This window comes from Girardinichthys multiradiatus, chromosome Y, assembly GCF_021462225.1.
Source record: "Girardinichthys multiradiatus isolate DD_20200921_A chromosome Y, DD_fGirMul_XY1, whole genome shotgun sequence".
Classification (NCBI taxonomy): domain Eukaryota; kingdom Metazoa; phylum Chordata; class Actinopteri; order Cyprinodontiformes; family Goodeidae; genus Girardinichthys; species Girardinichthys multiradiatus.
In genome coordinates, this window is record NC_061818.1 from 9,034,123 (window position 1) to 9,269,969 (window position 235,847).

The following is a 235,847-nucleotide window of genomic DNA, read 5'->3' on the forward strand; positions in this document are numbered from 1 at the left end:
AGAGGGAGGGTGAGCAGTAAACACAGGAGAAGAAACATGCAGGGGAAGCTAAAACAAATTAAATATTTGATGCGTAAAAATGTAAATTTCAACACGTTTATTGGCTGCAGTGTGACTTCTAACAGCTGTAAAGTAGACCAGAAGTCAACCAAAACACTGATTCAGCAAGCAAGATGGGAGGTGGATGTTAAACCAGAGTATCATTATCAGGCTGAGGGACAGACGGCAGAGGCACATGGTGTAGTGGTAGAGCATGCGTACCATATACAAAGGTCATAAGTCCTCAATGCAGCTGTCTGAGGCTCGATTCCCGCTCATGGGACCTTTCTGGATGTCTTTTCCCCTTCCCTCTCTCAGCATACCCTGTCTCTATACTGTAAAATAAAGGCCACTAGTGCCACAAAATAAAAACAGAAATATATACCGAACAAAAAAGTGTGAAACAACTGAAAATATGTCTTCTATTCTAGGTTCTTCAAAGTAGCCACCTTTTGCTTTGATTACTGCTCCGCACACTCTCGGCATTCTGTTGAGCTTCAAGAGGTAGTCACCTGAAATGGTTTTCACTTCACAGGTGTGCCCTGTCAGGTTTAATAAGTGGGATTTCAAGCCTTATAAATGGGGTTGGGACCATCAGTTGTGTTGTGCAGGAGGTGGATACAGTACACAGCTGATAGTCCTACTGAATAGACTGTTAGAATTTGTATTATGGCAAGAAAAAAGCAGCTATGTAAAGAAAAACGAGTGGCCATCATTACTTTAAGAAATGAAGGTCAATCAGTCCAAACAATTGGGAAAACTTTGAAAGTGCCCCCAAGTGTAGTCACAAAAACTATCAAGCGCTACAAAGAAACTGGCTCACATGAGGACCGCCCCAGGAAAGGAAGACCAAGTGTCACCTCTGCTGCGGACGATAAGGTCAGCCGAGTCACCAGCCTCAGAAATCGCAGGTTAACAGCAGCTCAGATTAGAGAACAGGTCAATGCCACACAGAGTTCTAGCAGCAGACACATTTCCAGAACAACTGTTAAGAGGAGACTGTGTGAATCAGGCCTTCATGGTAAAATAGCTGCTAGGAAACAACTGCTGAGGACAGGCAGCAAGCAGAAAAGACTTGTTTGGGCTAAAGAACACAAGGAATGGACATTAGACCAGTGGAAATCTGTGCTTTGGTCTGATGAGTCCAAGTTTGAGATCTTTGGTTCCAACCACCGTGTCTTTGTGCGGCGCAGAAGAGGTGAACGGATGGACTCTACATGCTTGGTTCCCACCTTGAAGCATGGAGGAGGAGGTGTGAGGGTGTGGGGGTGCTTTGCTGGTGACACTGTTGGGGATTTATTCAAAATTGAAGGCATACTGAACCAGCATGGCTACCACAGCATCTTGCAGCGGCATGCTATTCCATCCAGTTTGCATTTAGTTGGACCATCGTTTATTTTTCAACAGGACAATGACCCCAAACACACCTCCAGGCTGTGTAAGGGCTATTTGACCAAGAAGAAGAGTGATGGGGTGCTGCGCCACATGACCTGGCCTCCACAGTCACCGGACCTGAACCCAATTGAGATGGTTTGGGGTGAGCTGGACCGCAGAGTGAAGGCAAAAGGGCCAACAGGTGCTAAGCATCTCTGGGAACTCCTTCAAGACTGTTGGAAAACCATTTCAGGTGACTACCTCTTGAAGCTCATCAACAGAATACCAAGAGTGTGTGGAGCAGTAATCAAAGCAAAAGGTGGCTACTTTGAAGAACCTAGAATATAAGACATATTTTCAGTTGTTTCACACTTTTTTGTTCAGTATATAATTCCACATGTGTTAATTCATAGTTTTGATGCCTTCAGTGTGAAGCTACAATATTCATAGTCATGAAAATAAAGAAAACTCTTTGAATGAGAAAGTGTGTCCAAACATTTGGTCTGTACTGTAAGTACATCAGATATGATGTTATTTAGTCTTGTCCTGATTAATGATTAAATCTCAACAGTTCAGCTAATTTAAATATAACTAAATAAATAAAAAAACATTAAAACTGCTTCTGTCTCACTGCTTTTTGTTATTCCATCTGTCTTCTCTTTCATATTTTTTGTGCTGGGTTATAAATGTGGAATATTCTTTTTCTTCCAGGTCTGGATAAATGAAAATTGAGTGTGGAAAACTGTTTAATTTTTCAGACTTTATGCTCATCTTTGGTTTTCTAAATGACTAAAATCTAATAATGCTTAACAACGACAGATGCTTTTACATTGATTTATATTTTAATCAGTCCTTATATTTTTGGTTTTCAACATCACTCCTTGATTTTGATATTTTACACTTCAGTGTTCAAAAACGTTTTGGACTTATAATATCTGCCGGAAATTACACCTTTAAATAATCTTGTGACACATCAGATGGTTGTTGTAAGATTAAACAGCTGTTGCAACAGGAGGTTGCCAGACCAAAACCATCAGCTTTACAATGACACTCCAGAACACATCTACTACACATCTATTATACTCATTACCAAAACCCCTCCTCCCCTGCAGCCACACATACACAAGCCACACACCGTTGGAATGTGGTAACCTTCTGAACTCTAGCATCTTATCCAGACGCATCTGTTTCACCCCGCTTCCCCTTCAAACGGACTTATGTTCCTACAAAAAAAAAAATTAAATGCTTTTGTCCTGTTTTTGAGGTGACAATCCGTCTGATCTGACAATGGCTTCCACCTTCCTTCCTGCTCAATTCCTGTTGGTCATCTTCAGTGCTTTAACAGGCAAATGGGGAAATGTTCATCACAGAGGAGTCGAGATGTCTACCCAGATAACTTCCAAGTTAACCTCTAGGTCACCAATTACACATGCACGGATGTCCCACACGTCATACACAGGTCACACACAGATTGCATTTAAACTTAACTCTAAGAACTCTAAGAATATATAAGGATAAACAAACATAGGCAATCATAAAATTATTCTACAAGATACCTTCAAATTAAAATAGAAAGGAATTGAAATGTCAAAAAACACATTAAGACACATTTATTTATTTACAAATATGAAGGTACAGAAATAAGATACAGTTCTGAAAGGTTGCTTTAAATAAAAGGCATATACTGTAGGATATTCCAAATCACATTTTAAGACTGCAAGAGTTGCAGAATTTGAAATAGAGCTGGTCTAACTTAGTCCCAATGCCAAAATAATTGCAAAATGGCCCTGTACCACACTGCAAAAATTTGAACAGGTTTCAAATTTTTGTTGTTTCATAATTAGTGGAACCTCCTGATAAGACTTCTACTGCAGTTCAAGGTCAATATTTTGTGTTTAAATTTGTACGATCATATAAAGAAAGCGGAATTCTGTAAGTTAATTTGGGTGTGGATAAGTATGAAATTGTGAAATAAAAAATATATAGCAGTGCTGGCTATAGTGGAACTGATAATAAATATACAGGCCCCAGGATTATTACTACATCCAGTATTATACAGTAGAATAAAAACAAAAAGCTAGGAATTAATCTCAATATATGTGTGCCATTTTAATAGTTTTATCATTTTTCTTAATTTAAATCTAATAAATAAACAAGGAAAAATATTTTATTTAATGTAACACATACATATGCCTTCTATTTGTTTTGTAGTCACTTATTTGTGCAGATGATGATGATTTGTTTATTCAGGATGATCATAGTTGCAGCACAAAAGATGACAGGGAGAGGGCGATAAAGTCCCACGAAAAAGCTTCGTTATATTTGAAACATCTGAAGTTAACAACTTTCTCTGTCTGTTAAGAAATGCAACATACACAGTATATGAGAAAAGGCCTTTTCTTCTTACTAACATCAAAATGTATATTGAAAAATACCCATTTAATAAATGTTATTGTGATTCTGGTCAGTGTACCTCTTCAGGCAGTTTTTTAGTGGCTGTCTGACCCGGCCTCTGACCGACTGATTCTGCCAGCCCTTTCTCTGCACCAGTAATCCTCATAACTACAGTAAGGATAGTTTTATTGAAAATTACAACCAGGCAATAAAAACATAAACACATTACACTGACATTGAATAATCACAATAACAATAAAAAATGACAAATATAAACATGCTCTAAATCTAAAAATTATAAAATCATATTTTATCCCAGCTAAGATTTGATGTAAAATATGAAGAAATAAACCATGAAGAATTAATAGCGGGTGAATAAATAATAACTACCCTCAACCTTCTTACAGCTCATCCTGGATATTTTAACAATGGCACGTCACAAGTAAAGTTAAACCCCCCATTCTCTGGAAAAAAAAAAAACATGTCTGTGGGTTCATTAATAGTCAATAATCTTTTATACATGTTTTTTCTTCCACTTTACTGTTGGATAAGCTTTCTCAAAACGGACTATTTAAATCTAGCTATCAGATCACATCTTTGTATTTTAGAGAATGAGAAAAAAGTATCTGGGGGAGATAGTCAGAAAAACAATCTCATGTGTTCTTTATTCAATTATTACAGATATTTTGATATCATCACTTGGGAGGAGGTAAAAGTTTTATTCTTCTCTGTTTTCTCATAATAACAATAATGTCCCGCATGCCATTCGCTGGCTTCAAGAAAACTGAATGTGGAGGAGTTGGTACTTGATGAATAGGTCCGATTGAAGGAGGCTGAGATCTTCTTCAGAGTGAATGATCCACCTAAAATTTTAGTTGAGATGGAACAAGTGATGGTAATGAGCTGATCCCACGTAATCGCACCTGCAGGATCTATAGTGATGTTTGGTTTTGAAGAATCACTAAGAAAATTAAACCAAAGTTTTGTTTTTTGTGACATTAAACCAACTTGAGGGTCTATTCAATTAAACTATAAAATCTATTTTAATATTAAAATACCTGTTAGATTCAGCTGGACAGGATTACTAAATTGTGTCATAAACCTAAATTTTGAACTGGCACTGGTATGATCCTTCATCCTCAAACTTGACCTGAGGAATACGGAAAGTAGCAGAGCTACTGATTGAGTTTACAGTCAGATTTAATGTGCCTGGTGTGTTCTTGAAGACAAATGTTCCTCCAGCTTGTCCATCAGGGACTGAACATGTAATAGTGACATTCTGACCGAAGGTAATATTGCCTTGAGAACATCCACTGATGATGGGTTTTATCAGACCTGTCAAAAACAAAATAGTAAACAATGTCACATCCATTAGGTTTTACATCAACATAGTAAATACATTTAACAAAACATTATGAAACCCCAGTTCTCTCAGATTTGGTACCACTCCTTTAGCAAAGCAGACAGTAACATGTTTTGTCCATGAAGCCTATTTTGATTGCTCTATTACCCAATAGGAGCTGACCCATTACTCTAGCCAAAGTTTTATCTGGGTGCCCACTTCCAGTTAGGACCACTACCCACAAGCCTCCAGAACAGCACAAAATTTTCTTATATTGTCCATGTTGGATTGTTTTCACATTCTGGATTTATATGAATGCACACAGTTGTAACTAGATATTTACTAACACTGTATAAAAAGAAAACCTTTTTTTCACTTTGTCATAAACTAAGACAGAACTTTTTTTTCTGTTTTAGGTCGGTGGGGATTAACAAAATGTTTTCTTTTTGCTAAATGCCAGAATAATGAGATTTTTTCTTCTTTGGTATAGTGCAGAGGTTTACATACATTTCCTCAATATTTGGTAGATTTGACTTGTGTATCTTACTTTCATGTGCCTTTAAAGCAATACAAGGCAGACAGTTAGTAGCCAAATCATATCTGTTGATGTCTTTTCAGATTATATTTCCAAAACAGAGAAAATCTCTTCCTCTGGACTCACTTGGGGAAAGTAGTCAGAAGTTGAAGAGATGTCAAGAAATATCAAGGTATGTGTGTGTTTTGTGATTTTTTATTTTCATGACAAAGTTTTAGTATTTTTGGGTAGTTGAGAATGAAATAATTTGGATAATTTTTTGAGACCATCAGTAGCTCTACATCAGACCAACATAGAGACGTTTATTTTTCAATATGTTCGATGACTAAGCATGCCTTTTCAAGTGTGGATGCAGGCTGTCCGTGGTATAACGTATCACATTGTAATTGCTGTGATATACAGCCTTTTTAGTCTATAAAATGGCAAGACTTTTAATTGCAAACATCAACATCATAAATGGCACATAATTGTCCTTGAAAACAAATGTGTATCCTTTGCATTATCAGTTATTTCTCCTGTCATGCTTTGTATTTCTTTGAGTTGTATCAATAAAAATGTGATGGCAGGATAATTCTATAAATTTAAATTGTGTTTATTTATATGGCACAAATCCTCCAGGATGTACCAAGAAGCAAAATTACATAACAAATTGGTCAAATCATATACACAAGTAAATATCTTTGATGTATGCTATTTTTTATTTTTTATTTTTTGGTAAGTTAGAAAGGAACGCAAGGAACTTTACCTAAATATGTTTATTTTTCAAAGTTATTTGTCAAAGCAAGCTTACTGTTCTGCATGAAACAGGAATGTTTCAGTTAGATAATTGCTAATACCTTGCTGTTTTTTAGAGCTCTTGTGAAGAAACAGGGCATGAATGTGTCAAGGTGGGAGTGCAACTCACTTCCACACCCCCTACAACCTGACTCCAGCTCTTGCGGTGTGTTTGCCATAAAGGTATTAAAAATGTACTCCTATATTCACTTGAGATACATGTTGGGCTATATGTGTTTTGTGTTTGTACTTCAGTTTGAAGAGAAAATACTTGATGACAACATCCTGTTTTTCCTGCTGGACATAAGGATGTGGAAATGCTACGTTGGCAGATTGCAGTCACTGTGCTGGAAGCATCAGGTGGGTAACAAAAGTAGCTCTCATAAAAGATAACAACTACATCATTTAAAGGTCCGTTTAGCTCCGTAAAGTAAAACTATCTGTGTTTCTAGGGTATGTACTAAAGTTTGCAAACTGGACAATTAGTTTATAACCACTTTCATCCTTGCAGATGACTTGACAGATATCTGCTGCATCTGTGGACAGAAAGACGATCCCAAAGAGAAGAACAGCATCATTTGGGTATAATCATAATTCTCAATACAGTGTTCTAGAAAATGTTGACACTTTAAGATAAATATTTTATACATGAAATCATAAAGTACAAAAAAGTTAATAGGTAATACTATTGCTGCTAGAATGATGTTAAAATAAAAATTAAACACTTTAAATAAAATTCAGAGGTGCAAGGAAAGTGCTTTGTGTAGCTCCTGGACCAGACTGTGCAGGCTAAGGAGTTCCCAAGTGCTTATTTGGCATTTGAAGCAGACATGTGTGACTGTACCTCCCATGAAGACATCCATTGGGATATGGCCTCATGTCACACAAAGAAAGAAGGAAGCCCCAAAATCCAAACATTTACTTTTGTGTTAGTGTGTATATGAAAGACAGCTACATATATTTTAAGTAGAAGTAGAAGGCTAATTATTCAAAAATGTTTTTGAATTTGTTGAGTCCCAATTATTTGTTGGATTTGGCACAAAATAATGTTTGCCTGTGATGAATTATTATGGATGGAGAGGGTCTGTAAGTGTATTGTAATAAGCACTGACACACACTATGATGTTGTCAGTGTACATAAGTTCCAGATATGGCTTGAAGAAAACAGTAAACAGACAAGTTAGTTGCTGTGACTGGGACTTTCTCCCAAAGGGCCACAAAGGAGCTCCTGTATAAAATACAGATCATTCAAGGTGAGCCTTGCATCAGTCAACTGTAGTAAGTAAACTGATGATTAACTGACTTTCCCTATTAACACTGTTAATCTTGCATATAGATCCCAAGATCAAATATTTTCCACTCTTAGGCAATAAGTCTTAATAGTAGATGAAACATTAAAATATATGCTATGTGTGTACCTACATGACAGGTGAAATATTACAATAAATTTAAATCTTTTTGTTCTGCAGATATCCTGTGATGTGTGCTTGAGGTGGTTTCACCATGTTTGCTGTGGATGTCCAAACACATCAGCAGCTTTTATTTGTAAGGCCTGTTGAGGGAAGATGACTTGTTGAAGTTTTTCACAACTCTGCAATTTGTTCAGTGTTTATTTACAGGTGGAATTACACCAATTGTTATTATACTATTATTTATTTTAGATTTTAAAAATAAGCACATTGTATTTATGTTGAATACTTATCTTAATTGAATGACCTATGTTTAAACAACATGTTCTTGAAAGTTTGACAGTATCTTTTAATTTTTAAGCCTAAAAACGATTTTCCCTGTGGTGTTTTGTAATGAGGTATCTGTAAATTTGTCTAGTTTTAATTTTTGTCCAGCCAATATGTCTGTCTATAGTCTTCTTATGTTGAAGCTGTAAATAAATATTATCTTGACCAATTCAAAGTATGTATACAAATTTTACTGTTGTGGTAAAAGGTGTGATCATTCATTTCTAATAGGCAAGGGAGAGAAAACATAATGTTAAGTTAGGGGAAATTAATGGGCAAAAACAGCCATGTTTTTATAAACTAATATTCAAGTCCAAGTGATGATTCTACTACAGGTCCTTCTCAAAATATTAGCATATTGTGATAAAGTTCATTATTTTCCATAATGTCATGATGAAAATTTAACATTCTTATATTTTAGATTCATTGCACACTAACTGAAATATTTCAGGTCTTTTATTGTCTTAATACGGATTATTTTGGCATACAGCTCATGAAAACCCAAAATTCCTATCTCACAAAATTAGCATATCATTAAAAGGGTCTCTAAACGAGCTATGAACCTAATCATCTGAATCAACGAGTTAACTCTAAACACCTGCAAAAGATTCCTGAGGCCTTTAAAACTCCCAGCCTGGTTCATCACTCAAAACCCCAATCATGGGTAAGACTGCTGACCTGACTGCTGTCCAGAAGGCCACTATTGACACCCTCAAGCAAGAGGGTAAGACACAGAAAGACATTTCTGAACGAATAGGCTGTTCCCAGAGTGCTGTATCAAGGCACCTCAGTGGGAAGTCTGTGGGAAGGAAAAAGTGTGGCAGAAAACGCTGCACAACGAGAAGAGGTGACCAGACCCTGAGGAAGATTGTGGAGAAGGGCCGATTCCAGACCTTGGGGGACCTGAGGAAGCAGTGGACTGAGTCTGGAGTAGAAACATCCAGAGCCACCGTGCACAGGCGTGTGCAGGAAATGGGCTACAGGTGCCACATTCCCCAGACCTGGGCTACAGAGAAGCAGCACTGGACTGTTGCTCAGTGGTCCAAAGTACTTTTTTTGAATGAAAGTAAATTCTGCATGTCATTCGGAAATCAAGGTGCCAGAGTCTGGAGGAAGACTGGGGAGAAGGAAAAGCCAAAATGCCAGAAGTCCAGTGTCAAGTACCCACAGTCAGTGATGGTCTGGGGTGCCGTGTCAGCTGCTGGTGTTGGTCCACTGTGTTTTATCAAGGGCAGGGTCAATGCAGCTAGCTATCAGGAGATTTTGGAGCACTTCATGCTTCCATCTGCTGAAAAGCTTTATGGAGATGAAGATTTCATTTTTCAGCACGACCTGGCACCTGCTCACAGTGCCAAAACCACTGGTAAATGGTTTACTGACCATGGTATCACTGTGCTCAATTGGCCTGCCAACTCTCCTGACCTGAACCCCATAGAGAATCTGTGGAATATTGTGAAGAGAACGTTGAGAGACTCAAGACCCAACACTCTGGATGAGCTAAAGGCCGCTATCGAAGCATCCTGGGCCTCCATAAGACCTCAGCAGTGCCACAGGCTGATTGCCTCCATGCCACGCCGCATTGAAGCAGTCATTTCTGCAAAAGGATTCCCGACCAAGTATTGAGTGCATAACTGTACATGATTATTTGAAGGTTGACGTTTTTTGTATTAAAAACACTTTTCTTTTATTGGTCGGATGAAATATGCTAATTTTGTGAGATAGTAATTTTGGGTTTTCATGAGCTGTATGCCAAAATCATCCATATTAAGACAATAAAAGACCTGAAATATTTCAGTTAGTGTTCAATGAATCTAAAATATATGAATGTTAAATTTTCATCATGACATTATGGAAAATAATGAACTTTATCACAATATGCTAATATTTTGAGAAGGACCTGTAGTTCACAATGAAGCAGTCTTCAGTGTGGGATGTTGCCTAGGACGTCCACTCCTGTCTCTTTGTAGCAACCTGCTAATGACTCTCTGTGACATTTTTAGATCAGTGGCCACTTCTGTCTGAGAAGATCCTGTTTTAAGCCTCACTGGTGAGGTACTGTTGATCAATTGTTAGGTGTCGTCTTAGTCTCATGTCAAAATGTGACCAGCATGATGAGGACTGTTTAAATACCAATTCTGATTGAACCAGGAAATTTATAGATCGATTCATTAATCAAACACCTGCTGTGAATTTTGTTGTTAAGCTCCTTGTTAGAAAACGGCAAGTTGTGCAAAAAGTACTGAAACACTTAACAGTTGGACATTCAAAAGTTTATAGGTCACATTAAGTTCACCTGTAAAGGTTATAGAGCAGTTTAGGTTCATCCTGAAACTCCACCTGATAGGCGGATTTCCCTTTTTGTGAGTAATGTATATTAAAATTTGTGGGTGTAATGTGAAAAATGCAAAAAAAAAAAAAATTATCTTGCATTAATACATCTGCAAAGTACTTGTTATAGGTTCATATCGACTAAGGATGTAAAGGGATTTTTTTGGGAAAAATGTATGACGTTTAAAAGCATAACAACCTGCTGGATGACTCTTAAAGTACTGAACTCAAACACGAGCAGACAAAGCTGTTTGTTGTTTCTAACACAATAACATTAGTGTAGAAAACTGACGTGCAAATGTTCTAACTGGCCTAAACCAAGAAAACGAGCCTAATTTGACGTAGTACAGGTTGACCGTTTTAACCATATGAACATACACCTGCTGGTGTTATGCTACCAATTATTTTTATTATGAAAGTTAAACTCCTTGTAATTACCTGAATGTTAACTTAAAAAGTATTTCAAGTACAACCCCAAAAAGGCCAGTAATTAACCAGGTATAGTCTAACAACCCTTTTAATGATAAACAAAATTCACATTAAAAAAATCATTTGTTTTACTTTGCAAAGGAGAACAATATGCAACATTAAAATATGAACTTTATTGCAAACAATAAAAAAAAAAATCCAACATTTAGTTCAAATCTTGCTACTTTGTTTTTAAAGAAACAGTACCATGTTGTTGCTCCACCATCTTAATCAGTAACACCCAGCTGTAGGTTTGTATATGTCCTCTATATGAAGCTAAATATTTTATGTGCATTTGTTTTGTTTTAATTAAACTGAGATCTGTTTGTGTAAAAAAATTATTTCTATTCTAAATATTCTAAATTTCTATTCTTAACTAATCAGGCAGGATCGCTGTAGCAACTTTACTATAGGGTCCATATCGGCCAAATATGTCTTTGCCCACTACAGCCGCACACAACCTGTGGCCACGCTTGTACTTATTGATCAGAGCACACATGGGCAGAGACTTGGCCTCCAGTTTATCGTAAGTATCCCACTTGAGGAAGACGCCACTCCCTTTAAAGGTCTCCATCGTCAGGAGGATGCTGCAGCAGGGAGAGAGGAAATGTGATGACAAACTCCTTGCCTTCACAATAATTTCACTAAATATTTGTCCAGTGTTTTTTCTTACGTGTAACTTTCCATAGGCGGCGCACAGGGGTTTTTGTCCTCCACGTTCCAGAGAACGGATATTCGAGTTGGGTTCCTAATGAAGGCAAGATTTACGTCTACTCTTTGAGGCAAACTATACGATGCTGCTTCCATCTTCAGGACGGAAGGGAAGGGGATGTTGGGAAGAGGCGGATAAAAGAACATATCCTATTTGGAGCAAAAACAAAGAGAAGATGTTTTGAAACTTGCAAAACAAAAATATGCCCATTTTCCATCTGTGGTGCATGTGTAATACCTCAACATCCTTCATTGGTTCTATGCCTTCTATTTCTTTGAGCGGAGGACTGCTGCTCTGGCTGGGAGGGGAATCATCTTTTTTTATCCTTTTAGCCACTGGCTCCTCAAAATGCTCTAGCTTCTTGTCATTGTAGTCTTCTTCTTGGAAATCTGTTACCTCTCTTTTTATTGTGCTGGCAAGTTTCTGAATTTGACAACCCAAAAGAAAATAAAGGCAACAGATAAAAAAATAAAAACCATGAAATGAAATCTTATGAAAAGATGTTTGATTGAGAGCTCAGTTGGATGAACATACTGTATACAGTTTCAGTAAGAAGCGTACAATTCCTGCAGCACTGTAGATGTATTTAAAATATTCAATGATTTTTGTAAAAACAAAATACCAAATCCCAATGTGCACCTAGCACAGGTTTAAATGTATTTTCTGTTATCCACACGGTCCAAATAATGCATACACACTCAAATGTAAAAACACTCCTACTCATTTAAATGGCTCTTAGCAAGTTGCATCTCATACCCACACTTTGTATAGCCACCAATAAGCTTCTGGCAAAATTCTGCCTGGATATGTGGACCCTCAATGTCAGTCTGCTTTACCTTTTCCAGTTTTGCTATGTGTTTTAGGGTTTCCTTTTTGGGATCCTAAATGCTACCCTTCAATGAAAGCAAAATATTCAGGGTGTTCTTGAACTAGACAAGAAAGAAGCCCTGCACTACAACTGGTGCCTTCAAGCTATTCTGAAAACAGAAACTGCCCACATGGACAAGTAAAATGTAATGTTTTATAGTGAAACGATGCAGAGATAAAGCTATTAGGCCCCAGTGACAGGTTTTTTTTTAAAGGAGTCAAGGTGATGTTTTGAACCCTAAGAACACTTCAACTGCCAAACATGGGGATGGCAGTATCACCCTGTGGGTTTCTCTTACTGCCATGTCCACAGGCAGTAGATAAAATAACGAGGGAAAAGGACAACCCTGAATTTAAATAATCAGCCCAGCGACTGGAACTTCTTCCAACGGGACAATGATCCCTGACATGAATTAAAACTGGTTTTGGAAGGGATAAAGGAAGCCAACATTAAGCGTCTGGAAAGTCCTGACCTTAACCCAATTGAAAATTTGCAAACAATGTCTAAAAGCCGGGTCCATGCCAGGCAACAAATCAATTCAAATGAGCTGTGTCATTTGTGATAAGAGTAGGATAAGAGTAGAGGAATTTATACAAATAGCATTAGTTGTTTATGCATATAATAGCCTGTATGTATAATTTTCACTGAGTGTGTTAGGGAAAATCCACCATAAGTTTAAACTTATGCACCCAATTCTTGCTTTGAAAAATCATTGAACAAAGAACAAACAAGGTGACATAAGCACAACAATAATCAGTGATAACATTTCATATATAACAAGTAAACAATATACATAAATCCATGGTACAAGTACACAGACGTCTCAAAATAGTTTTAAATTACTGATGTAATCAAGTGGTGTCCTTACTCTGATGGACCCCGATCCTACCATGCACTCTGAAGAGTCGAAGGGAACGAGACATGGTGGTGGCTTCTTCTCACATAAATCTGCCACAGCAGCCGTCGAACGTTGGGGCAGATAACAGATAAACAAGGAGAAAGATCAGGAAGGGAGCAACAAGAGAGCTTTTATTCACATGCAGATCGGTTCGACTAACTGAATTTAATCTATACTACCGCTTATATGAGTGAAGATAAGAAGATTTATTCTATGCCTGTAATTGTTGGGGAATATTGTGAGATGTCAAAACAGCTCAATTTGTGGTGACTAGGATTGTGCGAGGGTCACACAATCTATACTAGCAGGAGTAAACATGGTTTTATCTGGGAAAGTCAGACATCTGCAAAGCAACTTACCTTCATTACTTGAGCACCGATCCTTTAGTTCCCTGTTTATTTCCTATAAGGCAAAAACAATCCACTTAGAGCACAATGGCTATTCTCTTTTTATTTTTATAAAACAGTTGTTGGAGCTTCTACTTAGTTAGCCACACAATAGTCACAAACTTCTTAATGTACAAACGTTTTCTAATCATTATGCATTATGGTTACTTTTAATGGAACAAGTACTAATTCTCTAATTTTGAAAGTTTGAACCTGAAATATGATGCTGATAAAATAAAACCTTCACTGTTTATTGAAGGCAGCAAATTTATGCCTAAATGTTTAAAAAAAATAAATACTCAAAACATTTAAATAACATTCTCGCCCATAGACTGCTGGAGATAGGCACCAGCTCTCCCGCGACCCACTATGGAACAAGCGGTAGAAAATGACTGACTGACTGACATTTAAATAAACAAAAATATGTTTTTACCTTAGAGTCAGGAGAACCCCAAGGAGTAAGAACAGGAGGAGGCTCCTGCGGTTCTAAATCTGCCATAGCAGTGGTCAACACTTCACACAAAAAGGAAACAATATAAAACACACACAAGGCCATAAAACAAAATGAATATGTTCAGTTTTCTCACTAGTTGAAATGCATTGGGCCATTAGAACATAATAAATTAATTCAATTATTTTTGCATAAAAAGATACTAGAGCAAAATACTGTAAATCATTTTTAACCTTAAAGGCTGAAATATTTACTGCTTTGAAATTAACTTACCTTCATTATCAGCACACAACAGCTTCAGTGCATTTCTTGTCATTTCCTGAACAAACCGATGAAAAGCCGCTGCATTAGGAGTCAACTCATTGCAGGACAGAATTATGCCTGAAAGTTTGCTGCCCATAATCTCACTAATTTTAATATCAGACAATCATAACCTGAGTAAAGACAAAAACTGTTTTTAAATAAAATGTCATTAAAAGGAAACAAAGCTACCTTTAATCTTTACCCAGAATATCCTGTTTGATATTAGAATTTGTTCAATGTGACAAAAAAGCAAAAAGGGGGGAAAATACGTTTTCATAGCACTGTTTTCATCTAACTTAAACTAAAATGTGTTTGGTAATGAAAGATTGTTTTGTATTTGCATTAATATACCTGCTCAATTAACAGCTTTAAGGTCTACAGCAGGGATGGGCATTATTGTATTGTCATCATAAAACAAAATAAAAAGCATCAAGATACATTTCAGGTACACCATCACCCTTCCCAAAATGCAAGACTTGTCAAGCAAATTGGAGCTGCTTGATTAAAAAAAACAACCTGATCCCTCATGAAAACTATATGTTAAAAATCAAACTTATTTAAAGAATAAACATAAATTGATTTAGTAATCAAGGATGAAAGGAGGCACACTTACCATCATTTGGAGAAGCTCCCCACCTTTTGCTTCACAGCTGGGTTTTTTTTTCTCTACTATGGTTAAACCAAAACAAACAAATTAAAAACAAACAATCTAAATTCAGATACTTGTGTAATTTCGCTTGATGAGCTCTTACTCTGTGGCATTGCTTCCACGGTGTCATGCTGTGGGGTTTCCCTAAAAAGTTCACAACAAAGCTCATTACCTCGACACTTATTCAAGTCGCACACAAATTCAGGCTCTTCATAACACTGATTAGGAACTGAGCGAGTCCCACATACCTGAGGATGTCAGTGTTACCAGTGGAAGATGGAGAACTCTACAAGAATTTAGGAATAGATTCAACTTTGGGACATATTGCTAAGATTAAAATGCTTTTATACAGAATCACAAATAAAAATAAACTGGGTAGTATTTTATACAAACCTGTTTCTGAGTATTTGCTATGTGGGAGAAAACTACCTCGGCTCTCCTCGCTATTGCACTGATTCGATTCTGAGGAAGAAAGAAGAAACAGATAACATTGGTCATTTAAAGCTCCATTTATGGGAGATTACCCCTTCAGTTTTTGTCCCCTTGAATCTTTCCACATTTGATCACATTACAGGCACAAACATTAATGTATTTTAGTCAGATTTTAGGTCACAGACTAAAACAAAAGATGACATGAAGAAAAGGATTGTCAACATTTTTCATGAATACAAATCTAAAAAGCGTGGCGTGATACATCTTGACAAACTTCGCAGGGAAGGACTTGGACTCGCAAACATGAGACCATTAAATGCAGCAATGAATAAGCTATTTAAAGATGTTTACGTATTGAAGATCTTCTCAGTCTCAAATCTATCAATTAATCTAAGGGGTATTTTTTTTTGTCAGGGAAGCATCTTATTGCACATTTAAAGTGAAGAAATTAGATGTACAGTCATGAAAAAATTGGAATATGCCTTTAAAAACAATTTAGCTCTAATAGGAAATGGTCACATCGTTCGTTCGTTCGTCGTCTTCCGCTTATCCAGGACCGGGTCGCGGGGGCAGCAGACTCAGCAGAGACGCCCAGACGTCCCTCTCTCCAGACACCTCCTCCAGGGGGAGCCCGAGGCGTTCCCAGGCCAGCCGAGAGACATAGTCCCTCCAGCGTGTCCTGGGCCGTCCCCTGGGCCTCCTCCCGGTGGGACGTGCCTGGAACACCTCCCGAGGAAGGCGTCCAGGAGGCATCCGGTATAGATGCCCGAGCCACCTCAACTGGCTCCTCTCGATGTGGAGGAGCAGCGGCTCTACTCCGAGCCCCTCCCGGATGGCCGAGCTCCTCACCCTATCTCTAAGGGAGTGCCCGGCCACCCTACGGAGGAAGCTCATTTCAGCCGCTTGTATCCGTGATCTCGTTCTTTCGGTCATGACCCAAAGTTCATGGCCATAGGTGAGGGTAGGAACGTAGACCGACCAGTAAATTGAGAGCTTTGCTTTTCGGCTCAGCTCTCTCTTCACCACAATGGACCGGCACAGCGCCCCCATTACTGTGGCAGCTGCACCGATCCGTCTGTCGATCTCCCGCTCCATTCTTCCCTCACTCGTGAACAAGACCCCGAGATACTTAAACTCCTCCACTTGAGGCAGGAACTCCCCTTCAACCTGAAGAGGACAAGCCACCCTTTTCCGGTCTAGTACCATGGCCTCGGACTTGGAGGAGCTGATCCTCATCCCAGCCGCTTCACACTCGGCTGCGAACCGCCACAGCGCATGCTGTAGGTCTTGGCTAGAGGGGGCCAGCAGGACCACGTCATCCGCAAAAAGAAGAGACGAAATCCACTGGTCCCCAAACCAGACCCCCTCCGGCCCTTGGCTGCGTCTAGAAATCCTGTCCATAAAAGTTAGGAACAGGACCGGCGACAAAGGGCAGCCCTGCCGGAGTCCAACATGCACTGGGAACAGGTCCGACTTAGTGCCGGCAATGCGGACCAAACTCCTGCTCCGCTCGTACAGGGACCGGATGGCCCCTAATAAAGGGCCCCCGATTCCATACTCCTGGAGCACCCCCCACAGGGCATCACGAGGGACACAGTCGAATGCCTTCTCCAGGTCCACAAAACACATGTGAACCGGTTGGGCAAACTCCCATGAACCCTCGAGCACCCTGTAGAGGGTATAGAGCTGGTCCAGTGTTCCACGGCTGGGACGAAAACCACACTGTTCCTCCTGAAGCCGAGGTTCGACTATCGGTCGGACTCTCCTCTCCAATACCCTGGCGTAGGCCTTACCAGGGAGGCTGAGGAGTGTGATCCCCCTGTAGTTGGAACACAACCTCCGGTCCCCCTTCTTATAAAGGGGGACCGCCACCCCAGTCTGCCAGTCCAGAGGCACTGTCCCCGACTGCCACGCAATGTTGAAGAGGCGTGTCAACCATGACAGCCCTACAACATCCAGAGACTTGAGGTACTCAGGGCGGATCTCATCCACCCCCGAAGCCTTGCCACCGCGGAGCTTTTTAACCTTTTTAAAGCTTTTTAAAGTCGGTGACTTCAGCCTGGGTGATGAAAGAGTCCAACCCCGAGTCCCCATCCTCTGTTTCCATCACGGAATGCGTGATGGCAGGATTGAGGAGATCCTCGAAGTACTCCTTCCACCGCCCGATAATGTCCTCAGTCGAGGTCAGCAGTCTCCCGCCCCCACTATAAACAGTGTTGGCAGAGCACTGCTTCCCCCTCCTGAGGCGTTGGACGGTTTGCCAGAATCGCTTCGAGGCCAACCGGTAGTCCTTCTCCATGGCCTCACCGAACTCTTCCCAGGCCCGAGTTTTTGCCTCTGCCACAGCCCGGGCCGCAGCACGCTTGGCCTCACGGTACCCGTCAGCCGCCTCAGGAGTCCCACAAGCCAACCACAGCCGATAGGACTCCTTCTTCAGCTTAACAGCATCCCTTACTGCCGGTGTCCACCACCGGGTTCTGGGATTGCCGCCACGACAGGCACCGCAGACCTTACGGCCGCAGCTATGGGCAGCAGCATCGACAATAGATGCAGAGAACATGGTCCACTCTGACTCTATGTCTCCAACATCCCCCGGGATCTGGTCGAAGCTCTCCCGGAGGTGGGAGTTGAATACATCCCTGGCCGAGGGCTCCGCCAGGCGTTCCCAGCAGACCCTCACTATGCGCTTGGGCCTGCCGAGTCTGTCCGGCTTTCTCCTCCTCCAGCGGATCCAACTCACCACCAGGTGATGATCAGTGGACAGCTCAGCCCCTCTCTTCACCCGAGTGTCCAAAACATGCGGCTGAAGGTCTGATGATACGACAACAAAGTCGATCATCGACCTCCTGCCTAGGGTGTCCTGGTGCCAAGTGCACTGATGGACACCCTTATGTTTGAACATGGTGTTCGTTATGGACAATCCGTGACTAGCACAGAAGTCCAATAACAAAACACCACTCGGATTCAGATCGGGGAGGCCATTCCTCCCGATCACGCCTCTCCAGGTGTCACTGTCGTTCCCCACGTGGGCGTTGAAGTCCCCCAGCAGAATAATGGAGTCCCCGGGAGGGGCACTATCCAGCACCCCCGACAGGGACGCCCAGAAGGCAGGGTACTCTGCACTACCACTCGGCCCGTAGGCTGAAATGATAGTCAGAGACCTCTCCCCAACCCGAAGGCGCAGGGATACAAATGGTCACATATTAATGTCAAATCTTACATAAATCCATCTCTGGAAACTGCAATTAAGCTTCAAAAACATTAAGCTAATTTAAATTATTAAGCAAAATATGTCAACAAAGATTTATTTTGACTCAGCCCAGGACTTTCCTTTTTTTTTATTCTCATCTCAGTCCTTGGTGGATTTGCTGGTATGTTTTGGGTCGTTGTCGTGTTGGAGGGTCCAGTTCTGCCTGAGCTTAATTTATTTTCCCACAATTTTCCTCGAGCAAACTCTGATACACAGAAATATTTAAGGTGGATTCTGTGATGGGGGGCTGGACAGGTCCTGCTGCAGCAAAGCATCACCAGACCATAACCCTTCTACCTCCATGCTTCACAATGAGGTTCTTTTCCTGGAATGCTGTACTTTGTTTACGCCACAGATGCCCTCGGTTCTGGCATCCAAGACAATCGTTATTAGACCCATCTGTCAAAAGAACATTATTCCAGAAGTTCCAAAGTATAAAAAAAAATGATCCTAAAGCTTTTTGGTGCTGTTTCTGTGTGATTTCTCAATTTGCTAAAAAATCGGAGCAATACAGACCACACAGATGTCACCCCGCTGTGACGTCATAAGGCGGCTGATCAACAGAACCACAGGACATTTAGGAAAGACTGGCACAGCAACATTACACAAAAGTTGAAAAAAGTTTAGTTAGTTCTGAATTTTTACCTCTCTTTAATCTAAAGTCAGGATGAAGGCCTTCTGCACTGGCTTTGTCAGAGGTCAATAAAATGTCTGCAATAGGTCAGATTCCCGCATGTCCATAAAACTATAAATACAGGCACTGAAATAAGCCGTTGTAACCTGATAAAATGTGGAAAAGCTCAACTTGTGTCAACACTTCATCAGGGGACTTTACAACTGATTTAACATTCAAAAAATAAAATCAGAAAGACATGAACCAAACAAGATAACATGCAGTGGAACAAGATAATCAAGCTAAGAGTTAGATGTTTAATAACATTATCAAATATTAAATGCTTAAAAGTTGACTGAGGAATTGTAACTCAGATACGAAAAAACACAAATAAATCACAGGAAAAATAAACGAAGGCTAAAAAACATAATGACCAGAAACAAAGAAAACACTAATAATTTCACTCACCTCTAGTTTCTGAATGGAAGTTTCTAAGCGGATTTCATCGTTTGTGTCTTGAATGTGTTGTATAACACTCTGAAGCTCCCTTTCTCTGTTTGCCACTGCTTTCTGGACCTCCTGCTCAATCAGAGTTTGCACCTGTAGAAACACAGAAAGCCAGCGAGAATGAGAAACCATGGTATTTACATATAAACATTTTAAAATATCTTGCACATACAAAGTTTATTATTTAAATCTTTAAATTAGTAATAACCACAAAATCTCAAGTTTTTTCTCACTTCTGATTGAGAGGTCTTTAGCTTCATATCACTGGCTCGAGTTGGACCAGACCCAGGAGGTAATGTCTTCAGTCTTCTCCAGAAAACAGACAGAAAGTCAAAAAACAATTAGATATTAGCTTAGTATTGGCCTATATATATATCATCAAAAGGAGCTAACAAAAATCTTAATTTTTTTTAGAAACACACAAATTGGAAAAAAAAAGAAAATGATGCATTACAGTGGAACATACGCCACACTATCACACTGCCAGAGAAAGCCAAACCCCAAAAAGCAACATGTACAACATAAGATCTGACAAATAACGGAGAATATAAAATTATTCAGCAGGTAGATCAAAATTGAAAGAAAATGTATCCAAACCCAGTGTCATGATTGAATGCAACAAAAATAATCCTATTTGTCTTTCTTCAGTGTCACCTACTTGCAAGTGGCATTCCTCAAGGATCCATGTCTAGCCCCATCCTGGTTTCACTTCAAATGTTGCATTTAAGGGCTATTTTTAATATTTCTTAATCAATATATTGCCATGCCACTAAAATTTTAAACTTAATATATAGTTGGGCTTTAATTAAGCTGTGTAAATGACACAAAACTATTAGTGAGTTTAATGTTTTTAATTTGGATAAAATCTAAACTACATTCCCAACATACATTTTAGCTTCACATAAAAAATATTTGGTGCAGAAAAACGTTGCCATCTCTTTGACAGTTGTTTTAAACTTGACAAACTTTGCCTACGATCATCTATTTTTCCTTACCACAAATGCTAAAAAAATATAAAAATGGAACAAGAATGTTTATTTAAATTATGCAAATTACATTTTATGAAATGTCTTTAATTACACACCCCTTTTCCCTTATCTTCTATTTTTAGTTAGTTTGGCAGCTAACAACATAGAGACGCAATGTGAAATCAGCTGATGACCGGTTAGGTTGAGGTGGCAACAACACTCTTCAGAGTGGAAGTTATTACAACACAATTTATTACAATTACAGTGTGGGGTTTCTGCCAGCCACAAACATGGTGTGTTTTAAAATATGGTGAATGCTGACCATTATAGCTCTTAAAAAGAAATCCGAATTGGCAGGTCAAAGCCAAACATAACCACCAATCAGAAATTGGTATTTTTTTTATCCAAGCCTGAGAGTTGCAAAAAAAGGGGCAGCAGAACTGATACAAATCTAAGTACTAAGTTTTCTTAGTAATACTAAAACACAAATCAAATAGTAATTGTAGAGTATTAAAATTGCATTCTGAATGTGTGTCAATGATCCAAAAACAGTTTTTAGTTTTAAAGGAAAATTGAGAAATTGTATTTTCCATCAACATAGCTACTGTTAAGAAAAAAATTATCTAGAAAATTGTTCACAGACCCAATCCAATCTCTTTTATTGGACCTAATTATAATTCCATCATAACAGTAAAATCAGACATAATATTAAACATTGCTTGATTATAGATTGCAGGAAGTAGTAACGAAACACAAAACTCCTAGTTTAGACAGACTTTTAAGACACAAAGCATCAGTAATCCCCTATTTATTTGCAATGTACTACTGATTATTTTCAGAACCACATACACTATAGTGCCAAAAGTATTGGGTCGCACCGCAAAATCAATACATTCCAGTGTTAAAAGCTCTTCTGTGGCTGCAGCTGTATAAAGTTTGCTGTGGAGAGACATGACTGGCCTGTACAGAGTCCTGACCTCAACCTTCTTGAACACCTTTGATATGAATTAGAACGGAGGCTGCAATTCTGGTTTTCTCATCTAACTATGAACACACTCCTAAACCTTGTGGAAGAAGTTTACAGAATAGTTAAAGTAGCTATTGCTGGGAGCGGTGAGTCCATCAACAAATTGGACATTATAGATTAAGAATAGGATGTCACCAAAGCTCATTTTCATGTAAAAGTAGACAGACGAATACTTTTGGCAATATAGTCTACCTTCTAGAGACACCAACCGACACCCTAGTGAAGCTCAACAGTCACCAACATCTCCCTTCTGGAAAGAGGTATACAACAAAAGGGGGCCATTACTTTGGTAAGTGGAGAAAAAGGATTAATACTATTGTCTTATTTCTACATTGTGTGTCTGCTGTACATTTCCAGGATAAGTAGAGCAATATGGGAAAAAATGATTGACAGTACTTTCATAACACTCTTTTTGGCCCAGGGAGGAAGATGCGCACACAATAAATAGGGTAGCATTTAAACACAAAGTAAACCAAGAATCCAAATGAGACAAACACAGTGAAAGTGCAAGCCAGAAAGAAAAACAGATTTTTTTCCATGCACGAACATATGGAACAGTGCACAGTGCTCTGAAGATGCAGCTAATGAAGCTTTTTACACAGACAACTTACTCATCCAGAAGATTCAAGGCCATCTCTGCATCAGACCTGAATCCATATGACACTTTGAGGGAACGCCAATTTTTAAAGGCCAAGCCAATGTTTATCCGACAATCGCGCCTGGAGCTTTTCGACAGTGTCCTATTTAAATGTTTCCCTCTCTTGTGTTCGGTGGACAGATCAGCAAGTCCACTGGAGCCAGTGGAAGCTGGGCTTTGATCTGGTATGGCTGACATGCTGGGTTTAAATCTCTGGCATGCTGTAGAGACAGAAGCTTATAAGATCATGCACAAAGAGTGCAGGTGCATCTCAGAAAATTAGAATAGCGTCGATTTTTGTGTTCATTTAATTCAAAAAGTGAAATTCATTTAGATTCATAACAGAGTGATATATTTCAAGTGCTTGTTTTTGTTGTTCTTAATTTTGATGATCGGAGCTTAGTCCGGGCAATAAAACAATTTCAAAGTTTCATAGAGGAGTAGAAAATGACAACAATGATAAAGGCAGGCTTTAAAATTCAATAAAACAGGCCTATAAGGCAGTACATGGGGCCACCATATTTTAAAAGATTTTTACAAGATTGAGAACAAATTTCAACCTTTGAACTTCATTAATTTTGTACTTATACTATGTTTTTTATGCTTGTATAATTATTTTACACTTGAGTGTTTTTTTTTCTGTGTCCCACAATGCTTCAGGGAATTGCTTGTTTAGTTTACGGCAAATTTTTAATATAAATACTATTAGTAATTAATAACAATTTATTTTAAATTTAAATAAATCCAGTTGGTATTAAAACAGATGCCATCTTAGAGACTGGACTGTTTAATTAAAACTGCCCTGTGAAATATTTCAACCTTTCAATTCAGTAACATATATAGTGATTTGTTTTTGTTTAGTTTTTTTGCCCATATCGACCAGCTCTATTATAGCTTACTGCTGATAAAACGTAAAATTTCCCTTTCTCAGAAAATCACACCATTTCATAAAACCAATGAAAAAAACTTTTCTAATAAGAAAAATGGTTATCTTTACACAATCATGGGTAAGACTGCCAACTTGACCACTGTCCCGACAGTCAGTCATCGACACTCTACACAAGGAGTGTAAGCCGCAAAACGCTATTGTTAAACAAGGTGTTTGTTCCCAGATTGCTGTATCTATCACATTAATGGAAGGTTGAGTGAAAGGAAAAAAAGAGTTGTAGAAAAAGGTGCATCGAAGAATTCTGATCAGAATCAAAAGGCATGAACTGCAGCTGGAGTCAGTGCCTCAAGGGTCACCACAAACAGTTCTACCCAGTACATGGGCTACAGCAGTCATGTTCCTTGTGTTAATCCATTCCTGAACCAGAGACAACATCACATGTCGCACCGGAGTTACAAACAAACATTTACACAGTGGTTGAAAGTCCACTTTTCAGATGAAAGTAAATTTAGGTTTTTATTTTGAACTCAAGGTTCTAGTGTCTGGAGGAAGAGTGGAGAAGCACAGAATCCAAGCTGCTTCAGTACAAATGTGAAGTTTCCATAGTCAGTGATGCTTTGGGGAGCCATGTGCTTTCATCTGCTTTTATAGGTCCAATGTGTTTGAGTCTTAAGTCAATGTAGGCAACTACTGGGCAATATTATGCTTCCCTCATTATCCAATAATAATTCCAACCGATGAATTATTATGTTAGAACTAGTTCCAACCGAACTATGCACCTGTCTACATGGCCAAAAGTACAAATACCTGGTTTATTCACCGACACTATGCTCGATTAGCCAGAAAGGAGTAATGTCAAGAAGAAGATGAGAGACGCCAGAGCCAACAATGCAGAAAAGCTAAAGGCCACTATTAGAGTAACATCTCAGCGGTGCCACAGGCTGATGGGCTCCTGTACTGTACATAAACACACTTTTTAATAGATTGACATTATTGTACTTCAATGCTTTTTTTACTGGTCCAGCTTGTTGTCCTTTGTCTGTGTTTTGGGAAGGGTAGGAGTTTGCCATGTGGTATTTGTTTGGGCATCTGACAGTGAAAATGATGCAGCCCAGGACTGTGGGAAGTTCAACTGAAACATGAAAGCAAATGTCAGCTGTATGGTAATTTTTTTCATGATATTGAAAGGATAGGAAGTATAAATATATATAATATCAGTAAATGTCGGTTATCAGCCCAAAATTTCATAACGGTGCACGACTAGTTGAAATATATCTTTCTGTATGTAATCAATCTATATACATGTCCCTGTATGAACCTAATTACTGTAGTAAACATATTTTTAGATATATTACTAAAATGTTCCTTTCTTTCATCGGTTTTTCAAAACACAACCAGCAACATGGATGTTTATATGAAACCGCATAGCATGCGCTCCAGGAACCTCCCAGTACGATACAGCCTTAAAAAAACAACCAAGTGTTCATGAGGTCAGTCATTTTGTTTCCTCTTTACAGCACACGTTATCGAAAAAAAAAAAAACGTTTTGATAGCATGAATAAAAAGAAAATCTTCACTTAGGGTCTGAGTTCTCCTTTTACTTCTATGTAAATCTTGTAACCCTTGATATGGATAAAATACTGATGCTTCTAGAAGGTACACGTTACAGTATAAGGCTACTGATTACTGAAACAGGCCGCCTGCTAACGAGCATACATTTCGGCTTTGGTTCTTTTTTTATTTTCCTATACTGAGGGAAATATGGTTTGAGAAAAGTAAGACAGTTTTAATGTAAAATTAAGTCACTGCAAAACGAAAAAAGAAAGTTATTAGTCCAACAGTTAAATTATATATACTCACAAATCTTCGGGTTCTCCCTAGGCTTTATTTCGCTTTTTCTTCGTGTTCTATTGATGCTTAACGGCAGCTAGCAAACTAACCGCAACATGTATTGACGCCGCCTACTGGACTGGAGTATGGCCCGACAAGTACCAGAAAGCCAAAAGCGCATGTTTTTTTTATAATTGTACAGTACAAGGGGCTTTACAATCCAAACACCCATTTTAGCCCCCCGCTTAGCCAATTTAAACTCGTTTAGAGCCGCAAAAGTTACATGACTTTTTTTTAAAGTTATAATTTTTCTGTTACAGGAAATTTATTATCATTTATTATTGAAGAACCAACGTTTTATTTGTATTAAACATTTGTAAAAACGTAAAACTTTTACAAAAGCATGACAGATACATTTTCTTCAATATAACGTTATTTGTGGAAAATCATGTTTAAAAAAGTGCATCATTTCCAGCCTATTGACAACAAAAATACATGTGATAAAATATTAATGGTGTCATTCTGTTGCAGAAATCCAATGTCAGTCAGTCAGTCATTTTCTACCACTTATTCCATAGTGGGTCGCAGGGAAGCTGGTGCCTATCTCCAGCAGTCTATGGGCGAGAGGCAGGGTACACCCTGGACCTGGGTTCGATTACAGTCCGAGTACCGTGCTTACAGTGCTACCAACTGCGCCACCGTGCAGACCATGTAATCATTCCATTTAAAAAACAGAAAACCTGCTAAAACCTGCATTTGATATTATATCTAAATTTAAAAACATTAGTCATAATTTTTTGCCAAAGTTACTAAGAGCTGTTGTGGGAGGTCCAAAGAATCATTTGCAGGTCCAGAGCTGCAGGTGGCAGAACCCTAGTACAGTATCTGACAAGTTATTGCCTTGTATATTGCCTCGTATAATTAAATAACATTTGATAAGTATAATACTTATTTAAGATGTATTCACATAAAACATGCTGACAGATTCTGTTATTATTATTATTATTATTACTACTCATTTTTATAATACTTAACAAAACAACAATAACTGTTCATATGAATAATGCATCTTTAACAATTAAAATAAAATCAATAAATTTATTGCTAATATTAATATTACTGCTATTGTCATTTTTTCATTTAAAAAAACCCTGAAAAACATATTCCTAAAAACATAGTTAAACTGTTCCACTACTTATTTTGAGTGTAATATGAGAACAACAGTCTGAACAGAGATTCTCAAACGTTCCTCTCCACAGCTCCTACAGCTCTGAGGGGTTTCCCTTGGTTTTTCCTTATGTGTTTATGAGACATGTCTCTCAGAGGACATCCTTACTGTATGTTAAACTGTCTCAACAGGCTAATGTTGATGCAAAGGTGCAGCCTATTATGATTTGTGGGTGTTTTGGGGTTTTGTTGGTCTTATTTCACAGTTGAAGTTTTGAATCTTGTTTCTCTTTATTTTCTGGTCATGTTTTGTCAAGTTTGGTTTTTGGATCTGGTTATGCTTTAGTTTCATGTTTTTCTGGTTATGTTTCTTTTAGTTTGCATCCTTGGATTTTCGTTCTGCTCAAGCCATGTTTTGTCCTGTCAATTAACTTTATCTGGTTCACCTGCTCCAAGCCAATCTGTCTCCTTGCTCCACCTGGTTCACACTCCATATATACACACCTGTTCAGTTATTCATTGCGGAAACATTTCTCAGATCATGCTCATGTCTTGTTGTTCGGATCATGCCATGCCTGTCTTGCCTGCCCGTTTATTGTTTTGTTCATGCCTGGTCTTGTGAGAGAGGTTTTGTTAATTAACGTTTCTTCACTTACCGTCATGCTGCCTGCTCGTCTGCATTCTGGGGTCCTCCATTGCTCAAGTCACAACACAGCCACTTTACTCTGAGCCCCCGGCAAAACGAAGTCTCATTATTTTCATTCTTTTTATGTTGTTTCTCACTGGGTTTGATGATCAAGGCAAGGCACTTTCTTTGGTGCAATTTCTACTCAAGGTAATACAAACATATTTACTAAAAGGAGAAAACAGTAAGAGAAATGGTATTAAAATTCCGATTATAGCAAGTCCTCATGTCTCTGATGATGTAAGCAGTCAACGCTGTTTAAACCTTTCAAGTATCTCCGATATGTATTCAAGCCCAAATACACTCACCCAGAAAGAGCCAGTGCACTGATTTAAGTACTAGCAGTATATGATCCATTTCCCTGCTGTTGGTTTGGATAAGCTGCAGCTGCTTGACTGATATGTTTACAGAAACCTATAAAGGCACAGAATCTAAGCTACTGATATAAAGTACTGGAAAAATATGGACCAGATTTCTTTGTCCTGTTTTAAAAAAGCATCATTAATACTAACTGTTTTTAATAACTGGTTGATTCAGCATACGCCTTTAAGTGGTTGTTGTTCCTGTATGTTTGAATCCATAAGTGCCCCAGGGAATCTGGCTTCGGCTGCATTGTTTAGTGTCATTGAGTCTAGTTGAGTGCTGATCTCAAGCCTTGCATTTTTAGGATCAAAACCAATTACTTGACTTTTTCACATTAGGCTGGGGGAAATTCTGACCCATCCACTCGATGTTATGGACACACTCATTGCTGTGACTATAAGATGTGAAACAGAGTTACAGACTAATGTGTCATCAGCATAGGTATGGTAATATATGCTGTAGAACTACATAGTCTGAGCTTTCAAACACTGAAAGCCCAAAAACAGAACCTTGAGGAGGCCCACATGTGAGTTTTGTTCATTCAGATTCTAACTGCCAAATGATCAGCTGGAGTCTTGCTTCCTTTTTGCCACTTTCTGTTTGGCATGTAGTTGTAATGTAATCCAGGTGTTCAAACCAAGACAGACAAGAAATTGGAGGGCAAGGGAAAATGCATTATCATTTTAATACTCACATTAACATTTATTAAAATTTATATTGAAAAGATGAAGGGCAAATTTCTGTATCTTGTATTAAATGTTGCAGTTCCCTAACAGTCCACTTAGTGTCAGAAGCCAGCAACAATCTTAAGTTTTATGAAATGTGACAGATAAAAACAGTATGATGTCCGACAAATGACTGAAGCTGGCAGAGATGTTGCAGCTGAGGTCAATGACAATAGCGTGAAAAAAGCTGGATTAAAAACAAAAAACAGTACTAAACATTTACAGGTGATAAAACAAAACAAATAATATATACAGTGAAAAAAACATGTGTTGAATATAAGCTCTTAAAAAATTAAATAGAACAATGCAAAATATTCAACCAATGTAGAGTTAATACTTCAAAAAAGCCTTTGTAGGTGAAAAATGCTGATTTCTTTATTGTGATTCCAGTACAGTAAGTGATACCATAAGATGACTTGTGAAAAAGGTAGGTCACTTCTAATTAGGCTTTATTATCTTAAATGAGGAGATAAAAGGCAAATGTTGACCACAGTGCTAAAATTTGCTGTAATTTTGACATATATGTAGAAATAAAACAGGAATTCACAATCATCCCCTATAATCTGGTATTCTATTCATTTTAAAGTATCAGCTAGAGATAGCAGAGCATAATCATTTGCATGTCTATTCCCTAAGTCCTCTTTATTTTAGACTTTAAACTCCATTCAATATTTGTATAGCAAATTAGCACAATTAATCATCGAAGGCCAAGTTAACATTTATTTTCAAGGATTTTCTGATTGATCTCTATAAATTTTTCAAACATGACAGGCAAGACCGAGACTGAAAAATGCATTCGTTATTAAGCATGTATGAATTATATTGTTCCAGTACGGAACAGACAACAGCTTGACCAGAAGGGAAAATACGGCAAACGTTTATTACTTCAAACATCTTTAGTCACCTGATTAAAAATACAAGATAAACAGTGGTTTATAACAATAAATAGCTTTACAGAGAAGCTATGACAAAAGTCAGTAACAAAGAATATATTCATTTATATTTCAAGTTTGTCTGTTTTGTTCAATTTTAATCCTAAATAACACGTTATATCATCGGTTTCTCTTTCACCATTGATACACCAATTAGCATTAAATGAATGCAAACCAAGCGTCATAATCATACACGTGACACTTTTAATATAATTTCCCTACACTTCTCTTATGCTTTTATTAATGTATCTTATTTATTTCTACTGCTAAAATCTAAAGTGAGCTAAACACACACTTCAAAAATGTACAAACAAATGCTGTAGAGTTTTACTGACCTTATTGGACTCTTTCTAGGTGCTGTAACAGTCACAGAATCTTTTACACTTTTCTTTTTATAAAAATTTATGAAACTGGCAGGCAACAGAAAGGACGAAGGACACAATGTGTTAGCAAAGGGCTTATGAATACACACATTGCTGACAGGGTATTCAACCAGTTCTGAACTTGTGACTAGATATTCTGCAATGGTTTTCCTTGATGTCAATACTAAAACCTGAGGGCTAGAAATAAAAGATGTAAATGCCCCGTTGTTGTTAGCCATTTATGTCCAAAAATCCTAACTATGTTGTGACTTGCCTGTCTCTTCTATTTACGTTTCCTGAGCACCAAGTACATAAGGCCGCTGATGAGAGTCATGGGAAAGCTAACCCATGCCACAGTATAAGAGGAACCATAGGAGCCTTGTCTGAGACTGAGCACATGGAAGTTCTTGTTCTCAGCTGTGTAGATGGACACAGAGATCATCACACATAGAGCTGGAAGGAAGAGATAAAGGCGAAAGATCCAAGTTAGCCAGACACATTTAGTGAATATTCAGGATGCATTTACTGTTGCTCAAATTTACTGAAAGAAAATCAAATATATATATTTTTTAAAAAGACAAAGATATTCAGTCTTTTAAATCCTAAAGTGTTAGGATAACCCTAACCCTAAGTAACTAATAACAAACTGCATCAGTGTTTTTTTGTTTTTTTTACTTAGCAGTAAATTATATCTTTTTTTCTTGAATTTGTCTCTTTATTTGACCACTTTGCCACATCTTCTTGTGCATTTCTACATTATTTTACTCATGATATAAGGTAGGAATCCTGGCATAAAGTGCCTTGCAAAAGTACTCACACTCCTTGAACTTTTCCACTTTTTGTCAGACGACAACCACCTGTATTTATAGTGACAAATAATGCGTAATTTCTACACACTAGACAATTCTATCCTTATCTACTCCTTAAGGCAATTCATTGTGCTGGATTTTAATTAGGGATATTAGATTAAAGGTGCTAAATACAAATGTATAGTACACTTTTTAGCTTTTTATTAGTAAAACATTATGAAAACAACATCACGTTTCTCTTCCCTTTCACAATTATGCACTACTTTGTGCTGGTGTATCACATGAGATCATAATTAAAAGAATTGTGAAATGTGAGAAAAAGGGTAAAAGTTCAAAGAATATGAAACGTTTTTCAAGCCACTATGCAAATTGGAACACGTATGTTTCTATACAGTTTCTACGTTTGCAGAGAGGACGCTATTATACCATGGAAGAACTTGACTTATATGTGGATAAGAAAGGAGATGTCGGCTTTGTGAATAAGAGAGGAGGAGTAAATCACTGGAAATTGTACACATCAGCAGTCCTGCATACAACAGACCTATGATGAAGCATCACAAATCCAACTTTGAAATTAGCCAAAGGAATAACATCATTTGCAAACATAAAATGCTATAAATTGGATATTGGAGGGCTTTTTATATTATTTGTCAGCTCACTTCTTTCAGAGTCAATTGTGTTGGGTATATATTTTTAATGTTACTTTGTCACTAAGTGAGTTGGTAACATTGTAAGTACATTTAAGGGTTCAAATTATGCTTGCTATTTATTTAGTTTTTAACTAGGGGTATAGCAATACAGCCACAAGGTGAGACAATGCATGATAGGGTCACAAGAACAAGGTCAAGAGGAGATTTTAGTTGTATTTTGGGGAAAACTAAGAATCTTTATGTTTTGTGTTTTTTTACACATCACAAACTTTATTTTGAAGAGCCTAATTACTGTAGAATATTCCAATACAGATTTGACTAGGTCCCATTCAGACTTGATATTAACATGCATCCTGGTTGAATAAAATACAGTCTGAATGATCAGATCACTGTTTACTGCTGTACAACATGCTTCCACATCCAGAGGTGGGTAGTAACTACTTACATTTACTCAGTTACCTCTACTAGAGTAGATTTTGATCAAATGTTCACCAAATATGGTGGGGAAATTGTAACGATGGAATAGAAAAAATGACAGGAAAATGTGGGTTAATTTTAATAAATATCGTTGCTATTAACCCTATATAGCACCTTATATCCACTGATCAATAAAATTCTGACATGTGAGAGATCGCATTTTTTCATTTTATTATCACGAGATCTTGTCATAAGAGATCATGAACATGATCTTGTTTTTATGGTAACAATACCCAATATCAGATGACAACATCACATTCGTGAAGTGATTGCATGTGTGTTTTACCTACAAGCAAGCAACTGGATAATAGCTGCGAAAATGAATCTCTCCCCCTGTTTGATGCTGAACAGCTGAAGCATGAAGACAAAGAAGCTGACACAGCACAAAATGGTCGCCAGGATGATAGTAGCCTGAACTGCCTGTAAATAAGCTGAGGAAAAAAAATGAAAATGAGTTTTAAATGCAAACACAGTGCAAACATGTAAGGAACACAGAGTTATTTTTTCATCTTACCAGCTTCAACAGAGTGGCTGTTCTCCACGGGGTAGCAGGTGGCATTACAGGAGTACCACAAGTCAGCATAGATTACATCACGTCCAGGTGGTGACACCACCCACCACGCCTTTACCAGGGAGGGATAAGTTGACACAATTAAGAGCATATCTTGAAACACTGTGTGTGGAGGCGTACATACAATTAATGTGTGCTTACATTGTGAATTGTAGCAACAAAGAGCAGTATGGCTGCAGCAAGGTGAAAGAGGATGATGAAGGCTAAGATGATTAACATGGCTCCCTTGTAGTCTGACCCACTAGTTCAAAGTGTATCTCTCTTTTTGGTTTACAGCAGGCAGATGGCCTACAGGTTGCTCCAGGAGCTGGTCGGTTTTTACACTGGCTGTAAACTGTAAAATGTATGTTGATGCTTTGGGTAGGGCTGCTTCTGAATATTGGTGCTTTAGGTCAGACAGGCTGGGCTGCAGGGTGGCGGTTAAGACTGGATCAAAGTCTGTCACATGAGAAAAGAAAAATAAATTAGAGTAATGTATTTGTTACACAGTACAGGTCCTTCTCAAAATATTAGCATATTGTGATAAAGTTCATTATTTTCCATAATGTCATGATGAAAATTTAACATTCATATATTTTAGATTCATTGCACACTAACTGAAATATTTCAGGTCTTTTATTGTCTTAATACGGATGATTTCGGCATACAGCTCATGAAAACCCAAAATTTCTATCTCACAAAATTGGCATATTTCATCCGACCAATAAAAGAAAAGTGTTTTTAATACAAAAAACGTCAACCTTCAAATAACCATGTACAGTTATGCACTCAAAACGCAACAGTCCAGTGCTGCTTCTCTGTAGCCCAGGTCAGGCGCTTCTGCTGCTGTTTCTGGTTCAAAAGTGGCTTGACCTGGGGAATGCGGCACCTGTAGCCCATTTCCTGCACACGCCTGTACACGGTGGCTCTGGATGTTTCTACTCCAGACTCAGTCCACTGCTTCCGCAGGTCCCCCAAGGTCTGGAATCGGCCCTTCTCCACAATCTTCCTCAGGGTCTGGTCACCTCTTCCCGTTGTGCAGCGTTTTCTGCCACACTTTTTCCTTCCCACAGACTTCCCACTGAGGTGCCTTGATACAGCACTCTGGGAACAGCCTATTCGTTCAGAAATTTCTTTCTGTGTCTTACCCTCTTGCTTGAGGGTGTCAATAGTGGCCTTCTGGACAGCAGTCAGGTCGGCAGTCTTACCCATGATTGGGGTTTTGAGTGATGAACCAGGCTGGGAGTTTTAAAGGCCTCAGGAATCTTTTGCAGGTGTTTAGAGTTAACTCGTTGATTCAGATGATTAGGTTCATAGCTCGTTTAGAGACCCTTTTAATGATTTGCTAATTTTGTGAGATAGGAATTTTGGGTTTTCATGAGCTGTATGCCAAAATCATCCGTATTAAGACAATAAAAGACCTGAAATATTTCAGTTAGTGTGCCATGAATCTAAAATATATGAATGTTAAATTTTCATCATGACATTATGGAAAATAATTAACTTTATCACAATATGCTAATTTTTTGAGAAGGACCTGTATATCATCTGTAAACACAAGATTAATATCTTTGTTGTAAGATCAAGAACTGTGAAATACAGATTCTCACAGCAAGCTGCACTCTTACAACATCTAACAAGTCATGAGAAACTCTTGAAAGGAATTACATTTTTCTTAGAGATGGAAGATAAGTATAAATTCAACCATTATTTATTTTCTAAATGTGTAAGTCTAAACTAAATGAGAGGTGAAGAAAGCACCATTAATGTGTATACTGGGTATAGCTTTCAACACATCTGGAGCCAATACCCAACATACAGCATTACCAAAACCTCTGAGAAAAATGCAGTGGTAATAAAACAGAAACATAATTGTCTTAAAGTCTCCCTTCAAATTACAGAGAAATGTTTGTGTTGTGTCTGCCTCCGAGGCTGTCTGAGATGCTATGCTTGTTAGTGTATACATCTGCAATGAGTGGGAGTGTTTCTTTCAAGGCCTTAATTCAGACAATGCCTTGTTGACTGAAGCAGAAACTTCAAACATAGAATTCTGTCCGAACAACTGTGAGACCCTCTGAATAACATGTTATCAGCCATTTAGATCTTAATTCTCTGCATTTTTTAGTTATAAATGTGCAAGAAAATACAGTAGTAATGAAGCCAAAAAATTATTTTAGCATTCATAAAATATTATAGTACTTTACAAAATAATTAATACAACTTCTAACTTTTTCACATTTGTCACATTAACAACATTGTCTTTATGTGAAAGACCAACACAAAATATAGAATAATTATGAATTATAAAGAAAACTACACACAGATTTCCTTTTTTTTTTAACAAACAAAAATCGTAAAACTGCATTTGTAGTCAGCCCCGTCAGTGAATATTTTTGTAGAACCTCATTTTACTCATTTTATTGCACCTATAGCTGCAAGGTTAATAGAATATGTCTCTACCAGCTTTGCACATCTACTGACTGAAATATTTGCTTCTTTATGAAATTGCTTACACTCAGTAGAGTTAGATGGACAGTATTCGTGAACAAACATTTTCAAGTCTTTGCACAGATTCTCAATTGGATTCAGATCTGAATTTTGACTGGGCCATTCTAGATAGTGAATATGCTCTAAACCATTCCATAGTAGCTCTGTCTCTAGCTATAGGGCTGTTGTCCAGCTGGAATTTGAACCTCATCCCCAGTCTCAATCTTTTGCAGTTTTTCACAAAATGTCTGCCAGGATTGCCCTCTAATTTGCTTTATCCATCTTTCCTACAACTCTGATCAGCTTTTTTGTATCTGCTAAAGAAAAGCACGCCCACACCATGCTGCTACTATCACCCTGTTTCACCACATCAAAGATGTCCTCAGGGTAATGACCAGACATATACCCTCCACACATATTATTTTTACATACAGGCCAAAAAGTTGTTCCAACTTTGCTGTGTCCCCTTAACTGCTTGTGGTCAACTTTATATAGGAGTGCTTATGACATTCTCAAATAAAGGGCAGATTTGAAAAATACGTATCTAATAGTTGTCCAGATTCTCCCACCTGAGCTACACAGCTCTTCCTGGGTTGACATTCGGCTATTGACAGCTTATCTGATAAATATCAACAGCACATATCTTGGTAAGATTGCATTTGCATCTCTTTCTATTTTTGAATGATGGCTTGAACACTCCCCTCCTTGAACCGCCACCTTAACGTGGTGGAGGGGTTTGAGTGCTCGAATGATCCTAGAGGCTATGTTGTCTGGGGCTTGAATGCCCCTGGTAGGGTCTCCCATGGCAAACAGGCTCTAGGTGATGGGTCAGACAAAGAATGGTTCAAGAACCCCTCATGACGACTACAAAATCGAGGCACGTGACGTCGCCCGGTACGGCGGAACCGGGGTCCCACCCTGGAGCCAGGCCTGGGGTCAGGACTTGTCGGAGAGCGCCTGGCGGCTGGGTTGCTCCTCACGGGACCCAGCCAGGCCAAGCCCGAACAAGAGACGTGAGGCCATCCCCCAGTGGGCCCAACACCTGCAGGGGGAACCGTGAGGGACCAGTGCAAAGAGGATTGGGTGGCGGACGAAGGTGGAGACCTCCCCGGATGCTTAGGCTGGCTCTAGGGACGTGGAATGTCACCTCGCTGGGGGGGGAGGAGCCTGAGCTTGTGCGGGAGGTCGAGAGATATTGACTAAAAATAGTCGGGCTCGCCTCCATGCACAGCGTGGGCTCTGGAACCCATTTCCTCGAGAGGGGCTGGACTCTATTCGGGAGTGGCCCACAGGGATGGGTTTGCTTGTTGCCCCCAGCTCAGCCGTCTCGTGTTGGGGTTTACCCCAGTGGATGAGAGGGTCGCATCCCTGCACCTTCGGGTTGGGGACAGATCTCTGTCGTTTCGGCCAATGGGCCGAGCAATAGTGCGGAATACCCGGCCTTCTTGGCGTCCCTGTCGGGGGTGCTGGATAGTGCCCCTCCCGGGGACTCCATTATTCTGCTGGGGGACTTCAACGCCCACGTGGGAAACGACAGTGACACCTGAAGAGGCGTGATTGGGAGGAATGGCATCCCCGATCTGAATCCGAGGGGTGTTTTGTTGTTGGACTTCTGTGCTAGTCACGGATTGTCCATAATGAACAGCATGTTCAAACATAAGGGTGTCCATCAGTGCACTTGGTACCATGACACCCTAGGCAGGAGGTCAATGATCGACTTTGTTGTCGTATCATCAGACCTTCGGCCGCATGTTTTGGACACTCGGGTGAAGAGAGGGGCTGAGCTGTCCACTTATCACCACCTGGTGGTGAGCTGGATCCGCTGGAGGAGGAGAAAGCCGGACAGACTTGACCGGCCCAAGCGCATAGTGAGGGTCTGCTGGGAATGTCTAGCAGAGCCCTTGGCCAGGTATATATTCAACTCCCATCCCCAGGAGAGCTTTGATCAGACATAGAGTCTGAGTGGACCATGTTCTCCGCATCTATTGTTGATGCTGCTGCCCGTAGGTGCGGTCGTAAGGTCTGCGGTGCCTGTCGCAACGGCAATCCCCGAACCTGGTGGTGGACACCGGCAGTAAGGGACGCTGTCAAGCTGAAGAAGGAGTCCTATCGGCTATGGTTGGCTTGTGGGACTCCTGAGGCGGCTGACGGGTACCATGAGGCCAAGCGTGCCGCGGCCTGGGCGGTGGCAGAGGCAAAAACACGGGCCTGGAAGGAGTTCGCTGAGGCCATGGAGAAGGACTACTGGTTGGCCTCGAAGTGATTCTGGCAAACCGTCCGCCGCCTCAGGAGGGGGAAGCAGTGCTTCGCCAACACTGTTTACAGTGGGGGTGGTAGGCTGCTTACCTCAACTGGGGACATTATCGGGCGGTGGAAGGAGTACTTCTTCCAATCTCCTCAATCCTGCCATCACGCATTCCCTGGTGGAAACAGAGGCTGGGGACTCGGGGATGGACTCTTTCATCACCCAGGCTGAAGTCACCGAGGTGGTTAAAAAGCTCCGCGGTGGCAGGGCTTCGGGATGGATGAGATGCGCCCTGAGTATCTCAAGTCTCTGGATGTTGTGGGGCTGTCATGGAAATGGGATGGGATGAAACGCCTCTTCAACATTGCGTGGAGGTCGGGGACAGTGCCTCTGGACTGGCACACTGGGGTGGTGGTCCAAGAAGGGGGACCGGAGGGTGTGTTCCAACTACAGGGGGATCACACTCCTCAGCCTCCCTGGTAAGGCCTACGCCAGAGTATTGGAGAGGAGAGTCTGGTGGCCGATAGTCGCACCTCGGCTTCAGGAGGAGCAGTGTGGTTTTTGTCCCGGCCGTGGAACACTGGACCAGCTCTATACCCTCTACAGAGTACTCGAGGGGTCATGAGGGTTTGCCAACTGGTCTACATGTGTTTTGTGGACCTGGAGAAGGCATTCGACTGTGTCCCTCGTGATGCCCAGTGGGGTGCTCCAGGGGTATGGAGTCGGGGGCCCTTTATTAGAGGCCATCCGGTCTCTGTACAAACGGAGCAGGAGGTTGGTTTGCATTGCCGGCACTAAGTCGGACCTGTTCCCGGTGCATGTTTGACTCTTGCAGGGCTGCCCTTGGTCACTGGTCCTGTTCATAACTTTTATGGTCAGGATTTCTAGGCGCAGCCAAGGGCCGGAGGCGGTCTGGTTTGGGGACCAGAGGATTTCGTCTCTTCTTTTTGCAGATGACGTGGTCCTGCTGGCTCCCTCTAGCCAAGACCTACAGCATGCGCTGGGGTGGTTCACAGCCGAGTGTGAAGCGGCTGGGAAGAGGATCAGCTCCTCCGAGTCCGAGGCCATGGTTCTTGACTGGAAAAGGGTGGCTTGTCGTCTTCAGGTTGGAGGGGAGTTCCTGCCTCAAGTGGAGGAGTTTAAGTATCTCGGGGTCTTGTTCACGAGTGAGGGAAGAATGGAGCGGGAGATCGACAGACGGATCGGTGCGGCTGCCGCAGTAATGGGGGCACTGTGCCGGTCCGTTGTGGTGAAGAGAGAGCTGAGCTGAAAAGCTAAGCTCTCGATTTACCGGTCTGTCTACGTTCCTACCCTCACCTATGGCCATGAACTTTGGGTCATGACCGAAAGAACGAGATCCCTGATACAAGTGACTGAAATGAGCTTCCTCCATAGGGTGGCCGGGCACACCCTTAGAGATAGGGTGGAGGAGCTCGGCAATCCGGGAGGGGCTCGGAGTAGAGCCGCTGCTTCTCCACATCGACAGGAGCCAGTTGAGGTGGCTCGGGCATCTATACCGGATGCCTCCTGGACGCCTTCCTCGGGAGGTGTTCCAGGCACGTCCCATCGGGAGGAGGCCCAGGTGACGGCCCAGGACACGCTGGAGGGACTATGTCTCTCGGCTGGCCTGGGAACACCTTGGCTTCCTCTGGAGGAGCTGGAGGAGGTGTCTGGGGTGAGGGACGTCTGGGTGTCTCCGCTGAGTCTGCTGCCCCTGCGACCCAGTCCCGGATAAGCGGAAGACGACAAGTACGAGTACAAGTACGACGAGTATGAGTACGAGTATGACGAGTACGGCTTGAACACTGCTCTGTAAGAAGTTTGAAGAAGCTGGTTTTTATTTGGAGTAAAAGATTGAAAGGGCTAGATACAAATACAAATTTCCTAAATAACGGTGCCAGAGACAGGCGGCCCCCTAAAAATACATATATTTTACACACTTTATAATTTTTACATAATTCTATGTATTTTTAAATTTAACTTTAACTTATTTATCCAAAATGACATTTGATTATTTATATTCATCATATATTATTTAATGGGATATTTCATGGTACATTTATTTATTTTGAACCCAGGACCTTCTTGCTGCAAGGCAACAGTGCTACCAACTGCGCCACCGTGCAGCCTGGCCGGGAATCCTGTGTTCGATTCCCGGCCGGGGGTCTTTCTGCATTGAGTTTGCATGTTCTCCCCGTGCATGCGTGGGTTCTCACCGGGTACTCCGGCTTCCTCCCACAGTCCAAAAACATGCCTGTTAGGTTAATTGGTAACTCTAAATTGCCCTTAGGTGTATGAATGAGTGTGTGCATGGTTGTTTGTGTGTTGCCCTGTGATGGACTGGCGACCTGTCCAGGGTGTACCCCGCCTCTCGCCCATAGACTGCTGGACTGCTGGAGGCACCAGCTCCCCTGCGACCCACTATGGAATAAGCAGTAGAAAATGACTGACTGACTTTATTTATTTCATCGGACATTCACATGTATTTATGTCATGAAAAAGTAATTTATTTAATTTGTCCCTTTAGTCCTCCATACCCTTGGTCCGCAACCCGGGGGGGTGGGGGGGGACCACTGGTCTATTACATTAAAAATGCAACAAAATATATCAAGGTTTGTGATTGTTGTGTAACAAACCATAAAAAAGGTCATGGGGAATTATTATTACTTTTTTTACATACATACATTTACAATGACATGAGAGAGCTGTCATTTATGCTGTAAATTTTATGCCAGACATTGAAACGACCCTAGGAAAGAAGGAACTGAAATGGGCTGAGCTATGCAAAAAACTGTTGACGTTCATATCTGATAGGAATAACGTCCAGTGTTTCCTGTCCAGTGTTCACCCTATAGTATCGGTTTGGCTCGATTGAAAACTTTGTCAAAGTAATGCCAGAAATAAATGAAATGAAATGGAGTGAAGTGTCAATACTTACAACAGAAAACCAAAAAATACCAAGTTGTACCATCGCATGTAATAAAAATGACTAAATAAAGTATTTTTTTTCCAAAAACCTTGCCAAAGGGCACCCTGATTACTATCATTATCAATATAGGAAGTTCTTGTATGTGTTTTAATATCTAACTGTGAGGCTTTAACCTTCCCTTTATGCTCTGTAAGTATTGCTCACTGACTTTGGTAAATGTAGAACACTCCAAAATCTGTATAAACTACTTTTACAGTTCTCCTTTAAGCTTATAGGTTGATTAAAACATTACATGACCATAGAATAAGGACCACATGAGTACCAAGACTACACCTACTGTCTGCTTTCTGAGTATTGTACTGCATATCAAACTCTGTTACTCATATAGAAATAACACTTTGAAGCTGTGGAGGCAGAGACCCAAACTCATTTAAAAGGCACATGTGTGCTCACTCAGACACACACTCAAAAACAGAGAGCCAGACAGTAGTGGAATTAGTCTTGTCTGCCAAAGTAGAGTTACAATAAAAACAACCTCTCGCCACCAACAGGAAGCCAGCCATGGTTTTCGTGTGCAAACAGAGCATGTGGCTGTGGGATGTGGTGCAGAATAGGACCTCCCTGTTTGAGGTGGGGGAAGGGGAAACAGCATTTATCCTGAAAATGGCAGTGGGGACACATTCAAACTAAGTCATCTGAATGTGTAGGTATGGTGTAGGCAGTAATGGATTTTTTCATATGTGTACATGAGGGCATAATTCACAAATAAAAGGGGACACAGGGTGGGTAAAATATAGGTCTGCAGAGGTCCATATAATCATTCATTTAGTCCTGTTTCTAATAGTCCTGTGTCCAGTGGCTGTTCTTCCATGAATGCTGCATGCCCCTTTTCTACTGTCCCCTAACCAATCAAAAAGCTGAAAATCATTTAAATTCTTGGGTGGGATAAAATGCAGTGCAGTCCTTCACAAAGCACCTAAAATACTCTTCCTGTTCTCAGGAGCAGCAAGTAGGAGGTGCCAACTCCCACTGACAGCACATGTATAAAACCAATTGATAAAATTCAGAGATAAGTTATATCAGTTGATTCGCCTGTTTTATCCTAATTTCTTTAAAAACCTGTTAGGGTCACACAATCTTCCAACCATTCATTTTCCAAACTCGCATGTCCTTACAAGGTCACAGGAGAGCAGGTATCTACTTCCAGTGCTCTATGGGCGAGACAACCATTATGCAAGCTCATCACAGGTCAACACTGAGGCACATAGGACAAACATCCGTGCACACACACTCATACCTAAGGGCAATCTCGAAGAGATAAATTAACCTAACAGTTATGTTTTTGCACTGTGGAAGGAAGCCAGAGTCCCCGCAGAAAACTCATGTATGTTCGTTCGTTCGTTCGTCGTCTTCCGCTTATCCAGGACCGGGTCGCGGGGGCAGCAGACTCAGCAGAGACGCCCAGACGTCCCTCTCTCCAGACACCTCCTCCAGTTCCTCCAGGGGGAGCCCAAGGCGTTCCCAGGCCAGCCGAGAGACATAGTCCCTCCAGCGTGTCCTGGGCCGTCCCCTGGGCCTCCTCCCGGTGGGACGTGCCTGGAACACCTCCCGAGGAAGGCGTCCAGGAGGCATCCGGTATAGATGCCCGAGCCACCTCAACTGGCTCCTCTCGATGTGGAGGAGCAGCGGCTCTACTCCGAGCCCCTCCCGGATGGCCAAGCTCCTCATCCTATCTCTAAGGGAGTGCCCGGCCACCCTACGGAGGAAGCTCATTTCAGCCGCTTGTATCCGTGATCTCGTTCTTTCGGTCATGACCCAAAGTTCATGGCCATAGGTGAGGGTAGGAACGTAGACCGACCAGTAAATTGAGAGCTTTGCTTTTCGGCTCAGCTCTCTCTTCACCACAATGGACCGGCACAGCGCAACTCATGTATGCTCAAGGAGATTATGCGAACTCCATGGAGAAAGACTACAGTCCCGAATTTGAACCTAGGACCTTCTTACTGCAAGGCAACAGTGCTACCAGCTCCACCCCTGTGCAGCCTCACACAAATCAGACAAGCTAAAGGGCAAACTGAAGGGCTACATCCACCTCTGGAACCCAGGTCTAATCTAACCAGCTGGAGAATTCTTTGGTGAAATAAATAAACTTTTACACACAAAACACACACACACACCCGACACACAAACACACACGCACACAAAGTTGCATCTGTAACTGCTATGTCAGTCCCACTGAACAGAGGGGGGAAAGGGTTGAGGCAGAAAGAGAAGAAAGTGATTTCCATTGGAGTGTAAGGAGAAGAACATTGCAAACATAAACACACAAACACATATTTTTGGTTTACCAAGAAAGTTAAAAAAAAGAAGAAAAAAAAGCAGTTGGAATGATTCAACAGTCCAAACTACACAAAGAGCAGACATAAAAGCATGTCAATGACTTGGCGTGGTTATGTAAATTTTAAGCTTTTAATTCCCTCATCTTGTGTGTCAGTTCCTTTTGAACACCATGTCTTATTTGTAGGAGACAAAAAAGACCAATAAACTATTGTCTCACCTCTCACTTTCATTTTCAATGTGATGCTGAGCAACATTGGTTTCAAAGAGAAAATATGATATTGTCATGAACTCAACATTAAAATAATCTGTAGTGTCCAGTGTTGAGCCTAAAAGGTCACTCCATGGGGTCTCCAACTCCAATCCTCAAGATGCACTGGCCCTCAACTTTAGATTGACCCCTGGTCCAACACACCTGAATCAAATGGCTAAATTACCTCCTCAACATGTCATCAAGTTTTGCATAGACCTAGTCATGAACCATTCATTTGATTCATGTTTGCTGGTAAGTTCCTTTTTTTTACTTATTTTTTATTGAACGTTTATTTAAACAGTTACAGTGGAGAGGTATCAACATATATACATCCATATTCATTTGTTCTGTATCAATGTTCATTTTGGCTTGTTGTGAAGGTGGTATCATTCTTGTTTTTATAATCACTCCATTTTTCCCATTTTTCAACAAACTGGTCTTCTTGCAGTCTCAGTTTATAGTGAGTCTTTCCATCATATAAATCTCCTCCACAATGCCCAGCCACCGCTCCACAGTTGGTGGTTCGTCTTTGTACCATAGTCTTGTGATGGCTTTCTTAGTTGCAGAAAATGAGTTTTATACCAGGTATTCATCTTCTTTTTGAATTATGTCGTGTGTAAGACACCCCAAATAGAGTACCTTACATGATCTGGGTATTTCATATCCGAGTATTTTTTTCAAAATAACACATATGTTATCCCAGTATCCAATTAACCTTCGACAGGACCAAAATATGTGGGTATGGCCCACATCCATCTGACTGCAGAGTCTTCAGCATGGCTGAGAGCTTGTTACTGTCCTCTTTCTAATTTTTGGGATTATAAAAAATCTGATTATATTTTTCCAATTGAATTCTCTCCAAACTTTGGAGCAAGTGGCTGTACACTGCGTTTTACAGATTTTAAACCATTCTTCCTCACTTATATGTTCCTGCAGTTCCTTTTCCCATGTTTCTTTAATATATGCAGTAGATGTTTCCCTGCCTCCAATCAACCCCCGATACAGTACCGAAATACCGTAGCTCTACATTTCTTCCCCTTGTAAGCCTTCAGAAATATTCCAATTATTGTACTTATTTTAGTTTTTACCTCTTTCTCATAGTAGTCTCTTATCTGTAAATATCGATATTGATCATGATCACCCAGTCCAAATTTTGTCTTCAAGTTCTCGAAACTCAGCAGCCTATCTTGTTCTAGCATTTTGCATGTCACTGTAATCCCCCTATCTGCTCAATGCTTGAACCCTTTATCATAAACCCCCGGTCTAAACCTCGGGTCCCTAGCAAACCAGCTCAGGCTCTTCATTTCTTTCTCTAATCTATAACTGTCAATTTCTGTATTCCATATTTCAATTGTATTCCTGGTTATTAAATCAGCTTGCTGATAAGTTCTGGAGGATTGGTGTTGAATACCCCTTTTTTTTAAATGTTTCACTGGTTCAACACACCAATTTAAATTAATGCTTAACAATGAGAACTCCGCATAACATGATGACATACTAAAATATGCAGCCTTGCTGAGACAAAACCTCAAAAACAAAACAAAAAACTAAATAATTTGCTATTTTAGTATGATGCACAGCAGCAATAACAGAAAAACATTCTGACAAACAAATGTGCACATATACATAGCTAGTTACCACATGCAAGATTTTTAGTATTATTTTATTATTATTTTTTTAAATGGGAATATTTTTGTGGAAAAGTGTTTCCTTCGGTGACTAGAAGCAAAGCACACAATTACTTATCATCTATCATATATTTCCTATTTGAGTTTATCACAGAAATAATTGAAATAATAATGTCAGTAAAACAGTGGCACAGTGTGCCCATGAGAGATGGGCCTTCACTACCCAAACAAACCACATGTCATTTTAACTAATGTAACAAATTCAGTTTGTTAGGTTTACTGCAATGGTTGCACTGCATCTGTGAAAAACTCACAGAGCAGCCAACCAGATGATGTCTATGCAGACACCCCACAGCACAATTACATGCAAAAGTCAGAGATTTGGTCCTGTCACAGAAAAAAAATGGAAACAGAATAAAAAATATAATAGCTTGAAAAGCTGATTTTTGTAGAATAATGTTTTTCCCTGTAAGAGTAATGTTTATGGAGCTAATAAAAGTGGATTTATATCTTGTTGAAAGAGCTATTTATTTACAAGACCCGCTCTACTTGCAGACAAAGACAAGAAAATTCTGAAGTAGGAAAAAATGCGCAATCATAAAGATGACTTTTATAATGTAAGCCACTTTAACTTCAGCACATTTTCTTGACTCAGTGTGTTCTGCATGAGGAGGTGTCCACTGTATTTGATGCTTGGAAATTTTGACTTCAGGCTTTGTGGAACCAAATACAAGGAACCACAGGGACAGATAAACTCCAACCACCTTTCCTGAACGCACTAACACATATAATAAGCAAGCACACATGCAGCCATTCCTCATCTTCACTCAGCCTTATAATAGGAGGCGGGGGTACTCTGTGTTTGAGTGCAAGTTTGTGTGTGTGTGTTTGTGTGAGCATGTCGACTGATTCCCTTGCCTGATGGAAAATGCTGACTTTTAATGTCCTTTTTTTACTCCTTTCATAAAACACAAAGCCACAGACTTAACTGGGCTGCTGAGTCTCACTCCCCCGTCTCTCTCAGTGTCCAGCTCTTTTTTTTTCTGTCTGCTTCTCCGTTTATCTCACTCTTGCTATGGAAAAGGGTGACCAAGGTATAAAGACATCAAGAATATCTTTCAGTGTCTGAACAACTTTACTACTGTAAAATACTTCCATTTCACTATAAAAGGAGGCTTAATGTCCAAATATTTATTTTGCATATTGTCTTGAATACATTCAAGTCCTCATTTTGAATTGTAAGTCTTATTTTTATTTTCAGTGGTTTATAGAAGGAAATTCAGTTAATGTATTATAAATGTATTACATTTAGTCTGAGCATCACATTGGCACTTCTGTTCAAAATGAAACTATTTGTTTGGGAGTAGTCACAGAATTAATAATTAACCTATCAATGATCTCACTAATACATCATAATTAAGAAAGAAACAAAGAAATGAAGCATAAGCAAACAAACATGAAACTACTTGAGGGAAATTTTGAAATGAACGAACTCTGAACATTCAGAGTACTGTCAACTGATTGAAAGTTTTAACTATATCAAAAGTAATATCAAAATCTCATACTCCTCATTTGGTCTAAAATCAGACTGAGAAGTCACCTCTCTTTGGCAATCAGGTTTGGACCTCACTAGCTGCTGTTCCCACACTATGATCTCTGACACTGTTAATGGGAAACATCTCGGCACTACAGCTATATTTATCACAATATATCACAAATGTATTATTACTGCAGTATCACTGGACGCAAAATCAGAATCTGAAAGTACTGTTTGTACTGCAATAAATATTTACTAATCATTTATTTACAGTGTATTCGTGCTCTCCATGAAACTGACATGCTGAAGAAAATGTTTTAGGGAGGCTTTAAGGTGTTCTGGTAAAGTCAAACTGCAAACAAGAAGTTTCCTTTCTAAAACCGCAGCTGGAGCCAGATACAAATTTTTCACAACAACCATAGTTTTTGAGATGGCGGTTGACTTTTTACTATGTTAATGTAATACCAGCAATGGTGTTTTGTAATAACAAAACACCATTATGTGTTCTACATATGTTCAGCCATTGTACCATGGGAACCCAGAAAGACCACCAATTCACTGGCTCAAGAACTGGTCACTCGTGTGCTTTTCTGGTCTTTGCAGTATGGGTTTGCTGGTAAAAGTAGTGTTATATATGTTTTAAAGTCCAAAAATAGCATGGTTAAAACTTTTGTCCCCAAGATAAGTACTCTATTGTTACTGCGTGTAGCAACATGTTAACCTTCAGAGCTCTGAAGGCTTTACTATACACAAAACTAGAGTTACAGTCAGCAACTACTGCAACATTCAAGTAATTTTTAATCTGCAGTGGTACCTTTACATCGGCAGCCATGCTGTAGTTTATTGTTAGGGAAACGCAAAAGACACATCCCATCCCATCTCCAAACCTCATAAACAAATACAGATTTGTTTAGGAAGCACACACAAAAGCGCACAGGAAAGCATGTACACACACACTGCAGAATGTGAGCAAGAGTTATAGATACAACTAATGTAATACCTGTAATCCATAATACGTTTGCCTGTAATAAGCACAAGCACAAGCTGGATGACAGATGGTAAAATACTTTTCTCTAGGGGAGTTTTAAGGTATTTTTAGGGTATTGCAACAGGATAGGCCCCATTTCTTGACCAAATGTTCTGTAACATACTTGACTGTCCTATAAAAAAAATTACACATACATTAAGTGAAGAAATATAATTCCTTTCAATTTTAGTAATTTTGAGGCTATAACTTTACATGGCTCCAACACATTTTTCATGTTAACCTCAGGTTCCACTGTTCTCAATACGTTTTTGCATATTTTAAGTGTGAATACAAAAGTTTATTGTACATTTATGGACAAACAATGAGACAGGGAATAGAAAGATTAAATATCAAAATATTTTTCGAAATTCAATTTTCTTTTTTCATACTTATCCAGGTCTGTGAAATATTTATTTCCACATGTATCCATACTTCATTAGTACTCTTAATGTAGGAATAAAGCTCAGGCTTCTCCGTATTTAGGTTTTCTGTTAAAGGTGGGCAGAATTTAAAAACACATAATGCTGGAGAGTGTTGTTCTCTCTTGTAGAGCCCTACTGAATTATTTTCAGGGAGTTGCTATTGTTTTGCACTTAAAAAATACTGAAAACTATGTCAGCAAAATAGTAAAAAAATGCCATTAATGCACCTAAATGAACAATCTTTGAAGGTGTTTTACCTCTTTTTTTTTTTTAGGAAGACTTAATGTGAAATACGGTGATGGAAACAACATATGTTTATTGTTTATACAGTAAACAAGACATGTACCATTTAGGCTTCAACTTCTTGTACACTGCAAACGGTACTGGGTGAGGTAAAAAATTGTTACAGTATACTTAGTTTACTGCAAGCAGTTGACCAAGTGTGAATAAAGTATTTCTAAGAGCCAAGCCAGAGTGGATTAATTATTATTTAAAATTTATCTCCGTTTTTATTCATAGTAACAAACATGTAAGAACATTTTATAAATCTATTTCTTATCAAAAGGTTATGGGAATTTAATCAGAGCTTCATTCTTTTGTACTGATTTCTGCCACAATGAGGCAAGTTGTGTGTTTAGATGCTAACATTTAACATACAGTGATTGAATGGAGGAACATGAAGTTATTTAACCTGACATCCCTGCTACTGCTTAAAAATCTACAGTGTCAATCAGCTAAAACAATTATTCAACTCAAATTCAATTTTTTTTTTTTACCTCCTACAACAGCGGCCAATAATATCGTAAGTCTTGTATCTGCACTGTAAATGAAACACAGCATTTTTGCAGCTTTAAACAGAGTAGTGTGTAGCCATTAATGTCTAGATGACTGAAAAGGTGCTTAAAAAACCATGCACACACACTTAAAGGCACACAACTGTTCTTCTCCTCTGCTTAGACCTCCCTCTGACATAGGAATTCCTTCATGTTGATTGCCAACAGGGCTGTTATGTGCCTGTGTCTTTTTTCATGCATTCCTTATGAGACAGCCCTGAGTAATGACTTCCAAATGGCATAGTGAGACAGAAAGAAGATCTCTACTTTAATCTCCATCTATTTATTATCTACCTGTTGTCTGAATTTCTTCTTCTTCTCCATAATACTCTACACTTGTTCAGTGGCAATATATATGTCAGCACAGCTTACAACGTTTGCATATCTTGCTGTTTAATGTCTTCTCCCACCACCATAAACAAAAGCAAAAAGATGCCAATGGATGTCTTGGACAAGATAGTAGATTTGTACATTACCAAAAAGACCTTCAAGACCAATAGTAAGAACCTTGTAATATCTGTTTGAGTGATTATTCAGAGATGGAAGATATATACAATGATTCGTCTTATGGGGTGTGGATGACAAAGGGACAGATGAGACATTTTCCCATAACTACACAAGTGAAGCTTCGAATGATCTCATGCTGGCTGGGACCACATCAAACACCAATCACAGTACAATGTAATGGACTCAAATCTTGAAGACCTCTGTTTTAGAAGGCACATGCAGTGGTCCATCTGAATTGTCCAAATATCAAAAATAATTCCCAGAAGGCTAAGGAGAAAGTATTTAAGAAACAGTATGACCCACAGAATGCCATCCACACAGTCAAGCTTGGAAATGGAAATATTATGGTCTGTCGCTGTTTCTTTTCTTGCCCCATTGGGGGGCAATGTGTCATAAAGTTCTGGACAACCTTGTATCTCAATAGAAACGCTGAATAAAATTTGCGCATTGGTCCACCAGCATGACAGAGACACAAAATATGGCACTAAGGAAACAAATGAGTGGCTTAAGAAAAGGCACCTAAATGTCATGGAGTGGCCTAGCCAGTTTCTAGACCTCAGTTCTGCAGAACAATCTTCGAGAAAGCTGAAGGTTTTAGTTGACAGTAGGCTGCCATGAAACCTACATGATTTAGTGTTTCTGTAAAGAAAAGTGGATTCAGACTCCCTAAGATGTGACCAAGTACAGAAAATATCTTACCACTGCACTTTCCAACAAAGATTTTTCCACCAGGTCCATTGGGATTGAATACTGACATATTTCAGTGAGACGCAAATAAATTTTAACCTATATGCGAAGTGTTTTTTTTTTTTTTTTCTGGATTCTGATTCTTGTGTTGATCTTCATTGACTGCTTGAGCTATGCATTCAACCATGGTAACTAAGAGGTTTGGGGTGTTTCTTGCAGATTTAAATCACCACCCTTATATTATGCACCTGTTTAGTGCCAGTGATGAACTGAACATCTGGACTTAAATGGTCCAAATTCAAAAATATATATATTTTTTTTCTACACAATCTCTGCCTTTCAGTACATTATGTCCAGTTCTCCATTACTGCATGCTAACAACAGCTGTGTACCAAAGTTTCCATAATACTTGCCTGGATTTGTGACCAAACCTTTAAGTTAAAAATGTCTAGACATACAACAGTTAGTGATTTTAAATGAATAAAGGTTTTACTCATACTATTTGTAAAATTTAAAAACCTTTTAATGAAATACCAGAGAAAGTGCTAGAGAGACCAGTTTAGTCCACACCTGTTGCTGTACACTCCGGGCCGACTGGTTAAAAGAAGAGTTCCTACACTTCTCACTCTTCTTACAAAAACAACATTCAGTGGCTGGAAATATTTCTGGTCACAAAAACACAGACAGTCACGATATACCGTCACACAGTACGCCCCACTATCATGTACACAAATGGTTGAATCGCAACAAAATTTATATATAAGCTATAATCAGCTTAGATGCATGTTGTTCTGTGAAGAGCAGAACAGTAGAAAGGTATAAAATTCTGCTACTATATTTAGTTGCTCATTCAAATTTTTCTGTTACAAAATCCTGATAACAATAAATAAACGATAATAATAACATTATTTTAACAGCAGCAAACAATATACTATTTTATATTAGCAGAAATAGGAAGAAAAAAATATCTAACCACCTTTCTGTCAAATAAAAGTGATTAGATTTATTCACAATTGTTCGATCAGTGCAAGTAGCAGTGACAAAGAAACATCATGCTATTTTTACTCAATGCAATCATTCCATGAGCGTTTCATACCAGCTTATACCGACATCATGTGACATTAAAGCAACATGTGGCTTTACATAGATTACCTTTTCTGATTCAGGTTAAAGAAATGTTCCCCAGTGTCTCAGAGGTAAAAATTCCTTTCTTTGTAGTTGGGTTCACAAGAGGGCGCCCTGAGTAGAGGCAGACTGCAGAAGTATTCTACCGCGACATAAAAATGAAAGACCGCACTGTTATGTATTGGGACTCATTACAACAACTATTTCATTATAAAATGGCACTTTTACATAGCTTATTAATACTCATATAAGCTCATGTTTTTATATAAATATCACAAATTCACTATAATCTCCATTTAATTTGAACAGTGGAATGCCCTAGTCATTTCACTGGTGATCATTTCACAGTTGGCCATGATTAGGACATTGAACTATTGGAGTGAAATCAGCATTTTAGTTGTTTCTAGTTATACAGAAGAGCATGCTTATTTGAGCCCCAATACGTGAATCAAATAATATTTTATCCTGCACATGTATCATGTTTTTAAAGAGTTATTGTATATTTCAATGTTTTTGTTGTAGTTTATCTTTGCTGATTAGGTTAATGATGACTTTAGCACTTTGGTTAACTTTTGTTTTAAATGTCCCATAAACATAAATCATGACTTTTTGAAGGAACTAATTTGAACAGAAAAAAAAGTCTCCCTTTATTTTGAATTATTGGGAGAAAAATTTCCTGCATCAACTGAAGTAAAGAAAGCATGACTATTTCACTTCCTTCCCAACGCACCAAACATTCATACACAACCCAGAAACTTTGGGTTACGTTTCTCTAAAAGTCACACACACACACACACACACAGACAGACAACGCCCCTTCCATCCCCAGCGTTATGAGCTCAGTAAAAATATCCGCAGGCAAAACACAACAGAAAGAGACTTTTCAAGAGATTAAAAGTAACAATACATTTTACCAATACTAGTTTTAGTGCACAGTCTTCTCCTAAAGAGTTTCAATAACTCTGCATTTTATTTGAATGTTGAGAATTTTCACACAAAATTATGTTCAACATTTAAATTAACCAAATATAACCAATTTCAGTTTTAGTACTTACCGAGTTTGGACCGTGGAGGAAGCAAATAGGTGTGAAGTTTCCAGGAAAGAAACAAATTGAAAGATTAGAGAAAGAAAAACGCATCCAAACGTTACACACAGCAGGAATCTTTACTCGAAGCCCCCCTCCTCAAAAACATCCCAAAAAAAGTCCAATGGGCTCTCGCTCTCTGACCCCGGCTGTCGCGAGTGCATGTGGGAGGGTTCGAGACCTGAAGCAGGGTGTGGTATGCGGTTGGAGCTGGGCTCTCGAGTTGTGCGTGTGTACATAAAGGGCTATATGAGAACAAAAACCCAATGATGGTTTGACTTAACAGCAGTAGGACAGAAATTGAGTGGCTCTAGGAAATTTGAGTGTGTGCGTGAATGTATTTAGGATTTTGTGGGAAAAGCGTTTCCTCTCACGTGGAAAGAGAAAAGAAGGGAAAAAGAGAAATGTTCAGTTAGAGGCAGACAAGAGGAAATGAAAGAGATGAAAAGGGGATGAACAATCAGGAGCAGGATATAAGGGTTCAGAAAATGGAATATGATAGTAATCCTACATAGACTGCCTTGAAAAATCCATTCCTCTTGAGGTTTTTCACATTTTCAACGTTACAACCACAAATTGTAATGTATTATAGAGGTATTTGTATCTTGTAGAATGTGAAGTAAATAAAAAATTAAACATGATTTTCATAAATGTATACGTATAAAAAAGTGTGCCCAGCTCCTCTGAGTCTATGTTGTAGAACAACCTTCTGCTGCAGTTACAGCTTCAGGTATTTTCATACGGGGGCCAAAAATCAAGAGCACATATTTTGCTCTCAAATTGAAAATATGTGCTCTTGATTTTTGGCAGTAAATTTCCCCCATATTTTTCAGGGCTTAAAGGTTGGAGGTGATAAGATCCATGGAAATCATATGAAGTCAATTAACTAAATCTTCTGCACCCGTGTGCAGAGCAATGCTACGAGGAGCTAAGAGAAAATGACAAATTACTGTAGAATAAAAACACAGGGATCTAGAAAAACTAAATAAATACAGGAAACATGGCAAATATAAAAATGCAAGGATAATGAAAAGAGAGACATAAATCACATAAACTCGAAAAACCAAAATGAGACAGCCAAAAACCACGGTGACAAAACGGAATCAAAGAAAGAACAAAGCTTAAAAGCCATAAGAACAGAACATCTCTGACTGTATGTTTAGAGCTGGAAGTCACAGAGTGCTTAAGTAGAAGACAACTAGACCTACTCTCTTGTTTCTTGTCCAGTTGTCTTCTACTTAAACTCTAAGATTGCCATGCCCTGGATGGCTGAGAATCTACACAAGTTTAGAGGTGAAAGGTTAACATCCACCCTATATTTTGCAGTTTCCAACAGATTTTTCCCAGTATTACCCAGAATTTAGCTTCACCCATCTTCCACTTAACTTTGGCCATCTTCCATGTTCCTCCTAAAGAATAGCATGCCCATAGCATTATGTTGCCATCACCATCTGTCACAGTAAGGATGCTGTGTTCAGGATGATGCGCAGTGTTGGATTTCTGCCACACACGCCATTTTGCATGTAGGCCAAAAAGTTCCACTTTGGTCTCATCTGACAGAAGAACCTTCTTCCATGTTTTTGTAACCTACCTTGATTTATTTTTAGTGAAAGGAAAGGTAGACTGTATTGACTATTTTGTTGACTTCCAAAGACCATTGGTTGCACTTGATTGCATTTAGGGTTGTCACAGTAAACAAACTGAATACAAACGCACGCCACACTTTTCACATTGTTATTTTGAAAGAATTTTAAAAACTTGATATTCTGTTCTTTCCACTTCATAACAATACACCACTGTTTTGTTCTCTCACATCGGATCCTAATACAATCCACTGAACCTTTTGGTTGTAGCATTGTATAAAATTTTATAGTTCAGTGCCTTATCAGTTCCTGATTCCGTGTTAGAAGCAGTTCACTTCACTGTGACTTCTTTGTTTGCATTTTTCTGTTATTCTTGTTCACCTGGGAAGAACTCCTTTCTATTGATGTGATGTTTGAACTGCCCTCAATGTTTGGTTTGAATAGAGGCCGCCCCTTCCCTTTGGGCGTGCTGCCATGGGCATTTTAATGAAAGTTCTAATGAGGCACATCACTTATTAGAGTCCAAAGGACTGGCTTTCTTTCAAAGTGCAATCATGATACAGCAAAGCAACCAACATGGAAAAAGAGATTTTGTCTCTTTAAAGACTTTCATATCTATGCTTTGACATCAATTTCTGACTGTTTGTGCTGACACACATCGCCGGCCTCAGCACAGACATGTCTTCTGGCGGTTTCTTCAGTCACTCTTGTTTGCAGCAGAAAGGGTCGGTTTAGTAAACACAGAGCCACAATCAGAATCGGATTAACATAGTTTTGCACAGAGGATAAAACAGAAGAAAAGCTGGCAAATCTCTGTCCAGTCTTTCTGTTCTCTTTGCCAAACTTTCTGGTGATGTTAAATCACTCAGAAGATATCAAAGCCAGAATTTAAACAATGTTACACTAATCTCTAAAGGTATATCAGTTACACACATGTAATAACATTCAAACTGTCAACGACAGCCATATTTGGGCATGTAGATATTGAACATTAATTGTGAAAAAATGAAAATTAATATAACCAAAACATCAAAACATAAGAAAATGCATTTTAAAAACAAAATTTCTGGTCAGAAATTAATCAGTCTCCCCATTTCTTTTCAAATGGATAAAATGACAACTAGGGGTATTAGTATTAGGTGCACATGGTTAGAACCTTGTGACATTTAGTTTGGTGTGGTCCTGACTGTAGTAAAGAGTCAACTCAATGGTAAGGTCAACATATCTGTTTGAGGCCTTCAGATGGAAGGTTGTTGTAGCTTATGGGTCTGGTGAGAGATTTAAGGAGGTTTCCAAAGCATTTGAAATCAGCAATTTTACTTTATGAAAGAAAGTATTCCAAAAAAAAGTATTCACAACAACCAGCAACATGCCAAGATCCAGCTGTCAAAGGAAGTCTGCCTTAATAGCAGACCACATGATCAAAGAAATCTCCAAGCACCCTAAAAAGTCATCACAGATCCAACAGCAGGTTCTTGCTATTCTTGATAAGTTTAACTTTCATGGGAGGTGTTCAAAGCATTGCACTGTAAGACCCTGTGCACATGGCAATAATCCATTGAAAACGGGATTTTTTTTTTCCTTTCTTTCCATTTTTGTCAACACATCTACATGATGACGTTTTAATTTTGATCTCCGTGCACACCACACTAGTAGAAAGAGGAAAATGGTGTAATTCCCCTGCCGCACCCCTAGTATGTTCTTTGAAACTTAACATTCATATGTGTACTAACACTCCCTGCTTAAAAAACAGGGTAAAAATGAATACTTTGTTGGAGAAGCATTTTTAGATTCAAAAGAGTTAGCAGCACAAACAGTACTCTGCATTGTCATCATTGATATCTTCTTCTTCTGCGTGTTTTAAAGTCGTCGGCATCCATTATGCTGTTTGCATTGATTTCTACTGACTGCAGTCATTCTGCGTATGTTTCCCAGCTTTCCCATATGGGAGGATTCCCTTTTTTCTGTTTTTACGAAAATTGAAAATTTTCAAAATGTGTTGTTCAGAAAGAAACGATGCCTTTGTTGTGTACACAAATGATAGAAATGAAAGTAAACTTTTTAATTTTTTACCAAAAAATGTTGTTGTGTAAACAGGGCCTAATGGCTCCCACATACTCAGGTGTACTTGAGTCCGCGGATGTCTGCACGTACTCGAGGCGGACTCAATGTGGACGTCTGCCAGACACATCCACGCAAAGCTCAGTTTTTATGGCCAAATACGCAGACACCATGTCACATTTTAAACTGCTGGCAGGACGAAGTCTTCCCATCGAACTGTTTTATGTGTGAGACAGAGCTGATATACCAAGCTGCTCTGAGCAGGCAGTCGCAAGGAAGCCCAGCGTCACAGCCTTTCTCTGCACCACACTGACACCCCTCAAACATCACACAGCTAAATATGAGAAGTGGGTCAGGTTTTCATGACACCAATGTCAGACTGGTAGATGGCCACAAGATGCATCTCATTGAAGTTATTTCAGCCAAAAAAGGTGCATGATATTAGGAACATCGTGTACGAGTTTCTTCCCCTAGTTAGAAAATATATATTTACAGTATATACGTATATATTAATATTTAATGGGTAAAACAATATTCCTTCTTTCCCAAGGTGGAAATTAAAAGAAGATTAAACATCATTAAGTGAACATTAACAGTTTGTTCACACTGGGTCATGTGTAGCCGTATCCAAGCATTGAAGCACAGGTGAGAGTCTGGGTTGTCTGCCTAGCTAGAATTGCTAGATATTGCTAGGCATCTTTCTTCTTCTCTCCGGGGTAATGTAGGAATAACCAAGGAAACTCCTTCTCTTTTTCCTTCTTATTTTGTCTGTCCTTCCTAATAAGTGAACTAAACAGGCTCAATTGTCAGCAAGGCTACATTTATTTTGGCATTACTTTAGCTATGCTGAACATGGAAGAGAGAGTTGCCTGTTGTTCACATGACTATGATGGAGTAGTGCTGGCAACATATCACAGCCTTCCACTGGCAACTAGTTGATAACACAACCAATATTTACCTAAAACCTGAACAGCTAATATGAAAATCATGTTTGTCTTCTGACCCACACCATCAAATTACCAATTACCTGTTTAACATGAGCCAACACAGTCATTATGTTGGGAATGGAATTATGTTCTGTTGGTCATAAGGAGATGGTTAGTTAGAATGGACATTAGGCAAAGAGGAGGGCATTGTCACAGCTCAGTGTCCCACTCATAATTCCATGCATTTTTCCTAACCAGAATCACAGTGACCACGAGTGAAAATGACTTGGCATGATGTAAACAATTTGAAATTGAAGGCTGAGTGAGAAATGAAGTGAGCACCACACAGTTGGCTGGCCAAAAATTGTTAAAGGGCATTGTGCAAGAGCTGCTAGAACTTATTAAGAGTAGTGTGAAGTGTGAAGTCTTCAGACCAAAAGAGTTTCCGAAGAAGTGACTTATTAATTAACAATAAAACTAAACCAAATTTGTTGGCATTTCAAAAATAGAAGATCCTTCTGCATAAATGCTTGAGCCTTGTACATGAGAATAAAGCTAGAAAGATAACAAGTTTATGTCCTGTCACACATTTTCCTATCTTTCTCAGGCCCTCGTTCTGCAAGACAGCCATCCTCCATCCCAAAAACAGAGAATTCATCCAATCGCTAGGAATAGCCCAAAGACCTACAGTATATGACATACTGAACTCTGTGCAAGCAAGGGCAGCCTTTGCATGCAACATGTTGGGACACACTGGGTCATGTGTAGCCGTATCCAAACATTGAAGCACAGGTGAGAGTCTGGGTTGTCTGCTTAGCTAGAATTGCTAGATATTGCTAGGCATCTTTCTTCTTCTTTCCGGGGTAATGTAGGAACGACCAAGGAAACTCCTTCTCTTTTTCCTTCTTATTTTGTCTGTCCTTCCCAGTAAGTGAACTAAACAGGCTCAATTGTCAGCAAGGCTACATTTATTTTGGCATTACTTTAGCTATGCTGAACATGGAAGAGAGAGTTGCCTGTTGTTCACATGACTATGATGGAGTAGTGCTGGCAACATATCACAGCCTTCCACTGGCAACTAGTTGATAACACAACCAATATTTACCTAAACCCTGAACAGCTAATATGAAAATCATGTTTGTCTTCTGACCCACACCATCAAATTACCAATTACCTGTTTAACATGAGCAAACACAGTCGTTGTGTTGGGAATGGAATTATGTTCTGTTGGTCATAAGGAGATGGTTAGTTAGAATGGACATTAGGCATTACTTTAGCTATGCTGAACATGGAAGGGAGAGTTGCCTGTTGTTAGCAGCCTAAACAAGCAGTGCACAGGACAAAGCCTATATTCACACCGTGAGAAGGTTGCTACCTCAGTTCAGATCAAACAATTAAGTTGCATGCAAGGTACTTGCTAGTCAAGTTAACAAAAAGTGCAAAAGGGTTATTTAAATGACATTATTCCTTGATTTTATACTGACTGGTGAGGGCTGGGCCTCCTTGAGCTGGAGCAGAAACACACAGGGGTTGGACAATGAAACTGAAACACCTGGTTTTAGACCACAATATTAGTATGGTGTAGGGCCTCCTTTTGCAGCCAATACAGCGTCAATTCATCTTGGGAATGACATATACAAGTCCTGCACAGTGGTCAGATGGATTTTAAGCCATTCTTCTTGTAGGATAGTGGCCAGGTCACTATGTGATACTGGTGGAGGAAAACGTTTCCTGACTCGCTCCTCTAAAACATCCCAAAGTGGCTCAATAATATTTAAATCTGGTGACTGTGCAGGCCATGGGAGATGTTCAACTTCACTTGCATGTTCATCAAACCAATCTTTCACCAGTCTTGCTGTGTGTATTGATGCATTGTCATCCTGATACACGGTACCGCCTTCAGGATACAATGTTTGAACCATTGGATGCACATGGTCCTCGAGAATGGTTCAGTAGTCCTTGGCAGTGACGCGCCCATCTAGCACAAGTATTGGGCCAAGGGAATGTCATGATATGGCAGCCCAAACCGTCACTGATCCACCCCCATGCTTCACTCTGGGCATGCAACAGTCTGAGTGGTACGCTTTTTTGGGGCTTCTCCACACCGTAACTCTGTAACACTGTAACACTGTGGGAAAAACAGTAAAGGTGGACTCATCAGAGAATAATACATGTTTCACATTGTCCACAGCACAAGATTTGCACTCCTTGCACCATTGAAACTGACGTTTGGCATTGGCATGAGTGACCAAAGGTTTGTCTATAGCAGCCCGGCCGTGTATATTGACCCTGTGGAGCTCCTGACGGACAGTTCTGGTGGAAACAGGAGAGTTGAGGTGCACATTTAATTCTGCCGTGATTTGGGTTTTATGTTTTTTGGATACAATCTGGGTTAGCACCCGAACATCCCTTTCAGACAGCTTCCTTTTGCGTCCACAGTTAATCCTGTTGGATGTGGTTCGTCCTTCTTGGTGGTATGCTGACATTACCCTGGATCCCGTGGCTCTTGATACATCACAAAGACTTGCTGTTTTGGTCACAGATGCGCCAGCAAGATGTGCACCAACAATTTGTCCTCTTTTGAACTCTGGTATGTCACCCATAATGTTGTGTGCATTTCAATATTTTGAGCAAAACTGTGCTCTTACCCTGCTAATTGAACCTCTGCTCTTACTGGTGCAATGTGCAATCAATGAAGACTGGCTACCAGGCTGGTCCAATTTAGCCATGAAACCTCCCACACTAAAATGACAGGTGTTTCAGTTTCATTGTCCAACCCCTGTACATACTCTTCAGCCCTGACTCGTCCCCCCCAGGCGGTTTTTCAGCAATTCCCACCTTGGGATGTGTTACCAAAACAACTAACATGTCATTGTTAGTGACATGTTTGGATCATCAGACAACAACGATGCAAGCAATAAGTTGAACAGAGGGTTTTGCCAGTGGCTCACATGTCCTAATTGTCCCATTAGTTACTTGAATCTCCCTATAAGTGTGATTGTTCTGATTACAATTTATAAGGCTATTGCTTTCAACCAAGTTCACAACTGAAAAAAGACTTTTGGATTAGAGGTGAAACCTCTTCAAGAAACTTTAGAAGTCCAGTTGACTGAAGCACTTAGAATTTTCACATCCTGGATGTCTGAGAATCTACACGAGGGCCTTGAAAAAGGCCACAGAATCATATATCCATCACATAACATCCAGCTTCCTATTTTGCTGTGGATGTTGGTTTAACAAAAAATGCATGTGTCACAGGTCTAAACATGGGGAAATAAATGGGATTTTGAGAAACATTAAGTCCTGTCATATCTTTCATGTGTGTGTGAGTATTGCTTCCAATGCCCCTGTTATTTATTAGTTTTTTTTAAGATTTTTTTTTTTGCCGCACTAGTGGCCTTTATTTTTATCATATTTTGGAAAGTAGGTAGACAGGAAATTGGGTGGAGAGAGGGGGAAGATATGCAGCACAGGTCTCCAGGTTCAAGACTTCAACCAGGGACAGCTGCATCGAGGAATGAAGTCTCTGTCTATGGGTCGTGACCTCTACCACTATGCCACGCATAGTGACCAGCCCCCTTTTCTTTTAGTGCAGGTGTATTAAGATGAAACACTTAAAATTTCACAGTCGCATCACTGTCTTGTTTTATATTTTTCCTCATATTTTAGGCTCTAATATCCATATAGAGATGACGATTGATGCTCTGAGTGACCCCAGCTGGTCAAATAATTATTCACTAAAATAAACAGAAAGTAGATCCGACCGTCATTTAGGAGTCTCTTCAAGCTTTCATAATGCGGAATTTCATGAACAAAGGCAGAGCTTATGCATAGTGTAGCATGTGACTAAGTAAGCAGTGTGTCATATGTATGGCATTTCAGAGTTTTGTAAAATTTTTTACATCTCCAAAATAAATCTGTGGCCGGCAAGCTTAGCTGGAGATCAAACTGTGTAAGGCACAGTGTCGGACGCTGAGGCTGGAAGATCATTTGCCAAGGCAGCGTACAGTATCTTCCTATACCAATAACACTCATGACACATACTCACACAATTTATTCTGCTGTGCTCTTTTATGGGACAAATTCCATACAGCAACACTGGTAAAAACAGCTGCAATGTTGTTGAGGCTGCAGTAGAGATTGAATGGCATCTATATGTTAAGCTGATTATGTGACATTGCAACACACCTAACGGTGGATTCTGTTACGGCATCTTATTGTATCTTCCAATCTTGAGTTTAAAGCTTCCTCCTGTTAAGACAGTTTCTTTATTCCATATGTTTAAACTACAAAGTTGATGTTTTTCCAATAAATTTTGTCTCTTTTTAACTTTTTTGTGTCTGTGCTGTGTACGCGTCCTGCCCACTTGTTGTTAATTTCAACATCATACCGATGCAATAAATAGTTCAAACATAAACATACATACCTCCAAAGCCAGTGCTTGTTTAGCCAGCAAAGTAATCCCATCTGCCTCAGCCCTTTAGACCATTGACCCCAACAATCTCACGCACTGTCATACATACATATGCATGTAGGAGTGGTAGGAACTAGTTTAACTGGAGATAAAGGCACTGGAGACTACACAGGTTTCATTTATAAATCATTGTGAACTCATAACAGTTACCTGCTATTGTTGGAGACCTGGTGGAAACAATGAGGCAGTCGTATATGCAGCGAAACGGCAGGAAAAGGGGCTTTTTAGTAAAGTGCTGTGTCTCCCGTGAGGCCAAAGTAGATAGTTGTTTTCTCATGTTTTTTTACATTTAATCAAAAGTCACCTTTGCAATCTCCTAGTTAACGATTTTTATACAACTGCTTCAAAGTATGGACACCAAGCATACAGGACAACCTGCCTAGAAAAACAGAATGTTAAATTTGAACTGGACTGGGATATTTTGTGCTTTGATAATTATAATTAGTGGGTGACCAAGACGCAAAGGCAAATAGTATCAGATAATAATGGTGACAGACTACAATGTACAGTCCAAAATCTAACATTATGTTGGGTTTTATTTTGTATTTGATTTTAAAAATTCTCATCTTTCTACTCCGTCAGCTTCCAGGAATAATTAACTGAAATCAAAATTCTGGACTTTAACCAGCAGCTACAACAGCCTAGCTTTTCTTCTCTTGGACTTCTGGTGATTTCTAAAACTCTCATGGAGACGTGGAAAAAATATGGCATTACCTCATTTTGTTTTGAAGATAAGAGCACTTGTCTTGGTTTATTCTTTGTTGGGTTAAAGTTAGAACACCAGATTAATGTTTTACTCATTAAGCAAAAGATTTGAACAAAAATGTGTCACTTATGTGCTGGTATTATAAAAATAATGATAATTTTTTTTGCAAAAAGGTGTTTTATATATAATACCAGGATAATGGTATTATATATAATGGTAAAGTTTTCATCTCTGCTGCATTAGCTGGTCACGGTTAGCAACAGGGGTCACGGGGCGGGGATAGCGGAAAAGTGGCCAATCATTGACAGGTAAATGTCTTTTTTTTTTCTAAACAGCCCAATGTTTCACACAAGCGTGCAGGAGTAATCCACGCGCGAGCAGATTGATACACCGAGAGCACAGAAAGGAGCATCTCTGGCGCGTCTGTGTTGACTTTTGTGCCTGCAGCAAAGAGTAGTGCTTGTGGTCATTGGATTGTGGGCGCGTGGGACTTCCAATGCGCGCATGGAACGTAATCCACGCCCTCCTGGAATTAAAATGAGCTGCTCGAGATCTTCTTTATTGCTCCTATTAGGTTTTGGCATGAATTTGACGCCATAGGAAAAGCTAATAGAAAACAGACCTAAGGAAACCTATATAAATAAAAACCCTAACAGTAAACAAACACAGAAACATTAACCGAGAAACTAAACTAGAAAACCCAAAGAAGCAAAGATAACTGTTCTAATAATAATGATAATCATAATAACCAGAGGAGAAAACTATCCTAAATAATAAATAAATGAGAAAGCAACCACCAAGGGAGCTATGGGCGAGGGGAGAAAGAACTGCTAAAACTAGGGGGCAGGAGAGAGAACAAAACTATCAGGATGACAGAAGGAATAAACAAACATAACTACTAAACCCAAAGGAATACCTGACTGAAAAAGTAAACAAACACAAAACCCAAAATGGCAGATCCTGACACCTTTAGCTGAATGACTTCACTGAGATGCTTCTTGTTGCCATTTACCTGTCTCCAACATCTGTCAAAAGTAGGTTTCTCCAGATTCTCACTTTCTGCTCTAAAATTTTTAAGGGGCTTTTTGTATGTACATTCAGTCTCACATTTTCCCCCCCTGCTGAGACATGTTGAATTCATTATGGATTCTACAATCAGGAGCTGACATGGTCCATCTGCAGCAAGGAATCCCCAAACCATGACACTTCCACCTCCATGCTTTGGTGTTGGTATGAGGTTCTTTTGTTAGACCAATATGTCCAAAGAACATTTTTCTAGAAGTCCGGGTCTTTGTCTACATATTTCTGGCAAACTTCATTCTGCCTTTGGGCTTTTGTTAGCAAGTAAAAGCTCCCTCCTTGAACACTTTCCATGAAAAACGTGTGATGCCTCTTGCTGACAGGCATGCACATTTATATCAGCAGTAGCAAGAGTGTGCTGTAGGTCCCATGATGACATTTTATGGATTTTAGAGACTTATTTCTCTTGTGGTCTCCTCTTGGGATGAACTTGCTTGCACGACCAGACCTGGTCATGTTGGCAGTTGTTTGAAATGTCTTCCCCTTGCAGACTGATTTGAAATTAAAACCTTTTTAAATGCCTCACTAGACTCATTAGCTGCTACAACCTTCGTTCTAAAGGCCTCAAACAGCACATTTGAACTCAGCATGGTGTTTACTCACACTTCAAAATGGCTAAGGTTCATCAAGGGCAAACGTCCTTTAAAATAATGGTGTAAAATAATCACATGCATGATGTAATACACCTATGTGTTATTTTGTACATTTTAGGCAGGAATAGTTATTTATTCCTTGCTATAAACTGTATTTTCCATTTTACCTTTTACAGAAAAAAATATTTGTTTTTTTTTATTATTATATGATTATTTTTATATAATAGAAATTTATATCAAATGAAAAACACAGGCTTTCTTAGGGTGTCTTAAGATTTTGACATGGCTGTATATGAAACATAAATGTATAATTATAAATGACAAACCTGGATACATGTTGTTTTCATTCGTTCCCTTTTCTCTCAGAGACTGACTCTTTTAGGTCTGTTGCAAGTTTGAAAAAGGCAGATCATTAAATCTGACATGTTTGGTACATTTTAGTGACAAAATTTCATTTCTACACTCTGTGAGTGATCTTGTTCCATCAGACATGCATGAGAAAATGCAGCATTTCAAACCAATATTGATTGTTCATACGGTAAGTGCTATGATTCAACTATGTTCATCATGTGTGAGCAGTAAGCCTAAAGTCTCCTCGCCATCACTGCACGTCTGCCACATGGATGCATGACAGGCCCACTCACTAAAACACACACAGAAAAAACAATCGTTTACTCTCTTGAAACGTTTTCAAAAGCTTCTCCACTTAAATTGCAACAGTTTTAAACATTAAAACTTAAGCCAAGCTTAGTTTGGTGTAAAGTTTAGCACTAAAACACTGCCATGGTTAGGTCAATGGATTCTGCTGCATTCTAGAGTTTAGTTTGGAATATGATATTATTACATTCAGGATTCACTTCTGCCTGTAACAAAAGTCTAACAAACACTGTGTGGACACACTTTCAGAGACATAAAGATTTGTAGTTTTTATCCTAGAATAAATATAAGATGACAAAGACAGGAAAAAAGTAAATAATTCATGCACCAAACACCCTTTCCCATCTGCCTTCAAATCCACGCCCCACCCTTGCAGACAAGATATGTGTGTAACTACCGCTGGCCACTCTGGTCAAAACAAAAGATCACATACACACATCAGCACATGCTTTCCATTGTATTTGCATTCCCAGATTTTCATTCATTTGCGTGAGCACCTGGCCAAATTCGAAACAGAAGGTCAGACACTGAAGGAACCAAGAGACTAATAAACCAAAATGAAAATGATGGGATAAAAGAAGATGACAGGGAAATTAAAAAGATTTCAACAAGACCTCTAAGCTACATAAATCCTTAATGCTATAAGAAGCCAACATAATGGACCCTAACTTTAAAACATGTTTGAGAAGCAGATCACCCGAAGCACACCTTTTACGCACAGTTTAATCACTAAAATATTGCTAAACCACATACAGCACCTTCTGGAGTTATTGGTACTCCAGGTGAAGAACTGTACAAAAGTCTTAGCATTTTCAATGAAGCATTGTTGATCTCCAAAATGTCACTCTTTGCTACACTTCCTCCAGTCCTCAGACTCCAACTCTGACAAAAAACAACAAAGGAAAGCATTGTGAAGCCACCATTCACCACCACCTGTCAGCCTCAGACTCTCTGGGTATTCTAACCTCCCCTTGGACCTCCACCACCTCCTCAAACAGTGCAAGTTCACCTCTGACAATATTTCAACATATTTCCTCATTTCAAGCCTCAGACGTTGACCACTTACCTGTCCTCAGTGCCAACCCAGCATCCCGCTGTAAACCCTGAAGGACCATCTACTTCTACATTTGTTTCAATAAACTTTTAACCTTTCCATTTGTATCTGTAATTGTTGCCAGAATGACATTGTTATTTTTAACACACATGACAGAGTTACATTTATTAGAATTGTTAGGGGTGCTACTAACAGTGACACCTGTGGTTTTAATTACCTAATTATTTTCTAATAATAAGTCAGATATTATGATTATGTTTTTGCAATAAAAAAGGCTATTTTAAGGCTTTCAGGAGAGTGGTGGATGCTGTAATTTATGATACAATATTTCACAATGCTTTATCTCATTTTTGGTAATTCAAAACAGCATGAACGAAGACCAGCATCTGTCAGTGCTTATTCCTGTTTTCAAAGTTAGAAACTACTGCCTATGTACGTTTACATCCTGAAGCAGGCCGCTTGCCCAGCTTATCTCCCTTCCTTTACACAAACACTATGGCACACAAGACACATTTCACTGGCTTTCCTTCCTTAGAACAAAGATATTTTTATTATCATCAGCAGTCACCACAAGTGCTGAATGCAGGCACTGCACAAACATGCAGACAGAAAGATAAAAAAAATTATTTTGGGGTTATTCTGTTCAGGCAGTGAGTCAGGACAGCTGACGGGGTGCATGGGCACCACCCTGCTCTCTGTCAGTCAACAAAGAATCTCCCTGATGACCCAAAGTTGTGTTTGAGGGTGTTTGCTTGTATTACTCATGTTATATTTAGTTGCAATCACACAGAACTCTGTTAGGAAATTATGAAATTTGTTTCACCAGCTTCTAGGATTTAGTATAATCACAGGTTGATATGACAATTTACAAGTTGTCATATCAGCCTTTGGAGGTTGAATTGTTAAAATAATTGAGCAAATTTTGTTAGAATAGTTATTTTTAAATGATTATCAGTGGTTCCAGCTGTAGCTTGGAGAGAACAAGGCGGAGGAATGGAAACATAATAGATAAAAGTTGATGCCTCTATGTACACATATGTGTGCGGTCAAAAATGTGTTTTGCTAACACATTTGTACTCTAAACCTGCCTTGTATTGACACATGGTCTTCGGGATCAGCTTTGTAACATTCTGCAAACTGCGCTACAAGTGATCTTGCATATTTGTGACATTCAAGCAGTAGCAGTGTCCCCAAATGAACTGTTGCAATGACATGGTATACTTTAGTCATCAAATGTTAAAACACTGCAAATCAAAAAGTTAGTTACTGGAGGTACCATTTAGATTGAAAACCTTTCCAAACATTAGTATGTGATGTGCTTAGAGTGAAAACGTTTTTCCTTATCTGGTTTCCTGATTGTTTTTATCTGAGCAATGGTAACTATTGCCATTACAGATATCAAAATCTGTCACTGTATCTCAGTGTAAATATTTTACATCACCGTAATCTAAGACATCCCATAACATAATCAGTTTGATAAGTTATTATAATATTTTTTTAAATCAGATCTAAAGGACATGAAGTCTGCATTATAATTTTTTTAAATAAATGTTTTTAAAAAAAAAAAAAAAAAAACTGAAACATGAATACCACAGGGAACCATTTTAGGTTCCATGCTTTTATTGCATGTGACCTAAACCATCTTTCAAATGTGTGCCCTAATATTAGTCTTCAGAAGGTCAGTATGTTGGTGACACCATTGCCCATGTTTCTAGTAAAACCTGTAATTGCTGAAAATATAAACTCAGGTTTAGAGAAACCGTGTTATTGAATTATTTGCAAGTCGCTGCAGTGAAGAAATTCTACAAAAAAGAGTGGGCCAAGATGTATCCACAGTGATGTAAATGACACATCCCCATTTATCACTAACACTTGATAACAGTTGATGTTGCCAACGGTGGCACACCAAATGTTTAGGTTTAGGGGGGGTTATTACATATTATATAGAGGCAGGTTGCTTTGGGTAGATTTTTTCCTTTAATAAGTATGCATTTTGTCCCTATCAAATATATATGAACAAAGCCAGTTAGTAGCCTCAGGATTCCTATTACTTAGTTCACTCAAGTGGTTGGACACAAAATGAGCACAGAAAATAAAACTGTCAAGACCTGTTTTTGTTTGCACCATTAAAATATCTCTATACACTCTGATGGATGGGAGAGACATCAACATTTATTAATGCACGCACCTGTACACAATGTGCTCCTTGTGATGGTGTGGTAGCTATTTGCATAGCACAATATTTAATTCCTATGAGTGGGTCGTACTTTGCATTTTCATTGCTTGCAAACATAACTCATCATTCCATTTACTGTGTCACAAAGTGACATTTTTGGACTCTGTTTGTGGCTTTGTGTTTGTTTACCTTTTGCTAAGATGTTTCTATTTCGGTTTTTGTATCATGTTTTCTTTTCTCCCTCTTCTGCCTCCTAGTGTTTTCTTCTTAAGTTCTTTTATGGTTGTTTTCTTATTACTTGGTATGGTTTATTATTATTATTATTATTATTATTATTATAGTTCTTGGTCTTCCCTGGATTCTCTAGTTTTATTTCTCTTTAGTATCTTTGTGTTTAATTGTGATTTATTATTTATTCCTTTGCACTCTTCTTGTTTACTAGTTTATTTTCTGTTTCCTTTCCAGTCTATTCAGTCACTGTGGTTAGGTTTGATTACTTTTGTATTCAGGTTTTCTTTATGGGTTCTTTGTTTGTTCTTAGGTTGGTATTGTTGTTCCAATGTTCCCTCTAGTTGCTCCGTTTACTTTAGGTCATGATTATTCTAGTTTTCTTATTCCCCATTTGATAATTTATCTTTGTCTATAGGTTTGCTTGGTCTGTGTTTCTATTTATTGTTTATTAGTTACTTTGCCCATGCTCAGTCTTTGTATTTGTTTTCACCTGTTCCTTCTGTTTCCCTGCCTCCTTGTCACACCTGTTCCCTGTTTTCTCTGATTACCTGCCCTTTGTTATCCCTCAGTATATTAGTTGGTTTTGTGTCATTGTTTGTTGCTGGTTCCTTGTGTTCGTCACACCTCGTTCTCGTCCATGATTATGCTTTGTTTTTTGCCACACCTTGCCTTGGGAAACCTGCAGTGATTTTGCTACGTTTTTGACCTTGTAAATAAATCTTTGAATTTCAAATAAATAACCCTAAACCTAACCCTGCCGAGCTCTTGTCTGCACTTTGGTCCAATCCAAAACCACATCGTGACATACTGAAGATGTGCGAAAAGCCTGACAACAAAAAACAACAAACAACTGCCATTTTTCTTACAAATTGTCAGGGGCTCATGGCTAAAATTAAAGTGTGTATCAAACACAGTGCCTTGAATTTTTTTCCCTGCAATGGACTGACGACCTGTCCAGGGTGTACCCCGCCTCTCACCCGTAGACTGTTGGAGATAGGCACCAGGTTCCCCAAAACCCACTATGGAAGAAACGGTATAGAAAATGACTGAGTGAATTTTTTTCCATTTTATGGGAGAAAAACGATATGCGGTATTTAATTTTTTTTTTTTACAAATACAAATCTGAAGAGTGTAGCAGTACTCAAGTAGCAATACAGCTCAAGTGGAAGAAAGTGTTGGCTGCTCAGCTTTTGGGATCATTTATCTAGCCTACATGGAAGAGTGGTGAGAAGAATTTGAAAGAAAGTAATGAGAAGCCACATGTGCAGTGTGCAACAGGAAAAGTAGGTAACACAGCAAATGTGTTAGAAGGTGGTCTTGTCAGAAGAGACCAAAATTCAACTTTCTGGCCTACCCACAAAACGCTATGGGCCTTATTTACAAAGATCCCAATTAAGTGGTGCTAAATTGCACGTGCAAAACAAAAAAACTGAGAATTTTACGTGTGCTACTGGCTGCCCTCATGGACACTGGAATTAGAATGCTGCAACTCCAAAATGGCATTGCTGGATAGATGATATCTCTACTATTCTCACGTGGTAACTAAGTACATTTGCATTTCCTTCTCCCTGTATTTTGCACGTCCTGATGATCAGCATTTGTTCAGCATATTTATGAATGCTCTTCAAATGGATTACACCTGCTATTTTGCTCATTTGATAGATGCAATCCTTGTTGCACCTGGTTAGTAGATTAGCTTTGCACTTGCTATCAAGTTTGCACATGTTTTAATATATGCAAATCTTTAGTAAATCAGCCTATATGTGTTGCAAAACTCATACTGAACATCTGTCACACACTTGAACAATTCCAGTGGTTAAACATGGTAGTGGCTGCATCATGCTATGAAGTTGCTTTTCCTCAGCACTGACGAGGAAGCTGGTCAGAGTTGATGGAAACATGGACAGAGCTGAATACAGGACTATACTGGAGGAATACCAGTACTGGAAGAAAACCAGTATGAGGTTTTAAAAGGCTTAAGACTGAGGTGTAGGTTTATCTTTCATCAGAACAACAGCCCTGAACATTCAGCGAGATATAATGAAAGTCCAATCAAAGTCCACACCCAAATCCAATTGACAATCTGAGGCGCAACAAGTGCTTTTCACATATGCTCTCAGTCCAATGTAACCTAGCTTTAACTAATTTGCAAGGAAGACTGGGCAAAGATTTCAGGAAGACACACCCCAAAAGGCTTGTAGCTATAACTCCAACTACAGTTGGTTCTACAAAGTACTGACTCAGGTGTCAGGATATGAGTAAAGCCATACTTTTCAGATGTATCCTTGAAAATAATTTTAAAAACCATGCAACATTATACTTTCTACTATTGTAAGGCACAGTATAGTTGTATTTATAGATTTGGAACAGATGACCTACAATGACTGCAGCTGATAATTTCTTGAGAAACAAGAGCATGGGAGGTGTAAAGCTAGTAAGGAGTATAGAGGGACTAAACATCCTGAGAATGAATCATAACCAAAAAGAAAGAACTTTGATTTCTGAAAACTGAATCTCTCAACCTCGTTAAGCTATAATATGTAGTGGATTATAAGTTTTGTACCTTACTCTACATTTTCAACAATTTAAAGTAGTTACACTGAATAGACATTTTATTTGACATCAAGAGCTCAGTTTTATCACAGGGCTTTTTAAACTACTGTCCAAGACACACCCTTCTGCTTCTACACAGGGATACTTCCTTTTTTCTCTTTATTTAGAAGAAAGTCTTTAAAACACACATTCATATACCCAAAGAGCTCCCTCTGCTGACATGCGTATTCTTACAGAAAGTGGATGGTGTTGAAGCTCGTTTTGTCTGTGGCATTGTTCGATGTGGAATAGCTGAACGTTTTTGCTGAATAACTCGGAGCCCAGACTCTAACCCGTGCTGGTCATTGAGTATGTGTGTGTGTGTGTGTTGGTGCTCAGACAGTGCTTGCATGCAGCTCTCGCTGAATAGGCAGAATGTGAACGACTTCATGAATCAACTGAACTTGTTTTTCTAATCACCGCATAATGCAGGGCCTTTACTTAATACTGTCCAGCTGCAGTCATATTCAATAAATTAGAATATGAATTTCGATGAGGCTCACTTGCTAGATTAAAAGTATCTTTTGACATTAGCAACATTTAAGCAGGAAGTAAACATTCTTTCTCATTAAACCTACATTTCTGTTTTTAAAATGTTTTTTTATTGATCTGATGTAATATTCTAATCTTAAATGTTCATCTTGTATGAGCTGTAAGAAAATCCCCATAATTAGCAGAAATAAAAGCTGGAAAACATCAGTTGGTGTGTAATTAATCTATATAATGTGTTTCACTTAGTGAACTGAGTTACTGAAAACAATTTACTTTACAGTGATATTCAAATGTATTAAAAATGACTGTACAATACAATACAATACAGTGCAAATGTTTTACACCACCACACAATATTTATGTAATCTAAGAAACTGGTATTGCTGACTTCAATGACTGCATTTGGACTTTAGCTCATTTTTATACAGATTTTCAGTCTGGGCACTTGTACCTGACCAGGATGTCATATTCTGCATTGTGTGCTTAAAAAGGAAGGATGTTTTATGTCTGTACATTGCTCTGGCACCCGGCCCTGGCCCGGGAGCCTTCAGTGCATCAGTGGGCTTAAGGGCCTCCTAAACTGGCGGGTAGGTACCGTCTCATTGCAGGTGCTCTCTCCTCCAAGGAGTGCATTCTGCTGACAGGGCGGAGGGTCCGTGGGAAGGGGTGGGGCGAAGTCAACCTGGGTGTCTAATGTCTTATGTGTTCTGGGAGTTGTTTGAATGTTGGAGTGGGTGTGAGATTTCTTCTTCTGGGGTGGAGGTGGATGGTTGGCCTAGGGTGGGGATAGGCATCGTTTGGATCTGGGTGGTTCCAGTTTGGATTCTGGGTCCTTCTCTTGGTTCTGGTTCCTGACGTCAGTGCCAATTCTGTCTGGGGGGCGGGCCGGGGTTGATCTCGGGGTGGACTAGTCTCGGCTTCTTGATGGGTCTGGTTTTGACTCTGTGGGCTCTCTGCCTTTTGTGAGCTTTGGTGTGGGTTTTCTCATAGGGCAACTACTGGCTAGGGTATGGGTGTTCAGCAAGTTCTTGGGTCTGGATGCTGTGGGTCTTCTTTTCACGGGGGTACACTTTTGTGGGGGGGTATTTTTGGAAGGTTGGTGAGGGTGCATTTGCACTGTGTGGGCTTTGTGCATTGCTTTTGCTTTGAGTGCGCTGTAAGGCGTGCGTGGCGGCTCTGGCCGGCAAGTGCGTGGGTTTGGAGATGGGCGTTGCATCAGGCTTCTCGGTCTTATACTGGGGTGAGCTTTGCTTGTCTGCTGGGTGGCTCCTGGTGGGTGGTGTGTGTGCTCGGGGCTGGTGGTCTTCACCGTGTCCCTACCGACATATGGAAAGACATGTGGTGTTGGCTCAGGGGGAACTGTGGTATGACTTATCTTGGCTCTATTGTTTTTGCTTGGCAGGCCTGGATGTTGGAGGTTCTGCGTCTTAGGGGATGGGTGGGGGTGCAGCCTCTTTGCTGTGCATGCCGTAGCCTTTCTGTGGCAGCCTTTGGCTTGCTGGGCCACCATCTTTCCTTTGAGCACAGTGGTGGGCAGGGTGTTCTGTCGCGGGGTCTGCCTGACTGCCCGGGTCATGGTTTTCGGTTGGTTCTCAGTGCCCGGACTCCACTTTGATGGAGGGCCTGCTTGGTGCAGCGGGGTGTGCTGTGAGGGAGTGTGGGTGATCGGCATGCTGGGGCACCTCCGGGGTTTGGTTGTAGGGCTGCGGGGTGCATTGTCCTTGGCATGCTGTAGTGGCCTCCCTTGGATGCTTCCTTCTTTGGCTCTAGCCCCTGGCCAGGCGATGGGCTGCGGTTGGCGGTCGAGTGGGTGGGGAGGTGGAGCATGTCTTCTGCCTGCACTGGGGCAGCTGGCAGGTAGTGCTTGGCCTGGAGCTGGTTAATGTTTTTCTCTGGGCTGTCATTGCAATGGCAGTGATGTGATGTTTTGTGTAGTTGCGGGGTGCGTGGTGGGGACGCTGGCCCAGGTGCTTGCTGCTGGCCAGGGACCTCTTGCCGGGTTTGTTCCATCTTGGTGTCAGGTTGGGGGTTCCATTGTGGGCACAGTGCATGGTGGTGTCTGCCCTGTTGCGCCTGTGGACGGTGGCTGGGGTGGTATTGCATGTGGCCGTTGCCTTGCCATTGCGGTGCACTGAGTGGTGAGGGCCAGGATGTGGCGGGGGTGCTTGGAGCGGGGCTGTGTGTGGACCTTACGCTGTGCGGATGTGTCTTCATCAGCTTTTCGGGGATGGAGCTCACCTGTGGGGTTGTGCCCTTGTGTGGAGGGAATTCATGCCATTTGGGTTCATTTTGGGGTTCATGGGGGTTGGGACTGTTTCATCCTGTGATGGCTCTGGTTGGTGGGCACGTTTGGTCCAGGTAGACCCCTCTTTTGTACATGGTCCCCTCTCCGGATGGGGATGGGGGTTGTTGGGAACTGGGGTCGGGGCAGGGGGTCGAGTCCAGGCCAGGGTCGCTCGGGTTCAGGTGGTGTCTCCTGCCCGGACGGCAGGGGGCCACCTCCTGGGTCCGGGGCCCAATTGCCCCTATGGGGTATTGGCACCTGGACCTGGGAGTATACAGTATGTATGGGGAGTGTGTGTGAGTGTACGGCATCCATTGTTGTTTGTCTTTACGTTGGGTGCATAGTTGTGAGTGTTTTTATGTGTACGCATAAGGGTGGGAATGTGTGGCTGTGACTGTATGTGCCTGTTTTTTGTGTCAGGTAGATCTTGGGCTGCTCCCTCTCCTGGATCAGTTTAGGCCCCCCATCAAATGTGAGGCCTATTTGCTCCCTGCCACACTACCTGTCGGTGGCTGGTGTCTCTGCCCGCTTGTGTACTTGTGGTTCACGGTGTCCGGGACTGGGTGCTTCGGTGTGTGGTGGCTCACTCCCGGTGGCTGCTTGCCGGGGCCCGGGCCCTTGGGCTCTGTCGGGCCTGTGCTTGGGGAGTTATATGTCCCGGGGTCTCGAGCTTCTGGATCCATGGCTGGATCTGCTCTGGCGTAGATGACTGCAGGCGGGGCCTGTGGGCTCGTCGCTGCAGCTTCCCAGGGCCTCATGCATTGTGGCTGCTAGGAGGTTCCCCTGGGACTCTCGCTGCTCTTCTCTGGGGGGGTAGTGGTAGTCCTGGCGATGGTTCTCCTGGGGTTCCTGTGGTCTGGGAGGCCTTTGGATCTCTATGGCCCGGATCTCCTCTTGTCTGTCTTGGTCCGGGGGAGTAGGTCTGTGGCCCCTCACACTCGCTATGGCATGTTTTTATGGAGAAACCTTGTATACACAAACACGCTCACACTCAGACCCACAGGTGTTTAGATTCAGTTATTAACAGATACACAAATGTTCTGTAGTTACCACTAAATGCATCTTGCATTCAGTTTTTGGTAAAAAAGCTGTTTCATATATGTTTCTGCAGGTGTAGCAAGCAGGGTGTTATCTTGTATTCTCTTCATCCTTCTTTCTCCCCTCCATTCTTTTCTCCTTCTCTCCCGTTTTCCTTTTTGCCCCACTCTCTTTTATGATTCTTATTTCTTCCTTTTTGTTTCGGTCTCTGTAACAATTGAATTAATCCCAAGCAGTTTCTAATAAAGTTTATTTAATAAATATCAAGCAGAGCATCAAATGGTTAGCTGTAATGCTCCACTTGTGAAAGTAAATATGTTGGGCTTCTTCTTGGCACTCAGAACACAATTCTGAGCGCTACTCTGCTGGACAGGACACGGTTGAAAAAAAAAAGGGAGAATGTGCAAGTCTTCAGGCCAAAAGAAGAAATGTTGGGACTAAAAAGAACCATCTACAAAAGATTGACAGCATGTTGACTGTTGCTGCAAGGAACTATTTCATCATCTGAATAGCTTCCATAAAATCCCAAACTCGTCTAGTTTCTCAATACGGAGTCAAGGGCTACAATAAAACCCCAAACTGATTAGGTTATATGACGAAATGGTGGGTGATACAACACCACATGGGTGAAGCTTGTCATTGGTTTGTATGAATACATCTGGGTGGGTGGGTCAGCACAAAGAAAACAATTAATTACACGGCTTGCGCAGAGCAAATAGAAGGGTGGGGGAGGGTAAAACATATGCAAACTCACAAACGTACATGCATACAAGGGGATAGAGATGTGCATGTGTCCTCATGAAATCTCCCAGCTTTATTTTATGACAAACTTAAGATTTTCACAGAGGAGTGTACTGAAGAACACACAATAGAACGCAACAAATAAGTGCCTGATCTATAAGTTTTTATATGTTGAAATTAAGACTTTGGTTACCGAAAGATATATCACCAAAAAGCTTTTCAGTGTTTTTCCTTTTTTTGAATTAAGGCCATGTTGTCAAACGAACTGCCTTGTCCCTGTTTAGAGACTAAAATAAAAAATGTATTTATAATCTTTCTGCAATTTTTTTAATCACTGGATCTCGACAAGCTCAGTCTGCTTATGCTGACTATTATTGATTAGTTTTAATTATTATGATTGTGGGGAAGGAAGAACATGTCACAAACAGAAGCTTTTTTGTAAAACCAAAATGATTGCATGATTTTTTTTTATCCTCACCCAACTAATCCTCTATGGACGTCTAATCTCAATAAGAAATGTGCAGAGATACAACAATCCTTGTCTTTACTCTGTGTCTCTTGTTTCGTACAGAACAGCTAACAGACTGAACAATACCACCTCTTAGTGGACAGTCAGTCAGTCAGTCATTTTCTACCTCCTCTTAGTGGACACTAAAGGTTAATTAAGGTTTATAGTATTCAACAGGTTTTGAAAAAATTTAACATATTTAAGATGCTAATGAAGGTTTTGAGTTACAAGACGCCAACAAAAATAAAATAAACCGTGCATTTACTTTTAACAGGAAAAAAAAGTTTTATAATTTTTATTATTTTGAGAATTTTATTCCTTTAGAATTGTCTTTGTATCACTATTCCCTCTTGAACTTAAGTTATAAACTAGTCTTTTATACATTAAACACAATATTAGAAGCAGAAGTAAAAAAAAAAAAACTCAACAAGTGTGTTTTACTTAATTAGCGTGTTAAACAATAATGCAAAACTATCTGACACTCTTGATTTTGCCCAGGTGTACAAAGGTAGCCAAAAACGTAGCGTTTAATTTGGAACAAAAATAATAGAGGAATAGATAGCATCGACATTTGCATTTTTGTTTTTCAATACGAATAAATCGGGAAAGAAAATAAGTTCAATTCCCAAGCCATGATACGCGGAACCGTTTAAGGGGAAGAAAATACCAGCAGGACACTGACGCAAAGATGGCAGACGTGCCAGAAAACGCACCAGAGCGTGAGGATTAATTAATTGTTTTTCATGTATTTTATTCGTTAAAAAAGTGTGCCCGGTTCTGTAATTGGTGCGGTTTAAAACAGTGTTTTGTCGTGGGTGGTTTCTCGGGATATTTAGAAGAGTTTCAGCGTCTCACTCCCTCGGTATTTTCTCTGAATGTAAAACGTCACAGCTGTAAATAGTACGTCAGGAGAGTGACTCTGTCCCGTATCCTCGGGGAGAAGTCTGAATGAGAAGCCGCAGAAACATTGAGATGAATTAGGGGTGTTAATATCCGAAAGCATTAAAGCGATATAATAAAAAAAAATGTAAACCCCTAGCGCTTGTTACAAGATACGTCCATCTCGGAAGAATATACGTTAGAAACACACTTGACTCCCCCAGATTCTCCACCATACAACTATAACAAAAAATTAAATGGCATAAATTTACTAAAAGGCATACATTAAATTCATTATAATTTACAAAATGCCGGATAACTTAGGTACAAATCTCTTCCACAGGAGAACGGAAACAAAAGGAAAGAGACGCTGGTTATATACAGGGGACAGAATCGCCATCTGATATTTTTTTTAAATGTTCCAGTTTTTCAAGTAACTCTCAATGTCATACCCTCTGGCAATGATCCCAGGGCACCTAGTAGAGAAACAGGCCCACAGCAACATGGGTCCCGCACCGTACTAGGCAGTGGGCATGGTGCTTCTTCACATATGTCAAACCCACAGGGATTGTTTCCAGCTGATAAGCTCAGTCATAGTCTCATCTAACCAAAATGTGGATATAGTTGAGGTCCACAAATTCAAAGGCATCCAATTCATTCTAAAGTCCGGTAAAAACCCACAATTCAGCACAAAATTTTGTTTCAAAACAAAACTCATCATAGCTTTCATGCTTTAAACATCGCATGGTTCATCACTGATGTGGTTCTTGCTTAGAAACTTAAACCTGCTCTGTGTTCAGCAAACCCTACGTGTTTATGTTTGTGATGCTAGAACAAAATGGGCCTTTTTTCTTGCATCATTCTCAAGTAGATCGTCTAATGGTTGTTCAGGAAAAATAATAAAACAGATCCTCATCTAGCCTAGTGGCATATTGTTAAAAGAGATGGACCTCGACGTCATGGAGACCATTGTTTATAACTCGGGGGAACAAAGGTAGGGAATTGAAGTTCCTATACATCCTGAACAACCTAAAAAAGTAAAGCTTATACATTAAAAATGCCAGTGTTAAGGAATTAGAAAGTAAAGATGGCTTTTATTCACAGACTTAAGGTAAACAAAGAGAACATGTTTAGATTCTGAACCAACTCTTTATCCCTTCAGACTGCCCAGGTACCTCAAGTGACCAAGCAGGAAAGTCTGCACCGTGTCAGGGCTGCCCCAACCAGCAGCTGTGTGCCTCTGGAGCTACCAAGGCCCCTGACCCAGGTAAAACCTTACCCATACAATATCTATTCATGTACTGAACAGTAGTACTCAAATTATAACCTTTCATTCCCTTCAGCTATTGCAGAAATAGGGGAAAAACTGTCAGTGGTCAAACACAAGATCCTGGTGTTGTCGGGAAAAGGAGGAGTTGGGAAGAGCACCTTCAGTGCTCACCTGGCCCACGCCCTGGCAAGTGACAGCTCCAAGGAGGTAATGATGTATTACCAGCATGATGTGGTATAGACACTGCAGGGCAAATTTCATAGTTGTACAACATACATGTACAACTTTGAACTGATTTTATTCTGATCCTCTTTGCTAAGTAGATATGTGGACAACAGAATAATTATGCTGTTGTAGCATGACTGCAGAATATTTATGTTGCAAAGGGCTGTTTTAGAAAACAATTTTGGTTGGCTGTTACATTCCAAGTGTCAGGAAATTCTGCTTTGCATGGGAATAATACATTAATCCTTTTGACTGGAGTTTCACTGCAGTGGATGCCCCGTCCAGGTGAGAAAGCTTAAGAGGCTAAAGGTCACAGACCTTTTGGAAGCTTAACGATAAAATCAAATTTCCTCATCTGAACGAGAAAGAGAGGAGTGAGAAAAATATGGAATTTATTGTAACAGATATTGTCATTGCAATATATTAAATCAAAAATAATAGTAATTATAATAAAAGAAAATAGAAAAACAATAATTTTGTTATTGCATGATTTTATCATATTCTGCAACCCTAATTTTGACCACTAGAGGTCAATTTTGACACTGCTTCATTGCACTCTGGAAGAATAAACTACGTTTAGAAAAAAATCTAATTATGAATGTCTTAATAGTTGTAAATATTTAAAAGAAAGAAAATAATTTGGGAAGAGTTCGGTGAGGCCATGGAGAAGGACTACCGGTTGGCCTCAAAGCGATTCTGGCAAACCGTCCGGCGCCTCAGGAGGGGGAAGCAGTGCTTTGCCAACACTGTTTATAGTGGGGGCGGGAGACTGCTGACCTCGACTGAGGACATTATCGGGCGGTGGAAGGAGTACTTCGAGGATCTCCTCAATCCTGCCATCACGCATTCCCTGGTGGAAACAGAGGCTGGGGACTCGGGGTTGGACTCTTTCATCACCCAGGCTGAAGTCACCGAGGTGGTTAAAAAACTCCGCGGTGGCAGGGCTTCGGGGTTGATGAGATCCGCCCTGAGTACCTCAAGTCTCTGGATGTTGTAGGGCTGTCATGGTTGACACGCCTCTTCAACATTGCGTGGCGGTCGGGGACAGTGCCTCTGGACTGGCAGACTGGGGTGGTGGTCCCCCTTTATAAGAAGGGGGACCGGAGGGTGTGTTCCAACTACAGGGGGATCACACTCCTCAGCCTCCCTGGTAAGGCCTACGCCAGGGTATTGAAGAGGAGAGTCCGACCGATAGTCGAACCTCGGCTTCAGGAGGAACAGTGTGGTTTTCGTCCCAGCCGTGGAACACTGGACCAGCTCTATACCCTCTACAGGGTGCTCGAGGGTTCATGGGAGTTTGCCCAACCGGTTCACATGTGTTTTGTGGACCTGGAGAAGGCATTCGACTGTGTCCCTCGTGATGCCCTGTGGGGGGTGCTCCAGGAGAATGGAATCGGGGACCCTTTATTAGGGGCCATCCGGTCCTTGTACGAGCGGAGCAGGAGTTTGGTCCGCATTGCCGGCACTAAGTCGGACCTGTTTCCAGTGCATGTTGGACTCCGGCAGGGCTGCCCTTTGTCGCCGGTCCTGTTCATAACTTTTATGGACAGGATTTCTAGACGCAGCCAAGGGCCGGAGGGGGTCTGGTTTGGGGACCAGTGGATTTCGTCTCTTCTTTTTGCGGATGACGTGGTCCTGCTGGCCCCCTCTAGCCAAGACCTACAGCATGCGCTGTGGCGGTTCGCAGCCGAGTGTGAAGCGGCTGGGATGAGGATCAGCTCCTCCAAGTCCGAGGCCATGGTACTCAACCGGAAAAGGGTGGCTTGTCCTCTTCAGGTTGGAGGGGAGTTCCTGCCTCAAGTGGAGGAGTTTAAGTATCTCGGGGTCTTGTTCACGAGTGAGGGAAGAATGGAGCGGGAGATCGACAGACGGATTGATGCGGCTGCCACAGTAATGGGGGCGCTGTGCCGGTCCATTGTGGTGAAGAGAGAGCTGAGCCGAAAAGCAAAGCTCTCAATTTACTGGTCGGTCTACGTTCCTACCCTCACCTATGGCCATGAACTTTGGGTCATGACCGAAAGAACGAGATCACGGATACAAGCGGCTGAAATGAGCTTCCTCCGTAGGGTGGCCGGGCACTCCTTTAGAGATAGGGTGAGGAGCTCGGCCATCCGGGAGGAGCTCGGAGTAAAGCCGCTGCTCCTCCACATTGAGAGGAGCCAGTTGAGGTGGCTCGGGCATCTATACCGGATGCCTCCTGGACGCCTTCCTCGGGAGGTGTTCCAGGCACGTCCCACCGGGAGGAGGCCCAGGGGACGGCCCAGGACACGCTGGAGGGACTATGTCTCTCGGCTGGCCTGGGAACGCCTTGGGCTCCCCCTGGAGGAGGTGTCTGGAGAGAGGGACGTCTGGGCGTCTCTGCTGAGTCTGCTGCCCCCGCGACCCGGTCCTGGATAAGCGGAAGACGACGAACGAACGAACGAAAATAATTTGATGTTTAGTTTAAGTAAGTGTTTTAGTGAATACAGACTGTTGTAAAACCACAAATTAGGAGAAATTACAATGAAAATCCAAGATAAACAACATTCACAAGAACTCTTGCATTTATCACTTTTGTTATATTAAATGCAGAAGAAATCCATTTGAATCATATTCATCCATTTAATTTACAAGCATTTGTGCATTTTAGGCTTACAGTGTGTTATAATGTAACCTCTGTTTGTCCTTAAGGTGTTTGAAGTTCTCATTGTTGTTTAGTTTTAATTAGATCTCGGGTCAAACCTTCTGCGAACAGCTTAATATGAGCCGGATATTGTTAGATATATTTCCTATCATGTTTTAATACGAAGAACTTGATTTAAGATGGAAATGCTAAACAGATTAAAGGGTTAGCTTAGCATTTGTTAGATTGTGTTGTCCACATATATTATGCATGTATTAAGTTTTTCCCTGAACACTTCCTCAGAAACTGCTCCTGTGCAAAAGCCCATCACTGCAAGCCAGGTCTGATCAAACAAACATGTAACTAAGAGAAGAAATTAAATGTAATTCTTTGTGGTTGAAATAGCTGAGGAACCTCCAGAACACAGTACATTTTTTGTTCTACTTACAGAAAAAAAAAGCAGACACCATACCAAGCTACACCCAAATAGGAGAATCGAAACAGAAAGTTTTGGAAATGTGGAAATGACTGCTGACATAGTGACTACGTCTACTTAGTAATTACGGTTTTACCTATGCCGACAGGTTCCACAAACACCCTTTATCTTTCCTTAGGTGTTGGCTTACCAGAAATCCTCAACTGTTTTATTATAAACACTTTCGTGGGAGTAAAAACAAACAGTAACCTAAAGTATGTGTTCCACAAATATGTGTTGGGTAACACCCAACATCCAGTCTCATTTTCTGCTTCGCTGCTCTTTTAAAAAAAAAAATTTGAGGATATTCTTTCCCTGTTTTTTTTTTTTTTTTTTCATAGAAGGTCCTTTCGCTTCTCTACTCGTTTTCTCAAACATGCCAAACAACAGATGAAGTCCAGAATTATGTAATTCGGACCACCACTACCATACATTCCCAAACTAAAGCTCTTAAGATGGGCAGCTGTTATGTTTAATGACACCAAAGGTGGGAATGTGGATGACACATGACTTAAAACTAAAGTGTGTTCGCTTTTAATTTATTTCAGTAGATACAAGTTGTTTGATTTAAATATGAAAATGTGTTTCCCTGCTGCAGCATGGATTAACACGCCTTATGAGGAAACCAATAAAGTATCTGTTTAACCATTATTTATGTACAAACTCTGAGTGGTCAGTTTACACATCAGCATTCAGTATTTCAGAACAGAGGTGGGTTGTTTGGAGATGCACCATTCAAGGTTTTTCTGACTGATGCAGATTTCTGGATGTCTTTGATGTGTGACCTGCTGATTTTAATTTTATTTTTATTAAATTTTTAAGCGTTTATAATTTATTTCCTATGGACTATAAACAAACAAAAAAACAAAAACATTCTGTTACAGGTTCTTAGGTAAAGGTTGTATTTTTTAATCCTACAAATAATGAAGGAATTACAAGAATATTTATTCTTATGATTTAAGCATCACAACATATGTCCCAAGTGTTTATCTGATTTTTACTATACACAAAAAAGTACATCAGAGTACATGCTGTTAGTTTATGACTTTATAGACTGAAAATTGTGGGATTCCCTAGTAAATTTAAGAATTAAGAAAAAACAAAATCATTTTTATTATTTGATCAAGTTAAAACTGACTGATTCTGATCTTTAAATTTGATGCTGGTGGCTACGGGTAGTCAATTGAGCCCATCAAATAGAGGGGTGACGTGCTCTTTTAGGCTGATTAAAAAACAGAGGCGCTGCCACATTCTGGACCATCTGCAGAGGTTTAACAGTACAGCCTGAGAGACCAGTTAGGAGAGCGTTGCAGTAGTCAAGGCAAGAGATGACCACAGACTGCACCAGGAGCTGGGTCATGTGTTGGTTTAGGTAGAGCCAGATTCTTTGTGTGTTTAACAATGCAAAGCGATATGATTGAGCAATGGAGCCAACATGATCTTTAAAGGTCAGCTGTTCATTGATCATGGCATCCAAGATTTAAGCTACCTTTGATGGAGCAAGAGATAGGGATTCAGTATGGTTGGTGTGGCTTGGAAGACGAGCAGTACTGAGGCTCCTGTGGCAAGGTACTGCACAGCAGAAGTAAATGGACTGAATTTATATAGCACTTTTCTAGTCATACTGATTACTCGAAGCGCTTTATACCAGAGCAACATTCACCCAGTCATATGCAGATCAGCAGGCAACTTGGGGCTTAGTTTCCCATTTACATGTGACAGGAGAAAGCTGGAATTGAACCCGCAACTTTCCAATTGCAAGATGACTACCAACTGAGCCACAGTTACCAAGATCTGCAGGATCCACTTATGTAAAGCATTTTTTTTTTTCAAGCAGGAAAAAATGGAAATTATGCAGGACACCGACCCAGAGGATTGGTCATCCCTGTTGTAAAGTTTTCTAACTTCAAACAGTAATTTTAATCGTTTTCCTTCACAGACAGACACTATTACACTGCACACACTACACTTTTTCTTCTGTTTTACTGTTTTTAGGTTGCACTGCTGGATGTGGATATCTGTGGTCCATCCATTCCCAGGATCATGGGTCTAGAGGGAGAACAAGTACGTTATGCCACGTTCCGTGCAATTAGGACAAATCTCAGATAAAATGCAAAAAAAAAAAAGTGTTTTACTTTCATTTTTGTTTTTTTATATTAATGAGTGGGTGTATGAACTGGTTTTTTTTATGGGTCTAGGTTCATCAGAGTGGTTCTGGTTGGTCTCCTGTGGTGAGTCATGCCAAAACAGGGTTCACTTTATTTGTTTTTGTTTGTAAGGGAATTCATGTAATATATATATAAATTATTTTCCTTCGCTATGCACGTTTGTTGCAGTATGTGGAAGACAACCTGGCGGTAATGTCCATCGGCTTTCTTCTCAGCAGTCCCGATGATGCGGTGATCTGGAGAGGACCCAAAAAAAATGGTGGGCTGAGTCACAGTAGATTTGTGCGTGCAGTGTTGATTTTATGCTTTCCAAGTCCAACCCTGCTGTTTTTTTGCTGTCCTCCTTCAGGAATGATCAAGCAGTTTTTACGGGATGTTGACTGGGGAGAACTGGATTACCTCATCATAGATACTCCACCTGGCACCTCTGATGAGCACTTGTCAATAGTGCAGTACCTCAGCTCCACCAATGTGGATGGAGCGGTCATCATAACCACACCACAGGTACGCAAAGACAAACTCAAGCCCCAGCCAGTTTATTGAAATTCATACAGTGCTTTTAAAAAGTACATAGTCTCTGGCATTTTCCTATCTCTGCTTCACAGCCTTTAATCCATTGTATTGCACGTTGTAAAAGTTTCGTTTTAACCAGGTTTACTGGTTAACATTCATCACATCAGATTTCCTAAATATACTCACAGTTCAGTATAAACTAACATTTCTCCCAAGCAGCAGTGAAAATGTAAACAATAAAGTCCAGTTGGAGCCTTTTAAGAGAGAATTAACCCTCTGAAAATGCATAGTTGAATTGAAATCTGCAAAGTTTTGTAGTTAAAATATATACAAGAGCACTTATTTTATTCTCTCTGAGATGGGTGAACTACTTAAATATTCCCAGCTATAATAAAATACTAAAACAATAAACATCTTTTAGACCTTGAACTGAGTTGTTGAGGGCGTGGGTGTTCACCCAAATATACTTTTACTACACAAAAATGTAAACTCTGTTGTTTTAATCTTGTCAACCTGAGCTAATACATGGGAATTGTCACACTGTAATATTATTTTTAAATGTTGCAATGTTGCAAATCTGGATAATGAGAAATGAATTGAAAGTTTGCATGCGAAGATTTGTTCTACTATCATGCTAAAAAATGTTTTTTGTGTGCACTTTCTTTTAGCAACATTATTAAAAATGATTCTTTTTCTAAGATATTTTAAGTGTGGGTTAAATTATACCCGGCAAACTAGGAACTTTGTCTTGTTTTACCTGATTAGAAATCATTAGTTTTAAAAACATTAATGCAAGTGTACCCCAAGGCTCAGTTCTTGGACCCATTCCAAACCTATGTTTTCATGAACAATCTTCTCTTTTCTAATGGTGTGGCGTTTTCATGTCTTCTGTTTTACGCAACCAAAACTCCAGCTAGGGATGGGAAGTGCAACAAAGCTTAGGCTATAAAAGCTGTAGCGAAGGAACACTTCCATTTTCAAATAAATACATTTAGAAAGAAAAGGCAAACCAGATAAATACTTTATAAATAAAAAAAGTATGTATCATTTTAAAAGTAACATCTAGGACAAGTGAGTACACCTCTCACATTTTTGTAAATATTTTATATCTTTAACACTGATGATATGACATTTTGATACAATGTAAAGTAGTCAGTGTCCAGCTTGTATAACAATGTTAATTCTGTCCCCTAAAAATAACTCAACACACAGCCATTGATGTCTAAACAGCTGGAAACAAAGTTGTGCCCAAAGGGTCAATATTTTTGTTGCCGCCATTATTTTTCAGCACTGCCTTAACTCTCTTTGGCATGGAGTTCACTAGAGCATCACAGGTTGCCTCTGGGGTCGTTATTATGTTGGATTAAACCTTTTTAGGCCATTCTGACAGGAGAGCATTACAGCGGTTCAACATGGATATGAAGTATGCAAGCTTCTTATCAAAATGGATTAGGGGGTTTGTCATTGTATACAAAATGTTGTGTATTTAAGTTCAGACATAAATAATCCAAAATACTAAAGTACATTTCAAACGGTTAGCAAAATAATAATTGGCTGCTCTAAAGGGAAATAACCTTTTTAATCATTATGGGGGATCTATGTTCAGTCCACCTTATTTTTTCGTTTTTTGGGGGATTTTTATCCCTTGACCGAAATGAGTTTTGTAAGGATTATGAATATTGATTAATTAATATTTATCAAGAATTATAATTTAAAATCATAATTTGACAGAAAAAAAAAAAATTTCTTAACCAAAAATCATTACTTACGAATAGAAATCAGAGATGTCCTCTGGTGTTGTGATTATGGGCTCAAAGCTCTTTAATAATTACAAATTATTAACCAAAACCACCAACTGTCACCGTTTATTCAACCGAAGATGGAGGATCTTCAACCTTGTTTTGACAGATAAATCACTCTTGTACTCTTAATTATATATATGAAGATTTATTGAAGCCAAATAATTCGGATATACCATTATTCTGGTCCAAAACCTTCACCTAACTAACAAGCACCATTCTACACAAAGGGAATAAAAATGACTACCTAACAACAATAATAATAAAAGAAAAATATATATGCATTTAGTGTCTATGAAGATCAAACCAGCAGTTTTATGGACAGAATGTGTAATTTGGGTTAAATGGAAAGAGAAGTCCTCCTGGTGTGTTGATGTCTAGATTCCAGCGATCAGCTGATAAAACTGTGAGCTGGGTGCTCTTAGCCACAACCAGCTGATCGCACAAAATCTCGGACAAAGGGTCATAAAACTCTGAGGCGGGAACTCAGTGGAAAATCTCCAGCAATAAAACTGGAACAAAGGAGTGGTCAGGCGAGGCCCAGACCGCAGTTGCTTTGAATGAAAAACGTCCAACTTTTAACTCCTGGCTGATTTGAGATCAGCCGGACAAAACATGAACATGCACGATTCAGCAGCGCTTGCACAGCAAATCAAAACACAGCTCAGCATAAAACACTTCAATCAGTATTGCATGCAACAAGTTGATACCTGAGATTAACTACAGGTGATCCTACGTCACCTTAACTATGCCTCATCCTGCCCAGACTTCTAAATGTACCAATCCGGTTTTATATAAAAAGAACAAAATTACTGTGAAGTTGATTTATTCTCTCCACCGGTTGAGGATGGGTTAGGTCTGACGAAAAATGAGGGGAGGGGGATCACGCGTCCGTGATCAAATTAAGAAAAAAAAACGAACGGTAACTTCTCATCCGTCCAGGACGGCAAAAGATGAAGAACCGCTTAGTCGACTGCGTTATACAAGGAGGAAAACTCATCTCCTTGGACATAGAACCTCTTTGGGTTTCCACCTGCGCCGGGTGTCTGCGTGGTCTTTGATTGGTGAATAAATCTGCTGATCTTCTCGTATCAGACAGATTTCCAGCTTTCAAGCTCTTCTGGGAGTGGCCTTGTGGTGCAAAAGTTCGCCTGCGAGCTTTTGTCTCTCCAGATATGCGCCTCCGTTGTGCTGTCCTGTGAGATGCGGGAAATGGCAACGAAACTCTGCATCTCAGCCAGTTTATGCTCCCAGTGACGTCAGAGCTGCGATATCTGTTGAGCTGCGCATGTCAAAATGTGCGACCAAAATGGATGACCCCAACAGTTTCAACCTGCAGAAGTTGTTTGTTTGGGTTATGGTTAATATATAACTAATGGTTAATTTGATCTATAACCACAACAGTAACAAATCAGCAAAAGAGAGTCGCTACAATTCTGTTTTTATAGCTCAGGAGTCATAGGGATTGTTGTCTCTTCAGACTGAACTTATCAAGAGATTCCAAAGGCAATCACTAAAGAAAGCAAACTGAAAAAGAGGGCCCAGAGGGCAACGTTTCCTCAAAGGTGAAACCAATTTAGGCCATCAAGCTGTTAATTTGAGATAAAATCGAAGAATTTGGAAGTAGTCTTCCATCGTGATGTTTCACGAACGTTTTGCAATGCACCAGTACCCCTGGCATTGAAACAGACCTTCAGCATGATTCTGCTACCACTACGTTTAACAGTTGGTACAGTGTTCTTAGGTCCAAAAGCCTCTTCCTGACTTTGGCCAAAATGCTCAGTCTTCATCTGCTCTTATGATAAAATCTTTCTCCAGAAGGCATTTGTCTTGTCTATGTCAGCAGCTGCTATGCTTCAGTCAAGCTTAAAGCTAAAGCAGGGGTTTATTTTTTGACTGGCAGCCTCTCTTCCCCATGTTGATGTTAAATTATGTTCACTCTGGATAGTGACAGTGGTGTCCCAGCATCCTCCACTTTATGGTGGGCTTGAGCCTTGTTGGTTCCTGTCTTGTATCTGCATATCACATGTTTGTATGTGATGGTTCAACAATGATCCTGAAGCACAAAACTCCAATCTGGTTTTGGATTTAAAAAAAAAAAAATCGCCTAAGTGGAACCTGTCTGACCACATAAAGTGGGCTAAAACATCCCGAAAGGCAACACATCCCGCCCCGATCTAAAGGGCAGGAACAGTTGAAATATAAAGTCTATGACATCTGTCAGCCTGGAAAGGGTTAAAAGCCATTTCTGAGGCTTTGGGATTCCAGCAAGACACATTGAGAGCCATTAAAATAGGTTTATACTTGACACATTAAACAGAGCACAAGGTGCGCTCGCCAACAGTGACGTAACCGCATCATTCCTGTGCTTGTTCAGGCTCATGTGCCTTTCAGCTGAGTTATGCGCACTTCAGGCCATTCAGGACATTCCAGCTACACACAGACAGCCTTTTAAAATGTTTATTTTAACAGACAGACCAGCAGGAACTATCAGTAACCTCTGCAAAAGGGGAGAACCTTTCAGAATCAGTGTAGGGAACTTGATCCTGTTTGTTTGCTCCTTTACGTTCCAGAAAGGGCCGAGGAGAGCGCCAGTGATGATGATTATGACATCACAGCAACGTTTCTTGGTGAGAACCACTGCTGGGCAAATATAACATATAGGCTACTCATGAGACAAATTTGGATTGTTTTGAAAGGTGTGGGTAAACCCACAAAATAATTCAGAAAAACATTGTTCAGACAGCAAAACACGGTGGTGGTTGTGTCAGGGTCTGGAGTTCCTTTATTCTTTTTGGCCCCGGACAACTTGTTCTTGTTGAGGCAACCATGAATTCTGCTTTATAGTAGAAAATCCTGAAGCAGATGTCCAGCTTTCCCTTTGTGACTTTAAGCTCAACCAGACGTGGGTTAGGCAACTGGGCAGCGATCCAAAGCACACCAGTCAATACACCTGGAAGTCTAAGGAAAAACATGTTTAAAAATGTTTGCGTGGTTTAGTCAAAGTCCTGACTTAATTGTGACATTGTGGCGTGACCTTAAACAATCTGTTCATGCTCAGTCCACCCAGTTATTAGATTTAGGCAACAATTCCTTCTTCACATACCGGGGCAGGTCAATTTGGTAAATGTCTTGTCTTCAAAATGAAATCGTTTGAAAACTGCATTTTGTATTTAGTCGGGTTATCATTGTCTGGGCTGATGCATATAAGTGGAAAAACCTTAGAGATCTGTAAGGAATCAAATACTTTTCCACTGCATTGTATGTTTCCTGTCTTCAACATGTTTGTAGACATAAATGCACTAAACCTATAAATGAATAGTTTTAAATGCACGATGTTAAAGCCTCTGACATGTGGAATAAACATGTCACAGAGGTGGAGTTTATGCTGTAAATAAAGCTATCTTACTACTAGAGGTTAACTGTAAAGCCAAAACAATCTTCTTATGGGACAATCTAAAGTGTTTACACAGTTGATTTAGTTTATGAGTGTTGTAAATATGAATTTGAGAATATTATTTAATATTAACATTTTAATATTAATATTTTATAATAATGTTAGAACTCTGATGTTTTGAGTCCTATTGTGACCAGTGATAGCTGGTTTTAAGCTAATCACTTGGTACATCAATAATGTGCAGTTGTGGTTTTATTCATTCACGTTTATGTACAGTGCAAGCTGTTCATGATAATGCCCACCCAGGGACGCCACTATGTTGTAAATATGAATTTGAGAATATTATTTAATATTAACATTTTAATATTAATATTTTATAATAATATTCCGGTCTGTTAAGGATTGTCCTGTGAATACCAGCCCCATTAAGGCGATGGTATTAGGACAGAATAGAAAGGTGTGAGACGAGCTCAGGCATTATTGAACAGCATAAACTCTGCACACATATGGAATGAATTCACACAATTTCTTAAAGTACAAGAATTTATTAACAAAAATAAGTCAACTCAAAGTCAAACATATTTCAATCAACAAACTCTTTGCTATGCTAAAACAATCCAACTAAACTACCAAGCAGAATTAAAGAATAATGAACACTAATGGACTATGTACAATATAAACAAGTTGATTAAAGATGATTAGAAATCATGACCAAAAAGAGTGATGCAACATTACCATGCAATGTTTATGTTTGAGAACCACGGATTATCTTGAAGAATCTGGAAGTGAAGTTAAGTTAGTTTTGGAACTAACTTAGAAAATAATCAGCAACCTTTAGACAACCCTTCACAATGCAAGATCAGATTAAATATTATTTTAATAAAATAATGTTTTAAATAATGATCTGCTGAATAAAACCAACCTCCTGGATGACTAATTCTCAACGGTGTCTCATTAGCTGCCTGTATTTATTAAAATAATATTTGAAGAAATATTATTGAGTATTTTGGAAAAGAGCCAAATCTTTCTGGAGAAATGGGGCTTAATGGTGTTTACTTAGTTATCAACTTTAGTAAATGATGTTCGGGGACTATTATTCACTAGCTTGAAAACTAACAACCTTTCTGTTGACTAGCCTTAATGCTAGCACACGTGTTCTTACCGGCTGGCCGTTGGGCTAACAAAGAAGCTAGCTAAAGTGCTAAGCTAGAGATAGCTTAGCGCCAGAATCAACACATACCTTTAAAATACCAGGGTTAAAATGCATAAGCGCTGACGGCGCGTTATGAGCAATGTTCTGGTTAAAACCACCCTTTTAATAAAGTTTATCTTAGCTTTAAAACATACAAAGAACACGAACCGGCCTGGGTGCTACAAGTAGCATGCTAGCACCAAGATAGCCGAGTTCCACAAAACAAACTTCATAACATGAAAACGTTTAGATCATTTCATCCTAAACCAATCTGTTAATCTGCCCAAACCCCAACCTCTGAAGTTGTTGAGGGAATGTCGTCCCAAGGCGAAGTTTGAAGAAGATATCCGTCGTGAACAAAGAGTTAGCTTCCCGCTAACTTCCTCAGTTTCTCCCGATCAGAAGGTGACCAGCTGTTCGCTACCGTAAACACGGTTGCGGCCGTCGTCTTTCCTCCAGACTCGGCTTGTCGAAACAGCTTCTCTCGGAACACCGTTTGCTTCTGTGGGGCCTCGAAGAGAAAATGTAAGCAACTCTTACACCTTAATTTCTCCGTTCATGAATGAAAATACCGGATACACAGACAGTATTTCATTCTACTTAACTTTTGCAAATGATCGGTCCTTGGGTCCAGTTGAATTTATGTCCTTTTGCCAGCAAAAGACATTCAGCGCGCTGTGTTCCCTCCTGACCCGATGGTCATCGGTTTGGAAGAGGAAGACTTGTGGAAAGGTGGGGCTTTTATTTGGGTATTGGCGCCACAGGAAGTCCGCAGTTACCCCATTTCCTGGCTGTGCTGGAAGAAGGTTAATGCACTTTATTTTGAAAGGTTCCAGGAAAGTATGTACCGGAGTTTTAGTGTTGAACACCCATGGCTGTGTGGTCCCAACATCCCCCCTTTTAGTTCCGAAGAATGGGACGAAATCCAGTCTTTGGGGCTAACAATCCGTCCTCAGCCATGTGAAAAGAGTCACTGGGTTCCTGTAGCAAGGCAGAGTTCAACAGTCCATTTTGGTTCAGAGGTTAGTGTTTGGACAGGAGTGAGGCAGGCTTGGGCAGAGACTAATACTAATAAAATGTTTTAAAGAAAAAACAAAAACAAAAATAAAAGTCACGTAATAATTTTCACACCATAATAATACTGCTTTTAAACCTTCCTTTCTGAAGTTCAAACCATAAGAAAGAAAAAGATTAAAACAGAATATAGGGTGTTGGAAATTATTTACCATCTTCATACCTTGTCTGACAGATTTACAGGGTTGATTCTGGCCTGCAACGGCTTGCCAGGTCTTTTAGGAACGCCGTTACCTCAGTTATAACACGCCTGCAGATCATCTCAAACTTCTCCTCTGTGATGACATCTTTGGAGTGGCTCCACTGTTTACCACCAACCTTACAGTTTGATGTTGCACTGTGAAAAGGTGTTTGTCTTTTAACTGGTGGCTTGTCTTTTGGCTGATGCCAGTTACCACCCCCCTGGTTCTGTTGCATCACTTGGGGACTTACTTTGCGCCTCCTCTTAGGCCTGTTCCCAGTTTGAATGTTTAACACTCTAACTTTGCCTTTTCCTGCTCTGTCTGAACTGACACGTGTTTCCCACACAAGCTGAGCATATCTACGAGTCTCCTGCATGGAGAGATTCTCTGTTATACAATGCATAGTCACATCATACTGCACGCTAACGTGGAGATTGTGAAGAAACAACGACTTAAACGTGTGGTCTTCTTCAAGACCTGGAGCATAACATCCCTGAAAATAAGCTGTCTTCAAACGGTGGAAATATTCTCTGGGAGGTTCGAACTGTTTTTGCAAAACTGTCAAAGCATTAATAGTGGCAGCAGCTTCATCTCTGTAAACATAATACTCTTCTCTAAGAGCCTGGCAAAGAGCTGGATAGCTGTCACTAATTTCTGGAGGAAGAGTTTTTATGAACGCATGAACACTCTTAGCTGTTGTTTTCCAAATAAGCCTCAGCTTCTCACGATCAGAAGGAAAACGCAAGTCAAGAAGACAATGTTCAACCTCACACAGGTAAGCATCAATATTTGACTCCTGGCTACCTGGATCAAAAACTTCTATGTCCTTAGCAAGGGATTCAAGCTGTTTGAAACGGACACCATGCTCCCAAGGTGGACCACGTCCATCTGAGAAGTCATGCTGGTTAAGTTCATGAAATGGTGGAAGATCATGACAAAACCTCTGGGGAAGGAAACAAGTTTTCTCATGATTTAAATGAGAGCTTTGTAATGAATGGACTCGTGCAAGTGGTGCTGGGTCAGGTTGGATTGAGTCACCCGAGAACCATGTGCTTCTCTCCTGGTCCCTAGGGGTCGACACAGAGTCAGAAAGGAGAGGGGTGCCGATCAGGCTGGAAGAGTGCTCCTCCCACTGAATCGGGCCACTTGTGCACGCTGAGTCCGGCACTTGGTCATCTTGGTGGTTGTTCACTGCACTGGGGTTTGGCAGGAAACCACTGGGGACCATCTGACTTCCAACATTTCGGTTAAGGTCTGTGGAAGTAAGTTGGACACTTTGGCTGAATTTAGGAGGGGGAGGCTCTGACCTAGGTGCAGGATGCCTGCTGTCTGAGTCTCCCCCCTGCTGTGGCTGCTGCAGCTGCTGTGAGTGAAAATGCAAATTGGGTACCTGAGAGGTGGGGGTCTGTCCCCCCTTTAGGGATGAAGCTTTCTTGAGCTCATCTGCCTTCAGGTCCACTAACTTTGCTTCAGCTTTCTTGGTCCTCTCCTCAGCTTTTGAGAGCTCAAGCTTTGCAGCATTCTCTCTTTGAAGGGCCATCTGATGGTCAGCCTGTAACTGAGAATATCTTTTAGCTTCCAGTTGTGATTTCTGCTGATACAACAAGGTAAGCTGACAAAGAACATCTGAAATCAGAGCATCTCCAGTCGGATACTTAATGAAGTTTACCAACTCCTGAATCCTTTGATCACATGTGGCAAGGTCAAACTGATTTAAAACATCCCGCTCATCTGGAGACAAACGGATGAGATCAGCAACCACCACCTTCTGCATCTCCACGTCTGCTGAATTCATAATGGAGTTTAATTCCATTATTCTGGCAGACACTACAAAACAACAACAAAGTTATGAGAATGTTGCTAAAAGCAACAACATCTAACAAATGTATGTCCAGCTATATATGTATATCTGACTATACATATATTGGAAACATTTGATTGTAAAATGGATGCACCAGTTGATCATTCAACCTGTGACTTATGATAACACTATGCTCCAAGTGTTATAATGCTACTCCTTTCTCTAAGGATATTTGTGATTTTAGAGTTAATTTTTCACCTTTCTTTGGGAGAACTAGTGATTAGACACTACTCTTAACCTTTAAAGGAATTTTGTTTAAAATGCAAAGGGAAAAGAAAATTGCTACACCTCCTAAGTGTAATAATTGCAATTTGACTTTTGATTCACCCCCCTTTATGGCAGGGTGATTAGTTTAAATTTGGGATTTAATCTGTCAAAAGTCATGTTCTTTCAAACCATAAAACAAACTATAAAGTTCCTGAATGGATACACGCATCAAAATTAGGTCAGATATTGAAATTAACTGCAAAGTAAATTCAGTTTCCAATTGTGGTCTTACACAAACACAGCCTCTGGATCCAGATGTGCAGCAACTGTCTGGACAGTGAGGTTAACTGAAGTTAAACCAAGTCTCAAGTTATTGCTTACACAGAAGAAACCAGACTGAGTCAGAACATCTAAAATTTTGCCTATGTAGCAGAGTTGATTGTTACTAGCACGGAGACATTGGAGTTATTAATTTTGACAAAAGTCTAAATTTGTGAACTCCTGGAGTGTCACGAGTTATAATGTTTTCTTAAATATAATCAGTGACATCTGATGTTAGAACTCTGATGTTTTGAGTCCTATTGTGACCAGTGATAGCTGGTTTTAAGCTAATCACTTGGTACATCAATAATGTGCAGTTGTGGTTTTATTCATTCACGTTTATGTACAGTGCAAGCTGTTCATGATAATGCCCACCCAGGGACGCCACTATGTTGTAAATATGAATTTGAGAATATTATTTAATATTAACATTTTAATATTAATATTTTATAATAATATTCCGGTCTGTTAAGGATTGTCCTGTGAATACCAGCCCCATTAAGGCGATGGTATTAGGACAGAATAGAAAGGTGTGAGACGAGCTCAGGCATTATTGAACAGCATAAACTCTGCACACATATGGAATGAATTCACACAATTTCTTAAAGTACAAGAATTTATTAACAAAAATAAGTCAACTCAAAGTCAAACATATTTCAATCAACAAACTCTTTACTATGCTAAAACAATCCAACTAAACTACCAAGCAGAATTAAAGAATAATGACAACTAATGGACTATGTACAATATAAACAAGTTGATTAAAGATGATTAGAAATCATGACCAAAAAGAGTGATGCAACATTACCATGCAATGTTTATGTTTGAGAACCACGGATTATCTTGAAGAATCTGGAAGTGAAGTTAAGTTAGTTTTGGAACTAACTTAGAAAATAATCAGCAACCTTTAGACAACCCTTCACAATGCAAGATCAGATTAAATATTATTTTAATAAAATAATGTTTTAAATAATGATCTGCTGAATAAAACCAACCTCCTGGATGACTAATTCTCAACGGTGTCTCATTAGCTGCCTGTATTTATTAAAATAATATTTGAAGAAATATTATTGAGTATTTTGGAAAAGAGCCAAATCTTTCTGGAGAAATGGGGCTTAATGGTGTTTACTTAGTTATCAACTTTAGTAAATGATGTTCGGGGACTATTATTCACTAGCTTGAAAACTAACAACCTTTCTGTTGACTAGCCTTAATGCTAGCACACGTGTTCTTACCGGCTGGCCGTTGGGCTAACAAAGAAGCTAGCTAAAGTGCTAAGCTAGAGATAGCTTAGCGCCAGAATCAACACATACCTTTAAAATACCAGGGTTAAAATGCATAAGCGCTGACGGCGCGTTATGAGCAATGTTCTGGTTAAAACCACCCTTTTAATAAAGTTTATCTTAGCTTTAAAACATACAAAGAACACGAACCGGCCTGGGTGCTACAAGTAGCATGCTAGCACCAAGATAGCCGAGTTCCACAAAACAAACTTCATAACATGAAAACGTTTAGATCATTTCATCCTAAACCAATCTGTTAATCTGCCCAAACCCCAACCTCTGAAGTTGTTGAGGGAATGTCGTCCCAAGGCGAAGTTTGAAGAAGATATCCGTCGTGAACAAAGAGTTAGCTTCCCGCTAACTTCCTCAGTTTCTCCCGATCAGAAGGTGACCAGCTGTTCGCTACCGTAAACACGGTTGCGGCCGTCGTCTTTCCTCCAGACTCGGCTTGTCGAAACAGCTTCTCTCGGAACACCGTTTGCTTCTGTGGGGCCTCGAAGAGAAAATGTAAGCAACTCTTACACCTTAATTTCTCCGTTCATGAATGAAAATACCGGATACACAGACAGTATTTCATTCTACTTAACTTTTGCAAATGATCGGTCCTTGGGTCCAGTTGAATTTATGTCCTTTTGCCAGCAAAAGACATTCAGCGCGCTGTGTTCCCTCCTGACCCGATGGTCATCGGTTTGGAAGAGGAAGACTTGTGGAAAGGTGGGGCTTTTATTTGGGTATTGGCGCCACAGGAAGTCCGCAGTTACCCCATTTCCTGGCTGTGCTGGAAGAAGGTTAATGCACTTTATTTTGAAAGGTTCCAGGAAAGTATGTACCGGAGTTTTAGTGTTGAACACCCATGGCTGTGTGGTCCCAACATGAGTCAACATAAAAAAGTTAAAAAGAGGTAAAAGTTTGCAGCACCATCCTTACATTAAAGAACTGTCCTGAAGGAACTCAGACAGCATTTGTTTTAAAAAATCACACAATAGTAAGTGGCTGTGAATTAGTCAACTCACTTCCTGTTGCAGCAAGTTAGATCTGTGGATAAAATGTCAAAGCAGGGCAAGACCTAAAAGGGAAACTGGTTGGGGAACACACTAACATGTTATACATTTATACAGAATATAAATTAAAGGTGGTTACAAGATCCCTGCTGCTGTTTTCCTTCTGTTGTAGATAAGATGTGAGGACAGTAAATGTTGTAAGATCTTTTTATTCCAGCCAGTGTGAGCCACAAATGAAGACAAATGCACGTCAAATGTTCCTAATGTTCGTGTGAGATTAAAGAGCTGTTTCTCTCGGGTTTCTGGCTGTAAACAAACAGATTGTACAAGTTAGGCAACATTTCCTGATGCCTAACTTGCTTTCAGCTGTGAGATCAGACCAAAAGCCAAACACTTCCTCATTCCTCAGGTTATCGCCTAACCAGTACCAGACAAATACCAGACTGGAAATACCCGAAAAAGAAAAGGGGAAAAGGGTTGTTTCATTGAAGTAAAAACGTAGCCAGTCGCTTTCTTTATTAACCATTTTGACAATTTCACAAACAAAAGCTGCAGTTTATTAGCGCTTCGTCCGATGTCATTACCTGAGCTCCCACCCTCAACTTTCTTTCCCTTTGTGTCTAAAGGCTTCTGTTTATCTCTCTTCCTGTCCATTCGTAGGAGGTGTCGTTGCAGGATGTGCGAAAGGAAATCAGATTCTGTCAGAAGGTTAAGCTGCCCATCATCGGAGTGGTGGAGAACATGAGCGGCTTTGTGTGTCCCAAATGCAAGGTGGCTGGCAAATGCAAAACATTGTTACGCAATTGAAGCAGATCCAGGTTTTCCTTGTGAATTTTAAAGGGTTAATTCTATGTTTTAAAATTCCTATAAATAAAACTGGACGCAGGAGGAAGATTAGACTTCAGGAAGTAGCTGAGGTAAACAAGCACAGGAAAATGAAACTGTATTTGTAACTAGACCCTCCATAGAGTATAGGCTACTGTGTTCTCTTCTTCCAAATCCCATCGATCAGCCTCAGCTTAGTTTGATTAGAAGGACCCAATGTAAAGTGTTCACAACCAAATGTGCCTCAGTATGCCAACATAGCTGCCATGTAATGTGTGTGCTTTTAGGTTATCTTTATTGTGTTCTGTTTGTAGATTTCTGTTATTTTCTGTATTTATTTGGGCAACCTGAAATTTAGCCTTAGCTACGATTCTGAGATTTTCTGCCATTCAGAAGTCATTCCTTATTAAACTACAGGTTTGGTAATAAACCATCAGCAGACAGACCCTACTGCCCTGCTGACTGTGCTGTTGGGGTAGGACTCGACTCATTTAAGTCTGAGGTCATGGGTCTCAACTGATAGAAGGTTGACTTTATGGATGGATGGAAGGATGGATTGATTTTTGGATGGACAGAGAGATAAATGAAGGGAGGGAGGGAGTAAAAGATTTTGATGGCACTTGCAGTCGCCAGTAGGATTGTGTGGTAAATTAAATATTGCAGTCAGTTTTTGCAACAATTATGAATTCCTGAACACCAAATGTTTAATGTAGAACAGCAGCTTTATGGTTACAGACCAGTTTTTCTGTCAATGCGTTCAACGTTCGTGTTTATTGGGCTCTCCTATAGAACACATCACAGATATTTCCTCCCACCAGCGGCGGAGCCGAGAAAATGTGTGCAGACCTAAGTCTGCCTCTGTTAGGCAAGGTGCCCCTTGACCCAAGGATAGGACGAAGCTGCGATGAGGGCAACTCTTTCCTCAAAGATTTCCCTGACTCTCCAGCAGCTGTGGTCTACCACAGGATTGTGCAATGTGAGTTCATTTTCAATGCCCATGTACCCTTTCTTTTATAATTGTGTGGCTTTTATTAAGCTTTAAAAGTAAGGGATGTTTGATGCTTAGTCACACTCGCTTTTCTAGCGAAGTCTTGTTTCTGATGACTTGTTTGTTAAGCTGGTCTTATTCCTGATTAAATGTAATTTTCAGTGAAAGAAGAAGTATTCACTTTGCAAATGGGAAGCAGCCAACCAAAGAGGAAGAAAAAGAATTGTATTCAGAATTGATAAGTTCAGCAGAAAATCTAATCTATGGAATTAAAAGTGGCTTGTGTAACTCTACTGCTTCACAGTAAATACAGACACAGATTTATTTGAAACATTTTTTCTTTCATCTGCCAGGTATCCAGGATTACTGCTCCAACAGAGCGACTGATGTGCAGAATGCAACCTGACCCCCCCTCATGCTGGACCCCCAAACCAGATGGAGATCACAAGAGCGTGGTTGAAACCTGGAGAACAAACACACATAAGAAAGCTCCTGACACCAACATTAGACCACTGATTGTTTCAGAGCTATTCTCAACAACAAGCTTTTTTTACTGTCAGAAACTTTGATGGGTGTTTATTAAATTTATCCGACCTCACTGTGCTCTACTTCCTCTACCCAACCCAGATATGTCACGCTGAAGCGCTGAATGTAACACATCTGACCAACAAAGATGAATAAATACTAACTGAATGCATTTCCATTTTTTATTAAAGAACTAAAGCAATTAAAGAACATAAATCTTACAAGAATATGTGCCTCATGAACCTACTGAAAATGTGAATCTTTATTAAAAGGTCACATATTGTTACTTAGATTTTTTTTATATTTTTGATTTTAACTTTGATTTAAATTATTTTTTGATATAAAAAACTTGCTAGGGGCTGTTTTTACCTTAGTTTATACTTTTGCCACGAAGAAAATAGCATCTTTCAAACCTGTTTAGTTTTTTGTTGATCTTTTTATAGTAGTATTATCATTAAAAAAAGTTAAAAACAATTAGATTTCTTTCTTTCTGATGTATATCAAGGTTCACTCAATGTGTCACTCAGAAACAGCCTCTAACTGTTTGGCATTAGAGGAAAGATGACGAATTGTCTTATTCGCTCTTCTCATCACTGTATACCATAAACAGGTCAATCTAAGCAAACACCAGCTGAATAGGTGAGATAATGTATGCTTAGATTAATCCTGTAAATCAGGTTGTAGGTCAGGTGGAAGTCAAATCAGCAGGTCCCAGAGAAAAACAAGTTGCAGATGTGTGTTTGAAAACAAAAATACAAAATCTAGGTTAGTACTCTGACTGATTAAGTAAAGCATAGACATTAAATATCAGCATATTGCTGGATTTCACTTTTTCTAAGCATTCCTCACCTTAGCTGGACAAGTTGACAAGTTAACTTTTTATCAGTGGTAGTAGCTGGCTCATTATATTTAACACAAAGCTTCATAGTTACAAGTAATAGATAGCTTCCTATTTCTCGTTACAGAAACTCATTTTTCTTATATTTGCAGCAAATACACTGGCTTTAAAGGTATACTTTTTGTCTTATTTAGATATTTGACATATAAAAAGAAGAGTGATCTCAATTTTGAAATGTAATTTAACTGGTTTATTAAATAGAAGTTCAGTCGTTTTATTTCTCAGTTTTTCTATTTAATAGCTAAAGTTTATAATCTCTTGTGCAAGTACTTGAATGTTTTTCACAGCTAAAAGTCAGTCTGTTGGTGTGATTGCTTGATGCTTGTATTTGTCAGTGTAAGTTGGAGACCATGTCCTCATTTGTACTTGCTCACAGATGTTGTTTCTGCGCGATCACTGAAAAACACGTGAAACTTCCACTGCAACCCACAACAAAACAAATCGAGCCTTGGCCACAGTAAATTAACGTGTCAATTTGTCTCCGTAGGGTCACAATTGTTATCTGACATGCTTGACGCTTAAACTTGTGGAATAATATTTTAATGCAATGTCCATAATTTTAAATCTGGTCAAAACTATTCTTTTAATCCACATTCTGTTCCAGTTATGTGTTATGTTGTGTTATGTTATGGGTTCTGCTATGGTTCTGACTAGGCACGGGCCAGCTACTGGTATCAGGATGTGTACCAACAATTGAAAAAGTTTGGGCTACTATTTTCTGTCAATCCAATCCTGGGGTTGAATTTTTATTTCTTAACAAAGTGGCCAGAGAAAGGGGTTAAGTGATCAGTTTTTACCAGCTGTACTGAGCATTTAGTAGTGCAACGTGCACCCTCCCCCACCTGTTGCTATGCATTGCCAGTCAACTGGCTAAAGGATGGCTCTTCCAACACCTTTCCATTTCTGTCATTTGGACAGTCATGACTTGGAATGTGGAAATTAATGGACTACCACCCATCACTTATTCAAACTACTGACTGCAGGCTTGTTATCTAAACAGGTGCTTTACTAATTAAGCAAGTAAATTCCTTTCCTATAAAGTGCAAAAATGTGTATTTTTGTGTGCAAGGAAAAGTTTACTCGAAACTATGAGTAAATTTGGTTGCTGTTTATCCAAAGGTTTTGCAATAGTCAGTCAGTCAGTCATTTTCTACCGCTTATTCCATAGTGGGTTGCAGGGGAGCTGGTGCCTATCTCCAGCAGTCTATGGGCGAGAGGCAGGGTACACCCTGGACAGATCGCCAGTCCATCGCAGGGCAACAGGTTTTGCAATAGGCTATATCATAATAAATATATTTTTTCATTATGATCAGTATGCTTTAACATTCTACAAGCCGTTGGAATAATTGGTTTCTATTTTAAACAAGAATCCTTCATGAGGACTAATATATCAAGGCACGTGACGTCGCCCAGTACGGCGGAGCCGGGGTCCCACCCTGGAGCCAGGCCTGGGGTCGGGACTCGCCAGAGAGCGCCTGGTGGCGGGTTGCTCCTTGCTCAAACATAAGGGTATCCATCAGTGCACTTGGCACCAGGACATCATAGGCAGGAGGTCAATGATCGACTTTGTTGTCGTATCATCAGACCTTCGGCCGCATGTTTTGGACACGGGTGAAGAGAGGGGCTGAGCTGTCCACTGATCACCACCTGGTGGTGAGTTGGGACCGCTGGAGGAAGAGAAAGCCGGACAGACTTGGCAGGCCCAAGCGCATAGTGAGGGTCCGCCGGGAATGCCTGGCGGAGCCCTCAGCCAGGGATATATTCAACTTCCACCTCTGGGAGAGCATTGACCAGATTCCGGGGGATGTTGGAGACATAGAGTCCGAGAGGACCATGTTCTCCGCATCTATTGTCAATGCTGCTGCCCGTAGCTGCGGCCGTAAGGTCTGCAGTGCCTGTCGCGGCAGCAATCCCAAAACCCGGTATTGGACACCGGCAGTAGGGGATGCTGTCAAGCTGAAGAAGGAGTCCTATCGGCTGTGGTTGGCTTGTGGGACTCCTGAGGTGGCTGACGGGTACCGTGAGGCCAAGCGTGCTGCGGCCCGGGCTGTGGTAGAGGCAAAAACTCAGGCCTGGGAGGAGTTCGGTGAAGCCATGGAGAAGGACTACCGGTTGGCCTTGAAGCGATTCTGGCAAACCGTCCGGCGCCTCAGGAGGGGGAAGCAGTGCTTCGCCAACACTGTTTATAGTGGGGGTGGGAGGCTGCTGACCTTGACTGAGGACATTATCGGGCAGTTGAAGGAGTACTTCGAGGATCTCCTCAATCCTGCCATCACGCATTTCCTGGTGGAAACAGAGACTGGGGACTCGGGGTTGGACTCTTTCATCACCCAGGCTGAAGTCACCGAGGTGGTTAAAAAGCTCTGCGGTGGCAAGGCTTCGGGGGTGGATGAGATCCGCCCTGAGTACCTCAAATCTGTGGATGTTGTGGGGCTGTCATGGTTGACACGCCTCTTCAAAATTGTGTGGAGGTTGGGGACAGTGCCTCTGGATTGGCATACTGGGGTGGTGGTCCCCCTTCATAAGAAGGGGGACCGGAGGGTGTGTTCCAACTACAGGGGGATCACACTCCTCAGCCTCCCTGGTAAGGCCTACGCCAGGGTATTGGAGAGGAGAGTCCGGCCGGTAGTCGAACCTCGGCTTCAGGAGGAGCTGTGTGGTTTTTGTCCCGGCCGTGGAACACTGGACCAGCTCTATACCCTCTACAGGGTACTCGAGGGTTCATGGGAGTTTGCCCAACCGGTTCACATGTGTTTTGTGGACCTGGAGAAAGCATTCGACTGTGTCCCTCGTGATGCCCTGTGGGGGGTGCTCCAGGAGTATGGAATCGGGGGCCCTTTGTTAGGGGCCATCCGGTCCCTGTACAAGCGGAGCAGGAGTTTGGTCCACATTGCCGGCACTAAGTCGGACCTGTTCCCGGTGCATGTTGGACTCCAGCAGGGCTGCCCTTTGTCACCGGTCCTGTTCATAACTTTTATGGACAGGATTTCTAGACGCAGCCAAGGGCCGGAGGGGGTCTGGTTTGGGGACCAGTTGATTTTGTCTCTTCTTTTTGCAGATGACGTGGTCCTGCTGGCCCCATCTAGCCAAGACCTACAGCATGCACTGTGGCGGTTCGCAGCCGAGTGTGAAGCGGCTGCGATGAAGATCAGCTCCTTCAAGTCCGAGGCCACGGTTCTCGATCGGAAAAGGGTGGATAGTCCTCTTCAGGTTGGAGGGGAGTTCCTGCCTCAAGTGGAGGAGTTCAAGTATCTCGGGGTCTTGTTCACGAGTGAGGGAAGAATGGAGCAGGAGATTGACAGACGGATTGATGCGGGTGCCGCAGTAATGGGGACACTGTGCCAGTCCGTTATGGTGAAGAGAGAGCTGAGCCGAAAAGTGAAGCTCTCGATTTACTGGTCGGTCTACATTCCTACCCTCACCTATGGCCATGAAAGAACCGAAAGAACGTGATCCCAGATACAAGCGGCTGAAATGAGCTTCCTCCGTAGGGTGGCCGGGCACTCCTTTAGAGATAGGGTGAGGAGCTCGGCCATTTGGGATGGGCTCGGAGTAGAGCCGCTGTTCCTCCACATTGAGAGGAGCCAGTTGAGGTGGCTCGGGCATCTATACCGGATGCCTCCTGGACGCTTTCCTCGGAAGGTATTCCAGGCACGTCCCGGGAGGAGGCCCAGGGGATGGCCCAGGACACGCTGGAGGGACTATGTCTATCGGCTGGTCTGGGAACGCCTTGGGCTTCCCCCGGAAGAGCTGGAGGAGGTGTCTGGGGAGAGGGACGTCTGGGCGTCTCTGCTTGAGTCTGCTGCCCCCGCGACCCGGTCCCGGATAAGCGGAAGACGATGAGTACAAGTATTTTAAACAAAAGCTATTACATCATGTATGCATCATGCGTTACAAAAGTTTTTCTGTGAGTCGTATAATGTTGGTATGAAACAATAGCTGTGGTGAATGAAAGCAGCTGAAAGTCTTATTTAGCTAGAGACACTCCGGTAGACAGCTATTTAGAATATTCCTGTTTGAAAAGTTTATTTTTATTGGCAAAATCTGTTTTCTGTTTATAATAGGCTACATATAAAGAATATATTACTTAATTTAATCTCTATTTCAATTATTAAAAGACCTCCTATGGCTATGACCAAACTTATCTGCTTTGAAAACGTTTAGAAAGGTAGAGAACAATATAGTAAAAGCACATTGCTTAATTGCATTTTCACTACAACTGATATTCAGAATCTACTTTATGAAGAGGTTTGAAAGAAAACAAAGAGCAAGAGGTTAGAAATGCAAAAATCTAGGGCGGTGATATGCCATTTATTGACCCAGAGGGGTCATTAATGAGAATCAGATGTAAATCGTATTTTGTTGTTGTTGGTTTGGGTCATATGTACTGTTTTTTTGTTTTGTTTTTTGTTTATTAGTACAAACTTTCATCCCCAACACAACTGCAAGTTGGTAAAGTGTGGCTAGTTTCTTTTGCAACAGGCACATCACAAAATAAATTTTTAGGCATAAGTCATGATCGTGTGTAATATTTATCCAAACCAGTTACAGTCCCTCAAAGAGGTAATGCAGTTGATTAGTTTGCATGCTCCTGCTGCACCTGTTTGCAAAACCTAATTTAACCAGATAATGCAAGTGTGCTTGAAAAACTATAAATGTTAATAAATGGAAATACGTGTAGGTATAAAAAGCCACAATTTATGTAGCAGGGTATGTCTGGAGAATTAAAATTTAAGGGAAGTGTTGCCTCTGACTACATCCTCTTGCACTGTGAGAAAGTCCCTGACTGGAAGAGGTCATTTTAAATGAGGTGGTTGTGTTTTCATGTTGAAACAGTTCGAGTAATTCAGCAGATGGGCTTAGGTTGATTATAACTGATTTTAAGATTTCAGTGTTTATTATCATTCAACATTATTTCTTTGAAAATGCTAATAATAAAAAAAAACTATGTTAAAAATCATTAGAATTATTAAAAAAATTTTGCGGGTATAAAGCATTTTCTGGATTAATTTAAAAGTAAAAAGTGAAAGTGTAAATGAGATATACTGCATTTTTCCAGACTTGGGCAAGCATTAAAGATTTCACTTCCAACTACTAATAATAAGTCTGTTGTTGCCTCCTCCAGTCTGGTGAATGCATTTCCACTGTTTTTGAAACAGACCTCCCACTCCAGCCACAAAAACACCACCCAACTAAAAGAGAACGCCTCCTAGACAAAAGCAGTGTCCCTTTATAATAATACATATAAAAAATCTACCATCCCAATCAGATGGAATCTCAGTAGCTGAAGCTGGATGACTTCGGAGCAGGTGTCATCATTATGACGCCGTTTGCCGAGGTTCTGGACCAGGTGAGATTGGTTCTCACCTGGGCATTTCCAGGTGAGGTCCAGGCTCTGTTGAAGGGTCTGGTGAAGGAAGGGATCATCTCAGAGATTTACAGGAAGAGTTTGAATTTGCACTGGCTGAATGATGGGATCGTAACTACGTTAACCAGTAAACCAGGATGTAGCAAGCTGGATGTGGACTTTAATTCTCAGGGATCAGTGGCCCAGTGGTACCTCGACCAAGACCCGATGACCCAAATGAGTACAAGCGTATCAAAATTGCTTGCTAGTGACCACAATGTGGAACAAACTGAATTAGCCTCATCAATAGAGGAACCTAACAGCACAAGGATTAACCTGCAGAACCTCTCCCACGAATATGAACTTCTTCAGAGAAACCAGGAGGAAATTAAGGAATTATTGGAAGAATTTGTAATGGATGTGTCCTACTCGAATGAAGAGCTCTTTTCCTCACCATCAGGGTTTGACTGCACCTTCAGATCCAGTGATGAAAAAGGACAACTGCTGAGCAGTGCAAGTAGTGAGTCTGCAAGTGATAATGAAAGAGTTAGTACGGGGAATTTGGAAAATGAGGAGGAGTGGTTAGAGCAGGTGGAAGAAGCAGCAAGGAGAATAGCCGTCCCTCTGTGGCAGCACTGGGACAGAGGACGAGGGATGTTGCAGACCTTGCTTCTCTGTCTGCCAAGCACTTTAGTAAATGATGGGATGGTGTCAGAAGTTGAAGCCCAGTGCGCTACTTTTGACACGGAAGAGAAAATGGAGCTTGCAGCCGCTTGTAGGACGCCTGACGCCTGTGTTGGTGACTTTGAGTGCGCAGAGCCAAGCCTCACATGTGATACCGCTGCAGGCAGGTCAGAACGAGGAGAGCTTCACTTCTCTACAAACAACAGAATTGCTGTGTTGAACATGGAAGATTTCAGAATCCACAGAGCAGCACGAAGTGCCTCACCTGTTGAAGCCTGCAAAGCAACAGATGCGAGCTACATCACTGAAATGCTGGAGAGCAAGTTCGAAATTTTCTGGCCACCCGACAAGATGGCAGATGTAGAAGATGACCTATTCTGTTTGACAGCAAACACATTATGCAAACAATGTGGAACAAACTCAGGACTCTCAGAAAGCACTTTTAGGCACCTCCTCTACTCAGGTGCACCTGAAGACAGGAGAACTGTTCTGCAAGAAAACTCTCATTATAGTCTGACGGAAAGAAAAACTGATTATCTGCAAGATGTTTTCAGGAATACAGCAGTGTCTTGTATAGACCGATTCAGAGAGCTCCATGAGAAAACGGATTCACACGGTGGTAAGTGTGTTTATCATCATTTAATGTCTTTAGACCCTAATTAGAACCTAGAAGTGTTATTGGTCAGTTGGGGATTTCAGCCTTTTGCATGCTGGAAAAAAGTGGTGTCGATTTCAACATTCCAGGTCCAGTCTGGCTAATTCCTGTAATACTGTCTGTTCTGTTTTCTTTTTTATTTATGTAAAAAACCAGGAGCTCGCTGTAAAAGCAAATATTTTATTCTAGCAAAGGAAATGTTGGAGAGATTTGTTTCTTTTTTTTGGATGTCTGGGTGCTTTCCATTTTTCCCCTCCTTTTTCTGTAACTGAAAGTGTGCCTGTCTGTGAGGGCTTTGTTTTGGTGAAAAGCCTTGCAGTGATGGTAGAGATTCTTTCGGTTTCACTTTGTCTTAGTAATAGGTTGGGTATGAATCATTAGGGTATTTTTCCCGCCTTGGATTTGCGATTTATAATAAGCTTACTGAATAAACTGACTGTAGACTACAAAGTTTGTCACAATTAATATTTTTTTCAAAAAAAGGGCTTCTGAGAACAGCTAAAAGATGAAAACCAAGACATTTAAGGGCACAAGATGTCAACTTTTAGATTGTGCAGACAGCATGATGGGTTTTGTTACAACTATCAAGACTGTTCATCAAACAAAGCTTTGGCAGAGGAAGTGTTTAGCTTCACAGAGATATGTAGCTCGGCAACATGGGAACAACCAGTTTTCCCATGAGTTGCCTGTTTAAGTTTGTTATATATTCTCAATTGCAAGATTATTAAGATGTGGAGTCCTGGCAAGACAAACACCTACAATGTACCACACTGTTGTAAAAATACAGAATTAAACAAATAGAGGCAAAAAGGACTGACATTAACAGTCGGACAGGATAAGGGCCTGGCATTGGTTTGGGTTATGTAAGACTGATAGAGGCTTGGTGCTGTTTATCATCGGTGAGCAGGTAGGGCAGGTACTTTCCGCATTATAAACAATACCACCCATTAGTGCATATTTTTAGATAGAATCGACAGTGAGAACTGTAGTATCAATGAGAAATTTGACACTTGGAGTTCAAACATTAGTAGCACTAGTATAGACAGTTGACACAATTTTGATTAATTATTAAAAGCAATAGATTTTACCAAGTTTTAAGCCCTATGTTGGCCTGTTATTCAACATCTTAAAATGTTTTTGATTTTATCATGTAAATTTTAAGCATTTAAACATCTTGTATACATCTGGATTTTCCATTATTGGTCTCTAATGTCTTTTACTTGCATATTTAATTTGTATGTTCCTCGCTTCTTACAACAACTGTATTTATTCAGTTAGTAGTTTTGAGAAATGTGCTGGTGGCATTCATCTTTCCTCATTTTAGAGTTAGGATTTTGCTTGTTTTCATTGTTTCAGATCATCAAACAAATTTAAAAATCAGGCAAAGATATGCTGAGTAAATACAAAAAACAGGTTTTCAAATGATTACTTTATTAATGTTTGCTAACTGTCCAGATCAATCGTCTCCTATGTAAAAAGAAAAACGTAATTGCCCCCCTAACTTACCACCCCTGACAGCAACAATGCCATCGAGCTTTTGTGGTAAGTGGCAATGAGTCTTTTACACTGTTGTGGAGGAATTTGTACCCATTCGTCTTTGCAGCATTGTTTTAATTCAGTCAACAATTTTGAATAACTATTTGTTATAGCCCTTCAGGAGTAAAGTTTCTGGTTTGTTTTGGATCACTGTCCTACTGCATACCCAAGGTGTGCTTGGCCATAAGGTCAGAAAGTGTAACTTTTTTTCTTGCAGGATTTTCTGATAGAAAGCAAGATGGGTATGTGGCTTCATGAATAATGGCAAGTTTTCCAGGTTCTGAAAATGCAGAGCAACCCCTGACCATCACACTACTACCAACATACTTAACTGTCAGTATTATGTTCTTTTTTCGGAAAGGCTGTGTCTTTCATTGTGTTTTGCGGGAGTCCCAAAGTCATGTAAGGCTTTGTAACCCTTTCCAGGCTGATAGATGTCGATAACTTGAATTTCACTGGATTTGGAGAATTATGTGTTGAGAACTTTAAATGGTAAATGACCTGCACTTGTATAATGTTTTATCAAGTTTGATATAGCGCTTTAAGGTAAAATCAGTTATCCACCTATTCATACACATTCATGCACACATTCACACACTGACAGTGGTAGGTTACAATTGTAGCCACAGCTACCCTGGGGCAGACTGACAGAAGGTGGGGCTGCCATAGAATTGGCACCACCAGGGTCTCTGACCACCATCAGTAGGCAAGGTGGGTGAAATACACTTCCCCAAGGACACAAGGACTGAAATGGATGGAGTGGGGGTCCAAAACGAGGCAACCCACTGGTTACAGGGTGAACCCCTACCACCTGAGCCTACTTCATGTTGTCAGGTAGTATTTATTTAAGCGTTATATGATTTCACAGGTCACAGACAAAGCACGAATCATCTCAGACTTGTTTCTTGAACATGACAATGAGTTCACTGGACTCTAATGGCCTCCACAGTCACCAGATCTCAATCCAATAGAGCACTTTTGGGATGTGGTGGAACAGGAGATTTGCATCATGGATGTGCAGCATGATTTATTTAATTTAATCATAATTTGAAAACTATGTTTTTTTCTCAAGTTATCTTTTCCTGATATTAGAATTTGTGCGATTATTAAAAACATTTGGAGTGACAACAAAAACTGAAGAAATGTTTAAGGGGGCAAACATTTTTTCACAGCACTGTGTACAGTTAATCGACAGAGGGAGGTGTGGCAACTTTTTTTGTTTTCCTTCATTTGTTCACTAGACTGTTGATTTGTTGATGTATTGAGCCTCTTTTAAATAGAATAACATATTACAGTCGCAACATCATTTTGAAGGCTTATGCTATTTTCAGAATCTTTTTATTTAGAGGGTAGCTATTTTTCTGGAGAACCTCCCCCAGTGGGCTGACATAAAACGGAAAAAACAGGGGATTTCACCTGCCTGTAGACGTTATGGTTTGGGTCCACAGTGGTTTGGGTCCACAGTGGTGCAAACCAAGCCCCCACTAAAGTGAAAGCAAAAGCCATACAAGGAGCAGGAGCAGTTGCGCCCACAGCACAGTGCTGCAAGTCATCCAAGGATAACCTCTTAGAAATATTTGATGCGGCTGAAATTTGTTATACAATAGAAGAGCATACAGCAGAGAGCTCAGAAGACCTGAGCGGCGCTGAGACACCTGACAGGTAATTTCTATCCTTCATAACAGGGCAAAGTAGGTGCGTATTTCCGATCTGCGCAGGCACGCTTTTGGGGATTGAGGGGGGATGATTTCCCTGCATGAGCTTTTATTCAGTAAACAACACTTTATTAAATTGAATTTGTTTAATCTTAAAGAGGAAAATGTTTTTGTGTGAACTGCGGCCTTGGTGATCAACAATAACCAAACTAGTTAAAGAAAATAAATTCAAACCTTTTTTGTACTTTGATCAAACCTATATCACTTGAGTGAAATGCGTTTTGCTGATAATCGTAGTTTATTGTTTTGCCTGCTTAACTTTAAATTCAATGTCACCAAATGGCGGGTGAACTCCATTGCGCATGAAGTGTGCAATTAAGCCCTCACTTGCACATGGCAAAAAATGTTGATTGAAGAAAGCATAAAAGATCAGTTGGTTAATAGATACCGAGGGGAATTAATCACAACCGAGTCAAGACGAAACTGTACATGATGTGGTTGCAAACGTGCGCCCGCATAATGAGTTTTGCGCGCAACAAAGGTTTTGGACTTTCCCTGTGAGCACGTTCTGCAGCATCATCTACAGGGGTTGGACAATGAAACTGAAACATCTGGTTTTAGACCACAATAATTTATTAGTATGGTGTAGGGCCTCCTTTTGTGGCCAATACAGCGTCAATTCGTCATGGGAATGACATACAGGTCCTTCTCAAAAAATTTGCATATTGTGATAAAGTTCATTATTTTCCATAATGTCATGATGAAAATTTAACATTCATATATTTTAGATTCATTGCACACTAACTGAAATATTTCAGGTCTTTTATTGTCTTAATACGGATGATTTTGGCATACAGCTCATGAAAACCCAAAATTCCTATCTCACAAAATTAGCATATCATTAAAAGGGTCTCTAAACGAGCTATGAACCTAATCATCTGAATCGACGAGTTAACTCTAAACATCTGCAAAAGATTCCTGAGGCCTTTAAAACTCCCAGCCTGGTTCATCACTCAAAACCCCAATCATGGGTAAGACTGCCGACCTGACTGCTGTCCAGAAGGCCACTATTGACACCCTCAAGCAAGAGGGTAAGACACAGAAAGACATTTCTGAACGAATAGGCTGTTCCCAGAGTGCTGTATCAAGGCACCTCAGTGGGAAGTCTGTGGGAAGGAAAAAGTGTGGCAGAAAACGCTGCACAACGAGAAGAGGTGACCGGACCCTGAGGAAGATTGTGGAGAAGGGCCGATTCCAGACCTTGGGGGACCTGCGGAAGCAGTGGACTGAGTCTGGAGTAGAAACATCCAGAGCCACCGTGCACAGGCGTGTGCAGGAAATGGGCTACAGGTGCCGCATTCCCCAGACCTGGGCTACAGAGAAGCAGCACTGGACTGTTGCTCAGTGGTCCAAAGTACTTTTTTCGGATGAAAGCAAATTCTGCATGTCATTCGGAAATCAAGGTGCCAGAGTCTGGAGGAAGACTGGGGAGAAGGAAATGCCAAAATGCCAGAAGTCCAGTGTCAAGTACCCACAGTCAGTGATGGTCTGGGGTGCCGTGTCAGCTGCTGGTGTTGGTCCACTGTGTTTTATCAAGGGCAGGGTCAATGCAGCTAGCTATCAGGAGATTTTGGAGCACTTCATGCTTCCATCTGCTGAAAAGCTTTACGGAGATGAAGATTTCATTTTTCAGCACGACCTGGTACCTGCTCACAGTGCCAAAACCACTGGTAAATGGTTTACTGACCATGGTATCACTGTGCTCAATTGGCCTGCCAACTCTCCTGACCTGAACCCCATAGAGAATCTGTGGGATATTGTGAAGAGAACGTTGAGAGACTCAAGACCCAACACTCTGGATGAGCTAAAGGCCGCTATCAAAGCATCCTGGGCCTCCATAAGACCTCAGCAGTGCCACAGGCTGATTGCCTCCATGCCACGCCGCATTGAAGCAGTCATTTCTGCCAAAGGATTCCCGACCAAGTATTGAGTGCATAACTGTACATGATTATTTGAAGGTTGACGTTTTTTGTATTAAAAACACTTTTCTTTTATTGGTCGGATGAAATATGCTAATTTTGTGAGATAGGAATTTTGGGTTTTCATGAGCTGTATGCCAAAATCATCCGTATTAAGACAATAAAAGACCTGAAATATTTCAGTTAGTGTGCAATGAATCTAAAATATATGAATGTTAAATTTTCATCATTACATTATAGAAAATAATGAACTTTATCACAATATGCTAATTTTTTGAGAAGGACCTGTATATAAGTCCTGCACAATACGTGATACTGGTGGAGGAAAACGTTTCCTGACTCGCTCCTCCAAAACACCCCAAAGTGGCTCAATAATATTTAGATCTGGTGACTGTGCAGGCCATGGGAGATGTTCAACTTCACTTTCATGTTCATCAAACCAATCTTTCACCAGTCTTGCTGTGTGTATTGGTGCATTGTCATCCTGATACACGGCACCGCCTTCAGGATACAATGTTTGAACCATTGGATGCACATGGTCCTCAAGAATGGTTCGGTAGTCCTTGGCAGTGACGCGCCCATCTAGCATAAGTATTGGGCCAAGGGAATGCCATGAAAAACGAATTCATGCGCTCATCTTTAGTAGAATTGATTACTGCAACAGTGTCTTCACAGGTCTGCCTAAAAAGTTGATCAGACAGCTGCAGTTGATCCAGAACGCTGTAATGTAAAGGAAAACTTACCTCATGGCTCCCGAGTGTCTCTCTGCAAACTAGTCCGACCCAAACCCACTCCATGACAGCTTTCTGTTCTATGCACAATAAAGACCATGATGACTGCTGTCCATGAAGGATGCAATAAAGTTCTGTGATGGTGGGGAAGGAGAAGGCCACAGCAAAAAGTTCAATAGTTGCCAGAGATATTTTTCAAAATTCTAAGACATATATCATTATTCATAATACAGTATAATAATAATAATGTATCACAATGGTAAAGCTGCTTTAATCTGTTTTAAGTTTTAATGCCGAAACGACAGTCAGAGACCTCTCCCCAACCTGAAGGTGCAGGGATGCGACCCTCTTATCCAAACCCCAACACGAGACGGCTGAGCTGGGGGGCAACAAGCAAACCCACCCCAGCCCGCCACCTCTCCCCGTGGGCCACTCCAGAGTAGGAGAGAGTCCAGCCCCTCTCGAGGAGATGGGTTCCAGAGCCCACGCTGTGTGTGGAGGCGAGCCCGACTATTTCTAGTCAATATCTCTCGACCTCCCGCACAAGCTCAGGCTCCTTCGCCCACAGCGGGGTGACATTCAACATCCCTAGAGCCTGCCTAACCATCCACCGATCAGGCTGCCGAGGTCTCCACCTTCGTCCGCCGCCCAATCCTCTTTGCACCTCTATAATATGCCAGTTAATATGTCTGTCTCCAAAAAGTTTTTACAACTTAAAAATTACAAAGTTAATACTTAACTGAATTGCAGATAAAAGGTCTAGACCTGTTTGTAAATTGTATTTGGAAGACAATTATGTTACATTCCAAGACAACAGTAAGCACAGCAGCTCTACTGATAATAAGAAGGATCATAGTTTGATTTATTGTTTCAGAGCAGTTTAGCATGTTTATATAAGGCAACTTACAAATGTAACAACTCTGCAGGGCTCGAGTAATATGATATGCAAAAAGCTGTATAATTTATTTGGTAAGTAATTATAATAATCCGTTCACATGTCCATTTAATGCTACCTTTGCTTTAAGTTAATGCAGAATCATAATTTTCCATCTCAGCTGTGGTTTCTTTGCTTACAAGACTCTCCTCTAATCACGCAATCTGTCATTATATATGGGGCTTCATTATTTTGTCTCATCGCCTTCATATTAGGATTTATTTCATTGAATCTTTTTATTTGGTGCAGGTCAGGCAATGACTAGTGGTGACAGACATTTTGTGGCTTAGCTGTCCTGGCATATTTTATTGTCTTTTATCTTAAGTCTCAAAGATAATTTTCCTCTGTGTGACCTTGATTACTGAAAGTATGGGCGTGTTTTGGCTTCGTATCGGCTGAACCGAAAACTCCAAAGGCAAAACTCAGGGTGAGCCTGAGGGAAATGGGAATGAAAATATCCCCTGGGTGCTGAATTGTTTTTTATTAGGGCAGTTTAAGATATATTCACACCAACACTTGTAAGGCACAGTTGTTCATGCAAAATCAAGCTTTCTGGTCGCCAGGTGAGTTTTCATATAATTCTTTATGCCGATACACCACAGAGCCCAGATTAGAAAGTAATTACTTGTTTGTCTGCCTGTCTTTGCATTTTTCGCTGATATGTAGAATTTGCCTGCCAAATATAATCCAGCTCAACCTTACCAACCAACAAGATTAGACATGCACACAAAAACAACTGTTGGTTTTAAAAATACTGTAGCACAATTTCAGGATTTCTCTTTTAGTACATGCTTCTGTGATTTGGTACTTCATTGAGCACTTCATCACTACCTCATCATCATCTGATGCAGTGATGTGCCTCCTAAAGCAGTTGTTCTTTTTTGCCATATTATCACATTTAAAATGTTTCAAATCATCAAATTGATTTTATTATCATGCAAAGATGATATGAGTAAATTCAAATGCTGATTTCAGCTATTTTAACTTACCACTGTTCCATATTTTTGTCATTTATGGATGATGGCTATCACTGCGGGTTTATTGAGTTCCAAATCCATAAAAATGGGTTTGTAACTGTTTCCAGATGGAGAGATGTCAGTGACTTTGTGTCCTGTCTGTTCTTGAATTTATATAGATCGGGCAATGGTGTGTTGTTGTTGTGATTTTATTAGCTCAGTATTTCCCAAAGCTGGGGTGGTGGGTAAACAAATCAGCAGCTGTGGGGTCTTGAGATTCTCCTCAGAAATTACACAAAATAATAATGGCAAAGCAGATTTGTGGTGTTAATAAAAATGGAATAAAACACACAAGAAATAATAAAAGCTACAAACTAGTTAATATAATGACTGATTACACTATTCATGTGATTATTACACCCCTGTTTAACTGACTTAGTATAAATGCTTGTATATTTAACCAATAGTTGGGTTCTCAACTCTTTCTGCTGTTATTTTGCAGGTGAGAAGCATCAAAGTTTGAAAACTACTGCTTTATCCCATTTCATGTTGTCAAATGGGTTCTATTGAATTCATTTTTGATTCTTAAGGTCTGACAGAAATCAGGCCTTGGTGTTGCAATGGAAACTGAGCCCAGCTCAGTTTTTCAAAAGTGTGGTTAATTGAAGGTAATTCATAATTTGAAAAAAGCGGAAGATTTTACATAGGGCAAGTCTGGTTGCAATAGCTTAATAATGAAATTGTCATATTATTGTTTTGATAACCCACTTTGTCTGGTATTCAGATCTGATGATCTACATTTAAGTGTGACAAGAGGGCAAATACCTTTTCAGAGCACTTTATATCTTGACATTTTTAAAACATGTTCTTTCGAAATATGTAACTTCAGATAGGTAAAGTCATGTCAATATTGTTAAAAAAGTGCCAGATGTGCCAGAATATTTCATTTTGCACATATTAAGCTGAATTAACACTACAATTAACGGACTGAATGATCTCAGTTTCATCTAAAGTTTGAGCAAATGCATGAATTAACTTATTGCACTGTTTTGTAAAGATGTCTGAGTTGATCTTAGATTAAGTGTTACTATAGGTTGAAAATTGGCACTATGGCTGTTCTCAAGAATGAAAAGGAGAACCGTTCGACTGGGTGCTGGTGGTTAGCGGGACTGGTTTCCTGTGGTTGTTTCATTCACCTGCAAAAAGTATCTTGGTTACAGAACCCGTCTGAAGTGAAGGGAACAAATCAAAACTAATAAATCATTCAGAGAATGGTCTGACGTAACTCCTTGTAGAAATAGTGAAAGTTAATGGGAAAAAAGGAGTTGCGTCAAACCTTCCAGCTTACCACACTGTCCAAGCAGCTTTAACATTGTTTTTACTTGGTACAGTTACTCATCAACTTCTCAATTCTTCTTTCCTCTTGTGTGTGTGTTTTGGTTGTCAGATGCCAAGATGCAGGAATTTGACCAGGACTCCTTGAGCCTGTCGGACCTCCTGCCTGGTTTGTATTATAACATTTTTCACCAAGTTTCTCAAAGGTTTTCTGGTTCCTAAAGAAGCACTAACTGTCTCTTCACACTACAGTCATACTCAATGAATTACAATACGTGTTCTGATAAGCCTCGTTGGTCAGATTAATTTTTGCATTTCTGCAAAAGGATTTTTGTTAAAGGTTTGATTAAATATTCTAACCTCGAATGCTGTGTTTTCATTCGCTTTAAGCAAAAAAGCATCATTAGCAGAAATAAAGTCTTGAAAACATCAGTCTTTGTGTAATGAATCTATTTAATGTAGTTTATTTTATGCAGTAAGCTGGTGAAAAAAATACTTTTCAATAATATTCCAGTTTATTGAATTTAACTGTATAAATTTCCCACTCAAAACTGCAAACCCAGGTGTTACGAAATGTGGTAAATGTGGTTTTGTGAAGGATCTTTCCTGCAAACATTGAAACAGAAATTATGACCTACAGATACAGTCAAATGTGTTGCCACCACTGGTAAAGAAGTGTGGAAAGCCTTGAAATAAATTATTTAGTTCAGTGGTTTAATCTCACACTCAAAGAAATAAAAACTTAAATAATCTGTTTAAATATCTTTATTAAGCTGAGGGAAATATTTATCTAGACTAAAATCTCTGCTGGTAAACCTGGGACCCCTGCTGTGGTTGCTTTGTTCAACCAACTTGAGCCAATAGGATAGTTTTTAGTCTTCTATAACATTTCACAAGGTTGGAGCATATAGATTGACTGCTCCTCTTTACACAAACTTTTTTGGGAACTCAAATTCCTCTTGTGGTGGATACAGTTGATTTTTCTTTTTTTTTTTTTTTGGACGACTGTCCTCTCCAATGTCAGATGTTGTGCAGCTGGGAGGATGTTTTCTAATACTTTTGGGCATTTGTTATGATGCATTGCCATGGCAACGGGGTTGTTTCTTACAACCGGGAGCAGCTGATTAATATCTCAAAAGCTCAAATAATATTTCAACTACAACCCCAAATCCCTGATGAGTTGAAAAGGAGACGCCGTGGATGCAGAGAAGGAGCTAAGAGAAGAGAGAGAACGAGGAAGTTCAAACCATCTCTTCCGTCGATTATGATGGGCAATGTGAGATCGTTGGGAAACAAGTTGGATGAACTCCAAGCCCTACAAAGGACCCAGCCAGAGTACCGGGCATGCAGTATTATGTGTTTTACTGAGACATGGCTGCAAGATCATATCCCCGACTCCAGCGTCTTTCTGCCAGGCTTTCTGACCATACAAGCAGACTGAGATTTAAAGAGGAGCGGCAAATGTAAAGGAGGTGGACTGGCAGTATTTGTGAACATCCAGGACATGTTACTGTGAAGTGTCATCTCTGCAGTCCAGTTATTGAACTGTTGGCAGTAAGTTTTTGTCCATATTATTTACCCAGAGAGTTCACCAGTGTTATTTTGGCAACAGTATACGTTCCACCTTCCGCTGTTGCCGACACTGCATGTGATGCCATCAGCTCAGTTGTTGCTAAGCTACAGACACAACACCCCAATGCTTTTGTGGCATTTTCTGGTGTTTTTAACCACGCTTCACTCTCTGCTACACTTCCAACGTTTCAACAGTTTGTCAGCTGCTCTACCAGAGAAAACAAAACATTGGATTTATTTTATGCAAATGTCAAGGACTCATACATCTCTAAAGCAAGACCTCCTCTGGCAAACCAGATTACACTGTTGTTTTTCTCTGCTCGAAATATAAGCCCCTTGTTCAAAGACAACCTATAATAAAAAGAACTGTGAGAAGATGGTCACAGGAAGCTGAAGATGCCCTGTGAGGTTACTTTGAGGCTACAGACTGGGACGCACTGTGCCAGCCACATGGAGAGGACATTAATGCCATGACTGAGTGTGTAACCGACTATATAAACTTCTGTGTGGGTAACATCATCCCCAACAGAACCGTGAGATGCTTCCCCAATAACAAACCCTGGATCACCAGTGACCTGAAGAACCTACTTAACAAGAAAAAAAGAGCCTTCAGAGAGGGAGACAGAGAATTATTGAGGATTATACAGAAGCAACTTAAAGTCAAGATAAGAGACAGCAAGGAGGTGTACAAGAAGAAGCTGGAGAGCAAGCTCCAGCAAAACAATATCAGAGATGTGTGGTCAGGGATGAAGAAGATCACAGGGTTCAAGCAGAAGGATGATCAGACCGATGAAGGTCTGGACAGACCCAATGAACTGAACACATTCTTCAATAAGTTCAGTTCAGATACAAGCTCAGCATCCTCCTGTTCTCACAGAAAAACAGACATCCCACCTTCCTTTGACCCACAGCTTTCCTGTCGCACCTCAAATGTTTTGTTTTCGACCTCACCCATGTACCCTTCTGCTTCTAAATGTTTGCCTTCAACCAAATCAGAAGATGCTGATGCTTCCTTTACCTCCACCTTCCACCTGTGTGTCTCAAGAAGTCAAGTGAAGATGCAACTGGAGAGACTAAATCGGAATAAGACTGCAGGTCCAGATCATGTCAGCCCTAGAGTCCTGAAGGGCTATGCGGAGCAGCTCTGTGGGATTCTGCAACACCTCTTCTTAGCCTGGCCCAGAACAAGGTTCCGGTGTTGTGGAAGACCTCCTGTCTTGTTTCGGTACCAAAGAAAACTCAACCCATCAGTCCTCAATGACTATAGACCTGTTTCCCTGACATCCCACATCATGAAGGTCATAGAGAGACTCCTGTTGGCCCACCTGAGTAAGCAAACAGTAAACCATCAGGACCCCCTTCAGTTTGCTTATCGCTGTGGAGATGGAGTTGAAGATGCCATCATACACCTGCTTCAAGAAACCCACTGTCATCTGGACAAAGCCAGCAGCACTGTGAGGATCATGTTCTTTGATTTCTCCAGTGCATTTAATACAATTCAACCTGATTTGCTTTGTCAGAAACTCCAGAAGACTCAGGTGGAGGCCTCAACAATCTCCTGGATCAAAGACTACCTGACAAACAGACCACAGCTTGTGAGACTGAAGGGTTGTGAGTCTAACCAGATAGTCAGCAGCACAGGAGCACCACAGAGGACGGTACTCTCACCATTCCTTTTCACTCTGTACACCTCAGACTTCCAGTACAAGACAGACTCCTGTCATCTGCAGAAATACTCAGATGATTCTGCAGTCATGGGGTGGATCAGAGATGGACAAGAAGCTGAGTACAGGAAGGTGGTGGACCGCTTTGTGGCATGGTGTGGAAACAATCATCTCATGTTGAACGTGACTAAAACAAAGGAGATGATTGTAGATTTTAAGAGAAACAGGAATAAGTCAAAAACTATTTCTATCATGGGACAAGAGGTGGAGGTGGTGGAGGAGTATAAATACATCGGTGTTCACTTGGACAACAGACTAGAGTGGAGATGCAACTGTGAAGCCATCTACAAGAATGGACAGAGCAGACTGTACTTCTTGAGGAAGCTTAGGTCCTTAGGTGTTTGCAGCAAGATGCTGCATATTTTCAATAAGTCTGTTGTGGAAAGTGTGATCTCTTCTGCCATCATCTGCTGGGGAAGCAGCATCAGAGCCAGGGACTTGAAAAAGCTAATCAAGCTGATAAAGAAGGCTGGCTCTGTTCTGGGGACTCCTCTGGAACCTCTGGAGATCATTGTGGAAAGACGGATTCTTCATAAAATGAAGAACATTATGGATAACTCTGAGCATCCTCTTCATGAGACTGTCCTACAACAACAGAGTGTCTTCAGTCAGAGGCTTCTTCAGATCTGCTGTAAGACGGAGCGCTACAGGAGATCCTTCCTGCCTACAGCCATCAGCATCTACAATGGCTCTTTGAAGAAACCTTCATAATATGAGCTACAACAACATTTAATTTCCCTTTGGGATTAATAAAGTATTTTGAATTTAATTAAATTTGAAAAGGGTTTTCATGGCAGCACTTATGAAAGAACCACCCGACACATGGGTGGTGTGAAATGGTTGCTATTTCAAATCATTAATTTGAAGATGCAACTCTTTGGTGGAGTTTTCAATGGCAATTATTTTACCTCCCTTCAAATCCTGTTCACTGTGAGGGGTGGCAACAAATGTTTGCCCTCATCCAACCTGGCAGCCACTGGGGAAAAGAAAACAATGGACTACAAATTAGAAGTTCTTGGAAACTGATCATATTTAAAAGGTAAAGTTTAAATTAAAAAGCTGCTTCAGTTTATCTTAAAGGGAGTTCTAGCTACCAACATTTCATACAAATAGCTTCAAGAATCAAATAAATCTCAAATTAACAATAAAGCAAATAAAACCTTAACCAAACTGAGGGCATGAATTGCACAAAATGGGGGCTGTAGGAGGTTAAAGCTAGCTTGTTTGGTCTGTATTTGGACAACGCAGCTTAGAAACAAATCCCACCAATTCAAAGGATTCTTTCCACTGTTGTCAACAGCTTAATTTTATTTGTAGCCTAATAAAACATTAAGTATGTAGGCTAACAAAAATCAGATTAGATTGTGTGACCCAAAACATTTAGCAGGAACTGTAGGAACATAGTTACAATTCTAAAACTTTCATGAATTTAAACACTGAATATTAATAATATCTGTGTTCCAGATGAAGACATATCAAACTTTTTGGATGATGATTACCTAGGTAAGTGCAAAAAATTAAAGCTTTGTGGCATATATTCACAATTTTACCCAATAAAAAAGAATAACAATATTGTCTAATTATCTATTTGCAGTTTCTCACCTGGATCCGACCTTGCTCCTCAACTTTGAGGAGCAAGGAACAGTTGGGCTTGACTTCGTGGATGAAATCATCAACAGTGAGCATCACTTTTTGTTATTCTTTTGTTTCATATAGTTAAAAAAAATGATTTTAAAAGCCCCAATAATATGGACAGAACTAAGCCTTTTACACTTACCCAATTGTGTGATTGAGTTTCACATACAGAAATTTGTCAGTATGACCATATATATTTATTTTTACTTATTTATCAACATTGCCATGTGATCTTTTACTTTACATAAAGGAACACGTTTTTATTTTTTGGCCGGTTTATTATCTTTTACTTGTGTTTCTGGCCACTATTTACCACCTTGTGCCAATTCCTGTTTTGAATTTTTCTAATTCTCAGGAAATAACACACTTAATTAGCCATGCTCTTCAGATCCCTATTGAAAAGGCTTGACAAAAACAGCTGTCTCTGTCTCCTGCATCTGCTATCCGCCTCACTGACTTTTACACTTCCTCTTCTGTGCTCCGCAGGTGATCCTCCGGTGGCACTGGAGGCTAACCACAAAGAGCAGAAAGAGCAGAGCCAGCCAACAGACAAAATAAAACCTAAAAGAAAAAGACAGAGAGGTTAACGAAGCTTAAGTTTGGCTGTACTAGTTGCCCATCTGTAGTATTTGCTTGCTCACACATTGAATCTGTTTCTTCCAGATGCCCTCTCTAAACAGTGCACCGATGGAAACTTGAGAGTGAAAAGGCAAAAAGCAATAGGTGACAAATTCAGTTGACTTCTAATGATTTTCTGTCTGACTGTTGAGAAGATTTCACTCATAAACATTCAATAAGGGTAAATAAAAAGGGTCCACATCTACATGATGACACCAAACTTGTCATAATGTTTTATTTCTAAATTACTTATCTTTATAGGCAGTTATAACATTCCAAAGTTCAGATCAATTTATCACGGCAAACTAACTAGGCAACAACCATATTTTCTTTGGTCAGTATTTCTTTGTCCTTCTGTTAGCCATCGATTACAAAATGTTGTGTGATGTTATTTAACAAACAGAACTGAATATTAACAGGCACCAGAGACCAGAAAACCATCATAGAGCCAAAGGGACATTGAAGGAAAAACAAAACAAACAAAAAAACTTGTCCTGTGTGCTCCTTGCGTGCAAGACATATTATTTCATGTTTTTTTTTTTCCTCAGTGTTCCTTTACGGCTCTGTGCGAAGCCCAATCATTTTGTATTAAATTATTATGGGCCTACTTTGGGTCAAGTGAGTCATATTCCTCAATTCAAATGACTTCACAGAAAGAAAGCTGAAATCTCTCACAGACTGTGTATGGGGGAGCGAGTTGCAGACAGAGTCATCAGAGCGCGCACATTGGGGAAGGGAGGCGGGATGTGTGAATGAGTTGGCGTAGCTAAATACAGCTGTTTATAGCTGTATCTCGATTTTCTTTTGTAGGTTTTATAATTGATATTTCATGGTTTAACTGTAGCTTTTAGGATTTTTATGTTTTCAAATGTTTTTACTGTTGTTTTTAAATGTTTGAAATGCTTATATAAATCTGCAATGGACTGGCGACCTGTCCAGGGTGAACCCTGCCTCTCGCCCATAGACTACTGGAGCACCAACTTCCCCGCGACCCACTATGGAATAAGCGGTAGAAAATGACTGACTGACTGCTTATATAAATGCAGTTTATTATTAATATTATTGTTATTATCCCCAACTTCATGGCTTCGAACTTTTTTACATTGGCTCTGCTCTCTCAAACTGTCCATGATGACAGCCAGTAGCACACACAAAATTTTCATTTAAATAGGGCATTCTGCACCATTTTTGCACCCGTTATCCACTGTGCATGTAATCTTTGTAGATCACATGCTACACACCCACCTGTGCAATTTTTTTTTTTTTGCATAAGCAATTTAGTGCTCCTTATTTGAAATGTTTGAAGTACAGGTCCTACGCTTTCCAAATGTCCATATGTGGACAGAGAATTTAAACCAATACTGCAACAAGACTGTCTTTTTCATTATTTCTGAATGATAAAAGCTGTATAAATCAGCCTCATCTGCTGAAACTCTAAAGGTCCACTCTAAAGGTTTATTCACACTTGTTAAAAACTGCAATTTGTTTTCTCTTGCATGGTTATGTTACTGTGTTCTTGCTTACCTGGTTTGGGATTTCTTGCAGCTTGTACTTGACACATCCATTGTCTGGGTAGAACTTTTTTTCTTGTGTAGAGTCCATTAATTACCATATACAAATACTGCAGTAGAAAGGGATTGCCAGAAGCAATCCTGGTTCGCTTTTGTCTGCTTCAATTCATAGTTGGTGTTCTTTAAACTACCTTTGATGAATGTACTACCAGTGATATTGAGAACACAGTTTGAGCTACACCAACAATATAAAAAAAAATAGATTTCATTTGTGGGTCTCGGGCTAAGAACCATTTATTTTTTTTGCAGATTCACCAAAAACCAAAGAGGAAACTGTTGAGCCAACTGTCACCCACGGTTAGTTTCTTGTATTACAAACTTATACAATTTTGAAGGGAACCACATGAATAAAAGCAAACATGTATCAGCTACTATGCATTACAGCCAAATACTAAAAACACAGTTTATACCACGGCTTTATAGAATATACATGTGAAACGTTTAAAACGTTGTGCATTTTACAGGTCACATCAGGACAATGCCATTTTACATAGCAGGTGCATGTTGTCTGGGATACAAAAGGATAAAGATATTCTTGTTGGTCATGTTTGACTTGGTCCTGTAGACAAAGAAACAGGAAGCTTAATTCTATGATGTTAGATATGATAAATCAAAAGAAGAACTCTCACAAAGCTCAACTTCCTCTGTTATTTTGGTTGTTGTACTTTACCAGTTTTAGGGGGTTGTTGACATTTGCTTCCTTAACCCTTAAGCTTAAAATGACGACTTTATTTGATCACATTGCTGCTGTAGTACAGTTCCTTTGCACTTTAAAGTCTTTATTTTTCAACTTTGAGTTTAAATCCCTTGTTCCTTCTGGTAAACCTGCAGCATGTGAAAATTTTCTCCCCTGTGACTTGGATTTGTTCACAGTGAACAAAACCTGTTGGCAGAAAACAATAAGGATGTTGCTTTGCAGGTGCAGATGCTGAAACAATGCCAGTTCCAACAGAGCCAATGAGAGGCCCCTCCACCACTCCGCCAGGAATCGTCCACGTGTTTCCTTCCCAATCATCCAATCCCATTCCCATTCAGTTGATCACAATTCCAGACTCCCCTGCTTATAAGGTGGTCCAGCTGTCCTCCTCTCCTTCTCCACTTATTAGACTTCCTCTCCCCAACACATCTGCTATGCCTACGTACATCTTTAGTGAGTAAATCTACTATTTCTTATTGTCCTTCAGTGGGAAAATTCAGGGGAGTTAGCAGTGAATTCTGCTCAGATACTTCTGTGATCCTCAACCACAGAACTATACTAGTCAGCCAGAACATTGTGACAACATTCATAGGTCCCTCATTTGTAGCCAAAGCTGTTCTGACCATATCAAGGTGTCCTTGAGTGTCTGGTGCTGGAATTTTAGCAACAGATCCTTTGAGCCTCTAAATCAGTGTTTCTGAAAGCTGGATTTAGGGGCCCAACAGAGTATTGTGTAAAATAAAAGGCTTGTTTGTAAAAAAAAAATTTGTTGAACTTATCTAGCTTTGTAGTTTGCCCATTTTTTTATTTATTTTTGGATCATTAGCAATGATTGTATTACTGAAGCAAGCAATCAAGGAGTCAGAAGCTAAATAGTTGGATTAAGACTCATGGAGTGATTCATAGTAACAGAGGCATACCCACACCCAATTCAACCAGGCAGCAGGATTTCTAAGTGAAACTTGCTGTAAGTAGAGCGGCATAATTCAGCATACCTGTCAGGGGTTATAAATTCATGAATTTTTTTTTCTACTTTGTCATGTGACAACCAAAAATAAGTTTCCAATGTTTTGAGATATTATCTAATAGATTAAAACAAAGCAGGAAGAAGGAAAAGAATAAATGGAAAACTGTGGCATGCACTAACATTTAGCTCCCTTTTCTGCATCACTCCTAAATAAAATCCAGTGTGACCAATTACTTTCAGACGTTGCATACTTAGTAAACAGTGTCTGCCTGTGTGTAATTTATTTTCAATATAAATACAGTTGATCTGTGAAGGCCTCAGAGGTTTGCAAGGTAACATTAGAGAACAAACAGCATAATGAAGATCAAGGAACACAGTAGACAAGTCAGGGTTAAAGAGATGTTTAAAGCAGCAACAATTCACAGAATATAGTTCGGTCTAAAAACAGTTCAGTCTAAAAACAGAAAAAGTAAGGCACAGCCACAAACCTGTCTAAGTTGACTGTAGAACACTGATCAGAGAAGCAGCCATTGGCCCCATGCAAACTATGGAGGACCTGTAGAGATCCACAGCTCACGTGGGAGAATGTTGACAAGACAAAGGGATATAGTGCACTCAACAAATCTGAAAATGTTTAATATTGAACTTTGTGGGCTACATACAAAATACTATGTGTGGTGGAAAGCTATCAATCAGCCTAAACATACCACCCACGTGGTGATGGCAGCATCATTCTGTCGCAATGCTTCTTTCCAGCATGTAAAGGGAAGCTGGTCAGAGTTGATGGTAGGATTGATGGAGCCTACAATCAAGACGTTGGCCAGACAATTAATTTCCAGCTGGACAATGATCCTAAATGCACTGCCAGAGCTGCAAGAGAATGGTTTATTTCAAAGCAAATTCATGTGATATAATCGCCTAATCAAAGTTCTGACCTAAATCTAATTGGGAATGTGGCATAATTTAAAAATTGATGTTCACAAACATGGCTAAGTTCTGGCTAAGATTGAACTATTTTGCAAATTTTTCTTTCTTTGAACTCGCGAAGCTGGCACAGACATTACCCAAAAGACTTGGAGCTGTAGTTGTATTGACTTAGGGAGGCTGAAAACAAATGCCCACCAGACTTTTCAGATTTTTATTTGGAGAAATCAAAAATGAGGCCATTCAATTTTTTTTCCCATCTGCTTCACAGTTATACACTATGTGTTAAGCTATCAAAGAAATCCCCCAAAAAGTACATAAAGGTTTGTGGATGTTACTAAGCAGAATGTTAAGCCCAGTAAAGCTACGTCTGATTGGTATCTGGCAATATATTTGTCTCTAAAAAACAGTTAAACCAAAACGTATATGCTTAAATTTTCATTCATTTTGTACTAATTATGTTATTCTCACATCAACTAAACTAAACTGGAAATGTTAGACAGATTTGCACCGGGTGTTTTTGAATTACCCTAAATCCTTATTTTTCTAGAGCAAGTTGCCCGCTTTTGACCACAGGTTACGCACACATATAAGAACATGTACACATTCATCATAAGCTTATGACAGCTGTCTTTAAAGGACAAATCAATTAGTTTATATTGTGCAGAAACAAAATGGTCTTATTGTTTAGTGCATAAAACAATCCAATGCTGTTTCATTGTTCAGTCACACAGTGACTTATTTGTTTGAATTGTTGGTTTGACTATATGCAAAGAGGGCAGAGTGACTGGTTAGAAATGCATGTAACGCATACAGGGGCAATATTTCTCTTACTGCCGCTTTAAATTGTTGATACTTGAGAGATGTCAAAAAAATATATCCAAACATTTTCATTGAGTGACTGCATTGTTGGTTTTTGACATCATTAAACAACCTTTTGATTAGAAATGGCTTTCTGCAATACTGACTTGTCACCAAGCTACCCCAAAGGGTCACTTAAAGTTAAATGGTGGGATTCTTCCTTTAAAAGCCCTTCACTGTTTCTATAAATACATAAACATTCCTCACTTTATTAAAGCGATTTAACTTTATTATGTTGTATCAATGCAGTATTAGAATGTATCACATTCTAATATGTCATTCTGGACTTCTAAACATTAAATCATTCACAATATAGCTTTTTGTATCAATCTTGTATGTTGTTAATGTTCTTTTGTGTTTAACTGTCTGAAATGTACTAAATATTGTTAGGCAGATATGTGGTGAACCAGCATTGTCTTCTCTAATGCTGTTTCCTTCTTAGTTCCTGCTCCCTCTCCGACCTGCAAACGTCAAGTTCCACCGCTCTCTCCAGGTGAGCTTTGCTTTATTTAATCTGGGGGTGTTAATACACACATGTGCATACATGCAGGTCTTCATCTCTCTGTTTGTCTGAGGTTTTTTTTATCTTGTGTTTGTAGTGGATGGCGCAGTGGCGCCCGTTCTGATGAGTTCATTTCAGCCAATTTCCATGTCAGACACAGCCAGCAAAGCCATGTCTTCCCCTGCTGCAGCATCTTCATCCCCCACGAACAGTAAGCCTCCGTGTCTTTCTCAGTCCCTGGTCTAGAGGGTACCTTCAGTTTTAGTGTCATGTAACTAACATAACTTATCCTGTTTCAGAGATATCCCCATGTAAGGAGGCGCCTAAGTCTCCTCCAGAAGTCGAAATCCCCCGTAAGTCTCTGCATGCTTTTGCCACTTCCTCTCACTACTTTCCACAATTTCATATAACTCAGTGAATAAACTGGCAACTTGTTTTGGTTCTTCAGAGGGCGTGAAGGACTACATCCAGCAGTCCAAAACACACATGAGTCAAGCTTGCCAGCATATGGAGGGAGGCCTGAGGCTGTCCGCCCATTACGTGGACGTGAATGTGAGCCAGAGAGAGATGGCTCGCTCTGGGAAAAACACAAACAGATGTCTGGACAAGGAGCTCATCATAACTGGAGATATAGACCGTCAAAAGAGATCAGTGGGACAGAGTCAGGTAAGAGTGTTTCTTTTATAGACCGGCTCACAGTAAGACAGTTAATTCGTCATAGACAACATTCTCTTCAGCTGTTTAATTTAGAGAGACAAAATGTAAAAATCACAAATGTGACACTAGATAATTTCAGTTAGGAGCTGGTCGTTATGGCTTTGTAGAATAAAGTAAATAAGTAACATTATTTTCACTTTTAGCTGTTTTTCCCTTAAATTTAGATAGTGTAGTAGTACCCACTGTTAAGTATTTCCAGAAAAAATACCTACCCAAATCTGAAAATCCTACGTGAGCCTGCAGTCAAAAAAGAGGACTTGGAAACCTGAATGTGCTGTTGCAGGAGGCTGATTCACAAGAAATATGATTTAAGAGATGCAACAGTATTAAAATAATTATCAGACACATTTCAATAAATAATTTTATCAAAAGGGTAGTGAAATGCTATAAATGTTCTGTGTGAATTGTTTTTAAGACTTGGAGCAAGTGCAAACAAATTAAAAAAGAAAACCTAGAGGTAGATTAAGAAAGAGCTCACCCTCAAGGTACCGTCATTAACACCTTAATTGGAAGAAAACGGAGGATAATTGAGTGATGCATGATGGACCTGCATTAAAATCATGATTCAAGAACAACTTCTGATGCAAGTCTAATATCAGTGAAACATGGAGGCTTGAATGAAAATGTAAAAAATCACCGTTAATTGAACTCTTGGGTGTACAGAAATACATTTGTTTTTGGGACACTTTTTTTTTTTAATGGAAAGTAGATTTAAAGATAGGTAGCATATTTGTAGCAGGAAAGCAATAAAACAACTTGTTGGTGGTAAAACTGGGCAGTGAGCCATACGACCATGGTGTCAAAAACAACCACTGAAGCTGAATATACTGGTTTGTTCATATGAGTAAGTGAATGTATGTTTGTCTTCTTCAGATCTTTGACAGCCTGGATGGTAAACGCTGCAGTTTGCTGCTTGGCAATGCCGGCATGGGGAAAACAACTCTGATCAAGAAGCTGTGTCTCGACTGGTCCAAAGACTGCATACCTCAGTTTGACTTTGTCTTTTTATTGGATGGCAAACAGCTCACTTTAACAGAACCTGTCCACAGCCTCCAGACACTGCTGCTCAGCCGGTCCTCCTTCGCTCCCCCCTGCATGGACCCTGAAGGAGTGTACGCTCAGATCCTCGCAGCTCCTAAACGTGTTCTTGTTGTTTTTGATGGGTTTGACGAGCTGCGGAACTATGAAATGCTGCTTCAGACTCAGGAGAAGGACTTGGTAGCCTCACTGCAAAAAGACAGCAAGGCTCAGGCATTTACAGTAAAGCAGCTGTTCTCAGGGATTCTTCAGAGGGTTCTGCTTCCAGGCTGCATGCTCCTCCTCGCCATCCGCCCAAGAGGCACCGCCAGCCAGTTGCTCCGCCGCACAGATAGCTTTCTGGAAGTCTGCGGATTTACTTCAGCAAATGTGGAGACGTATGTGTCCCAATACTTCTCTGATCCTGAACTTAGAGCATCTGCTTTGGACTATCTAAAAATCTGCAACTACCTGCATCTCCTTTGCTGGAACCCCGGACTCTGTCACTTAGTTTGCAACGTTTTACAACAGTGCAAAAGTTCAGATGCCTTACCAAGAACTTTAACCACCCTCTGTCATAAAGTGCTCTGTTTGAAAATGGAAAAAGACAGAGGAAGCCCAGAGTCACTTGTTGAGCCCAAGAGCCAAAAAACTGTTGAACCGATAGAAGAAACAGAAATCTCAAACAATTCTCAGGGAAGGAGAGGACACAAAAATAATCGAACAAGGGCCAGAGCAGTACCACGCATTTCTTCTCGCAGCCAAAGAGCAAGGAGGATGAAAGGACAGGAGAAACTGGAAGAGGAGAATGCTTGCGAGGACACAAACAGGACAGAGAGCAGAGAGTTGCTGTCCCAGCTTTGCTCTTTAGCCTGGGAAGGGGTCAAATCTAACTCATCTGTTGTTCCCAGAGAACGAACTATTTCCACCAAACTGAGAGCGTTCAGCTTGAAGGCAGGCCTGCTACTGTCTCAGTCACTCATGAAAAGGACACCTGCCAAATTAGAGGACAGTGAAGGAGGAGGACGAGAAGTTAACAATGGGACGGTAGGAGTAGAGGAGAAAGAGAGCAAACAAAAAGGAGGAAATGCAGAAACCTTTGATGAGTGTGAAGACAACATTCTGTTGTGGGCCAACCCTTTCCTTCAAAGTTATATGGCTGCTGTCCATTTGTCGTTGTCAAGGTAAATGAAAACTGTATTCTTCAGTTGATAATAAAGATTAAAATATGTTACTGAAAGGCATCTGCCTGTTCAGCTCGCATTATAATGGATCAGCCACCTGTCCTTTCCATCTCCTGGTCTTTTTTGGTCTTTTACTTTCAGTACTGCATTTCCCTCACCCACTCCGGTTCTTGTCTCTCTCCAGGACTGTGACAGACCGCTCCTTTCTCCAGACCTTGCCTTTCCAGACGGGTGCAAAAGGCCGGCGGAAATCTCAGAGGGAGGAGCTGGAGCTCACACAGCGGTTCGCATTGGGCCTCTTGTTCCACAACAGGACGGAGCTACAGATGCTTCATACATACTCAGACACTGTCTTTAGGGACATGGTTGCCAGCAAGCAGGCTTTGGTGATGAAACACCTAGAAGGTCTGTCCTTCGGGGACCTGAGTTCAGCTCAGATCTTGGAGATGTGCAACTATGTCTATGAAGCAAGTTTCACACACAAAGAGAATGGACGGAACACCGGTGGCAAAATGCTGGCCCTTCTGGCGGTACATATTCCTGAATTTTTATCATTCCGGGGTGTTCCTCTCAGCCCTCCGGATGTGTTCACAGTACAGAACGCTCTCAGTAGGGGTGGAGCTGAGGGCAGAAGTTTCTGTTTGGATCTTGAAGACTCTGGGATACACATCTGTGGACTTAAAGCTTTGGTGGGCCTCAGCAACATCAATACCTACAGGTAAAACTAACTACTTCTAAAAATTGTCCAAAATTAATAATGCAATAATCTGTTTATTTGCATGGTTTCCAAACTGATAACTGCAGTTATCTGTAAGCTGAATAAGCAAGAATTATCTGTGAGCTAATGCTTTTAGGCCCAAACGGCCAAAAAGGTGAGCCGTTTAAACATGTGATTTTTGAGTTATACTGATCTAGTTATTTTAATAATAATACACAGTCATCAGGCTTACATCACAAAGAGATTTTTTTAATTTCTATTTTGAAGGGGGTTTAGAAAATCCTAGTTTGTCATTAAACCTTTTCATGGTAATTGCAAGTTGTGCATAAAATCTCAGTTTTCAGAATATCCAGGTTAATGTCGACAGAGCCTTTGTTTCATCCAAAACCTCAGTTCAAAGAGCCACAGGTACAATTTGAAGCAAACGACAACAAACCAGCAGAACCAGCTGGTAGCTACATAAGTTGTGTTTGATTTACCTCTATAGGTGGAACTTGGAATAACATTAAATCCAACGTAATCACATTCCAGATTCCAAGTCCACAAACCAGTTGGAATTTGTTATTTGAAATGTGACCATTTAACTATTATTAGCCATACAAGCTAATAATGTACTGTAGCAACATTGTTATTAGGAGGTTGTAAAATACTGTTTAGAATGTTTGAGTAGGTACTAACTGCTACTTTATTACAGAGATCACTTGTTGCATACAAGCCAGCCACTTTGGATTTAGAGGTCAGGGTCAATGGAAAAATCATTTTTATGTTGGTGTGTAGCAGGTCTTGGAAACCTCCAATGTTCCCTCTTGGAATTTGGACCACAGTGGACTGCTTTATTAATTCCCTGTTAAATTTTCTCTGTTAAATAACCCGACAAGCCAATGACGTCCAAGTCAGTTGGTACCATTGTGTAAAAATATCGTGGGAAAATGTGTATTCAATGAGATGGAGCACCTTCACGCCTCATGTTTCCTGTCTACGACTAAGATTCAGCAAACCTCAAGCAGCTTGTTAACAGAAGTCTGCTTCTGTATCTGTCAGTTTCTAAATACAACTTCTGTGCTCTTGCACTTTCAGCTAAATCTTACGCTAAAATGAGGGCAAAGTGAAATGAAAGGTTTGTAATATTTCTCTAGCTTGCATACGGTGATCTGTCACAACTCAAGGATGCACTGCAAAGAAAAAAAAATATGCAAAAGCACAGAAAGCTGCAGCATATTGTAGTGGGATAAAAAAACTAGCTCAAAATTAAATTTAATCTTCTCAAATGCAATTTTTACCGCTTAAACAGAAAGTTCTTGTTCCTGAAGATAATAATACAGTTAAAGTGTCCCCTTGAGACTCAGGTGTGCAGAATAAGGCTTTGGACAATCTCTGTGTGTTTTCAATGAAAACATTGCAACAAAAGATAATTAAAAGCAAATCCACTAATTTAGAAATTAATCTTTTAGCAGCTAAAAAAGATCTAAAATACATATCTTGAACATCACATTTCGAGATATTGGACTCCAGAAGACCTCAGTAAGTTCAGTGATGGGAACCACACTGAGGATGTGCTCTTCAACTAATTACTTTACAGCTATCAACTTTTAACCACAAATGGAAACCCACATTTTTCAGCTCACTGACAGTATGTATGATATAAGAGATGTGTATTGTATATGACACTTTTGGAAGCAACACGGTAACCTTTCTACATGTCGATAAACCACGACGGTTTTGCCCCATAGCCGCAAAACCACATGTCCTCTAAAAACCTCTCACATTATGGGGTAAAGAGTTTTGTTTCATGTGCCAAGACCTAAATAGACAGAGCGTCTTTGAGTCCTGCATCTGAGAGATTTGAAGGCTTGGGTGTGTTTAAGACATTGATACCTGTTTCTGTGTAATGTCCACATAGATATCGGAGTCTGAGGTTTAAGATATGATCAGTGAACCATAGAGAAATGCTGAATGTTTTTCTATTAGATAAAATCTTGCAAGAACTGTCACAAGGTCATATTATTAAAAAAAAATGATAACTTGAAATAAGTAATTTAGTTTTTTCATGCTGTTGAGGGAAAACAAACATATGTACATATTTAAAATGGAGCATGTGTTCACGGTGTGTTCCTAAGGGCCTGCATAGCAGATGTCCTCACCCTGTGGAAGGAACTGGAGAAGCTGGGCGACGAAGGTCTCCTACAAGGAGCAGTGTCTAAGTTCAAGATCCATCCTCTGAAAGCTACACAGGTTTGTCACATAGAGCACCTGGAAAGTCTTGTCAGCATACACACCCACAAGAGGCTCTCATCCAGGTAGGGTGTAAAACACACGCACAGAAATCAATGTATATTTGAAATATTCAATGTTTGTTTGCTAAACATGCGTTTTACACTGAACTGCAGCTCCAGCCAATCAGGTTCCATCCTGGCAGACGGAGTGCCAGCTGTCAAAGAGCTATATAAGCTGGAATTTGAGTGAGTAATACTCCAATGTAATGTGGAACATGATTTGATAACATAATAAATGCAATAAAAATAATCATAATAAGGCCATTCTGATAGCGCTTACTCTCCCTAAAGGCTTGGCCAAGAAAACGGTCCCTTGGCTCTTCCCAAGCTGTGGGACCTTTTGCCTGGTCTACATAACCTTCAGCACTTGGAGTAAGCACACACGTCTTTGTATTTCAAGTTATCTCCTCATACAAAACACTCTTCTAATTATCTCTTCCTCAAACCTCTTACAGTGTGGAAAACAGTAAGATTGGAGACAAAGGAGCAGAGAAACTGGCAAATGCATTAGTCTTTCTTCGCTCTCTGGAGATACTAAAGTGAGTTCATGTTTATACCTTCTTTATTTTTTTTCACTGTCTTCCATTTAATGTTTTAAACTGAACAAGTTGATTGTTTTCAGTTTGTCCGAGAACTGCGTAGGAGACCAAGGAGTGAAGAAACTAGCCCTCGCCTTGAAGGACCTGCCCAAACTGCACTGTTTAAGGTCTGAAATGCGCATCACACATACGCATGAACACCTCCACAAACGTCTGTAAATGGTATGTTGTTTTAGAACCACTTAATTTCACTTCCATCTCTGTGGTCTCCAGTCTGTACAGTAATGTGATTTCCGACGAAGGGGCAGAGAGTTTAGCAGCTGTCCTCCCACACATGGCTTCTCTCACAGACCTCGAGTAAGTCTGCTGTCCTTCCTGACTTGTTAGAAATGTTATTAGATATGACAACTTATGTTAGTTTCTTTGCACTTCAGCACTAAATATAAAATAAAAATATAAGAAGCTCTCTATGCAGGTCATATTTTAGATTATTTGTTTTAGGAGTAGATAAGTAACCTAATCTACTTGGATTTAAAGCTAACTCTGATTCTAATCCTTTTGATTGTAAAAAAAGATGCTTGGTTTTCCAAATTTTAAGCAAAAATAAAAATCTGAAAGCATGTCTTCCCCCATTACAACCCATAAATAAATCCAATGCAGCCAACTGCATCCAGAGGTCAATTTGTGTCTTATCACATCTTTGTATAAATACTGTGCAGTGTAGAGTAAAAAATCTTCCTGTAGCCTCATGAAAACCAAGGATCACAGCAAACATCTTAGAGATCTGCTTTAAACGTCTCTGAGAAGTAACTGAGGGGAGGAGAACATTAGCCATGCAGCATTCAAAAGGCCCATGCTAACTCTGGAGGAGCTGCAAATCTCCAAATCTGGCCTTCATGGAAGAGTGTGACCAAAAAAGCCATTGTTACAAGTAATCTATAAGACTTCCAGTTTGAAGTTTGCCACAAGCCATGCAAGGTACATTGCAAACATGTGGAGGAAAGTGCTCTGGTCAAATGAGACAAAAATAATGAACGTTTGGCCTATATGCAAAACACCACCATCCCCACTGTTGAACATGGTGGTGCAACATCAAGCTGTGGAAGTGCAGGTGCAGGGAAGCTGGTAAGATTTAGGAAGAAGATGGATGCAGTGCCACTATCAAGTGGGTTACAAGGCTGGGAATGGTCCCCTCTCACCTAAGTACTTAGAAACACAAATTCACACAGACCATTAGGAGGATCCAGGTTTTCTGATCATTTTCTCCATGGCAACATATGGCATATGTAAGACTATTGGTGACTTTTATGTGACTATACCTCACAAAACTTTCTGGATGGATGGTGCCAAATACAGTGTAATCCTGGAAAAGAGGCAGTTAAACACTGCAGACTGGGTTGGAGGTTCATCTTCCAGCAGGAAAGTGATCCTAAATATATAATCAAATCATACTCATGCGTTAGAGTGCACAGTCAATGATCTTAATCCAACTTAGAGCAAAAGAAGTCCCCCTGATTGAGGTTTAGCTGTTTTGCACAGATAAATTGGCAATGGTGTCATATAGATTAGAACTGAAAAGCTCAAAATACATGTAGCTGAAATAGCTGCAAATATGCCTCTACAAAGTATTGACTTGGGGAGGCTGAATACAAAAGCATGCCACCCTTTTAGATTTTTGTTTTTAAAAAAAGAGCTGAAAACCATGTACTATTTTCCTTCCGCAATTATGCACTATTTTGTAATTGTTAATACCCCCAAAAAACGCTAAAGAAATTAAAAGAAATTTAAAACATAAACAAGTTTAACATGAATACTAAAATTTATGAATAATAAATTGGAGGCATCAAATTTAAATGTATGTGCAAAGGTTAAATGTTCCTTGATTATTAAATCTTTATATTTCCCTGTTTGTCTTCACTTGATAGCGTTAAATATAACAAGATGACAGATGTTGGAGCACAAAGCTTGGGAGCGAGTTTGAGAAACTGCAAAAAAGTTAAAACTTTAAGGTGAGTCATAATACTTGAAAAAAAGTTGTTTTTTTTCCAGATCTGTCTATATTTCATGTCCTAAACTCTGTTTGTCTGATCCTATCCCAGGATGTGGAACCAATGCATTCCATATGGAGTTTTTGAGAGACTTCAGCAGCAGGACAGCCGCATCCTCTGGCATTAACATAACGCATAAAAAAAAAGTTCTACCTTGCACTGAATTCATCTTTTTTATGCAAACATATGAACACTATGCTTTATGTGTTCTAAATCTTATACTTCATGACATAAACAGAAAAAAGAGCACGTGAAAAATTGCACTACAATAATCAGCTGCTGCTTAACTCATCAGGTAAAGATTCTAACTGTTCTTTGAAAGAGGAATGAACACACCCACACCACTCAGGATCACCTGTGTAGAACGCTCTATACAAACTTCAAAGGGAACTTTGTTGTCAGTAAAGAAAGCTGATTTTTACTTTATATTTTTATATACTGTTTTGGTGCATTTTTATGTTTTCCTGTTTTTTTTTTTTGGTTGTGAACTACAGAATATTGCCTGGTTACTTTTATATGTGTTTGTCTTGTGGTGTCACGTGTTTATTTTAATGGGGGGTTTTTTCAACTAAATGCATGGGTTTATTAAAACCCCCACTTTTCACTTCTCCTCCTGCATGTTTCTATTCTCCGTTTTCACACAGGCTGACCTTTAAGACAACATTGCTGTTTGCACCTTTCTTCAAGAGAGCACAATGCCTTTAGCATTAATGATTGTACGCATCGGTTTGGATCAAATGTTACAAATGTGGAGGTGAATCTCAATATTGGCATACCTGAAAGTTGTTGATGACCTCTCCTAGTATGACTTTCCACCTACAGAACATTTTTAATAAATGAATTTCTGACTTTGAGAACTGGATCAAATTTTGCTTGACCTTTTACACACCTAAGCACATGACTTTATTATTTCTTACCTGTCCTGCTATTGTATACTGTTATTTACACCATGTACTCTAAAAAATTTAGGTATTCATTAGTAGAGCCACAATTTCCTTCCATTTCTTTCTGCATGCATATACTGCTGCTGCTCTCTGGTGCGCCCTTGTGGCATAAATGTGACACGACACCAACCGGGCACCACAAGCACATACAGTTCTGATTAAGAGTTTATGTACACTTATCAGGGACTTAAATTTCATATTTTTTAGGGCTTTTAGGAATGCATATGCACTGTTATTTTTACAGTGTGGAATGATCAAATTGGATTGACAGGGTCAAAAATATGCATATATACATAGATTTCAACCAATATTTGTTCAGATGTCCTTCAGCAAGCTGCACCTTGAACACCTGCTTCTTGTAGCTTTAAAAAGCCTCTGGTGTAATTCTGACATGCTGTTTGACCTTTCTTATTAGCAAAGTTGATAGAGTTCATTTAAAGTGGCTGGTTTCCTTGCACAGACCCAGCTTTGAAGCACAGTCCACAAACTGTGAATAGGGTTGAGTTTTGGATCATTCCTTCATTGTTAGGTTGGAACACCAAATTGTGTCCAAGTTTCAACCATCTGAATTAAACTATCATCCTTGGGTAAAAAGATACTGGTTTGGACCTTCAGGAAGAACCACCAAAGTTCAAGCCTATTCTGAGCTGGAAACTAGTGGAGCACCGTGTCACTGCACACGGTGATATCAACATGGATTAGGAGAATGCCAACAAATAAAGAAATAAACAAGTTTAAACTACAGGTCCTTCTCAAAATATTAGCATATTGTGATAAAGCTCATTATTTTCCATAATGTCATGATGAAAATTTAACATTCATATATTTTAGATTCATTGCACACTAACTGAAATATTTCAGGTCTTTTATTGTCTTAATACGGATGATTTTGGCATACAGCTCATGAAAACCCAAAATTCCTATCTCACAAAATTAGCATATCATTAAAAGGGTCTCTAAACGAGCTATGAACCTAATCATCTGAATCAACGAGTTAACTCTAAACACCTGCAAAAGATTCCTGAGGCCTTTAAAACTCCCAGCCTGGTTCATCACTCAAAACCCCAATCATGGGTAAGACTGCCGACCTGACTGCTGTCCAGAAGGCCACTATTGACACCCTCAAGCAAGAGGGTAAGACACAGAAAGAAATTTCTGAACGAATAGGCTGTTCCCAGAGTGCTGTATCAAGGCACCTCAGTGGGAAGTCTGTGGGAAGGAAAAAGTGTGGCAGAAAACGCTGCACAACGAGAAGAGGTGACCGGACCCTGAGGAAGATTGTGGAGAAGGGCCGATTCCAGACCTTGGGGGACCTGCGGAAGCAGTGGACTGAGTCTGGAGTAGAAACATCCAGAGCCACCGTGCACCGGCGTGTGCAGGAAATGGGCTACAGGTGCCGCATTCGCCAGACTTGGGCTACAGAGAAGCAGCACTGGACTGTTGCTCAGTGGTCCAAAGTACTTTTTTCGGATGAAAGCAAATTCTGCATGTCATTCGGAAATCAAGGTGTCAGAGTCTGGAGGAAGACTGGGGAGAAAGAAATGCCAAAATGCCAGAAGTCCAGTGTCAAGTACCCACAGTCAGTGATGGTCTGGGGTGCCGTGTCAGCTGCTGGTGTTGGTCCACTGTGTTTTATCAACGGCAGGGTCAATGCAGCTAGCTATCAGGAGATTTTGGAGCACTTCATGCTTCCATCTGCTGAAAAGCTTTATGGAGATGAAGATTTCATTTTTCAGCACGACCTGGCACCTGCTCACAGTGCCAAAACCACTGGTAAATGGGTTACTGACCATGGTATCACTGTGCTCAATTGGCCTGCCAACTCTCCTGACCTGAACCCCTTTAGAGAATCTGTGGGATATTGTGAAGAGAACGTTGAGAGACTCAAGACCCAACACTCTGGATGAGCTAAAGGCCGCTATCGAAGCATCCTGGGCCTCCATAAGACCTCAGCAGTGCCACAGGCTGATTGCCTCCATGCCACGCCGCATTGAAGCAGTCATTTCTGCAAAAGGATTCCCGACCAAGTATTGAGTGCATAACTGTACATGATTATTTGAAGGTTGACGTTTTTTGTATTAAAAACACTTTTCTTTTATTGGTTGGATGAAATATGCTAATTTTGTGAGATAGGAATTTTGGGTTTTCATGAGCTGTATGCCAAAATCATCCGTATTAAGACAATAAAAGACCTGAAATATTTCAGTTAGTGTGCAATGAATCTAAAATATATGAATGTTAAATTTTCATCATGACATTATGGAAAATAATGAACTTTATCACAATATGCTAATATTTTGAGAAGGACCTGTAGACTGAAATCAGCAGCAATGCACATGAAAGGTCCAAATGTGTTCTGGGGAAAATTTAATGACCAGAGTATTTGGATGCGTCGTTGATGAGTCTTTGAAAAGAACACTTTGCCAGTCCTCATGCATGGAGCTGGCAGCATCATGCTGAGGGTCTGTGAAGCTGCTACTGGTGCACAAAGTGGATGGAGTAAAAAAAACAGAGGAGTACTTCCAAATTCTTAACTTTACCGCAAATCAGCAGTTAGATGGTTGAGACTTGGACACAACTGGGTGCTCCAACGGGACAATGATCCCAAACGCATGAAAACTGGCTGAGATTCAGCTTCTGGAACTCAATGTCAACCCCATGGGAAATTTTTGGACTATGCTAAAAATCTGGGTCCGCTACAGGAAACCAACCAATATCAATGAGCTTCACCATTTCTAAAAAGAGTGGTTAAATTAACAGCAAGAACTATTCTAGAGCCCTGTTTATGGCAACAAAATTTAAAACTTTTATGTAATATACTCAAGGACAATTATCCATATATCAGTGAGACTTTATTAATGCATTTGAGCCTATATATTTAACTTTTACCTTAAGCAGATTGGAGAACAATCCCTAGTGAATTCGTATTTGTGCGACCAGTTCTTGAATTTTAAAAAAATCATTGCAGTTGCATCTGGAATAAGCATTCTATCAAGAAAAAACAATAGTTTGAATAAATCTTTAATAGCTCTAAATTAACCCTAATGAGTGGGTGTAAACATCAGACCATATCTGTAGGAGTGAATAAATAAAAGTATTGAAGTACACATTCATTAGGGCACGATTTCTTCCAACACATAATTGGAAAATAAAACCTCCAATCTGCTGTCGAGGATGAAAATGCTTTCTAACCACCAGGTGTGAAACAATGACAGAAGCGCTGAGTAAAGGCAGTGAGAATCAGTATGGATATTTCTGCTGTTCTTATTTGAATAAAAACAGAATGCAATGATTTACAAATTTTTATTTCAGAGTTGAGCGTGGGTGAAAACCACATGGCAAAGGTATCATAAGGAGGTTAATCAGATTAAATTCTTGTTTTTATGGGGTCCCATAAGGGTCAATTACAGTTTACAGGTCTTAGAAACAGAGCATTTCTTCAGACACTCCACTACCACCGTTTATTTGCAGGGTTTTTGGATCTCTGATGTAGTCATGAGATTATTAACAGCGATGCTGCAAATGGTGGATTTTAAATCTCTTCCAATTTTAGTGACGTTAGCAGTGATTCAAACAGATCCTGTATTTTAATTTTTAGTTATTCAGTCTAAACAGATTACCGGTACATGTAATACAACTGTCAAAAACGGTTATACTAAATCTTTTTTCGAGTGGGATCACTGTTTAGGGCTGGTTTTGTAAAATTTTAACCTTTGCTTCAATCTGGTCAGATTTTGTACAAACATAATTTGCAATAATTACTGAAAAGTAACTTCCTGAGCTCTAGTTTTGAGTAATCAACCCTATGGTTCAGATGCTTTTTTCTTAAATACTCATGGTTTATGCTCACTGGTTTATGCTCAAATCAAACACTCATATTTACATATTGCTTGTTGGCTGCGTGAATCCAAACGGGTCACAGAACCTAGTTCTAATTATCAACACTGGTGTGAATCTAACAAAGCTTTAGAGCAAAACAGTTTTGGATTAGGCTCTAATTACTTACATCTACAGCTCAATTTAAAAGTGGTCGGGCTATCCACGGTTGGGTCACCGAAGGTTTTGGTTGCCATGTCAGCAGACCAGGCAGTGTTATTCAAAATAAAATCAGGGCAGTCTGAACTGGGTGCTGGATGTAAGGCTGAAGGTTAGCTGGCAGAAAAGCGATCTGGATTAAAGCTTCGGAGTGGAACATGCATGTAAACACGTGCATATGTTTGTCTCCATGCGTCAGCTGTCGGGTTGGAAGCATCATGGTCATTCGGTATACTGTGGTAAAATCAACATTATCAGGAGGAAAAAAATACTGGTTTTAATTGTGAAGTGAATATTTAGTTAAAAGCTGGGCCCAGTCCCCCCTAATATGCAGCATGTACCGGTACACTCCAACATTCAAATAGGATCAATAACCGTTCAATTCTTCACAAAATTAGGTGAATGATCTCATTAAATTGTAACTGACCACTGCTTTGCTCTAGTTTATTATTGCTATTGAGAATGTACACTTTATGAAAGGGATTTTAGATTTGTGATGTTTGCACAGAAGAGTAACAGGGAACTTTTCAGCTAAATCAACTGAAGACACAAAAATCAAGCAATGCTTCTCAGAGTCCTCCTAAAACGCAGTGTTGAACACAATAAAAATCTTCAAGGGATTTTCATTCATATTAAAAATTATTTTGCCAAATCTACTGCAACTGAACACAAAAAAAGACCCCTTCTGCATTGCAGTAAAACAGCGTAACAAGCAGAACTTTAAAACATTTTTGCTTCACAGCATATCTTCAGTAATAGCATTACGTGTTGTCAGCGCACCCAGTCGCCAACTGTACTCCTGAGAGAGTGCATGTCCCTGATGGTGCTGGAATACAGCGTAAGGAACCTCAAAAGACCCGTTCTGACTGAGTGAACCAGCTGGGGGAGTTGGGAGTGTGTGCCAGGCTGCTGGATCTTCATCCAAGTCAGGAGAACCATTTTCCATCGCTTGGGTAGTGAGAGTAGCTTTCTAGGAGCTTTACTGGGCGCACACAGAGATTTCCCTTTTTGTGTCCAAAGCAAGAGCCAATGGTGCTGGACCTCAACACAAAGTTGCTGAAGAGGCAGCCATCAGTCCACTCTTCACCAGGCTACCTTCCTCTGAGTCGAGACAACCTGAGAAAAAGGTCAGCTTTTAAAAAGTTCTCTTAAGAAAAAACGAATATTCTGAATTGTGAGTATTTTAGCTTCAGAAACTTACTTTTGCAATAAAACGTCTCTTTGAGAGGCAGCTTGCAATAGCATCCACTGTGAGGTATGATTCCCCATGGCTTTGATGCCTCAGTCCCACCTTGTCATTCCAAGTATCCCTCAAACACATCCATCTCCGGGTCGGTGTCATAAGGTACGGAGGCCGGATCGGACAGCACCCCGAGGTCCACCAGCGCCTGGTCCATGTCCTCGGGCAGGAACACTATCCCCACATTCAGGACAATATACTCCATCAGAAAGGCATAGTAGAGGATGAGGACGTTCACAAAAAACAGGCCCAAATAAAACATATATGGGAGCTCATCCAAAACCAGTTCCACCGAATCTAGCTGGGCATAAACCGGGTGTGTCATAGAAAAGAAAAACAGCCGCGGTCTGGTGTGAGCACGGCTGATTCGGGGTCGGTGGTGGTTATCGCTGAGATTATGTCGGAGTTAATGGGACAGTCGCCTCCATTTCGGCTTGCAGCAGTAATCGAGGAAGCTGTGCAGTTCCCAGCAGTTTATCTGTATGGTCCTGAATAAAACAGGAGAACATCAGGCAAAGTGAACGACGATACGGTCATTGCTAATAATAACCCCGGAACAGAGTTCAAATGTCGTTTTAGCTTGCTTGAAGCATTCTCCACATTGGTTTCTTGAGGGGCTTTCCGAATTCACACCATGCCAGCTGGTAACGGCTAAAAGCAGTAACATCCAAGGTTAGCCAAAACAAAGACGAACATTTGTACTTGTTGTGGTCTTGGAGTACTCATAAACTACAAGGAAGAGAACGGGTATTCACATACGCCTTATTCTCACGATAGTTTCAGCTAAATGTCCCACAACGTTTTTGCCAACTACATCAAAACATAGCCGACACAACGCAACGTCTGAACCCTTGACAGGTGATAGGCTCACCAATTAGCAGTATTTGCTGTGATTGGCTGTTAGATATGTCAATCTGTGTAGGGGGCGTAGAGAAGGACAAGTCGTCGCGCGAATTAAGCATCGTACTTGAGACACCCTTACAAACCATACGTGAACGCGTCCGTCTTATTGTGAGTGGCAACGTTGCCTTGGAAACCAACGCAGGTTTAGCTGGAAACTGTTTTCTCAGTTAAAGAAATAGTGGAGTTTACGTTTAACAGTTTAAGTGTTGTTTTTGTAGTTTTTGGTCATAATTATTCACATCAATTAATATATATGCCCTACTATTTAAGTTAGTAAACACTACTATAACTACTGCTTTTCTTCTTATTATTATTATTATTATTATTATTATCTTTATTATTATTAAAATTAAATAAAATGGTAGTTTGGCATATTTTCTGATGTATAATAAGACACCCTATATCATTCTAGTTATTTTTGATTTTCGCTTATTGTTGATGTTTAATTAATGAACAGTATTATTAATTCTCAATATGTATTATTGTGTACACAAACGACAAATAAAATTTAAACTAATATTTTAGTGTTTCTTTTTTTCGGAGCTTCAAACACACTTGCATTGGTTTTCAAGGCGACCTGCCATGCATAATATGGCGAAGGCCCTGAATTGTCAGTAAGAACACCAACTCCCAGAATACCCCATATCGTAATCCCATTACGCCGTCTCCGCCTATCTCCCTCTGTTTGCTGAGAAGGTATCGGTACAAGGGAAAGTGGGTGCTATGGACAAATCCACCCCCTAACATTTGCAAAATAGCGCATCTAACAGAACAGCAGCTCTGTTAAAAACCGCAACCATGTTCGGCCGGTCACGGAGCTGGGTTGGAGGACAGGGGAAGACGAAAAACATTCACTCGTTGGACCATTTGAAGTGAGTAGATATCCTAACGTAAGCTAACGTTAGCTCATAGGCACAGCTTTAAAATAACGTCAATATTCGCTCATTCATAACTTATTTTAACAATAAGGGCACCATCAACAGTACTCTATCATGTTGGATAACAATAAAGCTAGCTGTGGTTGCTTTATCGTCTATGTAATAAATGTGTAAAATAAAATGCTAGCTAGCATGTAACCGTTAACCCTATCGGATTCCTGTGGTTTTAGTCAATAAAACAAATTAATTCCCTTTTAAAACTAGCAAAATATACACCTACAAAACCTAAAGGGCCGAACTTTAAATTGAGTCCATGGGACAGGCTGAGTTAACATGGAAGTAGCCTACAGCATGGGGTTACCAGTGTATGTTTTGAGCAAGTTTGCTAAACTTCAGACCGTATTACTTTAACAGGTGCCTTAATTATGAGCAAGATTAGGTGTTGATTGAACCTGGATTAAACAAGGATGCAACCAGGTGTTTAATATGAGTGCTGTTAGGCTCCCGTTGGAGGCCCAGAACTTTAAGTTTTAGACAAATTCCTCTCAGTCCACTACTAGCACTAAAGGCTGTCACTGTTAGAAGGATTTATTAGTTATTTTCATAAATATATATATATATATATATATATTGCTCTATGTCTGTACTGACTGCTATTCTGGTCATTTATGGGTCATGATAACTTTGAGAAAAAACGGTATTTACCCAAAAATAAGTAAAATATTCAAATATCTTTTATTTAAAACTAAAAAGTATAAAATTGTCCAACGGTTGTAAAAAATAATATATTGTCTGTTTAACATATATATAAATACATATGATAATTAAAGTTAGGCTGATGTTTTCTAGCACCTTTTTATTAGATTTTCTTTATTATAAGACATAAACTTAAGCAGAAATATAGAATTCCAGCTGAGTTTAGTATTAATGTTCAAGTTGGTTTTTAGCTTACTAATAAAAGTTACATTGTAACTATGGTTCTGTGAATTCCTGGATGACTGCCACTCGCACTGGTCACTCAGAACTTCTCCTCAGCGAGAAGATCCGAGGAGACCGAACGTAGTCTCCAGGTGCTATTTATGGACGCAGCAGCCAGGTAGGCTACACGTCATGTACGTGACATAGTGTACATAAAATCTCGACCTGTATGCAGCGCAAGGAGACGTATCCACGTTGTTTACTGCCATTGGCAGTCAGGAAGGAATAAAACAAAACTGCAGTTTAATAATTTAGCTGTTTAATAACGGTGATAGGTGGCGATCCCTAGGTTTCCACAACATCACTGTTTGTGTTTGTGGCGACCAGTACCAGCCAAATTTGTCTGTCTTGTGAGGAAAAATCCAGCTGGCTGGTAGTGCACAGCAACAGGTGGGGGAGGGTGAGCGTTGTTTTACTAAAGTTCTATACTTAAAACCCGGGTTACTCTGGAGTGTTTCTGCTCGAATCTCATTGAAAGAACGTAAAAACATGGGTATGGTCTGATGGCAACTTTAACCTTTTAAAACCTCACTTTATCAGAGGTTGACCCCAGTAACTGGCTTGTGCTTATTCACAAATTTGGGGCTGCTTTAACATTTGTATTCCTTCCTTCATGTTTCTGTCAGATACATGTACCATATTCTCACCAAAAACACCACTGTGACAGATCACAACCGAAACCTGCTAGTTGAGACCATCCGCTCCATCACAGAGATCCTCATCTGGGGGGATCAGAATGACAGCTCTGTGTTTGAGTAAGTCCCAGTCCATGCCTATATCGGCTCTTTGTCAGCAGTAAATCTCTGAAGGTAACCCTTATGGATGTCATAGTGTGTTAACTGTGTGGTTATGTATGTTTTTTCTGTCGGAAAAAGTTTAAATCTCTTCAGTTCTAATCATTTTTACATAAAAAAAGGTAGCCAAATGACGCCGGCTTGAAAAAAAAGTAAACAAAAATTGCAGTCTTTGTTTTTAAACCCAACTAGTGAATTATGTCAGTTATTTCCTGGATGCTAATGATGCCATACTGAAAGCCTGTCCTGTTAAGAAGAAAGAGCCAATTAGGTTGCTTCAAGAGTATATGCAATTATATAAGTTTTTCTTCAAATTGACAAAGAGATTAATTTTTCCAGATTTTTACTCTTGCATGTTTCTTAGTGTTAGTTAAGGAGATGCCAGAACCTTTTGACTGTTAAATCTTGTAATCAAGACGGAGTTGTTTTGTTTGTCTGCACTCACTGATCAGCTTTTTCCTGGAGAAGAACATGTTTGTCTTCTTCTTGAACATCCTGCGGCAAAAGTCTGGGCGCTACGTCTGCGTCCAACTCCTTCAGACCCTCAACATTTTGTTTGAAAACATCAGCCATGAGACTTCCCTATGTAAGTATGCTAACATACTGAAGAAAGTAGATAGGACAGTCTCGATGGGAACGGAACCCTTTTTGGATCTGCTTGTTGGTCTGAGAAATAAATAACATTGTTTGTTGGAAGCAGACAATTGGGTCTTATTTGCCAGTCATTACCAAACAACAGAATTTCAGCTGAAGCCTGTTAATCTTAGTGGGTAGCTATGGTGTTTTTAGACTTTTAAAGGGAAACAATTGATTATTAAAGTGTCAGCTATTAGGGTATTTATTATAGATTTCTATTTAAGTTCTCTTCTCTGTACAGACTATCTGTTGTCGAACAACCACGTCAACTCAATCATCGTCCACAAGTTCGACTTCTCAGACGAAGAGATCATGGCTTACTATATTTCCTTCCTCAAGACCCTGTCTCTCAAGCTGAACAACCACACTGTGCACTTCTTCTACAATGAGGTGAGGCCACAGATGGGTGGGTACATGAGAAAACAAAGATGGACAGAAAAGTGAAATGTTCATGAAGTGACAACCATTTCTGCCATGCTCTAGAGTCAAGAAGGAAGGGAGTTTAACTACCATAGTAATGATAGCAGAAAGTTACAGAGCTTGTTCTTTTGTTGTTCTAATATTTTTGTAGTGGTAGCTGATTTGATGAAAATACTTTTTATTGTTTATTTTAGGCCAGAAAACTATTTTTTCTTTGATTTTTCAAAATTAACAGGAACCCTACAAAAAGTGTCTTCTTTCCTTTGATACAAATTTTTATTTAGAACTTAGTTCCAATGAGTTTACTTTCTAAATTGGTTGTAATTCACCTGTTTGTACAGTAATAAATGTTATTCCTAAAAGCTTTAACCATCCAGTTTTACTGTCAGTGATGATGTTTTTCCACAGTACCTTTCCATTTTTCTGTGTACGCGGGGGAAAGTTATTAGTGTACTGTCAATGGTAGCTGTGCTCCTGAAACCAAAACCATTTTGATTATTGAAACAATATTTGAGTGAAAGCTTTGTGTCTTTATAGTTTATTTTTTTATTTTCCAGTTTACTTTGTGCCATTCATAACCACAGTAAACATAATGTCTTATGAAACTGTGACCAAAGCCAAGCAGATTACCTGTGTTTAATTCTGCATGAAGTTAGAAATGTCAGATTCTTATCCTACAACTCGCAGAATATTGGTCTACTGTTCTATAATTATTATCGCTGTTCCTGCATGGTAAAGCAAACTACAGGTCAGTCATGTTCTAAGGATTTCTTTCCTCCAGGTGGCGCCATTGGATATCTGTTTTCTGATTGGGTCAGATAAACAAGTTTGATCTTCTCAACTAGATTACAAGCTACAAGGTTTGGTTTCAGGAATAGATTGCTTTATTTGCTGAAACCTCTGAGTGACTGCTAAAATTTACAGTTTGTACTGCAGTTACTTGGAGGCCTCAGTAAGTAAGGAACAGGAGGGTGGAGGGCCATGCACGGGCACAGAGAGATGGCTTTAAGATCTGAAACTGTTTAAAGAATATAAAATCATTATTAAGTAAGTAAGATTATGTGTGTCCTTAATGTTGTTCATGGAATAGTTTTTCTGTGCATCTAATGCCTTCAAGAATTTACCAGTCAATTCTACACGAGTGAAAATCCTCAACTTATCCAGTTGTTTTCCTTTTTATAAAGTATTGTCTGAATTGTCTGAAATATAATCAAATTAATCAATAATTTTTTATTAATTAATATTTTTCTTAGTTATGTCATTCACAATGCTGAAACTTTATTCCTAAAATCTGATCAAATATACAGGTCAGCATTTCTGTCCAGCTCCCTTTTTAATCTCTCTGTTGTCATTTATGGCTGGAGCATGGCTCTGTGAAGCCTTGCTCACCAGCGCCTCCTCTCTGTCTCCCACACACAGCACACTAATGACTTTGCCCTGTACACCGAAGCCATTAAGTTTTTCAACCACCCAGAAAGCATGGTTCGCATCGCGGTTCGCACCATCACACTCAACGTATACAAAGGTAAGTGCCAGGCGCATGCATGCCCACAAATGCAGAGGATTCTGGGACAGCATGAGTAGCAGGTAATATTAACGTGTGTGCACTCTGCTGATTTTTATTTGGCTTAATAGAATGTATGTATTTCTGTTTTTTATTCTAGTAAATGTTTGTCACGCAGGTTATATGCAAAGTCATCGAGCCCTTGACAGTAATAGCCCCCACCACAACATTTAATACAAATCCAGTTCATAATTATTCAGTGTATGACACATACTGTCATTTAACAACCAGTATGCAGCTCTAGTGTCGGGGTTAAGACCACTTCATTCATATTGCTTCATCTCGCTGATGATTGTGATGCATCTATTTCTGTGAAAAATCATTGTAACATTTAATTAGACCTGCTCTTGTTTACAGAGTTCATCTTACAGCTTTATGAGTTAGAATTTACGTCAGATTGTAGTTGCCTGGGTAGTTAGTCTTATTTTGGCTAAAACCTATTGACTGCTGTCAGGTGCATGAATACTTTTTGTTATGTGGGTTCATGCTGTTATAGTTCATGTGGTGGTTTCATGTAAATTGTATACAATTCCACAATCTAAAAATGTTGACTAACATTATCCCACTATACGCTTTCTGTTATGACAAGTGTTGGCTATGTAAAGCAGAAATGAAGAATTCAAAAAGACAAAACTGGGATTTTACATGATTTATTTAATATCAAAAGCAAAACAAACTGGTTTTGCTTTTACTAATTTACATTCTTTTATGAAGTCATAATTTTGGAATCATGTGGCAATCACAAAAAGTAGTTAGCTTCACAGTTTAGTCCAGAGGAATAACACAGTCTCTTTCTCAATTACTGTCATGTGTAACTTTGCTAGATGTAACACAATGTTCCCTACAATGTTTTCTTGCATCATCCATGAACTCTTGACTCCGAAACCTTCAACAGTTAGTCTGGGCAACTGACCTTATCTCAGATGATCTGAAATCTTATTTAGTTTAACTTTGTAGTCTGTTGAATTTATTGCTCGTCTAATTTTATGCTTAGCTATAATATATAAGGAATCTCTCAAAGGGAAGTACAACTCCGCTGTATTATTTTGCTTGTTTGTCATAGCACAATGCCAAGAGTTGCTTTCAAGTCACAATGAAGCTGTGTAAAATGGATAAAATAAGAATGAAGAATATTATCTTTTTGGTGTTAAATTGTATCTGATTGATGCGTGCTACCGATTCCTTGTCCATGCACTGCAACAAATGACCACCTGGAAAACAGGTTAGTCACACTACGACTAATTTATGCATTGTCACAATTGATCTCATTACAGCAGCAAGAAATGCAATTTATTGGGATTTTATGTGATAGACCAACACATAACTATAACATCAAAGGGAATGGTGCATGGTTTTTAAAATGTCATCAGATAAAAAGTTGAAAATGTGGCATGCGTCTGTGTTCACCAGTTTTACTCTGATTTCCCTAAAGTTCAGTGCCAGCAGTTACCATCTGAAGCTGCAGAGATCCACAGCTCAGTTGGGAGCATCTGTTCACAGGAAAACTATTGTTGTACAGTCCATATAGCTGCCTTTTATGAAGCAGTGACAAAAAGAAAGCCATAAGATGTCCTGTTGGTAGTTTGCCACAAGCAATGAAGGGGACACTAGGACCCTATGGAGGAAGCTGCTGTGTTGCAGAAAACAAACTACACTACTCAAAAAAATAAAGGGAACACTCAAATAACACATCCTAGATCTGAATGAATAAAATATTCTCATTGAATACTTTGTTCTGTACAAAGTTGAATGTGCTGACAACAAAATGTCACAAAAAATATATCAATGGGAATCAAATTTATTAACCAATGGAGGCCTGCATTTGGAGTGACACACAAAATTAAGTGGAAAAACACACTACAGGCTGATCCAACTTTGATGTAATGTCCTTAAAACAAGTCAAAATGAGGCTCAGTATTGTGTGTGACCTCCTACAACTCCTGGACATGCTCCTGATGACACGGCGGATGGTCTCCTGAAGGATCTCCTCCCAGACCTGGACTAAAGCATCCGCCAACTCCTGGACAGTCTGTGGTGCAACGTGAAGTTGGTGGATGGAGCGAGACATGATGTCCCAGATGTGCTCAATTGGATTCAGGTCTGGGGAACGGGCGGGCCAGTCCATAGCTTCAATGTCTTCCTCTTGCAGTAACTGCTGACACACAACATTTCTTTTGAGGGCCGCACGGCCACCCCACTGCCAAACCGGTCATGCTGAAGGATGTTTCAGGCAGCAGATCGCTCTCCACGGTGTCTCCAGACTCTGTCACGTCTGTCACATGTGCTCAGTGTGAACCTGCTTTCATCTGTGAAGAGCACAGGGTGCCAGTGGTGAATTTGCCAATCCTGGTGTTCTCTGGCAAATGCCAAGCATCCTGCACGGTGTTGGGCTGTGAGTACAACCCCTATTTGTGGACGTCAGGCCCTCATACCATCCTCATGGAGTCGATTTCTAACCATTTGTGCAGACACATGCACATTTGTGGCCTGCTGGGGGTCATTTTGCAGGGTTCTGGCAGTGGTCCTCCTGTTCCTCCTTGCACAAAGGCGGAGGTAGTGGTCCTGCTGCTGGGTTGTTGCCCTCCTACAGCCTCCTCCACGTCTCCTGGTGTACTGGCCTGTCTCCTGGTAGCGCCTCCAGGCTCTGGACACTACGCTGACAGACACAGCAAACCTTCTTGCCACAGCTCGCATTGATGTGCCATCCTGGATGAGCTGCACTACCTGAGCCGCTTGTGTGGGTTGTAGAGTCCGTCTCATGCTACCACGAGTGTGAAAGCACCACCAACATTCAAAAGAGACCAAAACATCAGCCAGAAAGCATCGGTACTGAGAAGTGGTCTGTGGTCCCCACCTGCAGAACCACTCCTTTATTGAGCGTCTTGCTAATCGCCAAAGATTTCCCCCTGTTGTCTATTTAATTTACACAACAACATGTGAAATTAATTATCAATCAGTGTTGCTTCCTAAGTGGACAGTTTGATTTCACAGAAGTTTGATTTACTTGGAGTTATATTGTGTTGTTTAAGTGTTCCCTTTATTTTTTTGAGCTGTGTATTTTTATCGGTCTAAGCATACTGTCTGCAAAATGGTTGTGGCGGCCTGGGAATACTTTTTTTCTGCAGGGTGTGGGAGGCGTGTCTGAGCTGATGGGAAGACTGATGAAGGAAAATTGAGGACCAATCTGACTGAAACCTGTTAAGAGGCTACAAAAGACTTGATTGGGAAACACCATCCTGCAGGTCAACAATTGGAAACATGCAGCCAGACATACAATAATGTGGTTTAAATCAAATCATATTTGTGTTTTAGAATGGCCTCGTCAGAGTCCAGACCAATATTTCCTTTCGCTTCAAAATTAAGTACAACTTTGTTATGGTCTATGACATAAACTCCCAATGAAATACATTGAAATGTGTTTTGCAACACACCAAACAGATTACTGATCAGATTGAGTTTTCATTGGTCAAATACCATCTATTTAAAAAAATGCAAAAAAAGTTTTAGCACCGCTATTAAATATTAAAACTTATTTTCCAAGTGTGGTATTGTTTGCAGTTTGTTAAGATGACTGTGGGATCCTTCCCTGCCTCCACCCGTCCACAGCCGCCCCTTTACTCACATTAACCCTGTGTCTGTCTCCCTCTTCCCTCTCCAATCACTCTTCCTCTCCTTGTCTCTCCTCCTCCTCCTTCTTCTACGCGTCCCATCTGCCTAACTACAGTTTCATGTAAGTTGGTTCCATTCATTCAGTCTATTTTACAGCTGGGTATCAGCATCTGGCTGAGCTGATTTGGCACAGTTCATACTGATCTGCTACAAACACAGCGCAGTTCTAAATTAAAGATTAAACTTGTTCTAAGTAGAAATCTGTATAAGAAATAGCCTTTTTCCTGGTCAAATATGAAGTAATTTTTAGGTTAAATCAGCTCTTAATTGCTGTTACCAAGTCCTGCTTCTTAATGGTGTATTTGTTTCTAATATATGGGTAGGTGTGCTTAGAAATCATTTATCATCAATCAGTCACCGGCATACATGCAGAAAACCCTGCATGCCACTTTAATTGTTGTTCTTGGCCTAATTTCTTCCAAAAGCTAATTCTTTTTTTTTTTTTTTTTTTTTTTTGGAAGAGGTTCTCTTATTTTAATGGTGGTGGCACATGAAAAAATATTTTTCCCATTATGAAGAGAGATGGTGCAGAAAGCTTTATAAAACATTAATGTTTAATTTTCCTAAGTTAATCCCGTCAGTCACTGGGAAAAATATTTTTTTCTCTTAGGATGCACAATGTTATCTGCATGCAAATGGTGTTATCCAGTAAACTCTTAAAAATTAAGACAAAAGATCAAATTTACTGATAGGTTTGGCTTGTTTATGGCTAATTGCAGGCTGGTAGGCTGCTTAACAGACATACCACTCTATCTTAATATCTTAGAGTAGTGAGTGACACTCCTGTTATTTCCAAAATATTATTTTTCCAAACAGCAAATTTAAATTTTTTTACTTTTTTGTCTGTCTTGTTAGTGAGGGTAACATTGTAAAAGCTTTCAGCCAGCTGGCCAGCAGTGTGCAGCAGTAGGTGGGAGATGGCCAGGGCTTTGTTACCTTATTGTCCAGAGAGCCAGATAAAGCTCAGATCCTTCTGGTACTTTCTCTGGCATCTCATTAAAGGACTTTAAACCATAGGAACAGGATGATGTAAAGTTTTTCTGTAACTTGTTAAACTGTTTGTTTAATTTTATACCGATTACATTTCCACATCACTGAATTTTGTTGTGCAAATAGCAGTGACAGTGGGAGTACCATTTCACTGTTATAGGAAAACTAAAAAGTGTACACCAACAAAGCAGTAGTGAATATGGCTGTCTCATATAAAAACAATTTATTTTCTTACCTTTGTTTCTGGTAGTCTCTGGGGACTTTTTAGTAAATTTTCTAATTGGGAATATATATTTTTTTGCATTTATGATCATGTTCAGCTTTCAAATTCCACACACAGTACAGACCAATAACTGTGTTAATGCGTATTAATATCTATGGGCATCCTTAGTAACATCTCCCCCCTTTTGCTCCCACACTCTCCAGTGGACAACCAGCACATGCTTCACTACATTCGAGATAAGACAGCGGTCCCGTATTTCAGTAACTTGGTCTGGTTTATCGGTAGCCATGTCATCGAACTGGACAAGTGTGTGCAGACAGATGAAGAGTAAGTGTTTCCTTCTCTTTGTAGCCTCTAGGGGGCATGGTTGTCTCAGATTTGGAAGTTTTATCCTGGTCCCTGTTAAACAGTATTTACTTTGGTATCAGTGTATGTGGTATTATGATTTTTGCAATTTTTTATAATTGGTATTTCTGCAAACAGATCAAGAGATAACTGTTTAAGACATACCAAGGTCCTTGATCAGCTTGACAGATTACTCAGTGTTTCTTTCTGCTGTGTTGCAGGCATAAGAACAGAGGAAAGTTGAGTGACCTGGTAGCTGAGCACCTTGACCATCTTCACTACCTGAATGATATCCTCATCATCAACTGTGAATTCCTGAATGACGTGCTGACAGACCACCTCCTTAATCGTCTCTTCTTGCCCCTCTACGTCTACTCTTTGGTCAGTCCTGAGACGGTATGTTCACCGTCACAAACACTTCAACACTAACCAGTTTACACAGCGTCCGTCTGCTCTCTGCGCCTCCACGGCACGAACTCTGCAGTACTTACGTTCCCTTCATAAATTTGACCCAAATCCTGTTTTTGCCTGAGCCGGATCGAAGTCAATCTACACAAATCACACTGCACCAACACAAAAATGAACGAGCACAACTTCTGTATTTTTAAAATAATTCACTAAGGACAGACTAGATTTTCTTAAAGGCCACGTATTTTTTATTTAAAAAAATATGCACTTAAGCAGTTGTATTCATTAGAGCAATTTCTGAGCTATACACATTAACTTAGGTAATCAAAACCTATCAATTTTACACATTAACTGGACCAAAATAAGTAAATATTAGAGCGTCTGTACTCTGTGTACTTGTGATATCTGGATGTAAAAAAACACTTATCTCCACAGGTTCGGATTGGGAGGCTTTATTTAGGCTGTTTCGTTTATTTTACTATATTCACTGATTTTACACAACATGGTTATAAATGCTGTCATACTAGGTAAAAAAATTTTCCCTCTTACTTTTGTGATTATAGTTATAGAATAAAATCAACTCACTCAGATTTTCAGTTTCTTAAACATGATTCTTCAAAATGAAACATTTTCCTTAATGTAACTTAAGAATGTTTGAAAGTGTCAAATCAAAAGTAATTGCTTCCTGTTGGTGTGTTCATGAATATCTGACATTAGTAATCCACTTTTTCTACATACTACTATAGTTTGACATTTAAATAACTGGTGTAGCCATGTTTAAAGATTGTGTATAATCTTGACATTTTCATTTGGTTTATTTTTTACTTGGCATATTGAGAAGACTTTAGATAAAGAGTTTTATTTAGGCATACAAATGTTCCCAAAACCACTGACATCAGGTTTGAAATACATTTTCCTTATCATATATGATCTTATTAAAACGGATTATATTCTTTTTGTTTTCTCAGTCTGAAGAGCGGAAGATTAATCCCCAGGTGTCCCTCTACCTGCTGTCTCAAGTAAGTAACCAACGTGGTAGACATCAGAAGGCTTGTTAAGTCTCAGCTCTGGACTTGAGTCGCAGTTAAATAGCAAAAACAAATATCTGATACCCAATTTGGACTCTATTGAGGTTTGGGACTAGTCTCTTATAACAGATCTCTTTCTCATGTAGTCAGGAGTAAAAGGTGCAGGGGACAGGGATATGCACGTTCTCCTGTGAAAATATGTACTTTATTGATTAGCCAGGGACCTTCTCGAACCACAGGATATAAATTGTTCCATAACATCTGCTTGTAGCTTCATAATGATGACATCAAAGATGTCTCTCAAACTGACCTCTGTAATAAATCACTGTGGGATGTTTGAAGACAAAATAAACCACATGCTAAATCCTAGATCATCTCTGGTCCATAACAGCTGAATCAAATGGCTTAATTAGATCATCAGCTAGCAGTCAAGTAAAAAAAAAGTCCAGCATATGATCTAATTATCTAATTCAGGTGTGTTGAGGTCGAAACGCATCTAATGCTGAAGGACTCTGGCTATGGGGGAGTTTAGTTTGAGACCCCAGCCCTAAGCCTCCCTATTGTGATTTATGGTGGCAGCATTATGCTGTGGGGATGCTTTGCTTCAACATCTTTCTATTTTATAAAACAGACAATTTAGTTTTTTTAAATCTCAAAATAAAAGCACTTCCTGTTTATTTATGAATTCAACATTCTGGTTAATACCAGAAAAACATAATCTGTTAATCTGTACTTATCAGTAGTGTGAGTGTGTTGATTTTACTTGGAAGCTTGACAGGAGAAAAACATTGTGAATGTCTGTTTTTGTGTTTTTATTTTTCCAGGTGTTTCTAATCATCCACTATCAGCCTCTAGTCAACACCCTTGCAGATGTTATCCTCAATGGGGACCTCTCTGTGTTCAGTTGCCAGCCAGATGTACACAGCACACACAAAAACACGGTATTATATATGTACACCCACACACAACACATGCACTTAGAGAAGTCCCGATTTTGTACCAGATTCTATGTCATGTAAGCACAACATAAATGCAAACTGGACTCCCAAAGTTTGAAATAACTAAAACCAGAATCTGACTCACCACTATACCAAGTAGTGCACAAAGTGACACAAATGTATACTAACAAATGAAGCAAACACATTTTGCTCAAACAAGAAACGGTCACCTACGCACACAACCACACACAGTTCCAGAAGTGTATGTAGGTGGTTATAAGATCGCAGGGTCATTGGTTTTCTTTGTCTGGTTCTTCACCAACATCAGCACAACAAAATGCATTTTTTCTTCTTGTCCCTCTGTCTTGTTTGGGATTTGTTTGAAAGCATTCTTCTTTCTGTCACTTCTGCCTTCCTGTTCATGTAATTTCTCTCTCCTCTTTTTACCCTCTCTTCAGTGTCCCCCTGTCTTCCCCATCTTATTCCCCTTCCCTTTCATTTTCTGATGTGTCCTCCCCCCCTTTTTTTTTCTTCTCAATTTTAGTTTCTCTTCCCCCTTTGCCCCGCCCTCCCCTCCTAATTTTGACCATCTGTTTGTACTGGCGGGTGGGTGTGCAGCACTAGTGAGCGTTTCTGAGAAGCCTTGTGGTTCTTCTCTGTGCCCTGTGTGTATTTCTGTGTGCTCAGTCTGTGGCTGTTGTAAGAAGCTGCCTACCCTTTCAGTGAATGTGACTTGAGGCATAATGCCTTCACAGTTCTGGTAGACCACAACAGGAGAGAACCCTCCTCAAATGAGGACCTGCTGCTTGAGTGAAGGATGAGAGGATTTGCATTTCTGAACTGTGTCTAAAACTATAGTTTTAGACATAGAAAAAAAAAAACTGTTTTTGTCACATTGACTCATCAAAGTCTCATTTTTGACAGCCAATCATTATTTATGTGTTTGTTCTTTGAACCTTTCACACAGAAAAAAAGTAAATTAGAGCAGCAATGATTGAAACAGTACATCTACTTAGATTTAACTTGCTATCGGGTCTTTTTACTTGTTATCTTTATTGTTTGATCACATGTGCTGTTTCAAAGCAGTTTAGCAAGGAAAAGCAGATCATTTATAAACCTAAACGAAAGTTTAAAAAGCAGTACGGGAAGTTCTGAAATTTCTTTTTTTTTCTTTTTATTCCGCATCAACATGAGATGTAGATGTTAATTATTTCCCCCTCGTTAGGTATATGATATTTAATTTCTGGTAGATGAAAAGGAGGCAGATCAGGAACGGGTTGCGTTTCTTTGCAGGTGGTAAAATGGCACTTCCTGTTTGTCTATGATGTGGCAGGAAATTAGTTCACATGGCGGAACACACTGACAGGGCTGGCTCACCTAACCCAGATCTCTTTCCTGGAAGAAGTGTGTTTTTCCTCTCTGTTGCTTTTGTAGATCGCTTTTCTTGCAAGTGCACCAGTTAGATACATAATGTCAGTATTTGCAGACGTTTAGCAACATGTATTTTTCACAAAGCAGGAGCTGCTGCTTACCTGCACAATGTGCCCTCTTTTAAGCATGTGTCTGTTTTGGTTCGGGTGTTTCTTTGTGTCTGCACGGGGCATGCTCCCTGACCTCCATTAATTTCTCAGCAGCGGCTGAGACTGTGAGTGGTTTACCAGAACAATGTCGGCTAACAGGTGCAACACACACACACAGATACTAGTTTGTGGTTTACGTCTGATGGCAAGCTCAGTGTATGTTAGGCTGCAGACTCAGTACAATCCTGCTCAACGTGTTTAGAGGAGATGTCACTTTAGGCTAGGTTTTCTTTCAGGGTATGTTATATATATGCAGTTGAAGAGATTTGATTTTTTGTTTTCTAAATAATGATGAAAACAGTCCTATCAATGGGCATTTTTGAATGCTTCTTGTCAAGCTGTAATTAAAAAGTTGTAAGAAATGATTAGACTAGATTTGCTTTCACAAGAACCTTCAAAGAAAAATGCAAAAATGGATTAGGAAGAAAGACAAAACCAAGGGTGCACCAATTGATAGGCCGGCCGATCAATCAATTGCCCCCGATTTCCATAATTTTGGGAGATCGGTGAACGGCTGATTCTTACATGTGAAATTGATCTTCTCCACCAATCTTATCTACTTGTCAAACCTTTTGTGCAAGTTTTGTTTCTTTTCAAATGTGAAAAATTGAAGACTAAATGAAGTGCAATGCTCTAAACTTTGCATTTATATTTGAGAGCATGGCCTCATGTGCAGTTCAAACAAGTTTGTATTGTTTCATGGGTATTCGTCAATGTTTTTCAATAAAATTTAATTGAACATTAAAGGTGTGTTGTGAACCTATAACACCTGACAGTAACGATTATAAAAAGAAATTGGTATCAGCTTTAAATCAAAATCGGCAGGTCAGGCTTTTTATTGATCGTGATCTGCCATAAAACTGCAATCGGTGCACCCCTAGTAAAACAGGGATAACAAAATTGTTTTTAAAAGATTACAGAACCATTGTTTTAACCTGTGTTCTGTATTGGATGGGGAAGGATGCTGTGAAACTATCAGAGGTGGATGGTGGTTTATAGAACCTTTGTTTGAGACTCTTCAAAGCAGATTGTGTCCATGTGTTCCTACATGCACGTATTTATGTTTCATGGTTTGTGTTTGCTCTAGAGGTTGAATGAAAGCAGGCTGCCTAGTTTCAGTGTTCCTTTAAAGAACCTTTGAAGAAACTAAACCACTCGGAAAGGATTTGACTTGAGGATTTAGTGGGTATTTTGTTAGCAGCACCGCTGAACTAAATGGGAATAGCTTTAATAATAATATTATTGGATATTTTCAACTTGAGAGCCACTAATTAGAGTTTTGTGGCTAGTTTTTAATCTCCTGATTTGAAAAGCATTTAGACAATTCTAATTTCTCTTTAAAAACTATAATTCAAATTATCTAGCCTTCCTGCTGTGAGTGGTCATTAAGTCTCTACATGTTAAGACCAGATGTGATGTTATACTGGGTGTGATGATAATTTAATTGAATTCTCTCTTTAGCATCTCCTGTGTAGATTCTCACATGTATGCTTAAATGTATATATATATATATATATATATATATATATATATATGTATACTCGTACTCGTCTTCCGCTTATCCAGGACCGGGTCGCGGGGGCAGCAGACTCAGCAGAGACGCCCAGACGTCCCTCTCTCCAGACACCTCCTCCAGCTCCTCAAGGGGGAGCCCAAGGCGTTCCCAGGCCAGCCGAGAGACATAGTTCCTCCAGCGTGTCCTGGGCCGTCCCCTGGGCCTCCTCCCGGTGGGACGTGCCTGGAACACCTCCCGAGGAAGGCGTCCAGGAGGCATCCGGTATAGATGCCCGAGCCACCTCAACTGGCTCCTCTCGATGTGGAGGAGCAGCGGCTCTACTCCGAGATGAGGGGGATGGCCGAGCTCCTCACCCTATCTCTAAGGGAGTGCCCGGCCACCCTACGGAGGAAGCTCATTTCAGCCGCTTGTATCCGGGATCTCGTTCTTTCGGTCATGACCCAAAGTTCATGGCCATAAGTGAGGGTAGGAACGTAGACCGACCAGTAAATTGAGAGCTTTGCTTTTCGGCTCAGCTCTCTCTTCACCACAATGGACCGGCACAGCGCCCCCATTACTGTGGCAGCCGCATCAATCCGTCTGTCGATCTCCCGCTCCATTCTTCCCTCACTCGTGAACAAGACCCCGAGATACTTAAACTCCTCCACTTGAGGCAGGAACTCCCCTCCAACCTGAAGAGGACAAGCCACCCTTTTCCGGTCGAGAACCATGGCCTCGGACTTGGAGGAGCTGATCCTCATCCCAGCCGCTTCACACTCGGCTGCGAACCGCCACAACGCATGCTGTAGGTCTTGGATAGAGGGGGCCAGCAGGACCACGTCATCTGCAAAAAGAAGAGACGAAATCCACTGGTCCCTGAACCCGACCCCCTCCGGCCCTTGGCTGCGTCTAGAAATCCTGTCCATAAAAGTTATGAACAGGACCGGTGACAAAGGGCAGCCCTGCCGGAGTCCAACAGGCACTGGGAACAGGTCCGACTTAGTGCCGGCAATGCGGACCAAACTCCTGCTCCGCTCGTACAGGGACTGGATGGCCCCTAGTAAAGGGCCCCCGATTCCATACTCCTGGAGCACCCCCCACAGGGCATCACGAGGGACACAGTCGAATGCCTTCTCCAGGTCCACAAAACACATGTGAACCGGTTGGGCAAACTCCCATGAACCCTCGAGCACCCTGTAGAGGGTATAGAGCTGGTCCAGTGTTCCACGGCCGGGACAAAAACCACACAGCTCCTCCTGAAGCCGAGGTTCGACTACCGGCCGGACTCTCCTCTCCAATACCCTGGTGTAGGCCTTACCAGGGAGGCTGAGGAGTGTGATCCCCCTGTAGTTGGAACACACCCTCCGGTCCCCCTTCTTATGAAGGGGGACCACCACCCCAGTCTGCCAGTCCAGAGGCACTGTCCCCGACCGCCACGCGATGTTGAAGAGACGTGTCAACCATGACAGCCCTACAACATCCAGAGACTTGAGGTACTCAGGGCAGTTCTCATCAACCCCGAAGCCCTGCCACCGCGGAGTTTTTTAACCACCTCGGCGACTTCAGCCTGGGTGATGAAAGAGTCCAACCCCGAGTCCCCATCCTCTGTTTCCATCACGGAATGCGTGATGGCAGGATTGAGGAGATCCTCGAAGTACTCCTTCCACCGCCCGATAATGTCCTCAGTCGAGGTCAGCAGTCTCCCGCCCCCACTATAAACAGTGCTGGCAAAGCACTGCTTCCCCCTCCTGAGGCGACGGACGGTTTGCCAGAATCGCTTTGAGGCCAACCGGTAGTCCTTCTCCATGGCCTCACCGAACTCCTCCCAGGCCCGGGTTTTTGCCTCTGCCACAGCCCGGGCCGCAGCACGCTTGGCCTCACGGTACCCGTCAGCCGCCTCAGGAGTCCCACAAGCCAACCACAGCTGATAGGACTCCTTCTTCAGCTTAACAGCATCCCTTACTCCCGGTGTCCACCACCGGGTTCTGGGATTGCCGCTGCGACAGGCACCGCAGACCTTACGGCCGCAGCTATGGGCAGCAGCATCGACAATAGATGCGGAGAACATGGTCCACTCGGACTCTATGTCTCCAACATCCCCCGGGATCTGGTCGAAGCTCTCCCGGAGGTGGGAGTTGAATACATATATGTACATATATATATATATATATATATATATATATATATATATATACATATATATATATATATATATATATATGTATATATATATGTATATATATATATGTATATATATATACATATATATATATACATATATATATATATATGTATATATATATGTATATATATATACAGGTCCTTCTCAAAATATTAGCATATTGTGATAAAGTTCATTATTTTCTATAATGTAATGATGAAAATTTAACATTCATATATTTTAGATTCATTGCACACTAACTGAAATATTTCAAGTCTTTTATTGTCTTAATATGGATGATTTTGGCATACAGCTCATGAAAACCCAAAATTCCTATCTCACAAAATTAGCATATTTCATCCGATCAATAAAAGAAAAGTGTTTTTAATACAAAAAACGTCAACCTTCAAATAATCATGTACAGTTATGCACTCAATACTTGGTCGGGAATCCTTTTGCAGAAATGACTGCTTCAATGCGGCGTGGCATGGAGGCAATCAGCCTGTGGCACTGCTGAGGTCTTATGGAGGCCCAGGATGCTTCGATAGCGGCCTTTAGCTCATCCAGAGTGTTGGGTCTTGAGTCTCTCAACGTTCTCTTCACAATATCCCACAGATTCTCTATGGGGTTCAGGTCAGGAGAGTTGGCAGGCCAATTGAGCACAGTGATACCATGGTCAGTAAACCATTTACCAGTGGTTTTGGCACTGTGAGCAGGTGCCAGGTCATGCTGAAAAATGAAATCTTCATCTCCATAAAGCTTTTCAGCAGATGGAAGCTTGAAGTGCTCCAAAATCTCCTGATAGCTAGCTGCATTGACCCTGCCCTTGATAAAACACAGTGGACCAACACCAGCAGCTGACACGGTACCCCAGACCATCACTGACTGTGGGTACTTGACACTGGACTTCTGGCATTTTGGCATTTCCTTCTCCCCAGTCTTCCTCCAGACTCTGGCACCTTGATTTCCGAATGACATGCAGAATTTGCTTTCATCCGAAAAAAGTACTTTGGACCACTGAGCAACAGTCCAGTGCTGCTTCTCTGTAGCCCAGGACTGGGGAATGCGGCACCTGTAGCCCATTTCCTGCACACGCCTGTGCACAGTGGCTCTGGATGTTTCTACTCCAGACTCAGTCCACTGCTTCCGCAGGTCCCCCAAGGTCTGGAATCGGCCCTTCTCCACAATCTTCCTCAGGGTCCGGTCACCTCTTCTCATTGTGCAGCGTTTTCTGTCACACTTTTTCCTTCCCACAGACTTCCCACTGAGGTGCCTTGATACAGCACTCTGGGAACAGCCTATTCGTTCAGAAATTTCTTTCTGTGTCTTACCCTCTTGCTTGAGGGTGTCAATAGTGGCCTTCTGGACAGCATTCAGGTCGGCAGTCTTACCCATGATTGGGGTTTTGAGTGATGAACCAGGCTGGGAGTTTTAAAGGCCTCAGGAATCTTTTGCAGGTGTTTAGAGTTAACTCGTTGATTCAGATGATTAGGTTCATAGCTCGTTTAGAGACCCTTTTAATGATATGCTAATTTTGTGAGATAGGAATTTTGGGTTTTCATGAGCTGTATGCCAAAATCATCTGTATTAAGACAATAAAAGACCTGAAATATTTCAGTTAGTGTGCAATGAATCTAAAATATATGAATGTTAAATTTTCATCATTACATTATGGAAAATAATGAACTTTATCACAATATGCTAATTTTTTGAGAAGGACCTGTATATATGTATATATATATATATATATATATATATATATATGTATATATATATGTGTGTGTATATTGTATATATGTATATTCTTTAATGCAAAAAACAAAACCCAGAGACCAAAGTGTGCTGGAGTCAAATTCCTAGCTTGTATGTATGAACTTGGCAATAAAGCTGATTCTGATTAATTTAGCAGCAAATATTAAGTTTTAGTAGTAAAAAGCTTTTGTGCTTCTTCTGACATCCTTACTGACAATACCCATGTTTTCTTTCCTTGCAAACCACTTCCACACCATATAGAGTTGTTGTTAGTGCAACCTATAAGCTATAAGTTATACATACAGATACACAGACCACTGTCTGTGTATCTGTATGTCCTACTATCATAAAGGTTTTTTTTTTTTTTGATTGTTTGTTTTTGCTTGTTTGATTAAAAAGGGCCATTTTGAGTACGAGTTTTCCACACTTTGTATTTTCAGTCAAGTTTGCTGTAAGGTAAAAACATCAAAAGTAACCAAATCTTTGAGAACTTGCAGCCTTCAGAATTATAAAATTATGTATTACTGTTGCTATAATTTTGCAATCATCTTTTAAGTGGAAATAAGTATAACATGAACACTAATAGCATGAAATTACATCTGTAGGTTCTGGAAATACTAAATTGATCAACTAAAAGTGCATGAACATCTGAAAAATTCTGCAAAGCTTTATTTTCAGCTGATGTTGGGTTTTCAGCAGTTGATGTTTGCACTTCTTTCAGTTTAGTCTGAATGCGTTAACTTCTTGAACTTGCTCTCACGGCTAGCGGCGCTCACTTTATCTGGGGTGTTGTGTTTCAGTGTCGGCTTGCCTCTGTGCATCATGGTCAAACGTTTGATTGACCTCAATTTAACCAGAATCCTGTCTCAGTCCAGCAAATCAGAATGCTTGACACAAAAAAAGGATTGTCAGAATTGCTGACATCTGAGCGGCTTCTTGGAAGTCTGTGCAAGCAACATTTAGTATGAAGCGATATTAATCTGGTTAATGGTTAATGAAATTAACCGGTGCACTGAATAAAGGGGTAACAATGAGATGACCCAAAAAATAGGAATGTTTTTGCAGCTGGAGGCCACAGACATTTTCCCTCATTTTTTAAATGCTTTTCAGTAGTTTTGCATTTGTCCAGGGTCAGTGTAATTACTGGTAGCATGAGGTGATACCTGGATCCTACAGAGGTAGCACAGGCAGGGAAGGAGATTTCAGGAGACAGGCAGTCACTCTAGGAGAGCTGGACAGGACCATCTGAGGTCCCTAACACCTTCAGCTGGAACGTTATCTACTCCTTTTTGCAAGGAGAAATAGGACGAGTATGGCCAGAGCCCTCTAGTTGGCCCTGTGCCTAGTTGCTTTACCGTGGAGCTCGACTGGTACTTGACAGAGAACACAAAAATTGGCAGGTTCGGCACTTTTTTTTTTTTTTTTCTTTTCACAGATGAGAGCAGGTTTACTCTGAGCTCATGTGACAGACGTGAACGGGTCTGGAGAAGCTGCAGTGAATTTTACGCTGCCTGCAACATTATTTAGCATGATCGTCATTGTACTGGAATTCTAATTTCCCCTCGGGGATCAATAAAGTATCTTAGAAATGAATTGAATTGATTAGGTATCAGGATGTAATTCTTAGATCCATTATTAAACCCTTCATTGGTACAGTGCTTCCTGGGTTCCTCCTCCTGCACAATAATGCAAGGCCTCATGTTGCATGGCCTCCACACTCCCCTGACCTAAATCCAATAGCACATCTCTGGGACGTTGTGTTTAGGTCCATTGATGCCACCAGATGGCACCTCAGATTGTCCTGGATCTCAGTGATGCCCTGGTCAGGATCTGAGCGGACATACCTCAGGACATTGTCCGTCATCTCATTAGCAGCATGCCCCAACAAAGTCAGGCATTCATACAAACATGTGGAGGCCCGACAAACATTTTGAGTTGCTGTAATGACACTTCAGCCAATTGGACCATCGTGCCACATCAGTCATTAAGATTATTTTAATATGTAGCTGTCTATGAGCAGTTTATCGTTAGATTTTAAAGCTGTATAAGAGCGTTCACAGGTTTTGAGTCTTTACTGTAAATCAGAGTCAACATCACTGCTCAGCTTCTTATCAATTAACAGCTGTTTCCTGTCAGGTTTGAAGCTTTAAGCCCTGCAACCGCATGTCTAAAGAATCTCCTCCTTTTAGTTGCGCCTTTTCTGTACAGCAGCAATAAACATGCCAAAAATCCAATGCATCGGTGCCTCTGGGTAGTTATGTGTCTGTGGGTCATTTTCTCTCATCCTGTGCCTGAGTGCATCTTGCTCGCACATTTACCCATATATAGATTGATAATGCTGCTCTCTAGAAGAGCGAGAGTTAAACTCTTCTTAGTAAAAAAAAGGGTTTGGTGGGTTTCATTCAGAGAATAATCTTGATCAGCATCTGCATTCTGTGTCCAGCACAAACTGTCTTTCTCTTCCTTGGAAAGTACATAAAAAGAAACTGGATTCATACTTTTCTAACGAATCATTTCCAAGAAAAACAATTATTTCTTCATTCTTGCTTCTAGGAAAATATGGGCTGGTTATCGGCATGAAGCTTTTTTAAAGTTGGAGTCCCAAAATCACAGAAATGTCTTTTTTATTGACATTCTGGAGGAAGTGTCTGAGTAACCGATATATTCTCTTGCAGACAAAATAACTAAGTAAATATTATTTGAGCAACAGCCAGAATATGTTTTGCTATCCATTAAAGCAGGATTATGCTATACATTATTGTTTTAAATGTTTGTGTAAATGTGCCTACTTCCAGGTGTTTTTTGGGTTCCCTGTTTTCTTATCTTTTTCCATTTGTCCCTCTACTGCTTTTTTCACCAGCATACAAGTGCAGGTGGTCTGCGTCGCTTCGCCAAACCCCCAGAGTCTTTGGAGCGGTCCCTAGAAATGTCTCGCCATCGAGGCCGCAAGAGAACTCAGAAAAGACCAAATTACAAAAATCTGGGGGAGGATGATGACGAAAGAACAGGAGGAGGCGGTGGCAGCGGTGGAGGAGAACTAGAGGAGGGCTGGGATGACGACTGCAGCAGAGGAGGAGAGAGGGAGAAGGGAAAAGGTACAGAGGGATTAGGAGGAGGAGGAAGTGGGAGCTCTAAGGGAGGCAGAGCGAGTGGGGAGATGGCAGAAGGTGAGTTTGTGTCTCATTGGACACAGCAGTACAGGAATGTGTTTGTGTGTATTTTCTCCCATCAATCAGACTTGTTGTTTCCCGCGAACCCTCCAAACAGAAAAGGGGCGAGCTAAAAGAACAATATGGCTTCATTTTTGTCATCCTTATTAATTGTTCATATTCTCTGATTGATTTTCTTCTGGGTGATAAACAATAAAAAAGACATTTCAATGTCTTTAGTAAAAGTGTGGTTTAACCTCTTTATCAGAAACAGTTTTGAAAAAACTAATTTCACAATTTGAGGATTAGGGTGACTGCTTCAGACTTTCCACTGTTTGGATTACTTTTTATTTATCCATATATAGCCCCATTAAACACAATGTCCATTAAAGCAAAACTGTCCATTCCTGCGATGATGCACCATCCATCATGTGCTCCTCACCTCTCTGTCTCCCACTGCTTCTCTTATTGTTTGTGTGTTCTTGTGCAGCTTTTGCCTTGTGACCATTTCAATCATCTGAAATGATTCTTTTTAGTTTTGATCAAATGGTCCCTTTTCACTGGAGATTTTGCAGGAATTTATCACTTAAGACCCAAAGGAAAATTCGTTTTTGACTGTGAAATTTTGTAAAAGAAATGTGGTGGGCAGATTAGCAAGAAGTAGTATCAAAATAGTACTTAATGACTAGGAAAAAACAACGCCCACACTACTTAGCACGCTGGTAAACCATGCAGTAAAATTAGACATTTAAATAGCGTGTGATTTATCTAAGCTGTTCATCCTATTTTAATACCAAAGTAAGTTTTACCCATCCTGTGCTACATTTCTCTGCTGGTTAAACACATTTCATTGGTCTGTATTAAAACAGTACTATGTGTTCAATTCACAGAGGAGTTGCATCAAGCCGAATTCATATTTATCTTTTGTTCAAGTATAGCACCTTGCAGTATTCTCACCCAGTAAATGTAATGTTTTTTACAACTGCACACCACACGTTGTGCTGGTCTGTCATCAAAAATCCCAATACAACAAAGTAGTGTTTAATGGTGAAATGGAAGCAAAATGTTTTTTAAAACAAAATAAGAAAAGCTTGATAATGGTGAGCATTTATATTAACCTTCCCCTAAGTTAATACTCTAAAGATCCACCTTTTGCTGCTATTCCTACCAACTGTCCCTGCTGAGAAAAAGCACCCACACAGCATGATGTGTTCCACTGTGGGGGTTGTGTTCAAGGTGATGTGCAGTGTCAGTTTTCAGTTACATGTAGCATTTTATAAATAGTATAACAATTTTTTTAAAAGTTCAGTTTTGGCCTCATCTGCAGAGGCGTGGCCACAGGGGTGGCTTGGGATGGCACCGGTTACCCCTGGAATCTGATTGGCCACCCCAACCAGAGCTGTCAGTTTATTTACCGTTTGCAGTGTTGCAAAATTAGCATTTTTGCCACTAGATTTAGCGCCTCAAACTTGTACTCAACTTTAATTCAAAAATGCGCCTAGCACCAAATCTAGCATGTTTTTTTGTAAACTAACAGCAACTTTCTGAAGAAGAAAGTCACCACATGCAGCTGTCTTATCCCTTTTGTGGATGATGGATCTGCGAGATGTTCAAAGTTTGCATTTTGTTTGCTAACCTACTGTGTCATAAACGTCTCGCAATGGTCTCCCTGACATGTTGACTGTGTTATTTTGTCTTCATGGTGGAGTTTGTTCAGAAACGTTCATAAAGAAAATGCTAAGGCCTTCCCAACTGGATTTATCATTAGATGAAAAAGTACACACAGAAACCATTTACTTATTAGTGGGCTTCTCGAGGCAATTAGTTTCACTGGGTTTATTTTAGTGCTATCAACATGAAAGGGACTTAAACACAAATTCAGATTTGTTTGTTAAATAAAAACTTGTCACTTTCCTTATACTTGACAGCTATGCACTAGTTTGTTTTGGTCCTTCACAAAATTCCCTGAAGTCATCAATTGTAACAGGAAAAAATATGAATATTTGAATACTTTTACAGCAAATCTTTATTTCTGTGACCTATGCTAAGGGTGTGGGATCTGAATGTTTGTGGAGTGCACTGAACAAACAGCATGTGTGTGTGTGTGTGTGTGTGTGTGTGTGTGTAGAGATTGAGATGGTGGTGATGGAGAAGTGCAAAGCTTCAGAACTGACTGAGCAGAACATCACTGATGAGGAGAAGACTGCTGCTGCAACTCGAACACACACACAAAGGTGCAGGTACAGTAACTCACAGTCACAGCAAATGATGAGAGTAGATTGTCTGCGAGCTGACATCTTGATGTCGTCTGTCTCTGCAGACCATTCCTGGACATGGTGTACAGCGCCCTTGACTGCACAAATGATGACTATCACGCCCTGTTTGTGCTCTGTCTGCTTTATGCCATCTCACACAGCAAAGGTTTGCTCATTTTCAGCCATCCGTGTTAACTTCACACAGTCAAGCCATTTCCAGATCAACTCTAACCCACCTGTTGTCATATGATGATACAACACCCCGCTCCCATTTAATTCAGCTCTATGGTTTTACATATCGGGGCATAATGCAACAGATTCCACAGCGTCATTGTTTATCTGACAAAGCTGAGTGGAAAAAAACTAAGGAGTCTGTTCCTGCTTCCATTTAATTTGAGAGGAAACATCACTGATCATCAGCATGTGTGCTCTCCTCTGCGAAAACAGTTTTGTTTGGCATTTTGTGTGGCCATGGAGTAAGCAGGTGTGTGTTAACACATCCTCGATGAAGCAGTTGTTGCTGCTGCTCATCAGTCCACAATGTCTTAAAGGCTATGTAACAAGTGAGAAACCTGTAAGACAGGTGACAGTATTCCTTGGAGTGGAGGTTCTAGCAAACTCAGTGCAGTGTGGAAGCAAAAACAAAAGCTCCATCTTAGACTCTACTCCATCTCCTAATCACTCGGGCATTACATGACAAGGCAATTGGCAAAAAACCGAAAATGTATAGTTTGTTTTGAAGAATTGCCAGATTATTTCATATCCTGAAACATGCAAAACGCTACACTTAAAAGATGATGTACTGTGTTTTTCCTATGAATGCAAATGTTTATATGGATTTGGAGCTTATAGGCATTCCATGTAATAGATCTTTTAAGTGATATAGGCAGTGCCAGTTGCAAGCTTGGAATGCTGTGTTGTTTTGTTTAGTCCACAGCATTTGTACTTTCATAGGTGTTGACCGCTTGCTTTGTCAGTTCCCTGCCCTGTTGGTTTTCAGTAACTCAACAATGAGAAATGGAAAATGACCTGTGATTGTTTAGCACTTTATCAAGCCCGAGGACCCCAAAGCGCTTTACACTACAATCAGTCATGTGCCCATTCATACACTGAGTCACACACTGACAGTTGTAAGCTACACTGTAGCCACAGCTGCCCTGGGGCAGACTGACATACGTCTTAATGAGTCATAGTTTATTACCTTTTGAAGCTTTTATCAACTCATTTCCTGTTTCTGGCTACATGAATCATCCCCTAATGATTATAGTCTGATTTAGAGCTTAACGCAACATTTTAGTTATGCAATAAACTCCCTACATTTCTCTGTAATTCTAGGTTCCTAGGAAATTATCATTTGCTGGATCTTTAAATATTTATTTTGAACTGTAATATTCTTACCTTTTAAGGTTGTGAAGCTATCATTATCTCATTCGCAATAAATAAATCTGAATCCTAAAACTATACTGAAATGAGACACCAGATTGTTTTTATTATTGTTCAAATCTTCTTTACAGTTTTACAGTTTCATTTTGCACAAAGAACATTTAAAATAGCATCCTAATGATGACAGACCTTTTCAACATCCATTAAGAATCTCAAGGACAATTAATGAAAATCTATATTAGGTAAATCAGCGTATCCTGCATTATGGCGCAAGCCTGGACTGATTGCAAGCTGCTTTGCTGTGCTTCTGTTTTAAACCTTTCTAATTTTGTTATAGGTGTAAACCGTGATCTTCTGGAGCGTCTGCAGTTGCCGGTTCCCGACCAGGAGAGAGGTTCTTACAGCGTGGTGCTTGTGGAAAGACTGATCCGAATTATGAACCAGGCAGCTCTGCCAGGTGATACATATGCATATGGTTTTAAATGTTGATTACCAGGCCAGACAAACAGGGGAAGGAGTCACCAAAAATCTGAATATTTTTCAAGAAGGTTACAAAACCCGTATTCGCAATTTGTCACCTAGAAACCACCAGTACATCACATGAACGAGCGCATCCAATCCGTTCACTCTGGGTTAGAGATGATTTAACTAGTCATGTATGTTGTCCTTTAATTGGGCAGTTTGTGTGATGCACACCATTCTCACATTTGCTTCCTAGATGGTAAGGTGCGCCTTGCTACTCTTGAGCTGAGTTGCCTTCTGCTGAAGCAGTCTGTTTTGTCTGGAAGCCACTGTTTAATCAAAGACGTCCATCTAGCCTGCCTCGAGGTAAAGCTCATTCTGTTCATGCACATTATGGACTGATGTATTCATGAAGCAAATGTCATATTTCTTTATCTCTCCTGACACAGAATTGGGTTTAACAAAAGCAGAGCTTTCCGTGTCCATGCATTCCTCATGTTACTTCGCTAGAATCAAATCAATATGGTTTCTGGTGAAGTACTTACTTACTTCTGACTCATACTGAAGATGTCCTAAGAATGTAAACAGACTTCCCTTTGGCCATTTTAGCTAACAGTTCAATTTTCACAATGTTTCCCTCTATCTACAGTCTGTGGTTTCTACCCCCTTCCTGCTCTGTTTGTCAAGTCGAAGCCAAATTCCAAGAATTATTACACAACAAATTTATTAATTCAAAATTATTTCAAGTGAAATTGAGTCCTGTGTTGGTTATTTTAGAAAGCATTATTGATTAGGTCTCTTAGCATGCTCTGTTTCTGGTAGTGCGATGAGTGTGATGCCTCTTACAGCCACTGTGATAAATTGTGATAAACTTATCTGAGATCACTCATAATCGCATCAGGTTTTTCCTATCTGATTGTCAAACAGACGTTTTCAGCTCCTCCGCCCATCTTTCTGGATTTCTTCCAGGAAGCCAAATCTCTGCAACCAACTCTCAGGTGTTTAATATAAGACAGAGGTCTTTACCATCAAAGAACAGATGATGATTTATAACGAATTAATAAATCATTACAAATAGACAGAATTAGATTCCCCTGTTTGCTTTTTTTAAACAGTCTACTAAATTAGAAATGGAGTCTACTAAAGTTAAGGAAGTACAATGTAGTCTGTCACTGTCAGTGTGTGAATGTGTGTATGAATGGGTGGATGATTGAGTGGAGTGTTAAGCGCTTTGGGTTCCTTTGACTTGATAAAGTGCTAGACAAGTAAAGGTCATTTACCATTGCTGGCACTCGTAAGCTAGTGTTTCTCAGGAACTACATCGGAAATACACACCAGCCTTTCCCATCAAAGCTTCAATTGCCTTTTCTCTGAATGGTGAATCTCTCCTTCCGTAGCACATGCTGCATTCACTTCAACTAGCAGGGAAACCCTAAAACACCAGGGAATGAAAGCGTTTTATTGCTTTCTGACAGAGCATTGATACCACTGTTGGCAGTCAAAATCCTCTCAAATTAGTCACATCAAAACAAAGAAATAAGGATATGTTTTGTGTCTACTTTTTTAGTGTTTAGAAAAGTATTATTAGTGTTTATAAGGATGTTTTGTCTGTTTTTACCGTGCTTGTGAAAGTTGATTGATGTGGCATATTACCATGTTTGTGTTTGCAGGGGGCCAGAGAAGAAAGTCTTCATTTACTGCGGAGATTCTACAGGGTAATTGCACAAATGAACCCTCCCAACTACATGTTCTTACAAATCTCTACCGCACACTTTTGGACCATGGGAATATATACACATGTAACATGATGTTCCAGTATTATTTTTCTCTCTAATCTCCTACCCCCATGTGTGTTTGCAGCGTATTCAACTAGACTCATTCTTCAAAAGAGTTTGAAAGCAAAACCACTTAGGCTGGTATCATCTTACATGTTTTGGATTCCAAAAAAAAAAAAAAAAGATTTCTATTCCTCTATTTCTGATTTGTGTTGCACAATAAGATTTGAGCACTCAGGAAAACCCGAGCTTGTACCTGTATGGCCACTGGAACTAGGAACCTAGAGTAATTCAGCTAATAGTAATTTTGACCAATTGATTTTTGAAGAAAAAAGAGCAACCAAATTTATTGTATTGCAACCAGTTTCATCCAAAAACAGCCTAAAACTCTCAGTTTACATCTGATTGGCTGGTTGAGATTGAAAGTAACCCCCACCCCCTGACCGAAGAGTTTGTTGTTTTTGTAGCTTTACCTGCAGAATAAGTTATTATGCGAAGTATTGACGTTTTGTGTGCTCTTTGCATTGATGTGTAAAAGGTTTTCTGTCCCATCATTGCTTTCAATTTTGCTTTGATTCATACTGGATTTCGCTTTTGGAATCAGTCACAGGAGTTGCGTTTGTCTCCTTTCTTTTTTGAATGTATGCTTTTCTTTTAAAGTGATGTAGACGTTCTCTTTGAGCCTTTACACCAAAGATAGTCTCTTTAATAATGGGCTTTCCTGGTAATTTAATACTGGTAAAAACAATCTGTTTTGAGCCTCCCCAAGTTTTAATCATTAGATGTTTGCACCAAATATGTTAACGGTTAATATGGCCAAACAACTTTATATGGTTTGTTTGGAGTTCTTTGCGAACAATGACTTTGACTGTTGCGCACATACTCAACGTTGCTCATGTTTTTGCAACATTCCAATAACAGATGCATCAGGTTTGATTTTTCCATCTACAAGAAATTGACTATGATATAGATAGATAGATAGATAGATAGATAGATAGATAGATAGATAGATAGATAGATAGATAGATAGATAGATAGATAGATAGATAGATAGATAGATAGATAGATAGATAGATAGATAGATAGATAGATAGATAGATAGATAGATAGATAGATAGATAGATAGATAGATAGATAGATAGATAGATAGATAGATAGATAGATAGATAGATAGATAGATAGATACAGGTCCTTCTCAAAATATTAGCATATTGTGATAAAGTTCATTATTTTCCATAATGTCATGATGAAAATTTAACATTCATATATTTTAGATTCATTGCACACTAACTTATATATTTCAGGTCTTTTATTGTCTTAATACGGATGATTTTGGCATACAGCTCATGAAAACCCAAAATTCCTATCTCACAAAATTAGCATATCATTAAAAGGGTCTCTAAACGAGCTATGAACCTAATCATCTGAATCAACGAGTTAACTCTAAACACCTGCAAAAGATTCCTGAGGCCTTTAAATCTCCCAGCCTGGTTCATCACTCAAAATCCCAATCATGGGTAAGACTGCCGACCTGACTGCTGTCCAGAAGGCCACTATTGACACCCTCAAGCAAGAGGGTAAGACACAGAAAGAAATTTCTGAACGAATAGGCTGTTCCCAGAGTGCTGTATCAAGGCACCTCAGTGGGAAGTCTGTGGGAAGGAAAAAGTGTGGCAGAAAACGCTGCACAACAAGAAGAGGTGACCGGACCCTGAGGAAGATTGTGGAGAAGGGCCGATTCCAGACCTTGGGGGACCTGCGGAAGCAGTGGACTGAGTCTGGAGTAGAAACATCCAGAGCCATTGTGTGCAGGAGTGTGCAGGAAATGGGCTACAGGTGCCGCATTCCCCAGGTCAAGCCACTTTTGAACCAGAAACAGCGGCAGAAGCGCCTGACCTGGGCTACAGAGAAGCAGCACTGGACTGTTGCTCAGTGGTCCAAAGTACTTTTTTCAGATGAAAGCAAATTCTGCATGTCATTCGGAAATCAAGGTGCCAGAGTCTGGAGGAAGACTGGGGAGAAGGAAATGCCAAAATGCCAGAAGTCCAGTGTCAAGTACCCACAGTCAGTGATAGTCTGGGCTGCCGTGTCAGCTGCTGGTGTTGGTCCACTGTGTTTTATCAAGGGCAGGGTCAATGCAGCTAGCTATCAGGAGATTTTGGAGCACTTCATGCTTCCATCTGCTGAAAAGCTTTATGGAGATGAAGATTTCATTTTTCAGCACGACCTGGCACCTGCTCACAGTGCCAAAACCACTGGTAAATGGTTTACTGACCATGGTATCACTGTGCTCAATTGGCCTGCCAACTCTCCTGACCTGAACCCCATAGAGAATCTGTGGGATATTGTGAAGAGAACGTTGAGAGACTCAAGACCCAACACTCTGGATGAGCTAAAGGCCGCTATCGAAGCATCCTGGGCCTCCATAAGACCTCAGCAGTGCCACAGGCTGATTGCCTCCATGCCACGCCGCATTGAATCAGTCATTTCTGCCAAAGGATTCCCGACCAAGTATTGAGTGCATAACTGTACATGATTATTTGAAGGTTGACGTTTTTTGTATTAAAAACACTTTTCTTTTATTGGTCGGATGATATATGCTAATTTTGTGAGATAGGAATTTTGGGTTTTCATGAGCTGTATGCCAAAATCATCCGTATTAAGACAATAAAAGACCTGAAATATTTCAGTTAGTGTACAATGAATCCAAAATATATGAATGTTAAATTTGCATCATGACATTATGGAAAATAATTAACTTTATCACAATATGCTAATATTTTGAGAAGGACCTGTAGATAGATAGATAGATAGATAGATAGATAGATAGATAGATAGATAGATAGATAGATAGATAGATAGATAGATAGATAGATAGATAGATAGATAGATAGATAGATAGATAGATAGATAGATAGATAGATAGAAACCCTTAGAAATCATGGAGGGGTCTGAAATTTTCATCTTAGGTGCATGTCCACTGTAAGAGACATAATCAAAAATAAATCCGGCAATCACAATGCATGATTTTTTTAATAATTTATTTGTGTGTTATTGCTGCAAATAAGTATTTGAACCCCTGTGAAAATCAATGTTAATATTTGGTACAGTAGCCGTTGTTTGCAATTACAGAGGTAAATTATCCTGTAGTTTTTCACCAGGTTTGCACAAACTGCAGCAGGGATTTTGGCCTATTCCTCCACACAGATCTTCTCCAGATCAACCAGGTTTCTGGGCTGTCGCTGAGAAACTGAGTTTGAGCTCCCTCCAAAGATTTTCTATAGGGTTTAAGTCTGGAAACTGGCTAGGCCACTCCAGAACCTTGATATGCTTCTTATGGAGCCACTCCTTGGTTATCCTGGGTGTGTGCTTCGGGTCATTGTCATGTTGGAAAACCCAGCCACGACCCATCTTCAACGCTCTAACTGAGGGAAGGAGGTTGTTCCCCAAAATCTCGCAATACATGGCCCCGGTCATCCTCTCCTTAATGCAGTGCAGTTGACTTTAAACTATGACATCTATGACGCAGGAGGCAAATCATTTGAACTGTCCTGACCCATTATTCGTCTCAATAATGAGGGAATATTCCTTTTATAACTGGTCCACATTTAGACCAAGAGTCAGAGACTTCCCAGTGCCCTGTACCTTTTGGGCTCTCCTAACTTCGTCTGGAAAGCCCAGCTCAGCCACGGTCTAATGGGGAGGTGTCTTTTACAGTGAATAGCTTCTTTTCTTAATGACCAACCGCTCCTCCAGTCAGGTTTCCATGCTCTCCACAGCAGCAAGACAGCTCTTGTCAAGGTGTTCATTAACATCTGCTGAAATGCAGACTGTTAAAGAACCACAGTGCTGGAATTAAGGGAACTCAGAGCAGCATTCAACAATGTTGATCACTGTATATAACTGGAGTGACTGGAAAAGTGGCCCGGTCTGTCCCGTTCAGCACTCGGCTGGTTTGAGTCTTACATCGAGGTTTCAATAGGTAATTTTACATCAGTCATCAACTATCACATGGGGGATTCCTCAAGGTTCCATCCTGAGACCCTTCCTATTCAATATCTACATGCTCCCCCTAGCTCAGATCATAATTAACAATGGGATAAGTTACCATAACTACACAGTTGATACACAGCTCTACAGTACAACCTCACAAGGTGACTATGAACCTATTCAAGAGTTAGGTAGATGCACAGAACAAATCAATGCGTGGATATAACATATTTTTCTTAAGTCAAATAAAACAAAACTGAAGTCATTATTTTTGGACCAAAGGAGAAGCGTTCTGGAGTCAGCACACAGCTTCAGTTACTACAGCTAGAAAGCCAGAGATCAGGCCTGAAATCTGTGTGTAGTGACAGACTCAGACTTGAACCTTCAGAGGCACATAAAGACAGTCATGAAGTCAGCCTTCTATCACCTTAAGACCATTTCCAGGATTAAAGGACTAACGTATGAGAAGGATCTTGAAAAACCTGTCCATGAGTTTAACTTTAGTCATATTGATTACTGCAATAGTGTCTTCACAGGTCTGCCTAAAAAGTCAGACAGCTGCAGCTGATCCAGAATGCTGCTGCCATTAAATGAAGGTCCTTACACTGGCTTACTGTATCTCAGAGAATAGACTTCAAAATGCTTCTGTTGGCTTATAAGTCACTGAATACCTTAGCACCAAAGTACACAAAGATCATTTGTTGTTGTATCAATCTTCGTGACCACTCAGGTTTTCTGGTTCAACTCTTTTCTGCATCCCCAGAATCAGAACCAAACACAGAGAAGTATTATTCAGTTCTTATGCTCCACTAATCTGGAACAGACTTCCAAAAACGCAAAAAAGGTTGAATCCCTGATTTTTTTCTTTTTTTTAATCAACGTTAAAAAGGTATTTGCTTTGAGATGCCTTTGGTTGTTCTATTTAAACTGAAACATTACTTTTAGTTTTAGTCTATAGTCTCATTTATCATGCCCATGTTGTGTACTTTTTCCATCATAAAGCACTTTGAAATGTCTTGTTGAAATCTGCTCTATAAATTTGCCTCGCCTTGAATGCCTTATTGTTGATGTAGCATGGTGATGGTAGATAAACACATACCTCTCGGTGTACATACAAACAATTAACATGCTGTATCTTAGACAGTCTGAGGTGCATATCAAAACAATTTGTCTCGTTTGTCCAGCAGGTTCAGTTTTGACTCGAAACACCTTTTTCAGATGAGCTATTTGACAATTCTTTTCCAGCTGTCATGGTTAAATAAAATGATGGACCTTATAGATTAGTGTGATATTCTGTAGAAGGAGGAAGATTTAATTTTTTTTTTTTATGGTTTTGTTTTGACATTGTCTGGATCTCCAGGTTGTAGCTACAGTTCTGGTTTAAAAATTGTAACCATGAGTTGCATTAGTTACAGACCATAATTTAAAGCAAACGGACAGTATTACCACACCAACCCCAAAACCTAGTTGATGGAATATTTTTAAATTTAGCCCACCAAAAAAATTAGAACAAACTTGGATTGTCATCATATTGACAAGGTAATATAAATTGTAGGTATCTCATCATGACTCCGGTTTTGACAAAATTGTTTTTAAAGCAGCTTTTATGTTTGCTGTTGTCGCAGGGTGAAGAAATCTTTCTGGACATGTTTGAGGATGAATACAGAAGCATGACGGTAGGTTAGCCTTTATTTGGGTAATGGTAATAATAATACCATTTTAAAAATGAAACTGGATTCGTCAGGAAACTAAACTTTGTTTTGGTTAGAGGATTTTAGGTGTTGTCGCTCATCCTGGTGTTTCTGTTGCAGAGTAAACCCCTGAATGTGGAGTATCTAATGATGGATGCCTCAATACTGCTGCCACCCACCGGCACCCCATTGACTGGTATCGACTTTGTAAAGAGACTACCTTGTGGAGATGTGGAGAAGACCCGCAAGGTTTTTCAATACAGAGGCGTTAAAAAGGCCTTTTGTTTTCCTATTTCTAATATCGAAGTGTTAAGCTTGGTTTATGCTCGACACATCTGCAAGGTCTTGACAGCTAAATTACATAATTTCAGCAACCACAACCCTCCATGCGGACGAGCAAGAGCTTCTATTGGTGGAGGTTCACAAACATAGACATCTTTGTGATTCCAACCCTAAAGATCACCTTGATCAACAGATTGTAAACAATTCCTGGAAAGAAATTGCAGTCACTCTTGGAAGAGACAAGGAGGTAGTTGAAAAAAGATGGAAAACTTTAATCGACTGATACTTTAAGGCAAGAAGCGTCACTAAAGGGAAAGGTTGCTGAAGTCGTCCATAAGTGCCCATAAAGCCTGGGAGAAAATTGGCTACAGCGGGGACGAGCCGCACGAGTATTAATGCTGCTAAAGTTGCATCAGCCTGATTGAGCATGTCTCATATCCGTCTCATATCCGTGTAGAACATACAGGGGTTGGACATTGAAACTGGAACACCTGTCATTTTAGTGTGGGAGGTTTCATGGCTAAATTGGACCAGCTTGGTAGCCAGTCTTCATTGATTGCACATTGGACCAGTAAGAGCAGAGTGTGAAGGTTCAATTAGCAGGGTAAGAGCACAGTTTTGCTCAAAATATTGAAATGCACACAACATTATGGGTGATATACCAGAGTTCAAAAGAGGACAAATTGTTGGTGCACGTCTTGCTGGCGCATCTGTGACCAAGACAGCAAGTCTTTGTGATGTATCAAGAGCCACGGTATCCAGGGTAATGTCAGCATACCACCAAGAAGGATGAACCACATCCAACAGGATTAACTGTGGACGCAAGAGGAAGCTGTCTGAAAGGGATGTTCGGGTGCTAACCCGGATTGTATCCAAAAAACATAAAACCACGGTTGCCCAAATCACGGCAGAATTAAATGTGCACCTCAACTCTCCTGTTTCCACCAGAACTGTCCATCAGGAGCTCCACAGGGTCAATATACACGGCCAGGCTGCTATAGCCAAACATTTGGTCACTCATGCCAATGCCAAACGTCGGTTTCAATGGTGCAAGGAGCGCAAATCTTGGGCTGTGGACAATGTGAAACATGTATTGTTCTCTGATGAGTCCACCTTTACTGTTTTCCCCACATCCGGGAGAGTTACGGGGTGGAGAAGCCCCAAAGAAGCGTACCACCCAGACTGTTGCATGCCCAGAGTGAAGCATGGGGGTGGATCAGTGATGGTTTGGGCTGCCATATCATGGCATTCCCTTGGCCCAATACTTGTGCTAGATGGGCGCGTCACTGCCAAGGACTACCGAACCATTCTTGAGGACCATGTGCATCCAATGGTTCAAACATTGTATCCTGAAGGTGGTGCCATGTATCAGGATGACAATGCACCAATACACACAGCAAGACTGGTGAAAGATTGGTTTGATGAACATGAAAGTGAAGTTGAACATCTCCCATGGCCTGCACAGTCACCAGATCTAAATATTATTGAGCCACTTTGGGGTGTTTTGAAGGAGCGAGTCAGGAAACGTTTTCCTCCACCAGTATCACGTAGTGACCTGGCCACTATCCTGCAAGAAGAATGGCTTAAAATCCCTCTGACCACTGTGCAAGACTTGTATAAGTCATTCCCAAGACGAATTGATGCTGTATTGGCCACAAAAGGAGGCCCTACATCATACTAATAAGTTATTGAGGTCTAAAACCAGGTGTTTCAGTTTCATTATCCAACCCCTGTACATGTGTCAAGAATAATGCAGGCTTTAATGTCCATATGCGTTCTGGGATTTCTTTTTTAAACACTAACAATGATTGTTCTTTGCATACATTTATCTATTGTTTTGTGTGTCTTTTCTCTCTTAGGCTATTCGAGTGTTCTTCATGTTGCGGTCATTGTCCCTACGGCTTCAAGGAGAACTGGAGACCCAGCTCCCTTTGACCAGACCTGAAGACCTAATCAAGACAGATGATGTTTTAGACCTCAGTAAGACACACAGGCTCGTACTCGGGCTTGGTTTTAGGAATGACAACATTCTTAAGTTGAAAATAAGTTAAATCTAACCTCAGAGTCTCTGACAGAAATAGATTTGTTTTCCTGACAAGGAGAATTTTTAGATTTTTCTGCACTACACACAGCTCTACAACGCAGCTATATGGCTGCAGAGTTAACAGATGCAGCTAGTTGCACATGCAAAGATTTACAACCACAGCGATGCAGAGCTGAGCGCACACACACTCTTAGCATCACAGCTTCCCCCACAGTGATAACCTGAGGCGTTCTCTAACCGTTCACAGGTGTGTAGAGGATGTTTTGGAAACTTGCACATGTTGAGCTCTGCTATGAAAAATACAACCGCACAGTAATGTGAAGTAATTCTAACACTGTTCTCATACACCCAGTTCACAAACTCTGCAACCATGCATGTCATATTTCTGCACTTGTTTGCATGCATCATCTATCATGTTGTTGTATATATATATGTATATGTGTGTATATATATATATATATATATATATATATATATATATATATATATATATATATATACATACATACATACATACATACATATATATATACAACATGATAGATGATGCATGCAAACAAGTATGTATGTATGTATGTATGTATATATATATATATATATATATATACATGTATGTATGTATATATATATATATATATATATATATATATATATCGGAGAGAGAGGATTGATTGATTGATTGATTGATTGATTGCCCACCCTGACTTACTCAACATGTCCAAAGATTTGATGAAACCTATAACAAACTCACAGATTTCTGTTAGGTTGAGGGTCTGTCTTTAAGGAGCCGTACTTGATCACACACGTTTTTTGTTGTTTTCTTTAGCATTGATGACTCTGCAGTCTGTCTTTTGTAGGTAGTGGTGGCATTTAGATGTTATCACGTTATCTGTGTTGACTCAACTACAGAACAAGTCTGGTGGCAAATCTTGGATAAAATTTGTGTGATGGTTGTAACAAAGCAGTGGCACAGCAGTGTGTTGTCTGTTTTTACCATCTGTCTTAACTTTCTTTTGTCATTTCGGCTGATTTGTAGCATTTTTACGCTTTTATTACTGGACCTGATTTGATGATACCAGCTGAGGACTTTTTTTGTATTTCCTTTTTGGTAAAGGAAAGATTATAAGAGGGAACACTTTTGATAAAGACATGAAACACAGACCAAATATCTTCCTGCTGCTTCACTTTCATGTCTAACTTGGCGGCTGAAACTCTGTTCTGATTTTTCCAAATGCCAGTTAAGAGGCTGTGGCCGATCTGAGGACTGACGACTTGTGAGGTGACATGTGGTTTGACTTCCTGGAATTGATGTTACTGAAAAGATAACATTGAACCAACTTGGTAGTAATAAGGATTTTCTGAGCTAAACAGAAGTGTGAGTAAAAAAAGAAAGAAACGACTTTACTTTTTTGATTATATATATTAGCTAGTTGACAATCTAAGAACACATACTTGTCAGTTGCAGGGAGCTGAAAGGTTTTTTCCTTATGTGTGGGTGGAGAAAACCTTCTATCTCCCACCCACCAGTGTGTGTATTTTATTTTATTTTATTTAAATTTTTTTTACCATTAGGCTCACACATCCCACATCTCACCTCCTTATCTCATAACTTTTGAATCATGGTGCATGTTTTTTTGTTTTGTTTTGTTTTCTGGACGTGTTTGTGGAGTTTTAGAATGAAAGGTCAGGTTTTATTTTGGACATTGCCAAATTTAAAAAAAAAGTGCCAGTCATGGTATTTTTCTTGTTTCAAAAGAGACACAAATTTGCATGCCAAAACAACTTTAATGTACTGCTCTTAAACCTGAAGGCTTTCACAAAAAAATGTTCAGTGACAAAAAGAACACAACTGGGCAATGAAGAATAGATTTCCAGGGCAGGATTTCAGGAAATACAAATAAAAAATGCAATACATTACAAGAAGCCCAGGCCTGGATGTGATCAGCAAACCATTTGAGTTACAAGACCTTCTAAGGGTTTCTCCAGGGTCTTACTAAGTTCTACAGTTATGAAAATACATTTTTAGACCTTTAAAAATCCTAAATATGTGTAAATTATTTGTGCTAGTGGTCGTTTTCCGCTAACTTTTTGGTCAATAAAAGAAGCCAGTAGATCCTCCTTCACCTAGCAAAATTAGATAGTTTAATTGTTGTGGTAATGCTGCTTGGCAATAACCCCTAATAATGTTAAAAAGACCTTTTGTTTCCCTTTAAATGTTGCCCCATTTGTAAGTTTAAGCAGCAGAGTTCTGAATGCAGGTTGTGCCCATGAAAAACTTGTCAACTCCTCTCTTCCAAAGCCAAATGGCTTATTGTGCTGACTCTTGTTGTTTTTGTTTATTGGATTGGTTGATTGATGCTTAAGAAGCAAGACATATCGGCAATTAATTTCTCAGTTTAAAAGCAGAGATATCAGTAGTGCATGAGACAACTGTACCCAGCCACAACAGTCCAGTCCCTCCTTCAGCTTGGTCACACTGCTGTGGGATGGCATCCCATTCAATCAGCGTTTGTTATGATTCAGGTAATGTGGGTTTTGTTTTTGCTTACGCATCCAAGCTGATCCAACACGTGTTCAGTAGGGTAGAGGTTAGGACTGCAGGCCAATCCTCTGCGGTGCCGGCTGTGGCCTTTCTGGTTGGGGTCTAGGTTGGGAGTCGGGTCTTGGTGGTAGATTGGTGCCTGGGCTGGCATTTCGGCTATCTTTGTGTGTTTGCATGGGCATGGTGGGGGCCGCTGGCCCCACGTGCTTGCCATCGGCCGGGTACCTCTTGCCGGGTGAGTTTGTCCTGTCTTGGTGTAGGGTCGTGGGGTCTGTTGTGAGTACAGTGCTCGATGGTGTCTGCTTGTGGCCAGAGGCTGGTGTGGCGTTGCGCGGGGGCCTTGCTTTGCAGTCACTGTGTGCTGTGTGGTGGAGGGCAGGATGCAGCAGAGGTGTTTAGAGAGGGGCCATGTGTGGAGTTTGTGCTGTGTGGATGTTCTAGCATTAGCCGTTATGCTCCACTTGTGAAATTCAATCTGTTCGGCTTCTTCTTGGCACTCAAACAACAATTCTGAGTGCTACTCTGCCAGACAGGACACGTTTTGGTTTTCTGGTGAGGGAGGTGCTGGCCCACACAATCACACTGCCTCTATCGAAGTTCTTTGGCATTGATGGGGGGCATTTGGATTCATGGGCTGAACATCCAACAAGCAATTTCTTATAAATGTTGAGCAATTTAAGGAGAAATTAATGGATTTTCTTGTCATGAAGCGTTGGTACAACAAAAAAAGTCCCTTGTATTTTGTGCCCAGTATATATCTAAGCTGAGATTGATTTAATTTATTTTAACATTAAAGCCTGGTCAGTATCTTCAATGTTGACCATTCCTAATGAACCAACAGCCTGCTGTCTGTTACATGCACACCTACATTGTTTAACCTAGTGATGAATTGCTTTATTGGTTTGTTGGCTCAAGAAAGATGAACAGTACAGATACTTCCATGTTTGTGTGGAGCTTTGCTGTAAAAATGGCTGATATCATGTTGCGCTTTGTTTCTCCTAAGAACAGCTTACACGTTTCTAAACAACTTCCTCCTTTGTGAGGGATGTATAAATAATAATTAAGAAGTGGCGTATTGTACTTTATGGAAGCCAAGTAAGTCGCTGGGTTGCCTCCTAGCCAACTTTCTGTTTCAGTAGAAAAAAACACGGCAGTATCACTAAACCTTTAAAGGTAGCACCGTCATGTGTGTTAAATGTTCTAGATTGTTATGGGAGCAAGCAGACCCACTTTCTGTCAAAGTAAAAAAAAAGAAAAAAGACAATGATTTCTTTGACCATTTGATTATTAGTGTACCCTTGTTACTGCAAGGAACCAAGGACTACCTCTCCAGCTGAAGGTACTTTTCACTGGTGTCTGCTTCACTATGTGGCATTCGGTTCCTGGCCAATCCCCTTTGATCTTTAATCACACCATGTTTTACTAGCTCATGCTTGTTTGTGATCCACACCCCACTGGTCTAAATGAAAAAATAAATAAATGGTACTAAAAGACTGCATTGCTTCCTGTATTTATACGCTAACCTGACAAACAAAATCTGATCTTTATTTAAGAATAGGGCTGCAACTCGTTTTTCTGGAATAGCCATGGTGTGATTAAAATGATTGATAGGCAGAAAACTTGGGAAAAGATGTCAAGCGACTAAAAAGGTAGGAAGACAAGAAGAAAGGGGGAATTCAAGAGAAGAGAATTTACTTAAGGAGCTGTACGTCTAGTTGTACTGGTTTACATCTGGAGAAAGTCAGAGTGGGCGATATGTCAAGCCAAAGCAGTGCTGTCAGATCAGACCATCTGCAGTTCTACTGGTTATGTGGTGCACTGCAGTAGAAAATGCTCACATGTGGGCTTATCAGTTCTTGTTGCTCCTCAGCATGTGGGACGAAAGCATCTCCTCCTTCCTTTGAAGTGCATCAAGCTGTCTGGCTGTTTTGGCCCAATACGCTTCTGCCTTAGGTTCTGTGTACACAAATTACCAAAACATCATAAAGTCACATTACAAAAAGAAAAATAGTCCAAGTTTTGAAAAGGTTACTTTTTACCTCCATAAGCTATCCCTGGTTGGCCCAAAGGTTTTCCAAGGAACATTAACCCTAAGTACTTCTTTTAAAGTTTTTTTTTAACATCAGAGATGCTGTGTGTGTATTTCTTTCTCAAAATACCACTTAAGTGTTGAGTGGTTATTCTAAGCTAACTGGAAATTCTTTTGTTTCATTGGTTTTAAAGGGGAACTTGAAAAGATTAATGTTTTAGCTGGAATGTGGTAATATTGTTCCTTAATTTATATTCTGCTCAGCCCTTTTCAGTTCAGTTGTTTTTTTTTTTTATATTTTATAATGACACACAAGACCCTTCTTTTCCCATTTGTTTTTACATTATGACTTGTCTTAATTTAACAAATTCTAAATCAAGCTTTGAAACATAGAACTAATTGCATCAACCACAAAAATGTGTTGCTTATCTTTGTCTTTCAACCATCTCGGGGCATTTGAGAATCTGTTAGACTGTACTTTGCTGTCTTTTTCCAGATAACAGCGACTTGATAGCGTGTATGGTGGTCAGCAAAGATGGCAGCCAAGCCCAGAGGTTCCTCGCTGTAGATGTGTACCAGATGAGTCTGGTTGAACCAGAAACCAAACGTCTTGGTTGGGGAGTGGTCAAGTTTGCCGGCCTTTTGCAGGTAGGAGAAAAGTGTTTTTTACTTCCCAGTTTTTTGCATCTGTGTTCAAACGCCTCTGAAGTTAATTAAATATTTAAAATGACACCACTTGGATGAAGAAAACTACAATGTTAGACAATCTCACAAATCTCAAATCATTCATAGTTTCACCTCTCACACATGAAGAAACCAGCTTGAAGAATGATGCATATTTTTCTGGAGTTGGTGTATTAAGAAAGGGGTTTATTGCACATTTAATCAAGCTAAAGACTAACAATGCTTTGACATTGAAGCTTGCCAGCGCCAGTGTCTGAATTCAGTAGCAGATCATGCTGGTGTGAACCCATCCCGGAACAGAGAACCGTACCGTGGCATGGTTACTACTGCCGGTTTTCGGCACGGTTCATTCAGACCCTGGAGCTGTTCGCTTGCAGTATGAATGCGTGCCGGGCCAGTGTACCAACAGCAGGAAGAGAGGATTTAACATAAGAGCAGCGCATCTGAGTAGAAGAAGTTGAGGAACAACAAAGGAAAAGCCTGAATTCTAAGACGAAAGAGTTTCATGGGCTATGTGGAGTGGCGAAGAGGTGCAGTTGCACAACTACATTTGAAAACCAAAGTAGCAACAGAAAACTTACTTCTTCGTTTTTTTTTGTTTTATTTTCAATCAGCGCAATACTGGAGCAATACTTCCCCTGAATGAATCCGTTGCAGCTGCATGACTATGTTTGGTCCAGTCTAAAAAATCTGTGAAAGCATACCGGGCCAACTGAGGTTTTTCTCTTTTACCAATCCTTGAACCCATTCCCCTGACCAGAGCAGCCGTGTTAATGCGCCCTGAAACTCATGACAAAAGTTTTATGCATTTTTGTACTCAAATCACTTTGGGTAGCCTTTAGTTACTTTAGTTAATTACCCATTTTTCAGTAAGTGAATGTTAGGTATGCTTCTTATCTCAGCTGATACTAAAGGGAATCTGGTCTTCTTTTAATCTGCTTTCATCCCCCTTTTTTCCAGTCTCAACATGTTTTTTCACCTCTCTGTCCTGCAATTTGAATTTTAACCCTATTCGATGTCCATCTTCCTCCTTCTTTTAAAGGACATGCAGGTGTCTGGTGTTGAGGATGACAGCAGAGCTCTGAATATTGTTATTCATAAACCGAGCTCCAACCCTCACGCCAAGCCCCTGCCAATCCTGCAGGCCAACTTCATCTTCGCCGATCACATCCGCTGTATCATTGCCAAGCAGAGGCTAGCCAAAGGTCGCATTCAGGCTCGACGCATGAAGATGCAAAGGATTGCAGGTGGTGGGGACTAACCCTATTGTTTTTCTCTGTATTCCTATTTTACATCTATTAGGAATAACAAAATTATTTCCATTTCCTAGGTGCCTGATTCTTTTTTTGTTTAATAATTAGAGTTTTAGACCTTTTTAAAACTTTGAAAAAGCCCAAATGAAAATCCCATGCCTTGAATGCTTCTGATAGGTTTACAAAAAATTTACAACTACACCTGTGGATGTATTTTAAGATGACACCTCAAACACACTGTTTTGTTGTGACATCATTAAAAAAATCAAGATCAATCATGCAAAATATCAGGAAGAGAACTGTGGACCTCCACAAGTTTGATTCATCCTTGGGTACAGCTTCCAGATGCCTGAAGGTACCACTTGTATCTGTTTACTTATGTGCCAGTATAAACACCATGGGGATGCCCAGTCACCACACCATCAGGAAGAAGAAGGTTCTGTGTCCCAGAGAGGAATGTGATTTGGTGCATGTATACTTATCGACCCCAGAACACAAACATCTTGTACAGACGCTGGCTGATATAGGTAAGAGACTGTCATTATCCACAGTGAAACTTTCTGTACCAATATGGACTGAAGGACTTCTCACAAAGCAAGTAGGCATTACTCTAGGAGCAGCATGAAAAGCCACATTACAGTTTGCAAATGCAAACTGACACAAAGACCTTAATTTGTAGAGACATGTCCTGTGGTGTGACAAAACTCAAGACCATCATTACATTTGGAGGACGAATGGAAACGCTTGCAAGCCCTAGAGCACCATCCAGGCTGTGCCGTACGGGATGGCAGCTATCATCTTGTACACAGTGCCTTGTGAAAGTATTCGGCCCCCTTGAACTTTTCAACCTGTTGCCACATTTCAGGCTTCAAACATAAAGATATAAAATTCAAATTGTTTTGTGAAGAATCAACAACAAGTGGGACACAATCGTGAAGTGGAATGAAATTTATTGGATGTGTCGAACGTTTTTAACAAATAAAAAACTGAAAAGTGGGGTGTGCAATATTATACGTTTATCTGTGAACCATTCCATTGTAGATTTGGCTTTATGTTTTAGATCATTGTCTTGTTGGAAGATAAATCTCCGTCCCAGTCTCAGGTCTCTTGCAGACTCCAACAGGTTGTCTTCCAGAATGGTCCTGTATTTGGCCCCATCCATCTTCTCATCAATTTTGACCATCTTCCCTGTCGCTGCTGATGAAAAGCAGGCCCAAACCATGATGCTGCCACCACCATGTTTGACAGTGGGGATGTTGTGTTCAGGGTTATGAGCTGTGTTGCTTTTACACCAAACATATCGTTTTGCATTGTGGCCAAACAGTTTGATTTTGGTTTCATCTGATCAGAGCACCTTCTTCCACATGTTTGGTGTGTCTCCCAGGTGGCTTGTAGCAAACTGTAAACAAGACTTTTTATGGATATCTTTGAGAAATGGCTTTCTTCTTGCCACTCTTCCATAAAGGCCAGATTTGTGCAGTGTACGACTGATTGTTGTCCTATGGACAGACTCTCCCACCTCAGCTGTAGATCTCTGCAGTTCATCCAGAGGGATCATGGGCCTCTTGGCTGCATCTCTGATCAGTCTTCTCCTTGTTCAAGATGAAAGTTTAGAGGGACGGCCGGGTCTTGGTAGATTTGCAGTGGTCTGATACTCCTTCCATTTCAATATGATTGCTTGCACAGTGCTCCTTGGGATGTTTAAAGCTTGGGAAATCTTTTTGTATCCAAATCCAGCTTTAAACTTCTACACAACAGTATCTCGGACCTGCCTGGTGTGTTCCTTGGTCTTCATGATGCTCTTTGAACAGAACCCTGAGACTATCACAGAGCAGGTGCATTTATACGGAGACTTGATTACACACAGGTGGATTCTATTTATCATCATCAGTCATTTGGGACAACATTGGATCATTCAGAGATCCTCACTGAACTTCTGGAGTGAGTTTGCTGCACTGAAAGAAAAGTGGCCGAATAATATTGCACGCCCCACTTTTCAGTTTTTTATTTGTTAAAAAAGTTTGATACATCCAATAAATTTCATTCCACTTCACGATTGTGTCCCACTTGTTGTTGATTCTTCACAAAAAATTTGAATTTTATATCTTTATGTTTGAAGCCTGAAATGTGGCAAGAGGTCGAAAAGTTCAAGGGGGCCGAGTACTTTCACAAGGCACTGTAGGTGTCTTGCGGGAGGGACTAGTGTACTTTAAGTCTTTTCATGAACTTTGTATGGAGACATTTCAGGATATCACCCAGAAATGTGAAAACGTTTAATGTCATTTATTGTCAGACAGTAGGAAAACTGTGTCTCTTTATACAGTGGATGAAAATGTCTCATTTCAACTATAAGTACAAATGTTTCTTTGCATTTATAGATGGGTCAGCCCTTCTACTAGACTTTAAGTCACAAATAGAGACAGTTGAAATGCCTTTACTACCACAAATTCAAAGACAGAAAAAGTAGATCATGGAACCAAATCATTTTAAGGTTTATGTGGAATGGCAAAAGACAAAAGATTAAATCTGAGACATTACAGACTGGAGGTATGGCGCTGCTAAACTTTATGGAATATGTTTGCTTATTATTGGTTTACTGTTGCATGAATGGTTATCAAGTCACAAATGGACTTGCATGTACACACATGTATGCAAGAAAAATTCAAAGCATTATCTCTGGCAGAGGGTAAATACAGGATTTGGTTGAAAACCTAGACACCATTACTGGATTTAACGTATTAAGAAAGTACAGAGTAGAAAATAAAAAACACTGATTACTTGATCCAAAATGGATTAACAGCATTATGTACAATACTAAAGGGTGGACATGTTGAGTTTCCAACAGCTGAAATATTAGTCTAAGCTAGATCACTTTAAATATTAGTAGAATATTTCAATAGAAATATAGAAATATTCTACTAGGATAAATGTAAATGGGATGCAGAAATGGGTGAAAGAATTGGGTAGAATGATGAGCTGCATGTTAAGAGGACATCCTCCCGTGTTTGGAGAGAACGTTGTTCAAAGAATGTACTAAGATTTTTTTCAATGCGTCTAAAATCAGGAATAGATTCTTCTCTGTACCCCAACCATGTTGGAAGAACTCAGGGGTTTAAATGTTGACTTTCCACACATGTTTTGGTTTTGTCCAGGAGTTGTACATTTTGAGAGAGATTTGTTTGAGTTTTAATTCTAACCCTGGGTTATAATATATGCAGCTCCAGCAAAGTGTTGAATATGGGTTTCTTCATGAGACATCGTATTAAGATGAGACATATATCTTTTTAAATTCATTTTGACTGCTTGCAAAAAGGCAATTCATTTTTGGTCGATTATTGTTCTTCTCACTCTTGTTTTGTTGGAACTTCCAACCTTCGCGATGATTATCAAATATTAAATAAATACAAAGTTGTTGTTGTGGTTTGTTTTTTTTTTTTTATAAAGGAACTAAATAAAATTTGTCTTTTGTCAACATCTGAAGTGCTTTAAAATTCTTACCCCCTTTTTGTAACTTGCTTTTACTGGCTCAGGTTTCCCTGCCTGCTAATATCATAAGCAGTCCATTTGTACTGTAAACACAAATGACTTTACCCAGAAGTCATTTGTACTTCCCCTTACTATGGTCAAATTCTTCAGAAATACACTCAGAGCCAACAAAACAAATATAAAATCTAGCCTAGTTCAGCAAATTGAAGAGGATGTGATGCCTTCAAGAATAACCACAAATCTAAGCAACAGTTTTGGATTTTCTTTTTCCAACATAGTCGCATAAAAAATAGTTGTTCACTGCTTTCATTCTGATGAAAAGTGAAAACAATTAACATGTTTCCCACTTAGTGTAGATTTCATTTCTTTAGTGTGACACAGTCCCATATTTTTATACTATTCTGTCTTTGCTCCACTTCCTGTGCATTCAGCTCTGTTGGACCTGCCGGTGCAGCCCAGTGCTACAGAGGTGTTGGGTTTTGGTCAGACTGCCACCGCCTCGCCCAGCGGCCTGCCTTTCCGATTCTACGAACAGTCAAGGCGAGCGCCCAATGATCCCACTACGAACAGATCAGTATTCGCTTCTGTCGACAAAGTGCCAGGTGACGCACAGCATGAATATGTTCATACACCGCATGTTTGGGTATTGTGCTTAGAGTGTGAAAGATTGTTTTTAAAGGTTTATTTCTGACTTGCTCCGAACTTCAAGTTTGTGATTTGATCTTCAACATCAAAGAAGAGTTATAATGTTCCATCCTGCAGGCATAGATTAGAAGTTTTGTGCAGAATCGCCACTCTACAAGTTACAGCTGGAAAGTCCCCTGTCCTTGTCTTCATCTCATACGGTGCCTTGTAAAAGTATTCCCACCACTTGAACTTTTCTACATTACAACCCCATCTTCAGGCGGTTTCACTGGTATTTTATGTGACAGACAAACACAGAGTAGTACCTAACTTTGAAGTGGAAACAAGGTTCCACTTCAAAGTTGAACTTTTCAACCTCTTGCCACACTTCAGGCTTCAAACATAAAGATATAAAATTCAAATATTTTGTGAAGAATCAACATCAAGTGGGACACAATCATGAAGTGGAATGAAATTTATTGGATGTGTCAAACTTTTTTAACAAATACAGGTGCTTCTCAAAATATTAGCATATTGTGATAAAGTTCATTATTTTCCATAATGTCATGATGAAAATTTAACATTCATATATTTTAGATTCCTTGCACACTAACTGAAATATTTCAGGTCTTTTATTGTCTTAATACGGATGATTTTGGCATACAGCTCATGAAAACCCAAAATTCCTATCTCACAAAATTAGCATATTTCATCCGACCAATAAAAGAAAAGTGTTTTTAATACAAAAAACGTCAACCTTCAAATAATCATGTACAGTTATGCACTCAATACTTGGTCTGGAATCCTTTTGCAGAAATGACTGCTTCAATGCGGCGTGGCATGGAGGCAATCAGCCTGTGGCACTGCTGAGGTCTTATGGAGGCCCAGGATGCTTCGATAGCGGCCTTTAGCTCATCCAGAGTGTTGGGTCTTGAGTCTCTCAACGTTCTCTTCACAATATCCCACAGATTCTCTATGGGGTTCAGGTCAGGAGAGTTGGCAGGCCAATTGAGCACAGTGATACCATGGTCAGTAAACCATTTACCAGTGGTTTTGGCACTGTGAGCAGGTACCAGGTCGTGCTGAAAAATGAAATCTTCATCTCCATAAAGCTTTTCAGCAGATGGAAGCATGAAGTGCTCCAAAATCTCCTGATAGCTAGCTGCATTGACCCTGCCCTTGATAAAACACAGTGGACCAACACCAGCAGCTGACACGGCACCCCAGACCATCACTGACTGTGGGTACTTGACACTGGACTTCTGGCATTTTGGCATTTCCTTCTCCCCAGTCTTCCTCCAGACTCTGGCACCTTGATTTCCGAATGACATGCAGAATTTGCTTTCATCCGAAAAAAGTACTTTGGACCACTGAGCAACAGTCCAGTGCTGCTTCTCTGTAGCCCAGGTCAGGCGCTTCTGCCGCTATTTCTGGTTCAAAAGTGGCTTGACCTGGGGAATGCGGCACCTATAGCCCATTTCCTGCACACGCCTGTGCACGGTGGCTCTGGATGTTTCTACTCCAGACTCAGTCCACTGCTTCCGCAGGTCCCCCAAGGTCTGGAATCGGCCCTTCTCCACAATCTTCCTCAGGGTCCGGTCACCTCTTCTCGTTGTGCAGCGTTTTCTGCCACACTTTTTCCTTCCCACAGACTTCCCACTGAGGTGCCTTGATACAGCACTCTGGAACAGCCTATTCATTCAGAAATTTCTTTCTGTGTCTTACCCTCTTGCTTGAGGGTGTCAATAGTGGCCTTCTGGACAGCAGTCAGGTCGGCAGTCTTACCCATGATTGGGGTTTTGAGTGATGAACCAGGCTGGGAGTTTTAAAGGCCTCAGGAATCTTTTGCAGGTGTTTAGAGTTAACTCGTTGATTCAGATGATTAGGTTCATAGCTCGTTTAGAGACCCTTTTAATGATATGCTAATTTTGTGAGATAGGAATTTTGGGTTTTCATGAGCTGTATGCCAAAATCATCCGTATTAAGACAATAAAAGACCTGAAATATTTCAGTTAGTGTGCAATGAATCTAAAATATATGAATGTTAAATTTTCATCATTACATTATGGAAAATAATGAACTTTATCACAATATGCTAATATTTTGAGAAGGACCTGTAAAAAACTGAAAAGTGGGGCGTGCAATATTATTCGGCCACTTTACTTTCAGTGCAGCAAACTCACTCCAGAAGTTCAGTGAGGATCTCTGAATGATCCAATGTTGTCCCAAATGACTGATGATGATAAATAGAATCCACCTGTGTGTAATCAAGTCTCCGTATAAATGCACCTGCTCTGTGATAGTCTCAGGGTTCTGTTCAAAGAGCATCATGAAGACCAAGGAACACACCAGGCAGGTCCGAGATACTGTTGTGGAGAAGTTTAAAGCTGGATTTGGATACAAAAAGATTTCCCAAGCTTTAAACATCCCAAGGAGCACTGTGCAAGCAATCATATTGAAATGGAAGGAGTATCAGACCACTGCAAATCTACCAAGACCCGGCCGTCCCTCTAAACTTTCATCTTGAACAAGGAGAAGACTGATCAGAGATGCAGCCAAGAGGCCCATGATCACTCTGGATGAACTGCAGAGATCTACAGCTGAGGTGGGAGAGTCTGTCCATAGGACAACAATCAGTCGTACACTGCACAAATCTGGCCTTTATGGAAGAGTGGCAAGAAGAAACCATTTCTCAAAGATATCCATAAAAAGTCTCGTTTAAAGTTTGCCACAAGCCACCTGGGAGACACACCAAACATGTGGAAGAAGGTGCTCTGGTCAGATGAAACCAAAATCAAACTGTTTGGCCACAATGCAAAACGATATGTTTGTAAAAGCAACACAGCTCATCGCCCTGAACACACCATCCCCACTGTTAAACATGGTGGTGGCAGCATCATGGTTTGGGCCTGCTTTTCATCAGCAGGGACAGGGAAGATGGTCAAAATTGATGGGAAGATGGATGGGGCCAAATACAGGACCATTCTGGAAGACAACCTGTTGGAGTCTGCAAGAGACCTGAGACTGGGACGGAGATTAATCTTCCAACAAGACAATGATCCAAAACATGAAGCCAAATCTACAATGGAATGGTTCACAAATAAACGTATAATATTGCACCCCTGCACTTTTCAGTTTTTTATTTGTTAAAAAAGTTTGATACATCCAATAAATGTAATTCCACTTCACGATTGTGTCCCACTTGTTGTTGATTCTTCACAAAAAAATTTGAATTTTATATCTTCATGTTTGAAGCCTGAAATATGGCAAGAGGTTGACCAGTTCAACGGGGCCGAGTACTTTCACAAGGCACTGTAGGTGTTATCAGTGTCTATGAGGCTAGAAAATGCTTTCTTTTACAGATGGTTAACTTTAGCAGCATTATTTTTTTCCTCAGTGTCTGAGCTTAATGAAGGATGCCTTACTGCAGATGCTGCTCGAGTAATTGAACTTTTTATGTTGAAGTAACTTTTTAAGGCCCAATGACATGTTGTGGGAGAACTAATTGTAGATAGATCTACAGAACATGAGTGATGTGACAGATGGTCTCTTTGGAATGTAGACAGCTATGTTACTGAAGTGCTCTTACACCCTCATGAGGAAAAAACCCTCACTGATGATGTCAGAAAAGTGAGGCTTGTCCAATAACAGGGTGGAAGTGAAATATAACGGCTTCTGGTGAAAGTTATTAGAGAAAGATGAGATAGCTGAAGCTATCCATTTGTATCAGACATCAGATGCCCATGTGCATCAGACAGACAAGGCTGGTCAGAATTGGAGCACAAATAATAGTCCATGTGAATACTATCACAGTGTGTTTCAAATTGCAGTTTATGTCTCAAGGATTTTGTTCACTAACGTTGTAAATTTCAGTTACTCCAGGCTCACCATAGAGAGCTTTGAAATCGCTCTGTGATGCTGGTTTGTTAGCTCTCCTGTCTACTTCTATCAGACAACATTTCTATGTACTTCCTCCTACTCACTGAACAAATTGCCATGTAAATCTCAACTGAAATATCTCACATTGGATCTAGACAACTAACTTAAGAAGTCTGGACAAGTAACACGTGATGTAAATACGTCCGTTTATATGTGGCACCACCTGCAGGTTTTGCAGTGGCCCACTGTGTGCCCCAGCACAGTCCTTCACCACTCTCCTCCCCATCGCCTCCCTCCAGTGGGAGTGGGAGCACCGGGAGATGTGACTCTGTTACTGCAAGCACTACATCGGTTCAGAGCCCCTCAGGTAACACACACACACACACACACACACTTAGACAAACATTAGAATATGCAGATTTAGATCTATAAAGTGAGTCAGTCATTTTGGGAAAACAAATTCTGCAGTCAACATTGTGCAGATATAAGTGAAGCGACCTGCTTGGAAAGAGTAGTTCCTTCACTACACAAATATACATTCTGGACTCCTGTCATGTCAAAGATGTTTCTATGGTGACTATATATGCAACCCACAAAAACCACAGTAGTTCTTAGTGGTGTGACAATGTGAAAACATTTGTTACAGCGTCATATACTAGATGCCTATATGTGGTGTATGTGAGAATGTACACACACATGCCCAATGATGCTTTTTGTAACTCATAAGCTTGGTTTACATCACAAACAAGGCAGGTATAAAAACAGGGGATGGATGAACCAATAATATATTAAGCAAAGTCTTCCTCAGGTGTTAAATTGCTCCAACTATAAACCTCAGAGCAGCATTTTCAGGCATTCATGGGTCTTCTTCAAATACCATCCAATCATGAGTCCCATGTCACCAGACTCCCATCTCTGAACTTCTGCACCATGTATTCATTTGGTGGTGGATCACCTGATTATGTGTTTATCAGATTTCTGTGCATGTTTAATTTGGTTCACACAAGGACTTTCCCACATAATATTATATATCAACCTCTGTGGCTGGTTCCCTCTGAACACACAGAGGCGGCAGGGATTAACTGTGTGTGCTTAGAAACAGGATGCCTGTGTGGTCGAATCAGAGATTCTCAGAACAAGGCCCACATTTTTAAGTCAGTCATCTAACTTTTCTGTCAGTAGTTATGTGGTTAACTTAAATTCTTACATGAAGAGCAGAATTAATTGTTTTATTCCATGTTTTAGATTTATCATCGGAACAGCTAAATATAAAAGTCAAAGAATGTGTTGGGACTAAGTGTTGTTGTATATTGCACCAGAGACATTGCAACTCTGCAGTTACTGTAGAGTTTCTGCACCAGTAACAGACAGAGTAGATCAGACTATAGATAATTCATGCCCCTTGAACCTTTTTATATTTTGGTATGTTACAACCTCAAAGATTGAAGTATTTGTTTGGGGTTTTATGTGACATACCAACACAAAGTAGGAAATTTGTTCATGGTTTGTAGAATGCTTTACAAATAAAAATCTGAAAATTCTTTGTGACTAAAAACGGTACATCACCCTGGACATGGTGGTGGCGGCATCATTTTCTAGGGAGAGGGAAGCTGGACAGAGTTGATGGGAATATGGATGGGGCGAAATTAGATGACAATCCTGGAAGAAAATCTGTTGAACTGTGTGAAAGACTTGAGATGGGAGGGTCACCTTCCAGCAGGAAACAACTTGGAACATGCAGGCAGAGTCACAATGGAATGGTTTAGATCCAAGCAAATTCATATGTTTGAGTGGCCCAGTCAAAGTCCAGAAAGATGTTGAGAATATGTGACAAGAAAAAATGCTTTTGACACTTGGTAGTTCTACCCAGTATTAACTCAGCAGTGGGTTGGGGAGCATTGGTGGTGCTTGGGCTGAATACAGATACATGCCACACTTTTCAAATTTGTAGTTGTAAAAGAATTTCAGAACCATATATTCTTAACACTACTACTCCATGTTGGTCTGTCACATAAAGTCCCAATGAAATAAATGTAATTTTGTGGTTGTGATATAACAAAATGACCCTAACCCTAAGTCCACATGAATATTGTAGTCAGTACTACTCCTAGCTGCAAACACAGTATGTAGGGTTATTTAGTAATCAGCATAAAATGGATGTATCTCGAGGGGTTTCTTCTCCAGCTGGATAAAACTTTTTCCAGTCCTGCTTATTACTACTCCTATTTTCAGCTCTTCTGTGGGTATCTGTAACAAAACTCCCACTTTAACTAAGAGGCTCAGATGGTTTATCCCGTGAAATAAAGTTTCTCAGAGCATTCATTTACCCTGGCTGATTGGGTATTTGTTTGTTTGTATTTTATGAGCACTTTCATTGTAGGGGCCAAGACGGGGTCATATTATTCAAACAAATCACTCCACCCCCTGCAGGAATATTTATTGATGTTCATCAGCTGAATGCAGGATAAAATTTTACCTTACAGGAAGTTCATGGAAAGGTGTAACAAACCAATTATAAGGTGTTTTACTATTGCAGCTTTTGAGGCAACAGGAGCGGAGAAAATAGCTGAATTTGGAATTACAACCTGGTGTCTTAAAGGAACTTTAACCAAAAAGTCGCTCAGCCTCTCACCTAAACTTAAAATCTGATACCAGTCAGGGAGGGTGTGTTTTTTCTTGTTCTTGTTATTTTGCCTCAGAACAGAAACGGTTTTAAACCCTAAAATAATTTTACGTTCCCTCTTTCTCTACAGCCAGCTATAAACCGCTTGAAAACCTATGACTGTTAAAGTAAAGAGAAAATATGAGCTGTGCACAAGTTTCAACTAAGTTCACTAAATTATAATGTTGAAATAGTTCAATCTTCTTGAAATGCTTAGCACTAGACTTGTACAATATATTGAATTGCAATAATCATTACAATATATGTGTAGTATGGCAGTCGATAAGAACAGTTTCGATGCAATATTTAGCGTGTTAAATATCACTACCCACAATTCCCATGCTGGATGTGTGTGTTTAGTGGCTGAGACTTTTTTGTCTCTCAGTTCAGCTGTCTCTATCTTTTGCCGTTCTCTAGATGATGGTGCATATTTGGAGCACACCCCATCCTCGTCTTCTGGCTGTGAAGGTGAAGGAGGAGGCGGAGAACCTCCTTCTACTCCATCTAACCCAGTCCCTGTACCAGCCCTGGCACCAAGCCTCACTCCGGCTTCCCAGCCCACCATCTCCCTGCTTACAAACAGCAATGCAGACACCCTAAGTGTGGAGTCGCTCACACTGCTGCCCCCCGCCGACTCACCGCACCTGCATCCATGTGCTGCAACCCACTCCCTACCGAGACCAGATGCCTCCATAATAGAGGAAGAGAAAGAGGCTTATCGGGAAAGAGAAGAGGAGCTGCAAGAAGAGGATGGGTCACTGATGGATGAGACAGAGACAGATGCTACAGTTAAAGATGAAACTACTGAAACAACTGACTTGATCACACCCACTGATGAAGGTCTTGAGGGAGCAGACCAGCAAGGTGAGGATACATCTTTTGAAGTTGAAAGAGCGAACAGAGCAGCAACAGAGTCTGTGGAGAAGACTGTGGATGCAGAGATACACAAAGAATCAGCAAAGTCCCCCGAACTGGATTAAACAGCCTCCATACATTCACACACACAGAATACTGTATGGTGGGCTGACTGTCCAATACTGGCTGCAGTATATTTTCATGTCACCATCCATGGGGATCTTCGGGTGTGATGTAAATACTCCCAGGATGCATCAGGAGGCTTCTCCTCATTTGTGTCTGCACAGGAAAAAAGACACTTTTTCCTCAGAGAACAAATACACTGGTCAAAGCCCTGGAAGGCTCAAGCACATGATTTTCTGAGCATTCGAGTGTGACAGCTACAGCGTGTGTCGAGGTGCGCAACCAGCAAACATTTTTATTCATTCTGATACTTCATTTATACACCACATGCTAAGAATGTGAGCAGTTTTCACACTTTTCTATGAGATATTTCAGTTCATATAAATAGTCACCAAACATTTTGGGCAGCAGTGTTCACTACTGTGCTAAATACACACACACACAATATACACGCTTGCCTTTTCACAGCAGCATGTCAGACCTGTTTCTGACATCCCTAAACTGGATTACCTAGGGTTTTTTTCATCTGTTGAAAGTGGTGTCATGGACCGTAATTAGCAGAAGCAACTTTTTCTCAGACTAACGGATGTTAACATGGTCCAGCTTTCACTCAATTCATTTTTAAGAAGTGAATTACCAAGTGTGACCGTCACTAACATGTTGTGAATGATTGCAGTAAAGCAAAGGCATGCTAGAAGTACATAATGTAACACTCAGTAATTCAGTTCACGCAGTTATTTATTAAATTACTATTTCAGTCTAATTATGCAGATAAAAAGCTAAGTCTGTGATAAAAAGAAAACATAGTTTAGTTTTAATTGTTTTATTCTTCAAATATCTGGGATTGGATTTAAATTGAGGAATGCAGTTTAATGTCCCTAAGGCTTTTTTCTAAATGTAAGAACCCCATTGCTGAAAAAGCTTTTTGGTAAAGCCTGACTATTTCGGACGAAAACTAAAGAAGGAAAACACATTTTTTGTTCCTCAGAACCCATATGCTAAGGTCAAACTGCTTCTTGGCTTCCTGCTTTAATCAGATGAATGAATCTTTACTACTACAATAACCCTAAATCTAACCAATAAAAGGAGAGATGAATGTACGGTTTCACTTTTCTCTCCACATGGGAGTGTTTGATTAACATTTGTTCTCAACTTGAGTTTCCATATCTTAGGAACAAAGCACACTTTGATTGTTTAAACCTCTGTTTTACTTCTGTTCAATCTAATGTTTTCTTTTCTTCAGCTCAAACTTTAATCTTCTGTGCCATCCGAACACAATTTATGTCTTAAAGTTATTTTTTATGCTTAATTTTTTGTCTAAATCCAGAGCAATACTCTGTTTTATGGGTCTGTCTCCTGTTCTTTTCATCCTGTTACTGTAAATAGCAGCAGAATGAGGATGGGGATCCCTGGCATGCCGAAGTGGCACGACCCAGTTTGTGTAGTTGAATGGGTTGGTTTAGGGCCTACACCACTGGAAACTACAAGAACATGCCAATAGGAGCCTCCATTGTTATCTGATTGTAGTGTGAGAGTGTATGATATGTTTGTATGCTCTGTAAATGCTCTGCGCTTTTAAACTTGTAAGTATTATTAATGAAAACAGAGGAATAAAGAACTGCAATAAATTATTCTACTTAACATCAGTTGTGCTACAGTCTTCTAATTATTTATATTATTTACTACTGACTGCAGAGCATCTAAACCCATGTTTCAGTTACACTGTACATTATTTTTTATTATAAATAGCTTTAGAATGTATTTTTTTATTATAGTTGGTCTCTAAATGTACAACCTTAACTTGTTTTTGGACTTTGAAGAGCCATAAAGTTCTAAACCAAATGTCTGTTAAACCACCACCAGCTTTCATTTCATTTCACTGCTCTTTAACAGCAGAGTATAAACACAGTATTTTTCTTCCTGTGTGAGATGGATACCCCGTTTGAGGCTAAGATCATGACGTGACCTCTGTCTCTCTGTGGCTGTTGCTGGGGCCCTCAGTCATCTTGTGGTCTGTACGTGTTAGTTTTTATCGCTGTTCCTCTCTTCAGGGAAGTCTGGTTGTGTGTGCTTAAACATGAACAGGTTCCTGGTACTGAAGTGATAATGTGTGTGTCATCTCTGTACCGAACCACATTCACAGCATGAATTAGTTTTTTGTTTTTTTTGTTGCTGTAGAGATTACTGACAGATCTGACTTTTTTCTGCACTGTTGTGCTTTTCAAGTCTTCGTATTTACGTCATTGTGTCTTCACATGTGGCAGCTCAGAATATGAGCTGTGACTGAAGATTAATTTATTTTTTTAACCTCATAATACAATATTTGTTAGTGAGAAAAAATACATTTAAGAATATAGCATTTAGCAGTGCACAAAAACTAGTCTGACAAATTTATAGTAATTTTTGCACAAATCAAAGATTTTATAAGGATAAACTGCTATTGCACAAAGCATGGGGTAGGTATGAGATTCTCAGAGTATATTCATTTTATGGACTGAAAATATGTCCAAACAGTAAAATTGGCCTATAAGTATATGGAATAAAAATTACTGTTTACCTTTCAGCTATGACATACATTTCCGGTTTAATAACCTATGAGATTCTCTGTGCTCCTTTTTGTCAAGATAAATCACTGGTCACTCTGGCACTGTCTCTGAGATCTCATTAAAATGATTTTAAATCATGAGAACAATATGATTGAACATTTTTGCAGTTTTGAAATCATAAACTGTTTTAAAATAATATCAGTCTGTAAGGCTGCTGTAGGCATTGTGATGTACTTATTAATCCTTGAAGCATTAGTAGGCAGCCGGTCATGCTTCCGGTTTCCGCCTGCTGTCAGCCATTATGCTAACAGAAGAATTGTATTGCTCTTTTTATATCATTGTTTTCAAGTGGATTTCCCTTCATGTCAAACTGAGCCTTTAAAAAGAGTTTTTGTTTTGTTGCATCCTTCTATGGTGAAAGTACAGGAAATTCTTGGAGCAAAAAGCTTGTTGCTATTTGCAAGAACCAGCTTAGCTTTAGAAAAAGCTGAACTTTCTTTTTTCATATATTTATGTTAGGAATTAAACAGAATCAGCTTTATTGCCAAGTTCGTACATACAAACAAGGAATTTGCCTCCGGTACACTTTGCTCTTTTGTTCTGTTTTTGCATTACAGAATATACAAATTTACAATGTACAATATACACATATATAATAAAAAGATGCATTTGCAACATCTGTATGCTGTTGTTCTGTACTCTATTGAATGTTCATCAGAGAAACAGCCTGGGGGAAGAAACTGTCTCTGTGGCGGCTGGTTTTAGTGAACAGTGCTCTGTAGCGGCGGCCTGAAGATAAAACTCTAAACAGTTTATGTGCAGAGTGTGTGGGGTCTGCAGAGATTTTAGCAGCTCTTTTCTTGACCCTAGACCTGTATAAGTCCTGGATGGAGGGAAGATCAGCTCTGATTATTCTCTCTGCAGACCAGATTGTTTGTTGCAGTCTGGACCTGTCCTGTTTTGTGGATGAGCCAAACTACACTGAGATGGATGAAGACAGGACAGACTGAATGATGGCAGTGTAGAAGATGACCAGCAGCTCCTGTGGAAGGTTGAACTTCTTGAGTTGCCACAGGAAGTACAGTCTCTGCTGGACCTTCTTCTGAACAGTGTCTATGTGTGAAGACCATCTCAGGTCCTCAGAGATGGTGGTTCCTAAGAACCTGAAGTGGTCCACGGCCGATACAGTGTTGTTGAGGATGGTGAGGGGGGTGTATGGGGTTGGTGTTCTCCGAAAGTCCACCACCATTTCCACAGTCTTGAGTGGGTTCAGTTCAAGGTAGTTCTGACCGCACCAATGTACCAGTCGATCCACCTGCTGTCTGTATGCAGACAAATCACCGTCCTGGATCAGTCCAATGACAGTGGTGTCATCTGCAAACTTAAGGAGTTTCACGGACGAGTCCGATGAGGTGCAGTCATTTGTGTACAGAGAGAAGAGGAGTGGGGATAGAACACACCCCTGGGGGGCACCAGTACTTATTGATCTGGATCGGGAGAAGATGCTCCCCAGTCTCACCTGCTGCTGTCGGTGTGTCAGGAAGCTGTTGATCCACTGACAGGTGGAGGCTGGGACGTTGAGCTGTGTGAGCTTCTGGTGGAGGATGTCTGGAGTGATACTAGAACTTCTTGGTCTAAATGAAAGTGTAGATTAATCTATAGTTTAACAAGACATCAGGAATTTAATGATCTAGGGGGACAAATTACCTTGTCAAGTCACTGTCAGAACCTTGCCTCTTCTGCTCAATCACTGTTTCCTATAAATCAGTTGTCACTCTGGAAATTGTCAGATATTGCACTGAAAAGAAGTGTGGAAAATATGGGAAGAGCAAGACTAATGTGTCTTTTGGGGATTTCTAAATCATTTGTCTGTACAAAAGAACCAAAAGAAAAACAGGTTTGCTGCCAGATAGATTGCCAGGGCTGATAACCTCTAGATGACTATTACAAAACAAGTCAAGAAGGTCTTGACTTGTCTTATTCCTTTCAAATGTCAAAGAATGTCTTCCTGTCCCACCTCACAATGCCTGCTTTCTCTTCATGTTTTCAGAGACCAGTTGTTTTCTTATTTTGTTTTTATTTTTTAAATGGTCTCTGTAGGTTAAAGAACAGAAAGCAGGATTCCTCATAAATCAGCTGATAAAACAAGATCATAGAACACCTCACTTCACCTTTCACTTCTCAAAAACATTGGGAATGTCCTGAAAACCGAGGAGCTGAGTGAAACTGATGGAAACACATGATTCAGTCGCCAGGCCTACAAGAGGAACTCACACCTAACTATAAATGTGTGCTTGAAAATGTTATTTGATGTAAACGAAAAATAGGCGGGAAGTGATATTGATCAGATTTCGGATATTACAGTCATGTTGATTCCTGACTCGTGTTAGTCCCACTTCTGGTGGTTGCCTTCCCTAATATGAGATGATTATATCCTCTAACTAGTCTGGCTTTACTTGAAACAAACTGACTATTATATTCGGTATGACTCACTTGAGTGTGTTTGGCTACATTTGTCTGGAACCAAAAGAGTTTGTAAAAATCCCCATAAGATCACAAAGGCCTTAGGTTCAGATTTGGTTTTAGCGTTGGAGGTCTGGTTTGGTATGACTGAAAGTCTGGCAAGGTTACAGCTAAAGATTAGATATGAAGTTTACATCACACGCATACACTCTCACAAATGTCATGGATGTGAAAAGATAAACATTTGAGGTCTAATCGTACAAACCAATGTCTGTGTCACTTTAACCAAATTAATAATGAAAGGTTGATTTGACCTATTCAAAGCTGTCCATTGGAGACCAGATACACCTACTGTCTACCATATGGCTTGGTTTCTCTGCGTTTTCCTTTCAATGCTCCTAAATCTAGTAGACGCTAAAGGTAACTGCAAATGTCACAAGTGAAATTGTCAAGTATGTGAGGTGACGTTGTGTCTTTTTGTTGTGTCAGGTATTTACCAGGAGGTGTCTAAGATGACATAATGTGAAAGTTATGCTGCGGTGAACATTCTGTCTGAACATTCTCTGGAAATGTAGTATAAGTCTTCTTTTAACTTCCTAGTCTCATTCTAGCTGTAACCAGATGTTAACAATGAGGGTTTTTTTTTTCCTTCTCTTGGACGGGGTCATGATTCCCATTAGGAACAACAGTCCCGCAATCAACAATTCAGTCTTGAATCTTTTGTCAGTCATAATACCCAAAACTTTGTTTTTATCTATTAGAACAAAACTATTAACCAAAAATGGCATTGAGAACAGGCATTATGACCGAAGACTGGAAGGACAAGGTTTAAATGACTGAAAGCCACATTTTGTAGCACACAGCAGCTTTTCATCATTAATACCCTGCTGCTCATAACTGAGAAGCAAACAGTAAGAAATCAGAATACATCTATACATTGTCCTGCTGTAGTAACTTTTATGGTATTCTGAATTGGACAAAATTAGAACTTTTTAGAAGTTGGCAGAAGCTATGTAATTATAAATGTATACCTAGTCTTGATAACTGGACAAATTGTAGTAAATTGGGATGAGCACTCTTTAGCCCAGCCCTGGCTCACCTTTTTACTTGGTAACGTTAGCTGTCATTCACATTCACGTAGTCAAACTAGTTTGTGTAGGAGCCCAAATCACACTGCCATTGACACAATAGCTGTTGATATACTAGAGCCATTAGTGTTTTAACCTTTCAAATAAAGACTTTGATCAAGCTACTATGCGACATTATCAACGTTTTTCTTATGCAAAAGAATTTGATTGAGAAAACAACGTCAACTTGCTGCAATGAATGATTTAAAGCCAATGACGATATTGTCCCCAGTCCTTAAAATAACTTGACAGTTGACTGTTTTATGGAAAGAGGATAATATTCAAAGAATGTGAACCCAAAATGTGTTTACATTTCTATCAAATATTAGGTTATACCTCAGTTAAAAGGTTTTGTAATGACTATACATTTAATTTATGAGCAGTCACTTTGACCAAGATAGCAAACTGTTAGCTTATGTTCTCATCCACAGAGCTGATAGCTCTAACATGTCCTAGAACAGCCACAGCATGCTGCTGTTCAGCCATACATGTACGGATCAATTCAATTGCACAGTGGTTTTCAAATTTTATTTAACAAGTTCCAACTCATTGAATACTAAGGTGTCCAAAAAACTATACTGATAGATCTGACAGCAAAACAGCAATACAGAAGGACCAATCTTTTTGAGGTTTTTTTAAAGATACAAAACGAAAAGGACGAAAATTTGTGTTCTCATTAATAACCATTGTATATTTAACTTTTAAATACTAAGACAGAGCCCTTAACAATAGCTTCTAGTCAATTGCACTCTAAAAATTAATCAGGCAGTTGTCTCTTTTTACCCAGCAACCAAATCCAATGTGAAAATAGCCTATGAGTTACATGTGACTCCTGAGTAAGCTTTGACTTACACATTAGATCTATTTCTCGTTCCTGTTTCTGTTATTTAAGAAACATTTTTAAAATTGCTTGAGCAGATCTAGAGAACATTATTCATGTGTTTGTGTCATCTTGCTTATATTACTGTAATTCTCTTTTTACCAGTCTGGACAAATCATCAAATTCACATCTGCAAAAACTATTCAGAACCAGCAGCCAGACCTCCTAGTGGATCTAGTAAACACTCTTATCTCACCCTGGTCTTATACTCTCTACACCGGCTCCCAGTGGATTTTAGATTCCAGTTTAAAGTTATGGTTCTCACCTACAGGGCTATAAATGGCCAGGCTCCTGATTATTTGTGTCAGCTTTTAACAAAACATTATGCCTCCAATCCCAAGCCCAGAATCACCTCGCTGCTCCACGTACAAGGCTTAATATTAAGGGGGGCCGGGCCTTTCAGTCTGTGGCTCCTCAACTGTGGAACAGCTTGCCCCTGCAACTTCTGTTTGCTGACTCTGAACGACTCTAAACCAAGTGAAAATTATTTTGTTCCACCAGGCTTTCATATCACAATTTCGTTGTGCTTTTTTTACATGCTTGTTTTAGTGTAACTAAATGTGTTTTATGGTGTACAGCGATTTGTGAGCATTTTATAAATAAACTTATTTACTTTAAAATATATACAAATATTTTTCGATTGTGCGTGCTTTTTAGCTCTACTTAGTGGTATATTAGTTTTGTGTTTGCAAATGGTTGATTCCAAAATTTCCCACCTAAATGAAACTCAAGTACCACCAGTGGTCCTTGTACCACAGCTTGAGAACCAACTGCAGACCCTCCACCATTCTAAGGTCCCACAGTCCAAAACCCTTTGAGTCATTTATGATGGTATTTCCAGTTGCCGCAAAGGAAAACCTGTCCATTGTCTCTTTTAATTCATAACTAAGTTTAGGCTACTAAGCAATTATTTAGCAGTTTGTCAGTGTAGTTTGTATTTAAGGTTGTGGGTTAGGCATGACAGCAAAGACTTTAGTAACTGGAAAAGGAGTGTTGGCGCTGGCAGACAGATTATTCTTAAAAAAAAAAAAGTGGGCTCTGGTGTTATATAAATGAGCTACCACCCAAATGTCTATGAAGAGTTCACTGTCACTGGGATCACTTGATTCCTTTGATGATGACATTGCAGGAAATATGTCCATTTTGCTGCCCAATAGACGCCCCTTACAATAAGGTTGACACCTACTGGATGATCACAAAGAAAAGAAAGAAAGATTTGTCATTGTTCTGAAAATCCTCTGACTTGATTCATCAGAACACTGATAACATTAAACAATGACTGTTGTGATGTTTCTGTTTAAACAAGGTGCAACTTCCTGAGAGTTTTCAGGAAGCTTTCTGTTGGAGCCAATGAAAACAATGGGGCTGAGCAAGAGGGAGTAAAAGCTTCTGGTGTATCATAAACAGTGGCACTGGCTGAACATTTATTTTGAATAAAATGTTCATTGTTCAATAGAGTCTGAAGCTGGACTCTGTTTAAATCTATTGGTAAGCTGAAAGCATTGAGCAATCTCCTGTTCAAACACACTCATAAGTCATTTGAATGGACTCATTTGTCATTGCAGACATTAAACAAAGCCATCTTTTAAATATGACATTCAAGTGCCACCTCCCATGTTCACACTAGCCTCTGAACCTTGTACATTGCCGTGCTATCCCATTATTACTTTTGTTGAAAAAAAAGAACCTTTGGACCTTTTTTTTTTTTTTAAAAAAAGCAACAAATCTGAATTATACATCTAACTCTCTTGATCAGTCTGTCTAACCAATAACCCTAAAAAAAATTCCACTTCCTCTTGAATAAATTTGAATCTGTTCACATACACACACACACATTTATAGATTTACTACCACACACATCAGTATGTGTCATCTCATTCCCAGGTTCTGGTAAGTGTGTTTATATATGCATAACACTTCATTTACTACCAAAGTAACCCCACCCACCTGTCACTTTGCCCTACAGAGATGAGTCAGTGCGGTGACAATACTGTACACTGCCTTCCACACTTTCTGTCTGTCCTGTGATCTGTCACTTCCCACCTGACCCCCCACAAAACTTCCATTACAAGACACAAATAAAGAAACAGAAAAACAATAGAAGTTAACTTCTTAAATATATTTTATTTAAAACAGAGAAAAAAAAAATCACAAGTATAAAAAATAATGTATAAACTGAAAAATAAATCTGCTTAGCAGAGACAGTTAAATAAGAGGTGGGACACCTCTGTATGCAGTACAGTACAAATTAATATCATGTGTCCAGCTCTTTGTGACAAGATTTCATTCAGGTCAGATTTCTCTTAAGACACTGAGTGGTGTTTGAGCCTTCGGCGCTGGCGAACATTCAGGTGCAATGTAAACTTTTAACATTAGAGTATTTAAATCTGCTACAAATCTGGGCTGCAGCTGCAAATCTGCATGTGATGGTTTCAACCGCACCTTCCACAATGACTCTAAATTGTTTAAAGTCCATTCCCTTAATGTACTTTGGCAGGATTTCTGAGCTTTTTGAGTTTCCAGCACAACAGTCCTAGCTCCTATGCATGTGTAGTTTTCTTTTAATGCAGCACTTTTCAACTTCTCGTACTTCCTCATCATCAAAGGATGCTCTGTCCATGTGTAACTGGGTGTCAAGTCTCTAGAGGTAGTACATATTGAAATGTCATAAACGATTAATGTCCAACTGGTGGCTCCCTGTGCTTGACATTGGTTTTTGTGGCTCTTTGGAAGTATTTCACACCTTTTCATCCAAAAAGAGCTTGTTGATTTTATTTGTAACCCCAGCAACACAGTCTCTACCTCAGATCCCTGATGCAGAGCCTTTAATAACACGTTTGCTGTCCCGTTACTTGGTAAAAGCTGCCATCTTGAAATAAAAAACATTACTGCTAAAATGTTATATGGCCGACTGTTTACAGTTTGTAAGGGAACTCCAACAGGAAATTTTGGACCACATGTGTGACTGGCAGCTCCGGAATCTGGCTCGTTCTTCTGCACGCCTCCAGGATTTGCTTCCTGCACAGCTCCTGTAGCGTGGGCTCCCATTTCCTGTACGGGACGGTCAGGCTCTTCCTGGGCGAGTTTATGTAATGCTCCAAGAGGGCAAAAAGAGTTGGAAAAGAGCACTCGATGCCAGCTAGAGAGAACCTTTGCCGCTTGTAGTCAATGCGCACGCTGACAGGTCCTTTCTTGTCGTGGTAGGACAGGGTGAAGAAGACATCCTTCTGCCGGCTGTCGCGGACAAGGAAGCTGCCCAGCGGGGCGTTGCGGAGCATGCGGTGGGCCTCCTCCACTCCCAGCGGGCCCCAATAGAAGCCGCTGCGCTCAAGCTTGGTGGCTGTGTCAGTGATGATGCTGCAGTCCTCCTTGGAAGAGAAGGTGGGGAAATGAGTCAGGTACACAGAGCGAGCTGACCCAGATTTCAGGCTTGGATTTGGACCGGCCTGACGCTGAAGCTGGTCCGACTGCGTACGAGTTGCTGCTGCTGATGATGATGACGACACAGAAGATGATGATGATGATGGTGCTGGTAATGTGCTTGGTAAGGCAGTCTGCTCATGACCTTCCACTGTGCTGTCGGCTACCATCCTACAGTGGAGAGAGGCACCGAAACCTCTCCCATCTCTAACCACCACACTGACATCCTGAAGGAAACCAAGAAGAAAAATATGTTAGTTTTCAGGACTTTCAAAAATTTCAAAAAGCCTGAACAAACATCTTAAACCCCAAGTCCAAAACAATGATCAGACTGGGCCAAACATGATGGGTCCCAAACATTTCAGCTTTCAAGCTAAAAACTAAACAATGTTGTTTTTGGTATCTTCAACACTTAATAGCATATATATGCATCAGCTTAATTATTTTTGAATTTAGCTTCATTTCTAAAGAGGATCTCATGACCTTGCTCTTGTTGATTCGCAACCCTATCTCTGGGAATCACTGGCCAAACACATCCAAGACTGCATGTGCATTATATTGTCATGCTATCTTTCCACAGGGCGGTGCTGTTTCTTATATGGCTGGAATTAAACCCACATCCAACTGACAGGGCAGCTGTGGCTACAATGTAGCTCACCACTGTCAATGAGTGAATGTGTGTATGAATGGGAGAATGTCTGATTATAGTGTAAAGTGCTTTGGGATCTCTGGCGACTTGATGAAGTACAGGCCATTTATCACTTTACCATTTTACTGTAAAAGTCTAAGTCCACACACACACATATCCCATCTAGCCTTATGTGTCTATAAATGAAATGGTAAAATCTTTATTTAGACCAGCATCTACAACATTTTGGCAGAATGTCATTTGTATTTATTTTCTTTCTATTTTTTCAGGATAAAAAAAACCAGTCTGACATCAGGAGTAATGACCCCAAGGGGGGTGGGGGTGTGGGGTCTCTCATGAGCTGTTGGTTGAGATAAAACACTATGTTACAGGGCAAGTCTAATGTGTGCAGGATGTGATTCATCTTCCCCTGTCTGGATTCATTAGGCAAGTAAAAGGAAAGTGGTGCAACATTCCAGGAAATTTTAATGATTAACAAGAGGTGAATTGGCGTATATTATGAATGTTTTGCAAGGGTGATCCTTCCGTAGGAGTTTATGATCCTGAAATGGTTTACAGTGCCACTCAACTTCTGGATTTTCGCTCTTCATATCTGTTTATCGGATTTATTTATAATAAAGATGCATTCAGAATATACGCTTGCATAAAAAATGCAGAAGCTTTTTAAATAGCACAGACATATATATATATATATATAATATATATATAGATATATATTTCTTCATTTAAAGCAGCAGCATATCATAAATCCATAATTAAATAAAAGGAAGAAAAAAAGCCTTACCGTTTTGTTCCAAACAGCAGCTGCGTGATATCTATCCGTTAGTCTGTAATCCAACAGAGTCCTTGGTTAATCACAAGGAGATAATCCTGCAGGGCTCTGACGGGGGACCGAGGGATGTTGCATGTAACAGCTCCGGACTCAGACTCTGGATCTGTATATCGTCAACGGGCTGGGATCCAACCGTCTGCCTACCTGTATGCGCGTGTGAATGCTGGTAAATAGTTGAGAGGTTTTATAAGGCGCCATTACGCTCCTCCCTGCAGTTTCTCAGAAACGAAAGCGAAACTGAGCATCCCCGTGTTTCTTTCAATTCTTTTGAACTTGGTCCTGTTTGGAGAATTTCAATATTAACCGCAAAGCCACATGACAGTGGGACGTTTACAGAAAGACAGGTGACAGATTCAAGTAATCGGTGCCTTTCCTAAACACTCCTAGCTCTGCTGCTTGGCTGCTAAAATCTCAAGCCCTTCACTATTACAATTCTAACATTTACGCATTTGTGCCCTAATTAGGAATCACTACAAGTAGGGGAGACCGGGGACAGATGCAACACTTTTTGCATTTAACTCTGTTACTCACCACATTTTTATACAATAAACTAACAGCTATCTGTTAATAGTCCAAACCATTTAAAGCTGATACATTTTTTCACAATTTGCACCTGAATGCAAAGAATCAGATGTTGCCACTGACCCCAGGTTGCAACATCGTTTGAAGATGGTTGCAATATGTTACAAATACAACATATTTCAACGAACGTAAATAAAAGGATTATTATTATATATTGTTTTACTTACGTTATAAAAAATATGTTATAATAATATTACAGTGTTATTTATGAGCTTTGATCAGAAGACAATTATAAATTTAAATAACTATATATATATATATATATATATATATATATATATATATATATATATATATATATATATATATATATATACAGTGCCTTGCGAAAGTATTTGGCCCCCTCGAACTTTTCAACCTCTTGCCACATTTCAGGCTTCAAACAAAAAGATATAAAATTCAAATTTTTTGTGAAGAATCAACAACAAGTGGGACACAATCGTGAAGTGGAATGAAATTTATTGGATGTGTCAAAATTTTTTAACAAAAAAAAACCTGAAAAGTGGGGCGTGCAATATTATTCGGCTCCTTTACTTTCAGTGCAGCAAACTCACTCCAGAAGTTCAGTGAGGATCTCTGAATGATCCAATGTTGTCCCAAATGACTGATGATGATAAATACAATCTACCTGTGTGTAATCAAGTCTCCGTATAAATGCACCTGCTCTGTGATAGTCTCAGGGTTCTGTTCAAAGCGCAGAGAGCATCATGAAGACCAAGGAACACACCAGGCAGGTCCGTGATACTGTTGTGGAGAAGTTTAAAGCTGGATTTGGATACAAAAAGATTTCCCAAGCTTTAAACATCCCAAGGAGCACTGTGCAAGTAATCATATTGAAATGGAAGGAGTATCAGACCACTGCAAATCTACCAAGACCCGGCCGTCCCTCTAAACTTTCATCTTGAACAAGGAGAAGACTGATCAGAGATGCAGCCAAGAGGCCCATGATCACTCTGGATGAACTGCAGAGATCTACAGCTGAGGTGGGAGAGTCTGTCCATAGGACAACAATCAGTCGTACACTGCACAAATCTGGCCTTTATGGAAGAGTGGCAAGAAGAAAGCAATTTCTCAAAGATATCCATAAAAAGTCTCATTTAAAGTTTGCCACAAGCCACCTGGGAGACACACCAAACATGTGGAAGAAGGTGCTCTGGTCAGATGAAACCAAAATCAAACTGTTTGGCCACAATGCAAAACGATATGTTTGGTGTAAAAGCAACACAGCTCATCACCCTGAACACACCATCCCCACTGTTAAACATGGTGGTGGCAGCATCATGGTTTGGGCCTGCTTTTCATCACCAGGGACAGGGAAGATGGTCAAAATTGATGGGAAGATGGATGGGGCCAAATACAGGACCATTCTGGAAGACAACCTGTTGGAGTCTGCAAGAGACCTGAGACTGGGACGGAGATTTATCTTCCAACAAGACAATGATCCAAAACATAAAGCCAAATCTACAATGGAATGGTTCACAAATAAACGTATCCAGGTGTTGGAATGGCCAAGTCAAAGTCCAGACCTGAATCCAATCGAGAATCTGTGGAAAGAGCTGAAGACAGCTGTTCACGAACGCTCTCCATCCAACCTCATTGAGCTTGAACTGTTTTGCAAGGAAGAATGGGAAAGAATTTCAGTCTCTCGATGTGCAAAACTGATAGAGACAAACCCCAAGAGACTTGCAGCTGTAATTGCAGCAAAGGGTGGCGCTAGAAAGTATTAATGCAAGGGGGCTGAATAATATTGCACTCCCCACTTTTCAGTTTTTTATTTGTTAAAAAAGTTTGACACATCCAATAAATTTCATTTCACTTCACGATTGTGTCCCACTTGTTGATTCTTAACAAAAAATTAGAATTTTATATCTTTATGTTTGAAGCCTGAAATGTGACAAGAGGTTGACCAGTTCAAGAGGGCCGAATACTTTCGCAAGGCATGTATATATATATATATATATATATATATATATATACATGGGTTTGACAATGAAACTGAAACACCTGTCATTTTAGTGTGGGAGGTTTCATGGCTAAATTGGACCAGCCTGGTAGCCAGTCTTCATTGATTGCACATTGCACCAGTAAGAGCAGAGTGTGAAGGTTCAATTAGCAGGGTAAGAGCACAGTTTTGCTCAAAATATTGAAATGCACACAACATTATGGGTGACATACCAGAGTTCAAAAGAGGACAAATTGTTGGTGCACGTCTTGCTGGCGCATCTGTGACCAAGACAGCAAGTCTTTGTGATGTATCAAGAGCCACGGTATCCAGGGTAATGTCAGCATACCACCAAGAAGGACGAACCACATCCAACAGGATTAACTGTGGACGCAAGAGGAAGCTGTCTGAAAGGGATGTTCGGGTGCTAACCCAGATTGTATCCAAAAAACATGAAAGCACGGCTGCTCAAATCACGGCAGAATTAAATGTGCACCTCAACTCTCCTGTTTCCACCAGAACTGTCCGTCGGGAACTCCACAGGGTCAATATACACGGCCGGGCTGCTATAGCCAAACCTTTGGTCACTCATGCCAATGCCAAACGTCGGTTTCAATGGTGCAAGGAGCGCAAATCTTGGGCTGTGGACAATGTGAAACATGTATTGTTCTCTGATGAGTCCACCTTTACTGTTTTCCCCACATCTGGGAGAGTTACGGTGTGGAGAAGCCCCAAAGAAGCGTACCACCCAGACTGTTGCATGCCCAGAGTGAAGCACGGGAGTGGATCAGTGATGGTTTGGGCTGCCATATCATGGCATTCTCTTGGCCCAATACTTGTGCTAGATGGGCGCGTCACTGCCAAGGACTACCGAACCATTCTTGAGGACCATGTACATCCAATGGTTCAGACATTGTATCCTGAAGGCGGTGCCGTGTATCAGGATGACAATGCACCAATACACACAGCAAGACTGGTGAAAGATTGGTTTGATGAACCTGAAAGTAAAGTTGAACATCTCCCATGGCCTGCACAGTCACCAGATCTAAATATTATTGAGCCACTTTTGGGGTGTTTTGGAGGAGCGAGTCAGGAAACGTTTTTCTCCATCAGTATCACGTAATGACCTGGCCACTATCCTGCAAGAAGAATGGCTTAAAATTCCTCTGACCACTGTGTAGGTTCAAACATTGTTTCAATCTGAAAAGACTCACAAAGAGAGGGATGGCAATTAGAAAAGTTTTAATGATGAGACATTGGTTAAGATGATCATTTGTAAGGCTTAGATTTAAATATGTCTTCCCCCTGATCCGACACTGGTTGTGGATTGGCGGCCAGGGAGCGAGGAAGCCAGGAATCAGGATGCTGATTGGAAGGCGGTGAAGGTGAGTCTTTCATTCTGAATTTTCATCAAAACTCCATATCCTGAAGGCGGTGCCGTGTATCAATAATAGAAAGAATTATAATACATTTTATTTATAAATAACGCTTCATTTTAAAAGGATCTCAAAGTGCTACAGGATTTAACAATAAAAACATTACAATATAAGTTTTTGTGTCTAACCTTCCTTGTGGGGAGTGTCAATGAATGTAATAGTCTTTTCTATGATTGTGTCAGCCAAAAATTCTGCATTAATTTTATTTATTTATTTGTCTTTTGTACTAATATGTGTCATATAATTCTTATATATATGAATTAACAGAAAAAACCTGAAAACCTCACTTCTATAACTTCATTTAGATCATTTTCTTTCTTCTATTTGCCAGTATCTTTTACTCAGAAAACTTGTATGATTGTGTATTTTTGTCTGCTTAATTAAATAGAAATTCAAAGCTGTCTTGAAAGTATAATTAGAAAAAAGAAACTACAGACAAACCAGTTGACTCAGGGCATGAAAATGAAGTCACTCCAGTGGCCACTTTTTTTTTTTTTTTTTTAACTGTAGGCCCTTCTGCAGAACGCAACTGAAACAGCATATTTCACTGAAAATATGCTTCTGTGATTCATATCTTCAGTGTTTAATCAGTTTAAAAAGTTATATTTGATCCCTATGTTTGCCTTATATTTGAGAATTATGTTTTTGATATATGAATCACATTGAATTGAGATCATCAAGCTTTTTTTAAAAACTGGTTGGCTGGTTTTATTGCACATCCCATCAGCTTTCAAATCTGTCAATGAGACAGAGACATGTGTCTGTAGACACCAAGTCTGGCGAGCTTTTATGTCGGCTAATTATAGCATGTGTCAGTAATTCTATCAAAAAGAAGCAGTCATACCTGTTTTTTAACTCTCATGCAATTTCTCTTCAGTGTAACTCCTCATTCTTGATTATCTCTTTATTGTATCAGTTACAAACCTGTGTTCCAGGACACATTTAAAATATACATACATAGAGACATTAATGTCACTTTGTTTTTTTTGTAGTACTTTGTGATACACCTTTTATTTTCCACTCTGTGCCGGCATAGTTCTGCTGGATTCAACTGAACATTCGGGACTGAAAGTGCTTCTCAGAGGAGAAACTCGATATTGCAATTCAGGCAAACACAAACACAAACACAAACTGGCTGGATGTTCTCAGGTACCCAAAAAGATAAACAGAAACCTAAGGAAGCATGTGAGGTCAGTTAAAGAGCCAGCCCTATATTATATTACTCAGGCTATCAAACTGAGCTCAGAGTGGTTTTGTTTCACTTCCAAACTGGATTCAGATCTGTGCAACGGTCCCGTCATACCTGGTTGATGGTGTGTACTCTCTGCATGTCACACATCTGCATTTTGGTAAGATGTGATTTCGTGTCTTTCAGCAGAAACAGGCTAGCAACAGGTAAATGTATCCCCCAAACTTACAAACTTGCCCTCCTTTTGCTTTGTACATGCACGGATTGAGCTGACGTTAATTTACGCAACCATCAGAAAGCATTTTATGGATATCTGGTGCTCTTTTTGAACTTTTTTTTTCATTATTATTTTTATCATTTAATCAATTACAGCCAGGCCAAATAAGGGAGAAAAAGAAACTCAAAGCCCGGCAGGGAGAGGGATTTCACAGGAGACTGGGTCTTACTGTTCTCCAGTTAAGAGTCAGCTTAATAAAAAACACATTCCAGCTGTTTCACTGTGCTGATTCTACTATTGCTGCATGTCTTTGTTAGGTTCCCTGCAGGCCTTAGGGATTTCTGTATTATTAGTCTCTGTGCTGTGCAGTTTTGTAACATGGGAAGACTTTTAACTTCTTGATTATGATCATGTAACCTGCATTTATTTAGACACACGTGCCTGCACCATGAGTTTCATTTCTGTTAAAAGATGAGAGGTCAAAGAAGAGACAATAGTGTTGTGTCTAAATGCAGGCGGTTGCAAATGAAAGCGACTGTCATAAAGAGCATTGTGTCACACCTTGTTGTGAAAAGGAACTGGAAGAATTTGTTCTTTTTTTCCAATAAATATTTATAGCTAATCTTTGCTGTCTTTTGGTTTTGTTTTCATTAGTGTTGGCTTTGTGAAAGGCCCCAACCAGGATGAACAATTATTAAAATCTCTGTTGTTGTGGTTCACAGTTTGGGTCTGTGTCAGAAATCTGTCTAATGTGCTTTTTTTGAGACATTACTCCTGTCTGTCAACTGTGGCAGCTGAACCTTAGCAAATGAATCAGCATTAGCAAGTCATAACAAGCCTTTTTTTCTCTGCAGAAGGGAGCTGGTGTTTTAACCTTGTTCTCTTTCTACTTTAGAGAAATGCAACGATACAATGCCTTGAAAAAGGACTGATACTGGCTCTAACAGGCTTTTGTTTTTTCCAGGACTGCCCTATATTTAGCTCCATCCATATTTCCATTACCTCTGACCTCGTTGGAATGATTACGTATATTTACAGATGGGGATGGTGTGTTTGTGTGTGTATAAAATGAGCTACAACAACATTTAATGTCCCTTTGGCATGAATAAAGTATTTTTTAATTGAATTGAATTGAACTGAAATTAGGGCTGCACGGTGGTGCAGTTGGTAGCACTGTTGCCTTGCAGCAAGAAGGTCCTGGGTTCAATTCCCAGCCTGGGGTCTTTCTGCATGGAGTTTGCATGTTCTCCCCGTGCATGCGTGGGTTTTCACCAGGTACTCCAGCTTCCTCCCACAGTCCAAAGACATGACTGTTAGGTAAATTGGTCACTCTAAATTGCCCTTAGGTGTATGAGTGTGTGCATGGTTGTTTGTGTGTTGCCCTGTGATGGACTGGCGACCTGTCCAGGGTGTACCCTGCCTCTCGCCCATAGACTGCTGGAGATAGGCACCAGCTCCCCTGTGACCCACTATGGAATAAGCGGTAGAAAATGACTGACTGACTGAAATTAATCTAGTGTGATGTGCACTGTAAATTTTCCACCATGCATAGTGTTCTCCATGTTGGCAGAACATTTGCATTTTGGTCTCTTCTGACCAGAAGACCTTACTCCACATTTTTCCTGTGTCCTTTTCATTGCTTGTTGCAAACTGCAAACAGGATTTCTTAAGGATTCCTTCTGCCAGTTTTCTACTAAGGCCAGATTTGTTGAGTGACTATTGTAGTTGCCTCATTAACAGATTATATCCAAGATAAACATTCCCAAAGCATGATGCTGCCACCACCATGTTTCACAGTGGATTTGGGGTGACACTTCAAAAAGTTAGATTTCAGGCTTATCTGACCAAACCACCTTGTTCCAAATGTTTGCTGAGTCTTCTACATAACATGTAGCAAACAGCACCCATCCAATTTAAGTCATTTCAGTCCAATCATTTAGAAAGTTTCAAAGTCAATTTCAGACATTCCAATACAATCCTAACAATACAATCTTCGTTCGTTCGTTCGTTCGTCGTCTTCCGCTTATCCAGGACCGGGTCGCGGGGGCAGCAGACTCAGCAGAGATGCCCAGACGTCCCTCTCTCCAGACACCTCCTCCAGCTCCTCCAGGGGGAGCCCAAGGCGTTCCCAGGCCAGCCGAGAGACATAGTCCCTCCAGCGTGTCCTGGGCCGTCCCCTGGGCCTCCTCCCGGTGGGACGTGCCTGGAACACCTCCCGAGGAAGGCGTCCAGGAGGCATCCGGTATAGATGCCCGAGCCACCTCAACTGGCTCCTCTCAATGTGGAGGAGCAGCGGCTCTACTCCGAGCTCCTCCCGGATGGCCGAGCTCCTCACCCTATCTCTAAGGGAGTGCCCGGCCACCCTACGGAGGAAGCTCATTTCAGCCGCTTGTATCCGTGATCTCGTTCTTTCGGTCATGACCCAAAGTTCATGGCCATAGGTGAGGGTAGGAACGTAGACCGACCAGTAAATTGAGAGCTTTGCTTTTCGGCTCAGCTCTCTCTTCACCACAATGGACCGGCACAGCGCCCCCATTACTGCAGCTGCCACAATACAATCTTAGCTATTAAAAAATGCAATCAAGTTTAGTTTGTTATTGAAATTGGTAAGATGTTTTCTATCTGGGAAAACCCAGTTGAATGCTTGAGTCACTGACTTTGCAGCAATCAGTCCACAATGGGCCTTTTTGGCTTTTTCTCCAAATAATGCATACCTTCTGGAGACTCCACAGCTTTATTCCTTACCTGTCTGCTGAGTCACTTGGTCTTTATGATGCTGCCTGTTCACTGATGTTCTCTAATAAACCTTTGAGGGCTTCACAGAAGAGCTGGATTTATCCTGAGATTAAATTACACACCGATGGTCTCTATTTAAAAACTGGGTGACTTTAGAAGGTTGAACTGGATTTTTTTAAAGGCTGTCAGATTAAATTTAATTGTTTTAAACTGCAGGTTACACCTTTTCAGATGTTTTTATTATTATTTGTAAAATTATGTATTATTTTTCTTTGAAAGCAAGTTATGCTAGTCATATTTGAAAGACCTGTAGCCATCAGAGCAAGATATCATCAGAAGGTCACATGCAGGAACACAAATATGTGCATATGTGTAAGTGCTGTGTGACACCTGTGTTTGTCTAAAACAACGAAAACCTTTGTATAACTGATGTGCAGCTATTTTCGCTCAGCATCAATCTGTTCATTCATTCTGAAACGTTTCCATCAGTCTCGTCTGCATATTGGGACTTTTGTTTCCTTGTTCAACTGTTGCTGTCTATGATAACCTCAGCACAAGGAAAAGGAGTGTTTCTACTGTACAAGGAAATAAACATATTTGACTCCTTCTCTACATCATCCTGCTATTGCTGCTTTTGTCAATAAACATCTATATACAGACAGCGATGAGTGTTCCAGTAAAAAGGAACCCACTTCCCATCTTTCAGTATTGTTACACAACAGGGAGTACTTTCATTATGAAGATGGCAAATATTTTCCTTATTGCTTGGATTATTCACCGTCTTCTGTGAAACACTGGGGTTTTTCTTGCTTCCGTGTCATGTTCCTAACTTCCAGCAATAAACCCATGTGGTGTCTTTCAGAGATGTAATTCTAACGTATGAATGTTCCTTAAGAGCTCTGTGTTTTAGATGTTCTGGCAGTATTCTGATCTGTGATTTAGATCAGATATAGACTATAAAGAGTGCCATACAACATTATTGTCACTTTTTATTGTTCTGCAGTTTCCTTTTGACTCAGCTAAGTAATCACCCAAAATTCCCTTATCTTTAATTACTTGACTTGATAAAAATTGATAGCAAGAGTATAACACATTTAAAAAAAGACTTTTCTCATAAACTTTGTAAGGAAATATTTCTTGGTTCGTGCTTTTATCAGCTTATTTGGCAAACAAATTTAAGTTTTTCCAGTCAAAACATATCAATGTCAACATTGGTCGCCTGAAGTTAAAAACAATGGCCTATTATATTTATTTATTTTTTTTCTCCTTCTCAAAGTTACTGACTTTATTGTTTGTGCAAGAAGAAGACAAGACCCAACAGGCCTTGGAGAAAACTTTGTTTCAGTTCCAGGATGATAAATTTCATCAAGTAGTTCCTGTATTTATCTGTCAAAACATAATGGAGATTAAGGGAAAGAGGAAAGATTTCTGCAGCTGCAGTTCAGTGAATACCTGCTGATTATTGTAAGGCCTACAGGGGAAAGGTATTATCTTGTACAATAGAGAAAGTGAAACCAAGCAGATAAACCTGCTGTGCAGTCTGGGAAATATCAGGCCATATGCCTGATGAACCCTGTAATCCAGGCGTTAAGGCAAAGCTGTTTTAACTGTAATCTGAGAATTTTCAATGTTTCTGGGAAACAAAAGACCCTTTGGAGCATTTCAATTAGACATCAAAACTCCTCAGAAAGCAGGGATCTCCTCAGAAAGCATTTCCCCTGTTATGCTGAAATTCAACTTTCCAAGAAAATGGAAGATGGATAGATCATGTGCTGTCTGGTTTTCTACCCTCCAAGTCTTTCCCTCTTTTCTCATCATCCTGTCTTTTCCAAGAACTGATTCCAAAACAGATGCTCATTCAATGAAGTACCAAGAACATATCAGCAAATATATTTAAACTAGGGATGTCTAGATCTTATCTCAAGTATTGAGTCGGATTCCCAATCATGTATTTATTAAACGATCAACATCAGAGTCCCTGGCTAAACCCACTGATACATGTTGTTTTACTGTCTTTATGTTTGCTGCCATTCCTAACAGCCATGCTGCTGCAATTTCTACCTATGAGTTTTTTAAATCACACTTTTTGTGTGCAAAGTTTGTAAAATTGTTGTAAACTGTACATAATATTTTGTTTTCACTCTTCACCATAAGAGAGCCTTTTTAGAGAGGCTGTTTTGGCTGCTGTGGCTCCTCCTGGTCTTCTTGTGTCATGTAGCCTGCTCTGCACTCTGCTTAGTTATCAGACAAAAAAAGAGACTAGTCATTAGCAATATTTAAAGCATCTAGAATATCATTAATGAGTGTGTTCATACAGATAGTGTGTTATTTTATAGCACTTTGAAGCCACTGAGTTTCCAGCACCTATAAGGCAATTCTTTAAATCAAGCATCGGAATGGGAATCAGTAAAGCAAAGAGAAATTGTATTGGCCGCTGCAGCTCCCGGTTTGTCATTTGACCTGCTCTGTGTGCTGTGTTCAGAAATCGGACCACTGGAACACCTGTTAAGCAAAGCGTTAAAGTTTTGGCGCATTTTCTGTAAGGTTTGTTCGTACATGTTTAACTGGAACCGCACTGAAATATGATTTCAACCTGGAAAGACTCAAAAAGGGAGAAACAAAGAGATAATGATTTGCAGGTTTATTGATCTATTTGGCTCTCGGACCCTCGAGGAAGACGTGTAGTCTGAGGATGACGTGAGCTAGAAAGGCCATTTTAGGATTAGGATTAGGTACGTCTTCCCTCCTGGGAATCCGATCCAGGTGGTGGAGTGGCCTGAAGAAGTTTGTAAGGAATATGAGAGCCAGATGATGGAGAAAGGGGAGGAGGAGGGTCAAAGCTCAGCAGTGAGCAGTGTCTTCCATGATGAAGGTCTTTAAATATCATGTCTTGGGAGATGATTGGACAAGGAGAAGAGCGGACCCGTCTCTGATTAGAGTGTTCTGGAGGAATAACCAGGTGGAGCGGCGGTGGTGAAGGTGAGTCTTCCATGTTGAATTTTCGTTACAAACTCCATATGAGCCAAATTAGTACAGATCACAACAGAAAGTATGGATTCCAACATTAGCCTAACACTTCAGCAAACTGGAAAATATCATCAGTAGGAGCACATTAGTGTGTTGAGCTATACTTTTTGGAAAACTGGTTCCAACCAACCAAAATCTTGAAACGTCATTTGTGCATTTTTGTACAGACACCCCTCCTTGAACCGCCACCTTAACCGCCACCTTAACGTGGTGGAGGGGTTTGAGTGCTCGAATGATCCTAGAGGCTATGTTGTCTGGGGCTTAAATGCCCCTGGTAGGGTTTCCCATGGCAAACAGGCTCTAGGTGATGGGTCAGACAAAGAGCGGTTCAAGAACCCCTCATGACGACTACAAAATCGAGGCACGTGACGTCGCCCGGTACGGCGGAGCCGGGGTCCCACCCTGGATCCAGGCCTGGGGTCGGGACTCGTCGGAGAGCGCCTGGTGGCTGGGTTGCTCCTCGCGGGACTCAGCCAGGCCAAGCCCGAACGAGAGACGTGAGACCATCCCCCAGTGGGCCCACCACCTGCAGGGGGAACCATCAGGGACCGGTGCAAAGAGGATTGGGCGGTGCACGAAGGTGGAGACCTCGGCGACCCGATCCCCGGATGCTTAGGCTGGCTCTAGGGACATGGAATGTCACCTCGCTGGGGGGGCAAGGAGCCTGAGCTTGTGCGGGAGGTTGAGAGATATCGACTAGAAATAGGCGGGCTCGCCTCCACGTACGGCGTGGGGTCTGGAACCCATCTCCTCGAGAGGGGCTGGACTCTTTTCTACTCTGGAGTGGCCCGCGGGGAGAAGCGGCGGGCTGGGGTGGGTTTGCTTGTCGCCCCCCAGCTCAGCCGTCTCGTGTTGGGGTTTACCCCAGTGGATGAGAGGGTCGCATCCCTGCGCCTTCGGGTTGGGGAGAGGTCTCTGACTATCATTTCAGCCTACGGGCCGAGTGGTAGTGCGGAGTACCCGGCCTTCTTGGCGTCCCTGTCGGGGGTGCTGGATAGTGCCGCTCCTGGGGACTCCATTATTCTGCTGGGGGACTTCAACGCCCACGTGGGAAACGCCAGTGACACCTGGAGAGGCGTTATTGGGAGGAATGGCCTCCCCGATCTGAATCCGAGAGGTGTTTTGTTATTGGACTTCTGTGCTAGTCACGGATTGTCCATAATGAACACCATGTTCAAACATAAGAGTGTCCATCAGTGCACTTGGCACCAGGATACCCTAGGCAGGAGGTCAATGATCGACTTTGTCGTCGTATCATCAGACCTTTGGCCGCATGTTTTGGACACTCGGGTGAAGAGAGGGGTTGAGCTGTCCACTGATCACCACCTGGTGGTGAGTTGGATCCGCTCGGGGAGGAGAAAGCCGGACAGACTTGGCAGGCCCAAGCGCATAGTGAGGGTCTGCTTCGAACGTCTGGCGGACCCCTTGGCCAGGGATGTATTCAACTCTCACCTCCGGGAGAGCTTTGACCAGATTCCAAGGGATATGGAGACATAGAGTCCGAGTGGACCATGTTCTCCGCATCTATTGTTGATGCTGCTGCCCGTAGCTGCGGCCATAAGGTCTGTGGTGCCTGTCGCGGCGGCAATCCCCGAACCCGGTGGTGGACACCGGCAGTAAGGGACGCTGTCAAGCTGAAGAAGGAGTCCTATCCGCGGCCTGGGCGGTGGCAGAGGCAAAAACTCAGACCTGGGAGGAGTTCGGTGAGGCCATGGAGAAGGACTACCGGTTGGCCCCGAAGCGATTCTGGCAAACCGTCCGGCGCCTCAGGAGGGGGAAGCAGTGCTTTGCCAACACTGTTTACAGTGGGGGTGGGGATCTGCTGACCTCGACTGGGGACATTATCGGCCGGTGGAAGGAATACTTCGAGGATCTCCTCAATCCTGCCATCACGCATTCCCTGGTGAAAACAGAGGCTGGGGACTCGGGGTTGGACTCTTTCATCACCCAGGCTGAAGTCACCGAGGTGGTTAAAAAGCTCTGCGGTGGCAGGGCTTCGGGGTTGGATGAGATCCGCCCTGAGTACCTCAAGTCTTTGGATGTTGTGGGGCTGTCATGGTTGACACGCCTCTTCAACATGCGTGGCGGACGGGGACAGTGCCTTTGGATTGGCAGACTGGGGTGGTGGTCCCCCTACATAAGAAGGGTGACCGGAGGGTGTGTTCCAACTACAGGGGGATCACACTCCTCAGCCTCCCTGGTAAGGCCTACGCCAGGGTATTGGAGAGGAGAGTCCGGCTGATAGTCGAACCCCGGCTTCAGGAGGAGCAGTGTGATTTTCGTCCCGGCCGTGGAACACTGGACCAGCTCTATACCGTCTACGGGGTACTCGAGGGTTCATGGGAGTTTGCCCAACCGGTCCACATGTGTTTTGTGGACCTGGAGAAGGCATTCAACTGTGTCCCTCGTGATGCCCAGTGGGGTGCTCCAGGGGTATGGAGTCGGGGGCCCTTTATTAGAGGCCATCCGGTCTCTGTACAAACGGAGCAGGAGGTTGGTTTGCATTGCCGGCACTAAGTCGGACCTGTTCCCGGTGCATGTTTGACTCCGGCAGGGCTGCCCTTGGTCACCAGTCCTGTTCATAACTTTTATGGACAGGATTTCTAGGCGCAGCCAAGGGCCGGAGGGGGTCTGGTTTGGGGACCAGAGGATTTCGTCTCTTCTTTTTGCAGATGACGTGGTCCTGCTGGCCCCCTCTAGCCAAGACCTACAGCATGCACTGGGGTGGTTCACAGCCGAGTGTTAAGCGGCTGGGATGAAGATCAGCTCCTCCAAGTCCGAGGCCATGGTTCTCGACCGGAAAAGGGTGGCTTGTCCTCTTCAGGTTGGAGGGGAGTTCCTGCCTCAAGTGGAGGAGTTTAAGTATCTCGGGGTCTTGTTCACGAGTGAGGGAAGAATGGAGCGGGAGATCGACAGACGGATCGGTGCGGCTGCCACAGTAATGGGGTCGCTGTGCCGGTCCGTTGTGGTGAAGAGAGAGCTGAGCCGAAAAGCGAAGCTCTCGATTTACCGGTCGGTCTACGTTCCTACCCTCACCTATGGCCATGAACTTTGGGTCATGACCGAAAGAACGAGATCCCGGATACAAGCGGCGGAAATGAGCTTCCTCCGCACTCCCTTAGAGATAGGGTGAGAAGCTCGGCCATCCGGGAGGGGCTCGGAGTAGGGCCTCTACTCCTCCACATCGAGAGGAGCCAGTTGAGGTGGCTCGGGCATCTATACCGGATGCCTCCTGGACGCCTTCCTCGGGAGGTGTTCCAGGCATGTCCCACCGGGAGGAGGCCCAGGGGACGGCCCAGGACACGCTGGAGGGACTATGTCTCTCGGCTGGCCTGGGAACGCCTTGGGCTCCCCCCGGAGGAGCTGGAGGAGGTGTCTGGGGAGAGGTACGTCTGGGCGTCTCTGCTGAATCTGCTGCCCCCGCGACCCGGTCCCGGATAACCCAGAAGACGACGAGTACGAGTACGAGTGTACAGACACCTAAACCCAGCAATTTAAAAAATGATGATTTTACTGCATGAAGTTTTCGATCCGCAGCATCTTCTCTGTTTTTGTTGTCTTTCCGTGGAAGCATTACGAAGCCCTATTCATGTCTGGGATGTTAACTACCGTATTTTCCGCACTATAAGGCGCACCGGATTATAAGGCGCACCTTCAATGAATGGCCTATTTTAGAACTTTTTTCATACATAGGGCGCACCGGATTATAAGGCGTATAGAATAGAAGCTACTGCAGTCAAACGTTTGACTGGGGTTGCGTTATGCATCCACTAGATGGAGCTGTGCTAAAGAGAATGTCAACAAAACAGTCAGTCAAACTTTATTAATACACTACAAACCAGCGTTCTGATAACTCCATTCACTCTCATGGTAAGGTCTCCTCTACATAGAATTCTATTGAATAGAGCCAACCGCACGTTAGGAATGCATTGGAGTCTATGAAGTTGAAGTTGAAATCAAACGTTAGTTAAAACGTGAAAGGGAACTTTTCCCTGATTCAGTAAACACGTAAAAGAAACAGTTTGATGCACTAAATCAAACGTTAGTACTGTTAACCTTTCCTGTTTCTGTCCCCTGACCGTAGTCTGATGACACAGGGGAGACGCTTTCTCCAGGGCCGAAGTTACTAGTTTCCTCGGGGTTAACTCCCTCACTCATACGTTGCTGAGTTGAGCATGAAGAAACAGCATCAAACCACTGAGTTGTTGACGAGATTCGGGGTTCTTTTTAATGACTTTGCAGCACGTAAAAACACAGGGCTTACAGACTCATACACCGCCGTCTCTATCCACCCCACACACACAATAATACCGACGTCACTCCTTCACTCTTGATTCTCAGCTACAGCAGCACACAGCGCCACCTCTGTCCGGAGGAGTAATGTCAACATCTTCCATACACACACACGAAACATACACCCCACACACTGAGCTTCTAATCACATATAGTTCAGGCAATTCCTGCAACAGTACATTCAAACGTTATACACACAAGGGAACTTTTCCCTGATTCAGTAAACACGTAAAAGAAACAGTTTGATGCACTAAATCAAACGTTAGTACATTCACAATATAGTAGCGTTAACAGTTGAATTCTCTCGCTGCTGCTCTATTCCCATGTTCGACTGCGTAGCTGACAGCCTTGAGTTTGAACTCAGCATCGTAAGCGTGTCTCTTGAAAGGTGCAATTTTGGGGTCGTTATACACACACAAGTGGTGTTGGACTAGGAGTAAGCACAGTACAGGTGTTTACCGCTATTACTTCGGCGACACCCCTGACTACGGTAGCCGTAATGCTGCAAGCGGTGCGACTTTGTAGTTTACCAGTCGTACTGAAACATTTTGACAGAGCGCCGTGTACAACCAGTCAAACAATTAATCAATTGATCCATATATAAGGCGCTCCGGATTACAAGGCGCACTGTCATTTTTAAAAAAAATTAAAGGTTTTTAACTGCGCCTTATAGTGCGGAAAATACGGTACAGTGTTTTGGGTCATTTTCCACCTGCAATAAATGAGTGGAAAAAAGAAACCAGTCAAACAGCGTTACTTTCACTATCATTATAAAGAGGTTCTGATGACATGATTTCTGAGGAACTGCTAATCCACTAAGAAACTTCTTACTAAAATGGGAAGGATTCACTGTTCCAGAAAATGAATGATGCTTGTTTTGCCTTCAGCTTTATGTTTTTGGTAATTTTTCAGTCCCTCACATGTCAACTCTGTTGTTGGAGTTTGAGATTGTAACTTCAACTTATCATGATATGATGACAGATTTTATTAATAGCCGCAGCTAAATAAGGATGGGGGGTGTGTAGATTAGCTGAGGTAAAATCTGCAGAAGGAAAATGTTTTACTTAGCATTTTTATAGATTTGAAATGTAATAGAATCAGAATCAGAATCAGCTTTATTGCCAACTTCATACATACAAACAAGGAATTTGACACTTTGCTCTCTGGGTTTTTATTTTTTATGCATTTTAAGATATATTTATGCATATATCTTTATGTCCTTAAATACATATATACAAATATACACATATACAAAGGTGGATTTGCAACTTCAGTATGAGGTTGTTTGGTACTCTATTGAATGTTCAACAGAGAAACAGCCTGGGGGAAGAAACTGTCTCTGTGGCAGCTGGTTTTAGTAAACAGTGCTCTGTAGCGACGGCCTGAAGGTAAAACTCTAAACAGTTTATGTGCAGGGTGTGTGGGGTCTGGCAGTGTAGAAGATGACCAGCAGCTCCTGTGGAAGGTTGAACTTCTTGAGTGGCCTCAGGAAGTACAGTCTCTGCTGGGCCTTCTTTCGAACAGTGTCTATGTGTGAAGACCATCTCAGGTCCTCAGAGATGGTGGTTCCTAAGAAGCTGTAGTGGTCCACAGCCGACACGGTGTTGTTGAGGATGGTGAGGGGGGTGTATGGGGGTGGTGTTCTCCTAAAGTCCACCACCATTTCCACAGTCTTGAGTGGATCTGCTGGTACACTGACTACACCAGTGTACCAGCAGATCCACCTCCTGTCTGTATGCAGACTCATTACCGTCCAGGATCAGACCAATGACAGTGGTGTCATCTGCAAACTTTAGTACCAGTCCGCTGAGGTGCAGTCATTTGTATAGAGGGAGAAGAGGAGTGGGGATAGAACACATCCCTGGGGGGCACCAGTACTTATTGATCTGCTGCGGGAGAAGATGCTCCCCAGTCTCACCTGCTGCTGTCGGTCCGTCAGGAAGCTGTTGATCCACTGACAGGTGGAGGCTGGGACGTTGAGCTGGGTGAGCTTCTGGTGGAGGATGTCTGGTATGATGGTGTTGAAGGCCGAGCTAAAGTCTACAAACAGGATCCTGGCGTACGTCCCTGGACGGTCGAGATGTTGCAGGATGAAGTGTAGACCTACGTTAACAGCATCATCTACCGAACTGTTTGCTCGGTAAGCAAATTGCAGGGGGTCCAGCAGGGGGCCTGTGATGTCTTTCAGGTGCTTCAACACCAGCCGCTCAAAGGATTTCATGACCACAGACGTCAGGGCTACAGGCCAGTAGTCATTTAATCCTAGGATGGTGGGTTTCTTGGGCACTGGGATGATGGTGGATCATTTGAGGCAGGAGGGGACCTCACACATCTCCAGTGACTTGTTGAAGATCCTTTCAGGCATGATGGGGAGACGTTTTCAGGTCCTCCAGCTTTCTTTGTTTTCATGCGCTGAAACAGCCTATTTACATCTTCCTCAGAGATCTTTAGTGCAGGCGGAGGATCTGAAGGTAGGGGGCTGGTTGCTTTATGCGAATAATTTGTTCCTGAATGGGATGTGGAGGAGATGGTTTGGGCTGTGAACATCTTCTTGTCATGTCTTCAATAGAAGCCATTCAGACGGTTAGCCAGGCGAGGATTTTGCTCAGGATGGGTGGGGGTCTCTTATAGGCAGTCAGGTTCCTCAGACCGGTCCATACAGCTGAAGTGTCACCAGTGGAAAGGCTGTTCTTAAACTTCTCACTATAACTTCTCTTGGCTGCTTTGATCTTTTTTTTAGTTTGTTCCTGGCCTGCCTGTACCGCGTCCAATCTCCACTGCTGTGAGCTTCTCCTTTTCCCTGCGCAGATTCCTGAAGTGTGGAGTAAACTATGGCTTGTTGTTCCCAAAGGTGCAGAAGGTCTTGGTCTGCACACACATGTCCTCACAGAAATGTATGATGTATGTCACCACAGAAGTAAATAGTTTCCTGGTAAAATCAAGAATAGTCCAGTGACTTGTGCAGGAGTTAAAATTCGGACTTCTGTAGAATTAATTTACAGACTTCCCCTATTTGAAATCTCTAGGAAAAATGAAAAGCATCTTGGCAATTTTCTTTGAAAATAAAAGAATGACATAACACATTTCCAGCTCCAGTTGATACAGAAGATGCATCATTCAACAAGGCCTCCAAAAGTCCTGGTTTTTAATGCAGTGGATGCAGGTTGAGATGAGCCCAAAATCAATTATTAAAGATTCTTTAAGATTTGGGAATCACAAGACATTGTAGATTTTTGTAATTTTTCACTAAGTCAAACCTAACAAGTGTTTCATTTGAAACACTTGTGATGGAAAGGGAAAAGCAATCAAATGAATAAAAACCAAAAAAATCAGTTTGCTTATCTAGACTGGTGAGAAAAATGGCAACACCCGTTTCCCTTAAAAAAGATTTTTTATGCAGCAGAATTCTTAAAACAGATACAGATTAATGTTTTTTCTTATTGTTATCGCTGACTGTATTTAGAAAATATTAAGGAGACTTCAAGTCCGACAACGCTCTAAAATAGTGAGAAAAAATAAATAAAGGGAGGAAAGATTACAATATAACACTATTTAAAAATTTTCAGCAGATGAATTTGTTGTTGGTTAGAGCAACTGGATTCAATATAAAAGGACCAGCCACTGCACGGGGACGCAGTAGGTAGCACTGTTACCTTGCAGCAAGAAGGTCCTCTGTTTGACTCCTGGCTGGGGGTCTTTCTCCCCGTGCATGAGTGGGTTCCCTCCGGGTACTCTGGCTCCCTCCCACAGTCCAAAAACATGACTGTTAGGTTAACTGGTCTCTCTAAATTGCCATTAGATGTGAATTGGTGGGTGCATGGTTGTTTGTCCTATGTGTTTCCATGCAATGGACTGGCAACCTGTCCAGGGTGTACACCACTTTTCGCCCATGGATTGCTGAAGATAGGCACCAGCTCCTCCGCGACCTAGTATGGAATAAGTGAGTATAGAAAATGGATGGATGGAGGACCAGCCAACAAGATTTTTGTATTTTCAAAGCCAATGCAGGTGGCTTCTGTACAAAATTCCTTCAGACCTCTGTCAGCTATACCTCCAAATAACATATGCAGATAAAACTGGTCTCAACAGTTAGTAAAAATCACGCCCTTTTTTCACATCTACGGCTGGCAAAATTGTAAAATAGGCCATTCAGATAATTTTTTGATCATTTAAACCTGGGTTCTTTCCACAACATTCCATGTGTTTTTCTCCCCTGTAACATGTGACCTGCTCTGCTCACTGTGTTCAGATGTCCCCGGCTATCTGGAAAAGTTGGGCAGAGAGAAGCTGAAACATTTCAATTCAATTTTGTGACTTTCAAAGCAAAGCGCTAAGTTTATGAAGTAGAAAAAAAAACTTTTTCTGTCATTTTTGTCCTCGCTCATTTAACTGTAACTGCATTATAATATATTACGAGCTGAATTAACATTAAGTCATATCAAAACAGAAAGAAAACGTGGTAGCACTTTCAGTTAGTGTGTTCATAATATCAGTCAGTGGCTATGTCAGGATTTTCTCCATCTTATTGCGGAAAAGACGCAATTGTTTTTGGCCCCTTAAAATGCAAGGCTGGAGAGCAGCACTCAGCTTGACTTGATAAGGCATGCAAGAAACCAAGTAATCTACCTAAAGACTATTACAGAATCATCCTACCACCACCTTGAAAAAACAGGATACAGAAAAAAACTGTTGTATGCTTTTATTTTCAGGTTGGTGTTTTGTAAATATGCCTTAACAATCCAGACACCGACAAAATGAAACATCAAACCAGTCCTTAAGTCACTTCACCTGCTCCCTGTTTGTCAAACGATAGAGTTTAAAGTCTTGCTCATGGTCTATAAAGCACTAAAAAATCAGGTTGGAGTTGCTCGTCAGGAATGCATCACGTTAACTGCTCACTTTATCAGACACCTGTCCGTTCAGTGTTCCCAGGAGCACTACTGTAAACAAGATGAGACTGCATTTAGTTTCCATGCTCCTCAGCTTTGGGAACAACTCCCTGAAACCTGAGATATTACAAAACTATTAGCTACTTTAAACCAGGACAGAAAATATTAGTGTTTACTCCCACTTCCCCATAAAGACCAAATATTTCATTATCAGTACAATTTGTTTTATAATTTCTAAGATATGAATTTGATTTAAAGGTGTTTTTTTATGTTTCTCTCTATGTGATACCTACATTTTAAATGTATTCTTTGAATGTTTTTTATTGTTACTTTATTTTCCTGTAAAGCACTATGAACTATGTGTATGAATGTTGCATAGTTGTGTTGTCCCTGTGTCCACTCTTTGCTGAACCGATGATCTGTCAACAGCGTACCCCATAGTGACAGCTCGGACAGGCTCCATCCTACCCCCACCACCACCCCACTGCTCTCCATCCTGAATGGAAAATGCTGTTTATGTGAATATGATGAAAGTTTTTTCAATGACCTTCATGACCATTATGGAAATACAGTTTGGTATTTAAGAGTACAAGGATAGACAAATTAATGGACTGTTGGTAGTTGAATGTCTTAATTCTTTGCCCATTATTAAAATAATTTTCTTTTATAACATTCCATTTTTTGCTGTCTGTAAATAATAATACATTATTTTCTAAAGTAGTAAGTAATTTATATAAAAACAAGATTCTCCCCCCGCTTAGGTTGACCAAAACCTCTTTTTTCTCCTTTTTCCTTGTTTCATGTTTTTATTAAAATGTGCACAGGTTTAGATAGTTTAAAGGGTTTAAAGTGTTTAGTATTACATTAAAAAAACACATTCTGATATGGTAGTGTCAAAGAAAATTCTGTCTTTGAAACGTAGGCAAAAAGCAGCACATTTCAAGTGCACACTTTGTGTTTCTGTGTTCATAGCATATCTTATTATGTTTTGGACTTGCTAATTTAACTTGGCTCCCGTTGCAGTCAAAGCTCTTCTTGGAAGTCTAACTGTTGTCTTCGGGCTTTTATGGAATGACATAAATAATGTTCTTTATGTCCTTATGCTCAAAAGTGATGCTGTATATTTAAACATAAATGTGATCCACAGGAATTCATTTATGCAGGTTTTAATTCAAAAGCTAACTAGATGCAGTAACATTACACAGTGATGCAAGACTGTGAGGAAACAGTTTACAGCTGAAGAAAGTTATTGCAAAGCTAAAGAATGGCCCCAACTGTTCTGCCTTTGGATCTGAATTTAGAAACAAGGTTGCATCACATGACCATAATGATGAATTATGTAAAAAGTGATAACATCATATATTGGGGAAGCATAGTCTCACACTGAAAAGTATAGAAAAATCTAATAATTTTTTTTATTTAAGAACATTTAATTCTGAGGTCAGCTAACACTTGTTTAGAGTATTGGTTGGTTCACATTTGAATTAATTATGAGAGGACAGGCAGGTTTGTAACTGTATAACAGAAACTAATAAATGTTGTACAACTAATTATGACTAAATTAAAATGTTTTATCAACATTTGTGGGTTGCTCTTTGCTCACACATTGTTTCCTAAAGTCCTGAAGGCAGGGTTAACCTAACCCTAACCCTAACCCAACCCTACCCACTTCTGTTTTCTAATCTCTTATAACATTTCACAAGGTTGGAGCATACGTACAGAGAAAGGGACCATTGACCATCCCTGTGCTTCATCTGGATCTTCTCTAATGTTCCTCACCTCACCCCACAGGTTTTTATGACTAGAGATGTGATAAAATAAAATAAAAAAATCCTTCTGGGGTAAAGATGTTTAAACATTGCATTTGCTGTGAAGTTCTATAAATCCATTTCCTATGATCCCAAAGAGATCAACATTTCTGTCGTTGGTTGGTTTGGGACTGATGTGTTGAAATAAAGTTGTCAGGTTGAAACTGAAATCTAAAGCCCTGACCAACTAAAAAAGTTTTAGTGTTTGCCAAGATGAGGTCAATGGTCAATTCCTCTTATTTTCAGGGAAAATTGCAAGCAGAGGACACAGTTCCAAAAACAGTTTCAGGTCTAAAAAGCTAAACAAGCACACATTCCAAACATAACTCAAACAGTGACAGATAACTGTAGTTGTCTACTAGACAACTGCAGTTATCTGAAATTGTATCTTTTTAGAATAACACTGCATAATGTGTCACTGCATAGTAAAAAGGGTGGGGGAAGGTGTGCAAATGCATATGATCTATGTTTATTTGGGTAAGCTTGCACCTTTGCCTGCAGAAGATTGACTGTACTCTTGAACCTGAAATGATCAGTTTTCTCATAAAAGGAAAGTGAAAGTAACCCTCTGAGTTGCTGTCACACCTTAGCAACAGATTATGCAATGTACTCTTTAAAATTACCCTTTAAATATTGAGCTAATTTACAAAGTTGTTTTTTTTTTTTTTTTTTTTTTATTGTATAACCTGCAAATTTCTGCATTTGAACGTTTTTGTTTTTACTAAGACTTCTTTTCAGCGCAGCACCTTCCAAAACACATAACATGTAGCCATGGACAGCTGGTGTAAGTGAGCTAATAGGGCTAAGCACTCCCTATTGTTTAAAATAAAAATGTTAAAATACTTAATAAAAACAAATAAAAAATATTGTATAACATTTTGTGAAATTTACAACAAAACTGATTCTAAATAGTCTGGGGAAAATCCCAGTCTTTTCAAAGGGCTAACTTCTCACAACCCTGATCATTTTATGTCTTTCGTGGTTCAGAATGATTGACATATGTCTTGTCATGCCCCCTCAGTTTGTGGCTCATTGGGGCTAATTTTGTTCAGCCCAAGGTCAGCCCAAGGCCACAGGCTTTAGCCAATAAAGGTGGACGTACAATCACGTGCCTTGAGCGCAAGTGTATGTTGGTGTGGTTTGGTGGAGAGTGGGTATGATGGCGAGCAAGATCAACGTAAATGAGGTGGATTATTTAATTTCTCACCCGTTTTCCTTAATGTCTTTTGTAGAAAAAATGGAAGTGAAGAGGTTGGGGGCGGATAGACCAAAGGATATTCAAATCCGGCAAAAAGAAAAGCGGCAAAACCAGAGTTTTTCTGTTGCCTGGTTTTAGTGAAAGGACTGGCTAATGGCAAGTCTAGCTAAAAATGTTCTTTTCTGCTTTCCGTGCTTGCTGTTTGGAGGAGACACAGCTTGGACACAGCAAAGAATTGTTGATCTAAAACATTTAAAGGACAAAATAAGAAACACAAATCCAGCACAAGTCACATTGGGAACAGTGTTTGTGCACTGTTATGCCCATCAATTAAAACTGATCATTCAACAGGCACGCTCATCGCTTACACCTGTCAGAATATTTTTGCAAATCTTTTAGCCTTTGGAAAAAAAAATTCCAAGTCCCCTAAAAAAACTGCTGTCCTCAATGAAGTGTGCAGCAGGAGAATTCCAGCATCGGGCCAAACACGGTGGACCTTCAAGAGCCGTACGGTGCACACTGTGTTTTAACTGGAAGAAAACCCGAAGGCATGCTTTGACAAGATCTACAAAGATCAGCCTTGGGACAGCCTGTTGGTACAGATCTGTTCGCGGATTGCTTCTGTTATTGGAATCCAATCTGCAGCATTTTATTATCTATATATATCTGTTAGCCCACCCTACAGATATCACCACCAGCCGCCACTGCATGTAGCACTGCAACCATCATGTGCAGAGCAACTAATCACATATTTTTCAAATGTTCTCAGTTTTCTTGAATCTGATAAACTACACAAGAGAGTAAAATTTCATGCCAGTCCAAAACAAACCGATTCAATTGCATGATATATTTTCTTCTGTGCAATATTTTTGCAAGACTCAGGGACTAACAATAAATAAAGAAATCCTAGTTACACCATCCCAGCTAGTTGTTAAGCCTGTTGAGATCATGTGTAGTTAAGCAACAGCGAGGATATCTTTTATCTTTTATTTGTGTCTTGTCCGGCAGAGAAACATTTTGAATTGTTGTGTGTCAAGAAGAAGCCTTACAAATTTACTTTAACAAGTGGAGCATTACGGCTAACGCTATAACACTCCGCTTAATACATATATAAAAAACTTTAAATTGTTTTGGGATTATTTAAAATGCAATGGACATGGAGACAGAAATGAAAGGTGAAAAAAGAAGAACAAAAAGAGAGACAGGTGGGGCAACAGTTAAAATTGAGAGGAGATAAGAATAGAGGAGAAAGAATAGAGGAGAAAAAGAAAATAAAGAGAATACAAGATTACTTCCTAGAAGTCTGCTTCTACACTTGCAGAAAGAGAAAGAAAAAGAAAGAAAAAAACACGGGGACAAAAAACAAATGCATATACAGCAACAATATGACTGAAAAGCACAAAATACTAATTGATACAGGATGTATTTGGCCACAGTCACAGCTAAATATGGAGTATATTCCTATATCTGTGTATCTAAAAACCTGAATCCAAACACATGTGGGTGTATGTGTCAGCACACTTGTGTATTTAAGGTTTTTACCTAAGAATATTCAACATGCAGAGCCACCGACCTGCTCCCAGGACCTGAGGCAGGAGTTTGGAGTCGCAGAGATCCAAAGGCTCCCCAGAGCCTGGTAGGACCTCCGCTGGGATCACTGAGAGGGGCATAAGATGATCCAGGAGAGAGGGTAACCCAAGACCCAACCTGGCAGAAAAACAGGCACACCCAATCACAATCACACATTCCCATCCTCATGCGTACATATACAAAGACTCACACCCACACACTCAACATAAGGACACACAAGAATGGATGCCTTTAAAAGCTAACAAAAAACAACAGCTGCTAGGTGTTCAGACAACCAGTTCACATCGTAAAGCAGAAGGGAAAATAAATTTTTTTTTTGTTAAAATAGAAATCAATAACAATTTGGACAATTGATTCTTAAAGTTGTGATAAATAGCCATCACACGGAGTAATGGACTAACAAGATGGCAACACACATGGACTCACAATTAGGCGGATGGATGGCAGAAGTCACATCCGAGATAAGTGGTTCAGTTAACAACAAAGAAAATAGCGGCTGCGGCGCTATTTAGCAACCTCTCTAAGTCCCACATGGGCTTTTAACTACTACTAATACAAATATTAACGTGTGTATGAGCACTGCCAGCGTCACAGCACAAACAGAACTAGCTGTATAACAAGAACAGCAGAACTTATGGTGGCTCTCATCTTAGCATTGCCAGAACTTTAGCATTAGGAGCTAGGACAACTGAAACACAATTTTGCATTTTTTAAGGACTATGTACAAATATTTTAAAGAGGTTAATGTGAGGAGAGGAAGGGAAAACAGAAAAAAACTGAGCAAGCTTTGGTTACCAGATAATCAATGCTTAAACCACTCATTAAAATAAAGTGTGTCGCAACTTGAAAGCACATCCCAAAACACATTTTGTAGCATCAGGCTCAGTGGCCTGTTAGCACTCAAGCAGTTAAGCAACACAAAAAAGCAAAAAGCAATGAAATAATCAATATTTAAATTCCTTTATCCTGAACCAATTTTCTTTTCCCAGACACAACCTCTTACTGTGAACCATTCTGATGAACTGGAGAGCACTTGAGTTCAGCAGGTCCGATGAACAGAGGAGAAGTGGCGGCCACTCTCTGTCTAGTGGCTGGGGCGATCTGCTCAGACTGGTGCATGCGTCAGGTGTGCGAAGATGCAGTTTCAAATGCGGTTTTCTTCAGGGCAGTGGAAAGAAAACGGCTATGTAAGAAGAGACTACCCATCTCTTCTTGGAGAATATTTGGCTCAGAGGTTTGATGTTATCCTTGTTGCTTCCGTTTGGATGTTCTTCTACTGATCCACCCCCAACACCGCTGAAGCATCATCTCATACAACAAGATGTATTTTTGTGTAACCCAGGCAGAATAAGTTAAGTTTACTTGTTAACAATAGAACTTTAAAGGAAAACTAGTCTCTTTAATTAAACTAATTGGACCCAAACCCTGTGCAAAAACCCAAATAAAAACGCACAAGAAAAAAAAAATCTCCTCCAAAAAAATCAGTGGGTAATTAAGTTAAAACTAAATATTTTTTTAATCACAAAAAAATATATATATAGAAAATCTGTTCTTTTTTTCAACAAGGTTAAGGTTAAAGTCCCAGTTGTATTTGGCAAACTCTACATGTTTACCTTTTTGTTTGCTTGGATGGAAATTAATTTGTTGTGACATAGTTTTCAAACAATTAGGTGGGGTGCATCTAATGATTGTTATTGACAGTTGGTAACCAGTCTTGAATAGATTCCCGTTACCTTCCCCTTTACTGCCTATGACAGCTAAATAAACTTGGGCCATGTTTATCACAGTTCTGGTTGTTATAAATGTTTTAAATATGGCTCTGACTGCATATATGGGAACGTTTAGGCAAGTAGTTATTTGCTCATAGACACTTTATGACTTATAAAGATCCTTTAACCCTTCAAGGATTACATTTGAATAGAAAATGGATGGATGGATGGATGGATATGATCACACATCTACAATATCTTATCTGAAAGCATGTTCTCTTTTCTTTCCAATTTTTAAGTAATGAGCATATCCGTGTAATTTCCTGGAGTTTAGACACTGCAATTAGCCTGCAATATAAAGTATAAATTCAACAACTTTTCATTATCATCTATTCATAAGCAACTGTGTGGTTGATAATAATTATGATCTTGATGAAAATATTCTTTCAGTTGGGATTTATTTCCCTGCTGAATAAGAGCCTTACATTAAAGATTGGATTTCTCGAACATTTGCAGTGTGAACCTTATAATACTGGAACTACAGATGAAATATTTTTTTCTTACAGTTCTTACATATCTTTACCAGGGATGCCAATAACTGTGGTGGAGGTTAGAACAAAGTTAGACATTTTTTCAAAAAGAACAAGCCAGTTAATTTTTATTCCACCTCTATTTAACAGATGCCAGTACATGCAATGTAATTTAACTACAATGGTTACTTTTTGTGGCTGTTTACACTCTACAATTATGGATTTGATCTGTCCTTCCCAGAAACCCAGTTAATGATTAAGTTAATTATCTTTGTTTTAGATGCTTTGATAAGCATTTATGCTGCATTTTAGAAATGAAAATGTGATACTGATAATTAGCTCTGTAACTCTCAGAAATCAGCAAAGCCCCAATACAGATAGTTGCAAAATTACCCAGAAAAAAAACTGTCAAAGCTGCAGCAAGAAAATCTTGACTCCTCCTCTTCCTTCCTTTAACAGTAATGCATACTCAAACATGGTAGCATGCTTTTCTCTGCAGGTGCTAATCGTCAGATTAGGCTTTCCACTAAACAGTATGAGTTGGCCTGTGATTAATAAACACACAGGCACACCTACACTAACCCACTCACAAACCTCAACAAATGTGACAATTTTGCCATGATTTATAACATCCTGTGAAACTCATTTTGAACTCAAAGTATTACACAAAAAGGAAATCTGATAAAGAAACTGAACAATGTTATGTTTGGAGAAAAGCATGGGTTTTCCAGTAACAGGCTAGAAATATGTTTGGGGTCATTGAAACAGGAAACTTTGAACCTTATTTTTTTCTTTCACACAATTTTCAGTTCAGCAAACAGCTTTTTTACTGCATTCTGTATGTGGAGCAACAACAATAAAATAAAACAATGATACTATAGATTCATTACACACAGAGTGACATTTTAAATGCCTTTAATGTTCATTTGGATGGTTATGGTTAACAGCTGACATAAACCCCACTTTCAGTTTGTCAAATTTGAATGTTACATAAGCCCAATAAAAACAGGATTTTTAATACAGAAATGTTGGCTTCTAAAAAGTATGTCCATGTTCTGTACAGGATCTCCACTCTGCAACACTGTAACTTGTTAGAGTTCTTCTTGCATGAATTAAATCATTGCAATGTGGCATGTAGGTGAT

At 40.3% G+C, this 235,847-nt stretch overlaps 7 protein-coding genes across 17 annotated transcripts; 3 read left to right on the plus strand and 4 right to left on the minus strand.

The window, feature by feature from the left end:
• Nucleotides 1–11,104: 11,104 nt before the first annotated feature.
• LOC124863806 (activating transcription factor 7-interacting protein 2-like) lies at nucleotides 11,105–25,555 on the minus strand. 3 transcript variants are annotated; one of them, XM_047358304.1, is made up of 15 exons: nucleotides 25,441–25,555; nucleotides 22,666–22,912; nucleotides 20,293–20,365; nucleotides 20,021–20,152; nucleotides 15,651–15,719; nucleotides 15,506–15,543; nucleotides 15,361–15,401; nucleotides 15,222–15,277; nucleotides 14,579–14,624; nucleotides 14,288–14,367; nucleotides 13,828–13,870; nucleotides 13,439–13,518; nucleotides 11,940–12,125; nucleotides 11,664–11,851; nucleotides 11,105–11,577 (listed from the first exon to the last, which is right to left on the minus strand). In XM_047358304.1, exons 2-15 carry the CDS (start codon nucleotides 22,887–22,889, stop codon nucleotides 11,367–11,369), a joined length of 1,467 nt encoding a protein of 488 aa, XP_047214260.1. In that variant the 5' UTR covers nucleotides 22,890–22,912; nucleotides 25,441–25,555; the 3' UTR covers nucleotides 11,105–11,366. The 3 variants fall into 3 exon arrangements, with proteins under 3 accessions (XP_047214260.1, XP_047214259.1, XP_047214261.1); XM_047358303.1 differs by having other exon boundaries at nucleotides 11,940–12,140; XM_047358305.1 differs by lacking the exon at nucleotides 22,666–22,912 and having other exon boundaries at nucleotides 11,940–12,140; nucleotides 25,441–25,538.
• A 2,736-nt stretch (nucleotides 25,556–28,291) lies between these two features.
• On the minus strand, nucleotides 28,292–51,311 carry LOC124863813 (epithelial membrane protein 2-like). 2 transcript variants are annotated; one of them, XM_047358310.1, is made up of 5 exons: nucleotides 51,203–51,311; nucleotides 32,293–32,589; nucleotides 32,095–32,203; nucleotides 31,871–32,011; nucleotides 28,292–30,097 (listed from the first exon to the last, which is right to left on the minus strand). In XM_047358310.1, exons 2-5 carry the CDS (start codon nucleotides 32,368–32,370, stop codon nucleotides 29,928–29,930), a joined length of 498 nt encoding a protein of 165 aa, XP_047214266.1. In that variant the 5' UTR covers nucleotides 32,371–32,589; nucleotides 51,203–51,311; the 3' UTR covers nucleotides 28,292–29,927. The 2 variants fall into 2 exon arrangements, with proteins under 2 accessions (XP_047214266.1, XP_047214267.1); XM_047358311.1 differs by lacking the exon at nucleotides 51,203–51,311 and adding an exon at nucleotides 50,175–50,290.
• Nucleotides 51,312–75,072: 23,761 nt separating this feature from the next.
• Nucleotides 75,073–97,387, plus strand: LOC124863992 (cytosolic Fe-S cluster assembly factor nubp1). The gene is made up of 10 exons (XM_047358589.1): nucleotides 75,073–75,147; nucleotides 76,470–76,574; nucleotides 76,651–76,784; nucleotides 81,875–81,943; nucleotides 82,078–82,110; nucleotides 82,216–82,306; nucleotides 82,397–82,551; nucleotides 95,538–95,648; nucleotides 96,492–96,678; nucleotides 97,044–97,387. Exons 1-10 carry the CDS (start codon nucleotides 75,117–75,119, stop codon nucleotides 97,094–97,096), a joined length of 969 nt encoding a protein of 322 aa, XP_047214545.1. The 5' UTR covers nucleotides 75,073–75,116; the 3' UTR covers nucleotides 97,097–97,387.
• A 6,046-nt stretch (nucleotides 97,388–103,433) lies between these two features.
• On the plus strand, nucleotides 103,434–134,346 carry LOC124864870 (MHC class II transactivator-like). The gene is made up of 22 exons (XM_047359831.1): nucleotides 103,434–104,763; nucleotides 114,038–114,094; nucleotides 118,686–118,724; nucleotides 118,816–118,899; nucleotides 119,343–119,438; nucleotides 119,520–119,579; nucleotides 121,295–121,342; nucleotides 121,965–122,195; nucleotides 124,937–124,987; nucleotides 125,094–125,207; nucleotides 125,296–125,349; nucleotides 125,445–125,662; nucleotides 126,587–127,914; nucleotides 128,099–128,632; nucleotides 130,750–130,929; nucleotides 131,020–131,091; nucleotides 131,197–131,277; nucleotides 131,361–131,444; nucleotides 131,528–131,611; nucleotides 131,718–131,801; nucleotides 133,370–133,453; nucleotides 133,544–134,346. Exons 1-22 carry the CDS (start codon nucleotides 103,434–103,436, stop codon nucleotides 133,617–133,619), a joined length of 4,989 nt encoding a protein of 1,662 aa, XP_047215787.1. The 3' UTR covers nucleotides 133,620–134,346.
• A 4,855-nt stretch (nucleotides 134,347–139,201) lies between these two features.
• LOC124864769 (dexamethasone-induced protein homolog) lies at nucleotides 139,202–140,051 on the minus strand. Its single transcript, XM_047359674.1, has 2 exons — nucleotides 139,673–140,051; nucleotides 139,202–139,587 (listed from the first exon to the last, which is right to left on the minus strand). The coding sequence occupies exon 1, from the start codon at nucleotides 140,034–140,036 to the stop codon at nucleotides 139,767–139,769; it is 270 nt and encodes an 89-aa protein (XP_047215630.1). The 5' UTR covers nucleotides 140,037–140,051; the 3' UTR covers nucleotides 139,202–139,587; nucleotides 139,673–139,766.
• A 1,229-nt stretch (nucleotides 140,052–141,280) lies between these two features.
• On the plus strand, nucleotides 141,281–197,287 carry LOC124864341 (protein CLEC16A-like). Of its 8 annotated transcripts, none has more exons than XM_047359097.1 (24): nucleotides 141,281–141,486; nucleotides 143,097–143,225; nucleotides 143,717–143,850; nucleotides 144,142–144,290; nucleotides 145,740–145,845; nucleotides 149,609–149,614; nucleotides 150,970–151,093; nucleotides 151,333–151,507; nucleotides 152,488–152,538; nucleotides 153,372–153,488; nucleotides 163,334–163,640; nucleotides 165,751–165,862; nucleotides 165,943–166,043; nucleotides 167,598–167,717; nucleotides 167,979–168,088; nucleotides 169,393–169,437; nucleotides 175,113–175,163; nucleotides 175,299–175,427; nucleotides 177,320–177,440; nucleotides 182,572–182,723; nucleotides 183,802–184,006; nucleotides 187,930–188,100; nucleotides 192,231–192,368; nucleotides 195,081–197,287. In XM_047359097.1, exons 1-24 carry the CDS (start codon nucleotides 141,413–141,415, stop codon nucleotides 195,641–195,643), a joined length of 3,390 nt encoding a protein of 1,129 aa, XP_047215053.1. In that variant the 5' UTR covers nucleotides 141,281–141,412; the 3' UTR covers nucleotides 195,644–197,287. The 8 variants fall into 8 exon arrangements, with proteins under 8 accessions (XP_047215053.1, XP_047215055.1, XP_047215057.1 ...); XM_047359099.1 differs by having other exon boundaries at nucleotides 165,751–165,856; XM_047359101.1 differs by having other exon boundaries at nucleotides 163,334–163,568.
• Nucleotides 197,288–205,445: 8,158 nt separating this feature from the next.
• LOC124864623 (suppressor of cytokine signaling 1-like) lies at nucleotides 205,446–207,763 on the minus strand. Its single transcript, XM_047359473.1, has 2 exons — nucleotides 207,511–207,763; nucleotides 205,446–206,304 (listed from the first exon to the last, which is right to left on the minus strand). Exon 2 carries the CDS (start codon nucleotides 206,245–206,247, stop codon nucleotides 205,573–205,575), a length of 675 nt encoding a protein of 224 aa, XP_047215429.1. The 5' UTR covers nucleotides 206,248–206,304; nucleotides 207,511–207,763; the 3' UTR covers nucleotides 205,446–205,572.
• Nucleotides 207,764–235,847: the final 28,084 nt, after the last annotated feature.

Bases quoted from the DNA above. Each gene is read 5' to 3' on its own strand.
- LOC124863806 (XM_047358303.1), bottom strand. From the start codon at position 22,889: ATGTCAGCCATACCAGATCAAAGCCCAGCTTCCACTGGCTCCAGTGGA. The intron at 15,544-15,650 runs GTTTGTATAAAA...AAATTCTTGTAG, and splicing joins TAGCAAATACTCAGAAACAG to AGTTCTCCATCTTCCACTGG. The intron at 13,519-13,827 runs GTAAGTTGCTTT...CTGCTGTGGCAG, and splicing joins TCGGTGCTCAAGTAATGAAG to ATTTATGTGAGAAGAAGCCA.
- LOC124863813 (XM_047358310.1), bottom strand. From the start codon at position 32,370: ATGTTAATCATCTTAGCCTTCATCATCCTCTTTCACCTTGCTGCAGCC. The intron at 32,204-32,292 runs GTAAGCACACAT...TCCCTGGTAAAG, and splicing joins TTGTTGCTACAATTCACAAT to GCGTGGTGGGTGGTGTCACC. The intron at 32,012-32,094 runs GTAAGATGAAAA...TTTTTTCCTCAG, and splicing joins CAGCCACTCTGTTGAAGCTG to CTTATTTACAGGCAGTTCAG.
- LOC124863992 (XM_047358589.1), top strand. From the start codon at position 75,117: ATGGCAGACGTGCCAGAAAACGCACCAGAGC. The intron at 75,148-76,469 runs GTGAGGATTAAT...TTATCCCTTCAG, and splicing joins GCCAGAAAACGCACCAGAGC to ACTGCCCAGGTACCTCAAGT. The intron at 76,785-81,874 runs GTAATGATGTAT...TACTGTTTTTAG, and splicing joins CAAGTGACAGCTCCAAGGAG to GTTGCACTGCTGGATGTGGA.
- LOC124864870 (XM_047359831.1), top strand. From the start codon at position 103,434: ATGACGCCGTTTGCCGAGGTTCTGGACCAGGTGAGATTGGTTCTCACC. The intron at 127,915-128,098 runs GTAAATGAAAAC...GTCTCTCTCCAG, and splicing joins GTCCATTTGTCGTTGTCAAG to GACTGTGACAGACCGCTCCT. The intron at 131,445-131,527 runs GTGAGTTCATGT...GATTGTTTTCAG, and splicing joins CGCTCTCTGGAGATACTAAA to TTTGTCCGAGAACTGCGTAG.
- LOC124864769 (XM_047359674.1), bottom strand. From the start codon at position 140,036: ATGACACACCCGGTTTATGCCCAGCTAGATTCGGTGGAACTGGTTTTG.
- LOC124864341 (XM_047359097.1), top strand. From the start codon at position 141,413: ATGTTCGGCCGGTCACGGAGCTGGGTTGGAGGACAGGGGAAGACGAAA. The intron at 151,508-152,487 runs GTATGTTCACCG...TTGTTTTCTCAG, and splicing joins CTTTGGTCAGTCCTGAGACG to TCTGAAGAGCGGAAGATTAA. The intron at 175,164-175,298 runs GTAGGTTAGCCT...TTTCTGTTGCAG, and splicing joins ATGAATACAGAAGCATGACG to AGTAAACCCCTGAATGTGGA.
- LOC124864623 (XM_047359473.1), bottom strand. From the start codon at position 206,247: ATGGTAGCCGACAGCACAGTGGAAGGTCATGAGCAGACTGCCTTACCA.